Raw genomic sequence first — 239873 nt, forward strand, 5'->3', positions numbered from 1 at the left:
AAAACCCGCATTTACCACCTCGTCTGGCAGCTCATTCCATACTCCCACCACTCTCTGTGTGAAGAAGCCCCCCCTAATGTTCCCTTTAAACTTTTCCCCCCTCACCCTTAACCCATGTCCTCTGGTTTTTTTCTCCCCTTGCCTCAGTGGAAAAAGCCTGCTTGCATTCACTCTATCTATACCCATCATAATTTTATATACCTCTATCAAATCTCCCCTCTTTCTTCTACACTCCAAGGAATAAAGCCCCAACCTATTCAACCTTTCTCTGTAACTGAGTTTCTCAAGTCCCGGCAACATCCTTGTAAACCTTCTCTGCACTCTTTCAACCTTATTTATATCCTTCCTGTAACTTGGTGACCAAAACTGAACACAATACTCCAGATTCGGCCTCACCAATGCCTTATACAACCTCATCATAACATTCCAGCTCTTATACTCAATACTTTGGTTAATAAAGGCCAATGTACCAAAAGCTCTCTTTACGACCCTATCTACCTGTGACGCCACTTTTAGGGAATTTTGTACCTGTATTCCCAGATCCCTCTGTTCCACTGCACTCCTCAGTGCCTTACCATTAACCCTATACGTTCTACATTGGTTTGTCCTTCCAACGTGCAATACCTCACACTTGTCAGTATTAATCTCCATCTGCCATTTTTCAGCCCATTTTTCCAGCTGGTCCAAGTCCCTCTGCAGGCTCTGAAAACCTTCCTCACTGTCTACTACACCTCCAATCTTTGTATCATCAGCAAACTTGCTGATCCAATTTACCACATTATCTTCCAGATCATTGATATAGTTGACAAATAACAATGGATCCAGCACTGATCCCTGTGGCACACCACTAGTCACAGGCCTCCACTCGGAGAAGTAATTCTCTACTACCACGCTTTGGTTTCTACCATTGAGCCAATGTCTAATCCAATTTACCACCTCTCCATGTATACCTAACGACTGAATTTTCCTAACTCACCTCCCATGCGGGACCTTGTCAAAGGCCTTACTGAAGTCCATGTAGACAATATCCACTGCCTTCCCTTCATCCACTTTCCTGGTAACCTCCTCGAAAAACTCCAATAGATTGGTCAAACATGACCTACCACGCACAAAGCCATGTTGACTCTCCCTAATAAGCCCCTGTCCATCCAAATGCTTGTAGATTCTGTCTCTTAGTACTCCCTCCAATAACTTACCTACTACTGACATTAAACTTACTGGCCTATAATTTCCCGGATTACTTTTCGATCCTTTTTTAAACAGCGGAACAACATGAGCCACTCTCCAATCCTCCGGCACCTCACCTGTAGACAGTGACATTTTAAATATTTCAGCCAGTGCCCCTGTAATTTCAACACTAGTCTCCTTCAAGGTCCAAGGGAACACCCTGTCAGGTCCCGGGGATTTATCCACTTTAATTTTCCTCAAGACAGCAAGGATCTCCTCCTTTTCGATCTGTACAGTTTCCATGATCTCACTACTTGTTTCCCTTAATTCCATAGACTTCATGCCAGTTTCCTTAGTAAACACAGACGCAAAAAACCTATTTAAGATCTCCCCCATTTCCTTTGGTTCCGCACATAGCCGACCACTCTGATGTTCAAGAGGACCAATTTTATCCCTTACAATCCTTTTGCTCTTAATATACCTGTAAAAGCTCTTTGGATTATCCTTCACTTTGACTGCCAAGGCAACCTCATGTCTTCTTTTAGCCCTCCTGATTTCTTTCTTAAGTATTTTCTTGCACTTCTTATACTCCTCAAGCACCTGATTTACTCCCTGCTTCCTATACACATCATACAACTCCCTCTTCTTCTTTATCAGAGTTGCAATATCCCTTGAGAACCAAGGCTCCTTATTCCTATTCACTTTGCCTTTAATTCTGTCAGGAACATACAAATTCTGCACTCTCAAAATTTCTGCTTTGAAGGCTTCCCACCTACCGATCACATCCATGCCAGAGAACAACCTGTCCCAATCCTCGCTTTTTAGATCCTTTCTCATTTCTTCAAATTTGGCCTTCTTCCAGTTAAGAACCTCAACCCTAGGACCAGATCTATCCTTGTCCATGATCAAGTTGAAACTAATGGTGTTATGATCACTGGAACCAAAGTGCTCCCCTACACAGACTTCTGTCACTTGTCCTAACTCATTTCCTAACAGGAGATCCAATATTGCATCCTCTCTAGTTGGTCCCTCTATATATTGATTTAGAAAACTTTCCTGAACACATTTTACAAACTCTAAGCCATCTAGACCCCTAACAGAATGGGAGACCTAATCAATATATGGAAAATTAAAATCCCCTACCACCACAACTTTGTTTCCTGCAGTTGCCTGCTATCTCTCTGCAGATTTGCTCTTCCAATTCTCGTTGACTATTGGGTAATCGGTAGTACAATCCCACTAATGTGGCCATACCTTTCCTGTTTCTCAGCTCCACCCACAAGGACTCAGTAGACAAGCCCTCTAATCTGTCCTGCCTGAGCACTGCTGTAATATTTTCCCTAACAAGCAATGCCACTCCCCCACCTTTCATTCCTCTGCCTCGATCACATCTGAAACATCGGAACCCTGGAATATTAAGCTGCCAGTCCTGCCCCTCCTGTAGCCAAGTTTCACTAATGCCTACAACGTCATAATTCCACATGTCAATCCACGCCCTCAACTCATCCGCCTTCCCTGCAATACTCCTAGCATTGAAATATATACACCTCAGAAGATTTTTACCACCACTCACAACCTTCCTATTAGTGGATTTGCTTGAACTTTTAACATCATTTATTTTCACCCCAACCACACTGTCAGCTCTGGCACTTTGGTTCCCATCCCCTTGCAAATCTAGTTTAAAGCCCCCCCAATAGCATTAACAAACCCCCCTGAAAGGATATTGTTCCCCCTGTAGTTCAAGTGTAACCCGTCTCTCTTGTACAGGTCCCACCTGCCCCAGAAGAGGTCCCAATTTTCCTGAAATCTGATACCCTGCTCCCTACACCAGTTCCTCAGCCACTTGTTCATCCTCCAGAGCATCCTATTCCTACCCTCACTGGCATGTAACACAGGTAGCAATCCTGAGATTACCACCCTTGAGGTCCTGCTTTTCAACTTCCTACCAAGCTCTCTATACTTCTTTGATCTACTGAGAATGCCTGCAGGAAAATGAATCTCAAGGTAGGATATCTTGACATATACATTAATAATACATTTACTTGAACTTTTTAGTAGTACCAAGACCTCCCTGCACTTGTACTCTTTGCCCCCTCTCTAAGCATACCACATGCTGCCTTCTATCCTGTCTACCTGTATTGCTATCTTCAAGGGTCTTTGGACTTGTACACCAAAGTCCCTTTGTTTCTCAATCTTCCTTAGGACCTTGCCATTCTTAGTATATGTTCTACTCTTACCAGACACCCTAAAATACATCATCTCACAGTTAATCAGCAGTAAATTCCATTTGCCATTTTCCTGCGTATCTTATTATTCTGTAGCTTAAGACTATCTTTCTCACCATCAAGAATGATGGGAAGTCTTCCTCCCACTTCCCAAAGACATGTAGGTCGGTAGGTTAACTGGGTGCTGTAATTGACCCCTCGTGTGTATACGACTGGTTAATTGACTCATCATGTGTATGTGACTGCTCGAATCTGGGAGGTGATGACGACAATGTGCGGAGAATTAAGTTGCATCAGTGTAGGATTAGTGTAAATAGATTATTGATGTTTGGTGTGAACTTGGTCAGTCAAAGGGCTTGGTTTTCTTGTTGCTTCGTCACACTGACTCACCACTATAGTGGAATTCATTGCCACACATGGCCATGCTATTGGATAAACACTTAGTGACTACTTTATTAGGTTCCTCCTGTACCAAATAAAGTGGTTACTGTCTTGATATTTGTGATCGTCTGCTGCTCTGGCCCATCCACTTCAAGGTTCGGCATGTTGTGCATTTAGAGATCTCTTCTACACGTCACTGTTGTAAATCATGGTTATTCAAACTGCAGTCTCCTTCTTGTCAGCTTAAACCAGTCTGGCTATTCTCCACTGATCTCTTTCATTAAAAAGGTGTTTTCGGCCACAGAACTCCCACTCACTGGATTTTTATTTCACACCGTTCCCTGTAAACTTTAGACTGTTGTGCATGAAAATCCCAGGAAATCAACAGTTTCTGAGATACTCAAACCACCCCATCTGGCACCAACAATCATTCAACAGTCACCAAGATCACATTTCTTCCCCAATCTGATGTTTGGTATGAACAACAACTGAACCTCTTGACCCTGTCTACATGCTTTTTTTTTGCATTAAGTTGCTGCCACATAATTGGCTGATTAGATATTTGCATTGACAAACAGATGCACAGATACACCTAATAAAGTGGCCATTGAGTATATTTAAAGCAGGGGTTGATAGTTGATCAATAATGGCATCAAGGGATGTGGGGCAAAGGAAAGAAAATGCTGTTGAGAGGGATAATATATCAGCCATGACAGAATGGCAGAACAAACCTGTGGGCTGAATGGCCTAATTATGCTCCTACGTCTTATATGGTCTTATGATCTGTGTTGTTTCACATGTCAGGATGAAGGTCCTCATCGAATGATTGCTCTGGTAATGCCCCTGCTGCTGAGAATCTCTGTCCTCCAATCGCTGGGAGGGAGGAACAACAGAGCGAAGATGCAAATTCCCCTCCCACTCACATTCTCCCTCCTCCCCCATCCTAACACCTCTTTTGACCCACACGGAGACATAACAAATTAGATGCACAAACAGAAAGCCTTTAACTCCTCTTGAGGTTGATGATGTGGTTTTTGGGATGCTTATCACAATATCTGTAATGTTCTCCTTACTGAACCATTGTAACTGTTAACCAGCCTCAAAATGTTTACACCCATTGATACACCTAACTTTATACTGATGAACTCTTCCTGACTGCTAAAGTCATGCATTGTATATTCCTTGGTCTAAACTCCTGCAATTAAATAGATAAAGAGTCAGAAATGTCATGGGCAGTAGTGCATCTGTCTCCTTTATTCCAAAATATCCATTGCCAGCCTTATACTGATGGTGTACCTGAATGGTTCAAAACTGAAAATGTGTTTGCAACTGAAAAATAAGTTTTTAAACCTTCTTTGCTCTGATTTATAACATTGGGAGCATATACTCTCAATGTCAGAGGTTCAGGGAATCAGCAAAGCGAGAAGAGAGTGGGAGAAAAGGATGTCAGGTGGAGGTTGTTCAGGGCCCAGCTGAACAACAGAACAAGTTCTGATAATAAGCCTCATTACATTCAGTGAAGCTGGCCAATTGGACTCAGTTGCTCTCTAACTGATGCTGTGGACTAGTTTGTGTTCAGCTGGGTCTCCTTGCATTTACCAGACCTTTCCCAATTGCATGACTTTTTTGCTCTTCCTTAGTTATTAGCTCCTGTCTACCTTTTGACAGGAATTGTGGTGAGTGACTCTGTTATGAGGCTGCAAATCCATTAAATTATCTGGGTTTATTATTGCAGGAGCACAAAGATCTGTGACTATCTAAAGTTAAACATTCGAAGTAAATTCATTATCAAAGTACGTATATGTCACCATATACTACCCAGAGATGCACTTTCTTGCAGGGATTCACGGTAGAATAAAGACAATATGATCAATGGAAAACTACACACAAAGACTGACAAACAACCAATGTGTGAAAGAAGATAATCTGTGCAAACATGAAGATAATAAATAAATAAATAAATAAATATCGAGAACATGAGTTGAAGAGTCCTTAGGTTGTGGGAACAATTCAGTGAAGATGAGTGAAGTGATATATATATATATATATATATATATATATATATATATATATAAAATTCAGAACATAGAACATAAATATTACAGTTCTGTACAGACCTTTTGGGCTCATGATGTTTTTGTTGACATACTCTAAGATCAATCCAATCCTTCCCTCCAACATAGCCCTCCATTTTTCTATCATCTATGTGCCTATCTAAGAGATTCTTAAGTGTCCCTAATGTATCTGCCACTACGACCATCCCTGGCAGGCTGTTCTACTCTGTGTAAAAAAAGTACTTCTGACATGCCTCTATACCCTTCCTCTAATCACCTTCAAATTATGCTGCTTCATAGTAGTCATGTCCGTCCTGGGAAAAAGTCTCTAGCTATCCAGTCCACCAAAGTGCTGACTTGTGCCTTGTGTAATGTGGAAAGGTCATGAATTACTTGCCACAGGATACTTAGTCTTTGATCTGCTCTTGTAACTCCAGCTCTGTCCACCACCCATTTCCATTCTACTTCCCATTCCGATATGTCAGTCCATAGCCTCCCCTACTGCCACAGTGAGGCCACACTCAGACTGGTGAAGCAACACTTTATATTCTGTTTGGTTAGCCTCCAATCTAATGGCATGAACATCAATTTCTCGAACTTCGGGTAATTGCCCCCCCCCCCACCATTCCCCATTCCTGTTTCTCTCTCTCATCTGATCTCCTTACCTGCCCATCAACTCCCTCTGGTGCTCCTCCTCCTTCCCTTTCTTACGTGATCTTCTACTCTCTATCAGATTCCATTTTCTCCAACTCTTTATCTTTTTCACCTATCTACTTCCCAACTCTTTACTTCACCCCTCACCCCCTCACCTGGTTTCACCTATCACCTTCCACCTTGTACTTCTCTCTCCACTCCCCCCACCTTCTTACTCTGGCTTCTTCCCTTCCTTTCCAGTCCTGATGGGGGGTCTTGACCCAAACATTGACTGTTAGCTCTTCTCCACAGATGCTACCTGGCCTGCTGAGTTCCTCCAGCATTTTGTGTGTGTTGCTTTGGATTTCCAGCATCTGCCAATTTTCTTGTACTTGCGACAAACACAAACTGCTGGAGGAATCCAACAGGCCAGGCAACATCCATGGAAAGGAATAAATAGTTGATGGTTCATGCCAAGACCCCTCATCAGGACAGATGATTTAGTTAATATTATCTGTAGAACAATTCTTACAAACTACTGTGGTGTCAGTAACTATTTGGAAAATGTATATTTTGTGACACCAAAGTATAGTACAAAGCCTCAAGTTGTTTTGCAGGACTCGCCCCAGAAAGAATTTGACATGGTGTCATGAAGTGTAACGCTAAGAATTAACGAAACATCCCGGGGATCGATTTGGATGGTGGGGCGCACACTGGAGGTGCAATGAAGTATACAGAGCTGAACCTGGGCAAAACTTGAAGGATTCAGGGTTGCAGGAGGGGTGTGGGTCTAGGGAGAGGTTGAACAGTGAGGCATGAGAGAACTGGCCTTTGCCAGAAGGTCTGTGGAATCTCAGGAAGGAGGCTCACCAGGGATGACTGGATAAACAAAAGACAAATTCTAATGATTCGAGCCATAATGTGGTTTTCTTATTTTTCCTCAAGATGCAGCTCCCCACAATTTATTGAATCTCATTTCCTGATGATATGCCACTCTGCAATTGAATAATGGCCTCTCTATTACATTCCTTTTTGTTTCATCATTACTCCACAACACATTTTAAAAATTATACTTTCAATTCCCAATTATATGTTATTGGTGAAACCAGTGAGTGACAGTGGTCCCAGCATAGGTAGGTTATCTCTGATCCGTACCACCCTCTGTAGATAACTTTAACCCCAATTCTTGCCTGATCTAACCAACAAACTATCTATTCTGATGTTTATCTGACAACGCTTTTCCTAATTATGGACTTGCTACGTTATTCAGCCTATCCAAGGCTGCTTTTTAAGTACTTGAGATCATTACATTTAATCTGCTCTCCTTGACTCATTCATTCCTACTGTGCTTTCCTGAAACTATGCAGAAGCTTGTTGAACCATATCTTCCATTTTGAAAGCAACGATGACCACACTTTATTTCCATAAGACCATAAGACATAGGAGCAGAAATAGGCTATTCAACCCGGTGATACTACTCCACCATTCCATCATAGCTGATTTATTATCCCCCCCCCCAAATGCCTTCTCCTGCTTTTTCCCCATATCCTTGATGCACTTAGCAATCAAGAACCTGTCAATCTCTGCTTTGAATATACCCAATGACTTGGTCTCCCTGTCTGTCAATGGCAATGAATTCCACTGATTCACCTCCCTCTGGCTAAAGAAATTTTTCCTCATCTTTGTTCTAAAGGGACGTCTTTCTACTTTGAGGGGTGCTGTCTGGTCCTGGACTCCCCAAATTAGGAAACATTCACTCCACGTAACTCTATCTAGGACTTTCAATATTTGATATGTTTCAATGAGATTCCCCCTCATTCTTCTAAACTCTGGAGAGTACAGGCCCAAACACTCCTCATATGTAAACCCTTTCATTCCCAGGATTATTCTTGTGATCCTCCTCTGGACTCTCTCCAATGCAGCACATCCTGTCTTAGGTAAGGGGCCCAAAACTACTCACAATACTCCAAATGTGGTCGGACCACTGCCTTATAAAGCCTCAGCATTACATTCTTGACCATACAGTATATTGGTTAAAATAGGAAGATGGTTGGGAAATAGAAATAAGTGTACTTAGTTTTGTGTTAGCCCATTCCAGAATCTAGTGATTCTTGAAAGATTATTACTAATACTTCCACAATCACTTCAGTTATCTCTTTCAGAACCCTAGGGTGCAGTCCGCCTGGTGCAGGTGATTTATCTACTTTCAGACCTTTCAATTTCCCAAGTAACTCCTTTATAGTTCTTCTAGTTTCCACTCTTACTTCTTCTCATTACCTGCCTATCACCTCCCCCTGGTGCTCCTTCTTCTTCCCTTTCTTCCATGGTCCACTCTCTCATATTAGATTTCTTCTTCTCCAGCCCTTTACCTTTCCCACCTACCTGACTTCACCTGTTACCTTCTAGCTAGTCTTCCTTCCCCTCTCCCCACTTTTTTATTCTGGTGTCTTTCCTCTACTTTCCCAGTCCTGAAGAAGGGTTACGGCCCAAAACATTGACTGTTTGTTCACCTCTGTAGATGCTGCTTGACCTGCTGAGTCCTTCCAGCATTTTGAGAGTCGTTGTATGTGTTTCGCAGTGAAGACTGACACAAAATCCTTACTTAGTTTATCTGCCATTTCTTTGACCCCTATTGCTACCTCTCCAGAATCATTGTCCAGTGGTCCAGTATCCACTGTCACCTCTCATTTACTCTTTATATATCTGAAATATTTTTGTGCTTTAATGTAAAATTTTCTCCTTGTATATGCACACAACTCCTATATATCAGTGCAAAATCTGCACCTGATACAGAGTCCAACTTCCCTTCAAGACTTGAGATTATTTGTCATTCTTCAGTGCAAAGATGTAAAGGAAAACAAAATGAATGTTACTCTGGATCCAATGCAGCTTTAAAAAAACACAGTGAGTGAAAAAACGCACAATAAAAAAACACAATAAATATAAATATAAAAGCAATCCTCTAAAACAGAATGTACAAGTAACAGTTATAATGCATAAACCGTTTGTATGTACATAAAGTGACAGTAGGTGATATGGTGGGGGTTTTGGCGGACTTGGTTAATGAGTGATGGTGTTGGTTAGCCTGACGGCTTGGGGGAAAGTGATAGTTTTTGAATCTAGCGTTCCTGGCTGGTGCATTTGCTCCTTCCTGATGAGAGTGGGAATAACAGTCCATAAGCAGGGTGGGTGGGATCCTTCGTGATATTGCTGGTCTTTTTCCGGCCCCTTCATGTATACATGTCCTTGATGGTGGGTAGGCTGGTGCCAGTAATGCATTGGGCAGTTTTATATACAGACTCAGAATAAATCCAAATCAGGTTTATTGTCATTGGCATAAGTCATGGAGTTAGTTGTGAAATGAACCTCCGTAATATTCCTGCACTATTATGGAAAAATCTTTCCCTTATATACTGACCAGGAAGTTCCAAAATATACTTAATAACTAATGTAAAATTTGCCCCATATATGCAGGTAAAGCTGGCCGGTGGTGTAGTGGCATCCGCACCGGACTTCAAGGTGAGTGGTCGCAGGTTCAAATCCTTCCCGGATCCTTGCACGCTTTCCAACCTTCCAACCCTTGCTGGATTGAGCATTGAGTTAGCAACTTAGCCTCATAAAAACAGACAAATGCTAAAGAAGTGGAACTCAATGTGTAGAGACAAGGTATCTCCATTTCACTCCTACACATCAACATAAAATCTATCCCATACTCAGAGAACAGGAATTTCCACTCTTGTCCTGCATTGTTTTGTATTTTGTACTCAATTTTCCTGCACCCACAGATGAGGAATGTCCTCAGTATGACTTTTACAAAAAAGTATACTTACGACTTACACACAAACTAGGAAACTTTTTTTTTTAAACATTAAAGTGATATCTAATGCATATATAAACAACCAGGAAGCTCTACACTATTCCTTCAGATTGACATATAGTCTGCCCCTACCACACTGATATCTTCTCCGGACCGGTCGCACGCAATGTGAAATTCTCCCGTTGCACACACACCAGGAGATTCAATGCTATCCTGGATATTGATGTAAAATCTGCAGTTAAAACTCAGACCCACATGTTTCCTGCTCATTAACAATGTATTCCACAAAAGACCACACTTAACCACACAACGGCAGCATGTTAACATTAAAACTTTTTGCTTGCAGCAAATTGGGAGACTCTACACTATCCCGAGCATTAGTATTTACCCCACACTCACAGGAAGAATGACCACACTGTCTCTGCACGTTAACGTCAATTTTTCCCCTTATTCCAGGAAGACTCCACACTGTTCCTCCTGTATAATGTATAATCAGTTCCCTGTCGGTAGACTGAGAAAACAGCGCAGGTTTGTAATCAGCTGATTATCGTTTAAATCAAGTCATCAAGTTTCAACATGAAGGCATCCGTTTGACTCGATTCCTCAAGCTTTGTGACAATGAGGCCAATTTTAACTCTACCAGTCACTCCTACTCTCCCTGCACAGTTATCCCGGTTGGGATATCAACAGTTGAGGGGCAGAGTGCCCGCTTCAATTATAGAAGGGTCATTTGTGGAGTACACCTAGCAAGGTAAAAGTTATGGTGTAAATTTTATGATTTTGAGATGGCCATTTCTGGGTTAAGACCACAGAAGAACATTAGCCTGTGGTGAACATACTTGCAAGAGAAACACTTCCTGAATTTCCACAGACCAAATTCAGGACAATTCACTCAGACTTTGGAAAGCAGCAAATGAGAATAAGAAAAGGTGAAGTTTTACCTCCCAATGTGGCAACAGCTGGAAGAGACAGGATGAAGAGCCATAAATTTCTCATCTCCTCTATTGAGCCTACAGCTTTTTCTCATCTCACATTCAGTTTCCTCTGTAAGATCACAATGACAGGAAGAGGTCTGTGTGGGCTGGTGCAACCATACGCATCTGAATCACTTGCCTTCAAGGTTGCACCCTACTTAGAGAAGTGTGAAACGGTATTCTTCCTTGACACCCCACTCTGGTCTTCAGCTAGCTGTATTCCAATCTCACTCCTTCCGAACGCTCAGCTCTCCACTCCATCCACACCAATCCTAAACTCACCATCAAACCTGCAGATAAAGGAGGTGTTGTAGTAGTCTGGCGTGCTGATCTCAACTCACATTTCTACCTCCTACCCAAGATCCACAAACCCCCTTGTCCTGCCCCACTGAACTCATATTGGCTTACATTGACTCTGTTTTACCCCCCCAGATCAGTCTCTTCCTACCTACATCCATGACACCTCACATGCTCTCAATCTTTTCAAGGATTTCAAGTTCCATGGCCCCTATCATCTTATTTTTACTATGGATGCCCAGTCCCTATACCCTCCATCCCCCAGCAGGAAACCTCAAAGCTCTCCATTTCCTTCTGGACACCAGATCCAACCAGTTCCCCTCCACCACCATTCTCCTCCGCCTAGCGGAACTTGTCCTCACTCTAAGTAATTTCTCATTTGGCTCCTCCCACTTCCTTCAAACAACAGGGGTAGCGATGGGCACTCGAATGAGTCCCAGCTATGCCTGCCTGTTTGCCGGCTATGTGGAACAGTTTATGTTCCAAGCCTACCGTCCCGCACTTTTCCTACACTATATTGACGACTAAATTGGTTTTGCTTCCTGCACTTGTGTTGAATTCGTCGACTTCATCCACTTTGCCTCCAACTTCCACCCTGCCCTCATATTCACCGGGTCCATTTCCGACAACTCCCCTCCTTTTCTCGGTCTCACTGTCTCTATCTCTGGAGACAGCTTATTACAAACCCATGGACTTTCACAGGTACCTGGACAATACCTCCTCCCACCCCGCTATTTGTAAAAATGCCACCCACTTCTCTTAAGTCCTCTGTCTCCACTGCTTCTGCTCTCAAGATGAGGCTTTTCATTCTAGAACGAAGGAGATTTCCTCCTTTTTCAAAGAAAGGGGCTTCCCTTCCTCCACCATCAATGCTGCCCCCAACCGCAACTCTTCCATTTCACACACGTCTGCTTTCACCCCATCCTCCCGCCACCCTACCAGGGAGAGGGTTCCTCTTGTCCTCACCTACCACCCCGTCAGCCTCCAGCACATAATTCTCCAAAACTTCTGCTACCTTCAACACCTGGCAAAAAGACAGGTGGGAAAAGAACGTATACTGATACAAATGAAAGGAAATGTGGCAGATGTGGAAACTGATCACCTGGGAAGAGACCCAAGTGCCCAGCTCGTGGACAGATGTGCAGACAATGCACTGGAAAGGACTACTTTGCAAACATGTGCCGGACAAAAGGATTAAAGACACAAAAAGTGAACAGTGTTGAGGATGAACAAAAGGAATTTGCATTTGTTGTTAATGAGACCGAGTCACCTGAAAAATAATTACTTTTTGTGTAGCTGGTGCAAATCTGTGCACATTAGTAGATTCAGGAGCCAGAAGTAGCATACAAGGTGAAAATGTGTGGGAAAAACTTCAGTCAGAGAAGATAAGGTGCCATTCATATATTCCTAAGTAGAAGCAAAAGCTGAACCCATATTCATCCAGCTCATCACTGGAGGTTGAGGAGGTGTTTAAATGTGAAGTAAATATTGGAAACAGACCAGACAGAATTCATCGTGAGAAAAGGCAATGGTGAGCCACTCCTCGGTAGAGAAACAGCTACAAAACTGGGTGTGTTAAAGATTGGAGAAAATATGTCCATAGTGACAGATGATAGAATCACTCAAGCTGCAGTATCCAAAAGTGTTTGAAGGGGTAGGAAAGCTGAACACTAAGCAGATCAGTCTGTACATTGATCCGAAGGTAAAACCTGTGGCCCAGCCACTCAGATGCATACCTTACAACTTAAGGGAGGCTGTTGAGAGAAAAAAAATTGAACAGCTAATGAAAGTGGACATTTTTGAGAAAGTTGAAGGCACAGCTCCTTGGTTTAACCCAGTAGTAATTTTACCAAAGCCCAACAAGGGCATCAGAATGTGCTTAGACACAAGAAGGCCAAATGAAGCAATTGTGAGGGAGAGATATCCCGTTCCAATGGTAAATGAGATACTGCAGGGTATGAATGGAGCTGCGGTGTTTAGCAAACTAGACTTGAAATGGGGCTATGACCAGCTAGAACTGACTCCAGAATCTAGAGAGATAACCACATTTGCTGTGCATAATGGGGTGTATAGGTACTGATATATGGTGTGTCATCAGCCAGTGAGCAGTACCAGCACGAGATAGCTGGAATGGAAGGAGTTGAGAACATCTCAGATGATGTGATTGTACATGCGCCTAACCAACAACTGCATAATGGGAAGCAAGAGAAAATCTGCAGAGGCTGGAAATCCAAGCAACAAACACAAAATGCTGCCTGGCCTGCTGAGTTCCTCCAGCATTTTGTGTGTACTGCATGATGAGAGACTGCACGCTGCCTTAAAGAGACTCACAGAGTGTGGACTGACACTGAACCTGGAGAAATGTCAATTCAAAATGAACAGGCCAGTTTTCATGGGAATTCTCTTGTCACAGAAAGGCATCTGACCAGCTGAGGAGAGAGTTCAAGCAGTAATGGAGGCTTGTGAACCACAAAACGTCACAGAAATGAGGAGTTTTGTAGGACTTGTTGGCTACAGCAGCAGATTCACACCAAAGTTTGCAACATTGTCACAACCCTTGAGACAATTAACCAGGAAGGACACCCAGTTCAAGTTTAGAGAAGAACAGAAACAAGTATAGAACCATAGAACCATAGAACATTACGGCACAGAAACAGGCCTTTTGGCCCTTCTTGGCTGTGCCGAACCATTTTTCTGCCTAGTCCCACTGACCTGCACCTGGACCATATCCCTCCATACACCTCTCATCCATGTACCTGTCCAAGTTTTTCTTAAATGTTAAAAGTGAGCCCGCATTTACCACTTCATCTGGCAGCTCATTTCACACTCCCACCACTCTCTGTGTGAAGAAGCTACCCCCCTCATGTTCCCTTTAAACTTTTCCCCCTTCACCCTTAACCCATGTCCTCTGGTTTTTCTCTCCCTTAGCCTCAGTGGAAAAAGCCTGCTTGCATTCACTCTATCTATACCCATCATAATTTTATATACCTTTATCAAATCTCCCCTCATTCTTCTACGCTCTAGGGAATAAAGTCCGAACCTATTCAACCTTTCTCTGTAACTGAGTTTCTCAAGTCCCGGCAACATCCTTGTAAACCTTCTCTGCACTCTTTCAACCTTATTTATATCCTTCCTGTAATTTGGTGACCAAAACTGAACACAATACTCCAAATTTCGTCTCACCAAAGCCTTATACAACCTCATCATAACATTCCAGCTCTTATACTCAATACTTCGATTTATAAAGGCCAATGTACCAAAAGCTCTCTTTACGACCCTATCTACCTGTGATGCCACTTTTAGGGAATTTTGTATCTGTATTCCCAGATCCCTCTGTTCTACTGCACTTCTCAGTGCTTTACCATTAACCCTGTATGTTCTACCTTGGTTTGTCCTTCCATAGTGCAATACCTCACATTTGTCAGTATTAAACTCCATCTGTCATTTTTCAGCCCATTTTTCCAGCTGGTCCAAATCCCTCTGCAAGCTTTGAAAACCTTCCTCACTGTCCACTACAGCTCCAATCTTTGTATCATCAGCAAATTTGCTGATCCAATTTACCACATTATCATCCAGATCATTGATATAGTTGACAAATAACAATGGACCCAGCACTGATCCCCGTGGCACACCACTAGTCACAGGCCTCCACTCAGAGAAACAATCCTCCACTACCACTCTCTGGCTTCTTCCATTGAGCCAATGTCTAATCCGATTTACTACCTCTCCATGTATACCTAGCGACTGAATCTTCCTAACTAACCTCCCACGCGGGACCTTGTCAAAGGCCTTACTGAAGTCCATGTAGACAACATCCACTGCCTTCCCTTCATCCACTTTCCTGGTAACCTCCTCAAAAAACTCTAATAGCATTCAAAGGCCTAAAAGAGGAGCTAGCCAGAGCAGGTCCATTGGATGCACCAACTAAAGTAATAGCAGGTGCCAGCCCAGTTGGACTGGGGGGCAGTACTCATGAAAAAACAAAATGAAGAAATGGTACCTGTCTGCTCTGTGAGCCGTAGTCTCACAGACTGTGAATAAGAATACTCACAAACAGAGTGAGAAGCATTAGCACTGATGTGGGCCTTATTTGTATGGGAGAAAGTTTGACCTGATCCTAGATCACAAACCTTTGGAGGTGATCTACAACCCAAAATCTGAACCATGCGCACGCATAGAGCAGTGGGTCCTGAGATTGCAACCACATGACTGCAGAGTCATACACGTGCCAGGAAAACAGAACATTGCAGACCCGCTGTTGGGGCTACTGGGAGAGACTGCTCATAAGGAGAGACACAAGCATGATTTAGAGGAATATGTCAGGTTCATAGCTGTGAGTGCTATGCCTAAAGCCCTGACAACACGAGAAGTAAGGAGATCCAGGGCTGCAGGAGGTGTGTAAGGCCATCTTGAGTAGACACTTTGAGAACTGTAAGGCATATGCACCCATTGCAAATGAGCTGTGTGTAGTGGGTCATCTTATCCTCAGAGGGACACAGATTATGTAACCCAAAGCCTTGCACACATGGGCACTCGCATTAGCTCACGAATGACACTTGGGAATAGTTGGTACAAAACAGCATCTCAGAACCAAGTTTCGGTGGCCTGGTATGAATCAAGCAGCTGAGAAATACTGCAAAACCTGTCATGGCTATCAAACTGTATCCAGACCTGACCCTCCAGAACCACTAAAACTGCCAAAGTTACCGGATGATGCTTGACAGGAGGTAGCTGTTGATTTGCTCGGACCATTACCAACAAACCATTCCATTCTAGTAGCAGTTGATTACTACAGCCGATTTTATGAATATGACATTTTGACCTCTACAAGGTAGAGAGAGTTATTGACAGTCTGGAGAATATTTTCAGTAGACATGGACTATCCGTATCTATCACATCAGATAATGGACCTCAATTCAGATCTGAACAGTTCAGGGAATATATGTGAGAGTAATGGAATCAAACACCTGCGAACAGTGCAAAATGGGCTCAGGCAAATGATGAAGTGGAGCACCAAAATGCATCACTGATGAAAAGGATTTCTCAAGCAGAAGGACTTGACTGGAAACATGAACTGAGGAAGTATGTGACTGCATACAGATGTGTGGAACAGGCCACTATGGGGAAAAGTCCTGCCAAACTTCTCTACAACCGCAAAATGAAGAAGTTACCAGACATCAAGGAGCTATACACAGCAGAACTGGAAATATGAGATCGGGACGCAGAACAAAAAGGAAACGACAAGCTGTATGCAGATCATCACAAGAGTCTGCTGTAAAAGTTGGAGACACTGTGCTTATCCAGCAAGAAAAAGTGGACCAATTCACCACACCTTTCAACACAACACCACACCACACAGGGTGATGAGGAAAACAGGAAATCAAGTGGTAACACACATCAAAGTTGCTGGTGAACGCAGCAGGCCAGGCAGCATCTATAGGAAGAGGTGCAGTCGACGTTTCAGGCCGAGACCCTTCGTCCGGACGAAGGGTCTCGGCCTGAAACGTCGACTGCACCTCTTCCTATAGATGCTGCCTGGCCTGCTGCGTTCACCAGCAACTTTGATGTGTGTTGCTTGAATTTCCAGCATCTGCAGAATTCCTGTTGTTTGCGTTTAAAATCAAGTGGTAGTTGAATCTCCAACTGGAAGGAACATCAAACATGTAAAAAAAAGTTCAACACAAGAGAGACTTTTGACAAACAGGAGGAAATTCAAGGATTTGACAATGAGGTACCAGGACAGGAGGAAAATATGATGGACTGTTATGGAGAAGCTGAGGCTCAGTGAACAAAAGCCATTACCAGACATTGAATGCAAAGAGAAACCGAGAGAAAGACCTCAAATAGTTAGTAAACAACCTCTGAAGTTTAATAATTTTGTATCGAAGTAGAGCTTTAAGTTATGGGTTTTGGAACAGTGAAAACGTGCAAATTGAGAATGATTTTTTGAGTTCCCGAGTTATCAGTAACTTGAAACAGAAAATGTGTTGGTTGTAGTCATGCATATCAGAGAATATGTGTGAATTGAAATTGTTAAATCAGTGAATTGAAAGTGTTCTAAAACATCGCAGTTCATTTCTCAGGAAAGGACTGAGTCATGTATTGAAATGGTAAGGTCAGTTAATGTAGTTTGACACTTGTCAAGTATGGTGATGATGTCATCATTCTGGGACAGAAAACATGATGTGAGGGAGCATGGAAGCGAGAATGAGAAATAAAGACATGTTCAGAGCATGAAGCATCGTGTCATGATACAGGCACTATCTGATTAAGTACTAAGATAGGTTGCAAATACCCAACACCCCCTTATCTGGAACTTCTGGATGATATGGAAATTGTAGAACTGGCTGTTGGGGTGTCCAAGCACTGTGACCGCCAACAGCAGTGGCAACAACAGCAACAGCCGAGGGAACCAGTGGTCCCAGTGGGAAAGCGAGGATCAGGACAGCAAGACCCAGGGGCTGACAGCGTGGAACCAGATTCACAGACCAGATGGACCTGCTACAAGATCACAAACATGCTGAGCACGTGGGGGCCAAGCGAGGAGGGGCCGGCGAATAGCTCAGATTCTCCGCTCCAGGGTCCTCGCTTCCTAATGGTTGAATGTCCCGATACTTAAACCCCAGACCCTCAGCTGAGGTGCGCAATGTGATTATCGAAATCCCCAGTCCACTATGCAAACCAGTAGCCTTGCATCATTGGTTGGTCCAGACTTGCCGGGTTTTTAATCCATTACCTGGAGATGTCCAGGCATTGCTCAAGGTAGCCTCTGGAGCTTCCCGGCCAGGAGTTAGAGCAGGATTTCCCAATGCACCCCAAAGGGACTGGGCCCCTCCACCAGGGAACGAGGGGGATGGTGATGGGAGTCCTACTGACAGAATGAATGATTGGCTGAACGGAGCAAAAGATGCCATTCTCGCAGGAGCCAGGCCAAAGCGACTTTGGAGAAGTAACTAGATGTCAGCAAAAGAAGGGGGAGACTATTACTGATTTTATTGCCTGGTTTAAAGGTATTTGAAAATAAAGCACAGGGATACCCCTGGCAGGAGACAACCCACAGGCAGTGTAAACAATTACAAATTGTCTCCAACCAGAGGTGGCATGTTCTTTTAAATTGACCAATCTCGAATGGCAAAACAAGACTTGGAAGGATGTCATAACATTGCACATTAACATGGATAGGAATGGACTATTTAAAAATCAGGGAGAAAAGGGACTGTGTGCAACAAAAACAAAACGAGGAGGTGATTTGAGAGAAGGGCAGAAGCACGGGATAAGAGTCAGGATGTTTGCAGGCAGCGTGGGGAGAAAGAACATTAGCATAAGGAGTGCAGAACCAAATGGAGTGAAAAAGGAAGAGACCCTGATAAAGACAAGGGAGGGGAATTGAGAGAAGGCTCCTTTACTGTGCGTGAACCCTTTAATCATAACCCTTTTAACCAACAATAGGGGGCCACGAAGGGTGAGCAAAGGCAGCAATGACCAGGTTTTCAAGAAACCCCTTGGGGACCCTATGTTAAACACCGAGATAAGTAATAGGAGAATACAAGTCCTGATCGATTCCATTGCTACAGTATTGTGCGTACACCCTTCTGTGGCACTACCTAAAAGTAGGAAAACTATTAAAATCATAGGAATAGCCGAAGTTCCTGTGATAGAACCCCTCTCTGAAATGGTTGAAATAAAGATAGGAAACAACTTGATTGATGAAACATCTGTTATAGCTGAGAACTCACCTGTTAATGTGCCTGGACGCCAAGCACTGTAAATTAAATTCAGTTATCCATTGTATCTTCGAAGGATTGTATCCTGAAATTCTCTGAAAACAGACTGCCTGAGCTCCGCACTTTAATTTTACAAAAACACTGAACAATTAGGGGACCCTGCTGCCCTCAATAGCTGGCATATTGTGGGAAATTGGCTATGACAGCTAATTGAAGCTGACATTAAAGCAGGGGATTTTCTGGACGATTTAGTTGGAACTTGTAAACTAGTAACTGCACTACATTGTACTGTGGCCTTCCAGGATCCAGATCCCAGTGATGATTCTAGAAACCAAGCAAATCAACATGAAGGCAAGAGGGGGCTAATATCCTTATCGGGTAGGGTACTTTTTGGCCCTGAGGGAATAGCAGCTGAAGTTCAGCTCAAAAGGAACTCTTCCTTGTGGGCACACATTCACTGACCCTTCTCTCACTGGCAGTGATAACCACTTTCAAGCCTAAGGATTTGAGAACTATGGTGAGACAGGTGTTGGAATACAGAGCGCCTCCTGACCAAAAAAGGGTGACTTATTACGGACCAGACACAGGGGTAATAGTAGTAACTTTGTTACATGCCGACTGTGAACTCCATAGATGGAGCCCCACTCCTGCACCCCAGTTGAGCGACCACATGATATTCACAGGGTGGGTCCTGTTGGTGGGCACAGCACAAGAATCATGTAGGATTATATCACCTTCTGTATCAGCCCCAGTCCTCAGGACTAAGAGAAAGAATGAATGGAGTATTAAAAAAAACATTGGCTAAGGCAGGGGTCCCCAACCTTTTTTGCACCACGGACCAGTTTAATATTGACAATATTCTTGCGGACCGGCCGACCGGGGTGGGGGGGTAGGGGGAGTGTTCAAGTTGGGTTAAACTCACCTCAGCATGTCTTTTACAGTTAGGGTTGCCAACTTTCTCACTCCCAAATAAGGGACAGAAGTAGCAGTCAAATCCTGATGAAGGGTCCCAGCCCAAAACGTCGACTGTGCCTCTCCCTATAGATGCTGCCTGGCCTGCAGCGTTCACCAGCATTTTTTGTGTGTGTTGATGGGACACTTGTGTTTACCCTAAGAAAGACTACCATGACCATGAAGCCTTGCGCAGGCACCTGTGTGTGCATACGTGACGTGTGCATATGTGCAGATATTTTTTCTACAAATCGGTGTTGGCTTAATCTTCCCGACTACACTGTACATAAATTATTTCTACTTTACATAGGCTGTGTATTTATCATATCATTCCTGCTTTTACTATATGTTAGTGTTATTTTAGGTTTTATGTGTTATTTGGTATGATTTGGTAGGTTATTTTTTGGGTCTGGGAATGCTCAAAAATTTTTCCCATATAAATTAATAGTAATTGCTTCTTTGCTTTACGCCATTTTGGCACGAAAGGTTTCATAGGAACGCTCTACCTTAGCGGGGGAAATACAGGACAAGGGCGGTCCCATATGGGACAAACCAATTTAGCCCAATATATGGGATGTCCTGGCAAATATGGGACAGTTGGCAACCCTATGTTCAAGTTCAACAGTGCCTAACAGGGAATGAGGAAAGGTGCTTCTGATTCATATTATTCCCTCGCGGCCCGGTAGCACATGCTTTGCGGCCAGGTGGTTGGGGACCGCTGGGCTAAGGTATGTCAAGAAAGTGGATTGAAATAGCCAGAGGCTTTTCTCACATCATTATATACTCTAAGAAATCAGGTGAGCTGGACAACTAAACTGATGCCCTTTGAGGTATTAATGGGAAGGCTGATGCTGCAGGGTCTCAGCTCCCTTTGACTAGTGCACAAACGTCCTTGGTCTAGACTGATGAGAAAACCATAGAAATTGTTAAAGCCCTAGGCAAAGAAAAGAGCAAACCAAGGACCAGTAGCTGCTGTATTACCTCATCCAGGGGAGAAAGCACACATCCCTTTAAACCTGGAGACTATGTATATGTAAAGGTGCTTAAAGACTCTGTTTCTCCGAGGGGGAAAGAGCCCATCAGGTAACTGCTGTAACAGTCCAGTCCAGGGGAAGCCTGTTTGGATACAAGGAACCAAGTGCAAGTTATCTTCTCCTGAAGAAGGGAAGATGAAAACTGAATTATGAAGAAAGTACTTTTGTTGTGTGGACTGTTGGGATTTATTATTGCTGGGGAGAACCTATAACGCTTACTGGGGCTGAGCTCATGAATATGCCACACAGACTAATGTAGTTAGTTGCAGGGTGTGTGTGGGGATTGAATAAAGTGGCTACTGAGTTTATGTTTGTGCTCTTCTACTGCTGTAGCTCATCCACTGCAAGGTTTGCCGTGTTGTGCATTCAGAGATGCTCTTCTGCACACCACAGTTGTAACGTGTAGTTATTTGAGTTACTGTCGTCTTTCTGTCAGCTTGAACCAGTCTGGCCATTCTCCTCTGACCGCTCTCATTAACAAGGCACTTTCACCCACAGAACTGTCACTCGCTGGATGTTTTTGTTATTTTCTGCACCGTTCTCTGTAAACTCTAGAGACCGTTGTGTGTGGAAGTCCCAGGAGATCAGCAGTTTCTGAGATACTCAAACCACCCCATCTGGCACCAACAATCATTCCATCATCACTATCACTTAGATCACATTTCTTCCCCATTCTGATGTTTGGTCTGAACAACAAATGAGCCTCTTGACCATGTCTGCATGCTTTTATGTTGTCACATGATCAGCTGATTAGCTATTTGCACTAACGAGCAGGTGTACCTAATAAAGTGGCAGCTGAATGTAGAAAATAGAATATTACAGCACAGCATATTCTTTAAATTTACTTATAAACATGAAAACCCTTGAAGTTTCTCATTCTCTGGGGGCTTTATGGGATATCTTATTCTATTTATTCTCTCCTCCGCTACTCAGCACAGCTGCTTGCCAACCTTAACCTCCTTGTGGCTTTCTCAGAACTTCAGCGCAACGTAATGCCACATTTTGAAAACATTCTCGAACACCTTTGATTTCTTGGTGACGGTTTCATTCTGTGCTTCTGCTGCGGTGGTGCATGGAACTACACAGCACAGACATGCACTGCAGTGAGTCGAAGGCAACTTGTGCTGCTGTGTTCTCGTGCAGTGTGGCACCAGTGCAGACATGCAGGAGCTGACCATGGGGGGTGGGGGGGGGTGAATTTGGCAAGCATATCCCACGTTGACATGTCTGCACTTTGCTTGGAATACTTATAGAAAGAAGACTGGGAGATATTCAGGAACCAGAGGCAAGAAGGATGGGAGTGGGCGTAAAACCATGTGGCAGTACTATGGGAGTAGCAATTCGCACCACTGCCTCACATCTCCACAGTCACAGGTTTGATCCTGACCTCTGGGATTTCCACATTCTCCCTGTGATTGCTTAGGACGCTGGTGTGTGATCAGGCTTCCTCCCTACATGTCAAAAAGGTGCCGGCAGGCTAACTGCCATCTGTACATTAACCGAGTATAGGAAATTGGTAAAGGTATCAAAGGGGAGTTAACGGACAAGAGAGAGAAAAGATGAGGGGAAGAGGATCAACGGGAGTGCTTTGCAAACAGCTCAAGGACTGAATAGTCTCCCTCCAGGTTGTAATAAGTCAGTCAATTTGAATACGCCATGAATCCTGTCCTGCTATTACACATTAGACTGCGCGATTTGCGCAGAGCTTGGACTCCATCATGTTTGGTCCGTCCTCCTCTCTGGCAGAGTGTATCTGCTGGAGTCAGTGCTTAACTCAGAAGTAAACCTTGTCCCAGGCTGGAAAGTGTGCTGATATTCCTCCAGCATACACTGAACCAGAGTTCAAGTGACCACACAAGGCTCAGCTTTGTACACAACAAAACTCTCCTTCCAGGTAGACATGGTCCCGGGTCAGTCTATCAAGGAAAATAAGCACTTATCCACTCATCCTGGGATCTGGTCTTCCTTTGCCAGAGGGCTGATCTGTTAGTCACCTCCTTCTCTCTCCTGAGTGTTCAGTGGGGCAGATCATAAATACCTTTCCAGGACTCCATAGTTTTGGATGTATTTTGTGATCTGGGTCCAATACATATACACTGCTTGAGTTAATGTGGAAGTTAATGGATCCTTAATGACAGAGGTGTGCATCAGGGGGCTGTGTGTCCAGCCAGCTGTATCCCCACTTGGGTGGAGCCATTCCTGAGTTTTCTTTGGACGAGGTTGACAGGTCTGGCTCTGCACACGCTGGTGCGGACTACTTACTGACAAAGTGTATTTGCCATCACAGACCATCAACACGCAGCAGATGCAGGAATGGCAGCAGAACTTCTCAGCAGCGCCCTCCACACTGGTCAGTTGGGAGATATGTTCCAGACTCTTGGTAGGTCAGTGGTGGACGGACTTCTTGCCAGAGGAGGTGAGTCTGCATGCATGCATGATGCAGCATGCACCCCCTCTGTCTAGGAGTCTGCCTCAGTCCAGCTGAGGTAGTCTGGTCAGTGTATTGGCAGGGTCTGGAGTTGAAAGTCATCACCCAGCTGGACAGGACTAGACAGGACTGCTTCGGGTGCTTTCCTACTGAAGCCGAGCAATGGTCATAGACCAAATGGTGACTTCCATGTTCTGGTACTGGTCGGTCACTTGGTCAAGGAATCTACAACGCACGTTCTCATAGCGAGCCATAGATAAGCACAGCACAGAAACAGGCCCTTTAGTCCATCTAGTCTGTGCAGTTCCATTTAAACTGCCTACTCCCATTGACCATAGACTTCCATACCCCCTACCATCAACATGCTTAACCAAACTTCTCTTAGATGTTGAAATTAAGCTTGCATGCACCACTTGTGATGACAACTCATTCCACACTCCTACAACACTTTGAGTGAAAAAGTTTCCCTTCATGCTCCCTTTAAACTTTTCACCTTTCACCCTGAACCTTGACCTCCAGTCGTAGTCCCACCCAGCCTCAGTGGAAAAAGACTGCTTGCATTTACCCCTCATAGTTTTGTCTACATCTATCAAATCTCTCAATCGTCTACATTCTAAAGAATACAGACCTAACCTATTCAATCTTTCCTTTTAACTTAGGTCCTCCAAACCCAGCAACATCCTTGTAAGTTTTCCTTGTACCCTTTCAACCTTATTTACATCTTTCCTGTATGTTGGTGACCAAAATTGCACACGTTGCTCCAAACTAGGCCTCATCAATGCCTTATAAGACTTCAACATTATATACCATCTCTTGTACTCAGTACTTTGATTTATGAAGGCCCATGTGCCAAAAGCTTTCTTTACAACCCTATCTACATGTGACACCATCTTCAATGAACTATGGACCTGTATTCCCAGATTCCTTTGTCCGATCACTTTCCTCAGTGTCTATCGTACACTGTGTAAGACCTACCCTAGTTGGTCCTACTGAAATGCAACACTTTGCACTTGTCTGCATTAAATTCCATCTGTCATTTTTTGGCCCATTTTCCAGTTGGCCCAGATCCCTCTGCAAGCTATGGTAGCCTTCCTCGCTGTCCACTACACCCTCAATCTTGGTGTCATCCGCAAATTTGCTGATCCACTTAACCACATTATCATCCAGACCATTGATATAAATGATTAACAATAACAGGCCCCAGTGCCAAAGCCTGCAGCACTGCACTAGTCCCAGGCCTACAGTCAGAGAGGCAACCAATCACTACCACTCTCTGGCTTCTCCCACAAAGCCAATATCTAATCCAATCTGCAACCTCATCTTGAATGCCAAGCGACTGAAACTTAGAAACATAGAAACATAGAAAATAGGTGCAGGAGTAGGCCATTCGGCCCTTTGAGCCTGCATCGCCATTTATTATGATCATGGCTGATTATCCAACTCAGAACCCCGCCCCAGCCTTCCCTCCATACCCCCTGATCCCCGCAGCCACAAGGGCCATATCTAACTCCCTCTTAAATATAGCCAATGAACTGGCCTCAACTGTTTCCTGTGGCAGAAAATTCCACAGATTCACCACTCTCTGTGTGAAGAAGTTTTTCCTAATCTCGGTCCTAAAAGGCTTCCCCTTTATCCTCAAACTGTGACCCCTCGTTCTGGACTTCCCCAACATCGGGAACAATCTTCCTGCATCTAGCCTGTCCAATCCCTTTAGGATTTTATACGTTTCAATCAGATCCCCCCTCAATCTTCTAAATTCCAACGAGTACAAGCCCAGTTCATCCAGTCTTTCTTCATATGAAAGTCTTGCCATCCCAGGAATCAATCTGGTGAACCTTCTTTGTACTCCTTCTATGGCAAGGATGTCTTTCCTCAGATTAGGGGACCAAAACTGCACACAATACTCCAGGTGTGGTCTCACCAAGGCCTTGTACAACTGCAGTAGTACCTCCCTGCTCCTGTACTCGAATCCTCTCGCTATAAATGCCAGCATACCATTCGCCTTTTTCACCGCCTGCTGTACCTGCATGCCCACTTTCAATGACTGGTGTATAATGACACCCAGGTCTCGTTGCACCTCCCCTTTTCCTAATTGGCCACCATTCAGATAATAATCTTGAAACTTCTCGACCACCCTCCCATGCAGGATCTTGTCAAATGCCTCACTAAAGTGCATGTAGACAACATCCACTGCCTTCATCAACTTTCCTGGTAACTTCCTCAAAAAACTCTATAAGATTAGTTAAACATGACCTACCACACAAAGCCATGCTGACTATTCTTAAATAGTCCATGTCTATCCAAATACTTCTATATCTAGTCCTTCAGAATACTTTCCAACAACTTTCCCACTACTGATGTCAGGCTCACTGGCCTATAATATTTTTAAAGCCTTTCTCGAACAGTGGAACAACATTGGCTATCCTCCAATCCTCTTGTACCTCACCTGTTGCTAAGGATGATTTAAATATCTCTACTAGGGCACCAGCAATTTTTGCACTTGCCTCCCGCAGAGTCCGAGGGAACACCTTGTCAGGCCCTGGTGATTTATCCATCCTAATTTGCCTCAGGAAGCAAACACCTCCTCAACTGTAATCTGTATTGGGTCCATGAAGTTCGTGCTGATTTGCCTCACTTCTATAGACTGTCTGTCTCCTGAGTAAATACAGTTATAGAAAATTTAATTAAGATCTCCCCCATCTCTTTTGGCTCCACACATAAGTTACAATTCTGATCTTCCAGAGAACCAATTTAGTCCACTGCAATCCTTTTGCTTTTAACATATCTGTAGAATCCTTTAGGATTGTCCTTCACCTTGTCTGTTAGAGCAAACTCATGCTTTCTTTTAGCCTTCCTGATTTCTTTTTTAAGTGTTCTGCATTTCTTATACTCCATAAGTACCCCATTTGTTCTTATCTGCCTATACCTGCTATGCACCTCTTTCCTTAACCAGGACCTCAATATCTATTGAAAACCAAGGTTTCCTACACCTGTTACCTTTATCCTTTATTCTGACAGGCACACACAAGTTTAGTACTCTCAAAATTTCACTTTTGAAGGCCGCTTTTTGCCAGAAAATAGCAAGTCCCAATCCACACGTGCTAGATCCTGCCTGATACCATCAAAATAAGCCTTTTCCCAGTTTAGAATCTCAACCCAGAGAACAGACCTATCTTTCTGTATATTTACTTTGAAACTATTGTGATCACGAGATGCAAAGTGTTCCCCTACACAAACTTCAGTCACCTGCCCTGTCTCATACCCTAATAGGGGATCAAATATCACCCACTCCCTTGTTGGGACTTCTACGTACTGATTAAGGAAACTTTCCTGAACACATTTGACAAACTCTATTCCATTAGTCCTTTTTCAGTATGGGTGTACCCGTCAATATGTGGAAGGTTAAAATCACCTACTATAACAACCTTTTGTTTCTTGCAACAGTCTGCTGTTGGGTGGTCTGAAATGTAGCCCTATTAACCGGTCATACCTTTCTTATTTCTCAGTTCCTTCCACAATGCCCCACTAGACGACTTCCCCAGTCTGCCCTGACTGAACACTGTCGTGACATTTTCCCTGACTAGTAAAACTATTCCTCCTCCTTTAATCCCTCTTGCTCTGTTGCATCTAAAACAATGAACCCCAGAATATTGAGCCTGGCAGTCCTGCCCCTCCTGCACCCAAGTCTCACTAAAGGCTACGATATTGTAATTCCAGGTGTTGATCCATGCCTTGAGCTCTTCTGCCTTTCCTATGATACTTCCTGCATTGAAATACGAGGGGTGATTGATAAGTTTGTGGCTTAAGGTAGAAGGAGTCAATTTTAGAAAACCTAGCATATTTGTTTTTCCTACACTTTCACACTTAGTCCACTGGTCTTGGAGCATACAGATCCCTTCTTTGTAGAAGTCGGCGTCTTGTACACACTTAGTCCAGTGGTTGTGGAGCATATAGATCTTAGACCTCCAGAAGTGGTCCACAGCAGGGATGATTGATAAGTTCGTCCATCGTTGACATCGATGAGGATCTTGACACCATTATGATGGTGTCGAGACTGGTGCGTGATTTGGATTTAAGTGAGGGAGAGTTGAGCAGCATCAGCCTCACTCTCTCTTCCCAATTCCCATCTGGATCCAGTGGCAAGACAGAGTCTAGACGGCTGGAGATGGGACTAGGCGCAGTGGATGACCAGGACGTCTTCTGTGTCTTGTCCTGCTCTACACATTCCACAACACTTGCAGAGACTGCCTTCTTGACCGTTGGACCTTCCATTGGTCTCATCCGCTCAATCCGCCGGAGTCTGTCTTCACATGCTGGGATAGACAACTCCCTATCTCACTGAGGGTTTGAGACCCGTTGGCTACCCTCGTCTGGTTTAGCCGGCTTGTCGAAATCGTTGCCCGGGGTGTGGCCGCTGTCGCAGGCAAACAGCTACGGGGAGCCACAGGTGACAAGAGCTGTACAACTCACCTCCTTCTACCTTAGGCCACACACTTATCAATCACCCCTGCTGTGGACCACTTGGAGGTCCAAGACGCTCTCGTTACATGCATGTGCAGTTCAACTCTTTGAGTGATAATGCAGAAAGTCTGAAGTTAATAACTCATCACCTTCTACCTTAGGCTACGAACTTATCAATCACCTCTGCTGGGGACACTTTCTGGAGGTCTAAGATCTATATGCTCCACAACCGCTGGACTAAGTGTGTACATGTAGGAGGGGACTATGTTGAAAAATAAATGTGCTAAGTTTTCTAAAATTGACGCCTTCTACCTTAGGCCATGAACTTATCAATCACCCCTCGTATGTGCAACTGAGGACATTAATCGCACCGTGCTCAATCCTTTGGTTCCTGACTTTTTCTGAGGTCTTAACAACATCTATCTCCACTAACTGTACTGGCAGTCTGGTTCCTATCCCCTGCAAATCCAGTTTAAACCGTCCCCCCACCCCATCCCATGCAGCACTAGCAAACATTCACGCTAGGAAATTAGTCCCCTTCCAGTTCAGGTACAAAGCGTCTCTTCTGTTCAGGTTGTTCAAGTCCCACCTTCCCTGGAAGAAAGCCCAATGATTCAGAGATCTTTAGCCCTCCCTCCTACAACAATTCCTTTGCCACTTGCTAAACTCGATAATCTTCCTGTGCTTGGACTCACTAGCATGTGGCACAGGTATCAAACCTGACATCATAACGCCAAAGGTCCTGACCCAACTCCATTTGCAGAACTTTGTCACTTTTCCTACCTACAGCGCTTATAAAAAGTATTCACCCCCCCCCCCCGGAAGCTTTCATGTTTTATTGTTTTACAAATTTGAATCATAGTGGATATAATTTGGCTTTTTTGACACTGATCAACAGAAAAGACTCTTTTGTATCAAAGTGAAAACATATTTCCTCAAATTAGTCTAAATTTATTACAAGTATTAAGCACAAAATAATTGATTGCATAATTTTCACTCCCTTCAAGTCAGTATTTAGTAGATGCAAATTTGGCAGCAATTACAGCCTTGAGTCTGTGAGGATAGGTCTTTATCAGCTTTGCACATCTGGACCCTGCAATTTTATCCCCATTCTCTTTACAAAACTGCTCAAGCTCTGTCATATTGTATAGGGATTATGAATGAACAGCCCTTTTCAAGTCCAACCACAAATTCTCTATTGGATTGAGGTCTGGACTCCGACTTGGTTACTCCAGGACATTGACTCCGTTGTTTTTAAGCCATTCCTATGCAGCTTTGGTTTTATGCTTGGGGTCACTGTCTTGCTGGAAAACAAATCTTCTTCCAAGCTGCAGTTCTCTTGCAGTCTGCATCAGGTTTTCCTCCAGGATTTCCCTGTATTTTGTTGCATTCATCCCTTCTACCTTCACAAGCCTTCCAGGGCCTGCTGCAGTGAAGCCTCCCCACAGCATGATGCAGCCACCACTATGCTTCAGAGTAGGGATGGTGTGTTTTTGATGATGTACGGTGCTGGGCTTACACCAAACATAGTGTTTAATCTGAGGGCCAAAAAGCTCAATTCTGGTTTCATCAGACCATAGAACCTTCTTCCAGCTGACTTCAGAGTCTCCCACATGTCTTCAGGCTAACTCTAGCTGAGATTGCATGTGAGTGTTTTTCAGTACTGGCTTTCTCTTTGCCACTCTCCCATAAAGCTGTGACTGGTGAAGCACCCAGGCGACAGTTGTTGTATGCACAGTCCCTCCCATCTCAGCCACAGAAGATTGTAACTCCTCCAGAGGTGTCATAGGTCTCTTGGTGGCCTCCCTCACTAGTCCCTTCCTTGCAAGGTCACTCAGTTTTTGAGGACGGCTTGCTCTAGGCAGATTTACAGCTGTGCCATATTCTTTCCAATTCTTGATGACTGACTGAACTGTACTCCAAGGGATATTCAGTGACTAGGAAATGTTCTTGTATCCATCTTCTGACTTGTGCTTTTCTATGATCTTTTCACAGAGTTGCCTGGAGTGCTCTTTTGTTTTCATTGTGTTGTTTTTGCCAAGATACTGACTCACCAGAGTTGAACTTTCCAGATACAGATGTATTTTTACTACAATCAATTGAAATACCTTGACTGCACACCGGTGATCTCCATTTAACTAATTATGTTTTTCCCAGGGCTGAAATGGCCTGCATTAATGGGCACAGTTTTAAGGTGCTTGGAAGTAGGTACAGAGGAGATATCAGGGGTAAGTTTTTTGTGCAGAGAGTGGTGGGTGTGTGGAATAGGCTGCCGGCGATGGTGGTGGAGGCGGATACGATAGGGTCTTTTAAGGTTCTCCTGGACAGGTATATGGAGCTCAGAAAAATAGAGGGCTATGGGTAACCCTAGGTAATTTCTCAGGTAAGGACATGTTCGGCACAGCTTTGTGGGCCTAAAGGGCCTGTATTGTGCTGTAGGTTTTCTATGTTTCTATGTGACTTCTAAAACTAATTAGCTGCACCAGTGGTGATTTGGTGTGTCATATTAAAGGGGGTGAATACTTATGCAATTAATTATTTTGTGTTTTATATTTGTAATTAATTTAGATCCCTTTGTAGAGATCTGTTTTCACTTTGACACGAAAGAATCTTTTTCTGTTGATCAGTGTCAAAAAAATCCAAATTAAATCCACCATGATTCAATGTTATTAAACAATAAAATATGAAAACTTCCGTGGGGGGGTGGGGGGGTGTTGAGTACTTTTTACAGGCACTGTATGTCATTGGCACCTACATGGATTATGACCTCTGGCTGTTCACCTTCCCACTTAAGAACATTGAAGACTCGATTCGAGATGTTACAGACTTGGCACCCAGGGGGCAACATACCATCCCGGAATCTCGTTCTTGCCCACAGAGCATCCTTTCTGTTTCCCTAACAAATCCCCTATCACCACAGCTCACCTGTTTCCCCTCCACCCCTTCCCTTCTGAATCACCGAGTCAGACAGTGCCAGAGACCTGACCAGTATGACTTTCGTCTGCTAGGCCATTCCCCAACAGTATCCAAACTGGTAACACACATCAAAGTTGCTGGTGAACGCAGCAGGCCAGGCAGCATCCCTGGGAAGAGGTACAGTCGATGTTTTGGGCTGAGACCCTTCGTCAGGACTAAATGAAGGAAGAGCTAGTAATATCTGTTGTTGTCAGAGAATGGCCACAGAGGTACCCTGTACTGACTGTTTAACCCCTTTCACCCTCATGACTGTCACTCAGTTTCCTGTGTCCTGTACCATGGGTGTAACCACCTCTCTACATATTCTATCTATCACCCCCTCAGCCTCCCGAATGATCAAGAGTTCATCCAGTTCCAGCTCCAACTCCTTAACATGGATATTTAGAAGCTGCAGTTGGAAGCACTTCTCACAGGAGAAATTGACAGGGACACTGGAGGTCTCCCGACCTTCCCACATCCCAAAAGAGGATCATTCCACTATCTTGGCTGGCATCTCTACTGTTCTAACTGAGCAGCTATAAAGAAGGAAGAACAATAAACTGTGGTGTGCGCGTGTGCGTGCGTGTGTGTGTGTGCGTGTGTGTGTGCGTGTGTGTGTGGGGGGGGAGGGGATGGAGGAAACTCAACTGACAGGTTTTTTTGCCTTCTCTAACTGAAGTCTCGAAGAGCTAAAGCCTCAAAATTCCCCCACTATCTCTGTCCACTCCAGCAATGGCCGCTCTGCTTGCCCCTGCCTTATACTAGTTGATCTTGGATGCCGCTCAAATGTTTTATTGTTTGAAGAGCTGGTCTTCTTTTGCACATTGGCTGTTTGTCAGTCTTTGTGTACAGTTTTCATCAATTCTATTGTATTTATCTGCTCTACTGTGAATGTCTGTAAGAAAATTAATCTCAAAGTAGCATATGATGACATATATGTACTTAGATAATAAATTTACTTTGAATGTTGAACTTTGGCCTTATTGTACCAAGACCTGGAAGGAGCTGGTGGATTTCTTTGAAGGTGGTAGGAGGGGAAGAGGAAGCGCTGGCTCTCTGCTGTGGTTCTGAGTTTCCTGACTGAGGGAGCCAGTCAGACAGTGACGCATGTTCAAGCCCAGGGGCCAACTCTCTGCATTTAGACCCCGCTGAAATACCTGTAACACTGTTTTCCATGAGGGGTACTGCATTTAGGACAACAGGCAACTCCCAGAGGTGATCGTCATCTGCAGGAATGGCCAGTCTTTTACTGGCCAGAGTCTCATCACAATGGGCATTGAGAGGGCCCAAGAGTGTGGTGCAACTCTGGCCAAGCTCACCTCTGCTTGGATGAAATTGCCCATTGGACCCAAGCCCCAAACTCCTTCTTGTGAGCTGGTCCCATGCAACATTAGACATTGTTCCAGTGTAGAGTTGGACAAAAATGGTCGTGGGTTAAGGGTAACAGACTCAGACTTGAGGGACATCAATTTAGAACGGAGATGAGGATTTTTTTAGACAAAGGGTTGTGAATCTGAGGAATTCATTGCCATGGACCGCTGTGCAGGCCAGTTCTTTGGGTATATTTAAGATGGAGGTTGATAAGTTCTTGATTATTCAGGGCATCAAAGGTTACAGGGAGAAGGCAGAAGAATAGGTTTAAGAGTGATAATAAATCAGCCATGATGGAAAGGTGGAACAGACTTGATGGGCTGAATGGCCTAATTCTGCTTCTTATGGTGTTATGGCCCAAACTATCCATTCTCATTCATACTTGTGCAACATATCCCACTCAGTCTGAAGTAGCTGATCAGGTAAGTACTAAATGGCCACATTCTTTGGTACATCTGTACACCCGCTCGTTAATGCAAATGTCTGATCAGCCAATCATGTGGCAGCAACTCAATTCATAAACATGCAGACATGGTCAAGAGGTTCAGACCAAACATCAGAATGGGAAAGAAATGTGATCTAATCAACCTTGACCATGAAATGATGGTGACAGACAGGATGCTTTGAGTATCTCAGAAACAACTGATCGTCTAAGATTTTCATGCACAACAGTGTTTAGAATTTACAGAGAATGGTGTGAGAAACAAAAGCATCCGGCAGCCTGTGAGTGAAAATGCCTTGTTACTGAGAGAGGTCAGAGGAGAATGGCCAGACTCATTCAAGCTGACAGGAAAGTGACAGTATCTCACATAATCACACATTACAACAGTGGTGTGCAGAAGAGCATCTCTGAATGCACAACACTTTGAACCTTGAAGTGGATGAGCTACAGCCACAAAAGACCTGTGGAACTCACAGACAGGGGTGAAGGAGTATGAGAGGTTGGAGTATCAGACTGGGCTACCTCTCAAGTTCTGGTTGCATCTCAGCCCTGCACTCTGAGCTTGGGTGTCTAATGGGTGGAGACCAAGTCAGCGTAGAGTATCCTTATTCTGCTCCTGGGGCTGGCCTGGTTAGTTGATTGATTGGGCAGTCTTTCATTAGATTTGTTGAGTATGCCCGCAAGAAAATGAATCTCAGGATTGTATATGTTGATAAATACGTACTTTGATAATAAAATTTACTTTGAACCTCTATAGCTAATCACATGTCTAGATGGTGGGCCTTAAGGGGGCGAGCCAACTGTCTACCCCTCTCCCGAGGATACAAACATGGCCAGCCGTCCCTGAAGAGGGAGCAAGATGTGTTCACAAGCTCTCTGGGGGTCTTCTTGGATTGAGATTAGTTTAAATTGGCATCATGGTTAACAAAGAGATGATTGTCCACAGGGCCTGCTCCCACGCAGTAGTCTTCTGCGCTAAATTATAGTGGCAACTCTTTGCTAAGAGCATCAGCTTCATCAAAATGTAACGGGTTTAAAAAATTACATTGCACAATTTCAGTAAATATTGAGGATCTTTTTAGAAGTCTGTGTATGCTGGACTACTTTGAAGTGGGAAAAGCTGGAGTGTCTTTGCTACAAATATTATAAATAAGAAATTGAAGGTTTCCATGACACTTGCTTCACTATATTTTTTCCAAAATCGAAGTCAGAGTAAATGCATGAATGCACGGGTACAATGAAAATCTTGCAGCAGCATCACAGGCACAAGGCATCATACAAGTGGCATTCACGAGAAAAACATAAGTTGTATTTTTTTTACAAGAAATAAGACATTTAGTACAAAAAAGGCAAAGTCCATTGTAGTGCAAACGGATCAAATTGTTCATAGTATTGCTATATTGAGGTATAGAGTTGTGCAGGCCAGTTCGCCAACCTAATTGGTTGAAGGGAAGCAGATGTTCTTGAATCTGGTGATGTGGGACTTGAGGCTTCTATACCTCCTGCCTGATAGAATCAGAATCAGTTTTATTTTCACCGGCATGTGACGTGAAATTTGTTAACTTAGCAGTAGCAGTTCAATGCAAGACATAATCTAGCAGAGAGAGAGAAAAAAATAAATAAAAATAAAACAATAATAAATAAATGTGTATTCTGGTTCACAGTTCAGTCCATGGATTCCGTATTCTGGCTATTCCCTTTTTCCCTTGTTCCACTGGGCGCCTTAATCGAGGCACCTGATTCTCGTTTCAGGCTGGCAACATAAATAGCTCTGGGGTCCAGTGATTCTTTGCTGGACTGTCCTCGTCAGTAACCTTATCAAGTTAACCCGCTGGAGTGAAACTAGAGCCACTGTCTGTTGTTCCTGGGCCGCTTCGAGGGCTTGCCACTATTTGGAGCATTTTCGTGTCAAAATAAAGAACAGTCTATCGTTCTGTGGTTTTGTCTCTCCATGTTCTCTCCTCCGCTGGGTAGGTCCGACTGTTTGCCGCTACCCTGAGTAGGGAACACTCAAAGTGTTTTGTGCCCTGTGTCTAAGAAGAGTCCCGGCTCTATGTCCTGTGTCCAAGGAGGAGCCCCGGCTCAGTGTTCTGTGACCTGTGTCTAAGTCAAGTCTGTTCCAAGTCTGAGTCCAGGGTCAAGTTCCAAGTCTGAGTCTAGTCCAAGCCATGTCCGAGTTCTAGTCAAGAGCCAAGTCTAGACCCAGGTACCAAGTCCCTGCCAAGACCCGAGTCCTGAGTCATGACCTGAGTTCCCTGTCAAGTTCAAGTCCAGGTTTTCCGTTTGTCACTCTTCGTCTACCTTCGTGTTATCATTTTGTCCTCGCTCCTCAGCTTCCCTAGCATTCTTAATAAACATAGTCCAGTTCCTAGTATTTCAGTGTCTGTGTCTTGCGTTTGGGTCCGCTACCATCGCCCCCTTGTAACATAAACAAGTAAATCAATTACATACATTGAATAGATTTTTTAAAATGTGCAAAAACAGAAATACTGTATATTTAAAAAAGTGAGGTAGTGTCAAAAGCTTCAATATCCATTTAGGAATTGGATGGCAGAGGGGAAGAAGCTGTTTCTGAATCGCTGAGTGTGAGCCTTCAGTACTTCCTTCCTGATGGTAACAGTGAATAAAGGGCATGACCTGGGTGCTAGAGGTACTTAATAATGGATGCTGCCTTTCTGAGACACTGCTCCCTAAAGATGCCTTGGGTACTTTGTAGCAGACATCCCACCTCTCCCGGAAGTTCTCCCGCATATCGATAGTGGCTCCCTGACGCCTGGAAATTATATACAATATCCCGGAAATAGATTTTTGAGAGGGGGAGGGAGAGGGAGAGCGAGCATCCTGATTGGTCTCTCTTCGTGCTAAGAGTGGTCCCCAACCACCGGGCCGCGAGGAAACAATATGATTTGGCGATATGAGTCAGCTCAACCTTTCCTCATTCCCTGTCACGCACTGTTGAATTTTAACGCACGCGAGGTCATCAGTGACCCAAGACGTGCAAAGGAATGGGTCCGTGACCCATTTGTGAATGTTCCCGCTGGATCATCCATGTCAGCGCGGGAAAAAGATCAACTCCTCGAGCTTGCAAATGACGGAGGGCTGAGAAGTATGTTTGACATAACATCTCTGCCAGCATTCTGGATCAAAGGCAAGACTGAATATCCTGAGATAGCCACGAAAGCACTGAAAACGTTGCTTCCATTTCCAAAATATCTCTGTGAAGCGGAGTTTTCTGCAATGAATGCAACGAAAACTAAATTGCGGAATAGACGGGACATAAGGAACCCCGTTCGAGTATCGCTGTCTCCCATCGCTCCTCGATGGCACCGTCTTGTTGCAGGAAAACGAGCCCAGGTCTCCCACTGATTCAGCGATATTGTTGTGTTGCAATGATTTTATATGTTCATACGAGGAAAATATGCACTGTGTGTTTAATATCCAAACGTTACTTAAAATGTTATGATGCGATTGACTTATCACCTATATTCCGGTTGTGATTAACACCCCCGCCCCGATCGGCTGGTCCGCAAGAATATTGTCAATATTAAACCGGTCTGCGGTGCAAAAACGATTGCGGACCCCTCCTAAGTAGACCTATCAGTTTTCTCTGTGGGCGGGCTTTACAGTCGACCTCAAAAACAATGACAGTGTTGCTCGCTGCACTGTTTGCAACAGTGACTTTTCTATTGCCCATGGTGGGTTAAAATGTAAAATACATGTTGAGTTGAATTTAGCAGGTGTCATTCGTTCATTAGCATAGCTAACGTTATTTAAACTAGCTGGCTGGCTGCTAAGAAGCTACGCTATTGATGTCCTACGTGATGAGGCCAAACTCCCTGTAGACTTGCTTAAAGTTGTAATAGAATAAACATGATAATATAATATAAGCACATATTTTAATGTCACATTTTCTGCATATATCCAACTTGGTTTACAGATTAGACAAAATTACTAAACAAAGTATTACATACACCCTTGGAGGTCGACCGTGGTGGTGGGGGGGGCGATATGGGGTTGCGGGGGGCGGGGGTGCTACCTCCCTGAAATGAGTTTTTGCAGGGTGGGATGTCTGTGTAAGCGAGTACCCAAGATGAAGCTGACTGGATTTACAACCTTCTGCAGCTTCTTTCGGTCCTGGGCAGTAGCCCCTCCATACCAGACGGTGTTGCAGCCTGTTAGAAGATGTTATGACCAGATTGGTGAGGATCTTTAATGATAGGTTTTGCCTTCCTGAGGCTGGGGGGGGGGGGGATGCTGTGCCTCTGATGTATGGGGCTGAGTCCACTACTCTGCAGCTTCTCGGCGCTCCTGCACTTTAGAGTTGCCGTACGCACCCAGTCGGGATACTGCATCTGCAGAAGTGTGTGACAAGCCGAATGAATTTAAGCTTCTAGGAAAGTGTTGCCCTCACCTGTTGCTCTCTCTGCGGAAAAAGTAAACAAGTCTTGCATAACTCTAACTTCGCTATGTTCTTACCGCTGCTTTTAATTTTGCATATGGGTGATTTTCGTCCTTTCATTATATCACCTGCTTTATTATCATCTGAATTAAACCCTGGTGTCTGAAGGTAAGTCAAACTTAAATTAAAAATAGAAACAGCTTTTGATTGGACTTTTAGTTGAATAAAACGCGGTGATTTTTGTTTGAGAAAACGAAGTCGCGCCAGCATGTTGTTCGCTGTACACAAAACACAGTCTCCGTCAGGAACAGCCAGAGCAGAGAAGGCGAGAGAACAAAAAAATCGAGTGCCTGTCAAAACTTCACATTACTAAACTAAGCTTATAAATTCTAAAAGTTACTGGCGGCATTAACGCCGTCCCCTGGTGTTCAAACTTGCATTCCGGGACTAAAATTGTTGGCTGGCGATATAATGGATGCTATAAATAATCTTCTAACCTTCTGTTAGAGTCGCGGGAGACTGGAAGATGTCAGATTATAAACTGTTGACTCACTGTAGGTTAGAGTTTCGATCCCACTTTGAGCGGAGCGTTTTATCATTCGCGCAAACCTGTGCCCCAGCTACAGCGCGCTACAGCAACAACTCTCTTGGCAGAGAGAAAAGAATCGCGTTTTGGGTCTACTGACCGGCTCTGCCTTCCGGCGTCATTATTTCCTTTGAAGTTGCAGCTCCACATCGAATAAAACTAAGCAAATTTTCCCCGTAGCAGACTCTAACCTATTTCTTAAGTAGTTTATTAAGCAGGAACACCATCAGCTATTTTGACCACAAGCGTTGACCACTGTCACCACCTGACCTGCTAGATGTTTTTTTCACTGGAATATATTTTTGTATCTATCAGCTGCTTTAGTCTTGCCCCTTTTTGACTCCCTGGGGGCAGGTGTGTGGTTTCACTGGCTATTCGTTGCCTGCAGTATATTTGCCTGGAGAGCTGTAATTAAAGCTTATGTCGCAGGAGTGGGCGGATGTTAAATGTCAAGGTTACTTGTGGAGCTGGAATCCTGTGGTCTGATCTCGCTGTATATGGCTCCCACACTGTGTGTCATACCATGAGTCAGTTTACAAACAAGCGTGAGCTTTCTATCACACCTTTCTTCTACATCTGGTGGGATTTATTATTCTTGTCATATTTTGTGGCTAGGTGTACCATTTAGGCTTTCACCAATAGAGATGGTGATGAGCAGTAACTTTAAATTCCATGTTATTATCATTTCAGAGGATCGTCGCTGGGACCAGCACATGAGTGTCATTACAAAGAAGCTAGAGCAGTGCCTCTACTTTCTTAGGAGTTTGCCAAGATTTGGCATATCACCTAAAACGTTGACACACTTCTATAGATGCACAGCCGAGATATCCTGACTACTTGCATAATGCATGGTAGGAAAACACCAATGACCAAGAATGGAAAAGCTGATAAAGGGTAATGTATACTACCATCACAAAATAAGCCCTCTCCTCCACTGAGCACATCTGCAAGGAGCACTACAAGAAGTCAGCATCCATCATCAAGGATCCCCACTGTCCAGGCCATTCATGCTCTCTTCTCACTGCTGTCATCCAGAAGGAGGTACAGAAGCCTCTGGTCCCAAACCACCAGGTTCAGGAACAATTATTACTCTTTAACCATCAGGCTCCTAAACCAATGTGGGATAATTTCATTCACTTCAGACTGAACTAATCGCTGAACACAACCAATAGACTCACTTTCAATGACTATACAACTCATCTCACTGTTATTTATTTATTATCTATTTCTCTATTTTTTTTTGTATTTACACAGTTCATCTTCTTTTGCACATTGGTTGTCAAGTACTTGTGTTGTAGTTTTTCATTGATTCTACTGTATTTCTTTGTTCTACTGTGGATGCCTGCAAGAAAATTAATCTTAGAGTACATGGTGATGTATACATATTTTGATCATAAATTTACTTTGGACTTACATTGAGCTTTGCTGGAAGGTCACTTAGAAGATCATACATATACAATGGCGACGCAAAAGACTGCAGGTGCTAGCACCTGGAGCAACAAACGATTTGCTAGAAGAACTCAGCAGGTCGAGCAGCATCTGTGGAGAAAACACAGATGTCTCAGGGCTTTCCATTCCTCCGACACACTATGCTTAACCCCTGAAGTTCTTCTGGCAGATTGCTTGTTACTCCATACAGAGTGAATGCACAGTTATGAAAGGAAAATGGTGCTTCAAGAATCACTAGAGTCTTGAATAGTTCTGGAGGAATGGAAAATTGCAAATATCACTCCACTCTTTATGAAGGGAGGGAGGAAATTATAGGCCAATTAGTTTGAATTCAGTGGTTGGGAAGATGTTGGAGTCTACTGCTAAGGATGAGGTTTCAGGATACTTGAAAATGCATAATGCAGGCCAAAGTCAACATGGTTTTTTTAAAGGGAAACCTTGCCTGACAGATCTGTTGGAGTTCTTTGCAGAAATAGCAGACAGGATAGACAAAGGAGGGTCAGTGGACACTGTCTCTTTGGATTTTCTGAAGGCCTGTGACAAGGTGCAGCACATGAGACTGCTAAACAAGATGAGAGTCCAGGGTATCACAGGAAAGATAAAAGCTAATCTGATTGGCAGGAGGCAGAGTCAGAACAAAGGGAGATATTCTAGTTGGCTGCTGGTAACAAGTGGGGTTCTGCAGGTGTCAGCATTGGCACTGTTTCTTTTCATGTTATATGTGAATGATTTGGATGAGGGAATTGTTGGCTTTGAGGCCAAATTTGCAGACAATACGAAGATAGTTGGGGGTGGAGGTGTGGGGGTGGCAGGTAGTGTTAAGGAAATAGGGACTGCAGGAGAACTTGGGTGGATTGGGAGAATGGACAAAGAAGTGGCAGATGGAGTATAGTGTAGGGAAGTGTATGGTAATGGATATTGGGAGAAAGAATAAAGACGTAGACTATTTTCCAAATAGTGAGAAAATTAGAGGTGCAAAGGGACTTGGGGCTTCTTGTGCAGAATTTCCTAAATGTTAATTTGCAGGTTGAGTTGGTTAAATTGCAGGTTGAGTCAGTGGTAAGGAAGGCAAATGCAATGTTAGCATTCATTTCAAGAGGACTAGAGTATAACAGCAAGGATATAATGCTGAGGCTTTATAAGGCATTATTCAGACCACACTTGGAGTATTGTGAGCAGTTTTGGGCCCCTTATCTAAGAAAAGATGTGCTGGCATTGCAGAGATTATGGAGGAGATACGTACACAAGAATTATTCCAGGAATGAATGAGTTAACGTATGAGGAGTGTTGATGGCTCTGGGCTTGTACTCGCTGGAGTTTAGAAGAATGGTGGGGGGATCTCACTGAAACCTATTGAATATTGAAAGGCCTAGAATGAGTGGATGTGGAGAGGATGTTTCCTCTAGTAGGTGAGTCAAGAACCAGAGGGCACAGCCTCAGAATATAGAGACGTCCTTTTAGGACAGAGATGAGATGAAACTTCTTTAGCTGGAGGGTGGTGAATCTGTGGAATTAATTGCCTCGTACAGCTGTGGAGGCAAAATTATTGGATATATATGAAGTGGAGGTTCTTGATTAGTCAGGGCGTGAAAGGTGACAGGGAAAAGGCAGGAGAATGGGGTTGAGAGGGATAATACATCAGCCATGATGGAATGACACCGTGGATTCGATGGGCCAAATGGCCTAATTCTGCTCTTATGGTCTTCACAAACAGCAGTATTTTTGAAGATGTAACTTATGGGAGAGGAGGTGCAGTATATCAGGAGTTTTGAAAGGCATTTGGTATGATAGGCACATGGATGATAGAATAAATGGAAGGCTATGTGGGAGGGAGAGGTTAGATTGATCTTAAAGTGGGATAAAAAGGTTGGCACATAGGTTTCCTCCGAGTGCTCGGATTTCCTCCAACATTCCAAAGATATACCAATTAACCTACTTAACTGTCATGGGGGTGGTGGGGTGGAGATACATCTCTGCCAAAGGAGGTGTAAGGAGTTCCTTCCCTTCGCCAGCCTCCAGATCGCCCCTGAGAAAGGTGTAGCATCTGCTTAGCTACCTGATCAGGGTTACGTAAGCCATGGTTGAAAACAGCTGATGCATATTTCAAGCCCTGGTTATGCAACCACTGACACCAGGCAGACAATATCTGAAGAGTATTGATAATGGCTGGGGTCACCTGTCTTGTAACTACACCACCCGGAAGAAGAAGGCAATGGCAAACCACTTCTGTAGAAAAATATGCCAAGAACGATCAAGGTTCTGACACCACGATCGCCCATGGCATGTGATGGCACATAATAATGATGGGTGTAATTAGTTGGCATGGGCTCGTTGGGCCAGAAGAACTCATTACTGTGCTATAATCTCTAAATAAATATATAATAAATATAAACATTGTGGCCAAAGAACCTCTGCTGTTCTATGTTCTAAAGGATTCTTGTGTACGTTTTGATTAAGGGTGATCTTACAGAGGTGTAAACAGCAATGAGGAACAGGGTGGTTTTCTCAGGAAAAGGGAACTGAAAACTAGAGGGTTCAGGCTTGAGGTGAGAGGGAGAAGATTTAAAATTGATAACTGGTTTATTAATGCCACATGCACTAAGATACAGTGTAAAACTTGGTTTTGCATGTTATCCAGACAGATTAATCCATACATAAGTGTATCACAGTTGTACAAAGGGAAAAAACGACAGCAGAATGCAGAACATAGTTTTACAGTTACAATGAAAATGCAGTGCAGGTAGACAACTAAGGTGCAAGGGGCAGGACAATGTAGATTGAAAGATCAAGAGTTCATCTTTATTGTACATGAGGTCCATTCAAGTCTTATAAAAGTGGGATAGGAGCTGTTGTTTAGCCTGGCGGTGCATGTTCTAAACCTGAGGTATCTTCTGCCTGTTGGGAGAAAGAATTCTAGAGGGGATCTGAGGAAGAATTTTTTTTTTCACCCAGAGAGTGAGTTGGAATCTGAAACACACTGCTTGAGTGGGTGGTGAAGGAAGAGACACTCTCCACATTTAAGATTTAGACAAGCACTTGAATTGTCATGATGATGATGATGGGTAAGAACCAAGTACTGGTAAATAGTATTAGTACAGATAAGTATGATGCCAAGCACAAATATGGTTCAATGAACGACCTGTTTACATGTTGTATGAATCTTTGACTGAACTGGAACATAAAAGGCTGGAAATAGCTGCCTCTTCTTGAAATGGCAGGACTCTGCTTACCCCCTGCACCCGCTGTCATTCGCCTACCACCACAATAGGTCCACAGTGGACGCGGTTTCCCTGGCTCTCCACTTTGCTTTGGGGCACCTTGACGACTGCAAGACATAAATCAGGCTACTGTTCATCGATTACAGATTGGCATTCAATACCATCATTCCTTCAGTATAATCACCAAACTTTCTAAACTTGGGCTGCTATAGCTTCTGCAACTGAATCCTCAGCTTCCTTTCTGGAGGTCACAGTCAGCGCAGATCAGTAGTAACATCTCCTTCTCATTGATAATCAACTCCGGTACCCTTCAAGGGTGCATGCTTAGCCCATTGCTCTACGCTCTCTACAACCGTCACTGTGTGGCTAAGCAAAGCTCAGATGCCATCTATAAACTTGTGGATGGCACCATTGTTGTTGGCAGAACCTCAGATGTGACAAGGAGGCATACAGGAGTGAGATTGATCAGCTGGTTGAGTGATGTCACAGCTACAAGCTCAGACTCAATGTCAGCAAGACCAAGGAACTGATTGTGAATGTCAGCAAGGGGAAGTCGGGAGACCACACACCAATCGTCATTGAAGGATCACAAGTGTAATAGGTGAGCAGCTTTAAGTTCCTGGGTGTCAACATCTCAGGGGATCAATCCTGGACCCAACATATTGATGCAACAATGAAAAAGCCGTGCTAGGAGTTGTTAGAGGTTTGAGGAGATCTGGTGTGCTGCCAAAGACCCGTACAAACTTCTACAGATGTACCATTTAGCATTTTGACTGGTATGGAACCTCCAATGCACAGAATCACAAGAGGTTGTAGACTTAGCCACCTCCATCACAGGCACAAACCTCCCCACCATTAAGGACATTTTCTAGAGGTGGTGGCCCAAGAAATTGGCAAATCCATCATTAAGGTGCTTCACCATCCAGGACATGACCACTTCTTCTTACTATCATCAGGAAGAGGTACAGTAGCCTAAAGACCAACACTCAATGATTTAGGAACACCTTCATCACTGCCATTAGATTTCTGAATGGTTCATGAATCCATAAACAGTATCTCATTATTCCTCCTTCTTTGCCATATTTATTTGTTTTTGGAATTTAGAGATTTTTATGTCCTGCACCTGTACTGTTGCATCAAAGCAACAAATTTCATGTCATATGACCCTAGTCTTTCTCACCCTGCTCTCTCCTGCATCTCACTTCTACCTGCTCAAATGCAGACCTTCACTCATTACCAGAACAGATTCCTTTGCCATGGTTTCTCCAAGATTAAGGTTAAGTAGGAGGAGGAACTCGGTGAATAATTCCCGGTAGATTAGAGCCGTCTGTTTGGTTGTTTCTTGTGGCTTCTAATCTCCCCTATTCTACCACGCTATCATTCTTGCCTGCTGAAGTCTTAATAATGGTTTTGATGTTTCTTCCATCTTCTCCTACCTGGATCATTATAATTGTAGGATCTGTCTCTTGGTCTCACATTTTTGCACTAAGCTACTAATCACCTCCATGCTGAGAGTTCAGAATGATCAAAGTACAAATACACTCAGTGGCCACTTAGCTTGTTAATGCAAAAGCTAATCAGCCAATCAAGTGGCAGCAACTCAATGCATAGAGCATACAAACATGGTCAAGGGGTTCAGTTGTTGGTCAGACTAACCATCAGAATGATTGTTGGTGCCAGACAGAGTTGTTTATGTATCTCAGAAACTGCTGATCTCTTGGGATTTTCACGCAGAAGTCTCTAAAGTTCACAGAGAATGGTAAGAAAAACAGAAACACCCAGTTAGCAGTTCTGTGGGAAAAGGGGCCCTGTTAATGAGAGAGGTCAGAGGAGAATGGCCAGACTGGTTTGAGCTGAAAGGAAGGTGAGAGTAACTCAAATAACCAGGTTGTCCGAGTCCAGCACGTAAGCGCAATATGAAGAAAGCACGGCATTGCCTCTTCTTCGTTAGGAGTTTACGATCATTTGGCATGACATGTAAAACTTTGACAAACTTCTATCGATGTGTAGTGGAGAGTATATTGATGGCTGCATCACAGCCTGGAATGGAAGCACCAAAGCCCTTGAATGGAATATCCTACAAAAAGTAGTAGATATGGCGCAGTCCATCACAGGTAAAGCCCTCCCCACAACTGAGCACATCTACATGAAGCTTTGTCACAGGAAAGCAGCATCCATCATCAAGGACTCCCACCACCCAGGAGATGCTCTCTTATTGCTGCTGCCATCAGGAAGAAGGTACAAGAACCTCAGGACTCACACTATCAGGTTCAGGAGCAGTTATTATCCCTCAATCATCAGGCTCTTGAACCAAAGGGGATAACCATTTCATCATTGAAATGTTCCCACAACCTATGGATTCACTTTCAAGGACTCTTCATCTCATGGTCTCGATATTTATTGTTAATTTATTTATTATTATTTCTTTCTGTTTGTATTTGCAGCTTGTTGTCTTTTGCGCACTGGGTGAATGCTAAGGATGGTGGGGTTTTTCATTGATTCTATTATGGTTATTATTCTGTTATCCATTTATTGAGTATGCCCACAAGAAAATATATTTCAGGGTCGTATATGGTGTCAAATATGTACTTTGATAATACGTTTGAACTTTGAACTTTGATTTTCTTGCAGACATTCACAGTAGAACAAAGAAACATGATAAAATCAATGTATTTCTTTGCTCTATTGTGAATACCTGCAAGAAAATGAATTCCTTCCCTTGCTGTTCAGCTGTTCAGTCATTGTTCTCTGTCCCTAAGTACTCCTGCATTTCAAGTCTGGTACTAACAGTCATCTGTGGCCTGTGAGCGTGTAAACTGAGGCTTCGAACCATCTCCTGTCCCTTTGGATGTGAAAATCACCTGTCTCCTCCTCACTCCTCCAGCAACAGTGACCTCAAGAGCTTCACATGTTATCCACTATCTTGCTCCTGTTTCTTGCCTACCCTCCACCCCTCGGTAACACAGGAATCCTGACAATATCCAGTTGTACCTCATCATCACACTTCCAGGCTCCTCTGCAGTTTTGCTCCCCGTTATCTTCAAGATTCAAGATTGCTTATTGTCATCTTTCAGCGTACAAGTGTAAAGGAGAATGAAATGATTGTTACTCGAAGTCTGATGCAGCGTCAGAAAAACACAATAACCATAAAAGCATAATAAATATAATGTAAAAGCAATCCCATAAAACACAATGTTCAGGTAATTGTTATATACTGATTGTTATTGTTATAGACTGATTGTATGTGCAATACATAAAATGATGCTAGGTGATGTGAAAGTAGTGAGAGTGGTGGGGGGTTTAATAATAATAATAATAATACTTTATTGATCCTGAGTGCGAAATTATTTTGTTATAGCAGCACCATTTAGAAACACACTTAGCAATAATAATAAATATAATAATAAGTAATAATAAAGTACAGAATAGTAATATACACAATAATGTGCAATAATAATGTACAAAATAATAAAACAGAGACTACAGTACTGTGATGTGTGTTCTCCTGTTATTGCATTTGGTAGGACAGATTTTCTGTAACAATCCTTGTGACAGCGGAGCTGAATGAGCCTGTTCAAAAGGGTGCTCCGCTGCTTATTCAGTAGGTCGTGGAGGATGTGCCTGATTGTCCATAATGGAAACAGTTTGTTTAGCAGACCCCCTCTCCAGCACAAACTCAAAGGAGTCCGGGTTGTAGCCAAGGACAGATTCAGCCTTTTTACTGAGCTTATTTGGTTCTTTTTGCATCACCAGTGCCGATGCTGCTGCCCCAACATAAAGCCGCAAGGAAGACTGCACTCGCAACAACAGACTGGTAAAAGATCTCCAACATCTTGCTGCTCACATTAATGGGTGGAGGTGTTGATCAGCATGTCAGTTTGGGGGAAGGAACTGTTTTTCAGTCTGATGATCTTGATGTGAATGCTGTGTAGCCTCTTTCCTGACGGGTATGGGTGGGTGGATCCATCACCCACATTGGCAGGGTGGGTGGATCCTTCATGATATTACTGGCCATTTCCTGCATCTTTCTGTATATACAGTGCCTGTAAACAGTATTCACCACCGCCCCCCTTGGAAGTTTTCATGTTTTATTGTTTTACAACATTGGATCACAGTGGATTTAATTCAGCTTTTTTGACACTGATCGACAGAAAAATGCTTGTTCATGTCAAAGTAGAAACACATCTCTACAAAGTAATCTAAATTGATTACAGATATAAAACTCAAAATAATTGATTGTGCGAGTATTCACCCCCCCCCCCTTTAAAATGACACACCAAATCATCACTGGTGCAGCCAATTGCTTTTAGAAGTCATAATTAGTTAAATGGAGATCACCTGTGTGCAGTCGAGGTGTTTCAATTGATTGTGGTAAAAATACAACTGTATCTGGAAGTTCCAACAAAATCGGAGCAAGATGCTGGGAGTGAAGGAGTAAAGGAATCTCGGAAAGAAGTCATTTTTTTTTACACTGCTCGAGGAAAAGAGGCTAGACTGCGCAGGTATGTGACGTAGAGTGCCAAAGGTTTAAAAAAAGGCCACCATATACAGCGGGCAACGTTCAGAGCGGGCAGCGGAGTGAGAGGGAGCAGAGTGGGACGGCTTTGGCTCAACAGGCTTCGGCGTGAACAGGTAGAGGCGAGGGCAGATTCCAGTAAGCTTTGTTTTGTTTGTTTAGAGTAGAGAGATTGTCAGTCAAGATGTTGGAATGCTCCTCTTGAGGGATGTGGAACGTCAGGGAGACCGCCGGTGTCCCCGACAACGACACCTGCAAGAAGTGCATCCAGCTGCAGCTCCTAACAAACTATGTTAGGGAACTGGAGCAGGAGCTGGATGACCTCCAGATCATTCGGGAGACTGAGGCGTTTATTGATAGTAGCTTCAGGGAGGTAGTTACGCCAAAGGAGCAGCGCACAGGTAATTGGGTTACCGTCAGGTGAGGGAAGGGGAAAGGGCAGGCAGAGCAGGGTTCCCCTGTGGCCATTCCCCTCAACAACAAGTATACTGATTTGGATACTGTTGGAGGGGATGACTTACTTGGGACAAGCCGGCAGCCGGATCTCTGGCACTGAGTCTGGTTCTGCAGTGCAGAAGGGAAGGTGGAAAAAGAGGAGAGCGGTAGTGATAGGGGACTCGATAGTTAGAGGTACAGATAGGAGGTTCTGTGGTTGTGACAGAGACTCCCGGATGGTTTGTTGCCTCCCGGGTGTCAGGGTCAGGGAGGTCTCTGATCGCATGCACAGCATTCTGAAGTGGGAGGGTGATCAGCCAGATGTCATGGGACACATCGGTACCAATGACATAGGAAGAAAGAGTGAGGAGGTCCTGAAGAGTGAGTACAGACAGCTTGGTAGGAAGTTAAAAAGCAGGACCTTGAGGGTGGTAATCTCAGGATTGCTACCTGTGCCACGTGCCAGTGAAGGTAAGAATAGGATGCTCTGGTGGATGAACACGTGGCTGAGAAACTGGCGTAGGAGGCAGGGTTTCAGATTTCAGGAACATTGGGACCTCTTCTGGGGCAGGTGGGACCTGTAAAAGAGAGATAGGTTACACCTGAACTACAAGGGGACCAATATCCTTGCAGGGAGGTTTGTTAGTGCTACTGGGGAGGGTTTAAACTAGATTTGCACAGGGATGGGAACCAGAGCCAGAGCAGAAAGTGGAGCGGGGGTGAAAATAAATGATGTTAAAAGTTCATAAAAAGTCACAAATAGAAGGGCTGTGTGTGGTGGTAATAATCTTTTGAGATGTGTCTATTTCAATGGAAGGAGTATTGTGGGGAAGGCTGATGAGCTGAGGGCAAGGATTGACACATGGAATTACGACATTATAGCCATTAGCAAAACTTGGCCACAGGAGGGGCAGGACTGGCAGCTTAATGTTTCAGGGTTCCGATGTTTCAGATATGATAGAGGCAGAGGAATAAAGGGTGGGGAGTGGCTTTGCTAGTCAGGGAAAATGTTACAGCAGTGCTCAGGCAGGACAGATTAGAGGGCTTGTCTACTGAGACCATATGGGTGGAGCTGAGAAACAGGAAAGGTATGACCACATTAATGGGGTTATATTATGGACCACCCAATAGTCAGCGAGAATTGGAGGAGCAAATATGCAGAGAGATAGCAGACAACTGCAGGAAACATAAAGTTGTTATAGTAGGGGATTTTTATTTTCCACATATTGATTGGGATTCCCATACTGTTAACGGTCTTCTTCTTCTCCTCGGTCTTGTTTTACAGCGGTTGGCACCCAGCTTAATGGTGCATTACCGCCACCTTCTGCTCCAGAGTGTGCAATAGACTTACATTCTAAACCCCTTCACCCAATCACACACACACGTATACCCTAACCTACACTTTATCCTCCCATCTTTGGCCATCCTAGTACCCTATTCCTGCTTATTCATCATATCCTGTTAAAAGTCTGGATGAGTTAGTTTGTAAAATGTGTTCAGGAAAGTTTTCTAAATCGATATATAGAGGTACCAACTAGAGAGGATGCAATATTAGATCTCCTATTAAGAAACAAGTTAGAACAGGTGACAGAAGTGTGTGTAGGGGAACACTTTGGTTCCAGTGATCATAACACCATTAGTTTCAACCATCTCAGCATATCACAGGAACCAGCCTTCCCTCCATGAACTTTGTCTGCACTTCTCACTGCCTCAGCAAAGCAGCCAACATAATCAAAGACCCCACCCCATTCTCACTTCTCTCCCATCGGAAAAAAGACACAAAATCAGAAAGCATGTACCGTCAGACTCTGGAACAGCCCCTACTTGAGAAAATGAGTTACAGAGAAAGGTTGAATAGGTTTGGACTTTATTCCCTGGAGCATAGAAGAATGAGGGGAGATTTGATGGAGGTATATACAATTATGATGGGTATAGATAGAGTGAATGCAAGCAAGCTTTTTCACACTGAGGCAAGGGGAGAAAAAAACGAGAGGACATGGGTTAAGGGTGAAGGTGGAAAAGTTTAAAGGGAACATTGGGGTGGGGGGCTTCTTCACACACAGAGTGGTGGGAGTGTGGAATGAGCTGCCAGATGAAGTGGTAAATGCGGGCTCACCTTTAACATTTAATAAAAACGTGGACAGGTACATGGATGAGAGGTGTATGGAGGGATATGTTCCGTGTGCAGGTCAGTGGGACTAGGCAGAAAAATGGTTCGGCACAGCCAAGAAGGGCCAAAAGGCCTGTTTCTGTGCCGTAATGTTCTATGGTTCTATGGTGAGTCAGTATATTGGCAAAAACTACATCATGAAGACAAAGGAACATTCCAAAAAGGTTATTGAAAAGCACAAGCCAGGAGATGGATACAAGAAAATTTCCTAATCACTGAATATCCCTTGAATTATAGTTAAGTCAACTATCAAGAAATGGAAATAATATGGCACAGCTGTAAATCTGCCTTGAGCAAGCAGTCCTCAAAAACTGAGTGACTGTACAAGAAGGAGACTAGTGAGGGAGGCCACCGAGAGACCCATGACAACTCTGGAGGAGTTACAAGCTTCAGAGAGGCTGCGCGTACAACAACTGTTGCCCGGTCACAGCTTTATGGGAGAGTGGCAAAGAGAAAGCCACTATTGGGAAAAAAAACTCACATGAAATCTCGGCTAGAGTTTGTCAGAAGGCATGTGAGAGACTCTGAAGTCAGCTGGAAGAAGATTCTATGCTCTGATGAAACCAAAATTGAGCCTTTTGGCTATCAGACTAAAAGTTTTGTTTAGCGTAACCCAAACACCGCACATCATCAAAAACACACCATGTGTACTGTGATGCATGGTGATGGCTTCATCATGCTGTAGGGATGTTTCACTGCAGCAAACCCTGGAAGGCTTGTGAAGGTAGAGTGAAAATGGTTGCAGCAAAATACAGGAAAATCCTGGAGGAAAACCTGGTGAAGTCTGCAAGAGAACTGTGACTAGGGAGAAGATTTGTTTTCCAGCAAGACAATCACCCCAAGCATAAAACCAAAGCTATACAGGAATAGCTTAAAAACAACAAAGTTAATGTCCTGCAGTGGCCATATCAGAGTCCAGACCTCAATCCAATTGAGAATTTGTGGCTGGACTTGAAAAGGGCTGTTCATTCATAATCCCCATACAATCTGATAGAGCTTGTGCAGATTTGTAGTAAAGAATGGGGAAAAATTGCAGTGTCTATTTGTGCAAAGCAGCCAGAGACCTACCCACACAGACTCAAGGCTGTAATTGCTGCCAAAGGTGCATCTACTAAATACTGACTTGAAGGGGGTGAATACTTATGCAATCAATTATTTTGTGTTTTATATTTGTAATTAATTTTGATCACTTTGTGGAGATCTGTTTTCACTTTGTCAAGGAAGAGTCTCTTTCTGTTGATCAGTGTCAAAAAAGTCAAATGAAATCCATTGTGATTGAATGCTGTAAAACAATAAAATGTGAAAACTTCCGAGGGGTGAATAGTTTTGATAGGCACTGTATGTCCTGGATGTTGGGTAGACTGGTGCTGGTGACTAATATTGGGCAGTTTTAACTATCCACTGTCGAGCCCTCCTGTCCACTGCAGTGCAGTTTCCATTCCACACAGTGATGCAACGAGCTAGGATGCTTTCCACTGCACATCTGTTGAAGCTCACAAGTATGGATGTAGGTTCTCTTGTTCTGTGAGAGGCTTCATCGTCAATTTTGATTACAATCCTGCTGGCCTTATTCAAATCTCCTCTTCACTTTGGACTTGCAATGCTCATCGATTCATTCAATCGTTCAGCATGGAATCAGGCATTTTGACCCAACTCATACGGGCTGACCAAGCTCAGCTCTACCAGCCCACGTTCATCCAGAGGAAACCGCCGTCTGCCCACCAAACTGTGTCTCACGTTTGCGTAGATGCTGTGTAATGCACCCCAGCACAAACCCACAGCGTAAAACATCAGTCAGTACACAATGTACGTTTAAACGATTACACTTTATAAATTCTACTGTGACTATGGTGTTAGTAGAGAAACAAAAATATAAAATAAAAAGGCACCAAGAATAGAGATTATACAGTTCATGCACACATTGGAGCTCATGCAATATCCTCGGTCCACCATTCGGTTTCCTCCGAACTCCACGACCTTCGGACTGGGACCAACCACGGTGATCTGCTAGAGCACTTCCTACGCGTCCTCCTTCTTTGCTTCTCCTCACCAAACTTCCCGTGCACTCACTCAGGTTCCCACACATACAGACAGAACAACAACTTCCATTGGTTAATTCCCCGTTATCTACAATTATAACCCAAACATTTCAGCTACAACAAACATTACCTCATCCGTTAACATTACAGAGAAGCCATTTCATTATAACACTTCAGAGAAGCCATTTTATTATTAGCAGTTAACAGTTAACATTACAGCTAATATTACTGAGAACCCTACAATGCCTATTTTTTTCTTTCCAATCCATGTAACAGAGCAAATGCTTTTTAAATATTGTTAATGATGCTTAATGCTATAAGCTCTTCTGGCAGCTCACCCTCTCTTTTTAGTGTCCTTAAAGTTGTATTAAAAACATCCCATGACCTCATTCACTCTTCTTCCTTTGTAATGTTCACCACACCTTTAGGCCACCAAGAAGTGATGGAAATTTTATAGGAATGTGGAGGGTTTAGCAGGGCTCAGATGAGATATACCAGAAAACTGCTTAGACTCGAGACCATGTCTTGGGAAGATAGGTTGAGTGAGCTGAGGCTTTTCTCTTTGGAGTGGAAGAGGATGAGAAGTGACTTACTAGAGGTGTACAAGATGATAAGAGGCATAGCTCAAGTGGACAGCCAGAGACGTTTTCCCAAGGCAGAGTTGGCTAATACAAGGGGGGCATAATAATAAAGTTATTGGAGGAAAGGAAAGGAAGATATCAGAGACAGGATATTTACACAGAGTGATGGGTGTGTGGAACACCCTGCAATAAGACCATAATATAATAAGACATAGGAGCAGAATTAAGCTATCTGGCCCGTTGAGTCTGCTCCAGCATTCCATCATGGCTAACTTATTATCCCCCTCAACCCCATTCTCCTGTCTTCTCCTCATCACCTTTCACACCCTTACTAATCAAGAACCTACACTTCATATATATCCAATGAATTTGACTCCACAGCCGTATGAGGCAATGAATTCCACAGATTCATCACCCTCTGTGAAAGAAATTCCTCCTCATCTCTGTTCTCAAGGGATATCCCTCTATTCTGAGGTGGTGCCATCAGGTCCTAGGCTTCCCTACTACTGGAAACATCCTTTCCACGTCCACTCTATCTAGTCCTTTCAATATTCAATAGGTTCCAATGAGACCCCCCACCCCATTCTTCTAAACTCCAGTGAGTACAGGCCCAGACATCATCAAACACTCCTCTTATGTTAACTCTTTCATTCCTGGAATCATTCTTGTGTACCTCCTTGGGACCCTCTCCAATGCCAACACATCTTTTCCCAAATCCCATTGCACTGTTGATTTCTGAATGTTCTCCCTGTTTAGAAAACAGTCTTTGCCTTTATTCCTCCTAATAAAGTGCATGACCATATACTGTAGTGTTCTACACTATATTCCATCTGCCACTTTTTTGCCCATTCTTCTGATCTGTCTAAGTCCTTCTTCAACACAACCAGCCCGTCCAACTGTCTTCATATCATCCACAAACTTGGCCATGAAGTATTCAATTCCCTTATCCAAATCAATAACATTTAACGTGAAAAGAAGCAATCCCAACACTGCCTCCTGTAGAACACCACTAGTCATCGCAGCCAACCAGAAAGGGGGCGCTTTATTCCCACTCTTTGCCTCCTGCCAGTCAGTCAATCTTTTATCCAGGCTACTATCTATCCTGTAATACCATGGGCTCTTATCTTGTTTAGCAGCTTGTCAAAGGACTTCTGGAAATCGAAGTAAACAACATCTACTGACTCTCCTTTGGCTATCCTACCTGTTATCTCCTTAAAGAATTAAAACAGATTTGCCAAGCAAATTTCGCCTTAAGGAAACCATGCTGACTTGCCCTATTTTATCATGTGTTTCCAAGTACCCTGAAGCCTCATCTTTAATAATAGACTCTGACATCTTCCCAACTACTGAAGTCAGCCTAACTAGTCTATATTTTCCTTTCTTTTGCCTTTCTCTCTTCTCAAGTGAGATTGGAGTGAGATTTGCAATTTTCCAGTCCTCTCGAACAATTCCAGAATCTGGTGATTCTTGAAAACTCACTACCAATGCCTCCACAACATTTTCAGCTCCCACTGTTGGAGCCCTGGGGTGTCATCCATCTGGTCCAAGTGATTTATCTACCTTCAAACCTTTCAGCTTCCCAAGCACCTTCTCTTTAAGCAACTACACTCACTCCTGCCCCTGACACTCTCAAATTTCTAGCATACTACTGGTGTCTTCTACAACGAAGACTGATGCAAAATATTTATTGAGTTCAGCCACCATTTTTTTGACTCCATTACTACCTCTTCAGCCTCATTTTCATGCAGTCCGATATCCACTGTCACTTCTCTGTTACTCTCTATATACATATCTGAAAAATCCTTTGATATCCTCTTTTACATTATTGGCTAGCTTACCTTCATATTACTCTCCTTATTACTTTTTTAGTTGCCTTCTGTTGTTTTTTTAAAATCTTCCAAATTCTCTAACTTTTCACTAATTTTTGCTATATCATATGCCCTATCTTTTCCTTTTATGACATATTTAACTTTCTTTGTGAGCCACGGTTGCCTCATCCACCCTTTAGAATATTTATATTTCTTCTTTGGGATGTATCTATCCTGCACACTCTGATTTACTGTTAGAAACTCCAGCCAACACTGTTCTGTCTTCATCCCTGCTGGTGTCCCCTTCCAGTCAGCATTGGCCAGCTCCTTTCTCATACCTCTGTAATTCCCTTTACTACATGGTGGTACTGATACATCTGACTTTAGCTTCTCACTCTTAAACTGCAAGGTTAGTTCTATCATGTTATGATCCCTGGCTCCTAATGGTTCCTTTACCTTAAGCTGCTTAATCAAATCTGGTTCAATACACAACACCTAATCCAGAATTGCTTTTTCCCTGCTGGCCTCAACTAGAAGCTGCTCTAAAAAGCCATCTCATAGGCATTCTAAAAATTCTCTGTCTTGGTATCCAGCACCAAACTGATTTTCCTAATATACCTGCAGATTGAAATCTCCCATGTCTATTGTAACATTGCCATTTTTACATGCCTTTACTATCTCCCATTGCAATTTGCACTCCACATCCTGGCTACTGTTTGGAGGTCTGTATAAACTCCCATCAGGGTAGTTTTACACTTGTGATTTCTTAATTCTACCCACAGGAATTCTACATCTTCCAATCCTATGTTACCTTGTTCTAAGAATTTGATTTCATTTTTTTTTTACCAACAGTGGCTTCCCTTCCCCTCTGCCTACCTGCCTGCCCTTTTGTCCTTTTTCGCTCAGCCTCTTTGAGTCAAAGCCTGACCACTCTAACACTGGCCCACTCACACAATGACCGCCCCCACAATGGCTGCTCTGCTCACACCACTCGTCTTCTTATTGGCATTGCCAAGTGCCTAATGGTTTACTATGATTGAAAGCTGCCAAAAAGTTCCTGAAAAGCCCTGATCTCCTTTTAAACCTTGCACCACCTCTCCCACAAAGGCCACTGAAAAGACCCAGAAGGCCCTGAGCTCTTTTTAAACCTCATGCTGCCTCTCCCACAAGTGAGTGTTCGTGATGATTCAAGGCCACCGGGGATGGTGGTGGAGGCAGATACATCAAGGACAGTTAAGAAACTATTAGCAAGGCACATGGAAAATAGACTATGTAGGAGGGAAGGGTTGGATTGCTCTTGGAGTAGGTTGAAAGAACATCATGGGCTTAAAGGGCCTGTATTGTGCTATAATGTTCAATGTCATAAGTCTGGACTTCACCATATCCCAGCTCTAAGCAGCCTTATGCACTTAAGTCCTGGAACTCCATCCCTGTGTTTCTCTCACCCTCTCATCCTTACAAGACCCATCTCAGAGCATAATCTTCATGATGAACCTTTCAGTCACTCTTCCAAATATCTCCCCTGATCATACTCCTGTAAGCACATTGGGACGTTTAAGCTGTTCTATAAAGGGATGTTTTTGCTTCTTCTTTAGAATGTTTTCAGGTGGCGAAGGGATGCTTTTCTGACTATTTCCTTTATGTTCGGCAGCATGACAGTGTAGTGGTTAGTGCACAGCTACAGTGCCAGTGATCACTGATCAGGGTTCATCTGCTGTCGCTGTCTGTAAGGAGTTTGTACATTCTCCCCTTGACCATGTGGGTTTCCCCTGGGTGCTTTGGTTTCCTCCTAAATTCCAAAGACATACAGTTAGGATGTTGGTTAGTGAGTTGTGGGCATGCTCTGTTGGCACTGGAAGCATGGTGACACTTGCAAACGTTGCGGGGAGAAGGCAGGGGAAGGGGGTTGGAAAGGAGCACCTCATTCTCCTGCCTTCACCCCATAACCATCAGTGCCCTTACTAATCAAGAACCTATCAACTTGTGCTTTAAATATACCCAATGACTTGGCCTCCACAACCATCTGTGGCAATGAATTCCACTGATTCACCGCCCTCTGGCTAAAGAATTCCTCCTTATCTCTGTTCAAAAGGGACATCTTTGTATTCAGAGACTGTGGCTTCTGGTCCTAGACTCCCCCACTGTAGGAAACATTGTCTCCATGTCCACTCTGCCTAAGCCTTTAATATTTGATAGGATTCAGTGAGATCCCCCTCATTCTTCTTAACTGTAGCAAGTACAGGTTAAGAGGTATCAAACACTCCTCGTCTATTAAGCCTTTCTTTGGAATCATTCTTGTGTACCTACTGAACTCTATCCAATTTTTTTTAGGTAAGGGGCCCAAAACTGCTCACAATACTCCACGGGTTCTGACCAATGCCTTATAAAACTCAGCGTGACATCCATGATTCACGACTGATGTGAGAAGAGACTCCTACATGCCTTGGTATTAAACTGGAGTCTTATCTTGTAGTTTTCTCCCTTCATTTAAAACTCTTCCACTGGTGGAAGATTTCCACACCTACATCACCTCCCTAGCATCTTAAATATTTCAACAAGATTGCACCTCATTCTTCAAAGAATGCGGGCACAAGCTGTCTAACCTTTCTTTCTGGACAACCCTTTCATCCTAGGGTTTAGCCTCCTTTGCATTGTCTTCAATGCTACTATACCTTTCATAGGTAAAGGGACCAAAACTGTGTGCAGTATTCCAGGTGAGACTCCACTGACACCCCGTATAATTGTAACAGAAACTTCCTGGTACTAGACTCCCAGCTCCCTTGCAATAAAGGCCAATATACTCTATACTTCATACTTTATTGTCGCCAAACAATTGATACTAGAGTGTACGCTCATCACAGCAATATTTGATTCTGCGCTTCGCGCTCCCTGGAGTACAAATTGATAGTAAATATTAAAAATTTAAATTATAAATCATAAATAGAAAATAGAAAAGGGAAAGTAAGGTAGTGCAAAAAAACCGAGAGGCAGGTCCGGATATTTGGAGGGTACGGCCCAGATCCGGGTCAGGATCCATTCAGCAGTCTTATCACAGCTGGAAAGAAGCTGTTCCCAAATCTGGCCATACGAGTCTTCAAGCTCCTGAGCCTTCTCCCGGAGGGAAGAGGGACGAAAAGTGTGTTGGCTGGGTGGGTCGTGTCCTTGATTATCCTGGCAGCACTGCTCTGACAGCGTGCGGTGTAAAGTGAGTCCAAGGACGGAAGATTGGTTTGTGTGATGTGCTGCACCATGTTCACGATCTTCTGCAGCTTCTTTTGGTCTTGGACAGGACAACTTCCATACCAGGTTGTGATGCACCCTAGAAGAATGCTTTCTACAGTGCATCTATAAAAATTAGTGAGGGTTTTAGGGGACGGGCCAAATTTCTTTAGCTTTCTCAGGAAGTAAAGGTGCTGGTGGGCCTTCTTGGCAGTGGACTCTGCTTGGTTGCACCAAGTCAGGTCATTTGTGATATTGACCCCGAGGAACTTAAAGCTTTTGACCTGTTCCACTTGCGCACCACCAATGTAAATTGGGTCATGCGGTCCGCTACTCCTTCTGAAGTTAACAACCAATTCCTTCGTCTTGCTGACATTGAGGGATAGGTTATTGTCTTCGCACCATGCCACCAGATTCTCAATTTCCTCTCTGTACTCAAACTCATCATTACCCGAGATATGGCCTACAGTTGTGTCATCAGCAAACTTATATATTGAGTTTGATAGAAACTTGGCTACACAATCATGGGTGTACAGTGAGTACAGCAGGGGGCTGAGTACACAGCCTTGTGGGGCACCGGTGCTCAGAGTGATTGTAGAGGAGAGCTTGTCCCCTATTTTCACTCTCGTAATTGCTTGCTGTACCTGCGTAACATTCTATGATTTATGCACAAGCATACTGAGATCCCTCCGTGCTTTATCTTGTTCTGGTATCTCTCCACTTAGATAATGATCAGGCTTTCATTCTCACACCAAAGAGCATGACGTCACACTTCCTCACTCCATTTGCAGAGTTTCCAACCACTCACTCAGTCAGGATATAATTCTTGTTTCAGAGTGGTGAGGCAGCAGCTCTCCCAGCTATGCCTTTGGGCTGTTCTTCCTCCTCCACGGCCACCCATTTCACAAGACGCAAGAAATCAATAAGTTTGAAAATTTACAAGGGTGCTGCTGGGACCTGAGGACCTGCATTAAAGGAAAAGGTTGAGTAACTTAGGACATTATTCCCTAGAGCGTAGGAGGAGTCTATAAAATTATGACAGAGGTATATAAAATTATGAGGGGTATAGATAGGGTAAATGCAAGCAGGCTTTTCCAACTGAGGTTACGTGAGACTATAACCAGAAGCCCTGGGTTAAGGCTGAAAAGTGAAATGTTTAAGTAGAACCTGAGGGGGAATCTTCTTCACTCGGAGGGTGGTGAGAATTGTGGAACAAGCTGCCAGTGGAAGTGGTGGGTGCGGGCTCGATTTGGATAGACACATGGGTGGGAGGGGTTTGTAGGACTATGGTCCAGGTACAGGTCAATAGGACTAGGCAGAACAACAGTTGGACTAGAAGGGCGGAAACAGTCGGGTGCTGTAGTGCTCCCTGCCTCTATGACTTGCTCTTAACAGGGGGTCAGCATTCCTCGCTGGCTTGGCACTACACTGGCAGAGTAGAATGGTGCTGGTTCTAGAGCCCCACACAATCTTCCTTCCCACTGAACCCTCACTGCTTCCAAATTGATTTCTACATACATAACTGTTGTGATTGTAGCAGTCCTTCAGACCTGGGAAATCTGTGCACACCCCACCTTAGCCCTCCCAGCAGCCTGCTTGAACGGGTGGGTCACTGAGCCAATCTGAACACTGTACGTCAGTTTCACAAGAGATGAACAGAACTAGACCATCACACTGTGGCAGCAGAAAGCATAACATACCGTGAGACCTAGAAATGAGTGTAGTGGCGTGCCATTATTTGTTTGATCTAAAATATAGATTAGCAGAGGGGAAAAAAAATTGAAGTACTTCTCAGAAAAGATGGGCAAAAATTTGCTCTCCTTCCTGCCTTGGTTGCTGGCAGCTTTACCTGTGACTGGAGTAATCTCAGCGACAAATCATGAGTGTCAGTTTTCTGTGAATTCATTGCTTTGTGCGGGAATTGTTTCTGATGGTCTCTGAGCAACTCTGCGTCACGGAACTTCAGACCTCAAGTTGTGGAAACCTGGGAATGTCTGATTGCCCCTTGAAATGTCTGAAGCCAAATTGAAAATGTTAAAACAAAATCAGGACTCATAGTTCAGCCACAAACAGAAAATGCTGGAAATACCCAGCAGATTGGTTCACATCCGTGGGAAGAGAAAGATGGTTCCAGTCAGAGACCATTCATCAGGTTAAGCAGCTGTATCGGCAATTACAGATCCAAAGGTGAAACAGATTAGCCAGAGTCTAACTGGATGACAAAATTGGGTCAAAGAGCTCAGAATCAGAATCAGGTTTAATATCACTGACATATGTCATGAAAGTGCAATACATAAAAATAATATAAATTATGGTAAGAAATATATATTGAAACATTTTAAATTGAATAAATGTTGCAAGAAGAGAGCAAAAATACTGAGCAAGTGTTCATGGTTCATTGTCCGTTCAGAAATCTGATGTCAGAGGAAAGAAGCTATTTGTAAAATGTTGGGTGTCTTCAGGATCCTGTACCTCCTCTCTGATGGAAGCAAGGTGAAGAGGGCATGTCCTGGATGATGGGGCTCCTTAGTGCTGGGTGCCACATCACCTTTTTAAAGATAGGCCAAACAGCTTCCTCTCATTTCAATGATCCAGTTTAAAGGCAGGGCGATGAGGAGGAACAAAAATCAAGTACCTTGGCCTCAGCGCCTAATTCTGTGACTCTTGTCTGCCCAAATTCCTGTGTAAGTGTTGCAGGTTTGGTTATAGCTGCTGTCAATTATATTAGTAAGTTTTTAACTTACTTTATCAGACTTTCACTTCAGCTTTGACTCAGAAAGTATCTGTCACCCTTGAGGTCATTGGATAGCTTTGTATTTCTTTACCGATTGTTGTTTGATCTCATAAACACATCTCACAATGACTTGGAGCTCTGAAGTTCATTTGGAAATCTTTTGACAATTTGGAAACAGGAATGGTGATTTTCCAACCTGTCTCTGTCTGTACCAGAGTTTACTCCCAAATTCAGAAAATTAACCCTAATTTTAGATAAGTAGGATCAACATGTTTAGATACAACTTACCAAATTATAGGCGCACCTTGGCAATTACATACTGCAAGTTGCATTACTTTGTTGAAAACACATGCTCAGTGACCACATTCTTAGGTACAGGCTGTAGTCCATCCACTTCTAGGTTTGATGTGTTGTGAGTTCAGAGATGCTATTCTAAACATCACTGTTGTAATGCGTGGTTTACTTGAGTTGGTCACCTTCCTGTCAGTTTGAACCAGTCTGGCTATTCTCCTACCTCATTAACAAGATGTCTGGTCCACATAACCGCCACTCTCTGGGTGGGTTTTTTTTGTTTTTCATATGATTCTCTGTTAATTCTTGTGTGCGTGAAAATCCCAGGATATTAGCAACTCTGAGGTGCTCAGACTACCCCATTTAGCAGCTACAACCATTCCATGTTCAAAGTCACTTAGACCACATTTCTTCCTCGGACTGTGTTGGTTGTAGAGGTAAACAGTACATTTCACTGTAGGTTTTGATGTTGCAATATACATGATGTTTAGTCTGAACAACAACTGATCCTCTTGACAATGTCTACATGTTTTTATGCACTGAATTGCTGCCACGTGATTGGCTAATTAGATATTTGCATATAGGTGTAGAGTTGAAGTTGGAAGTTTACATACACTTAGGTTGAAGTCATTAAAACTTATTGTTTAACCACTCCACAGATTTCATATTAGCAAACTATAGTTTTGGCAAGATGTTGAGGACATCTACTTTGTGCATGACACAAGTAATTTTTCTAACAATTGTTTACAGATTATTTCACTTTTAATTGACTGTATCACAGTTCCAGTGGGTCAGAAGTTTACAAACAAAAGAAATCAGCCAAGACCTCAGAAAAAATATTGTGGACCTCCACAAGTCTGGTTCATACTTGGGAGCAATTTCCAAATGCCTGAAGGTACCATGTTCATCTGTACAAAAAATAGTACGAAAGTATAAACACCATGGGACCACGCAACCATCATACCGCTCAGGAAGGAGATGCATTCTGTCTCCTAGATATGAAAATACCTTGGCGCGAAAAGTACAAATCAATCCCAGAACAACAGCAAAGGACCTTGTGAAGATGCTGGAGGAAACAGGTAGACAAGTATCTATATCCACAGTAAAACAAGTCCTATATCAAAATAACCTGAAAGGCTGCTCAGCAAGGAAGAAGCCACTGCTCCAAAACCGCCATTAAAAAGCCAGACTACAGTTTGCAGGTGCTCATGGGGACAAAGATCTTACTTTTTGGAGAAATGTTCTCTGGTCTGATGAAACAAAAATTGAACTGTTTGGCCATAATGACCATCGTTATGTCTGGAGGAAAAAAGGGTGAGGCTTGCAAGCTGAAGAACACCATCCCATCCATGAAGCATGGGGGTGGCAGCATCATGTTGTGGGGGTGCTTTGCTGCAGGAGGGACTGGTGCACTTCACAAAATAGATGGCATCATGAGGAAGGAAAATTATGTGAATATGTTGAAGCAACATCTCAAGACATCGGTCACAAATGGGTCTTCGAAACGGACAATGACCCCAAGCATAACTCCAAAGTTGTGGCAAAATTGCTTAAGGACAACAAAGTCAAGGTATTGGAGTGGCCATCACAAAGCCCTGACCTCAATCCGATAGAAAATTTGTGGGCAGAACTGAAAAAGCGTGTGCGAGCAAGGAGGCCTACAAATCTGACTCAGTTACATCAGTTCTGTCTGGAGGAATGGAACAAAATTCCAGCAACTTACTGTGAGAAGCTTGTGGAAGGCTACCCAAAATGTTTGACCCAAGTTAAGCAAATTAAAGGTGATGCTACCAAATACTAACAAAGTGTATGTAAACTTCTAACTCACTGGGAATGTGATGAAAGAAATAAAAGCTGAAATAAATCATTCTCTCTACTATTATTCTGACATTTCACATTCTTAAAATAAATTTGTGATCCTAACTGATCTAAGACAGGGAATGTTTTCTAAGATTAAATGCCAGGAATTGTGAAAAACTGAGTTTAAATGTATTTCGCTAAGGAGTATGTAAACTTCTGACTTCAACTGTACCTAATAAAGTGGCCACTAAGTGTATTTTTTTAAAAGAAGAAAGAGAACTTCGAGTTTAACATACAATACTTTTTAATTACAAATAGAAACAGGAAAAAAGTGCCAACACTTGCAGATCAGGTAGTATCATCATGAAAGTGTCCCCAAACAAACTCAGGGGACGACCTTTAATTTTGCATAACCAGAGCATGAAGCATAGTCACGCTGAACAGACAGCCAGTGATACATCAAAGTTATTACCCTACACCCACCTCCCAACTCAAACAAAATCCCATTTGTATCCCGTACGGTGGTGGCAGCCCTCTGTCGTGGCAGTTTGGTAACTTGCGTGAGCTATATTTTACACTATGCACAGCATCACTCCTGAAGATCATCATATGGTGAAGAGCTGGATCTCACAATCCTCCAATCAATTCCAACAGGTACCGAATCACAGGTAGGATTTGCAATCAAATTCATCGTGGAACTGTAGTTGTGTGCTTCCCAGAATTGTTAGCTGTGTACATGTAGGTTGTGTCGTACCGCTTCTCCATCAGCCTGCATCACCATTTTATTTTCTGAACACCAAACAAAAATAATACAGTTGAAAATTATTTTCATCTTATTTTCAATTTCTTGTCTTATTCTCTTTAGTAAGTGCGGCACGGTAGCACAGCAATTAGCATAGCCGCTTAGAGCGCCAGCGGTTGCCGCCTGCCTGCATGTTCTCTCAGTGACTGTGTGGGGTTCCGCCAGCTGCTCCACATTCCTCCCACATTAGCGTTTGGGGTTAGTAAGTCGCGACCATACTACGTTGGTGCTTGAAGCAAGATGACTCTTGTGGGCTGCCCCCACCACATCCTCGGACTGTGTTGGTTGTAGAGGTAAGCAATGCATTTCACTGTATGCTTTGATGTTGCAATGTACGGTACATGTGACAAATAAAGCAAATCTTTTTATCTTTGAGTTGGGATTTAGCCCAAACCTTAACATATTAATCTTTTGTGAAATGTAATTACTGCCATGTATTTACCTGCTTATCATATTTTTTAATTCAGAAGATGTATGAAGGATTAGTGGTTTTGGTGTCTGTTCTACTGTGCTTACCTCCCTCTGGTGGGTGCCATCTGCTCGTACACAGGGTTCACGTTGGTCTTCTTCACTTTTTTCTGCAGGAAGAAGAGAGACACATTTAACAAAATTAGTATTGCAACTGGTTCAAGAAAAACAATGATTTTCATTAAAGTTGCATCTTCAGATGAGGGAAAGATCTTATTGATGGGGCAAAGGAAATAGGGCGTTGGAGAAGATAGATGCATGAAGCCCCACAACGAAGGATATTGAAACACCAATGTAAATATTATGTTACTAGACTCTGTGGTTAAGGCGGCATACAGTGCATTGGCCTTCATCAATCGTGGGATTGAGTTTAAGAGCAAAGAGGTAATGTTGCAGCTATGTAGAACACTGGTCAGACCCCACTTGGAGTACTGTGCTCAGTTCTGGTCAACTCACTACAGGAAGGATGTGGAAACTATAGAAAGGGTGCAGAGGAGATTTACAAGGATGCTGCCTGGATTGGGGAGCATACCTTATGAGAATAGGTTCAATGAACTTGGCCTTTTCTCCTTGGAGCGACGGAGGATGAGAGGTGACCTGATAGAGGTGTACAAGATAATGAGAGGCATTGGTCGTGTGGATAGTCAGAGGCTTTTCCCCAGGGCTGAAATGGCTAGCATGAGAGAGCACAGCTGAAGGTGCTTGGAAGTAGGTACTGAGCAGATGTCAGGGGTAAGTTTTTTTACACAGAGAGTGGTGAGTGTGTGGAATGGGCTGCCAGCGACGGTGGTGGAGGCAGATACGATAGGGTCTTTCAAAAGACTCCTGGATGGCTACATGGAGCTTAGAAAAATAGAGGGCTATGGGTAAAGCCTAGGTGTTCTAAGGTAGGGACATGTTCGGCACAGCTTTGTGGGCCGAAGGGCCTGTATTGTGCTGTATATTTTCTATGTTTCTATAACTATGAGAGATATAAGCAGAGTCAGGGTCTTTTTCCCAGGTTGGAGATGTTAAATTATAGAGAGGATAGCTTTAATGTGAGAAGGGGAAAATTTGAAGGAGATTTACATGGCAAGTCATTTTACAGGAAGAACGGTGTAGGCACCCGAAACATGCTGTCAGGAGAGGTGGCGGTTGCAGATCCAGTAGCAATATTTAAGAGAGGCATTTTGACAGGCATGAATAGAGGAATATAGATCACTTGTGCGCAGATGTGGTGTTTAAATTAACCTCAGGGTCCAACAGGATCATGTACTGCTGTACTGTTTGATATTCTAAATCATCATGAGTAGTAAGACTTCAGGATTGAGGGAAAAGATACCCTTTCTCCTTTTAGACTTGACCTTCCCTTCCCCCCACCCCCTGACTTACAGTTCTGTTGTCATCTCTTGGATGGATGGGAATGAGCAGGGCAGGAGAGTTTTGGGAATGTCCTGGGAGAGGAATTCCTGAACTTCAGTCAATGGGTGAACAGGGTCTTGGACTATGAGCTCCACAGCCAATGTTCCCCTCCATCCCGCCATCCTTCCAGCCTTCAGTGGAGAGAGAATAATAATTCACAGGCACCCGAACCACGGAGATGTGGGTAAGTGTGGGAAGAGTGGCTGTAGCCAGTCATATTTCAAGGCCTGTGATGTTAAGATCATTTGGCATAGTCTGATCTAAACTGCTGGCTCAGCAGATGGACAGAGTTCAACAGTGCAGATGGATTCTACCCGGAAAAGTGTGAAGTGATTCATTTTGGGAAGTTGAATTTGAAAACACAGTATAGGGTTAAAGGCAGGATCCTTGGCAGTGTGGAGAAACAGCGTGATCTTGGGCTCCACGTCTATAGATCCCTCAAGGTTGCCATGCAGGTTGATAGGGTTGTTAAGAAGGTGTATGGTGTGCTGGCTTTCATTAGTTGGGGGACTGAGTTCAAGAACTGCGAGGCATGTCTTATGAAAATAAGTTGAGTGAGTTAGGGCTTTTCTCTTTGGAGCAAAGGAGGATGTGAGGTGACTTAATAGAGGCGTACAAGATGATAAGCAGCATAGATAGAATGGGTAACCAGATACTTTTTCCCAGAGCGAAAATGGCTAATACCAGGAAGGCGTAATTTTAATGTGAATGGAGGAAAGTATAGGGGGATATCAGAGGTATGTTTTTTACACAGAGAGTGGTGAGTGAGTAGAACATCCTGTCAGGAGTGGTGATAGAGGAGGTACATTAGGGGCAGTTAAGAAACTCCTAGATAGGCACATGAATGATAGAAAAATGGAGAGCTATGTAGGAGGGGTTAGATTGATCTTAGAGTAGGTTAAAAGGTTGGCCCAATATTGAAGCGCCTGCACTATGCTGTTATGTTCTATGTTCTATCTTTGTCAAATAGGGCTGGATAAGGTTGGGATCAAAATTCCAAATGGAAAAGAGGAATTGTTGAATTTCATTGGTGTCGAAACAAGACAGCTCCAGATGTCTATTTCCATAAATAATTTAATTCCCCCCCACCCCCAACTCCCCGGGATAACTATTATCAAACCTTCTGACACAGGTAACATGAAAAGTCATGCTAAGTAATTTAGGCAACACACACAAAATCCTGGAGGAACTCAGCAGATCAGGTAGCATCTATGGGAAAGAGTGAACAGTCAATGTTTCAGACCTGTAATGATGGTTGGTGCCACATGGGGTGGTTGAGGTATCTCATAAACTGCTGATCTGTGATTTTCACGCACAGCAGTCTCTAGAGTACCTAATAAAGGCATACAAGGGCCATGGTGAGGTAGGCCAAGAGATCAAGAGTTCATCTTTATCATAAAAACATTTGTTTAAGAGTCTTATAATGGCAGGATGGAAACTGTGCTTGAGCCCAGTGCTGTGTGTTGTCAAACTTCAATATCTTCTGTCTGGTGGAGGTGGAGAGAGGGGAGAATGGCTGCCAACCTGAGGCAGAGGGAAGTATACACCGAGTCAATAAAGCACCCTTGGCTCATCTCTGCTTAAGCAAGCAATCAGAATATTTTCTTTTCCACTTACTTTGGTTATCAGAATGATGGTGGAAACTAAGCAGATTAGAAGCAGAAGCATTAGAATGCCCACGATCAGGAAGAAGGGAAACCGAGAACCTGAAATACAATAAAACATCATGAATTGCAAGCACTTTGGAGATTTGGTCATCTCAGTTGTGTCAATCTTAATGGAACCAAGGCAGGGAAATTCTGTCCCTTGCACCACTTTTCCACAAAACCTCACTCCCTATTAAGCTTCGGAGTTGTCTTCAAAAGAGTGCAGTTTCCTACTGAATTAACCAAAGGGGTTAGGGGATTCCTGCAGCCAAAAAGGGAATGCTCTTCCTTCAGGTATGAGAATCTAAAGCAAAGTGAAATAACCTCAGTATTGGAGCCCGGGTACAAAATTGGAGAACACTTTTACCAGGTTGTGCATGGTATAAATAGCAAACTCTTGCCCTTAACTGATCATGGATTCTGGGGCAACTGCTTTGTATAGACGGAGGTTCATGGTCACTGGAGAATGGGCATCCAGATTTTGGGATAAATATGCTAGGCAAAGAAGAGTCATAATACTAGCTTGTTTGATTGGCAAGTTAAAGAGTGGTACTTATTTTGTGCTTCTCCTTTCTCTTCTTCCTCCCATCCTGTGAAGACACTTGAAGCAAACTCACTTTTGTGGGAAAACAAAGCCTAACTTTTTCAGATCAAAAGGTGATTTGATCCTAACGAAGTAATCTCCTTCCTCACTGTTATCCCATGGCATCCAAAATACTGCGCCTCCAATTGTGTTTACTTCCTTATTACACAACAGTGGAAGCCTAGAATTTATAAATTCAAGTCTCTGCAGCTGCCTTCAGATCATAGCCTTTTGTCAACTAATGTACATTTGGTCGAAAAATCTCAAAGAGTTGGCACATTGCAGTTGTAATTTAATTCAAAGACTAGTGCGCTTTTGCAAGTGACCAAAGCTCCACAGGAAAATTTAGAATTACAAATAAAACTACTCAGGATAATCAAGTGTAATTGAAGGAGAGCAAGAGGAGAGCCTAAGTAAGTCAACGTTATTGTCAGGAACTTCCTGTAATACGAATTGACTTATCAAGACAAAGTTATTAATGATTCTGGAATTCACTCTTTTAATGGAAGCTAAAATCTAGAGTTAGAAATCAATTTAGTTCAATTGAATTAATCGTTCTCAACAAATTTAGCCAGAGGATGGTTAATCTGTGGAATTCATTGCGAAGACCAAGTTATTGGGCATCCTTCAAGAGGAGATTGATAGGTTCTTGATTAGTAAAGGTGTCAAAGGTTATGGGGAGAAGGCAGAAGAATGTGGCCGAGAGGGGTAACAAATCAGCCATGACAGAATGGTGGTGCAGATTTGATGGGCCGAATGGCCAAATTCTCCTCCTTTGTCTTATGGTCAAAATTAAATTTTAAAGGCCTGACTAAACACCTTCAACTTGATGTTGATATCTGTGTCCAGAAACATAAACAACATCTAGTTTGGCAGCAGCCTTCCAGACAAAATGACAGACGGTGTGGGGAAGGGATAAGCACCACATCTGTACTTCAGGAGGGCATTTCCTGGAGGTGTGGCTGTGGAATATCCACTCAGTGGCCACATTATTAGGTACCTCCTGATTTTCTGTTGCTGTACTCCACCTACTTCAAGGTCTGACATGTTGTGCTTTCAGAAATTCTCTACTGCACACCACTGTGGTGACACCTGGTTATCTGAGTTACTTCCACCTTCCTGTCGGCTTGAATCAGTCTAGCTGTTCTCCTTCAACCTCTCTCATTAACAAGGCATTTTCACCTAACGACTGCCACTCACTGGATTTTTTGTTTTTGTTTTTCACTGGAAACTCTAGGGAATGTTGTGCTTGAAAATCATAGGAGATCAGCAGATTCTGATATACTCAAACCACCCCATCTAGCACCAACAATCATTCCATTGTCAAAATAATTTATATCACTTTTCTTCCCTATTCTGATGTTTGGCTTGAACAGTAACTGAACCTCTTGACCATATCTGCATCTTTTATGCATTGTTTTGGAGCCACATGATTTTCTAATTATATATTTGCATTAACAAGCAAGTGTACATATATACCCAATAAAGTGGCCATTTAGTGCTATTGGAACAATGAAGAACTTAATTCTCTATCTAATTTAATTGTACTTGCACTCTGATAGTCACTCCAGGAATATTAAATTAAAAGGGTTCAATTGATTTGCCTCATGCTGACGAACACTCAGATTAACACAAAAGAAAACCAATATTAATAAGAAAATGTCCTCACATTTCATGTCTTCTGCTCTGATGTAGATGAGTGTACCATTTCCAAGGCTGGATTCATAAGGTGGAGGATACAATTTCTCAACCATGCAGTAATAATTATCAACTAATGAAGAGTTCAGTCCAAGTATCATGACGGAGACTTTGTTTGGGATCCGTTCAAAGTGACAGCGAAGGAGTTCACTTGAGCTGATAAACTGCCCCGTTGCAGTTGTGGTACCAGAGCAAACAGTAAGCTTGTTATTCCCTTTGAGAATTGTTAGTTTCAGCTCGGCGTTATTTGCGGAGTTGTGCATGCATTCCAGAGCAGGCTGGCCTGTGCTTGAAACACCCAGCCATGCAGGCTGAGAAACATTCAGCTCTATGAGGAGAGAAGGAAAGGAAAAACATTCACTTGGATGGAATTATTATGTTCATTACAATTGATGTTGCAATGGGTAGTGCTGCTACCTCAACATCCAGTGACCAGCCAGGAATCATGGAGCCTGAACACTTCCCTGGCTTCTCAGAGATGTACTGGTAGACTAATTGGCCCCTGTAGGATAGCCTGTTAGAGCAGGTAGAGCCAAAAGAATCAAAAGGGATGTTGATGGGCTTGTGAGAGAGAACAAGTTACAGGGAAATAAGGAGAGGAGGAATGATCTGTCAGGGCTGGCGAGGACTTAATGGGGAAACAACCTCCTTCTGTGCCATAATGAGTAAGTATCCCATTATCTATTTACAAATGATCATGCCATTTATAGACACAAGAGGTTCTGCATATGCTGGAAATCCAGATCAGCATACACAAAATGATGTTGTCAACAAGTCAGGCAGCATCCATGGACATTTCAGGCTGGGACCTTCATCAAGATTTGCTTCACCAGATAGTGGGGTCCTGATGAAGGGTCCCACCCTGAGATAGAAACTCTTTACTCCTTTCCATAGTTGCTGCCAGACTTGCTGAGTTCATCCTCCAGGATTCTGTGTATACCATTTATAAACCTGTCTGAGTTTACACACACTTTACATGCTATTTAGTTAATACACCTCAACTGGTTGTTAATTGCTTATTATTATCACATGTATCGAGATACAGCAAAAACATTATTTGTACGCTGGAAGAAGATGGCGCCAGCGAACAACACTATGAAAAGCGTCATCCTCAAGACAGTGCACGAAGCAATTCCTTTTACTTCTTGTCCGCCTTCTTTTTATTTCAAATGCAGTTTTCTGCTGCTTTTGGAGCCTGTTACCTGGCACTGGGTTTTCAGGTCGATTGGGCGATCTGGTGCTTTGCTGTCTCTGAGAGGGTTCCACGGGGCTGTGAGCAGAAGCATGTGGCGTGGAGGGCAGGAGCCCACGATTGACGCCATCTCTTGCTGATCTCAGCACCGAGGAAGATTGGAATGATAAAGGCGGGTGCGAAGGGCGAGCGAGCGTTCAGCGCCATCTGACAGCCTCTCGCTCGCTGCTGCCGAGAAGGTGTCTGCATGTGGTGGTCTCTCGCTTGCCTCTCCCAAGGGAAGGTCCTTGTGTTTGAGTGATCTCTCTCTCCCTCGATGCTGTCGGCGGATGGTACTGGATCAGGGTTTAATCAATGCGGATTCTAATTTGGACTCTAATTCAGGTTTATAATGAGTTCTAGTTTCTAATTCTAGTTCTGGTCGCTCATTTTTGTGACTACTTTTTGGCGATATTTGAATCGGAGCAATAATGAACACTGAGCTGAATTATACCAAAATATGCCTTTTAGAACATAGAAATTTACAGCACATTACGGCCCTTCAGTCCACAATGTTGAGCCGACCATGTAACCTACTCCAGAAGCTGCCTAGTAATTTCCCTACCGCAGAGCCCTCTATTTTCCTAAGTTTCATGTACCTATCTAAGAATCTCTTAAAAGACCCTATTGTATCCGCTTCTATCACCATCACTGGCAGCGTATTCCTCACTTCCACCACTCTCTGTGTGGAAAAAATTACCTCTGACATTCCCCTTGTACCTATTTCCAAACACCTTAAAACTATGTCCCTTGATGTTAGCCATTTCAGCCCTGGGAAAAAGCCTCACATGATCTTTTGATTTTGTGTTTTTATATTCTGTGTTTTTGCTTGCTTTTTTTTTGTTGCTATTTGTACGATATTTTTGTACGTGGGGTGGGGGGGGGTTTGACGTTTGATGTTTTTCTTTGAATGGGTCGGTCGCGTGGTTCTTCGTTTTGTGAATGTCTGTGGGGAAGATGAATATTAGGGTTGTATACTGCATACATACTTCAACAAAAATGTACTTTGAATCTTTTAATCCAATTAGAGCATTCCTTTCATCAGTATAAGTAGGTGGTAATAAGGAAAAGCAATAATAGAATGCAGTATTATAGTGTTACAGTTACAGAGAAAGTACAGTGCAGGGAAACAGATGAAGCACAAAGAGTACGATGAGGTAGGTTATGAGATCAAGAGTTTAGCTTTATCATACAAGAGGTTTGTTCAAGAGCCTTATTTATTCTTATTTTAAAAATACCATTTGGGAAAGGTGAGAGGCTCAAATGAACCCACTGGGTGGCTGAAGTCAACCTATCTGCTTTTGGAAGTTCTGTGTGGGGCATGAGGGTCTCAGGTAATGGTCATGAAAGCTTGGCAAGAAGCAAAGGCAGATGGTTCGTACAGAATGTGTCCAAAAAGGGAGAAACCGAAGCTACGAACACCTGGTAGAAAGGAATAGAGAGAGACTGAGTGGGAGGGTGCAGAGGCACATTTCACCTCCGAGCACACTCTCAATATGAAAAAATGAATCAGGCTTTTGTATAAAGAGATGTCTCAGTAGTTGATGTGTGATAAGAAACATACAATCTGTTTTTTTTTTGGCTAACAAGTGAGGAGAAAGTAATGAGGAAAATCCCCTGCTTTTCTGAGAAATAACCTCATGAAATCTTCCTCATCTTGAGAGAGCGAACATGGGCTCAGTTTAATGTCACATTAGAAAGACAGCACCATCAATAGGGTAGTATGGAACTAGATTCGTGCATCTATCTACAGCTGTGTGGTGCCCAGTTCATAGAGTCTTAGAGCACTATAGCTCAGAAACCCAGACCATCAGCCCATCTAGTCCATGCCAAACTATCCCCATTGATCTACACAGGACCATAACCTCTATACCCTCCCCATCCAAATCTCTCATAAATGTTGAAATCAGAAATTGCTGTGGAACCTGTGCCTACCCAAATCCAGAGCAGGATTGCTACACATTGAGTGAATTTTGTAATTGGTCATTGCTCCCTGATCTAGGGAGGGCATGGTGAACATATGTTTGGTGAAAGCAGAGTCAGGCTGACTTTCTGTGTACCCGCCACTCAATACTCTGACAGGCAGGGGAATAAACATCGTGAGAACTCACTGAATTCACCTACTCATGCAACCAAGCCTCTGCAGCCACAGATAAAAACAACATCTGCCTGTCAGTGACACACGAAACAAAGAAATCAGAAGTTCCACAGGAGGGGTCCAATGAAAGGGTGCAAAACCAAACAAACACAGATTCTGGAAATTCAGAAATAAAAACAGAGACAGCCGGGAACAACAGCAGGTCGGGCATTATCTGTGGAATGAGAAACTGAATTCACTATTTAAAAATTGCTCACTGTATACAGAAAGACTCATCATTTATTTTGTGCTGACAGCCCAGGATTGGTTTCTAAACCCTAATTAGGTGAAATTCTTTGACAGTGCACATCCGTTGGACTACTTCAGCATAGATAACTTATATTAATCATCTCAGAACAAATTGTTTACCCAGACAGCAACAATTTTACAGATTACAATCATCAGAACTTTTTCTTTCTTTTGTGAGTTGGAGGTGGGGGCGAAGTAATGGGCTCCTTGTTTCATAGCTGACTAATTGAGTTTTCTGTTGTAGAGTTGCCTATTCCACAGTCTCCATCCTTGGTTCAGAAGTCACAGTGTTTTACTTATTGAAGTTCAAAGTAAATATGAAAGTAAGTATCTGTCACCATATATTAGCCTGCAATCCATTTTCCTGCGGGGATTCACAGTAGAATAGAGAAATAAGAAAGCTTATGGGGTGTTAGCTTTCATAAGTCGAGGGATAGAGTTTAAGAGTCGCAATGTAATGATGCAGCTCTATAAAACTCTGGTTAGGCCACACTTGGAGTATTGTGTCCAGTTCTGGTCGCCTCACTGTAGGAAGGATGTGGAAGCATTGGAAAGGGTACAGAGGAAATTTACCAGGATGCTGCCTGGTTTAGAGAGTTTGCATTATGATCAGAGATTGAGGGAACTAGGGCTTTATTCTTTGGAGAGAAGGAGGATGAGAGGAGACATGATAGAGGTGTACAAGATAATAAGAGGAATAGATAGAGTGGATAGCTAGCGCCTCTTCCCCAGGGCACCACTGCTCAATACAAGAGGATATGGCTTTAAGGTAAGGGGTGGGAAGTTCAAGGGGGATATTAGAGGAATGTTTTTCACTCAGAGAGTGGTTGGTGCATGGAATGCACTGCCTGAGTCAGTGGTGGAGGCAGATACACTAGTGAAGTTTAAGAGACTGATAGACAGGTATATGGAGGAATTTAAGGTGGGGGGTTATATGGGAGGCAGGGTTTGAGGGTTGGCACAACATTGTGGGCTGAAGGGCCTGTAATGTGCTGTACTATTAGAAAAAAAAATACAATAGAATAAATGAAAAACTACACATAAAGACTGACAAACAACCAATGTGCAAAAGAAGTCGATCTGTGCAAATACAAAGATAATGAATGAATAAATAAATAAATAATACAGAGAATATGAATTGCAGAGACCTTGAAAATTTATCTCTAGGTTGTGCAATCAGTTTAGACTTGAGTTATCCACACTGGTTCAGGAGCCTGATGGTTGAAGGGTAATAACTGTTCTTGAACCTGGTGGGGGGGACCTACGGCTCCTGTACCTCTTTCCCAGTGGCAGAAACAAGAAAGCGGGGCTGGGTGGTGTGTTCCTTGATGATGGTGCTGCTGTCTCGATGCTGCTCTCAAGTAGCAGTGCTCCTCAAAGATGTGCTCAATGGTGGGGAGCATTACCTCAAAAACTATACTTCATTTTCTGGTCAGTGCTCAGACTTTTAAATAATACCTTTTTAGATTGTGATCTTAGTTTGCCCGTCTTGAAATAGGGTTAAACAGTGGGATATTGACATTAAACCACCAAAATATTTGTAGGGATTTGTTCATATATTCCCATTAATCTGCCCAGTATAGTGTATAGACTGGTGGAATCTATTGATCTGCTCAGTAATCTCCCAAACTACCTCATTATGGCCCTTACACTTTATGGTCTAGTAAATTGGAAAAGGTTTAAATGTTAATGCAAACCAAATAATTGTGAATTAATGTTAATTTAATGCAGAAAGGTGTGAACCAGTGCTTTTGATCCAGAGAACTGCAAGCTAATACTTTTGTGGAGGTGCAGTAAGAAAAGATATGAACAATTAATGAGAGGATGTTGAGAAATGTGGACTTTGTACTTATAAATACATGGAAGACATCATTCTGGCTCCCCAGCAAGCAACCCCATTTATTCCATAAGCACACTTCTATTTCCGTCTGGCTCTACAACTTATTCTCTTCACAGCCAATATAATTAAAGATTCCTCCCGTCTTGTCATTTTCTCTTGGCCAGGCTCAAGGACAGATTCTGTCCTAAACACAAGAGATTCTGCAGATGCTGGAGTCCAGAGTGACACACACAAAATGCTGCAGATTAGCAGATTAAATAGCACCTATGGAAAGGAATAACGAGTCAATGTTTTGGGCTGAGACCCTTCATCAGGATCCTCACCACTCTCTTTCGTGTCTTAGTGGAGGGACGAGACACCAGAGGACATAGGCTGAAAGTAATTATTCAAGGGGAAATAGGAAAGTCCTCTTCATTCAGCAGGTTTTAGGGTACACAACCCTGTACCTGAAAGGGTGTTAAAGACAAAAACCCTTTTAAACCGCACATTCACAATAGGCTTATTGTCTCCTTCAGTGTTATAATTTTTTTATATTCCAGTCACTTCCCATTCCTTGTTTCAATTCTTCCATTTGCCAGTAAAACATGTTTATCTAAAGAAACTTAGCTCTTCCTGGTAATTACGCTGTGCTTTTCTAGATTCGTTAACTAAGTTGAGTTTATTGTCATCTGCACAAGTGCAATTAAAAACTTACTTGCATCATCATTACAGGCACATAACATCTACATGTAGCATTTATGGGAAAATCATAAAGATAATTTGTACACATTTTTACAAGAAAGAACATATTTACAAGAACACAATTAGAACAAAAAAAAAGGAAACAAAGTTTACTTTAGTGTAAAGTAATCAAAGTGGCCCGAGTGTAGTAATTTGATTGTGCCGGTTGGTTCCGGAACTGAATGTCGAGGTGGATTAGCTCTTCTTGAACCTGATGATGCAGAACATCAGGATTCTGTAACCTCTTGCCTGATAGTAGCTGCGGGAAGATTCCAGTCATGCCGTCCACTATTGGAAAACATTTCCCAGCATCCATCCTGCAATCTGGGTGACATACTTAAAACCCCTGGGGATCCATTTCCACCCCACAAACAACAACCAAAAATAATTATCTGGTCACATTATTTAAAAGTAAAGATTAATTTATAGGGGCATGGATATCACTGACATTGCTGGTATTTAGTGTCAACCCCTACCCGTCTGTAAATTGCAGAGGCACATAGCTGGTCTGAAGTCGACATAGACCAGACTGGGTAGGGGTGACAGATTTAATGTACTTCAGGGAAAAAGTGAAGCTGTTGGGTTTTCCAATGATTAGGTACTTTGGTGCTTACTGTTTTCTCACAAATAGAATCAGCATTTTAGAGCTGTACAGCCCAGGAACAGAACCTTCAGCTTGCAATATCTGTTCTGCCTGGTTCTACTCAGCATATTCACTAACATTAGATATGTAGCTTTTTAAGCCTGTACAACCCAGGTACTTTTCTACCTGTTTTATAAATGCCATAAGGGTATCTCCCTCCATCACCTCCTCAGCAGCACATTCCAGATTCTGACCACCCTCTGTGGGGGGAGTATCACCTTGGGTCCCCTAAAAAAATGCTCTCTCCTTAAACCTATGCTCTCTTGACATAGATACAACCACCAATTTTTTTTTACTGTCCTTTCTAACTCCCTCATAATTTTATGTATATACCTCCAATATTTCACCCACCAACCTCCCCCACTTCAGAGAAAACAACCCCAGCCTACTCAATCTCTCCACATAACCGCAGTGCTCCATCTAGGCATTAATTACTTGACTATTCCCCAAATGCTGAACCTATGCCACTGTGTCAATGGTCTAGAATACTGCTTGTTAGCCCAGTAAGTTTATTCTGTTACTTTCCTGAGCTTGCAGTCCAGAACACTGCAAGTGTTAGATCAAAGCAGCACTTAAAGAAATCTAAATCCTGTTTTGGGTTTAGTAGTATTAGGTTTCCAGTCTTCTGTGTGGAAATTTAAAAAAAAGCTGCAACTCGGAAATAAAACAGAAAATGCTGTTAACATTCAGCTATCAAGTAGTATCTGTGGAGAGAGAAACAGGCTCCCATGTGCCGGGGCAACGCTTTGTTCTTGCTTCCACAGATACTGCCATCTGCGAAGCGTTTCCATCAATTCCTGCTTGTGTTTCATTCTGACGCGGTGCATCTGTCCTTCTATTTTATCCAAAGGAAAAGTCGGCTTTCCGCAAATCTGAGCGGCGTGTCCGCCAGACTAACCGCTCCCGGCAGGGCAGACCGATCAGTGAATATTAGACAACTGCAATGGAAATAGAATTAATGGCTTGTCTAGGGGGAGAATTCAGTATACTCTTACCACTCGCCCTCACAGACTTGTGATTCCAAAAGAGAGCCAAGAAGAGTAGACAGTAGACACGCTCCATTTAGTCTGAAGATCTCGGTCCTATCCGCTGTTCGCTTCTAGTGAACGGGGCTGTGGAGGAGTCTTTGATTTAATAAGATATGATGCGCAAAAAGGAAATTGCGAGTTTCGGAAATTGCAGTCTGTAAAGGAAGTATTGATGGTAAGACTCTCATTTCCCTTACTAACCCATTCAGCCGTCACGGTATGTTGTGCTGCGCCACGAGTTTATACTGGAGGGAAGAGCCTCCGCTGCCGAACTGGCCCACAATTAATTCAGCGCTCCTTCACTCACGATGGCTTGCCAGAAGATGCAAATAAAAAACGTGATAAAGAGTGACAGAGAGTATTTGATGGAAAACGCATGTGAGAAAGGGTGTGATGGAAAATCAACGGAGGGGGGAGATGTGCCAGGCAGTAGGAAGGAAAGAGAACCTAACAGAAAATAATAGATTATAGTTTTATAACTGAGAAACCTAAGACTATTGGAGACAGAGACAGAAAGGGAGGGGGGGAGAGGGGGGAAGGGGGGGAGAGAGAGAAAAAATGAAGTGGTTTGTAATAGACACTATGAATGAAAAACAGTGTGGAAAATAAGAGCAGAAAGAGATCGTGGCAGATGATAGAGAGCATGAGTGTGATGTTCACTGGAAAGGAGAGGGAGAATAACATTCACGGAATGAGAATGTCGTCACGAAAGAGAACGACAGTGGCAAAGGAAGTGTATGTGCGTGAGTGAGAGAGACGGGGTGGGGGTGGGGGAGAGAAGCAAAACGACGGTAGTGGAGAAAGAGAATACAAATAAATATTACCAATGGAGCCACACAACAAGGAACCAAGCCCTTAGTCAAAACTCAGGGGAAACTCAAGGGGATTCATTCAGATGGGGACGATCCAGCACAGGACGAGGAATCTCCAGCACCGGGTTGGGCGAAGTACTCCTGGGCTGGGCGAGGCACCCCATCTGAATCCCCGACAGTTACCTCGGCAGTCATCCTGGCCCTGCGTCCAAGGGTCCCGGCCCTGCGAAAGCATCCCAGCCCTGCGTCCTAGCAAGGGTCCAGGCCCTGCGCTCCAAGGAGGAGTCCCAGCTCTGCACTCCAAGGAGGAGTCCCGGCTGTGCACCCAAGAGCCTAACCAAGCCAAGTCCAAGAGCCTCGTCCTGCCCAAGCCACGTCCTAGAACCTCGTCCAGTCTCAGTCAAGGCTTCGTATTGCCAGTACAATCTGGTGTCTAGTCTGTTCCTAGTCCCGAGTCCTCGCCTGGATCCGTGTTCTGAGCCGGAGTCAAGACCCATGTTCCGGGTCCTGTCCAGTCTCTGGCTCGGAGTCCTAGTCCAGGCTCCTAGTTCCAAGTTCCTCGTCCAGGTCCCGCTTTCCTAGTCTTAGTCCTAGCCCAGGCCCAGTGTCTTCGTCTCGTCCAGGGCCTGTGTGCATGTCCAGCGTCGTTTCTTCCCGACTTCCTTGCATTCTTGATAATCTTAGTTCATTTCCTAGTACTTCAGTGTCTATGTCTTCCATTTGGGTCCGCTACCAGCGCCCCTTGCGACAGAACAGTCCAGCCAAGCATAGACCCAGCGACACAGACACTGTCGTTTTACTTTCGCCATCCTGGGTTCCCTCCTGTTGAATGCCTCCCCCCCACCCGCCCGTGTAGTCCATGGTAAGGGGAAGTCTTTTGGGTCACCAGGAGGCTCCTATTTGGGGGGGGGGGGAAGGGGTGGTACTGTCATAGTCCTGTCCATGAAGTCAGCATTCCGGTTCATGGGCCGGTTCATCGATTCTTGTTCCGGGTTTTCCTGTTTTCTCCCTTGTTCTGTTGGGTGCCTTAATTGAGGCACCTGATTCTCATTTCGGTCTGGCACATAAATACCTCTGCAAACCAAGAATTGTTGGCTGGTCTGTTCCCTTCCCTTCCTTCTGACATCTGTGCCTGCAACCTCGGCAGTATCCCCATCAAGTTCAACTGCCAGAGTGAGACTGGAGCTTTGCCATGCCAAGAGAAGGAACTATCTATCGTTGAGTTTGGAACTGTCTCTTTGTGTCCTTGTGTTTAGTGTTCCATGTCTAGAAGAGTCCGGCCCTATGTCCTGTTCCCAAGGAGGGGTCCCGGCTCTGTGTTCTGTGTTCCTGTGTTCTAAGTTCCAGGCACCGTGTTCCAGTCCTGTCCAAGTCAAGGCTTCGTGTTCTCATCCTGTGCTGGATCGTCCCCATCCGAACCCCCAACAGTTTACCTTGGCAGTTTAACTCGGCAAGTGTCATCCCGGCCCTGCATCCTAGAAAGGGTCCCGGCACTGCGCTCCAAGAAGGGGTCCCAGCCCTTGCGTTCTAATCCTGTCCATGTGCCTCGTCCTGTGCAGGAGTTCCACGTCCAGTCCTGTAGCCACGTCTTGTCCTTGCCCGGATCCTAGTCCCGAGTCCCAACCAAGACCCAAGACCCGGGTTCCCTGTCCCAACCAAGACCTGTGTTCGGGGTCCCAACCAAGACCCGGGTTCCGGGTCCTTGTCCAGGCTCTGGTTCCAGAGTTCTGTGTTCCTAGTCCAGGCTCTTTGTTCCTAGCTCCCCCTCCGGGTCCTGTGTCTAGTCCAAGTCCTAGCCCAGGCCCTGAATCCTAGTCTCGTCCAGGGCCTGTGTCAATGTCCAGCGTCGTTTCTTCCCTTGCTTTCTCGACAAACCTAGTCCAGTTCCTTGTACTTCAGTGTCTGTGTCTTGCATTTGGGTCTGTTCCCATCGTCCCCTTATGACACTTTAGGTAACCACAAGACCAATCAACTTGATATCAGTGGGTGGGCAAGTTATTAGGAAATATATTTGGTGACAGAAAAATAATAATTTACCACCATCTATTCAAGAACAGTCACTGTGGATTCATTGATTTAACAAGGAGCATGGATGCATGTCATTCTTTTGATGTTGCCCTTGTGGATTTTAGCAAGCTGTTCTATCTGGAACCCCACAATAGATCATGGTGGAGAGGCCTGTGAGTTCTTGAGATCCCGAGAATGATGCTCTCTCGAGTTTAGCCATTTGACACTTAGGGTCACCCATGGTGGTAAGGGTCAAGGGAGAAGTTCCAAAGAGCAAACCAACCAAGAACTCGACTGTGGAGCTGACAGAAGATGATGACATATCAAACACCAGTGAAGGCAGAGGAAGGCTGCAGCAGTGAAAGATCCCCAGTCATCTTGCACTGGACCTTGATCCTGATCTGTCAAGGACTGTGTGGTGGCTGCCCATGCATCAGGCCCTCCACATTAAACAAAGTCACGCACAGGCTGTTATGACACGCACCCAACTGCACCAGTTTCTGGTGTTTAGAAGCTGTAACTCTCCGGCCCAGCTCCTTTAAGGGTTCAGGACTATCCTGCTAAATGGCAGTTATGTTTTGAGCGCCAAGAATCGAGTACTTAAAGAGAACTTGAACTGAGTTTGGTGCGTAATAGTGAGTCAAAAAGGAGATATCGTCTAGCTTGTGCCCAGTTCTCATTCCAGCTTTATACCGTGTCTCGATTCCAGTGTCGGATACTCCAGCACTTTGGTCCAAACCATCCTCGCCAAGATCTCACATCACAGTATGATGGAGCCAACATGGAATCAGCAGGGTATCAAGAGTCTCTTGGCCACTGTGGCCATCCTCAAGCAGCCGATTTCCAGGCAGAACTTGGAGATACATAACCTCCAGGACGCCGTGTATCAGGTGTCGCGAGGAGGATGCCAGAGACACTCGGGTGAGGCTGCCGGTTGCTCTGCGGAGCCAGTACATCTTCCGACACCGGAGAGATTCGATGGAGACCCAGGTTCTTGCTGCGGCTTCCTCTCTCAATGCTCACTAGTGTTTGAACTCTTGCTGTCCCGGTTCCCTTCGGAGTGTGGAAAAGTGGCCCTCGTGGTCTTTCTGCTAACCAGGAGAGCCCTTGCCTGGGTCACTGCGCATTGGGGATGAAGGTCAGAGATCTGTGCGGATTCGGAGGAATTCTTGACTACCATGAAAAAGGTATTTTATTATCCAGCTCGCGCAAAGAGTCTCGGACGTTCTGATGAAGCTACATCAGGGAAGTCTGTCAGCGGCCGACTACACTATAAGTTGCGAACTTTGGTGCAAGGGAGTAGTTGGAATGGGGAAGCCTTGGCCATTCTGTACCGCCACGGACTCTGGGACGAACTAAAAGATGTCCTTGCCTCGAGAGAGCCAACAGGGGACTTGGAGGTCCTCATCAACCAGTCTATCTGCCTTAACAATCGTTAGGCAGAGCGTGGGAGAGGCTACACTATGAGGCCAAAGAGGACTGGCCCGAGCTCGACCTCAATCCATTGCCGATCCCCACCCCATCCGCCCATCTCCCGCTTGGGACTCTGTTGAGCCCATGCACATCGGTTACGCAAGGCTCTCAGCCAATGAGGTCCCAGAGTCGGAATGAAGGCTGCTACTGCGGGGAAGCGGGTCATGTGTGAGTTGACTACTCTCAATCCCATTCGCGCTGAAGGCAGAGTTCACCTGGTGTAAGAACTTGAGGCAGATGAAGGCTTTTATGGACTCTTGGGCAGCAGGTAATTTTCTGGACTTGGGAACTGCCTGTTGGTTTGACATAGCACTGCTAGAGTTGAGCCAATCCATGCCCACAACTCTTGGAAGGTCCTGGGCAGGTTCAGCAACAGTCTGTGGTTTTGCAGATGAGGCTAGGGGATCACGTGGGAGACATTAGTTTCCACATTATTGACTTGCCACTCATACCCCGATCCTAGATAACCCTTGGCTGCCCCAGCACAACTCATCCATGGAATGGAGGTACAGATAGAGTCTAGTGAACCTAGGGAGAAGACTCGGAGATCAGGCGAACCACCCCTGCCACCTAAGAAGCCTCAGGAGTTGTCCTTTAAGGAGGGTTCAGAAGAAATTGCAACACCCAGATCAGTTGAAGTTCCTTTGTATACAAGGACTTGGAAGAGGTCTTCAGCAAGGGAAAGGCCTTGACTGTTCCACCACACAAATCCTAAGACTTTGCTATAGATCATCTTCCTGGTACTTATCGATTATACGTGCTCTCAAGTCCAGTGAGAAGCGCAATGTAAAAATATATAAATTTAGTCCTCCACCTCCCCAGCCAGCGCAGGCTTCTTTGTACAAAAGGATGGGAGCCTGCGGCTATATATTGATTAGAGGATTAAACTGCATTAACAGTCAAGAATCGTTACTCCCTTCCTCTCATGAATACTGTCTTTGAGATTCTCCAAGGGGCAAGAGTGTTCACTAAGCTAGACCTACAGAGTGCATACAATCTGGTTCGTATAAGGGAAAGGGAAGGTGAGTGGAAGACTGCATTCAATACGAGTACCTGGTTATGCCCTTCAGCCTTGCAAACATTCCAGCATTTTTTCAGGCCTTTATATTGATGTGCTCCAGGATATTTTCCATAAGTATGCTTTCGTCTATCTGGATGATGTCATAATCTTCTCGAAGTCCATTGAGGAGTATGTCGCTCATGGCCGAGACATTTTAGAGGCTTCCAGACCAAATACAAATTGACCTTTATGTCAATTTGGAGAAGTCCAAATTTCATGTGATGACTACTTCATTTCTGGGTTTCATCTCCAATGGCAATCTCAAGATGGACCCTACGAAGACCCAGGCAGTCAGAGATTGGCTGCAACCATCCAGTGCCAAGCAAGTCCAACAATTCTTGGGGTTTACAAAGGATTGACTATCTGAAGTGCACCTGAACTGAAGTTCTGTGCTCAGTCATTAACACAATTAGAGAGATCATCAAATGTTTTGTTTCTCCAGCTTTTTACAGTGTCTCGATTCCAGCAGTGGATACTCAAGCACTTGGGTCCAAACCATCCTTGACAAGGTCTCTCGTCACACAGGCACCCTCAATTAAGGCAATCCATCCTAACATCCCAGTTATGTGGATCCCAGACTGGCCTTTTCAGCCATTTGAGGACCCAATAACAGACAACCTCTTCGGAAGGCATCATACTCGACTCAAGTAATTGCATTACTACTAGATTGATTAGGAAAGTGAAAACCCTTGTGATCCAAGTGAAAAAAGCAAACTAGATCCAGAACTGGCTCAGTGACAGAAGGTAATGGAAGATGAGTGTTCCAGTGACTGAGAAATTATCGTGGGTTCCTGCAGAACTGTTGTGGTGAAAAATCAGCAATCTAAACTTAAACATGAGTTCTGGTTCTGCAATAGATACAAGTATCGCCAGGTGGACAATCACAAGAATGAAAGCCATACATTTCATAGATGTATCAATGATTGTTTAGATGGACAGAACCAACAAATAAAATACAGTTGAAGATGCTTTTGGGCAGTGCAAGCATGATCATACAATACACAGGAAATGGTGGGATATAGGGAAATAGAGCAAAGCAGTGTGATGCAGAAATGAATGAGTACAAATCACTGACAGCAGCATGATGGATTGATAAGATGGTTGAGGCCAATGGAATATCTGCTTGTATTAGATGATATGTATAGCATATCAGAGCATGGAGATGGTGCTAGAATTGCATAAAATGCCCATTAAGGAATAACTGTATACATTGATACAAGAGGTTCTCCAGATGCTGGAAATCTAGACAGACACAGACACGCATCCCTCCAGAGATGCTGCCTGAACTGCTGAGCTCCTCTATCATTTCGTGTGTAAATTCCTGGTTTTCACAACACAGTAAGAAGCTTTGAGCAGTGGCCAACTGGAGAGGTCTGAAGCCTAAGAATGTAATTAACACAGGTTGGCTAATCGAGTATTAAAGACAGTAATTCATGGCAGATTATTTTATTTTTTTTGGTGCTTTGAGCAGCGGCCAAACAGTGGTCGGGATTGATTAGCAAGTACAAATTAAAGTAAGGCAGGGGCAAACACAGCAGGCATTATTGGAGTGGACAGCATCAAGAGTGGAGAATTTGAGGCTTCAGCTCTTCGTGGATTCAGTCAGAAGGCAAAAGAAGTTGTGGAAGATTTGGCACCTTCATTTTTTCTCAGTTAGTACAGTAGAGATACAGGCAGGTTAGTGGGATATTCCTTTTGCAGGATGTGGGAAAGCAGGGAGATCTTCCGAATCCCTAATAACTACATCTGCAAGAAATGCATCGAGCTGCAAATTCTAACAATCCTTATTAAGGAGTTGGAGCTGAAAATGGACGAACTCCAGATCATTCAGGAGTCTGAGGGTGTGAAACTGTGTAGATAGGACATAACAAGGTAATTACACCCAATGTGAAGGACACAGGAAACTGGGTGAGTCAGGAAGGGGAAAGGGGTTAAAAAGTCAGTGCAGAGTATCCCTGTGGCTATCACCTTGGGTAGTTTTTTTGCGGGGGGGGGGGTGAAGACCAAGCAGAGGAAATTCACAGCAGTTTGGTGTCTGACACTGAGTCTGGTTCTATCAGTCAGAAGGGAAGGGGGAGAAGGGGTGAGCTGTGATGATAGGAGATTCGTTAGTTAGGGGAACAGAAAGGAGGTTCTGTGGATAAAAATGAGATTACCAGATGGTACGTTGCCTTCCAAGTGTCAGGATCTTGGATATCTTGGATCAAGTCCTCAGCATTCTTAAGTGGGAGGGTGAACAATCAAGACGTTGTGGTCCATGTGTCATGGTCTGGTCCGTGAAGTCCGTATTCTGGTTCACGGTCCAGTCCATCGACCCATGATCCACGTTTTCCTGTCTACCCTGTTTCTGTTCTTGTTGAACTCTAATTGAGTCAGCTGATGCTCGTTGGGGCTGGCTGCATAAATACCTTCAGAGACCAGGGCATAGTGGCTGGATTGTTCTTGTCCTTATTCCTTGTATCCCTTCCTCTGCCTTGTTTCCCCGCCTGAAGCCCTGCCTTGTCTTGCTGGTAACTCTCGCCTCGCCTGAAATTTTCGTCTTGTCTTGTCTTGCTTTGCTTTGCCAGAAGCCTTGCCTTGTCTTGCCGGTAACTCTCACCTCTCCTGAAGTTCTGTCTCGCCTTGCATTGCCTGAAGCCTTGCCTTGTCTTGCTGGTAACTCTCGCCTCGTCTCGCCTGCAGTCTTGTCCTGGAGCCACCCTGTACCTAGCTCCCTTCCTGTCCCTTGCCTCTGCCCAGGTAAGCCAGGCCGTCTTGCCATTACCTGGGGTTGGTTCTGTCCCTTCCTGTCCCTTGCCTCTGCCCAGGTAAGCCAGGCTGTCTTGTCATTACCATAGAAACTGCAGCACAGAACAGGCCTTTTGGCCCTTCTTGGCTGTGCCGAACCATTTTCTGCCTAGTCCCACTGACCTGCACACGCACCATATCCCTCCATACACCTCCCATCCATGTATCTGTCCAATTTATTCTTAAATGTTAAAAAAGAACCCGCATTTACCACCTCATCTGGCAGCTCATTCCATACTCCCACCACTCTCTGTGTGAAGAAGACCCCCTAATGTTTCCTTTAAACTTTCTCCCCCCCCCCCCTTAACCCATGTCCTCTGGTTTTTTTCTCCCCTTGCCTCAGTGGAAAAAGCCTGCTTGCATTCACTCTATCTATACCCAACATAATTTTATATACCTCTATCAAATCTCCCGTCGTTCTTCTACGCTCCAGGGAATAAAGTCCTAACCTATTCAACCTTTCTCTGTAACTGAGTTTCTCAAGTCCCGGCAACATCCTTGTAAACCTTCTCTGCACTCTTTCAACCTTATTTATATCCTTCCTGTAATTTGGTGACCAAAACTGAACACAATACTCCAGATTTGGCCTCACCAATGCCTTATACAACCTCATCATAACATTCCAGCTCAATACTTTGATTAATAAAGGCCAATGTACCAAAAGCTCTCTTTACGACCCTATCTACCTGTGACGCCACTTTTAGGGAATTTTGTATCTGTATTCCCAGATCCCTCTGTTCTACTGCACTCCTCAGTGCCTTACCATTAACCCTGTATGTTCTACCTTGGTTTGTCCTTCCAACGTGTAATACCTCACGCTTGTCTGTATTAAACTCCATCTGCCATTTTTCAGCCCATTTTTCCAGCTGGTCCAAGTCCCTCTGCAGGCTCTGAAAACCTTCCTCACTGTCTACTATACCTCCAATCTTTGTATCATCAGCAAATTTGCTGATCCAATTTACCACATTATCATCCAGATCATTGATATAGATGACAAATAACAATGGACCCAGCACTGATCCCTGTGGCACACCACTAGTCACAGGCCTCCACTCGGAGACGCAATTCTCTACTACCACTCCTTGGCTTCTTCCATTGAACCAATGTCTAATCCAATTCACCACCTCTCCATGTATACCTAGCGAATGAATTTTCCTAACTAACCTCCCATGCGGGACCTTGTCAAAGGCCTTACTGAAGTCCATGTAGACAATATCCACTGCCTTCCCTTCATCCACTTTCCTGGTAACCTCCTCGAAAAACTCCAATAGATTGGTCAAACATGACCTACCACGCACAAAGCCATGTTGACTCTCCCTAATTAGTCCCTGTCTATCCAAATGCTTGTAGATTCTGTCTCTTAGTACTCCCTCCAATAACTTACCTACTAACGACGTTAAATTTACCGGCCTATAATTTCCCGGATTACTTTTCGATCCTTTTTTAAACAACGGAACAACATGAGCCACTCTCCAATCCTCCGGCACCTCACCCATAGACAGCAACATTTTAAATATTTCTGCCAGGGCCCCCGCAATTTCAACACTAGTCTCCTTCAAGGTCCGAGGGAACACCCTGTCAGGTCCTGGGGATTTATCCACTTTAATTTTCCTCAAGACAGCAAGCACCTCCTCCTTTTCAATCTGTACAGTTTCCATGATCTCACTACTTGATTCCCTTAATTCCATAGACTTCATGCCAGTTTCCTTAGTAAATACAGACGCAAAAAACCTATTTAAGATCTCCCCCATTTCCTTTGGTTCCGCACATAGCCGACCACTCTGATCTTCAAGAGGACCACTTTTATCCCTCACAATCCTTTTGCTTTTAATATACCTGTAAAAGCTCTTTGGATTATCCTTCACTTTGACTGCCAAAGGCAACCTCATGTCTTCTTTTAGCCCTCCTGATTACTTTCTTAAGAATTTTCTTGCACTTCTTATACTCCTCAAGCACCTGATTTACTCCCTGTTTCCTATACATTTCATACAACTCCCTCTTCTTCTTTATCAGAGTTGCAATATCCCTTGAGAACCAAGGTTCCTTATTCCTATTTACTTTGCCTTTAATCCTGACAGGAACACACAAACTCTGCACTCTCAAAATTTCTCCTTTGAAAGCTTCCCACCTACCAATCACATCTTTGCCAGAGAACAACCTGTCCCAATCCACGCTTTTTAGATCCTTTCTCATTTCTTCAAATTTGGCCTTCTTCCAGTTCAGAACCTCAACCCTAGGACTAGATCTTTCCTTGTCCATGATCAAGTTGAAACTAATGGTGTTATGATCACTGGAACCAAAGTGCTCCCCTACACAGACGTCCGTCACTTGTCCTAACTCATTTCCTAACAGGAGATCCAATATTGCATCCCCTCTAGTTGGTCCCTCTATATATTGATTTAGAAAACTTTCCTGAACACATTTTACAAACTCTAAACCATCTAGACCCCTAACAGTATGGGAGACCCAATCAATATATGGAAAATTAAAATCCCCTACCACCACAACTTTATGTTTCCTGCAGTTGCCTGCTATCTCTCTGCAGATTTGCTCTTCCAAGTCTCATTGATTATTGGGTGGTCTGTAAGACAATCCCACTAATGTTACCTGGGGTTGATTCTGTCCCTTCCTGTCCCTTGCCTCCGCCCAGGTAAGCCGGGCCGTCTTGCTGTTACCTGAGGTTGGTTCTGTCCCTTCCTGTCCCTTGCCTCCATCGGGCAAGCCAGGCCGTCTTGCCATTACCTGCTGTTGGTTCTGTCCCTTCCTGTCCCATGCCTCCGTCGGGTGGTGAACCGTGCCCTGCCCAGGAGTACCGCACCCTGCCCAGGAGGGACCTGCCTCCTGCCAAGCCTCGCCTCAAGTCTCTAGCCTCTAGCCTGAAGACTCCAGCCTCCTGCCTCCTGCTAAGCCAAGTTTCTAGCTTCTAGCCGGAAGTCTCCAGCCTCCTGCATCCTGCCAAGCCAAGTCTCTAGCCTCTAGCCTCAGGCCTGAAGACTCCAGCCTCCTGCCTAGCCTCAAGCCTGAAGACTCCAGCCTCCTGCCTCGTGCCAAGCCTCACCTCAAGTCTCTAGCCTCTACCCTCAAGCCGGAAGACTCCAGCCTCCTGCATCCTGCCAAACCAATTCTCTAGCCTCCTGCCAAGCCTCGCCTCAAGTCTCTAGCCTCAAGCCTGAAGACCCCAGCCTCCTGCCTCCTGCCAAGACTCATCTCTAGCCTCAAGCCTGAAGACTCCAGCCTCCTGCCTCCTGCCAAACCTCGCCTCTAGCCTCAAGCCTGAAGACTCCAGCCTTGTCCTGCCTGCCTGCCAAGCCTCGTCCTTGCCTAGTTCTGGGGTCTGAGCCAGAGGCAAGACCCAGATACTGGGTCCTTGTCCAGTCTCTGGCTTGTAGTCCAAGCCCAGGCTCCTAGCTCTCTGGTCCAGTCCTGTTCCGGGTTCCCGGTTTTTGTGTCCATGTCCTTGCCCTCAGTCTGTATCCTAGTCCTGTCCCTAGTACTTCAGTGATTGTGTCTTGCACTTGGGTCCGTTCCCAGCCATCACCGTATGACACCATGAAGGTATCAATGATATGGGTAGGAAGAGTGATGAGGTTCTGCAAAGTGTGTTCAGGGGGTTAGGTGCCAAGTTAAAGGGCAGGACCTCAGAGGTTGTGATCTCAGGGTTGCTACCCTCACTACATGCTGAGGCCAGAAATAAGAAGATTATACAGTTTAACACATGGCTAAAGAGTTGGTGTAGGAGAGAACATGTGATTTTAGGATCATTGGGCTCTCTTCCAGGGAAGGTGGGACCTGTACATAAGAGACAGTTTGTACCTCAACTGGAAGGGGACTAATATCCTAGTGGGAAGGTTTGCTAATGTTGCATGGTAGGATTTAAATTGGTTGCAAGGGATGGGAACCAGTGTGGCAGAACAATTATTGGTAGGTTGTGGAGAGAGATGTTGGTAAAACCTCAAAGTTGGGATTTAAAAGGTTGAGCATGTGTCTAGTGTCCTGACCTGCATATATTTCAATGCAAAAAGCATTATAGGAAAGGCAGAAGAGCTCAGGGCATGGATCAACACCTGGAATTATGATATTTTGGCCATTAGTGAGACTTGGGTGCAGGAGGAGTAGGGATGGTAACTCAGTGTTCTGCGGTTCCATTGTTTTAGACAAAGATAGAGTGGGAGGGATTAAAGGAAAAGTGGTGGCAGTAGTAGTCGGGGGAAATTGTCACAGCAGTGCTCAGTCAGGACAGACTGGAGAACTCATCTAATGAGTTATTGTTGGGGGGGGGGGACTGGAAAATAAGAAAAGTATGACCACGTTAATGGGGCTATATGACAGACCACCCAGCAGTCTGAGGGATTTAGAGGAACAAACTTGTAAAGAAATCACAAACTATTGCAAGAAACAAGTTTGTTGTAGGAGGTGATTTTAACTTTCCACATATTAACTGGCACAGCCATACTGAAAAAGGACTAGATGGGATAGAGTTTGTCAAATGTGTTCAGGAAAGTTTCCTTAATCAGTACGCAGAAGTCCCAACAAGAGTGCACAATACTGGATCTGCTATTAGAGAATGAGACAGGGCAAGTGACGGAAGTTTGTGCAGGGGAACACCTTGCATTTAGTGATCACAATGCCACCAGTTTCAAAGTAAATAGGGAAACAGAAAGGTCTGGTCTGCCAGTTGAGGTTTTAAACTGGAGAAGGGCCAATTTTGATGGTCAATCCCTCAGAAAAAGTGAGATCTCCCAGTGGCCACACATTTTAATTCCACTTCCCATTCCAAAATGTCAATCCATGCCCTCTACTGTTGACATTCAGCTTCGAAGAACAACATGTTGTATTCCGTCTGGGTAGCCTCCAACCTGATGGCATGAACATGGATTTCTCGAACTTCCAGTAGTGCCCCCCCAAACCCTTCACCATTCCCCATCCCCTTTTCCCTCTCTCCTTATCTCCTCACCCACACATCTTCTCCCCTTTCTTTCTTCCATGGTCTTCAGTCCACTTCTATCAGACTCTCCCTTCTCCAGCCCTGTACCTCTTTCACCAATCAACTTTCCAGCTCTTTACTTCATCCCTCCCCCTTCAGGTTTCACCTTTCACCTTGTGTTTCTCTCTCCCCTCCCCCACCTTTTAAATCTACTCCTCAGTTTTTCTTTCCCTCCAGTCTTGCTGTAGGGTCTCAGCCTGAAATGTCAACTGTTCTCATTTCCATAGATGCTGCCAGGCCTGCTGAGCTCCTCCAGCATTTTGTGTGTTGCTGGATTTCCAACATCTGAAGATTTTTTTTCTTAAGTGTGCAAAACAGCTGCCTTGGGGCTGGACAGAATGTAGGAGTCACTGAGTAGGAAGTGACAATGTGACAAGATGATCAGTAAGCTATGACAAAAATTAATAGAGAAAAGAAAGATTAAAGAAACTTGAGAGTAAAATAAACTGAGCAGCACAGCAGGCAGATTAGCAATGATAAATCTCATGCCATTCTCTATATTTATATTGTTGTCCAGTGTCTCTCAACATTTTCATTTTTCTTTCACTTGGCATTTTACTTTCTTCCATCATCATCATAGCTTGTCACACCAGACAGCCAGCCACTCTAGTGTTGTTTGGTTGATGTAGAGCAGGTCAGTGTCAGCTAAATCAGGTGAGAGTGGGCAGATGCGCAGAAAGTGTTCAATGTTCTGCACCATTTTGCCACACTCACAGGATCCGCTGGTCTTTAAACCCCACTTCACCATATTGTCTCCCACCCTACAAACTCCCGCTCTCGCTCTGTTGAGAGTGCACCACTTCCGTCTGTCAAGCAGTGCCCTGTCTGGCAACATTTCTGAGGGGTCTTGCACTGTATTGTTTGGTGGGGCTCTGGCTTCTGTTTGTTGCCAGAGGTCAATCCTGTATGTTTGGGGGAATGTTCTGTGCGGTAGTTCCTCCACTGTAGCAAAGCTTTTCCTCGATTTTAGGCGGTTGGAAACTGGCACATCATGATGTAGTGGGTGCTGTGGATCTGTGTTCTGTTTACCTTTTTCAATTTTTGTTATGGTGTGTCTTCGGATCTCTGGGGGAACAATGCCTGTAGGTCTGTAAATGATGTTAGTGGGTGTGGGGCGCAGTGTGCCCGTGACTATTCGGCAGACTTTGTTAAGCAACAGGTCTAATTTCTTCACATGGGCTGATCTGTCCCACACAGGTGCACAGTATTCTGCAGGTGCATAGCAGAGTGCTAGAGCAGTTGATCTAAGTGTGTGAGCATTAGCTCCCCATTTCGTGCCTGCTAATTTTTTCAGGAGAGAACTGCGAGAGCCAACTTTCCCTTAGAGTTTTTGGGTGGCGGATGAGAGCATCCTATACAGTGTCATGCCCAGGTAAATTGGAGTCCGATGGTGTTTGAGCTCCTTCCCACACCAGAAGAGTCTTGAGTTTCTGAGCTGCTTCTCGATTCCTCAGGTGGAGTGCACACACTTGAGTTTTTGATGGATTTAGGTTCAGAGACCATTTTTCATAATACTGCTTCATTGTTTCAAGGGCTGCTGTAAGTCATACTTCAGCTTTTTGGAAGGGGTTAGCTTGTGTTGCTATGCATAGGTCATCTGTATAGATAAACCCTGTGTGTGTTAGGAAAGGGAGGTTGGTTGTTTGTGTAAACATTAAATAGTCGATGTGCCAGGACTGATCCCTGCGGTAGTCTGTTCTTTTGTGGACGCCACCTACTCTTAATTCCATTCATTTCTACGTAAAATCTACAATTTTCTAGAAAGCTTCTTATTACTTTGACTGTCGTTTTGTTCTTCAATATTTTAGATAATTTCAGTAGTAGGTCTCTTTCTTCCATGCCTTGGTGGTAAATACAGTTTGATAACTATCCAATTAAGTAGCCTTATTACATAATGGTGCTATCTAAATATAAATCATCAATGTTGACAATGTAGAAAAACAGCAGATGGACAGAAGATTACCAAATATAACTCAAGAAAGAAACTATAGTGCTAAAGAATAGCTACAGCTTAGAAAGAGGACATTAATCTTTTATGTTTGTGCTGGCTCACTATCATACCAACTTCTCAGCTTCAACACCACCACCCCCCCCCCCCCGACTTCTTCATAACCTTAGCTCATTTTTTCTTAGCCATGTATTTATTTCATTCCTTTGTGAAGGTCACAATGGAAACTTTTTCCACACTAGGCAGTATTTTGCAGATTCCAACCAAAGGAAAACTTTGTAGAAGTAAATCTGTTGACTAGGGAGAAATAGACAGGGCAAAAATGGTAAATTGTTTATTCACATGGTGCAGATGTGCAGTTAAAATTGGAAAAAATCCACCAATATTGAAGAATGCTTAACCTATCCTTTAGCACTTTCCAATTCCCAAATGCTCAGTCATTTTCTTCCACTTACCAAAACACTTCCACAACTATAAACTGCTCAACAGCTGCTTCTCCTCTTTCAGCTTAACTTACTACCATCTAGTTAGTTGCAATCGGTATACATTTAACTCCACTTGCTGTTCACAGCTTTTAAAGTCCTTCCTTTCTGGTCTATCTAATTCCCCACATTAACCTATCAACCATTAAACTTCATCAACAATGCATCACTGAGGCAATACTGGTGTCAACAAGAATGTTACCACTGGCCACCATTATCTAGCAAACCCTAAGAATTGCACCAAGATGTTAACATGCATTCTAAGTATCATACCCGCCCTCTTTAAAACTTAAAAGTAACTTTTCCCTCCTTCCCTCTTCTGACCAAACATCAATTGTTTTCCCTTTCCGTGGATGCTGCCTGACCTGATGAGTATTTACAACACATTTTACTTCAGATTTCCAGCAGCTGTAATTTTATTGATTTTCATTTTCTAGTATAATATCTTTGGTTCCTAAATTTCAAATGCTTATGACAGGAGTGGCTTAACACTGCTGATCTTGTTTGGTGACTTATCTGCTGGAATAACTTACTGTTCTAGGATTGCTAAAACCACATTTTCTCAAAATAGTTTGCTCAACATGCTCAACATCTCAGAATCACAGAATGATTATATCCGTTTGCCTTCTTACCCTCTCACCATAGCCCAGCAATTGTTTTTTTTCTTTCCAATACTCGTCAAACTCCTTTCTTTAAATGTTATAGTTACATCTGCTTTATTACACTTAGGCAGAGCAAATAAGACTGTAAACACTAGCTGTGTGACTTTTCTTATAGCTATTTTGCCAGTTATTTTCACTGGAGTTAATTTTAAAAATAGCATATCAGAATCAGGTTTAATATCACTTAGATATGTTGTGAAATTTGTTGTTTTGTGGCAGCAATACATAATAAAAATTATAAATTACACTGATATATATTTAAAATAAATTAGTACAAAAAGAGAGCAACCCCCCACCCCCGTAAGAATGTCACTGAATAAAGATAAGTAATGACCCACATATTTAATCCCCAGGTTATGCCCAGGCAATGAATGATACACACTTTCAAGAACATAGAATAGCACAGTACAGGCCCTTTGGCCCGCAATGTTGTGCTGACCCTTAAACCCTGCCTCCCATATAACCCCCAACCTTAAATTCCTCCATATACCTGTGTAGTAGTCTCTTAAATTTCACTAGTGTATCTGCCTCCACCACTGACTCAGGCAGTGCATTCCACACACCAACCACTCTCTGAGCAAAAAACATTCCTCTAATATCCCCCTTGCACTTCCCACCCCTTACCTTAAAGCCATGTCCTCTTGTACTGAGCAGTGGTGCCCTGGGGAAGAGGTGCTGGCTATCCACTCTATCTACTCCTCTTAATATCTTGTATACCTCTATCATGTCTCCTCTCATCCTCCTTCTCTCCCGAGAGTAAAGCCCTAGCTCCCTTAATCTCTGATCATAATGCATACTCTCTAAACCAGGCAGCATCCTGGTAAATCGCCTCTGTACCCTTTCCAATGCTTCCACATCCTTCCTATAGTGAGGTGACCAGAACTGGACACAGTACTCCAAGTGTGGTTTAACCAGAGTTTTATAGAGCTGCATCATTACATCGTGACTCTTAAACTCTATCCCTTGACTTATGAAAGCTAACACTCCAAAAGCTTTCTTAACTACCCTATCTACCTGTGAGGCAACTTTCAGGGATCTGTGGACATGTACCCCCAGATCCCTCTGCTCCTCCACACTACCAAGTATCCTACCATTTACTTAACCATATAACCACATAACAATTACAGCATGGAAACAGGCCATCTCAGCCCTCCTAGTCCATGCCGAACTCTTACTCTCACCTAGTCCCACTGACCTGCACTCAGCCCATAACCCTCCATTCCTTTCCTGTCCATATATCTATCCAATTTAACTTTAAATGACAACATCGAACCTGCCTCAACCACTTCTGCTGGAAGCTCGTTCCACACAGCTACCACTCTCTGAGTAAAGAAGTTCCCCCTCATGTTACCCCTAAACTTTTGCCCTTTAACTCTCAACTCATGTCCCCTTGTTTGAATCTCCTCCACTCTCAATGGAAAAAACCTGTCCATGTCAACTCTATCTATCCCCCTCATAATTTTAAATACCTCTATCAAGTCCCCCTCAACCTTCTACGCTCCAAAGAATAAAGACCCAACTTGTTCAACCTTTCTCTGTAACTTCGCAGATGAAACCCAGGCAACATTCTAGTAAATCTCCTCTGTACTCTCTCAATTTTATTGCCATCTTTCCGATAATTCGGTGACCAGAACTGTACGCAATACTCCAAATTTGGCCTTACCAATGCCTTATACAATATCAACATTACATCCCAACTCCTATACTCAATGCTCTGATTTATAAAGGCCAGCATACCAAAAGCTTTCTTCACCACCCTATCCACATGAGATTCCACCTTCAGGGAACTATGCACCATTATTCCTAGATCCCTCTGTTCTACTGCATTCTTCAATGCCCTACCATTTACCATGTATGTCCTATTTTGATTAGTCCTACCAAAATGTAGCACCTCACATTTATCAGCATTAAACTCCATCTGCCATCTTTCAGCCCACTCTTCCAAGTGGTCTAAATCTCTCTGCAAGCTTTAAAAACCTACTTCATTATCCACAACTCCACCTATCTCCACCATACTTACTAATCCAATTTACCACCCCATCATCCAGATCATTAATATACACGACAAACAACATTGGACCCAGTACAGATCCCTGAGGCACACCACTAGACACCGTCCTCCAATCTGACGCACAATTATCCACCACTACTCTCTGGCATCTCCCATCCAGCCACTGCTGAATCTATTTTACTACTTCGATATTAATACCTAGCAATTGAACCTTCCTAACTAACCTTCCGTGTGGAACCTTGTCAAAGGCCTTACTGAAGTCCATATAGACAACATCCACCACAAACAACAGGAATTCTGCAGATGCTGGAAATTCAAACAACACACATCAAAGTTGCTGGTGAACGCAGCAGGCCAGGCAGCATCTCTAGGAAGAGGTACAGTCGACGTTTCAAGCCAAGACACTTCGTCAGGACTAACTGAAGGAAGAGTGAGTAAGGGATTTGAAAGTTGGAGGGGGAGGGGGAGATCCAAAATGATAGGAGAAGACAGGAGGGGGAGGGATAGAGCCAAGAGCTGGACAGGTGATAGGCAAAAGGGATACGAGAGGATCATGGGACAGGAGGTCCGGGAAGAAAGACGGGGGGGTGGGACCCAGAGGATGGGCAAGGGGAATATTCAGAGGGACAGAGGGAGAAAAAGGAGAGTGAGAGAAAGAATGTGTGTATAAAAATAAGTAACAGATGGGATACGAGGGGGAGGGGGGCCTTAGCGGAAGTTAGAGAAGTCGATGTTCATGCCATCAGGTTGGATGCTACCCAGACGGAATATAAGGTGTTGTTCCTCCAACCTGAGTGTGGCTTCATCTTTACAGTAGAGGAGGCCGTGGATAGACATGTCAGAATGGGAATGGGATGTGGAATTAAAATGTGTGGCCACTGGGAGATCCTGCTTTCTCTGGCGGACAGAGCGTAGATGTTCAGCAAAGCGGTCTCGCCAATATATAAAAGGCCACATCGGGAGCACCGGTCGCAGTATATCACCCCAGTCTACTCACAGGTGAAGTGTTGCCTCACCTGGAAGGACTGTTTGGGGCCCTGAATGGTGGTAAGGGAGGAAGTGTAAGGGCATGTGTAGCACTTGTTCCGCTTACACAGATAAGTGCCAGGAGGGAGATCAGTGGGGAGGGATGGGGGGGGGACGAATGGACAAGGGAGTTGCGTAGGGAGCGATCCCTGCGGAATGCAGGGGGGGGGAGGGAAAGATGTGCTTAGTGGTGGGATCCCGTTGGAGGTGGCGGAAATTACGGAGAATAATATGATGGACCCAGAGGCTGGTGGGGTGGTAGGTGAGGACCAGGGGAACCCTATTCCTAGTGGGGTGGCGGGAGGATGGAGTGAGAGCAGATGTACGTGAAATGGGGGAGATGCGTTTAAGAGCAGAGTTGATAGTGGAGGAAGGGAAGCCCCTTTCTTTAAAAAAGGAAGACATCTTCCTCGTCCTAGAATGAAAAGCCTCATCCTGAGAGCAGATGCAGCGGAGACGGAGGAATTGAGGGGTAAATAAGAGGAGGTATCCGCGAGTTGTCGCTGTGCCTCGGCAAGGTAGAGGTCAGTACGCCAGACTACAACAGCACCCCCCTTATCGGCGGGTTTAATAATAAGGTTAGGATTAGTGCGGAGGGAGTGGAGAGCAGAGCGTTCCGAAGGAGTGAGGTTGGAATGGGGACAAGGTGCGGTGAAGTCGAGACGGTTGATGTCCCGCCGGCAGTTAGTGATAAAGAGATCCAGAGCAGGCAGAAGACCAGAGCGGTGTGTCCATGAAGAAGAGGAGGGTTGAAGATGGGAGAAGGGGTCATCGGTGGGGGTGGAAGAGTCCTTGCCGAAGAAGTAGGCTCGGAGACAGTGGAAGAAAAGTTCCGCATCATGACGAACATGGAACTCGCTGAGGTGTGCTTTACCCTTGTCAACTTTCCTAGTAACCTTATCAAAAAATTCAATAAGATTTGTCAAACATAACCTCCCACGCACAAATCCATGTTGACTGTTCCTAATCAGACCCTGTCTATCCAGATAATTATATATACCATCCCTAAGGATACTTTCCATCAATTTACCCACCACTGACGTCAAATTCACAGGCCGATAATTGCTAGGTTTACTCTTAGAACCCTTTTTAAACAATGGAACAACATGAGCAATATGCCAATCCTCCAATCCTCTGGCACCATCCCCATTTCTAATGGCATTTGAAATATTTCTGTCAGAGCCCCTGCTATTTCCACACTAACTTCCCTCAAGGTCCTAGAGAATATCCTGTCAGGACCCGAGACTTAACCACTTCTATATTCTTTAAAAGCGCCAGTACTTCCTCTTCTTTAATCATCATACTTTCCATAACTACCCTTGTTTCCCTTACCTTATACAATTCAATACCCTTCTCCTTAGTGAATACCGAACAAAAGAAATTGTTCAAGATCTCCCCCATCTCTTTTGGCTCCGCACATAGCCGTCCATTCTGTACTTTGTACTCTGCCTTGGAGTTTGTCCTTCTAAAGTGTACCACCTCACACTTCTCTGAGCTGAACTCCATCTGCCACTTCTCAGCCCACTTCTGCATCCTATCAATGTCTCTCTGCAATCTTCGACAATTCTCTACACTATCCAGAACACCACCAACCTTTGTGTTGTCTGCAAACTTGCCAACCCACCCTTCTACCCCCACATCCAGGTCGTTAATAAAAATCACAAAAAGTAGAGGTTCCAGAACTGATCCTTGTGGGACACCACTAGTCACAACCCTCCAATCCGAATGTACTCACTCCACCACGACCCTTTGCTTTCTGCAGGTAAGCCAATTCTGAATCCACCTGGCCAAACTTCTCTGGATCCCATGCCTTCTGACTTTCTGAATAAACCCACAGTGTGGAGCCCTGTCAAATGAATTACTAAAATCTATATAGATCACATCCACTGCACTACCCTCATCTATATGCCCGGTCACTTCCTCAAAGAACTCTATCAGGCTTGTTAGACACGATCTGCCCTTCATAAAGCCAGATCCTAGCCAGAGGCTCAGCAATCTCTTCCCTCACCTCGTGGAGCAGCCTGGGGAATATTCCATCAGGCCCCGGGGACTTATCCGTCCTAATGTATTTTAACAACTCCAACACCTCCTCTCCCTTAATATCAACATGCTCCAGAACATCAACCTCACTCATATTGTCCTCATCGTCATCAAGTTCCTTCTCATTGGTGAATACCAAAGAGAAGTATTCATTGAGGACTTCGCTCACTTCCACAGCCTCCATTCCCACCTTTATCTCTAATCAGGCCTACCTTCACTCCTGTCATCCCTTTGTTCTTCACATAACTGAAGAATGCCTTGGGGTTTTCCTTTACCCTACTTGCCAAGGCCTTCTCATGCCCCCTTCTTGCTCTCCTCAGCCCCTTCTTAAGCTCCTTTTTTGCTATCTTATATTCCTCAATAGACCCATCTGATCCTTGCTTCTTAAACCTCATGTATGCTGCCTTCTTCCACCTGACTGGATTCTCCACCTCACTTGTCACCCATGGTTCCTTCACCCTACCATTCTTTATCTTCCTCACCGGGACAAATTTATCCCTAACATCCTGCAAGAGATCCCTAAACATCGACTACATGTCCATAGTACATTGCCCTGCAAAAACATCATTCCAATTCACACCCGCAAGTTCTGGCCTTATAGCCTCATAATTTGCCCTTCCCCAATTAAAACTTTTCCTGTCCTCTCTGATTCTATCCTTTTTCATGATAATGTTAAAGGCCAGGGAGCGGTGGTCACTGTCCCCCAGATGCTCACCCACTGAGAGATCTGTGTCCTGACCCGGTTCGTTACCTAATACTAGCTCTAGTATGGCATTCCCCCTAGTCGGCCTGTCAACATACTGTGACAGGAATCTGTCCTGGACACACTTAACAAACTCTGCCCTGTCGAAACCATTGGAACTAATCAAGTGCCAATCAATATTAGGGAAGTTAAAGTCACCCATGATAACAACCCTGTTATTTTTGCACCTTTCCAAAATCTGCCTCCCAATCTGCTCCTCGGTATCTCCACTGCTACCAGGGGGCCTATAGAATACCCCCAATAGAGTAACTGCTCCCTTCCTGTTCCTGACCTCTACCCATACTGACTCAAAAGTGGATCCTGCTACATTACCCACCCTTTCTGTAGCTGTAATAGTATCCCCTGACCAGTAATGCTACCCCTCCTCCCCTCCCCCCCATCCCTTTTAAAGCACTGAAATCCGGGAATATTGAGAATCCATTCCTGCCCTGGTGCCAGCCAAATCTCTGTAATGGCCACTACATCATAATTCCATGTATGTATCCAAGCTCTCAGTTCATCACCTTTGTTCCTGATGCTTCTTGCATTGAGGTACATGCACTTCAGCCCTTTTACCTTACTACCTTTACACCCTTTAATCTGTTTCTCTTTCCTCAAAGCCTCTTTATATGTTAGAGCAGCACTAGCAAACCTTCCTGCAAGGATGTTCAAGTTGCAATAGGTTGAGGTGTTTCATTAATTTTATTCTCTATTAAATAAGGGCTTGGTATTCTATAGAATGGGTATTCTGTTCACGTACTATGAACAGAAATGACAGGAGAAGCAGCTTCCTGAAAGAGCCATTGAGTCTTGTCATCTACATGAATGCAGTAGTTCATTTGTCATTTTTTTTTTGCTGGTGAAGCCACTACTCAGGCACCACTGCTTCCAGTTTGAGCAGAATTCAGAGAGGAAAAGGCCTCAACTTCTGTTCTAAACATGAGGCTCGTTGATGAGGTCAATATACATAGTCAAACAGTCATTCTTATTATAATCATGTGCCACGTCTATGATGTAGGCAGTCATGGTCCCATAACCATGATTGTTGTTGGCAAATTTTTCTAAGGAAGTGGTTTGCCATATTCTTCTGGGCAGTGTCTTTACAAGAGAGGTGAACTCAGCCATTACCAACTCTTCAGAGACTGTCTGCCTGGCATCAGTGGTCGCATAACCAGGACTTGTGATATGCACCAGTTGTTCATACAACCATCCACCACCTGCTCCCACAGCTCCAAGTGACACTGATCAGGGGTAAGCAGGTGTTACACTTTATCTAAGGGTGACTTGCAGACTAGTGAAGGGAAAGAGCACATTACACTTTCTTCGATAGAGGTGCATCTCCACCCCTCCACCCACAAACAGTGAATTCTTCTCATTCTCCCTTCTGCTCCTGGCCTTGCTACACAACCAGCAAAACACTCATGGCAATGAGATATTAACTGTTCTCATTAACAGCTCTGAAATCAAATGCAGCTGGATTTCCAGTTTCTGCAAACATCAAAGGTCATCCTTTAATCAGCACTGTTGTGCATGAGGAGTTAAAATATTGTCTTCTACGTGAGGTTGAAATACACTTAATCAGAAAGATAGAATTTGATACAGTGAGGGAGTGTGGTGATTATGCTCACCTTTATACACTCTAATTACTTCATGCACCTAACTCAAACAGATGGAAGTGCTAATAAGAATTTTGAATGTTCTGCCAAGGAAGCTGCTTTGCTAGTTTTTGGGTGATGCATGTCAACATTGACTTTCATTTACACATTACCTACATGAGGAAAACAGACTAGAATTTCTAGGGTTTTGTCTTTTAATTTGTCATTAACATGGATCCTATATTGCTGAGATCAATTCCTGATCTGCTTGGTACCTCACTTGTTGTAAACCTACTGATTAATTAATTATCATCTGGGCTAGTTATTCTATCTCTATAAGACCTTGTTTTGTGTCAAATCAGGTGCCTTTTAAATTCCCAGTGTGAAATCCTCTAGCTTTCTTTTATCTACACTGTTAGTTGTCTTCAAAATTCCTAATTTTTGCATTATGATTTACCCTCCATAAAACCAGAGATTCATGATTTATTTAGTTTCTGATTATTCTGTTGCAATAATATTATTGCATTTTCTGACAACTACTTTATACTTTATTGTCGCCAAACAATTGATATTAGAACGTACAATCATCACAGCCATATTTGATTCTGCGCTTCGCGCTCCCTGGAGTGAAAATCGATAGTAAATATTATAATTTTAAATTATAAATCATAAATAGAAAATAGAAAAGGGAAAGTAAGGTACTGCAAAAAAACCGAGAGGCAGGTCCGGATATTTGGAGGGTACGGCCTAGATCCGGGTCAGGATCCATTCAGCAGTCTTATCACAGTTGGAAAGAAACTGTTCCCAAATCTGGCTGTACGAGTCTTCAAGCTCCTGAAGCTCCGACAGCGTGCAGTGTAAAGTCAGTCCAAGGATGGAAGATTGGTTTGTGTGGTGTGCTGGGCTGTGTTCATGATCTTCTGCAGCTTCTTCCGGTCTTGGACAGGACAACTTCCATACCAGGTTGTGATGCACCCTAGAAGAATTCTTTCTACGGTGCATCTATAAAAATTAGAGAGTGTTTTAGGGGACAGGCCAAATTTCTTTAGCTTTCTCAGGAAGTAAAGGTGCTGGTGGGCCTTCTTGGCAGTGGACTCTGCTTGGTTGCACCAAGTCAGGTCATTTGTGATATTGACCCCAGGGAACTTACTTTTGACCTGTTCCACTTGCGCACCACTGATGTAAATGGGGTCCTGCGGTCCGCTACTCCTTCTGAAGTCAACAACCAATTCCTTCGTCTTGCTGACGTTGAGGGATAGGTTATTGTCTTCGCACCATGCCTCCAGGTTCTTAATTTCCTCTCTGTACTCAAACTCATCATTACCCGAGATATGGCCTACAATTGTGGTGACATCAGCAAACTTATATATTAAGTTTGATGGAAACTTGGCTACACAATCATGGGTGTACAGTGAGTACAGCAGGGGGCTGAGTACACAGCCTTGTGGAGCACCGGTGCTCAGAGTGATTGTAGAGGAGAGCTTGTCCTCTATTTTTACAGCCTGGATCCTGTCTGTGAGGAAGTTGAAGATCCAGCTGCAGATCTGAGTGCTAATGCCCAGGTTCCTGAGCTTAGGAATCAGTTTATTTGGAATGATGGTATTAAAGGCAGAGCTGTAGTCAATGAAAAGGAGCCTTACGTACACTTCTTTATTCTTCAGGTGTTCTAAGGAGGACTGTAGGGCCAGAGAGATGGCATCTGCCGTTGACCTGTTGCTCCGGTAGGCAAATTGCAAAGCGTTAAGGTTGACTGGTAGGCTGTGGTTGGTGTGTGCCATAACCAATCGCTCAAAGCACTTCATAGCAATTGACGTCAGAGCCACAGGTCGATAGTCATTATTGATGGTAGAGGAACTTTGTTCTAGATTGCCATTTTCTCAGCTCCTCACTTCAATCTACCGGGACTGAACTAAAATCTAGGGAACATACTGGAAAGATCTACTAAACACCTACCAGTTGCAACCAGATCTTTCAGAGGCTGGGAATGCTAGCCATGATTTAGAGTCTAAAATTTGAGACCATAAGACATAGGAGCAGAATTAGGCCATTCAGCCCACTGAACCTGTTCTATTCCATTATGGCTGATACTATCTCATTCTCCTACCTTCATCCAACAGCCTTTGACATGCTTACTAATCAAGAAACTCTGCTTTAACTATACCCATTGACTTGGTCACAGATTCACCACCCTCTGGCTAAAGAAATTCCACCTCATCTCTGTTTTAAAGTAATGTCCTTCTATTTTGAGGCTGTGTCCTTTGGTCCACGACTCCCCCACTATAGGAGACATCCTCTCCATATCCACTCATTCTAGGCCTTTCAATATTCGATGGATTTCAGTGAGATCCCCCTTTATTCTTCTAAACTCCAGTGATTAGAGGCCCAGCGCCATCAGATGCTGCTCACACATTAATCTTTTCATTCCATGATCATTCTTGTGAATCTCCTCTGGACCCTCTCCAATGTCAGCATTTGTTTATTACCCATTAGTTGTATATTCTTCAATGTCTTCTCTTCCTTTGGGAAAAAAAAAGTTCAGAATAATTGAGGGAGAACCAGTGGTGCATTTGAATTTGTAAGGTCCCAGGTAAGAGATTAGCATGCAAAAGTAAACATAGGGGATTGAGAGTAAGATGCAGATTACAGGAAACAATGATTAGGAATAAATGGGTCTTTTACTGACCAGCAGGTAGTGATTAGTGGGGTACCTTAAGGCTCAGTGCTGGCAACCCATCTTTTCATGATATACGTCAAAGATTCAGATGAGGAAATTAAATATATCTTCAAGTTTGTGAATGACACACTGGGTGGGAGATTGGGCATTGAGGAATGAGCAGATGGGGCATAATGAGGACAAATGTGAGGTTGTTCACTTGGTAGTAATAACAGAAAAAACAGGTGATCTGAATTATGATAGATTGGGAATGGAGGAAGTCCAACAGGACTTGGTTGTCATTGTGCCCCAGTTATTAAAGGCAATCATGACAGCTAAAGCTGGCAATTAAGGCTACGTCCACACTACGCCGGGTAATTTTGAAAACGCCAGTTTGGAGTAAGAACGACAGGAGTCTACATTAAGGGTTTTTCAAAATATCTCTGTCCACATTAGACGGATATTTGGGCGTATCTCCTCCTACTGGGTATGCACAGGACACACAGAAAACAAGCAAAGAGGGAACGGTATACTTGGTGCACATTTGTCCAGTTATGGAGTAGAAAAAGTTAAAAGGAATTGCTCTTGGCTCTCGCGCAGGACTTAAAACTAAAAAAAAAACAAATACTGGAGCGTATGGAAGCAACTGACAGGGAGTTCATGGACGGTATGACCCGGCTGACGACAAACATTGAAAAACTGACTAACTCTGTTGCATTAATAAGGCACCTTGTTAAACGTATAAAACATGTCTGCATCAGTGTTATCTTGTATTTCCATACAATGTTACATTAGGCTGTTACACATCAATAGGTAAACCACCTTGGTTCTTGATCCTCCAAAATATTCTGCATGGAATTTAAACTGGAGGTGGCGGAGGGTGTTTTCTGTCCTTACCTTCATACAAGCAAGGACAGAAAACAGGGGAAAGTGAGTATACTTATTTATTCAGTAAGCTATGGGTCAAAGTATTTGGTGAGTGCATTTCTAACTCTTCTGGCTTCAGTCTCGTTGCCGTCTGTTCTGAAATTGTTAGGTTCTGCGAAGCGCAGAATCAAATATCGCTGTGATGATTGTACACTCTAGTATCAATTGTTTGGCAACAATAAAGTAATAATAATAATAATAACAATGAAATGCCGTGCTGCCGCCTTCTGTTGTGACACATCATGACAGCGGTTTTAGAAAGCTCCGGTTACCCCGTACATACTGCAACGGCTATTAGGCATTTTCAGATTTATTCACTCTGGAGACCATTTCTGAAAATCTCCATTTTCGGGGGATGAAAACGCCGTTTTAGTGTGGACAGAGGGTCAAAACGAAGAGAAAAAGCTTCGTTTTCAAAATTATCCAGCGTAGTGTAGATGTAGCCTAAGATGGCAAGTAGAATGCTGGCTTTCCAAAAGAGGGAAATGAGTTTAGGAATCTTGCTGCAATTGTAGTATATGACCTACTTGAGAGCTGGCTGCAACACTATCTGCAGTTTTAGTCTCCTTATCTAAAAGATATTCTTTCTATATAAGGTGCTCAGTGATGAGAGATAGGGTCAAAGAGAGAGGGTCAATTAGGCTTACATTTTTTAGGATTTAGAATAATTAGATAGGGTTGTACTGGACCTACAAAATTGTAACAGTACAGGATGATTTAGGTGAAGCATGTTCCCAATGGTGGGAGTCCAAGATCTGGGACTGCAGTTTAAAAGAAACGGAAAGCCATTTAAGATTGAAAGGCAGAGAAATTTCTTCCAGAATCATAAACTTGTAGTATTTCTCTACCACAGCAAAAAGTTGAAGGCAAATTATTAAAAAAAAGTTATTTTTCTTTGGGCTAGATGGATCAAGGATAGGGGAAAATGTCTGAACAGGGGACTGAGTTTGTGTGATCAGCCACGGTCACATCAAATTACTTTACACGCTTTGATGGTCTACTCCTTTTTTTTTAAAAAACTTTGTTTCCAACATTAAGTACTCAGGTTCATCACTATCTTTAAATTATTAGTCCCCCATTTTTCTCTGGAACACTTTGCCTTCTAAAGAGAGAGATGCAATAATTGTATAATATTTCTCCTTCGCTACTAATGGATAAATTTACCTGCGCAACTTTAACTTCTCAATGGATTTTACATTTATTGATTTACAAGATCCAATGGTTTACACTGTTTGTCTATTGTCAAATATTTTAGTTTAATTTTGCAATTTACTTTGCTCAGTGATGGATCACGGTAAATTTCAACATTTAAGAGAAATTTGGTAGGTACATGGATGGGAGGGGTATGGAGGGCTATTGTCTAGGTGCAGGTCGATGGAATGGAGTAAATTAATGGTTTGGCACAGACAAGATGGCCCGAAGGGCCTGTTTCTGTGTTGCAGTGTTGTATGACACTGATTCATCCCTCACCACCTTTTTTTTTTGCTTGTTAATTATCATCTCCATATATATTGATTATACTCTGTCCTTTTGGTACTGTGTATAATTTTGTTCTCCTTACCTAAAGAAGCATGTACTTCCAACAGGAGGATAGTGACCAGGAACAGCAGGCAGGTCTGATTTATAAAAAAGGTTCAATCTTAGGTTTTTTTCTTAATGTAGAATGTAAGTTGAAATTAAATATTATGCAAAGCTCTGATTCAAAGTGATTCTGCGCAAATGTACTTCAGTGGACGTATCATTTACTTCTCATCAATTTATTCAACATGCTCACAAAACAGGAGGAGCTCAAAAAGAATAACAAGTCCAATAATCAACACAATTAGCAGAACAACATTAAAAAGCATTGTGCCACAAATGTAGAATCCTCCAAGTCTGGATTATTTCTTCAAAGGCAAAATGAAACTGATGAAAAATGAAAGGCAAGGTTGCAAACATCTCAAGCATAACAGAAGTCAGGACTTATTAGTGGTGTTTCTCCCTCTTCATGAACACTGAAAAGAAATTACAACAAGCATCAAAGCACAATTAATTTGTTTATAGCGCAACACATTTCAAATTCTCAAATATCAAGAAAGCAACCATACAGTATACGCTCCCCTAATGACCTAGTGAGTTGTGGAAGCTAGGATATAATAATGCATTGAGAGTACTTAAATTATTCAGCGTAATCGCTGGTTAATTTTAAATTCATTGACCTGAACTTAAGCAGTGACAGAAATGCCATAATTTCCCTCAGCATTCGTTCATAATTTAGTCAAATTAAGTATTCAACTTAACTACGAGAAAGGGCTTGAATGTTCATATTGACCCTATCTGTGCCTATTGTAATATAACCTTATTCTGCTTTTGCTCTTGAGGACAAAATTCTATTCCCATTTTTGTACTACCCTATTTTACTAGAATCTATAAATATATGTATATCTAATTCTTAGCTTCTAATCATTCAGAAAATAATGATTTTATTTTCTTAGGATCAATGACTCACAGTTCTTCACAATACAATACAATCTATCATTATTTTGTCTATTTAATCCATTATTATTCCCTCTACATCTTTCTGCCCCACTACATTATTGTTGTACCCTCTGGTATTTTTCAGTAAATTGAGGGAAGAGGTGGAATAACATCAGCAATATAAAATGTGACTAAATTACAAGTTAAATGCCAAAATCTTTCAGTGACTTAAACTTTCAGCATAATAATGCTCGCAGACATGGTTTAAAAGTATTTGCATAAACTAGTACACTATAACAAATCAGCAAGTACTCTTGTATGGGATCATGGTTTGATGAGCACAGTCGTCCTTTTAAGCACTGAACTACACTTAAGTCATTAAACAACTTGATAACATGAGCATCAATTTCTCTAACTTCTGGATATTTCTTCACCCTCTTCCTTCTGGCTCCCCTCTTACCCCTTCTCCTCACCTGCCCATTAACTCCCTCTGGTGCCCTCCTTCCCCTTCTTCCAGTTCACTTTCCTCTCTTATCAGATTCCTTCTTTTTTAGCCCTTTACCTCTTTCACATATCATCTCCCAGCTTCTCACTTCACACTCCTCTCCCACACACAGACCTTCCCCCTCACCTGGTTTCCTGGTTTCTCCTATCACCTGCTAGCTTGTACTTTTTCCCCTCCTCCCTCTTATTCTGGCTTCTTCCCTCTTCCTTTCCAGTCCTGATGAAGGGTTAGGCCCGAAACAATGACTGTTTATTCCTCTTCACAGATGTTGCCTGCCCTACTAAGCTCCTCCAGCATTTTGTGAGAGTTATTCTGGATTTACGACATCTGCATAATCTCTTGTGTTTATAAAGCAGTAAATTGTTTAATTATCTGCCCAATACATAATGGAAGTAAAACTGATTGACATCAGTAGTACAAAATAGGTTCATGGTAATTCAGGGCCCATATTACAATGCAACCAAATTTCTTCTTAATGTACATTTGTCTATCATTAATACTTCTGTCAATAACGCTTCGCACTCTACAACTAAGATTTCAAAAGGCTCAATAATTTTCATAAACTGTTTCAATTCAACATCAGATAGGCTGTGGTCTTTAAGGGAAAATCTTGCATGACAAATCTATTGAAATTCTTTGAAAAAATAACAAGCATGATCAACAAAGGAAAATCAGTAGATGTTACGTACTTGGATTTTCAGAAGGCTTTTGGCCAGGTACCACACATGAGGCTCATTAACAAGTTAAGAGCCCATGGTATTAAAGGAAAGATACTAGCATGGATAAAGCAGCAGGCAAAGAGTGGGAATAAAGGGAAACCCTTTCTGGTTGGCTGCCGTAACTAGTGGTGTTCTACAGGGGTCTGTGTTCGGACTGCTTCTTTTTACGTTATGTCAATGACCTGGATGACGGAATTGATGGCTTTGTGGCAAAGTTTGTGGACGATACAAACTTAGGTGGAGGGGCAGGTAGTTTTGAGGAAGTAGAGAGGCTACAGAAGGACTTAAGACAGATTAGGAGAATGGGCAAAGAGATGGCAGATAGAATACAGTGTTGAGAAGTGCATGGTCATGCACCTTGGTAGAAGAAATAAATGGGTAGACTATTATCTAAATGTAGAGAAAATACAAAAAAAACTGAGGTGTTAAGGGATTTGGGAATCCTTGTGCAGGATTTCCTAAGGGTTTATTTGCAGGGTGAGTTGGTGCTGAGGAAGGCAAATGTGATGTTAGCATTTATTTCAAGACAACTAGAATATAAGTAAAGATGTAACATTAAGGGTTTATGAAACACTCGTGAAATCTCACTTGGAGTACTCTGAGCAGTTTTAGGCCCTTTATCTAAGAAAGGATATGCTGACAATGAACAGTGTTCAAAGTAGGCTCACAAATAAGATTCCAGGATTGAAAGGCTTGTCATATGAAGAGCTTTTGATGGCTCTCAGCCTGTTCTCACTGGAATTAGAGGAATGAGGATGACCTCATTGAAACCTATCAAATGTTAAAAGGCATCAATAGAGTGAATGTGCAGAGGATGTTTCCTATGGTGTGGGAGTCTACGACCAGAGGACACAGCCTCAGAACAGTAGGACACCTGTTTAGAATGGAGATGAGGAGGAATTTCTTTAGCCAGAAAGTGGTGAATCTGTGGAATTCATTGCCACAGGTGGCTGTGGAGGCCAAGTCATTGGGTATACTAAGGCTTTTGATTATTCAGAGCATGAAGGGATATGAGGAGAAGGCAGGAGATTGGGCTAAGAGGGAAAATGGATCAGCCATGATGAAATGGTGGAGCACACTTTAATGGCCAAATGGACTAATTCTGCTCCAAGAAAATGTAAGATGAAATTCTGGACACTCTTAACACATACCATCTATTCTTTGGTATTTGAAGATAACCGTAGTTTTAAGATAGCAGATGCCAATTCGACAATTGTGGTCAGAGCCAAGCCACTCAGAAAACCTTTGTTATTTGCCTTTACTTCTTTTAATGCTTGAATGATATCATTCCTAAACACAAATCAAATTACAAATTACTTCACAGCTACAATAACATAGAAATATAAAAGGTTAAGCTACATATTGCATGCATGTGCATCATGTAATCTCCTGTAAAGCAAGCTATACCTGATCCCCCTTAAGTGTTACAAACCCAATATGTAACTATCCATAATCGACTCAGTTATTCACAGGTTAACTTAAGCTGAGTTAGCTGATCCAATTGTGACAGTAAGACAGTAAGCTACAAGAGGGAATACACGAAGATTCTTGTATTTTGCCAATCCTTGTTGATAGCTAGCATGAAAACATAACAGACCTAGGCTTGGCTACATCTACCACTTCATTTTTAAATAGCCTATCAATGAATACTTCTAGCTTCACGTGTGAAAAATACAGAAGCACCGGCATATTGATGTAATGTCTAGAAGTTAGTAATTTCAAGAATGGAGGAAAAATTCGAAGGCATATTCATTACATTTTTAAAGAAAAAAAATGATGTGTGTATTGAGCATCTATTTCGTCTGCATTGGGAATACAAAATACAAAGCAGGATGTATTCAAATAAAATTTAAAGAGCTGAAAGTAAATGTAATGCATAGGAATGCAAATTAAATATTTTAATATTTTAAATATTAAATATATTTTAGAAACAATGAATTTACAAGATATAATTGAGAGCAAGTTTAGATAAAAAGTCTTAAGACAAAAAGGGGTTGAGAACAATACACATTCTAGAGCAGTTATTTACCTTAATTATTAAAAAAAAATTAGTTCCTGACCTGTTTGCTTCAGGGTGCAATTCCAAGAGAATCTTCATTAGTTTGATGAAACTACTCAAGTTAGCAGAATTTGGGGGAATGAATGTTCCTGTTGCTGTAGGGGTGTCTTGTAGACACTGCATCTGTTTATATGTCCGTCTGCTCATCTAAAAACATGAACACCAATTAAAATATAAGTCTTTATTTTGCTGAAGTTCCTAGTTTTTGGTAACCTTAGATTATATTAAACTGCTTATAATAACTGTTTTAATTGCAATTATTGTTGGAATAATTGACAGCAGTAACAATTCAGACAACTTCTATAGATGTACCATGGAGAACATCACTGTCTGGTAGGGGGAAGCTACTGCACAGGACCAAAAGAAGCTACAGAAAGTCATACAATTAGTCAGATCTTGGGTGCTAGCCTCCATAGTACTCAAGACATCTTCAAGGAGTGGTGTCTCAAGAAGGTGATGTTCATTATTAAGGACCCTCATCACCCAGGGCATGATCTCTTCTCACTTTTACCCTTAGGAAGGAGGTAGAGAAGCCTGAAGGCACACACTCAGCAATTCAGGAACAGCTTCTTCCCCTCTGCCATCCGATTCCTAAAGGGTCTTTGAACCATCAACACTACCTCACTTTTTAATATATATTATTTCTGATTTTGCACTATTTTAACTTTATTCAAAATACACATATACTTATGGTAATTTATTTATTTATCCTTTCTATATTATCATGTATTACATTGAACTACTGCTAACAAATTTCATGATACATGTTGGTGGTAATAAATCTGATTCTGATATACAGTACAGTGGTGTGATGACAATCAGAGTTTGTGTGTATTGGCCCAGAGGTAACTATTGATGAGAACATCAAGGATTAATACATCTGTTCTTTTCCAAAATTGTGCAGTGGCATCTTTTATATTCATCTGAAGGCATATATGGGCAAAGGGACCTTTAATACCTTCAGTGCCACACTGGAGTTTTGGTCAGAATTTTGTACTCAAATCTCTAGAGCGGAAGAAATCAACTAACATCTGACACAGAGGTGATTGTAAAACAAACTTAACTACAGCTGTGCTGAGGGCACATCCTGATTGAAGAAATATAAAAGATATATAGCACAACAAACAGAATTGCTACTTCACAGCTTCAAGGGTCCAGGGTCAATCCTAACTTAAGGTGATCTCTCGGTTTTGGAAATTCTCCCTGTAATCACGAGGACTTTGTCCCCCACATCCCAAAACTGTGCTGGTTGATTAGTTAACTGCTGTAAATTACCAATCAGCGTAGGTAAACTTCAAAGTAATCAAAAGGGAGTTCGATAGCACATGAGAGAGATAAGCTGTAAGGCTTCAGAGGAATGAGGGGAATGGAAACAATTTGCTGAAAACCTGTAATAGTTCCCTTCTGTGTCATTAGTAAGCGTGCAGCATGGTTATCAACTAAGCAATATTCTGTCAGATTAAGAGTGTAATGGCATTGGACAAATGCTGTCCTTACAATATTTGAGACAGAAAGTCTGTTTAACTTTCCCTATATCCTAAAATGGTCATTTCCTCCAACACAAGTGCATGGAAGCTGTACTGTATGCCATCATACCACGTATACAGATGCACTTCAGTTAGTTGTCTAGATGATATTGGAAGCATCTACCAAACCTGCAGCATCTACCAGAAGAACTAAGTCTGTATGTCACTGGAGCACAATCACCTGCAGGTTCACTCCCACACCTAGTTACATTCTATCCTGACAAAAGTGTTTTAATTTTTCATTACCTAAATCCTGGAACAAATTATATGGGACCTTTGGAGTTATAAATTTAGACACAGAACAGCATGTGCAAATCACAACTAATTTCTAAAAAATACTGCTTTGGATACATTTGGAGTATTGTGTCTTTTTCTACACATCTCACAGATAGGCTTTAGATTGTGTGCATTAGAAATTTAGTAAAATTATTGGAGAATAAGGGCCTTTAGTTGTGTGGCAATATTTAAGAAATGAGGTTGGTATCCTTGGAATAGAGAAGATAATATGAAGGATTTGACAGAGACGTTTAAAAACTCATATAAGGTATAGATTGAATACAAGAGGAAAACTATTACTTCAGAGAGATCAAGACTTAGAGGATAAAGAGCAAGATAGCAATGGTGTGTGGTGTCTCTGCAAGCTGCTCTCAGCATGTCTATTCATTAGATGCATGATAACAGCTCTACTCATATACATCTCAATTACTCTTAAACAGATTGTGTGTAATAAAGACAAATTCAGTCTACCTCATTGTGGCTCTTGCACCTTATTAGTCTACCTGCACTGCACTTTCTCTATTACTTCCTTTTTCCTTTGTAATACCTTGATGTTCTTATGTTTGAAATGATTTATCTGAATGGGTTGCTAAATAAAGCTTTTCAGTGTATCTTGGTACATGTGAGAATAATTAACCTGTTATAAAAGGAACGTGGTCAGCAAAAGAACTAATAAGTGTTTTTAAATGCATGAATGGATATGAAATTTTAGATCACTTTGTTTAAGATCCAACAAGCGTAATGAATATTTTAGATCTCCCTTATGCAATGAAAAAAGGGTTAATTCCCAGTTTTGTTGTAAGGGGGATTTTAGGAAAAAGAAACCACAAACAAAAGAATTTCATGGTCAGTTTGAAAAACAATTCAAAAACCTAGGGTCTTAAATGTAAACAAACAAAACTATTAAGACTGGAATACATAATGGAAAGGCATTGCCTAGCAGTTAATTTACAGAAATGTATTCCTTTAAAGCAACAAGAACCCATTAACAAAAGTAGCCCATCTACAGCTGTTGGAGAAATTAAAGACAGCATTAAATTAGAGGGAAAAAATCTGTTAGGTCAATGGATTGGAAGCACCAAAGAATTCTGCAATGGAATAGGAAATTGATAAAAAAAAAGAAGACAGAATGAGAAGGTAAACTGGTAAGAAACAAAACAGATGGAAAGAGCTTCTTGGCATGTAAAAGGGAAATACCAAGCTAGGGCAAGTGTGGGCTTCTTATAGGCAGAGAAGGGAGAATTTATTTCTAGGAATAAAGAAATGGGTGAGAATTAAACAACTCTGTTTTCACAGGAGACACAAAACAATGGGTCCAAAGAACAGACCAACAAAAATAAGAATCCAGAGGGAATACGCTGTCGTTAGCCGAATCAAAAGTGGTAACAAATCGGCATATAGGAGAAAAATTGAAGATATGGTTGAATGGTGTCACAACAACCTCTTAATGTTAGCAAAGCCAAAGAGCTAATATCGACTACAGGTACAACAGCACCTCTACTTAGAAGTTTTCATATTTCGGCATGCCATTTAAAATTTTGATGAACTTCTAAGGATGCACAGTGGAAAATATTCTGACTGGTTACATTATGGCGTGGTATGGAAATACCAAAGTCTACAGAAAGTAGTGGATACAGCCCAGTATATCACAGGCAAAATCCTCCCCACCACTGAGCACATTTACAAAGAGTGCTGCCACAAGGAAGTAGCATCCCTTATCAAAGAGCCCTGTCATCCAGACCATTCTCTCTTCTCGCTACTACCTCTGGGCAGGAGATACAGGAACCTTAGGTCGCATACCACCAGGTTCAGTAACAGTTATTACCCTACAATCATCCGGCTCCCGAATTGGCATGAATAACTTCACTCCTCTCAACTATGAACTGAAGCCACTCAAGTGTGTGTGCACATGCACTCATACTGGAGGTCCTGAGGGCAGGAAGGGTGTGTAGCTGGAGCTGTGAGTGTGCAGTGCTGCCAAAGCCAGGGTACAGAACAATGTAGTGAGAGACGTGGGTAGGTTTGTGGCCCCAGAGTGCTCATATATTTTTCTGCCCCTTTTAAAATTGTTGGTTCACTGGAAAATTATACTACTACTTATGACATGTTTAAAATATGAAATAGAAGTGTGCTAGGGTATATTAGCAGTAAAATCTAGTTCAGCTCTACCAAAGTTCCATGAATGCTGGGTTATTGTAGTTTTAAGGCACAAATGAATTATTTTTCTGCAACAGTCATCTGCTCTGTTCCAGAACCTGATCACTTTTAGCATTTTAAAATATTTTATTCATATAGTTTCACTTTATGTCCTTTGCTCAAAATTATAAATTTGTATTCCTTGGTCCTTGAACCATTTGCAATTGAGAACAGCTTCCTATCTATCACGTTCTAAACCAGTCTTGATCTTGTCCACTACACTTAAATCTCTTTTCAACCTTTTCTACAAGAACATTTTCAGCTTTTCAGTCCTGATTGTTCATTCCTAGAATCTTTACATTAAATCTATATCTGAAAAATCTAGATCTTTCCGAAGTGTAGCAAGTAGAGTTTTCTATGTATAATCCAGCCATTGTTTTATACAATGTCAATGAAACTTATCATATTTCATACTTTGCTTCTTTATGAATCTCAAGTCTTCATATACTTTTGCAATCTGCATTTAGTCCATGTTGTCTCTGCTGAAGTATATCGAGGCCCTCCACTGGTTGGGGTTGACCATGGATATTGCATCCTAGCTGTCTATGTGATATGCAAACCAGGGCAGTAGGATATGAAGAGCAAACTACAGGTCGACCTTCACTAATCTGACTACTTGTAATCCGGTTCCTTCGATAATCCAGCACTGATTATGCTTAATGTGATGCTTCTGTAATTTGGCATTTTCACCAATCTGGCACTCCTCAGGTCCCAGTGGTGCCGGATTAGTGAAGGTTGACCCTTATTGCCCATGCAGCAGGCTCTCCTTCTCCACGCAGCTGCTGATTCCAAAAGATTTGTAGAGACTGATACCGTTTGGCATCAGCGGCGTTGCAGGAATTGCCCGTCAATGTTGAACTCAACGTAGGACTGCGTTAGGGACTCCAGCTCCAGGTTCTTCCTTGGGATTACTCCCAAAGCCTTCACCATGAGTGGGTATAGCTGCAAGACTGTGGGAGTTTGAGATCAGAGTTTTCCTTCTCTTAGGTGAACTGCCAATCATGGCTGACAAGCCCCATCTGTCTGAAGTGACAGGTTTTAAGGTGCCAGTAACCCACCTTTGCCCCTTCTTGTATCAGTAGAAGCGGTTCTGCTGGACTTAGTCGTCAGAGGCCATTTGAGAGCATTTAATAGGTAGTGGGAGATTATCTCCTCTACCTGCCCCCAGCTATGAAAACCTTATGATTGTATTGCTTTACTCTTTACTGTATTAAATTCCACATGAAACTTGCCTCTCAATTCAAAATAATGTTTATCATCACTGATATTGCTCAGGGTCGGCAACCTTTTTGCCTCTGTGGGCTGGATCATGTATTAATGAGCAGACAGTGGGCCAGGTAAGTGCCATAAAAAATTGAAATATGGGAATTATCCATTTAAATACATCAAGTTATGTTTTGCCTCAAATTAATGAATAACACATGCTAGAAAATCACGTGCTTAACCAAGGATGCCAATTAGTAATGAAAGAATTCATTTTAGTTGCAATTTATTTCAATCAAGGCATCTTTTGAATATATTAAAAGGACACAAAGAATCTTTAAACATAAATGTATGAACATGATGCACTGAATGGTGGTAAATTAAGTATAATAAAAAAGAAAATTTTAATGCCAACAGTCGATAAATCAATGTGAAACTTGATGCTGTTTGTTGCTTGAAAGCTTCTCAATATTGGGTGTCAGACTTGTTGATGCCAAGAGCAAGACGTTATCCAGATGGGCATCAGTCAATCTTGTTCTCAAATGGTTCTCGGTGTGCTTCATCTTTGAAAATAATTGCTCACACAGGTAAGTGCTGCCAAACAATGCCATCTTTTTTGCATGGTCAACATTCTTCGATAAACTCTCCATCTGTAAAAGGCTTCATCTTTTCTGCAATACATTTTGAGACTTCGTAGCTGGCACGGGTATTTCTTTCATTTTCACTGCTTTCCTTGGCAAAAAAATGACGTTTGTTTTCCCAAAACTAGACTTCATTCGCTCAACTTCGTCTTTCCTTGCTTGCCCGGTAAACTTTTTAAAATTTCCACTATGGCGGGTCTCGTAATGTCGCCTGATATTTGCCACCTTCTTCATAGCAACATTTTCTAGGCAAATGAGACAAACTGGTTTCCCAGCCTGCTCGATGAAGAAGTAATCTAGTGTCCAAGTGTCTTGGAAATTTTGGCACTCAGTGTCTACCTTCCTGCGTTTTGCATTCATTACCATTGGAATTTTTTTCTTCGATTTTATTTTGAGATGCGAGATATTCAACAAGTATTGTAGCACATGTAAATATCTTGATATTTAGCGTGGATTTCTTGTTAAAACTCAGTGATGCTGTTTCTGTTTACAAATTTGAACAATCCTATCTGAAAACCCGTGCATGCACATAGAGTATCTAATACATATTAATAAGGTAGTCTGCCTTCCCGTCATTTGTTTATACCAGTGTTTGGTTTGGAACAATATGGAACCTGGGGCCAGTGTAACAAGACGCCATGCATGTCCATCAGTGTGGTCGCGTGAAACACTCAGAGTAAGGAAAAATTGCTCATGGGCCGGATCTGGCCCACAGGCTGCAGGTTGTTTACCCCGATATAGATCATGCAATTTGCTTTGTGGTCACAGTACCGTTTAAGATATAAAGATTACTAAAAGCCACAAAATAAATAAATGAATAGCACAAAGAGGAATAACAAAGTAGTGTTGATGAGTTCATAGACCATATGGAAATCTAATGACAAAGAGGAAAGAAGCTGTTCCTAAAATGTTGATTGTGGGTCTTTAGGCAGCTGTACTTTCTCCATGTTAGTAATGGGAAGAGTGCATTGTTAATGCTCGAACAAGGACTCTTTTTTTTCTTTTGTTTAAACAACTTTACTTTCAACGTCCTCCTTCAAAGGCTGAGAGCCATCACCTTTACATCCTATAATTCCTCTCTCTCCACATGCGCGCACATGCGTAACGGGGGAGTGCGCATGTGTACTAAATACTTACGTCAAATGAAGTGAACTCAACAACCTGCTTCTTTTTATGTATATATTAAAAATTTTAATTTGAAGAATATTAAAGAGAATTCAAATGTCCCTTAGGCTATGGGAATTAGTTCTAACCCTTGAAGTTAATACAATTCTTAAGGTACCAAATGCTTTCACTAAGTGCCTTTAACAGTACAAGAGCTGGAGCTCCCTTCTTTGTGAGACAGTCAGCTACTTGATTCTTTGTAGTTGACCATAACACATGATGAATTTTCTGTGTTTGGACAAGTTCTTTGATACTGCTTATCTCTAGGTGAAGTTTCTTTTCTGTAACAACTTGGTGGATTTGATGGCATCATCCAAAGAATAGTTATCTGTAACACATGTTATATGTAGACTGTCCTTCTTTGGGTCACCATAGAAAAGCTCAGTGTGGCCAGAAAAACAGCCTCATAAACCCAATCCTTTTCTTCCTTCAAAAAAAAAGTTGTATATTTATTAGCGCATTCATATCATCGTCTTTGTTCAAGTCTTCTACTGAAATTCTCATCGCTGTCTCTCTTGTTCTTCCTGAAAGCAACAACACAACAGCCAAGGCTTGCTTCGTCTTCTCCAGTTCTGTAACATGAATCATATTCCAATTTCATTTTTCCAGCTTTCATAAGGCTTGCTCTCACCAAATGCTGAAGGGATCCTACAATTAGTAACCATCCTCTGCTACCACTGTTAACATCCAAACAACAAGGACACATTTTTCTTCTGTTTGAACAACATTACTTTCGTCATCTTTCTTCAATACCTGAGGGCCACTACCTTTACATCCCACAATTCCTCTCTCTCCACATGCGTACACGTGCATAACAGGGAGAGTATGCATGTGTACTAAATACTTATATAGTCCAAATGAACAGAACATGCATGTCCTGAATTAAGGCACTTAATGATGGTTGCCACCTTTCTGAGCCACTGCCTCTTGAGCTACTGCTATCCTTGTTTAACACACCTTCAATCCGTAACTTTGGATCTTTACCTGCATGCTCATGTCCAAGCCATTAAAATATATGACAGTGAGGAATACCTCTGTCCACTATACTTTCTGAGAAGCAACTATTTACCACTTCTCTGTGTTCTTCTTTTAAGTTTTCTGCTACTAATCATCAAATTCAATTTTGCTAAGCAGTCTTGTGCGGGACTTCATCAAATACTATCTAAAAATCATGTAGAAGATATCTTCTGCGTTCCCTTTGTCAATATACTCCATTCTAAAAGCTTGCCCACATCAGTCATTGACTTCACTAGCCTGTAGTTTCTGCCATGTCTCTGCACCCCCTTTTGAACAAATGCCACTTTCGAAGAGAAATCTAAAGCAGAACCTGATGAAATCCTGACGAAGGATCTTGGTCTGAAACATGACTGCTTATTCTTCTCCATACAGGCCACCTGACTTGCTGAGTTCTATAGTATTTTTTTTCTGCTGTTCAAGATTTCCAGCATCTGCAGAATCTCTTGTGCTTATAAACTGGAACTAAGCGGTTCTCCAGTTCGAAGTGTAAAGTTTAAAGTAAACTTATTATCAAAGTACATATCAGAATCAGCCTTAATATCACCGGCATATGTCATGTAATTTGTTGTCTTTGAGGCATCAGTACAATGCAATACATAATAATAGAGAAAAACTGTGGATTACAGTATATTAATTAAATAGTGCAAAAATAAAAATAAAAACGTCATGATGTAGTGTTCATGGGTTCAATGTCCATTCAGAAATTGGATGGCAGAGGGGATGGCAGATTGCTCAATGACATTCCAAATATAAATATATCAGATCCTATCTGTCTGAAAGGAACCCAGTACATGTCTGGAAGAAATCCAAGGGAATAAATTCCAGGGCACAAAACATAGACGTGCATCAGGTATACAAGATAAAACTTAACCACATCAGCCTGATTTCCATTGAGATATGCATGTTCTTATATGGATAATATAGAGTACAACAATTATACTGATACATTCAAGCTAGAAAACAATTTTGTTACTCAGAACATCTTCTGTTTAATCTGGATCTATTATCTCAAGTTTTTATAGATGTGAAACACCTGCAACCCAAATGAGGAGCTGTTCCAGAAATTAAAAAAAGCAGAAATATTAAATGGCATCCCAGAAATAATTACAGAAGATGGCGAAGATCCATTATGGAGACACAAGAGACTGCTGGAATGTAGAGCTACACATATAAAGCTGGAGGAATTCTGCTGGTCAGGTAGTATCTATAGAGGAAAATGGACAGTTGGCATTTCTAGTCGAGTCACTTCATCTGGACTGATAGATAGAGAAGAGATAGCCAATATAAAAAGGTGGAAGGTGGCAGGATTAGGTGGATCCAGGTGAGGAAAGGGGGAGGGCAAATGGGGAAATGGAAGATCTGGAATAGTGTCAGAAGCTGCAAAGTCTATAGGTATGAGACATAGGGCTGAAGATCATGGTATCTGACAGGACAGAAGGTAGAGAATGGAATAGAGGGAGGCAGGGAGGGCAGTCCAGATAAAAAGGTCTGTACCCAATATGTCAACTGCCCATTTTTCTCCATAGATGCTACCTGACACACTGAATTCCTCCAGCCTGTGTGATGGGCCAGATTTACATTTGCACAGGTGGCCTTGCTAATTGCTTCAGGAATGCAACTACAGAAATGAGTATGCCAACTGGGTGGCAGTGGTGTAGCTAATAATTACCTCTACACAACAACCCAGGTTCATCCTGACCTTTGGAAGGGTCTGTGGTATCACATGTTCTCACTGTGAACACACAGGCTTACTCTAGGTACTCTATTTTCCTGCAACATCTTAAAGAGGGATATCTATTAGGTTAATTGGCCATTGTAAATAGATCCTAATGTGTAAGTGAGTGGTAGAAACTAGATGGATGTATAGGGATGTGGCGTACATAAAATACAGTTACTGTAAATGGGTCCTTGATGGTCAGTATGGATTTGGAAAGCCAAAGAACTCTGTTTCCATGCTATATCACTCTATGAACTGAACTAATGCTAAACAGTAATTCTGGTACTATATACTGTGTTTATATATTACTGACATTGTGGTTAAGCTGAGAACCGGTTGCAAATTTATCAGTGGATTGTTCCACTGTCAGTGATGTGGAGAAACTGCATGTGAGGATTAGTGCTGGCAGGCTGCAGGTGTGGTGTAACCACTCTGCAATGAGATGCTGCAGATGAATAGCGCCTGCTTTGCGTATTGGTATACCACCAGGAACTTATGGTCAATCTTATGATGGAACCTTCACTGCACAGCTCTTGACAGTTGAGAGGTTTGTTTATGCTAGTGCTGACAGTACCCAGCAATAGAGTGCATTTAGTGTGCTGGTTGGGGTCTACCCTCAGATCTGTAATCTCAGTGCTGAGCAGCTACATCACTTGCCTCAAAGAATACCAACTCTCACAGGCAGCCTCTCCCCACCGAGTTTTGGGGCTATTCAATGCCAGGGCAGTGCAAGCGGAGGATAGAGATTTATGCCTGGTTCACAGCACTCAAGTTTCCAGAAGGCAGGGGTTTGTACCAGATTCCTAAAAGAGCAATGCATATCATAAGCAGACCCAGAGTGGATGAGAGGGGGAGGATACCTACTCAAGAATGTTTGGACTGGAGGACCAAGAAAGCTAACATATCAATATTCTACAGGATTGCACAATGCAAGGTACTTGTATATTTGCTCATAAAGGACATTTTTCCCCAAAGCTGGCTCTTAAGTACAACCTTTTTCCCCCTAGTACTGACTTAAGAAGAAGTCCTGTGCAATTTAAAGTCTCCTCCACTTACATCACTCTTGAGTTAGGCAGTATTATCCACATGCTTAGCTGCACTGTGCCTCTGTATCCAATATCAACAGGTCCTTCCCCATATGTCAATGCACATGCATTCGTATTAATGCATATGGATTTAATATTAAACAAAATATCTTTCTAAGTAAAGACAACAGGCATTTTATATATTTTTTCAATACCTTATGAGAAGCTGCATAATGAATCTTTGTTAATTCAGAATAAGAATCCCATTGACTGTCCACTTTGAATTTGGTATCCTTTGTAGCATGGTCTTGCATCAGATGGTGTTTCTTCAGTGGAAGCAGTGGATGATTTTTAAGTACAGATATCATGTGATCTCCTGAGATTTTTGCCATATGGACTTTAATGGGCATTCCATGATATTCTCTTCCATTCATTTCATCCACTGCTAACTTGGCAAAGCTGGGAGAGTCAACTTTCAGAACTGCACACCTGACAAGAGCATAAGCAAAAATATTTATACCATGTCTCCAGTGCAAAAACTTGCAGTTCCATATCAAAATTAAGCAACTTTAACTAAGTGGTAGTTGCTGAGGGATTTACTGATGTATCCTTCAGCTCAAAGCATTCTTGCCTTTTCCAACTGCTGAAAGTGTATTCTGATAATAGCAAATCAGAGAAAATAGGGCCTTTGGAACTGAATAAATGTGGCAATCAAAATCAGTCATTAAGAGTTTTGGGGAGTGAACAATAGGAATGTGGGATCAAAAGGACTGTGGGGAGTTGATATTGCATTACATAGATTTTGGTAAGACCCTTGAAAAGGTCTCAGGTGGAAAACTGGTCCAAAAGATGAGGGACCGTGAGATTCAGAAGTTGGTAAATTGGATCCAAAGTTGCCTTGGCAATTGAAGCGAGGGGGTGATGATAGAGAACTGTTTTAGTGATTGGATGCCATCACTAGTGATTCCATATGGCTCCGTGTTGAAACCCTTGCTGTGCATAATATTATGATTATGATTATGAGGACACGCAGTCCCCTTTTATTGTCATTTAGTAATGCATGCATTAAGAAATGATAAAAATGGTTTTCCATAATGATATCACAAAAACACATGACAAACTGACTTAAAAACTAACAAAAACCACATAATTATAACATATAGTTACAACAGTACAAAGCAATACCGTAATTTGATAAGAACAGACCACGGCATAGTAAAAATCTCAAAGAGTCTCTCGAAAGTCCCATCATCTCACGCAGACGGTAAATCTCCAGCGCCAACTTGCCGATGCAGCATCCCAGAAGCATCCAACCACAGTCCGACTCCGAGTCCATCCAAAAAACTCCGAGCCTCTGACCACCTATTCGACACTGAGCACCGAGCCATCTCTGCCGAGTGTTTCGACCCCGGCCCCAGCAACAGGCGATAAGCCGAGGATTTGGGGCCTTCGTCTCTGGAGATTCTCAATTGCACAGTAGCAGCGGCAGCGAAGCAGGCATTTCAGAAGCTTCTCCAGATGTTCCTCTGCGCTTCACGGCTGTCCCCATCAAATCTGGATTGTGCATGGCACCCCTAGTTACACATATTGATATTCATTTGGAATGGCTGTGCACGCTGCATCACGCCATCTTCTCCTCCCTCCCTTGAATATACTTGAATGATTTGGAAGTGGAGCATGGTCTTAGGTTACAGCATGACATTGAAAGGTGGGTGAAATGGGTTGAGAAATGGCAGACACAAAATGTTGGAGGAACTCAGCAGGCCAGGCAGCATCTATGGAAAAAAGTACAGCTCACATTTCCACCTGAGACTCTTCAGCAGGACTAGAGAAAAAAAATAAGGAGTAGATTTAAAAGATGGGGTGAGGGGAGAGGGAAATAAGGTGATACATGAAACTGGGAGGGGGAGGGATGAAGTAAAGAGCTGGGAATTTGATTGGTGGAAGAGATACAGGGCTGGAGAAAGGGGACTCTGATAGGAGAGGACAGAAGGTCAGAAAGTCAGAATCAGAATCAGGTTTAATATCACCGGCATGTGATGTGAAATTTGTTAACTTAGCAACAGCTGTTCAATATAATACATAATCTAGCAGAGAGAAAAATAATAATAAATAAAATAAAACAATAATAATAAATAAACAAGTAAATCAATTACATATATTGAATAGATTTTTTTAAATGTGCAAAAACAGAAATACTGCATATTTAAAAAAGTGAGGTAGTGTCCAAAGCTTCAATGTCCATTTAGGAATTGGATGGCAGAGGGGAAGAAGCTGTTCCTGAATTGCTGAGTGTGTACCTTCAGGCTTCTGTACCTCCTCTCTGATGGTAATAATGAGAAAAGGGCATGCCCTGGGTGCTGGAGGTCCGTAATAATGGACGCTGCCTTTTGAGACATCGCTCCCTAAATATGTCCTGGGGACTTTGTAGGATAGTGCCCAAGATGGAGCTGACTAGATTTACAGCCTTCTGCAGCTTCTTTCGGTCCTGGGCAGTAGCCCCTCCATACCAGACAGTGATGCAGCCTGTCAGAATGCTCTCCACAGTACAACTATAGAAGTTTTTGAGTGTATTTGTTGACATGCTGAATCTCTTCAAACTCCTAATAAAGTACAGCCGCTGCCTTGCCTTCTTTATGACTACATCGATATGTTGGGACCAGGTTAGATCCTTAGAGATCTTGACACCTAGGAACTTGAAGCCGCTCACTCTCTCCACTTCTGATCCCTCTTGAGGATTGGTATATGCTGCTTCGTCTTACCCTTCATGAAGTCCACAATCAGCTGTTTTGTCTTACTGACATTGAGAGCCAGGTTGTTGCTGCGGCACCATTCCACCAGTGGGCATATCTCACTCCTGTACACCCTCTTGTCACCACCTGAAATTCTACCAACAATGGTTGTATCGTCAGCAAATTTGTAGATGCTATTTGGGCTACGCCTAGCCACACAGTCATGTGTATAGAGAGTAGAGCAGTGGGCTAAGCACACACCCCTGAGGTGCGCCAGTGTTGATCATCAGCGAGGAGGATATGTTATCACCAATCCACACAGACTGTGGTCTACCGGTTAGGAAGTCGAGGATCCAATTGCAGAGGGAGGTACAGAGGCCCAGGTTCTGCAACTTCTCGATCAGGATTGTGGGAATGATCGTATTAAGTGCTGAGCTATAGTCGATGAACAGCATCCTGACATAGGTGTTTATGTTGTCTAGGTAGTCTAAAGCCATGTGGAGATCTATTGAGATTGTCTGCCGTCGACCTCTTGTTGACCCATAGAAGAAAAAAAAAGGGGGAGGACACCAGAGGGAGGTGATGAGCAGGCAAGGAGATAAGGTGAGAGAGGGAAAAGAGGACGGAGAATGGTGAGGGGTGGGGTTGCCATCTCCAAAGGGACCCCACCACCAGGCACATCTCCCCCCCCTCCCCCCAACATTCTGCTTTCCAAAGGGATTGCTCCCTACATGACTCCCTCCTGGCACTTATCCTTGCAAGCGGAACAAGTACTACACCTACCCCTACATCTCTTCCCTGCTATCGTTCAGGGCCCCAAGCAGTCCTTCCAGGTGAGGTGACACTTCACTTGTGAGTCTGTTGGGGGCAAATGCTGCATCTGGTGCTTCCACTGTGGCCTCCTGTTATCGGCGAGACACAACATAGAATGGGAGACCGCTTCACCGAGCACCTACGCTCCATCTGCCAGAAATGGGATCTCCCAGTAGCCATCCATTTTAATCCCCAGTCCCATATGTTAATCCACAGGCTCCTCTACTTTCGCAATGAGGCCACAATCAGGTTGGAGGAACACCACCTTATATTCTGTCTGGGCAGCTACCAACCTGATGGCATGAACATTGATTTCTCCAACTTCCAGGAATGCCCTCCTTACTCACCATTCCCCACCCAGATTTCCAGCATCTGCAGGTTTTCTCGTTTTTGAGAAATGGCAGACGGAGTTTAATCATGGTAAGTACGAGATGATGCATTTGGAAGTACTAAAGAGGCTGGGAACATAAACCATGAATGAGAAGATCTTAGTGAACACCGAAGAACAGAAGTACCTTGGCATTCAAGTCCAAAGCTTCTTAAAGATGGCAGCTTAGGTAAATTAAAAATTAAGGCAGCACTGGGGTACTGGACTACATTTGTCAATGCAGGAAATACAAGAGTATGTGGTTATGCACCGATGTCATAAAATGTTGGTCAGACCTCAGCTAGAGTACTGCTTGTAACTCTGGACACAACACTATAGGAAAGATGTGATAATATTGGAAAGCGTGCAAAGAAAATTCACTAGGATAAAGGGATCAGAGATGTCAACATTCTCCCTCCACAGAAGTATTCCTCTAGCAGACTGTCTATTGCTTCAGATTCCAGCATCTGCAGTCCCATGTTTTCACCAGGATATTGCTTTGGGTGGAGTGTTTCAGTTATGAGAGACTGGGGATCTGTTCTTCCTGGAGCCAATGAGGTTAAGAGAAGAATACGACCAAAGTATATATAATTATAATTTATAAGTTTATATATGGTAACAGCAGGAAATATTCTTCATATCTGAGCTAATAAAACTAGAGGGACATAGATTTGGGGTAAAGGACAAAAAATTAGCTGGATCTGAGGGGGATTTTTTCCACCCAGAGTGCTGAGGACTTGGAATTTACTGCCAGAGACAGTAGTAGAAGTAGAGTCACTAACAGCATTTAAGTCTAGATGAGTGCTTGTCCATTCATTCCTCCCCACTAATCTCCCTCCTGGCACTTATCCCTGCAAGCAGTCTAAGGTGTCATTCACCTCCTCCCTCACCTCCATTCAAGGCCCCAGATAGTCCTTCCAAGTGAGGCAACACTTCACCTGCAAATCTGCTGGGATTGCGTATTGTGTCCGGTGTTCCCAATGCAGCCTCCTCTACATTGGTGAGATCCGTCATAAATTAGGGAATGCTTCGATAAGCCACCTCTACTCCATCCGTCAAATGTGGAACTTCCCAGTGGCCAAACATTTTAATTTCAATTCCCATTTCAACATGTCAGTCCATGGCCTCCTGTTGTGCCAAGATGAGACCACCCTCAGGGTTGAGGAGTAACACCTATATTCTGTCTGAGTAGCCTCCTACCTGATGGCATGAACATCAATTTCTCCTTCCAGTAAAATAAAACTCCCTCCTCCCCTCATCTTCAATTTCCCACTCAGACCTCTTACTTCTTCTCACCTGCCTACCACCTCTACCTGCATCCCCTCCTCCTTCCCTTTCTCCTATAGTCCACCCTCCTCTCCTAGCGATTCCTTCTTCTCCAGCCCTTTATCTTTCCAACACACATAGCTTCACCTATCAACTTCCAGCCATCCTCCTTCCCTTCCCACACCCCCCCCTCCACCTTTTTATTCTGGCATCTTCCTGTTTCCTTTTCAGTCCTGAAGAAAGGTCTCGGGTCAAACCATCCGACTCTTTATTCATTTCCATAAATGTTGCCTGACCTGCTGAGTTCCTCCAGCATTTTCTGTGTATTGCTTTCCACTTCCAGCACTGCAGACATTCTCATGTTTATAAGTACTTAAATTGTCTACATCTCAAATTCTGGAAGATGGGGATTGTGACGAAAAACCAAGTTGTCAGAAGATTGATGCTACTGAGAGAGATAAGTGAGACAATGGAGCAGCATTCAAAAATGTTAATGAGAGAGGAGAAAGAGATAATGGAAAGAGACAGCGGTCTGAGTATTGACAGACCGATTGCTTTGAACTTGAACTGTTTGAAGTTTGATGGATAGGCGATACCCCAGCAGGGGGATAAAAGGAACAGGTTCGCTATGGCAAGACAGACACCACGAGATCACGAGATAACGAGACCCTGGAAAAGCGGTGTACCCCCACAAGTTGGTGGAGTTTGGATGTCTGGTCGCGGGACCGACCATAGACGCACAGGGTGAAAAGGTATGATCGGCAGGAACATGGTGTGTGTGTCCGCCCTCGCCTGGGTGCCGGGTTCACCGCGAAAGAATGATCGTATCCGGAACGGAGGGGTCACAGTCGGTGACCTCCGAAGATAGTAAAAGGGCTTGCCCGAAAGCTAACTGCAGGGAACATCAAAGGTCTGTTGAATCGAAATTTGCATTCGCTCTCTCTCTCTCTCCAATGGCACAACAGCGATTACTGCGAACTGTACTAAGCTGAACTGAACTCTGCGTCACTTGAGGCTGATCATTTTACCCCTAGACCGCGATAGAGCCTGATTGATTCCTGGTATCCTAGTTCTGTGTACATGTGTTTTATTATTGCTAACCTGTTGCATTTATATCCTTACGATTAGAGTACTGTGTTACTTGTTTCTTTAATAAAACTTTCTTAGTTCCAGTAATCCAGACTCCAACTAAGTGGTCCATTTCTGCTGGATTGGCAACCCAGTTACGGGGTACGTAACATAAGTGGGGATCTCGTCCGCGATTTTGAACGCTAAATTTGGGACTGGGTAAATTGATTGGGTTAAAATTCCCGAAAGAAAGAAAGGGCAAACAGCAGAAATGGAGACTGAGGAATTTCTAAAGGTGCCAACCTTGGAGGCATTAGAGGATGCCAGGAAATCAGAATTGGCAACTGTGGCAAAATGGTTGAATCTTTTTAAGGGGAAGTCGACAATGAACAGAGTGGAGATGCACAGAGCTATCATTGAGCATTATGTATCTAAAGGTGTGTTTCCCCAAGGGGAGCTAGAGGTGGTATCTATGGGCAAACCTGGTGGAGAAGCAGTACAGCTGCAGATTGAAAAACTGAGACTCGAGCACGAGTTCCGGGTAAAACAGCTGGAGCGAGAAGAGAGGGACAGGCAGTTGGAGTGAGAAGAGAGGGACAGGCAATTGGAGCGAGAAGAGAGGGACAGGCAGTTGGAGCGCGAAGAGCGAATAAAACAGCTGGAGCGAGAGGAGAGGGACAGGTAGTTAGAGCGAGAAGAGAGGGAGAAACAGAGGGAAAGGGAATTTGAGCTGGAGAAGTTAAGGATGACACTAGCGCAGGGGCCCATGTCGAACCAAGGTGGAGGGTTCAGGGCGACCCAGGAGGTTAGGCTGGTTCCCCCTTTTGAGGAGGCCGAGGTTGATTGGTACTTTCTCCATTTTGAAAAAGTTGCTGCAAGTCAGGACTGGCTGAGGGATAAGTGGGCTGTTTTGCTTCAGAGTGTACTTAAAGGAAAAGCCCAACAAGCTTACTCGGCCTTATCCGCAGAAGGTGCCCAGAAGTATGATGTGGTGAAAGAGGCCATACTCAGGATTTATGAGTTGGTCCTGGAGGCATACCGGCAGAGGTTCCGGAATGCGAGGAAGCAGTGGGGCTGCACGTATTTAGAGTTTGTCCGTGAGATGCAGATGTATTGTGAGCATTGGTGCGCCTCGAAAGGGGTCAACTGGGATTATGACAGACTGCTACAGCTAACACTGATTGAGCAGTTTAAAGGTTGTGTCCCTGAAGGTATGAGACCCTACCTAGATGAGAAAGAGGCAGATACCTTAGCCGCAACTGCTAAGTTAGCGGATGAATACGCGTTGACACATAAAACGAAGTTTACCCTGAGTAAAAGCTACCACAAGGGTAGTCAAGAGGGCGGGGAGAGTCCGCCAGAAAAGTCAGAAAGTAAGCCGGGGACTAGTGAGAAGGATAGTGTAGACCGGGAGCAGTTTGGTAGGAAGTCTCCTGGGGTCATATGCTATAATTGTGGGAAAGTCGGACACTTTGCGTCCAGGTGCTTTGCCCCAAAGAAGGAGACAGGGAAAGGGAAAACGACGGTTCCGACTGGCTGTATTGAGCTGGTAAACAAACCGCTAGGGGAGAAGAGGTCTGATAAAGTTCAGGAAGGGCGCGAGAGGTTTATCTCGGCCGGATTGGTGTCGGTGAAGGAGGGGTCAAACCCAGTTCCAGTACGGATCTGGAGAGACACTGGAGCTTGTCAGTCATCGATATTAAAGAGTGTGTTAGACTTTAGTTCAGAGAACCAGACTGGGGAGGTCAGTGTGATGAAAGGCATTGGGAAAGGGACTGAAGCAGTACCTTTGCACCAGATACACCTAAAAAGCGACTTGGTCTCCGGACCGGTCACGATCGGGGTGAGGCCCGAACTACTGATGGAAGACGTGGAGGTCTTACTCGGTAATGACCTCACCAGCGGCAAGGTGTACCCAGCAGTAAGATTGACAAGCCACCCTGCCAGCATTGAGGCCCCGCCCATGGACTCACAGGTTTATCTCATTTGCGCAGTGACTTGGCGCATGTCCAGAAAGGCTGCCGAAGCTAATATAGATTTAGCGGAGACATTTTTACCAGTAGGGTTTAGAAAGTGAAAAGAAGCAGCGTAGTGAAATGGAAGTTAAGGTAGACTTATCATTAGCAAGGAAGGAATTTATACAGGCACAGGAGCGAGACGAGGAGCTGATGGTTTTGACGGAGACAGCTCTCTCCGAAACAGAATTAACAAGGGAGCCAGTGGGCTATTATGTGAAGGAGGGAGTACTAAGGAGGAAATGGAGACCAAGTACCGTGCCCGCAGATGAGGAATGGGGGGTGGTGCCGAAAATTTATGGGGGGTGAGATTTTTAACCTGGCCCACAAGATACCCCTCAGTGGACATTTTGGAGTGAGGAAGACAGTCGATAGAATCATGAAAGAGTTTTAATGGCTGCACAGGAGGAAGGATGCTATTGACTACTGTAGACGTGAGCTAACACAATTACAGGCTATTGATATGCTAACAGCTTACCACGATCAGAAAACAGATCTAGTTGTGGGTGTTATCACGAAAATTAATGAGGCTAGGGTGCCACCTGATAAGGGGAAAACCCATTTTGAAAAGGTAAGTATGGTGCCGACCAGATGGGAGAAGTCTATTGTTTTGGCCCGCTTTGCTGATAAGGTCTCTCCCTTAATCCCCGAACAGAGCGACCCGTCAATAAAGCTAATTAAACGGCATGCACAACTATGTCCGGATGTCCCGAGGTGATGCAAAGAGCCGGGACGTGGTGTTGTTGTCACATCAGGTCAGCCTAGTGAGCAACACCCCTATAGGATGATTAACTCAGTGACAAAAGGGCTAAAGAACGCAGAAGCGTATATTGGCGATTTAGTGGTCTGGAGTGACACGTGGGAGGAGCACATTGTGGCACTGTTTAAACAGCTGTTTGAAGCCAGCCGGACAGTGAACCTCGCAAAAAGTGAATTCGGTCATGCGATGGTCACTTATATGGGATTTGTGGTAGGACAGGGGCAGCTGGCTCTGATGCAGGCTAAGGTGTGGGCTATCTCTGAAGTCCCCACCCCGACAGACAAAAGAGCCCTGAGAAGGTTCTTGGAGATGGTGGGGTACTATCGGAAGTTTTGCAAAAACTTTGCGGATACTACCCTCCCTCTTACCAAGCTCTTGCCAAAGAATGCTAAGTTGGTGTGGGACGACCCTTGTATTCTTTGTCCGGGACGAAAACCATTGAGAATTTACACTGATCACAACCCATTAGTGTTTTTGGCCACTATGAAGTTTGCTAAGTTGGAGCCTGGTCTTAGAGGATTATTAAAATAACACACATAAAAGGAACGGAAATGTGATCGCTGACTGTCTGTCAAGGTGTTGACAACTTAAAGTTCTCTGTATTAACCGAATAGCTGATGACCCTGTATATTAGTGTGTATCTAATAACGTATTCATGCCTATAATTTTTACCCCGGTGAAAATCCTTTGAAGGATAGGGGTGTGACGAAAAACCAAGTTATCAGAAGATTGATGCTACTGAGAGAGATACGTGAGACAATGGAGCAGCATTCAAAAATGTTAATGAGAGAGGAGAAAGAGATAATGGAAAGAGACACCGGCCTGAGTATTGACAGACCAATTGCTTTGAACCTGAACTGTTTGAAGTTTGATGGACAGGCGATACCCCAGCATGGGGATAAAAGGAACAGGTTCGCTATGGCAAGACAGACACCATGAGATCACGAGATAACGAGACCCTGGAAAAGCGGTGTGCCCCCACAAGTTGGTGAGAGTTTTGAGGTCTGGTCACGGGACCGACCATAGACGCAGAAGGTGAAAAGGTACGATCGGCAGGAACCTGGTGTGTGTGTCCGCCCTTGCCTGGGTGCCGGGTTCACCGCGGAAGAACGATCGTATCCGGAACGGAGGGATCACAGTCGGTGACCTCCAAAGATAGTAAAAGGGCTCGCCCGAAAGCTAACTGCGGGGAACATCAAAGGTCTGTTGAATCAAAATTTGCATTCGCTCTCTCTCTCTCCAACAGCACAACAGCAATTACTGCGAACTGTACTAAGCTGAACTGAACTCTGCGTCACTTGAGACTGATCATTTTACCCCTAGACTGCGATAGAGCTTGATTGATTCCTATTATCCTAGTTCTGTGTACATGTGTTTTATCATTGCTAATCTGTTGCATTTATATCCTTACGATTAGAGTACTGTGTTACTTATTTCTTTAATAAAACTTCCTTAGTTCCAGTAATCCAGACTCCAACTAAGTGGTCCATTTCTCCTGGTTTGGCAACCCAGTTATGGGGTACGTAACAGGATTAATACAGATGATTGCTCACTGATCAATGAGGACATGGAGCCAAGTGATCTGTTTTCATGCTGTATGATTCTACAACTGAGAGAAGGGTGAAAATAGAAGTGAAGTTAGTGTTTCAGATACAGAAAGAGAAGATGGAAAAAGATATCGATTGAGATAAAAAAAAGGATCAGCCTGTCAAATAATTTTCTCATAACTGTATTTAAAAGCTCAAACAACACAAACTGAAGGAATTAATTTTGGCCTTAGTTTTTTTAAAGTTAAAACTCATTGTTAATGGTTTATTAGCAGCAATTTAAAATACTAATTAACAATCCTAAGTATCCATAATGTGTAGCTTATATTTTAAACACAGCAATAAATATCAAAAGGCAAACTAACAAAATTCTGATTTCATCAACCTATTACTAAAGCAGCACAACTCAAATTATTTTTGTTTATCTATATTTAACCACACTTCTGTCTTCGTTTGTAACTGCTATATAATTTATATATAAATAGTAGAACACATTATTGAAAGCACTGCTACTCAGACAGTAAAATCTAATTGAGTATCATTATTACTACTTTACTTAACTGTTCTTCTACAAGTATTTACTGAAATGGTTATAATTAAATTACAGCACAGGAATCCAGAATAACAGTATATGGAATGTGTAAAATGCATTTAAAACTGAGTCTTCTGTAACTGTTGTTAGACTAGGGTAGGATGTTAAGTAGAGATCTACAAAATCTGCATTTTCTAGACCTAGACCGCAAAACTAAATTCAAGTTGATTAAATATACTGATAATACAATACCAGTACTGCAGAATCCCAAAATTAAAACTAATCTTTTTACATCTTATGCATTCAAGAGATAAGCACATTTAAACATGGTATAAATAGAGTATTATAAATAATTAAGTTATTTAGCCTAAAATTGCTGAATTAGTGTTTTTAATAACTAGGTTGTACTTGGAAAAATATTATAAACATTAAGAAAATCTCTGGTATATAAAGGGCAAACATACAAATTATGCTGAGGCATTGGCTTAAATGTATTGCATGTACCTCTTCCTAAAGATGCTGCCAGGCCTGCTGAATTCACCAGCAACTTTGATGTGTGTTGCTTGAATTTCCAGCATCTGCAGAATTCCTCGTGTTTGCGAATGAAAATTTAATATCCACTTTATGGAATACAGAGGTGTAAAGACAGTAATAATGCTATTTTAGTGTAAAGGAAATAAATGCAGGAAAGAATAGAGAGTAGAAAATTTTCTAATTTAATGGGATAGTTCTTACTTCTATTTTGTCTTATTTTGTTTCTGTGTCTATATTAACAGTGCAATATGAACACTTTATAGGAATACAGTAATTCTAACAAACTTCTACAGATGTACAGTTGAAAGTATTCTGATTGGCAATTCAAATGCATATGAATGCAAGGAGCTGTAGAGTAGTGAATTCTGCCTAATATCCCACAGGTACATCTCTCCCCACCATCAGTAGTATTCACAACAGTGCTGCCTCAATAAGGCAATAGCCATCATCAAAGATCCCCACCACATGGGCCACGTCATATTCCTGCAACTGCTATTAGGCAGGAGCTACAGAAGACTTAAGTCCCAGGCCACTAAATTCAAGAGCAGAAATAGTCAGGGACTGATTAGGGATTAGTCAACATGCTTTGTGCATGGTAGATTGTGTATAATCAATCTTACTGAATTATTCAAGGCTGTTACTTGGCATGTTAATGAAGGCAAGGCAGTGTTGTATACATGGACTTTTGCAAAGCCTTTGACAAAGTCCTGAGTAGGAGGTTGGTCAAGAGGGTTCAGTCGTTTGGCATTCAGAATGAGGTAGTAAATTGGATTAGACATTGGCTTTGCAGGAGAAGCCAGAATGTGGTAGCGCATGTTGGCCTCTCTGACGCAAGGCCTCTGACTACTGGTGGTGCCGCAGGGATCAGTTTCAGGTCCATGTTTTTTGTCATCTATGTACATCTATGATCTGCATGATAATGTGGTAAATTGGATCAGCAAATTTGCAGATGACACCAAAATAGGGGGCATAATGGATGGTGAGGAAGGCTATCAGAGTTTGCAGCAGGATATGGACCAGCTGGAACAGTGGGCTGAGAAGTAGCAGATGGAATTTAATACAGACAAGTATGAGGTGTTGCACTTTTGGAGGACAAACCAGGAATGGAAGAGCAGTAGAACAAGAGAGATCTAAGAATACAGATCCATAATTCCTTGAAAGGTGTGTCCACAGGTAGATAGGATCTATACAAAGAGAGCTTTTTGCACATTGGTCTTCATAAATCAGAGTACTGAATACAAGAGTTGGGACGTTATATTGAAGTTGTGTAAGAAGTTGGTGAGGCCTGATTTGGAGTACTGTGTGCAGTTCTGCTCACCTACCTACAGAAAAGATATCAATAAGATTGTGCAACTCTTGGTTCGGCTAGCGGCTTAATCTAGGGGATGATAGTCCCCAGCCCGGTCAAACTTAAGAAATCTTGTTTGGGTGGATGCTGCACGATGTGTCCCCTATTACAAATCAGTACCACGAAATAACAAACAGTACACAACATGCAATTAAACGATTGAGCTTTATAATTCTTAATTTGACTATATGGTTAGTAAAGAAACAAAAAAAGAAAAGAGCCCATTCTCATGAAACAGTTTACTGCGCAACGTTGGAGCTCACTGATAAGGCCGTTCGTCCACCATCAACCTCTTCTGATCGTTGCTGACCTTTGGACCCTCACACTAAGTCCACTCCATCTGGCAACTCTCTCCATTCACATCTTCTCTCATCTCTCCCCAGAAAAAGACTGTGAATTCCTGGCTCTCAGACACACAAGAAAGAACATCCCACTCACTGGCTAACATGTCTCGTTATCTTTAGTCACAACCCAACCCAAACATTGCTGCTACAGAGAAACCATTAGCTTAGCAGTGAAACATTACAGAGAGGCCATTACATTAGCAGTGAAACCTTACGGCGTGTTACAATTGAAATAAAACAGAGGAAATTTATAAGAATGTTATTGGGACTTGAGGACCTGAGTTATAGGGAAAGGTTGAATAGGTTAGGACTTACTTCCTAGAAAGCAGAAGATAGAGGGGAGATAGAGGGGAAATTATGAGAGGCACAGACAGGATAAATGTGGCTTTTTCCACTGAAGTTGGGTGAGACAAGAACTAGAGGTCATGGGCTAAAGTGAAAGGTGAAATGTTTAAGGGGAACATGAGGGGAAAATTCTTCACTCAGAGGGTGATGAGATGTGGAACAAGTTGACAGTGGAAGTGGTGGACGTGGGTCCGATTTCAACATTTTAGACGTTTGGATAGATGCATGGTGGAAAGAGTATAGAAGGTCATGGTCCAGGTGTAGATCAACAGGACCAGGCAGAATAATAGTTTGGCATGGACTAGATGGGCGAAAGGACCTGTTTCTGTGCTGTAGAGTTCTATCACTCTATAACAGCTACTTATTGGAATAGGTTTATGGTCACCTTTACCAAGTTACATTGAAAAGTTTGTTCTGCAGACTGTTCATACAGATCAAATCGTTACTGAGGTAAAGCAAGGTAAAGCAATTAGGCAGAATAAAATGTAAAACTTTCAAAAAAGTACAGTGGAGGTGGTTCTTGAACTAACAAACACTATCCTAATCAATACAGTCTAGCAAGATTAGTACGACTTTGTACAAAAATGGACTTGTGGTTTTTTATCTTCTAACTATATTTTTTTTGTGAAAATTGAGTTTATGTTTTTCTTGCAAATACCACTTATAAGATGCTATGCGCCTGTGATGCTAGTGCAAGTAAGTTTTTAATTGCATCTGTGCATGTGACAAAAAGCTTAACTTCGATTTTGACTTTTTTTAGGGAGAGGACTTCATTCATTTCTTATATATACAGTATAAAACAGAATGCAAACTAAGTAACTTAGAATAAAATTTCAAAATCAGAATCAGGTTTAATATCACTGGATTATGTTGTGAAATTTGTTGTTTTGTGGCAGCAGTACATTGCAATATACAATAAAAAAACTATAAATTACAAGCAGTATATGAAAATGATTAAATTAAATAAAGCGTGCAAAAAGAGAGCGAAGAAAAGTGAGCTAGTACTCATGGAGTCATTGTCCATTCAAGTATCTGATGGGGAAGGGAAAGAACTGTTCCTGATATGTGTGTCTTGTCAGGCTCCTGTACCTCCTCTTTGATGGTAGTAATGAGAAGAGGGAAATGTCCTGGGTGACAGAGGTCCTTGGTGATGTATGGCACTTCTTTTGAGGCATTGCCTTTTGAGCTGTCCTGATGCTGGGGAAGCTAGTGCCCATGATGGAACTGTCTTGAGTGTACAACTTTCTGCAGCTTTTTCCAATCCTGTGCAGTGGCCCCTCCATACCAGGTGCTGATACAACCAGTTAGAATGCTCTCCATGGAACACCAGTAGAAATTTGCAAGTGACTGGTGACATACTATGTCTCCTCAAAACCCTATAGAAATATTGTCACTATCATGCCTTTTTCTGTAATTGCATCAACATGTTGGGCCAAGGATAGATCTTCAAAGATGTTGACACCCAAGAACTTGAAACTGCTCACTCTTTCCACAGGTAATCCCTCGATGAGAACTGGTGTGTGTTCCCTCAACTTCCTCTTCCTTAAGTCCACAATCAATTCCTTGGTCCTACTGACTATGAGCGCAAGGTTGTTGCAACACCACTCAACCAGCTGATCTATCTCTGGTCTGCCTCCTCTTCACCATCTGAAATTCTGCCAACAGTAATGTTGACGAAAAATTTATAGATGGCATTTGAGCTGTGCCTAGCCACACAGCTGGGGGTAGAGAAAATAGAGCAGTGGGCTAAGCATGCATCCTTGAGATACACGAGTGTTAACTGTTAGCGAGCAGAAGATGTTAATTCTGATCCACACAGACTGGTCTCCTGGTGAGGAAATCAAGAATCCAGCTGCAGGGTGAGATACAGATACCCAGGGTTTGGAGCTTATTGATTAGAACGGAGGGCATGATTGTGTTGAATGCTGAGCTGTAATCAATGAATAGCAGCCTGATGTAAGTGTTACTAATGTCCAGGTGATCCAAGGCTGAATGGAGAGGGAGATTGCAACTGTAGCGATAGTAAACTGCAGACCCTTGCTTAGGCAGGAATTGCCTAATCACCTCCTCTACCTTTAAAAGACTCAACTGACCTGTCTTTATGGTGAATGGTGAAGCCATTCGGCTGCAATACTGCATAGAAATGGCGGTGGTGAGCCATGTTTCCCTGAAGCAAAGTACACAGCAGTCCCGATGTCCCTCCAGTACTATATGAAATAAATCTCCATTCTGACATCTCTTCAATTCAACACAGGTTCTGATTATTGTAATGTTCAAACCTAGTCATTATATCCTTCCCAGCTCCTCTCCAATTGCTCAGAACAGCACGACCATTTAAACAATTACCTGTAATCATTGTGCAAGTTGCCAAACCCAACACCTGACACCTGGTACTTCTGAAAAAGCCTTTTTAATTCCACCTGGTGAAAGTAGAAGCAAAGTTCACTGTTAGATGATCACAATTGCATACAAAACAATCATCAGCAATGCTCTTGTGCAAGTATTCAATAAACTTCTATCAGATTCTTACTTTAATGTAACGACTTACATTACATGGGTTAATATTTTTGATAAAACAGAAAATTTTGATGAGTTTACTTACAGGTGAAATGTGATTAAATGGTATTTAAAAATACAGTACCTCTGTTACTATTGTGGGCAATCCATCTATATAAATATAACTTGTTTGAGCTGTCTCCTTTTCCACAGATATATCAGCATGAACACCTGTAAGTACAGGTCAATTATTATCCTTGATAAATAAGCAGACAAGACTTACAACATACTAATCATCAAATTATTGCAGAAAATGTGTTAATCTTCCATCAAATGGAAGTGCAAAGGAACTTGGGGGTCCTCGTGCAGGATACCGTATAGGTTAACCACCAGATTGGATCAGCAGTAAGGAAAGCAAATGCTTTGTTGGCATTCATTTGAAGAGGAATAGTGTATAAGAGTAAGGTGTTGATGAGGCTCTATGGGGCAGTGGTGAGACCTCATTTGGAATACTGTGTGCAGTTTTGGGCCCCCTATCTTAGAAGGGATGTTCTGATATTAGACAGAGTTCAGAGAAGATTTACCAGAATGATTCCTGGAATGCAGGGGCTAACACATGAGGAGCGTTTGTCAGCTCTTGGACTGTATTCATTAGAGAATAGAAGAATGAGAGGGGATCTCATAGAAACATTTTGAATGTTGAAAGGGTTGGACAGAGTAGATGTGGAAAGGCTGTTTCCCTTGGTGGGTGAGTCCAGGACTAGAGGCCACAGTCTTAGAATTAGAGGGTACCCATTTAAAACAGAGATGAGGAGAATTTTTTTTTTAGCCAGAGGATCGTGCATTTACGGAATTTGTTGCCACATACAGCTGTGGAGGCTCAATCATTGAGGGTGTTTAAGGAGGAGATTGATAGGTATCTAATTAGCCAGGGTATCAAGGGATATGGAGAAAAAGCCGGAAATTGGAACTAGATGGAAGAATAGTTTAGCTCATGGTGGAGTGGCGGTGCAGACTTGATGGGCTGAATTGCCTACTTCTACTCCTTTGTCTTGTGATCTTGTGAGATACATAGAACAGTACACCACAGCACAGTACAGGCACTTTGGCCACAATGTTGTGATGATCTTTTAACCTACTCTTAGATCAATCTAACACTTCCCTCTCCCACATCTCTATTTTCCTTCCATCTGCCTACCTAAGGGTCTCTCAAATATCCCCTCACCACCCCCAGCAGTGCTTTCATGAACCCACCACTTTGCTATTTGGGTTTATGAGAACAAAGTGTCCACCTGATTGACATTTTGAAAGGCAACAAAGACTCAACAGATGTATTCCTCTGAGGAATAAAAATGGCAGTTGAGGGGAAAAAAAGCCATGAAATGTATGAATTCTGCAATTCAACAGCACAGATGGAGCACATGGGAGTCCAGCCATACAAGCAGACCAATATCTTACCCTAAATACCTAGAGGTCTGGGAAATTTATGGTAGGTGTCACTGAATGACCAGTGCAGGAAATATAAGTGCTGCAATTAAAGTAATATAGAGCCCTTTACCCACACATCTTCCCCACACCTGGTTTCATCTATCACCTGCCAGTATGGACTCCTTTCCTTCCCCCCACCTTCTTATTTTGGCTTCTCCTCCCTTACTTTCCAAACCTGATGAAGGGTCTCATCTCAAAATGTTGACTGTTTATTCACCTGCATAGATGCTGCAAGACTTGCTGAGTTTCTCCCTCATTTTGTGAGTGTGTTGCTCTGGATTTTCAGCATCTACAGAATCTGTTGTGTTTACAATAACATAACTGATGTGTTGTCATCTCAACTCTGTACTCCTGCACCCCCTGGAAAACATGCACTCCACTGCTTATCAACAATCCCTTTACCTCTCCCTTAAAATTATTCAAGGATTTCGCTTTCATCATTCTTTGTGGAATAATTTCCAAGACTTAAAATCTCAATTTTTTTGCCTGATCTCCTTTAAGTGAGTTGCCTTTTAAACAGAGTCCTCTGGTTATGTAAGCAACTATTTCAATTCATGACTTACTTAGAAGGTTAGAAACTCTCAGCAAATGGGAGTTCTGCTGTAAACTGTATACACTAGTGAATATGAAGCTGTGTGCATCCATGTAGTTCAAACTTGGAGAGTATTGTGTGTAGAAACGAATGGAATAGAAATGGATGAACATAAGAATTTTCAATACAGGTACAAAAACATAGGTGGCACACGGCATCTTTTGACTATCAAGGCCTTTGTCAAATCCCAACTCCAAGGATCCCATCCCGCACAAGGGAGATGTCAGTTAAGTGAATGCAGTACTCTTCAAAGTGTCATCATGGCTAGAAGCAGACTGAGCTAGCATTATACCTTTGAAACTGGGGCAATTTGAGAATTGAACTATTGGAGCAACACAAGGACAAAGAGAAAATACTTTCTAAACTGAGTTACCTCCCACTCTTTATCCCCAGGCATATGTTCTAATCATCAGCACTAAAACAGATTGATGACTGAATTACAGAAAGAAAACATGAAACGTGATCAGACAACATGGATTGCAGGATTCTTTCAATACATAAAATTTTTAAATATTTTCTTTTTTTCAGTTTAATGTTCTAAAATGGCTAAATTCTCTTGGTAAAAGCTAGTGCAGAAAAGGGATCCAATTCAGCTAAGTCCCAATCTTAGAGTGCAAAATAATGGGGGCAAGCTATGGAACAAAACCGCTATACTGACCTCAGTATCACTTGCTGGAAAATCCATTTTTATAAAAAAATTCTTCCCAGCTTATGATTTAGAACAAGGAAAAGGCTATGCAGGAGATGGGAAAATTTAAACTAAATTTAGAAAAGGAGAAAGTGATGTGTGAAAAAATGCAGTGTTTTCATTCCGTTCTGCATTATTACTATTACACTAACAACACAACTAGACATTTGAGTCGTTTAATACCAATCTAATCGATGTCACTTAGGTATTTTGTAGTTACATTCAAATATTTGCATCACAGTACAAATTTCAAACATTGTCAGACTTACTGATTTATTTTTCCAGTTCTGCAATATCTTATCAATTCTTAGCTTAAATGGTACAATATTCTACACAAACACCAGTACTGATAATCACCTAGTAATAGTGAAAAAAAGCTAACTGGGGCCGTTTTGACTTCTAAAGTAAAGAAACTGGCTATTCAATAGACAATGTTTACGGCTGAAGCATTTAAAAAAATTGGAACCTAACAATAATCAAATCTCTAAACTTTAATGAATTAATTTGGATATCACTCTTCCTCTTACATTCTTTGCTTCTTGGTTCACCTACTGCTGCTACAGCTCCACCTTGATCATTCACCTTCCCTTCTGTTGGTTCAGGGTCACCAGGGGAAACAAAATTCTCTTCTGCATCAAACCAGTCACCAGTTACTTCAAGGTCCTTGGCTGTAGGTGCAGAAAAGAAAGCAAAAGCTTGTTTTCAGATACTTAGAGAGAAGAAATTAAAAATTTAAATACTTTACTAACAACTTTATTTGAACTACTTAAAATCTTCATCAGAAGTAGCACAATGTAAAAGATTGTATCATAAATTTGATTATCAAAACTGGCCAAGTTGGTTGGACTTTTGCATAACCAGGTAATGACAAGACAAAGGTGGAGAGAAAATAAGGAGTTAGAATTAATAATTATGGCTGAATTTATTTGCACAAATACTGCTCTACAAATACCCTTGTACAAAAACCATGCAGCTAAATTGAACTTAACTTGAAGCTAACAACATAATAGTCCATCACTTGAATCACTTGAACTTAATGCTACACAGAGACTCAGGATTTAAAAAGGGTAGGTAATGTTATGTTCAGTGTTGGTCAGTATACTCTTCATTCTCGTAAAGGTGTCTTTTGCCATCCTTATTCTTCTTTTGATGTCCATGTCGCACCTGCCATCTGATGTCACCCAGCTTCCTAAGTAGCAAAAGTTCTGTACTTGTTTTATGTCTTTCCCGTTTATTTTCAGCCTGCAGATAGGATTCTCCTTCTTTATGGATATCACCATACATTCTGTCTTTTTGCAATTGATAGATAGACCCATTTTTGCACTTTCTTCAACAACTATATCAATTAAGTTTTATAGTTCTTCCTTCATACTTTCAATTAACACAGTGTCATCTGCATATCTGAAATTATTGATGTTTTCACCAACTTTGATTCCCAAGATGTCTCTTATTTTTTGTAATATTGTTTCACTGTACACATTAAACAAGTCAGGGGAGAAAACACACCCTTGTCTAATGTTCCTCTTGATTTTCATAAACTGACTCACTTCTCCATCTATTCTTACAGTGGTAGTTCGTTCCCAGTACAGATTTCTGATTAGGCGGAGGTCTTTCGAATCTAGATCTAGAGTTTCCTGTAATATTTCAAATAACTTATTGTGCTTCACTTATTCGCCTCAGAGCACTGAAATGCTACGTTTATCCAGTTATGTTATATGGATCAGAATGTTGGACAATGTCTAGTAACATGAGGAAACGAATTGAAGCAGCAGAGAACAACAGGAATTCTGCAGATGCTGGAAATTCAAGCAACACACATCAAAGTTGCTGGTGAACGCAGCAGACCAGGCAGCATCTGTAGGAAGAGGTGCAGTCGACGTTTCAGGCCGAGACCCTTCGTCAGGACTAACTAAAGGAAGACTGAGTAAGGGATTTGAAAGTTGGAGGGGGAGGGGGAGATCCAAAATGATAGGAGAAGACAGGAGGGGGAGGGATAGAGCAAGAGCTGGACAGGTGATAGGCAAAAGGGATACGAGAGGATCATGGGACAGGAGGTCCGGGAAGAAAGACGGGGGGGGGACCCAGAGGATGGGCAAGGGGTATATTCAGAGGGACAGAGGGAGAAAAAGGAGAGTGAGAGAAAGAATGTGTGTATAAAAATAAGTAACAGATGGGGTACGAGGGGGAGGTGGGGCCTTTGGCTCTTGGCTCTATCCCTCCCCCTCCTGTCTTCTCCTATCATTTTGGATCTCCCCCTCCCCCTCCAACTTTCAAATCCCTTACTCACTCTTCCTTCAGTTAGTCCTGACGAAGGGTCTCTGCCTGAAACGTCGACTGCACCTCTTCCTACAGATGCTGCCTGGCCTGCTGCGTTCACCAGCAACTTTGATGTGTGTTGCTTGAAGCAGCAGAGATGTGGTTTTCGAGGATGCAAAGAATATCATGGACGAAACGCATATCTAACGAGGATGTCATGAACAGAGCAAGCACAGAAAGAGAAATAATGTATGACATCATGAAAAGGCAACATAACTTCATTGGACATGTGATTAGGAAAGAGGAGTTAGACTGCACGGTAATAATGGGAAAGATTGAAGGGAAGAAAGCAAAAGGAATGCAAAGACAAATGATGATGGAGACAGCAGCCAGAGAACTGGAAAAGAATACCAATGAATTGATCCACTTGACCCGAAACAGGAGTGTGTGGGCCATGGCAGTCAAAACTCACTCTGGGCATGGCACCTGATGATGATGAATGTTATGTTAAGATATTTAATCACAAAGTTCTGAACTAATGTTCATAAAAAGACCATGAAACTATTTGTTACAAAAGGTCCTAATAAGCTTTCCAGAAATGTTTACTATTTATACCATGCTCATTCTTTACAAGAAAAAAATACAATTTTTCAACATAAATCATCCATTTTATACAAAAGAACCATTCCAATTTGTGCTGGAGTTAAAATAAAATGGCAATGAAAACTTAATGGAGGCATTGCATAAAGACACCCCCAGAAAATCTTTGCTGGTACAGTCAATCACTATCAACTCAATATCAGCCCAAGAGTCCTTGGCAGTCAGCAACACGTATTCTAGAGGAACATATCAGTTAGACAGCATCTGGAGAGGAAAATGCAGTTGACATTTTGGGTTGACACCCTTCATCTATCCAGACTGAAAGATAGAGTGATGCCAGCTAGTATCAGAAGATGAAAGGAAGGAGTAGGGGAAGAGCTGGCAGGCAATAGATGAATCCAGCTTGGTGGTGGGAGGCGGGTGTTGGATGGAGTGGTATGAAAGGCAGACAGAGGTAGAAAGAGTGGGTGTAGCTCCAGAAGCTGGGAGGTGATAGGTGGAAGTGACAGAGTGCTGGAGATAATGGAATCTGATTGGAGAGAAGCATGGAATAAAGTCAAGGGGATGGGGTGGGGTAGGATGGATAAACGGCAGTAGTGGAGGAGAGAAGAGAATGAGAATATGTGAGTCATGAGCAGATAGAACAGGTGAAGGAGGAGGATGAGACAGTGATGGGGGCTGGGTAGATCAGGGGAAACAGAAAAAGGACAGAGGGGGAGTAGTTATAGAAGATGGAGAATTCAATGTTCATGAAAGGATTGCAGTCTACCCAGATGGTATTCTACATCAAATGTACTATCTTTACCTAATGTATTTTAGACCTCTTTAAAAATACTAGTTAATTTGAAACAATCATTCTTTAATAAATCCATGCTGATAGTCCCCAATTAATTTGACTTTCTGAACAAAGATATATGCCATCTCTTAGAATTCCAATAATTTATCCAACATTAAAAATAAACTAAATGGCTTACAATTCTTCAATTTATTTATCATTGTTTGAAATAAAAAAGACCATATGATATAGAAGCAGAATTAGGTAATTCTGTCCATCAAATGTTTTGCCACACAATCATGGCTGATTTTTTTTTCAAGGTCGTTGTCCTGCCTTCTTCCTATAACCCTTAACCCCTTTAAAATCAAGAATTTATCAAACTCTGCCTTAAGTACACCTAATAACTTGACTTCCAGAGTTCACTGTGGCATAAAAATTCCATAAATTCACCACCCTCAGGCTGATGAAATTCCTCATCTCTCTTTTAAAAGGACACCCCTTTATTTTGTGCCTTCAAATTAAAGACTCTCCTACTAATGGAAACAACCTTTCTACGTCCAGTCTATCTAGGTCTTTCAATATTCTGTAAGTTCCGATGTAAAATACCAGCAGTCCTCCAATTACCCTGCACTATATTATAATCAGGGATTATTAAAAAGTAGTCAGTCTCTCCTCAATTTCCTCCTTTGTTTTTTAACAGTCCAGAGTATATTTCATAAAAAGCTAGTAGTTTACTAATTTCCATCAATGCTAAGTCTCCTAATACTGCTCTTCTTATGTTTATCCCATCCAATATTACTCACTCTTCCTCATTAATCATCACACTGGCATTCATCCCTCTTTTATGTAAAGTAATTTTAAAGAACTGATCCACATTCTCCACCTCCACACCTTTGTATTCACCTCCAGGCCTGACTCTTTCCTTCATTATTCTTTGCAGGACAGTAAGGGTTCTAGGGTATCTGATTTACAGAAGAGATAATCAAAATGGGGAAAAAGACAAGTAGCTTCTCTTTGTGCATTAACAGCATGCATTTGCAGAACACCTTAACTACAAAGAAATTTAAAGGTAGTTCAAATAGATGAAAAAAATGGAAAGCAAACTATTATCTTTAACATATGTAATGCCCTGGTTAAGAACATGTTTTATTATATTCCTACCGCTGTGCTGTCCTGCATTTTATTTCAGCAGCTCTTCTGCAAAACGCAGTGGTTTTGCTAATTAAGCTTCACAGACTAGTATTTTGGTATTTGCTAAGATAATGAGTCATTTGCTCAGCTAAGGAATGTTGTGTCAGCCAATCGGATTTGTCTTGGTAACATTCTCTGAAGTGGGATGCATTGGAACATTTGAGAGAGCTGGGCAGGATCAGATTTCTGAAGAACAGTGGGCTGGTTTTGGGTATTTTGGCAGGCAGTGGTTGGAGAGAAGGAGATGCAGAGAAGAGCACAAGGGCAGATATTCACAGAACTCTGCCCAAAGGGGAAAACTGATTGCAAGAAGCGCTTTGTGCAGACGAATGTTTCCAAGAGGAAGTGCCAATACCTCTGAGTTGACCAGGTTGTTCATAACATTCTTCAACGGAAGCTTGAACTGTGGCTGGTGACATGGGTTCAATGCCGTGAGTAAAGCGATACACCCAATTACTTCAGAAATGAGCTCCAACGTTTATGTGCACACTTAGACTGGTTTAACTGTAATGGGCCTTTTTTCTTTTCTTTTTCTATTAACTGTTTGTTAAAATTGAAATAACTGTAACTATATTTCCACTTTAATTTTATGCTGTTGTAAGGTCTGTTATTTCCTAGTGAATGATAACTTTGCAAGGGGCAGTATTTACAAAGCATTCACCACAATTTTGGTTCCCTCATTAGAACATTCCAACTTTCCTGTCTGGTTAAATCCAAATCGTACCGACCCTAGATGTGTGTGGCTTATTGAAGGTGGCCTTCTCACTATTACTCATGAAATACTGAGTCACAAGGCTGTTAGCTAGAGTTAGATAACGAGTCTGGTTTATTATGAGCCATGGTGACAAGGTTACACGTCGTAAAAACCTCCAACATCTCACGGAACAATTAAAATACATATGACACTATAGTATAAAGATTTGTAAAGGAGATAGTAAATATATAATTAAAAAAGGCTTTAAGGAGAAGAGTAAAGATGCAAAGATTTTAACAGGGAATTCCAAAGCTTTGAGATAAGGCTGAAGAAAACATGGGCACCAATGGAAAAGAAATAAAAATAATGCATAAAAAGTCAAGCATGAGCTTGCAGAGAGATATTACATCAAGCAGACTTTTAGATGGATAGGAAATAATGGGAAGGAATAGATTTAAAAACAAATAATAATAAAAATGAGGTATTTTCACAGCAGTAGCTAACATGTCAATAACAGATGTGGGGTGGATGCAATAGACGTGCAAGTTCTACAACCACCAGAATTTTGGATTAACTCAAGTTTTCAGAGAATAGAATATGATAGAATGGCCAGAAACTCACTGCAATTTTCAAATCTCAAACTTAAGATTTCAGCTGCAGATAGACTAAGGCAGGGTTGGAATTAGCCATGTTATTGAAGTAGGAATATGTGATCTGTGATAATATGATCAGAAGCTCATCTTAGGATCAAATATATAATCAAAAGTTCAATTTGTTTGAAATTACAAGAAAATAGCAGTCATTCAGCCTCTAAAGCTTGCCCACTCATTCAATATGAAATGGCTGATTTATGTTGGCTTCAACTCCTCCCGTGCCAGTTTCCCATAACCCTTCATCTTTTAAATATTAATTTAGCTCCACCTTAAATATACAGTGCCTATAAAAATTATTAAACCCCCCCCCCTCCGGAAGTTTTAATGTTTTATTGTTTTACAACATTGAATCACAGTGGATTTAATTTGGCTTTTTTGATACTGATCAATAGAAAAAGACTCGTTCGTGGCAAAGTGAAAACAGATCTCTACAAAGTGATCAGTTGAAGTGTAACATGGGGCAAAATCAAAAAGAACGATGATTACAGGACTGAAGGTGTTAAATTTGAATGCATGCAGTATACAGAATAAGGCAGATGTCTTGTAGCACTGTTAGAAATTGGCAGGTATGACATTGTGGGCATCACTGAGTCATGGCTGAAGCTGAAAGAAGATCATAGTTGAGAGCTTAACATCCAAGGATGACATTATATTGAAAGTAGGCAAATAGGCAGAAGACACGTGGCTCTGTTGGTAAAAAATGAAATCAAATCATTAGAAGGAGATGATATAGGATCAGAATATGTAGAATCCTTGTGGGTAGAGTTAAGAAACTGCAAGGGTGAAAATAAAGACTCTGATAGGAATTTTATACAGGCCTCCAAGCAGTAGCCAGGATGTGGGATATAAATTACAATGGGAGATAGAAAACGCAAGTCAAAAGGGCAATGTTACAACAGTCATGGGAGAATTTCAATGTGCAGGTAGACTGGGAAAATCAGGTAGGTGCTGGATCCCAAGAGAATGAGTTTATAGAATGCCTAAAAGGTGGCTTTTTAGAGCAGCTTGTGGTTGAGGCCACTAGGGAAAAGGCAATTCTGGATTGGGTGTTGCATAATGAACCAGATTTGATTAGGGAGTTTAAGGTAAAGGAACTCTTAGGAGCCAGTGATCATAATATGACAGAATTCATCCTGCAGTTCAAGAGGCAGAAAATAAAGCAATATGTATCAGTATTACAGTGTAGTAAAGGGAATTACAGAAGTATGAGAGTGAAAGTTGATTGGAAGGGGACATTATCAGGGATGATGGCAGAATAACAATAGCTAGAGTTTCTGGGGCAATTTGGAAAGCATAGGACAGATACATTCCAATGATGAAGAAGTATCCTAAAAGGAGGATGAGACAGCCATGGCTGACATCTTCATCATCATACTGTGCCATGTCGTATGATGTAGGCGATCATGGTCTCATGACCGTGATTGTCCTTGGCAAATTTTTTTTACAGCGGTTGTTTGCCATTGCCTTCTTTTGGGCAGTTTCTTTACAAGTGGCCCCAGCCATTATCCATAATCTTCAGAGATTATCTGCCTGATATTAGCGGCTGCATAACCAGGACTTATGGCCATCCACGACCTGCACCCATATGGCCCTGATGGAGGGGCTAAGCAAGAGCTATACCTTGCCCAAGAATGAGCTACAGGCTAACATAGGGAAGGCGCACCTTACACCTCCTTTGGTCGAGACGTATCTCCACCCTGCCACCCAGTGGCTGAGAAGGGAAGTTAAAGACAGCATAGAAGGAAAAGAGGAAATATAATATAGCAAAACTGAGTGGGAAGTTAGAGGATTGGGAAGCTTTTAAAAACCAACAGAAGACAACTAAAAAGCCATAAAGAAAAAAAAGATGAAATATGAAGGTAAGCTAGCCAACAATTAAAGAGGATACCAAAGGTGTTTTCAGATATATAAAGAGTAAATGAGAGGCGAGAGTGGATATCGGACCGCTGAAGAGGTAGTAATGGGGGAAAAGGACAATGGGGGATAAACAAATGGCGGAGGAACTTAATAAGTATTTTGCATCAGTCTTCACTGTGGAAGACTCTAGCAATGTACCAGAAATTTGAGAGTGTCAGGGGCAGAAATGAGTGTAGTTGCTATTACTAAGGGCAACGTGCTTGGGAAGCTGAAAGTAGATAAGTCACCCTGATGAGATGGTCTATACCCCAGGGTTCTGAAAGGGTAGCTGAAGAGACTTTGGAGGCACTAGTAATGATCATTCAAAAATCACCAGAATCTGGAACGATTCTGGAGGAGTGGAAGATTGCAGATGTCTCTCCATTATCATGATCATCAGGTGCTGTGCCCAGTTTGAGCTTTGACTGCCATGGCCCACATACTACTGTTTTGGGTCAAATGGATCAGTTCATTGGTATTCATTTCCAGTTCTCTGGCTGCTGTCTCCATCATCATTTGTCTTTGTCTTCCTTTTGCTTTCTTCCTTTCAATCTTTCCTATAATTACCGTGCATTCTAACTCCTCTTTCCTAATCACATGTCCAATGAAGTTACGTTGCCTTTTCATGATCTCATACATTATTTCTCTTTTTGTGTTTGCTGTTCATGACATCCTCATTAGATATTTGTTTCGTCCATGATATTCTTTGCATCCTCCTCAAAAATCACATCTATGCTGCTTCAATTCATTTCCTCATATACTAGATATTGTCCAACATTCTGAGCCATATAACGTAACTGGATAAATGTAACATTTCAGTACTCTGAAGCGGGTTGTCATGCCTAGTTTAGTATTGGTCAGTATACTCTTCATTCTCGTAAAGATGTTTCTCCACTCCACTCTTTAGGAAGGGAGGGAGTAGAAAAAAAATTCTAGGTGAGTTAACGCAAACACGAGGAAATCTGCAGATGCTGGAAATTCAAGCAACACACACAAAAAATGTTGGTGAACGCAGCAGGCCAGGCAGCATCTGTAGGAAAAGGTACAGTCGATGTTTTGGGCCGAGACCCTTCCTCAGGACTAACTGAAAGAAGAGATAGTATACTATCTCTTGGTTTTGTGGCCAAGTTTGTAGCCAATACAAGGATAGGTGGAGGGGAAGGTAGTATTGAGGAAGCAGGGAGGCTGCAGAAGGAATAAAGATGTAGACTATTTTCTAAATGGGGAGAAAATTAAAAAATCAGAGGTGCAAGGGGACTTGAAAGTCCATGTGCGGGATTCTCTAAAGGTTAACTTGCAGGTTGATTTAGTGGTAAGGAAGGCAAATGCAACGTTAGCATTTATTTCCAGAGGGCTAGGATATAGAAGCAAGGATGCAATGCTGAGGTTTTATAAGGCATTGGTCAGAACACACTTGGAATATTGTGAGTAGTTCTAGGTCCCTTATCTAAGAAAAGATGTGCTGGCATTTGAGAGAATTCAGAGGAGGAACATGAGAATGATTCCGGGAATGCAAGGATTAATGTACGAGGAGTGTTTGATAGTTCTACGCATGTTCTCGGTGGAGTTTAGAAGAATGAGTTGGTATCTCATTGAAACCTATTGAATATTGAAAGGCCTAGATTGAGTGGCTGTGGAGAGGATGTTTCCTATAGTGGGCGAGTCTAGGCACAGCCTCATAATAAGAGGGACATCCATTTAGAACCGAGATTAGGAGGAATTTCTTTAGACAGAGGGCAGTGAATGTGTGGAATTCATTGCCAGAGATGGCTGTGGAGGTCAAGTCATTGAGTAGATTTAATGTGGAGGATGACAGGTTCTTGAATAGGGAGTCAAAGGTTACAGGGAGAAGACAGGGGATGAGGTTAGGAAGGACAATGGGACAGCCATATTGGAATGGCAGAGCAGACTCCATGGGCTGAAAGGCTTAATTCTGCTCCTATGCCTTATGGTCCTATGGCAAATTATACACGAAATTATGAAGGGCATTGCCAGGCTAGATAGTAAAAAATCTTCACTAGCAGTGTGTGTAAAAATGCAAGGTATAAGTTTATATGTTTTTGAATATCACCCAGAACATAGTTAAAATCTAAGTACACTGCCTGAGACAGTTGTTTAAGCAGAGATTCTCTCAAAATGTCTGAACTTATTCGCCTACCGACACAAGTGATTGACAGATGACACAATAGCCACAGCTCTACACACCATCCTTACACATCTGGAGAATAAGGATGCTTATGTGAGAATGCTGTTCAGCATTCAACACCGTAATTCCCTCCAGGCTCGACAAGAAGTTCAGAGACCTGGGCCTTCACCCTGCCTTGTGTAGCTGGATCCTGGACTTGCTGTCAGATTGCCAGCAGGTGGTAAGAGTGGGCTTCCTCACCTCTGCCCCTCTACCCGGATGTCCCTCAGGGCTGTCCCAAGTCCCCTTCTTTATTCTCTGTAAACCCATGACTGTGTCACCATTCACAGCTCCAATCTGCTAATTAAATTTGCTGACGATACTTCAAACCCCATTTCCAGAAAAGTTGGGATATTTTCCAAAATGCAATAAAAACAAAAATCTGTGATATGTTAATTCACTTGAACCTTTATTTAACTGACAAAAGTACAAAAAAAAGATTTTCAATAGTTTTACTGACCAACTTAATTGTATTTGGTAAATATACACAAATTTAGTATTTGATGGCTGCAACACACTCAACAAAAGTTGGGACAGAGTTAAAATAAGATTGAAAAGTGCACAGAATATTCAAGTAACACCGGTTTGGAAGACTCCACATTAAGCAGGCTAATTGGTAGCAGGTGAGGTATCATGACTGGGTATAAAAGTAGCGTCCATCAAAGGCTCAGTCTTTGCAAGCAAGGATGGGTCGTGGCTCATCCCTTTGTGCCAAAATTCTTGAGAGAATTGTTAGTCAGTTCAAAAGGAACATTTCTCAACTCAAGATTACAGAGAATTTAGGTCTTTCAACATCTACAGTACATAATATTGTGAAAAGATTCAGAGAATTCAGAGACATCTCAGTGCGTAAAGGGCAAGGTCGGAAACCACTGTTGAATGTGCGTGATCTTCGAGCCCTCAGGCGGCACTGCCTAAGAAACCATCATGCTACTGTGACAATTACAGCCACCTGGGCTTGGGAGTACTTCGGAAAACCATTGTCACTCAACAGTCCATTGCTGCATCCAGAAATGCAACTTGAAACTGTATTACGCAAGGAGGAAGCCATACATCAACTCTATGCAGAAACGCCGGCGAGTTCTCTGGGCCCGAGCTTATCTCAGATGGACTGAAAGACTGTGGAATCGTGTGCTATGGTCAGATGAGTCCACATTTCAGCTAGTTTTCGGAAAAAACGGGTGTCAAATTCTCCGTGCCAAAGATGAAAACGACCATCCAGATTGTTATCAGCGAAAGGTGCAAAAGCCAGCATTTGTGATGGTATGGGGGTGCATCAGTACCCACGGCATGAGTGAGTTGCATGTATGTGAAGGTACCATTGACTCTGAGGCGTATATTAGGTTTTTAGAGAGACATATGTTGCCATCAAGGCAACGTCTCTTCCCGGGACATCCATGCTTATTTCAGCAGGACAATGTCGGACCACATTCTGCACAGGCTACAACAGTGTGGCTCTGTAGACACAGATTGCGTGTGCTTGACTGGCCTGCTGCCAGTCCAGATCTATCTCCTATTGAAAATGTATGGCGCATCATGAAGAGGAGAATCAGACAACAGAGACCACGAATTGTTGAGTAGCTGAAGTCTTATATCAAGCAAGAATGGACAAAGTTTCCAACTGCAAATCTACTACAATTAGTATCCTCAGTTCCAAAACGATTAAAAAGTGTTATTAAAAGGAAAGCTGATGTAACACAATGGTAAACATGCCTCTGCCCCAACTTTTGTTGAGTGTGTTGCAGCCATCAAATTCTAAATTTGTGTATGTTTACAAAATACAATTAAGTTGGTCAGTAAAACTATTGAAAATCTTTTCTTTGTACTTTTGTCAGTTAAATAAAGGTTCACATGAACTAATATAGCACAGATTTTTGTTTTTATTGCATTTTGGAAAATATCCCAACTTTTCTGGAAATCGGGTTTATATATTGATGGGCCTAATCTCAATTAAGTCCGGGACAGCTCCATCAGGCCAGCAAACTGATAAATTCATGCTGATACAATTGTATTTCTATGTTATACTGACTGTTCTATTGTACATATTATTTATTATAAATTACTATAAATTGCATATTGCACATTTAGATGGAGACGTAACACAAAGATTTTTACATATGAAGGATCTAAGTAATAAAATCAATTCAATTCAAAATAAAACAATGTCAGTTCATTGTACATAGAACATAGAACTGTACAGCACAGAAACAGGCCCTTCGGTCCACAATATCGCGCCAAACCAGTTAAACAGCAAAGCAAAAACACCCAAATACTAATTTCTCCTGCCTACACAATGTCTGTGTCCCTCCCTCACATTCAGGTGCCTATCTAAACATCTCTTAAAAGCCTCTAAAAATATTTGCTTCTACCACCATACAGGGCAGCACATTCCTGGCATTCATCACTCACTGAGTGAAAAACTTACCCCTCACATCCCACTTGAACCTACCCCCCTCATCTTCAATGCAAGCCCTCTGGTATCAGTCATCTCAGCTCTGGGAAACGGATACTTCATTTGTGCCTCTCATAATTTTATAAACTTCTCAGATCTCCCCCCAGCCTCTGCTGCTCCAGAGAAAACAACCCAAGTTTATCCAGCCTCTTACGATAGCACATGCCATCTAAAGCAGGCAACATAATGGTAAACCTCCTCTGCACCATCTACAAAGCCTCAACATCTATCCTACAGTGGGGCGACCAGAACTGTGTGCAATATGCTGGATGTGGCATAACCTGAGTTTTATAACGTTGCAACATAATCTCTTCACTTTTGAACTCAGTGCCTCGACTAATAAAAGCAAGCATTCCATAAACCTTCTTAACCACCTTATCAACCTGTGTAGCTACTTTCAAGGGACTATGAACTTGGATCCCAAGATCTCTCTGCTCAGCAACACTATTAGGATCTTGCCCTTAAGAGTGTACTGTCTCCTTGCATTTGCCCTACCAAGGTGCAACTCCTCACATTTATCTAGGTTAAACTCCATCTGCCACTCACTCCTCTGCCCATATCTGCAACTGATCTATATTGTGTTTTATTCTATGCCAGTCTTCTACACTATCCACAACTCCACCAATCTTGGTATCATCTGCAAAAATACTAACCCATCCATTCACATTTTCATCTAGATCATTTTTATACATCACAAGCAGCAGAGGTCCCAGCACAGATTTATGTGGATCACCACTAACTACTGACCTCCAGCTCAAACGTCTTACTAAAATCCATATATGCAATATCCACTGCCCGACCTTCATCAGTTTCTCTCGTCACCTTGTCAAAAAACTCAACCAAGTTGGTAGGACACATCCTGCCCTGCACAAAGCCATACTGGCTCTCCCTAATTAGGCCATGGGCTTCCAAATGCTCATATGTCGTATTCCTAAGAATTTTCTCCAGTAACTTCCCTACAACTGATGTGAGACTCATTGGTCTATAGTTCCCAAAATTTTCCCTTGTTACCTTCTTAAATAGAGGTACAACATTAGCCACTCACCAGTCCTCTGGGATCTCACCTGTGCCTAGAGAGGACACAAAGATACTGGTCTTGCCCCAGCAATCCCGTCTCTTGCCTCCTTCAATAACTTGGGGTAAATCCCATCAGTCCCTGGGGACATCCACCTTAATGCTCATTAGGAAGCCAAACACTTCCTCCTCTTTGAACTCTAAATGCCCTAACATATTTATACACTCAGCACAGATCTCCTGGTCTACCATAACTTTTTCCTTGGTAAATACTAAAACAATATACTCATTAAGTACCTCACTCACATTCTCCACATCCAAGCAAATGTTCCCCCTTTTATCCTTCCTTCTCCCTAGTGATAACTCTTGCTCTTAATATATGTATAGAATGCCTTGGGATTCACCTTAATCTTACTAAGGAATTTTCATTGCCCCTCTTGGTTTTCCTAATCCCCTTCTTTATATCTTTTCTGGCTTCTTTATACTCCTCATGTGCTCCATTTGACCCTAACTTCTGAAACTTTACATACTTTTCCTTTTATTTCTTAACTAAATTCATCACCTCTCTGGACATCCATGGTTCTCTTACCTTTCCATCTCTGTTTTTCATTCTAACAGGAGCATATCTTTCCTGTATTATATGCAATTGATCTTTAAACACCCTCCATATGTCTGATGTGACCTTGCCAGAAAAAAGGTGTTCCCAATTAACTCCTCTTAGTTCTTTCCTAATGCCCTTGCAATTCGCCCTACTCCAATTTAAAACTCTGCCGCAAGGACCATGTCGATCCTTAAAGTTAAGGAATTGTGATCACTGGTGCCTAACTGCTCACCCACTGAAAGATCAGTCACCTGGCTAGGCTCATTACCCAACAGCAGATCCAGTACACCCTCTCCTCTCGTTGGACCTTGCACATATTGATTTAAGAAACTCTTCTGGATATACTTAACACATTCCGCCCCATCTAAACCACTTGCACTAAGATCATCAAATTTATATTTGGGAAATTGAAATCCCCCATGACAACTACTCTTATTATTTTTACGTATTTCCTTAATCTGATTACATATCTGTTCTTGAATACCCTGGTGGCTATTAGAGAGTCTGTGGTACAACGTCAATCAGTGTGATTGCACCCTTCCTATTCCTGAGGTCCAACCCAAATGGACTCAGTGTCTGAACCCTCCATCATGCCTCCCCTGAGTGTAGATGTGATATTGTCCCTGATTAGCAGTACATCTGTGCCCCCCTCACTTTTACTTCTTTCTCTACCTTTACTAAAGCTTCAAAAACCTGGTACATTAATCACCCATTCCTGTCTCTCTCAACCAAGTTTCAGTAATGGCCACAACATCATAGTTCCACGTACTTATCCATGCTCTAAGTTCATCACCTTTACACATAATACTCCTACAACCCTATGCCTGGACCTTGTACTGTGGTCAACTGAAAACAGGAAAATAATTTTGGTTGAGCTAACTGTACCGTGGGAGGAGGGATGGGAAGAGGCCCACGAGAGAAAGGCCTTGAAGTACCAGCCCTTAGTGCAGGAGTGTAAAGACAAGGTATGGCAGGCATGGTTGTTCCCTGTGGAGACTAGCTGCACAGGTTTCCCAGCCAAATCAGCATGGCGGTCGTTGTCGGCTCTGGGCCTGGACGAAAGGAGCAAACAACAAGCAGCCCGTAGGATGGGGGAAGAGGCAGAACGAGCCTCTTGTTGGATTTCGAGTAGACGAGAGGAGGGAAGCTGGAAGCCAGGAGCAGATGGGCAGTGATTTGGCCACCACTGCCGGCCCACCAACTGGAGAGTGTCGTGGTTAAGGGTTGAAACACTCTGTGAAGGTTGAGAACCACCTGATGACATCTGCTCCTGGATGAAGGCTACAGTTACCTAAAAAGGTATCTGGAGAATGCACCCTAACAGGTGTATGTAACAAGTAATCTCTGGTTTTTACCAGTGGCTTCCAGGAAAGACTGGATGGCAACCGAGGAAGGTCGGTGACGCTGGAGAGACAGCTGACCTCCAGGAAAGACTGGCACGGGCTCACTAGGCTAGCAACCTTGTGGGCAGCATTCGCAAGAGGGTACCACTCAGGCTATGATTGAACACGAAGAGCAATACCCCCAGAGTCTCTCGAGAGGGGGGAGGGTGAGAGACTCAACAGGACGATCATACCAGCAACAGCCAGGACAGGAAACACGACTATGAGGAAGCTAAAGCAAACAACACTGACCAGAGAGGAATTCACGGTAAGGTGTCATTGCGGGAAAGTCTGCAAAAATGTCAGAGGGCTCAAGATACATCACAGCAGGTCTAGATGTGGATCAACGGTGACCCAAGTGTAGTGCACGGACTTACTGTCCGGTGAGACAAAGGAGAATTCCAGCCAGGAAGCACCCCATAGAGCTGAAGATCTCTCTGCACTTGAGTTGCCTCAGCACCAAAGAACAGACCAAGTGAGTTCCTCTTTGGCTACCCCAATCCATTCGTCAAGGAAAGACAGGATCAAATAGCCTAGATTGTCAGACGTTGCCTGGATGCAGTTCAATGATGATGTAGACGGCATCCTGGAAGTTGCTTTAGCAGGTCCGGTACACAGAAAGATCGACTCACTCACAGCCATAGCGTACAATTCAGCTAAGGAACGACTTGGCCCAATGGAGCGTAGAAGCCAGCTAGAGTTACCGTGGTAACCAAATAGGAGGGAAAGGGAGGTTTGTCGCTTGAGAAGCAAATTAAACATGCTCAACAAGAGGTTTAAAACCAGATCACCGGCCGAAAAAGAAGATATTAAGGACTTAACCAGTATGTTGCGGGAAAAGCTGTGCAAACTCCGGAGGGCGGCACATCTACGACAGCAAAGAAGGAAGAAAGAGAAAAGGCGAGCGCAGTTTGTGAGAGATCCATTCAGCTTCACCAGGACTCTTTTCGGCCAACAAAAGTCTGGTATACTGTCCAGCTTGAAGCCAAAGGTAGAGGAGTTCCTGCGGGAGGCACATAGCGACCCATGGAGGGGTCAGGGACGAGGAACCAATCGGGTTGTGCGTAGACTGGAAAAACCATCAATTGAGCTGAATGTGAAGGAGCCTACATAGCAGGAAATCCAGGACATCATCCGGAGAGCTAAAGCATCAGTTGCCCCAGGCCCTAGCGGCATACCTTATAAAGTGTATAAGAAATGCCCAAAACTTCTTCGGAGGCTGTGGAAGGTCATGAGTAAGATCTGGGCCAAAGGTACTATTCCATCAAGTTGGAAATTGGCAGAGGGATGCTTTATTCCAAAGGAAGGGATTCTTCCACAATTGCCCAGTTCAGGACAATTTCTCTCCTAGATGTGGAATGTAAGATTTTCTTTTCTGTGTTTGCAAGAAGGCTGACTTCTTACATGACGCAGAACCGCTATATTAACATATCCATTCAGAAAGGCGGTATTCCAGGCTTTTTGGGGTGTCTGGAACACACCTCAATGATTAGCCATTTGATCCGTGAGGCCAAGCAGAAAAAAGGCGACCTAACAGTTGTCTGGTTAGACCTCACGAATGCCTACAGGTCTATTCCACATTATCTCATCCGAGAAGGGCTTGACCACTATTACATCCCAGAGGCTATTTGAGACATGATCACCAGCTACATAGGAGGATTCAAACTCAGATTTACATTAGCCCATTTCACAATTAAGTGGCAGGCCCTCCAGAAGGGGATTTCAACAGGGTGCACCATCTCCCCCACCCTATTTATTATGGGAATGGACCTCCTATTATCAGCAGCAGAAGATGTAACCCGTGGCCCAATGCTGTTCAGCCGGCTCTAGGAGGGTTCATGGACGACATCGCTATAACCACTGTATCACATGCCCAAGCAAGATGGGTATTGGAAACCCTGGATAATGTAGCCACTTGGGCGAGGATGTCCTTCAAGGCCAAGAAGTCCAGGTGTATGGTGATCAGAAAGGGCAAAGTTACTAGCAAGTTTAGCCTCAAAGTTCAGGGTGAGGTCATCTCTTCCATTGAAGATAACCCGATAAAATGCTTGGGGAAGTGGTTTACTATGTCACTGACAGATGGGGCCAATGTCACCGATGCTGTGAAGCAGACAGACGAATGGCTGAAGAAGGTCGATAAATCTGGACTTCCTGGTAAATTCAAGACCCGGCTGTACCAATGTGGCCTTCTGCCCAGGCTTCTCTGGCTCTTCACACTTTATGAGTTCCCCATGACTGCCGTAGAGGGCATCGAGAGGAAAATCAACAAGCACCTGCAGAGATGGTTGGGAGTTCCCACAAGCTTCTCTTCAATGGGCCCCTATATTCGATCTAGGCAACTGCAGCTTCCCCTGTCATCTGTTGTGGAGGAATTCAAGGTGGCAAAATGCAGAGCCTTATTAAGCTTGAGAGAGTCCAATGATGTCTTGGTAAAGCAAGCAGGCGTTACAACCAGACCTGGGCGCAAGTGGGCAGCCAATGCAGCTGTGGAGCAGGTGGTGTGCTCTCTGAAGATGCGAGATATCATTGGCAACCCCTGCATCGGGCGGCAAAGCCTTGGCTCAATTCACTTTCAGCAGTGGGGAAACGCAAGCATAAGGGACAGGCAAGACATGGTATAGGCAGAAGTACGGATCCATGAGGAAGAGAAGCTGATGTCAAAGGCGGTGGAACAAGGGTCCCAGGGTGCCTGGACACAATGGGATCTGCCTAAGCGCAAGATCTCATGGGCAGAGTTATGGAGACTGAAGCCCTTCTGTATTTCCTTCCTCTTGCGATCCGTGTGTGACATCCTTCCTTCACCATTACATCTGTACACATGTGGGATGAGAGAGGATCCAAACTGTAAGCTCTGTGGTCAAAAGGGGACACTGATTGATATACTGTCCGGGTGCAAAACAGCTCCAACTCAAGGGCAGTATAGGTGGCGCCATGATAAGGTGCTTCTGGCTCTTGCTGACACACTAGAGCAAGAGAGATGCAAGAAGAGGATGGCTGGCACAGATTTGAGGAAGGCCATCACCTTCATCAAAGAGGGAGCCAGGCCTTTCGTAACCAAAGAACCAAAGCCCAATCTGCTGCTAACGGCCAGGTCCTAGGAGATGAGGGTCGATGTAGGAAGGAGGCTGCAGTTCCCGGATGTGGTGCACACAACCCTACATCCAGACATTGTACTGTGGTCAACTGAAGACAGGAAAATAATTCTGGTTGAGCTGACTGTGCCATGGGAGGAGGGATGGGAAGAGGCCCACGAGAGAAAGGCCTTGAAGTACCAGCCCTTAGTGCAGGAGTGTAAAGACAAGGGATGGCAGGCATGGTTGTTCCCTGTGGAGATCGGCTGCAGAGGTTTCCAAGCCAAAGCAGCATGGTGGTTGTTGTCAGCTCTGGGCCTGGACGAAAGGAGCAAAAAACAAGCAGATCCTAGGATGGGGGAAGAGGCAGAATGAACCTCTTGTTGGATTTGGAGTAGGCGAGAGGAGGGAAGCTGGAAGCCAGGAGCAGATGGGCAGTGATTTGGCCACCACTGCCGGCCCACCAACTGGAGAGTGTCGTGGTTAAGGGTCGAAACATTCTGTGAAGGTTGAGAACCACCTGATGACCTCTGCTCCTGGTTGAAGGCTACGGTTACTAAAAAGGTATCTGAAGAATGCACCCTAACAGGTGTATGTAACAAGCTAGGATTAAAGTATACACACTTTAAACTATCTGACCTATCATACCTGTTATTTTGGTTTTGCCTTTCAATACTTCTCTTGACATCTACCTTCCGGTCCAGTCCATCACTTACTGACCTGATACTTTGGTTCTCAGCTCCTTACAAAACTAGTTTAAACTCTCCCATGCAGCATTAGTAAACCGCCCAGCCAGGATATCGGGTCCCCTCCAGTTCATGTAAAACCCATCCCTCTTGTACCAGTCATCCCTTCCCCAGATAAGGCACCAATGATCCAATAACTTGAAAACCTGTCCCCTGCACCATCTCCAAAGCCACTCATTCATCCATCCCATCACCCCTTTTCTACCTGCACTAGCCTTTGGCATTGGGAGTAATCTAGAGATTACTACCTTGGGAATTCTTCACTTGAGCATCTTCCCTAATGCTACATAGTCACTGCGAAGGAACTCTTCCCCTTTTCTGCCTATGTAATTGGTGTCAATATGCTCCACAATCTCTGGTTGTTCACCCTCCCCCTTGAGAATATCCTGCATCTGCTCTGATAAATCCTGGCCCCTAGCACCTGGGAGGCAACACACCATCCTGGTGTCTCTTTTGTAGCCATAGAATCTCCTTTCTGTGTCCCTATCAACTCTCCTATAACTACTGCACTGCCTCACTTTGTCCTTCCCAGTTGAGCCTCAGAGCTGGCCACACTGGCACCAGGCTGGCTGCTGCTGCCATGCCCTGATGGGTCACCCTGCCCAGCAGTATCCAAAGAGGTATACTTGATGCTGTGGGGAATGGCCACAGGGGAACCCTGCACTGACTCCTTAATCCTCTTACCTCTCCTGGTGTTCACCCATCTATGGTCTGAAGCTTGTTCTCTGGGCCTGACCACCTCTTCAAAAGTTAACATCTTATGATATCTTACAGGCCAACATCCTCAGAATGAAACTCTGATTATGTTCAATGAGCTACTTCTGTCATGTTGTTTGTGTGTATGACATCAGGTTCCAAAGATAAACATTTTATTCTGAGTTGTGTTGTGTATGGGAGGAATTTACCAGGCAGTCAGAAACAAAGATGCAAAGTTCTATTCAGAACTTCCTTGGTGCTGCAGCACTTTGAGTGGTCATAGGCTAGTTGCTCCCATCGACTCCCGGAGCTGCTGGCCCATAACTGCTTAAAAAGTCGAGAGAACATTTGGAATATCAAGAAAATGGGGGCTACATATAGCAAGTACACAAGAGTCCTGCTTAAGCAGCAGAATGGGGATACCAACTCTTCAACCACTCATTCACCTATCCCAACTGCTACCATCGATCTCAATTGGTTCCCACATTGGTCTTAATAGCCAACTCAGAACCTATAAAACTCAAGTAGAAGCAAATCATTCTTGAGGACAGTAGACCGCTTTAGAAAAAGAAAGTTGCTTCCCTTCAAGTAATTAAACTTCTAATTAGGATTTAAGGATGTAACTATACAGAAAGATTATATTATCATTTTTTCTATATCGAAATAACTCTCTATAGAACTTTCTATTAAGAACTGCTCTGAAAGCCAGTGTAGGCTTGATTAACTAAATGAGTTCCTTCTATGTTATAAATGAAAAATGTCTAAGTCATAACAATCTATAACTTAGAAAGGGTTCTTGCAGGCGGTGCAGTTTACATGCTGCTCCAGCCATTGATATCCTAGTTGTAGAGGTTGCAGGCTTATGATGTGCCACTGCAAAACAAAAATGGTAAATTGATGTCATTTGTAGGTGGTGTACATAGTAGCCATAATGTGGAAATGTATGTTTAACATGGTAAGTCAGGTACCAATAAAGTCAATTACTTCGTTCTGGTGAATAAAACTGAAATATTTGTGTGCTCCTGGAGCTGCACTCATCAGGAATATGAGGCATGTTCTGACAAACAATAAATGAAGACAAGTCATTTAATACAGAGTACCAAACTATTTACCTGTTATTTTCACTAATGTTTATCTAGCTTGTCCAATTTCTGATCTATAGTGAACCACAGGATGTTAATGGTGAAGATAAGGGTGATGTCAGTGGGACTGCTTGGGCCTGTTACTGTGCTGTATGTTTCTATGATTCTATGTTTACATTTGAGTTAAGTATTATATTGTTCATAGATTTTTAAGAAAAATAATGCTTCCCACCTTGATTTACTGTCTCTTCACAAACACTGTCGGCTTTATCTGACACATGTTGATTAAGATCACAGCGTAGCTGTAGTAGAACACAAAATTTTAATTAAAAAGTTTCCAAGTTGGAAAACTGCTAAGGAAATAAACATTCTATACTGAACCTTAACTGAAATATTCTGTGTTATTGAAAGCTGTGTAATAAATTTTGCAAACTAATCATACAGGTCAAAGATCAATTGTAATTAATTAAAATATAAATAATAGCAATTAATGGAAATATAAGATAAAACAGAATGCTGCAAACAGCATGTCAGGAAGCAGCTCTGGTAGGAGAAATTAAGTCAATGCTTCAGATTGCTGACACTATAACTGGGGAAGAGAGAAAACAAGTTAGTTCTAAATTGAAGTGAGTCTAGGATGAAGCCAAGTTAACATCAGGAAGGGTGGAGAGAGAAAATCAGTTGCTGAACAGGTTATCTGGTTGGTAGGTTAATGAAACTGACAGAGAGATGGGGATTGCAGAGAAAGCACACAGGTGCTCAGCAATCAGTCACCTAATCTACGCTTGGTCTTACCATCACCTTTCATAATGGAGTTATACTGCTATTTTAATATTTAAATTAAATATTTACTTCCTCAAGTCGCTCTCCAGGCTTATCATCTTCTCCACAATTTTTACTAGCTAGGTCTTCACAAGGTAGTTCTTCAATCAAAGCCACTTCATTTCTAGAAAGAACAGTAACATCAAGTTGGATTTTTAATTCAATTTGAACTTCATATTAGTAATCAAATACCCAACTAAACCTACTCTTTTGCATACACAATGTCCATATTCTTCCATTTCCTTCATACTCATACCTTTCTAAAGAGCCTCTTAAACATCTCAATCACATTTGCCTCCACCACGAGCCTAGGCAGCACATTCCAGTTACTCACCAGTGTATTTTTTCTGAGATCCTCCATAAGTTAGCTTTCTGTACTTTGCAAATTTTATACTGCACATGAGGGAATGGATGGATCAACAGTAACACAATTCAAGTGAAAGACTTTATTTATGATCCCCACCAATTGGGGACAATAAATCTAATGGATTATTCCCTTTATTAAACCAAGGGCAGTGAAATTACCAGAAGAATAACCTGAGTCTCTTACTCCACACATCTGGGATTAAACCGACTATTGCTGTTGTAGACGTCAATGAGGTTTAACAAGCTTAAAGAAAACTGTTTGCCAAAATCATCAAAAAGAATCAACAGGGAATGTAGGGGAATGCTTTGTAAAACGTGATAGTCGTTATTTTGGCATACACCAATCAAGAAATTTTGCTTCTTGTCCTCAGATGACTAAAAATAAAATGTAAAGAAAACATTGTGAAGGTGTTATTAAAAACTTGTTTAAGAAATTGTGCACTAAAGGTCTTGTAAGATTTTAAAGGCACTATGAAATTTTGAAGCAAAATAATTTCTTGAGTAGATGCTACAAAGTTTTGGTTTAAATTTATTTACTGTGGAACATGAAAACAGGGGTTGCAAGCTATGTATTGAATGAATTCTGAATTTTCCAGTGTCAGGTAACTCATAGCATATGTTCCACTACACTCACCAGTCTTCCAAATGGAACCTTGGCAATGGCCTTATTGAAGTCCATGTAGAGATAGGGAGGAGAGATAGCAGCATCGCATGTGCGCAGCCCTCCGGTGAAAATGATATCGTATCCATTAAATAGGGGCCGTGGACAATTCTGATTTGATGGAGACAGACGTGAAAGCACAGAGGAACATCTGGAGAAATTTCTGAAACGCAGGTTTGTTGCTGTTGTGACTGCGTGATCGAGAATCTTCCAGAGGGAAGGCCTCAAAATCTCTGGCTTTGCCTGCTGTTGGCGACTGAGATTGAGGTCGAAACGCTCGGATAGAGGTGGTGCTCGGTACTCGGTGTCGGGCGATCGGAGGCTCGAAGTTTTCGGACGACTCAGAGTCAGACTGTGGTCGGGCATGACAGGGAGAGTTTTTCTTCCTTCTCCCGTCTGCGTGAGATGTGGGACATTTGAGAGACTTTGAACTTTTTACTGTGCTCATGGACTGTTCTTCATTAAGTTATGGTATTGTTGCACTGTTGTAACCATATGTTATAATTATGTGGTTTTGTCAGTTTTTTCAGTCTTGGTCTATCCTGTGTTTTGTGATATCACACCGGAGGAAATATTGTATCATTTCTTAATGCATGCGTTTCTAAATGACAATAAAAGAGGACTGCGCGTCTTCATAATCTAAAATATCTAAAACACCTCTTCAAAAAACTTAGTGAAATTCAGACGTCCTACCAACACATCCATGGTATCAATGATCAATCCCTGCACATCAGGTGTAGACAAATCCTGTACCTCAGGAATTTTTCCAATAATTTCTCTACCAATGGCATTAGACTCACTGGCCTACAATAACCAGGCTTACTGCTGCTGCCCTTCTTGAGTAAGGCTCCACACTGTATCTCTATTTAAGAAGGGAAGAAGGGAAAATCCTGGGAACTACAGACTGGTGAGTCTCAGCACAGTTGAAGGGAAATTGCTGGAGACAATTCTTAAGGATAGGATATATGAGCATTTGGAAATCCATGGGCTAATTAGGGAGAGCTAATACGGCTTTGTGCAGGGCAGGTTATGTCTTACCAACTTGATTGAGATTCTTGACAAGGTGATGAGAGAGATTAATGAAGGAAGTGGATGTTGTCTACATGGATTTTAGTAAGGCATTTGACAAAGACCCTCATGGGAGGCTAATCCAGAAGATTAGGATGTACGTTGTCTGCGGCAAATTGGCTGTTTGGATACAGAACTGGCTTGCGCATAGAAGATAGAAGGCAGTGGTTAAAGGGACTTACGCGAGCTGGAGGTTTATAGTTAGTGGTGTTCCGCAGGAACCTCTGCTGGGACCTCTGCTGTTTGTGATGTATAAGAATGACGTACATGAAAATATGGATGGGTGGATTAGTAAGTTTTCAGGTGATACCAAGATTGGTGGAGCTGTGGATAGTGTAGAAGAATGGTAAAGAATAAAGTAGCCACTCATTGTATCTATGTGGTCTTTTGCTGCTATAGCCCATCCATTTCAAGGTTTGACTGTTACGTATTCAGAGATGCTCCTCTGCACACTACTGTTGTAACGTATGGTTATTTGAGTTACTGCCATCTTCCTGTCAGTTTGAACCAGTTTGACCATTCTCTGTTGACCTCGCTCATTAACAAGCCATTTTTACCCACAGATTTGTGGCTTACTGGATGTTTTTTACTTCATGTTGTGCACCATATCAGGAGATCAGCAGTTTCTGAGATACTCAAACCACCCCATCCGGCACCAGCAATCATCCACAGTCAAAGTCACTTACATCACATTTCTTCTTCATTCTAATGTTTGGTCTGAACAACAACTGAACCTCTTGACCATGTTGCATGCTTTTATACACTGATTTTCTGCTTCATGATTAGCTGATTAGATATTTGAATTATCGAGCAGGTGTACCTAATAAGTGGCCACTGAGCGTATATTCATCTATTTTAACTTCCTGGTTCTGTACTAACATATGATGTGACATGAGTAATAATAGAAAAATTACTGCCCTTGAAATCTTGCTCAACCAATTTTTGCTTTTTAAACTTGGCCTACACAATTTTATCTCCCCTTTTACCTTCCATGTCATTGACACCAATATTAACTATAACCTCTAAATATTTGCTCTTCCCTTTCAAGATATTCTGCAGTCATTCAGTGACATCCTTAAGATTGTTATTTATGAAATTCTAACCCAAAAGTAGCCCAATTCTCTTAAAGCTATATATAGTTAAACAGACTGGTAGATTCCATGAGCCAAAGGATGAAATCATCAGGTCTTGGATATTAGTCCACTTTAAATTCTATTATTTCCTCCACTGGTTCCAGTCTTGATCAGTTTATGTACAAGGAAACAGTAATTTAATATCAAGCATTTCACTTGGAGATACTTTATTATGTCCTGCACCTGCCCTCAATAGAATAATAGATAAAACAAGTAACAATTAAAAAGCCACACAGAAGTATAGTTTCCAATAAGACTGGAAGTTCCAGAGTTTATATGCAGATCTGCAGTGAATTGGCTGGTTTCCACTCAGGTGGCAGATGGACAATTGACTTCAGCATCCAAAGGCTTCTTAAAGGTAAAGGAAATAGCCAGCATTCCTACTTTTGATCATGGCCTAGTAATTCCTACTACAAAATGAACTGAATAAAGGCTTGGATGCTATTATCAACCAGTAATACCCTGAGCCTGAAGTATAGAATAGCATATGACATAAAGCTGCTTGGGTAAAGTACCCAGCACTATGATTACCTCCCAAAACAGACATTGAGAAGAAGTAAAATGAATGACTAGCCATATACAATTTGAAAATTACCTATGATTCAAACAGCTTTGATCCTGAGAAGATGGTGATTTCTCTCCCAACTGAGTAAGAGAAAAGGAAAAAGGTTATAATCAACTATCAAAACAATTCTAATCTGCAAATCCTCTCCTTTATTCTTTTACAAAGTAAATGTTTACATGCCATCACTGTAGTTGGTCTTGCTAAAATCTTGCCTCACTCATGACTGTGGAAACTTAATTGTTAAATCAGCTAACTTGGGGGTGAACTGGGATCCCTTTTGCCTTTATTTTGGTCAGTTAAATCATCAAGAAACCATTTGTACTTTATGGTGAAAATGTCTCCCATTTTGCTACAGAGAGATGTGTCTCTGTTTTCCAAGGTCCAATTATGAACTGGTCTAGTGCCTAATCATTTGGTGAAATGGCAGTTATACAGTGCAATAGACTTAGATTAGAGTTGCAGATGACATAACTGAATAGTTCTAGCTGGAAATTCAAAATATTACAAAAGATCCATTAACCTGATACTTCAATATGGTAAATGTATAAGAGTCTTGGGATCTGAAGACCAAAATAATTTTGAGAGAGGTCTCTGGGATTTGAAATTCTATTCACTCAGTCCCAGATAACCAATGCCCCAAAATCTGAGTTGTGCTGAGTTACTAAACTACAGGAAACTGAAGTGTGTAACATAAATAAACAACATTATTTTTTTAGTTGGTTAAAATCAAACAACATGTAATATCTCTATGTTACTGAGTCTAGACTCGTCCTGAATGCAGTTAGTTGCATTGCTAAGGAAGGAAGGATACATTCCAATATAAGCAAACAGAAATTCCAGGAACACGGATAGATGTAAAGAATATTAAAAGTGGTGTGGTTTTTCAGTCATTAGATATCTGGCTATTCAAGCAAAAGTTAAAATCTACCTGGCATCAGCAATACAGACAATTCTCTAAATTATTTCATACCGTAGCCGGAACAAATGTAGCATGTGGCAGACTCCTTAACTCAACAGATAGCAAAGGGAGACTGTCCAAAGATATTCCTTCTAGCACTTTCTTCCTTATGTTCTCATAGTTATCTTTAAGCTCTTGTAAAGCAGAGGATAATGCAGTTGCATTGTCAGTGTCCACTTCAAATCCTGGGAACCTTTATAATAGTTAAGGGAAAAAAAAAGTTCTCAGACAAAAATAATTTCTCAAATAGAATGAAAAAAACAAATGTTGAGAACCTAAAGTAACAGAAAGTGAAACAAAACAGGAATTACACAACAATTTTATTTTAACAAGGAGCTAGAAAATTTTGGACTGAATTCTTCTTCGAAGTGATTTGTTACCAAATTTAACACTGAAAACTTGAGCAAGAAGTAGAATGTACAGCTGACAACCTATATAATTATAAAAATACCATGGCACGAACCTTCTTATCTTAAAATACTTTATCTGATTAGTTCATTTGTTGAACTAGTCAGCCAATTTTTGGACACCACTATTTCCCAATAAAGTAACAAATAAAAAAGGCAGAGTAACTGTGATTACCTTAACATTATAACCAATTTCTTTTTAAGGAAGCTCTTATATACTTTGTGAAACTATGATATACGTGACAGAACAACGGAATCAATAAGGCACTAGTTTCAGACAAGCTGACAATGTCTGCATGTTGAAATTGTGGGGTCTGAATTTGAACTAATTTAAGACAAGTTAAGTTGCCAAAAAACAACTACTTATTTCTATATATTTAGAAACATCAGTTTCTCAATACCCTTACAGAGTTTTTGTTAGTATAGCTGAACAGAGCTGGACAGCAGCTGAAAAGGAAGGAATGTCAAAATAAATTATTATACATGACATCTGTTAAGTTGCAAACTAAAAAGAACTTGCCAATACTTAAATACTCTACCACCTATTGGACAGCTGTTGGTGCCATGCAAATATTGTAAGCTGAGATTCATCATTTTGATCTTGGTTGTGATGTTATAAATGTTGGTGCTACGGTTTCCGTGGTGAGCAACATAAACAATTCACATTGAATACAGGTTTCCCCCACTCCACGAAAGTAGAACGTTCCTATGAAACCTTTTGTAAGCTGAAATGGCGTAAAGCGAAGAAGCAATTACCATTAATTTATATGGGAAAAATTTTTCAGCGTTCCTAGACCCAAAAAATAACCCACCAAACAACACATAAAACCTAAAATAACACTAACATATAGTAAAAGCAGGAATGCTATGATAAATACACAGCCTATATAAAGTAGAAATAATGTATGTACAGTGTAGTTTCACTTACCAGAATCGGGAAGACAGCGAGCTCACTGGAAGGTTCACACGTTTTTCTATCATACAGTTCTTTGTAAGCACTCAAAACATCCTGCAAACCTGCCCTAAACCTACGTGCCCTTTCAAAATTAAAGTCATACTTTGCTGCAATCATTGCTGCACTGTCAATCGTAGCAAAAATCTCACGCAGTTCAAAGCTATGGCGGCTTGATGCTGAGATGCTGAGTGTAGTTCCCGGGGAAGGAGCTTGGTGGCGCCACACTCGCTGCTCGGGGTGTGCCCCACCTCTATGATGGCTCGCTGCAAAACAAACACTGAACGCTATTTTCACTTTTTGCCTTTTTTCGTATACGCGAAAATCCTCCGGATTTCTTTCGGTTAGCGAAAACAGGTACTAATGTAGGTCTACAAGAAAAAAAATCACCCATGGTGATAATTGGACACATGACTAAAAACTGGATTAAGGAGATACATTTTAAAGAGGATCTTGAATAAAAGGCTGGTTTTTTTTTGGATGGAATGAACTACAATTTTGGTAGCTGAAGATGGTGAAATAATTCAGTGTTGGAATACCTTTCAAAAATATAGAGCAAATTACAGAGATAGGGAGGAATGAGAAGATAAGTTATTTTTAAGCAAATTTTTTTCTGCATGACTACGATCAGGACCAGTCGGGACATTCTGTGTGCTTGAGATTGCAAGGAGCCATTGAATTGTGCATTGTGGGAGTGAGATTTGAAAAAGTAAGTGGGGCAAGTTAAGATTGCCATGTAATTAGGCATCTGGCAAAGGGCAATAAAAAGTTAGGTTTAAGCAGAGCGGCTATTATTGGAGTGGGGCAGTGTTGGAGTGGAGAGCTTGACACTTTGGCTTGAGAGGCTTCAGCAAGAAGAGGCAGATGCTGTAGGTAGGTTTTGGGTAATTTTTCTTTCCTTTTTTCTTACTGCACAATTAGAGCAGTGGGAATGCCAGAAAGGACAGTAGAATACTCTTGTTGCAGGATCTGGGAAGATGTACCTCCTCCTCCTTAACCAGGGCTATGACTTGATCTGAGATGTTCCTAACCCTAGCACCTGAGAGGCAAAACCTCCTGTCTGTTCCCCTAACCGATGAGTCCCTTATCACTCTTCTTCCCTTCTGAGCCACAGAGCCAAACTCATTGCCACAGACCTGACCACTGTGTTTTTCCTCTTTAAAAAGAGGCTGCAAAGCAATTGCTCAATTAAATGTCATGATTGTGCTGACCTTAAAAGTTTTAGAATAAAAGATTCAAAGTCATCAATATTAGGAAAACATTATGTGATTTTTAAAAAAGTAATTGGAACCTTTAAGTTGATCTCTTACCCTGAGGCATATCATTTATGAAGGACCATTTTTAAACTCTATGAGATATGACAAATACATGAAGTTCACAATTACACCAACTCTATACACCTACCCCAGGTCTCCAAAAATGCTCTGTTCAATATCCACACTGTGAATTCTCCAGCAATGCTGTCGACACATCCAGTATTGCATTTTTAAAAGTTGTAACTCCGCCTTCATCACTCGTTGTTTCATATAGCAACAGCAGTCTGATGAGTAATTTCCATCTTTGGTGACAGAATGGAAAACTGAACCCTGATGCTTTAACCCTATACTTTAAAAAAACATTGTAAAAGCTGATATTTAGAAAAACTTCGTGGTACAACCTAAAATTTTGGAACACCACTAATTCAAATTTAGTCAGTTATGTCAGGTTCCTACCAGTTTCTACAGATTCAACTTTCACTTCCAAAACAATACATCCTTTATCACCTCCCACCAAGGTTCCCATGTGTTTTAGTTGACATCTTCAACAAACTAGCATGCAACATAAAAACAGATGAAAAACATCTGAGGTTAACTGCAGTGGAAATATTTAATTCAAATAAACATCTTAGCTCAGCCATAATCCCCACATGCAGAATTTTAAAGTTCAGAGTAAAGTTATTATCAAAGTATGTATGTCATCACATACGTCCCAGAAATTCATTTTCTTCCAGGTATTTATAGCTGAAGAAAGAAATACAATAGAATCAATGAAAAACTAAACACAAAGACTAAGAAACAATCAATGTGCAAAAGAACACAACTCCGCAAGCACAGAAGTAAATAAATAATACCAAGAACAAGAATTGTAGGGTCTTCAAAAGCAAATCCATAGGTTGAATCTATTCAGTTCAGTATTCAGGTGAATGAATTTATCCGCGATGGTTCAGGAACCTATTGGTTGAAGAGTAATAACTGTTCCTGAACCTGGTGGTATGAGACCCAAGGATCAATAGGTAACATTTATTACAGAGCAGCATTGATATTTATACTGCTTGTTGCACAAATTATTTCCTTAATAAACCAGGGATAACTATTAATTCCCTTGAATTAACCAACATTAGGTTGTACTTAATTAGTGCAATATAAGTGTCACTGGCAATGCTTTCTACTCATCCAAAATACCCTCAGAGTTATGATGCACATTAGACATTAGGCATTTTCCTCGGGTAATGTTTGAGTGTTCCAGGACTGTGACCCAACAATGAATCTGTAGTTCATTTTTGAAGCAGAGGTTTTTTTGTATTTTTGAATAATTTGAAGAAAACTGAGAGTATTGCTAAATTATAGATTGTGTTTATTGCAGTCAGACTGTATTAAGTGGGGTGGAGGTGAGGGCATGCTAAGGAAGATGAATTGGTGCAAGTCAAGGAGTTTGTTTGCCTGGATATGTAAAACTTCCTGAGCAGTACTAGAATTACATCTATTCAGTGAAGCAGGAAGAAATCCATCATAGTGTAAGATACTTTATTTGTTGCTGGATAGTTAACACATTGTTAGTTCATAAATGAAATATCCTACTGACTAATGTATAGAGCACAGTGGCAAGATAGACAAACATCTTAAGTATATATCTAGAGAAAGAATTTGAATAAGGAAACCTTCGAGGATGAAGCCTTAGACTTTTGGAATCAGACTATTGGTGAGAGTGATTTGAGATAACAATTTAAGACTTAAGTATCATCTTAGGTCCCCTCTCACCTAAGGACACCTAAGTCCTCTCCACTGATTTGATGAGAACGTCATCAGAAGAATAAGAATTTAATTTTCACAACCATCTTCATAACCTGCAAAGTTAAAGGCAATGTCTAGTTTGTGGTAGTATTGCTACCTTAATTCCACTGGGATTTGATAACAGTACAATGCTAGTCCCCTGACAGCCAGTAATTCAGTGATCAAAAAGGTGCTTGGGATGTAAAATATTCCACAGATCAGGCAGCATCTGTGAACAATGCAACAGAGTTAATGTTTCTTATCAAAGACCTTTCACCAGAACTGGAAATGTTGGAAGTAAAATAAATTTTCAATTGCAGATAAAATGAAAAGGAGTGGAAGAAATAAATGGAAACATCTATGAAGGAGAAGAGACCAAGAGCACAATGACAAACACTTCATTAATTTCCCATCTACACTTCCTCTAAAAATAGGAACATAGAAAATAGGTGCAGGAATAGGCCATTTGGCCCTTCAAGCCTGCACCGCCATTCAGTATGATCATGGCTGATCATCCAACTCAGAACTCTGTACCAGCCTTCCCTCCATACCCCCTGACCCCCGGAGCCACAAGGGCCATATCTAACTCCCTCTTAAATATAGCCAATGAACTGGCCTCAACTGTTTCCTGTGGCAGAGAATTCTACAGATTCACCACTCTCTGTGTGAAGAAATTTTTCCTCATCTCGGTCCTAAAAGGCTTCCCCTTTATCCTCAAACTGTGACCCCTCATTCTGGACTTCCCCAACATCGGGAACAATCTTCCTGCATCTAGCCTGTCCAATCTCTTTAGAATTTTATACGTTTCAATAAGATCCCCCCTCAATCTTCTAAATTCCAGCGAGTATAAGCCTAGTCGATCCAGTCTTTCATCATATGAAAGTCCTGCCATCCCAGGAATCAATCTGGTGAACCTTCTTTGTACTCTCTCTATGGCAAGATTGTCTTTCCTCAGATTAGGGGACCAAAACTGCACACAATACTCCAGATATGGACTCACCAAGGCCTTGTACAACTACAGTAGTTACCTCCCTGTTCCGGTACTCGACTCCTCTTGCTATGAATGCCAGCATACCATTTGCCTTTTTCACCGCCTGCTGTACCTGCATGCCCACTTTCAATGACTGGTGTACAATGACACCCAGGTCTCCTCGCACCTCCCCTTTTCCTAATCGGCCACCATTCAGATAATTATCTGTTTTCCTGTTCTTGCCTAATCTTTTAAAATTCATTAATTTTTGTCATCCTCTGAACACCACTAATCTCTCCTGGTTTTCATCTATTCAAAACCTTCCCTTTTCTTTCCTTCATCTTCTCTGCCGCGTACTGATTCAGATTTATTTATTTACTCTAAGATCACTTGCCTTGAACATACATACTGTATTCTTAATGTGCCCTGTCCATTTCTTTAATTGGTACCAAAATAACTGTCCTTCAAAATTTCAGCTGGCTGCATTGTTTTATAGTGATAGAATTAAACTTCTAATAGTCTATTATTCTGGTAGGATCTGAAGATTCTTTAACAGTACCAAGCAGTAGCTAGACTCAAGATCAAGATATCAAACTGTAATTAAAGGCATTGTATCTGCAAATGTTCTCAATTTAAAATAGAAATTAATTATTGAATAGCAATATTTCACTATATTTTGCTAAATCAGCATGAGATAATATGTATTTGTCTAATATCAGATGAAAATATTTTCAAGTGATATTAGACAAATACATTTTATCTCATAAGTTCAAAATCACAATCAGGTTTAATATCATTGGCATAAGCCATGAAACTTGCTGTTTTGTGGCAACTGCAGTGCATTACGTAATATTAAAAATATAAATTACAATATATATATGCTTTATATACATATGCACACACACATACATATATATCACATACATACAGTATACATATTTAAATAAGTAGTGCAAATAGAGAGCAAAAAAGAAGTCAGGTAGTGTATGTGGATTCATTGTTCATTCAGAAATCTGATGACGGAGAGGAAGAATCTATTCCTAAAATTTTGAGTGTGTGTATTTAGGTTCCTGTAACTCTTCCTTGAAGGTAGCAATTAGAAGAGGGCATGTACTGGGTGATGAGGGTCATTAATGATTGATGCTGCCTTTTTGAGGCATTGCCTTTTGGAGATGTCCTCAATACTGGAAATGCTAGTAGTCATGATGTAGCTCATAGTCATACTTTATTGATCCCGGGGGAAATTGGTTTTCGTTACAGTTGCACCATAAATAATAAATAGTAATAAAAATAGTAATAGTAATACTACTATTAGTAAATAGTAAAAGTCATGGAAATAATAACTAGTAATAGAAAAATAGTAATAAATAGTTAAATAGTAATATGTAAATTATGCCAGTAAATTATGAAATAAATCCAGGACCAGCCTATCGGCTCAGGGTGTCTGACCCTCCAAGGGAGGAATTGTAAAGTTTGATGGCCACAGGCAGGAATGACTTCCTATGACGCTCTGTGCTGCATCTCCGAGGAATGAGTCTCTGGCTGAATGTACTCCTGTGCCCACCCAGTACATTATGTAGTGGATGGGAGACATTGACCAAGACGGCATGCAACTTAGACAGCATCCTCTTTTCAGACACCACAGTGAGAGAGTCCAGTTCCATCCCCACAACATCACTGGCCTTATGAATGAGTTTGTTGATTCTGTTGGTGTCTGCTACCCTCAGTCTGCTGCCCCAGCACACAACAGCAAACATGATAGCACTGGCCACCACAGACTTGTAGAACATCCTCAGCATCGTCCGGCAGATGTTAAAGGACCTCAGTCTCCTCAGGAAATAGAGACGGCTCTGACCCTTCTTGTAGACAGCCTCAGTGTTTTTAGACCAGTCCAGTTTATTGTCAATTCGTATCCCCAGGTATTTGTAATCCTCCACCATGTCCACACTGACCCCCTGGATGGAAACAGGGGTCACCGGTACCTTAGCTCTCCTCAGGTCTACCACCAGCTCCTTAGTCTTTTTCACATTAAACTGCAGATAATTCTGCTCACACCATGTGACAAAGTCTTCTACCGTAGCCCTGTACTCAATCTCATCTCCCTGACTGAGTTTGCAACTTTTTGCAGCTTTTTCCCATTTTGTGCAGTGCCCCTCCCCATACCAGATGATGATGATGCAACCAGTTGGAATGCTCTCCATGTTTTATGTGCAAAAAGTTGTGGGAGTCTTTGGTGACTTACCCAATCTCTTCAAACCCCTAATGAACTATAGCCACTGTATTTGATAACTGAATCAATATGTTGGGCTCAGGATAAATCTCCAGAGAATTTAACACTCAGGAACTTAAACTGCTCACTTTTTCCACTGCTGATCCCTCAATAAGGATTGGTATGTGTTCCCTCGACCTCCTCCTCCTGAAGTCCACAATCAAATTTTTGGTCTTACTTACATTAAGTGCAACTAGCTGATCTATCTCACTCCTGTATATCTCCTCGTCACCATCTGAAATTCTACCAGCCGCAGCTGAGTCATTGGCATCTTTATAGATGGCATTTGAGCTGCGCCTAGCCACACCGTCATGGGTGTAAAGAAAGTAGAGCAGTGGGCTAAGCCTGTCAGTGAGGTGTTATATTGGATCCGCACTGTATGTAGTCTCCCAATGAGGAAGGATCCAATTACAGAGAGAGGCAAAGAGGCCCAGGCTTTGGAACTTGTTGATTACTACTGAGAAGCCCTGCATCAGTTAAATATCTATGATACATAGGGGTTAAGTTTCTATGGTTCCAGAAAACAAAATAAATAACCAACCAATGTGGTAAAAAGGACTAACAGTTCAAATTTGTCTTTTACATACAAGAAATAAATGTGAATGAATAGTGTAACACTATTCATTTGAACAAATTGAAATTGGAAGTAAATACTTCTCACTTTCACAACTTTCAAATCATCACTATTTGTAGTATCTTGTAAATATTTCACCATCATATGTTGAAAAGAAATCTCCACTGGAGGAAGGTGGAAATGGAGCATTGATTTTCACACTGAAGACATAAACGCAGTTGCATGCTGCAGGAATTGGTGCTGGGTCCTCTATTGTTTGTCATATATATTAAAAGATTTGGAAGGTAATGTGGGTGGCATGATTAATAAGTCTGCATATAACACCAAAATTAGTGGTATAGAAGATTATCTAAGGTCACAACAGGATCTAGATCAAATGGGAAAGGGGACAAGGGAATGGCTAATAGAACTTAACTCAGACAAGGGCAATGCTTGGGAAATTAAACCATATCAGGATTTAAACAATAAGCAGCTCTGGCATATATCTTTGAATAGTGAGACCTAAGGGTATAAGAACATAGTTCCCCAAAACTGGTGACAGGTAGATAGAGTAGTGAAGACATTCGGTATGCTTCTCTTTATCAGCAAGGCATTGACAAAATGAGTGAGAACAGTATATTACAGTTGAACAAATCATTGTTTAGGTCTCAGAGTTCTGAGCGCAATTCTCATTACCACTACAAGAAGGATGGTTCATGCTTGAGAGGGTTCAGAAAAGACTCATTGGAACTTTGTCTAGATTTAATGGCTTGAGTTACAAGGAATCTGGATAGGTTGGGACAGTCTCCTCTGGTGTGAAGAATGCTGAGGGGTAGTACTCACTGTCGTAGGGTTTAATAAGATTGAGAGGAATAGTCACAGCCTTTTTCCAAGAGTAGGGGAGCCAAAAATTAGAAGGCATGGGTTTAAGGTGAAGGGGCAAAGATTTAAAGGGCATCTGAGGGGCAAGCTTTTCAAACAGAAGGTGGTGGATTATGGAACGAGCTGCCAGAGAAGGTGGTTGAGGTAGGTACAATTACAACATTTGGTCAGGCACATGAATTGGAAAGGTTTCAAGGGATTTGAACTAAATGCAGGCAAATGAGATAAACGTAAAAATAAAACAGTACAGCACAGGAATAGGCCCAATCGCACACAATGTTTGTGGAAAAAACCTAGATTAAGTTGGGCTAAAGGTGCTGTTTCCATACAGTGTTACATTATAAATCTATGACAGTGAGGTTTTTGAATTCTCTGACCAAGATGGTTGTGGAGACTCAGTTGGCGAGTCCAGTTAAGACAGAGAGCAACATATGGAGATATGGAGTTAGTGCAAGAAAATGGCACGGTGATGAAACTTCAACCATGATCTTACTGAACAGCAGGATAGGCATGAAGGTTCAAAAGGCCCACTCCAGAGAGTTTCTATGGAATATACTCAATAACTATTTTGCATCTTATTGTTTTAAAGAATAATATACACTTAGTGACAAACAAGAGAAAATCTGCCGATGTTGGATATCCAAGCAACACACACAAAATGCTAGAGGAACTCAGCAGGCCTGGGAGCATCTATGGAAAAGAGTACAGTCGACGTTTCAGGCTGAAACCCTTCAGCAGGACTCAGTGGCCACTTTATTAGGTACACCTGCTTGTTAATGTGAATATCTAATCAGCTAATTGTGTGGCAGCAACTCAATGTATAAAAGCATACAGAGAAGGTCAAGAGATTCAGTTGTTATTCAGACCAAATATTCAGAATGAGGAAGTAAACAGAAACTGAAGCGGGAGGTCACAGTGTCAAAAGTAGTGTCGCGTTGGACGGAGGAAACGGAGGTCCTCCGTGGCTGCTTTGAATTGGTGGACTGGTTAGTATTCAAGGACTCGGCAGCTAACCTCGATGAGTATGCCTCAGCTGTCACGGACTTTATTTGGAAATGCACGGAGGACTGTGTGTCTTGCAAGACGATCCGGGTATTCCCTAACCGGAAACCTTGGATGAATTATGAGGTCAAGTCCCTTTGGAAGGCTAGAGTTGCGGCTTTTAGGTCCGGGGATACCAGTCGCTATACAGAATCCAGGCGTGAACTCTGGAAAGCCATTAAGGGCGCCAAGAGGCAATATCGAGCCAAGTTGGAAGCCCAGGCTAACCAGAGGGATGCCAGTAGACTATGGCAGGATCTAAATGAGATCACTGGGTGCAAAGAAAAGGCTGGGAATATCAGTAACTGTGGCTCTTCCCTTCCTGATGAACTTTAACGTATTCTACGCAAGATTCGAACAGAAGAGGAGTAACCCGTTCCCTCCGGATGAACCGGACCAGGTGGCATCGAGATTCATTGACACCAAGGAGGACATTAGAAGGGCCTTACTGAAGATAAATCCGAGGAAGGCGACAGGCCCAGATGGCATCCCGGGATGGGTTCCGTGCAAGCGAGCAAGCTGGAGTGTTTGCTGACATCTTCAACTGCTCCTTGCTTCAGTCTAAGATCCCCTCGTGTTTTAAGAAGGCAACGATAATCCCAGTGCCGAAGAAGAGCAAGGTGGCATGCCTGAATGACTATCGACTTGTGGCTCTGACATCAATTGCTATGAAGTGCTTCAAGCGATTGGTTATGGCACACATCAACCACAGCCTACCAGTCAACCTCGACGCTTTGCAATTTGCCTACCGGAGCAACAGGTCAATGGCAGATGCCATCTCTCTGGCCCTACATTCCTCCTTAGCACACCTAGAAAATAAAGACGCATACGTAAGGATCCTTTTCATTGACTACAGCTCTGCCTTTAATACCATCATTCCAAATAAACTGATTCCTAAGCTTCTGAACCTGGGCCTTAGCACTCAGATCTGCAGCTGGATCTTCAACTTCCTCATAGACAGGAGCCAGGCTGTAAAAATAGAGGACAAGCTCTCCTCTACAATCACACTGAGCACCGGTGCCCCACAAGACTGTGTACTCAGCCCCCTGCTGTACTCACTGTACACCCATGATTGTGTAGCCAAGTTTCCATCAAACTTAATATATAAGTTTGCTGATGACACAACAATTGTAGGCCATATCTCAGGTAACGATGAGTTTGAGTACAAAGAGGAAATTAAGAACCTGGTGGCATGGTGCAAAGACAATAACCTATCCTTCAACGTCAGCAAGACGAAGGAATTGGTTGTTGACTTCAGTAGGAGTAGTGGACCGCACGACCCCATTTACATTGGTGGTGCGCAAGTAGAACAGGTCAAAAGCTTTAAGTTCCTCGGGATCAATATCACAAATGACCTGACTTGGTCCAACCAAGCAGAGTCCACTGCCAAGAAGGCCCACGAGTGACTTTACTTCCTGAAGAACTAAAGAAATTTGGCCTGTCCCCTAAAACCCTCACTAATTTTTATAGATGCACCGTAGAAAGCATTCTTCTAGGGTGCATCACAACTTGGTATGGAAGTTGTCCTGTCCAAGACCGGAAGAAGCTGCAGAAGATCGTGAACACGGCGCAGCACATCACACAAACCAATCTTCTGTCCTTGGACTCACTTTACACGGCACACTGTTGGAGCAGTGCTGCCAGGATAATCAAGGACACGACCCACCCAGCCAATACACTTTTCATCCCTCTTCCCTCCGGGAGAAGGCTCAGGAGCTTGAAGACTTGTACGGCCAGATTTGGGAACAGCTTCATTCCAACTGTGATAAGACTGCTGAACGGATCCTGACCCAAATTTGGGCTGTACCCTCCAAATATCCTGACCTGCCTCTCTGTTTTTTTGCACTACCTTACTTTCCATTTTCATATTTTCTATTTATGATTTATAATTTAAATTTTTAATATTTACTATCGATTTGTAATCCAGGGAGCGGGAAGCGCAGAATCAAATATCACTGTGATGATTGTACATTCTAGTATCAATTGTTTGGCGACAATAAAGTATAAAGTATGTGATCTAAATTACTTTGACATGGAATGATTCTTGGTGCCAGTTGGGGTGGCTTGTGTATTTCAGAAAGAGTTGATCTCCTGGAATTTTCACGCACAATTTCTAGAGTTTACGGAGGATGGTACAAAAACCAAAAACATCCCATGAGTGGCAGTTCTGTGGGCGAAAATGCTTTGTCAATGAGAAAAATCAGAGGAGAATGACCGGACTGGTTCAAGCTGACAGGAAGGTAACAGTAACTCAAATAACCACGTGTTACAACAGCAGTGTGCAGACGAGCATATCTGAAAGCACCGCATTTTGAACCTTGAAGTGGCTGAGCTCCCCTGCACTCAGTCACCACTCTATTAGATATAGGAGGTACCTGATAAAAGTGGCCACTTAGTGTATATGTGATGGTATTCCTGATTCATAACCTGAGGAAGGAACTAGAGAGGAAACTAATTTATATTTGTGTATTGATAAAGTGTTAATAGATTTTATGTTATGCATTGGTCACCGACTGGTATCTGCCAGAGTGCAGCACGCATAAACGTGGAGAGCATCATTCATCTCAGCTCACCTGGAAAACCCACTGACTCCAGAAGGTAAAAGGACAGTAGTGTCATATGTCCTTTACTGCCTGCGTACAGCTGTACACCTGCTCATTAATACAAATATCTAATCAGCCAATTAAGTAGAAGAAACACAATGCAGAGAAACATGCAAACATGGTCAAAAGGTTCAGTTGCTGTTCAGACCAAACATCAGAATGGGGAAAAAATATGATCTAAATCACTGACCATGAAGTGAATGTTGGTGACAGGCACGGTGGTTTGAGCATCTCAGAAACTGCTAGTTTCCTGGGATTTTCACACACAAGTCTCTCAAGTTTACAGAGAATGGTGCAAGAAACAAAATAATCCATTGAGTGGCAGTTCTGAAGGCAAGAGCACCTTGTTAATGAGAGTTCAGAAGAGAATGGTCAGACTGGTTCAAGCTGACAGAACTACACGTTGAACCTTGAGGTGGATGGGCTACAGCAGCATAAGACCACACTAAGTTCCACTCCTGTACCTAATAAACTGGCCACTGAGTCTATGTAATTGATGAAAGAATTATCCATTCAAAATGTTATTACTTTTATTTAGAAAAATCCTTTTTACTCAACTTAAGGAACCTGCTGATATTACTTCTGCACTAAATCCTTGTTATTCACTCAATTACTATCTGCAGATCCATGCATGCACTCATGAAATCAGCTTTGTATTTCTTGGAATGCTGGTACCAAAGTAATCCCTTATCAAACTAGTTGTGGAGACCTAGCTGATATGATCTATAGTTATTGAAGGAATGCAGGGAAAGGGTTGGCCCAAGGAAGTGTCATTGCCAGCAGCCTTAATGGCAATCATGAAAATCCATGCCATGAACAAGCAATTGAAGAATATACTATTAATTAAATGTCAATAATCTTTTCTACATGTTCAATAAATACCTAACCACCTAGTGCCAAAAAGTAGCAGTGACACCGGTTTCAGTGTCAAAGTTTCTACATGTTTCAAAAACATCTTAGTTACAACTCTAAGATACAACACTGAAGAGAAATTTTACTCAATTTGGCTTTATTGATTTTGAATGACAATTTCTTGATGGACAAGGGCAATATCCTAAATATTTTGTGCTAGCCAGTCATATAGAAGGGTTATCAAATAGACTATCTTTCTGACATAGAAACATAGAAAATAGGTGCAGGAGTAGGCCATTCGGCCCTTCGAGCTTGCACCGTCATTCAGTATGATCATGGCTGATCATCCAACTCAGAACCCTGTACCAGCCTTCCCTCCATACCCTCTGATCCCTTTAGCCACAAGGGCCATATCTAACTCCCTCTTAAATATAGCCAATGAACTGGCCTCAACTGTTTCCTGTGGCAGAGAATTCCACAGATTCACCACTCTCTGTGTGAAGAAGTTTTTCCTCATCTCGGTCCTAAAAGGCTTCCCCTTTATCCTCATACTGTGACCCCTCGTTCTGGACTTCCCCAACATCGGGAACAATCTTTCTGCATCTGTCCAATCCCTTTAGGATTTTATATGTTTCAATAAGATCCTCCCTCAATCTTCTAAATTCCAACGAGTATAAGCCTAGTCGATCCAGTCTTTCATCATATGAAAGTCCTGCCATCCCAGGAATCAATCTGGTGAACCTTCTTTGTACTCCCCCTATAGCAAGAATGTTTTTCCTCAAATTAGGGGACCAAAACTGCACACAATACTCCAGGTGTGGTCTCACCAAGGCCTTGTACAACTGCAGTAGTACCTCTCTGCTCCTGTACTCGAATCTATGAATGCCAGCATACCATTTGCCTTTTTCACCGCCTGCTGTACCTGCATGCCCACTTTCAATGACTGGTGGCTAATGACACCCAGGTCTCGTTGCACCTTCCCTTTTCCTAATCGGCCACCATTCAGATAATAACCTGTTTTCCTGTTTTTGCCACCAAAGTGGATAACCTCACATTTATACACATTAAATTGCATCTGCCATGAATTTGCCCACTCACCTAACCTATCCAAGTCACCCTGCATCCTCCTCACAGCTAACACTGCTGCCCAGCTTCGTGTCATCCACAAACTTGGAGATGCTGCATTTAATTCCCCCATCTAAGTCATTAATATATATTGTAAACAACTGGGGTCCCAGAACTGAGCCTAGCAGTACCCCACTAGTCACTGCCTGCCATTCTGAAAAGGTCCCGTTTATTCCCACTCTGTGCTTCCTGTCTGCCAACCAATTCTCTGTCCACATCAATACCTTACCCCCAATACCATGTGCTTTAAGTTTGCACACTAATCTCCTGTGTGGGATGTGACGAGAATACACATAAAATTAAGATGTTTGCTGGCCTGGGTTAGCATCAGTGGCATCAGCAGTTGGTCTGCCACCTGTCCTCAGGGGAAGGAGAGATAAGGAACAATGAAGCAGCATCTGGAGATGTGTAATGAAGGGACGGGAGAGAGCGAGCTGTCTGGAGCGGCTCCCCCTTTGAACCCTGAACTGTTTGAAGTGATGGACAGGCGATACCCCAGCAGGGGGATAAAAAGGGACAGGTTCATTAAGGCAGGACACACACGACACCCGAGGTAACGAGACCCTGGAAGCGGTGCGCCTCTCACGAGTTGGTGGGAAGTACCGGACCTTAAATGCACAGTGTGGAAAGGTACGATCAGCGGGAACCCGGTGTGTGTCCACCCTCACTTGGGTGCCGGGTTCACTGCAGAGGATCGACCGCATCTGGAGGAGGGGTCACAGTCGGTGACCTCAGGTGACATCACAAAGGACCCGCCCGAAAGCTGCTTGTGAGCAATATCGCCGGTCTGTGAGTGGAAGCCGTTCTGAATGATCAGTCATTCCCGTTCTCTCTCTCTCCCTCCCCCCCACGTTGTCCATCGCCATGGCAACGATTACTGCGAACTGAACTAAATCGAACTGGACTTTTGTGTCACTTTGAAATTGGTCATTTACCCCTAGACAACGATAGAGCTTGATTGATGCTGTTATCTTAATTCTGTGCACATGTGTGTTTATCATTGCTGAACTGTTGCATTTATTATCCTTTCGATTACTGTGTTGCTTGTTTCTTTAATAAAACTTTCTTAGTTCTAGTAATCCAGACTCCAACTGAGTGATCCATTTCTGCTGGTTTGGCAACCCAGTTACGGGGTACGTAACATAAGTGGGGTTCTCGTCCGCGATTTTGAACGCTAAATTTGGGACGGAGTAAATAGATTGGGTTAAAATTCCCGAAAGAAAGAAAAGACAAACAGCAGAAATGGAGGCTGAGGAATTTATAAAGGCGCCGACCTTGGAGGCATTAGAGGATGCCAGGAAATCGGAATTGGTAGCTGTGGCCAAACGGTTGAATCTTGCTAAGGGGAAGTCTACAATGAGGAGAGAGGAGATACACAGAGCTATTGTAGAGCACTATGTATCTAAAGATGTGTTTCCTCAAGGCGAGCTGGGGGTGGCGTCTATTGAAAAACCTGCTGGAGACACGGTACAGGTACAGCTTGAAAAACTGAGACTCGAGCACGAGTTCCGGGTACGGCAGTTAGAATACGAAGAGAAGCAGTTAGAAAGGCGGGAGAAAGAGAAAGAGGTAGAAAGGCAAGAGAGAGAGAGACAGTTGGAGAGAGAAGAGAAAGAGAGAGAGAGACAGTTGGAGAGAGAAGAGAAAGAGAGAGAGAGACAGTTGGAGAGAGAGGAGAAAGAGAGGCAATGGGAGCGAGAAGAGAGAGGGAAACAGAGGGAAAGGGAATTTGAGCTGGAGAAGTTAAAGATAAGGGCCGAGCAGGGGCTCATGCCGAACCAAGGTGGAGGGTTCCGGGCGACCCTGGAGGTTAGGCTGGTTCCCCCATTTGACGATACCGACGTGGATCGGTACTTTCTCCACTTCGAAAAAGTGGCTATAAGTCAGGACTGGCCGAGGGATAAGTGGGTTGTTTTACTTCAGAGTGTACTGAAAGGGAAAGCCCAGGAAGCTTACTCTGCTTTGTCCGCGGAAGATGCCCAGAGGTATGAGGTGGTGAAAGAGGCCATCCTCAGGATTTATGAGTTGGTCCCGGAGGCATACCGGCAGAGGTTCCAGAATGCGAGGAGGCAGTGGGACCGCACGTATTTGGAGTTTGCCTGTGAGATGCAGACATATTGTGAGCGTTGGTGCGCCTCAAATGGGGTAGAGGGGGATTATGACAGACTGCTACAGCTGATCCTGATTGAACAGTTTAAAGGTTGTGTCCCTGAGGGTATGAGACCCTACCTCGATGAGAAAGAGGCAGCCACGTTAGCCGCAACTGCTTAGTTAGCGGATGAGTATGCGTTGACGCATAAAATGAAGTTTGCCCCGAGTAAAGGCTACCAGAAGGGTAGTCAGGACGGCGGGGAGAGTCCGCCGGAAAAGTCAGAAAGCAAACCGGGGACTAGTGAAAAGGATAAGGTAGACCGGGAGCAGTCTGGTAGGAAGTCTCCTGGGGTCGTCTGTTATAATTGTGGGAAAGCCGGACACTTTGCGTCCAGGTGCTTTGCCCCAAAGAAGGAGACGGGAAAAGGAAAAGCGGAAATTTTGAATGGCTGTATCGAGCTGTTAAGCGAACCGCTAGGGAAGGACAGGTCTGCCAAAGTTCAGGAAGGGCGCGAGAGGTTTATCTCGGCCGGATTGGTGTCAGTGAAGGAGGGGTTAAAACCAGTTCCAGTGCGGATCTGGAGAGACACGGGAGCATGTCAGTCACTAATACTGAAGAGTGTATTAGAGTTTAGCTCAGAGACCCAGACTGGGGAGGTAGAGGTCAAAGGTGTTGGGGAAGGGACAGAGTCAGACCCTTTGCACCAGATACACTTACAAAGCAACCTGGTCTCTGGACTAGTCACGATGGGGGTGAGGTCCGAATTACCGATGAAAGGCGTGAAGTCTTGCTCGGTAATGACGTCGCCAGGGGAATCGTGTTCCCAATCGTGAGATTGACAGGTCAGCCTGCCAGCAGTGAGGCCCCGCCCATGGACTCACAGGTTCATCATGGGGCTGCGGTAGTGAATTTAGCTGAAACGTTTCTACCAGTCTTGTACGAGACGGGGGGTAGAAAATGAAAAGAAGGAGTGTAGTGAGACAAGAGGTAGTGAGGGAGCTGGGACAGACGCAGCAGTAGCCAGGAAAGAATTTGTGCAGACGCAGGAGCGAGACGAGGGGCTGATGGTTTTGGCAGAGACAGCTCTCTCTGACACAGCTTTAACAAGGGAACTAGTAGGCTATTGTGTGGAGGAGGAAGTGCTAAGAAAAAAAGGGAAATCAAGTACAGTACCCGCAGATGAGGAGTGGGAGGTGGTGCAAAAGAGTTATGGGGATGAGGTTTTTAACATGGCCCACGAGGTACCCCCCGGTGGACATTTTGCGGTGCTGGAGGAAACAGTTGGTGGAATCATGAAAGAGGTTTACCGGCTGCCCAGGGGGAAGAATGTTATTGATCATGACCGACGCGAACTGAGACGGTCACCGGCTTTTGATATGCGAACAAACCTAGTCGGTGTTAGCATGGAAATCAATGAAGCTAGGGGCCCCCTGAAAAGAGAAAAAAACCATTTTGAAAAGATTAGTATGGGATCGATCAGATGGGAGAAGGCTATTGTTTTGGGCAGGTCTACTGATGAGGGCTCTCCCTCAATCCCCGAACAAAGCAACTCTTTAGCAGGAATAATTAAACGACTCGCACCCGTGGGTTTGATTGTCCCGAGGCGATGCAAAGAACTGGGATGTTGGGTGATGTCTGTTACAATATGCTAGCCTAGTAAACAACATCCATATATAATGAGTAATTCAGTGACTAAAGGGCTGACGAACAGAGGTGTGTATTGGCAATTTAATACGGCTGTCTGAAGCCAGCTTGATAATGAACCTTGAAAAAAATGAATTCGGCCACACGAGGGTCACTTACCTGGGAATTGTGGTGACACAGGGGCAGCTGGCAGCGATGCAAGCTACAGTGCAGGCTATCACTGATAGACAGACAAGAGGGCCCTCAGAAGGTTCTTGGAGATGGTGGGGTACTGTAGGAAGTTTTGCAATAACTCTGCGGTCACTACCCCTCCCCCTCCTACTAAGCCCTTGCGAGAGAAAACTGAGTCGGAATGGGACGACCCTTGTTATTGTGGTCCGGGACAAAACTAAATGAGAGGTTACATTGATCGCAATTCATCAGTGTTTTTGGCCACTATGAAGTTTGCTGAGTTGGAGCCTGGTCTAAGGGATTATTAATAACACATATAAAAGGAACAGAAAATGTGATGACTGTCTGTCAAGATGTTGACAACTTCAAATTCTCTGTATTAGCCAAATAGCTGATAAAGATGTATATTTGTGTGTGTATCAAATAATGTATTCATGTTTGTAATTTTTACCTCCCGGTAAAAATTCTTAAAAGGGGGGAAGTGTGACGAGAATACACATAAAATTAAGATGTTTGCTGGCCTGGGTTAGCATCGGTGGCATCAGCAGTTGGTCTGCCACCTGTCCTCAGGGGAAGGAGAGATAAGGAACAATGAAGCAGCATCTGGAGATGTGTAATGAAGGGACGGGGGAGAGAGAGCTGTCTGGAGCGGCTCCCCCTTTGAGCCCTGAACTGTTTGAAGTGATGGACAGGCGATACCCCAGCAGGGGGATAAAAAGGGACAGGTTCGCTAAGGCAGGACACACACAACACCCGAGGTAACGAGACCCTGGAAGCGGTGCGCCTCTCACGAGTCGGTGGGAAGTACCGGACCTTAAACACACAGGGTGGAAAGGTACGATCAGCGGGAACCCGGTGTGTGTCCACCCTCGCTTGGGTGCCGGGTTCACTGCAGAGGATCGACCGCATCTGGAGGAGGGGTCACAGTCGGTGACCTCAGGTGACATCACAAAGGACCCGCCTGAAAGCTACTTGTGAGCAATATCGCCGGTCTGTGAGTGGAAGCCGTTCTGAATGATCAGTCATTCCCGTTCTCTCTCTCTCCCTCCCCCCAACGTTGTCCATCGCCATGGCAACGATTACTGTGAACTGAACTAAATCGAACTGGACTTTTGTGTCACTTTGAAATTGGTCATTTACCCCTAGACAACGATAGAGCTTGATTGATGTTGTTATCTTAATTCTGTGCACATGTATGTTTATCATTGCTGAACTGTTGCATTTATTATCCTTTCGATTACTGTGTTGCTTGTTTCTTTAATAAAACTTTCTTAGTTCTAGTAATCCAGACTCCAACTGAGTGATCCATTTCTGCTGGTTTGGCAACCCAGTTACGGGGTACGTAACAGGGACCTTGTCAAAAGCCTTCTGAAAATCCAAATATACCACATCCACTGGTTCTCCCCTATCCACTCTACTAGTTACATCCTCAAAAAATTCTATGAGATTTGTCAGACATGATTTTCCTTTCACAAATCCATGCTGACTTTGTCCGATGATTTCACCGCTTTCCAAATGTGCTGTTATCACATCTTTGATAACCGACTCCAGCAGTTTCCCCACCACCGACGTTAGGCTAACCGGTCTATAATTCCCCGGTTTCTCTCTCCCTCCTTTTTTAAAAAGCGGGGTTACATTAGCCACCCTCCAATCCTCAGGAACTAGTCCAGAATCTAAAGAGTTTTGAAAAGTTACCACTAATGCATCCACTATTTCTTGGGCTACTTCCTTAAGCATTCTGGGAGCAGCCCATCTGGCCCTGGGGATTTATCTGCCTTTAATCCCTTCGATTTACCTAACACCACTTCCCTACTAACATGTATTTCCCTTAGTTCCTCCATCTCACTAGACCCTCTGTCCCCTACTATTTCCGGAAGATTATTTATGTCCTCCTTAGTGAAGGCAGAACCAAAGTAGTTATTCAATTGGTCTGCCATGTCCTTGTTCCCCATAATCAATTCACCTGTTTCTGTCTGACAAAGGCAATGTGACCATAATGTGTAGCCAGTTTAAGATTGTTTATTATTTTCAGTACCCAATTGTAAAGGAGAATGAAATAATTGTTACTCCTTTCTCCTTTTCTGGATTAAAAAGAAAATTGAAGTTTCAGATCAAAGTAGGGACTTCTGGATTAATTTACAACTGGATCTAGAATTACCTTTTACTTAATTTCTTTAATTCTTCAAGTTCACCAGGAACTTTCTTCAGTTTGGGTTTACATCTGTTATTGACCAATTCCTGCAAGAAAAATACAATTTCAGTTGCAGTAAGCATTTAAATATTGCATCTGTTGTACTGAAGTTTTCCCTTGACATGGATAAACATAAGATGGTTATACCAAGATAAAAGTATATGCCTGATAAATATAAGCTGGGTGGTGGTAGAATACAATATATCATGCATGGAAAGCATTTGGACTAAAGGCTTATTAAAGCTAGTACAGAATGAGCAGTAAAAATATTGTATCTCACAGCATTTCAAAGGAATGAAATGTGATCTGGGGATGATGGTAAATGTTCTGGCCTACCTGGAGCCCTAGAAATACCCCAATGTTGCAGGACGATATAGGAAGTAAAATGATAAATGAGTTTAGGACAGTGGAAAGATAAAACAAAGTATACAAGCTATGGAACACAGCAATTGCTGGAAATCTGAAAGTTAGTAGGTCAGGCAGATCTGTAGAGAGAAGAAAAGAGAACTAAAAGTAAATTAATATTATAGAATGATGACCTTTAATATATCTGACAGGTTCTGATACAAATTCGAAAGAATAGTTAATTATAAATTGTCAAATTCAATGTTGAGTTCTGAAGACTGTAATATGCTTAGTCAGATAATCAAATACTGTTCCTTGAGCTTAAGATAGGTTTCACTGGAACAGTATAAGACCATAAGACATAGGAGCAGAATTAACCCATTCAGCCCATCAAGTCTGCTCCACCATTCTATCGTGGCTGATCCCAGATCCCACTCAAACCCACAGACCTGCCTTCTCCCCTTATCCTTTAATGCCCTGACTGATCAGGAAACTATCAACTTCCACCTTAAATATACCCATGGACTTGACTCCACTGCAGTCTGTAGCAGAACATTCAACAGATTCACTACTCTTTGCTAAAAAATTCCTTCTTACCTCTGTTCTAAAAGGTCACCCCTCAATTTTGAGGCTATGTCCTCTAGTTCTGGATAGCCCCACATAGGGACAGGCATAGGTGGGTTGCAAACTCAAAGTGACAGGCAACAGAAGCCCAACGGGTATTTTATCAGATGAAACTGAGGTGTTCCATTAAGTAGTCACCTGATCTGCACTTGGTTTCTGCATCATGGGCAACATATGCAGCACACTAACTTGGAAGCAGTACAAGTGAATTATTGCTTCACCCACGAGCTATGTACTGGATCCCCATATGATATAAAGAGAAAAGCAGAAACATAGATATAGGACCAGGAGTAAGTCGACTACTCAAGCCTACTCTGCCATTCAATGTGATCATGGCTGACCATCCAAATGCAGTGCTTTGCTCCATGTTTCTGCCCACCTCCTTTGATTCTTCTAACCCCAAGAACCATAACTAATTCCTTGCAGAAAACACTTGTTCATTTGGCTTTAACTGTTTTCTGTGGGAGAAAATTCTAGGAGAAATTTCTCATATCAGATTTAACTGCCTTCCTTCTATTCCTTGGACTGTCCTGCCTGGTCTTGGTTACCTACAGTATTGTGAATATCTTTGCTGCATCTAATCTGTACAGCATTCTTGAATTTGGTATGCTTTTTAGAGTTTCAAATATATGCTTAATTGACTATGCTGATTTTGGCATATCTTATCATGTGCCTCCAAGTATCCTGAAACCGCATCCTTAGTAATGGACCTCAACATCTTCTCAGCCAGAGGTCCCTTTCTTCTGCTTCCCTCTCTTCTTAAAGAGTAGAATGACATTTTCAATTTTCCAGTCCTCCAGAAACATTCCAGAATCTAGTAATTCCTGAAAGGTGACTTCTAATGCCTCCACAATCTCTTCAGCTAGCACTTTCAGAACCTTACAGTTCTGAAAGTGGTCCATCTGGCCAAGTGACTTATCTACCTTCAGACCTTTAAGCTTCCCAAGCACCTTCTCCATAACAATAGCAACTACAGTCACTTCTGCCCCGTCACTCTTGAATTTCTGGGATATTGCTAAAGTCTTCTGCAGTGATGACTGATGCAAAATACTTAAATTTTTCCTCCATTTCTTTGTCCCCCATTACTGCTTCTCCAGTGTCATTATTCAGCAGTCCAATATTACCTCTTACTTCTCTTTTATATATTGAAAAAAAATGTTGGTACCCTCTTTTATATTATTGGCTAGCATTCTTCATATTTTAACCTGAGGTTCATACCTGAATCTCATACCTGCGATTAATCTGACTATCCCATATGCCCTTACAAATTTTTTAGACAGTGATATTATATTTACTACTACTCATGCCTCTGGCAACTCTCCAATATCCAGAGGACTGGTTGATTATGGCAAGCCTTTCTGCATATTCCTCCCCTAATTCATTTGGCAACCTTGGATGCATCCGTCTAGACCTGTAATTTGTTTATTTAGGAACAGCCAGCACCTCTAGTTTGTTCCACTAATTAATTTTTACTCTTTCTATTATGTTTATTTTCTCTACTACTGAGATTTTGAAAGCAAACTCTTGGTAAATAAACAATATACAGTTATGCACATAAAAGTTGCTGGTGAACGCAGCAGGCCAGGCAGCATCTCTAGGAAGAGGTGCAGTCGACATTTCAGGCCGAGAGCCTTCGTCAGGACAGAAAGGGTCTTGGCCTGAAACGTCGTCTGCACCTCTTCCTAGAGATGCTGCCTGGCCTGCTGCGTTCACCAACAACTTTTACATGTGTTGCTTGAATTTCCAGCATCTGCAGAATTCCTGTTGTTAATATACAGTTATGCATATTTTGTGAAGGTCAGTGTCCAACCTATGTAACTGCACTGCTTCTGTTTCTCATGGCGTTTATAACCTGACAATAAACTTGAACTTGAACCTGAACCTGAGTCTGGAAGAAAACAATGAGGCTTTCTATACGAAAATTAACTCAATTATAATTAATTCAAGTCCTGCAGCAACTAGATACAAGATTAAGTGACCACAAAATACGGGATACCAATAGTTAAAAAGAATGACTACACTTCAATGTAATGCCATGGCTATGAAAATTATCTTGTCTCCATTTCAGCTCTCAAAACATGTGGAAGTTAAAACTAAATATGATCTGTTCTTAACTACCCTGATGAAACTCAACTTTTAAAAGATAAAAGTCAATTTTATGTTCATGGTGATAAAACGGGCAAACTTTTGGCTAATCAACTTAAAACTTTAACAGTTAAACGTCAAATTAAGGAAATCTCCAAAGCGAATGGTGATTTAACTTCTGATCAATTAGAAATCAATGATACTTTCTGAGAATTTTATTCTAAACTGTTCCGATTCACCTAAAGCCAGCTTTGCTATGAACAATTTTCTAGATCGTTTAAACATTCCCCCACTTTCTGAGGTTAATTGAAAATGGTTAGATCAACCTTTTTCTTCTGAGGAAATTGCCCGGGTTGTCCATTCTCTGAGTTCGGGGAAGGCTCCCAGTCCTGACAGATTTTCTGGAGAATTCTACAAGGCTTTTGCTCCTTTGCTTATTCCTCACTTACTTTCTGTCCTTTCTGACTCTTTTAAATTAGGTAGGTTGCCACAATCTTTTTATGATGCCTCTATTTCACTTATTTTCAAAAAGAATAAAGATCCAACTGATTGCTCTTCCTACAGACCTATTTCTTTACTTAATGTTGACGCTAAAATTTTATCTAAACTTTTGGCTCATAGGATGGAAAACATTCAGCCTTCTATTATCTCTGATGACCAGACCGGATTTATTAAAAATCGTTATTCTCATTTTAACGTTCGTCATTTACTGAATGTTATTTATTCTCCCTCTAAAGAAACTTCGGAATGCGTGATTTCTTTGGATGCTGAGAAAGCCTTTGACTGGGTTGAATGGAATTATTTATTTAAAATATTAGAAAAATTTAAATTTGGGTCCAATTTTATTCAATGGATTAAATTACTTTATTCATCTCCCACTGCACAGGTTCTTACTAACTTTCAGAGTTCTAAACCATGTAATCTCCAACGTGGAACCAGACAAGGATGTCCTTTGAGTCCTTTGCTTTTTGATTTGGCTTTAGAGCCTTTACCCATCGCGTTTCATGAATCCGTTGACATCTCGGGTATTTTAAGGACAGGTATCACTCATAAGGTGTCGCTTTATGCTGATGACCTTTTGCTCTACATCTCTAATGTGGAGTCTTCTCTACCTTCAATACTCTTTTGACTTTCTGAATTTAGTCAGTTCTCAGGATATAAACTTAATCTTCATAGGAGTGAACTTTTTCCTTTGAATAATTTGGTATCAGTCAACTCTGACCTTCCTTTTAAAATTGTAAGAAATCAATTTACTTATTTGGGTATAACGACTACTCAGAATTATAAATTTCTTTTTAAAGAAAACTTTATCACTCTTTTGGATTATGTTAAGAAGGTACTATCAAATTGGTCTCCCCTTCCTTTATCGCTGATTGGACATATTAATTCTATTAAAATAAATATTTTGCCTAAATTTTTATATTTATTTCAAGCCCTACCTGTTTTAATCCCTAATTCCTTTCTTGACTCTTTAAATTCAATTATATCTTCTTACTTATGCAAGAATAAACCCCCCCCCCCGATTAAACAAAGTTCATCTTCAGAAATCTAAAAAAATGGGGGATTAGCCGTACCCAATTTTAGGTTTTACTACTGGGCAGTCAACATACGCTACCTTACGTTTTGGTTGTACTACATTCATCGTGAAGGCTGCCCGGTTTGGGTTTCTTCAGAAGTTAATTCTGTTAATAAGTTTTCTATTATTTCTCTTCTTGGTTCTTCAATTCCTCATCCTTAAGTAATTTAACTGATAATTATGTAGTTAAACATTCTTTGAGGATTTAGTTACAATTTAGAAAATTCTTCGGGTTATTTGGTTTTTCACTCTCTAGTCCCATTTTTTCTAATTATTTTTCTATGACTGGTTTAGTTTTTAAAGAGTGGAATAGACTAGGTAGTAAATGTTTTCAGGATCTGTCTTTCCTCATTTGATCAACTATCTATTAAATATAATCTTTGTAAAGCTCACTTTTTTAGATATTTACAAATTAGAGACTTCTTGCATTCTCAACTTCATACATTTCCTAAATGTCCAGATAAGAATTTAATTGATACAATTTTTACTTTGAAACCTTTTCATAATGGATCTACTTCTAACATTTATAGTATGCTGTTGGCAATGAGAAACATTCCATTAGACAAAATTAAAGACCTCTGGGAACAAGACCTACAGATTTCAATTGATGAAGATACTTGGAATGAAATTTTTAAACTTGTTCACACCTCTTTTGTTATGTACGCGTCACTCACTTTTACAATTTAAAGTGGTTCATAGAGCCTATATGACTAAAGATAAGCTCTCTCATTTTCACTCAGATTTTTCTCCATACTGTAATACGTATAATGTTGAAGAAGCTTCTCTAATTCATACGCTTTGGCCCTGCCTGCGTATGGAGGCATGGAGGTATAGAAGTATGATAAATTTTGGTAAGAAGTATTTCAAACTTTCTCGGAGCTTTTTAAAATAAACTTTAAACCCAATCCTGACTGCCTTGTTTGGTATTGTTGGAGGAAATGATTTTACTCTTAAGCCAAATTATTTGCATATTTTGACTTTTATTTCTCTTTTAGCCAGAAGAGTTTTGTTGCTTAAATAGAAAGATGCCACTCCGCCTACTCATGCCCATTGGCTGATTGATGTTTTGTCATGTTTAAATCTAGAGAAGATTAGGTGTTTTATTTCTATACCTAGACAAGATTTTTTTCACATTATGGGGATCTTTTTGGAACTACTTTCACAATTTTCAACTTGTTCAGCAATGGTGATGGATATTATATGTTTGAATTTACGACTATGTCAGGGATTTTTTTTTCTTTTAACCAAACAGCTGTTTATTTTCCTTTTTTTGTTTTGTTATGGGGTTTTGAATTTGCTTTAGATTAGAATAAAATATACCTTTTCAATATTATGGTCAGTTTACTATACATAGTTATGGAGCATTTCAATCTTGTTTCTGTTTCCATGATATCATAATGTATTTTGTATTTGTCTATGCAAGTGATTAATAAAAATATTGAAAAAGAAAAAGAAAACTTTGGCTTCATCTGTTACCTCATAATTTTATCTATGGCATGTCTCAACAAAAGTATTTAGTTGATGAAACACATACCTTTTCACTTATATTAAACTCTGTTAATTGTGAGACAGTATTGGTGCATTTCTCCTCTGTACTGACCATAACTGTCTGGGTGCTTTGATGTTTCATAATTGATTCACCAATGGACCATTTGGTATTACAAGCTACAGTTCCATGCGTTTTATTTTGACCTAGAGTTGGTCTATTTTTGCTCATCAAAATTATGTCTGTGTTGTTAGCTCGGTCAACAACAGAGATCGTAGCTGTTGTGGCTTTATCCATAGTGAAATCAGCTCTGAAATCAGTGCCAGCATCAACAGTTTGATCAACCTTCATAATTAAATCACTAGTGTCTTTGCTGAATGTGCAATCACATTTCACTTGGGTTTCAATGCAAGTACTTTGAAACATGGTAGTACTTCTTGAAGGTGTCGTATCTGGTGTACGGTGGACACATTTTGTAGATTTATTATTGTCCCCAGTCATCCTTAATGATCTAAAAGCGTCATTCATTTGGACAGTTCTATCAGGGCAACACTCTCCCACCATCGTGCTTGCAATAATACTATCACCTACAGCTGACACAAAAGAGTCCTCCAATAAATTCAGCTGATCTGAACTGTTCAAAAGTTCACAGGATTTTTCCCATCTTTGATCTGAATCCACACAGATGGATACTGTATTATTTTGTCTTCGCTCACCTTGATTCTGTAAGGTATCCTGAATTCTGGAAACTGCATTCACAGAAATTGCAGACCTCACATTAAGTAGCTCCAATGGTACTTGACTGTCAGTTTCAATTTTTGTTGATGTACTAGAGACAGGTTGATCACTTTCCATTTCTGCTGTTTGGAAAGGGAAGCATTGTGCATTTTGATGTGCAGTTTCCAATAACACTTCATTCTTCAGGTCTCTGTTATTTCTACTGTTTACTGGTTCAGATTTGCTCCCATTAGAAACTTCAGTATTGCTATCACTGAATACACTATCATTATTTTGCTCCGGGATTCCAGTAGATTTACATTCTACAAGCAGCACTCCATTTTTTACAGGTTGGGAAGCAGATGTCCCAATATTTTCAAGTACAAATGACTGCTGCGTTGAAGTAACAGCAGAAAGGAATGAAGTCTCATCTACATCTTCAGCTGGATCAGAGCAATGTGCTAATTGAAATGATTCTAATGCATAGCCTGTTGGACTTGGTACTTCTGGGGAAATTTCTCCATGGCTTAAATAATCAAAGTCAAAAAAATAATGGCTTTCTGTGCTGTGGTGACCAGGAGATGGTTCCATATATAAGGTATTAGATGTTGCAGAATCCTTATATTCAGGAATGTACTGATGCAGAGTTTTCTGGTCAAATTCTTGGAAGTAGTCACTAGAGGCTTCTTGTAAAGATATTTTGCTCAGCTTCCTGTACATCTCAAATTCTGCGTCCAAGGACAGATTGGAGACATCTCCATTCTCTTCCATCAAATCCATTTTGAGAATTTATTTTTCACACCCAAGAGCAGTAGTCAGTGAAGCAGTTACTGTTGGTTTGTAAGTAAATTCTTAATGCATGAACTTTCATGGGAAGACCTGAATTCATCTGCTGAATTCAAAGTATTTGAAGACTGAGATTTTACAACAAAAATTTCTTCACCACATTGAATCTGTAATCCCCTACACAGTGCATCAAGTTTTATTGTAAATTCCAAGAGTTCAACTGTTTTAGCACACACAGCTTTATCATTTGCCTTCTTGCTTACAAGATGAGATCCATAAGCAGTCCTGAAGTACCATGTCCTTTCTCAGTAGTTGAACAAGTTGCAAGAATTCTCTTGTGTTGCGCATGAAGTAATTTATCTATAAAATGAATAACAATTAGTGTAATTGAATTCTTACAACCCTATTAAAATGGTCCCAATATCTCAAGCAATACCAAATTATTCAATCAGAACTGGGAGAGCGATTTAGGAACTGCAGGGGCATTGGATAGGAGAAAGTCAGTATTGTACCTCATTATTACCACTGGTAGATGGACAGATAGAACTGAAATGAAAACAACTTCACGCTTTTTATGCTATCTTCACCCTTTACTATGCCTACACGAAATTCATATCATAAGTTTACCAATTTGGTGTTTGAAAATAGCAAGGTGCAAAACAAAAGAGTTCTAGAAAATAAAGTACAACAGGATTGAGGATTTTGTCACTAATTGAAGCAAAAGGCTGAGTGAGGAAGCTACTCGCAAGGACTGCACAAATTGGGAAATATGGCTTGAGAAATGGTAAATATCGTTTTACCCATCACTCTCACTTGTTTACTCTGGCTAACTCTATATATTCAGTACTAATAATACGGTTTGACCCAGAACATTAGTCATTCCTCTGCCTCCGCAGATACTAAATAACACACAGTTCTTCCAGCAGTTTGTTTTTTTTTGTTTAGATTCCAGCTTCTGTAGTCCTTGTGTATGCAATCTGCAAAGTCTGCTGGGACACTGTACCTAAACAGTAGCTTCAATATTGAGGTGAAGGAAGTCAGTGTTGTTCATTGAAGACTTTTCATTTATTTACCCTTCCATAGAAACTAAACCTGAATCTCAAAATTGTACAAGTAATAATAATTTCAACAGGTAACAATAAAGAAAATCAAATGGAAAAGGGCATTTTAAAAGCTTAAAATAGTCAGATAATTATTGGATGGAAATACCTAGCAAAAGATATTTAAATGGCTCACTTGACTGAACCCACTCATTTTAAATGCTTATTTTACAAAGAAGCCTGGAGACCCACTCTCAATGATTCACAGCTACTTCCCCTCTGCCATGAGATTTCTGAACAGTCTATGAACTCATGAACACCACCTCTTTATTCCACCTTCTGCACTACTTATTTACTTTGCAATTTATAGTGTCTATAAAAAGTATTCACCCAAGCTTTGGAAGTTTTCATGTTTTATTGTTTTACAACATTGAATCACCGTAGATTTAATTTAACTATTTTTTGACAATGATCAAGAGAAAAAGACTCTTGCGTCAAAGTGAAAACAGATCTCTACAAAGTAATCTAAATGAATTACAAAAATAAAACGTAAAATAATTGACTGTATAAGTATTCACCCACTTTAATATGGCACACCAAATCATCACTGGTGCATCCAATTGGTTTTAGAAGTCATAATTAGTTAAATAGAGATCACCTGTGTGCTGTCAAGGTGTTTCAATTGATTGCAGTAAAAATACACCTGTATCTGGAAGCTCCAACACTGGTGAGTCAGTATCCTGGCAAAAATTACATCATGAAGACAAATGAACTTTCCAAAAAAGTTACTGAAAAGCACAAATCAGATGAATACAAGAAAATTTCTGTGTCACTGAATATCCCTTGGAGTACAGTTAAGTTAATCATCAGAAAGAATATGGCACAGCTGTAAATCTGCCTAGAGTAGGCCGTCCTCAAAAACAGATGACTGTGCAAGAAGAGGACTAGTGAGGGAGGTCACCAAGAGACCCATGACAACTCTGAAGGAGCTACAAGCTTCCGTGCTGAGATAGGAGAGACCGCACATACAACATCTGTTGCCCAGATGCTTTACCAGTCACAACTTTATGGGAGAGTGGCAAAAAAAAAAGCAACTGTTGAAAAAACTCGCATGAAATCTCTGCTAGAGTTTGCCAGAAGGTATGTGGGAGACTCTGAAGTCAGCTGGAAGAAGGTTCTATAGTCTGATGAAACCAAAGTTGAGCTTGACAACCATCAGACTAAACACTGTATTTGGCATAAGCCAAACACCACACATCATCAAAAACACACCATCCCTACTATGAAACATGGTGATGGTTGCATCATGCTGTGGGGATGCTTCACTGCAGCAGGCCCTGGAAGCCTTGTAAAGGTGGAGGGTAAAATGAATGCAGCAAAATACAGGGTACAGGGAAATCCTGGACGAAAACCTGATGCAGTCTGTTGTTGCATGAATGAAATTGCCGGAGAAAATTACTGGTAGATACAAAGCAGCTTCCTTATTTGAAAAAACAAGGTACAGCAGACATCATATGGAGATGCTTTTGGTGGAAAGGTCGCTGGCCCAACGTGGGCTTGATATTTTATGGTGCCAAATATCAAAGGACAACTCCATAATTACAAAGTATAGACAATGCTTTCTTTTGAAACTACACGCCACCTGATTCGCATCCATACCACTGTCTGGACTGGGATTTACAGTTTTTAGGAATCTGTTGTTCCAAATTAAATCCACAATACATATTCAAAGGCAGAAGACTGGAAGGCAAAGCCATTTGCTAAATGTAAATGACCTAAACCCAAAAATCACTCCAAGACTCCCTCCGGGACGAAAACCAGGAAAGGCCAACCAAGGAGGATCTACTCAAATAGGGCAACAAAAACACCCCGCCTCAAAAATTTCTCCCAATTTTGTGTGCCTCAATATCTACCCTAGCATTCGCATCCATACCACTGTCTGGACTGGGATTTACAATTTTTAGGAATCTGTTGTTCCAGATTAAATCCACAATACATATCGCTACCTACCAAATGCTAAGCAGAGAGGTTGTTCCAGAAATTTGAACAAGTCTTTAGAAATGCAGCTTCTTTCGTGTGCATGTTGGCTCTTTCCCTGAAGGCCGATTGCAGCTTAATCACATTCCTTGTCTTCACCCCTTCATTCTCTGATCACTAAAACTCTCTCTTTCCAGGGTTACCAGCAAGGTAAACGCATGAGGCCCACAGGCCCTCTCATCGATGTACAGGAAGCAGTTAAGGTGGTCTCTATGTAAATGACTGGAAGGACCTCTCCCTGGTGGCACCCCCTTCCGAACTGTCCAGTGGATCACTGGCCTGACTGCTGAAAGGGCCCAGCTCATTTGTATTTACTCATTCAGACTTGGGGTGACTACCTTCAGATGCCGTGTACAGTCTTACTCAGTCTGAAATGCCATCAAAGTTACGGAACTTGCTGTCTCTGTTTTAACTTAAAATTCCTCCCCATCTATTTTCCAATATCTTTTCTGTTCTACGGTATTAAACTAATCATTTACCTTCAGAAACCAGCCTTCATTACAGAGTACCATCACCATCACACTTTAGCATGCTATTCACGGGTTTCTATCAAGCTCTCGGTGTATTCTGCCTTTGCATTTTCCCCAGGTATGTTTTCATCGGCTGTGGTCAGGTCTAGCGTGGCTGGCTGGTGTTCATTTCTTAGGTTCTCTGTAATTACATGGTTACTGGGTACACTTGTTCTCCCACTCGGTGTACGGGAGCAACAAGAGGGTGAGTCATATGCTTTAACCCGAGTCCAGTGTTTTCACTGCCTGCCTTGCTGAGTCTGCACACAGACACAAGTGTCACTTGTTAAAAGTACCATCTGTGGTCCTCTGCTGCCTTATTCGCAGTAACGTCTGCCCTTGGAGGGACTGGAAAAACTTCATGTTCTATAGGTAGGCCGTTCAGGATTGTTGCAAACTGGGTACGGTCTTAAGGGTGGTATAGCCTATTGTTAATGGGTATGATCCACTGGGCTTCTTTACTGGCCATATAGCCAAGTTAGTAGTTGCCGCAGTCTCTCTGAGTATCCTCTGGTGTTTTAGTTCCTTCACTTTATCCTGAACAGCGGTCAGTGCATCAGTTTTTATAAGGTTTATACAGACCTTCCTCTATTTTAACTGTGTTTATCTTTACTCGACCACAATCCTGCTTGTGTCTACCCCACACTGCTGGGAACTGTTGGCTCCAGTCTCTAATAATCGGGGCAGCTGTGACAGTGCTAGCCAGGTTGTGTATCCAGGGGTCCCCAACCTTTTTCGCACTGCGGACCGGTTCCATATTGACAATATTCTTGTGGACCGGCCGACTGGGGGGGGGGGGGGGGGTGGCGTTGCCAACGGACAAGAGTAGCAGTCAAATACGCTGGGTTTACCCCAAGACTACAATGACCATGAAGCCTTGTGCGGGCACCAGTGCACATGCGTAACTTGCGCATGCGTGTACGATTTTCTTCCACAAATCGTTTTTGGCGATTCTTTTCGGGGGGGGGTGTTAATCACGACTGGAATACAGATGATAATTAGCTAATACACTCAATTTCGTTTCTAAAAGGGTTTATCTAACAAATTTAATATTAAACACACAGCGCATATTTTCCTCGCATGAATATAGTGATAAGTCAATTATCAGTGGAGGACAGGGGAGCTTGAAGTAAATGTTGAGCGAACTTCCAGTAGAAGTGGTAGAGGCAGGTTCGATATTATCATTTAAATAAAAATTGGATAGGTATATGGACAGGAAAGGAATGGAGGGTTATGGGCTGAGTGCAGGTCGGTGGGACTAGGTGAGAGTAGCGTTCAGCACGGACTAGAAGGGCAGAGATGGCCTGTTTCCGTGCTGTAATTGTTATATAGTTATATAAGTCAATAGCATCATAACATTTTAAGTATCATTTGGATATTAAACACGCAGCACATATTTCCCCCGTATGAACATATAAAATCATTGCAACACACCAATATTGTTGAAACAGTGGGAGCCCTGGGATTGTTTTCCTGCAACAAGACGGTCCTATCGAAGGGTGACGAGAGACAGCGATACTCGAATGGGTTCCTTATGTCCAGTCTATTCCGCAATTTAGTTCTCATTGCATTCATTGGAGAGATACATGGAAATGGAAGCAACGTTTTCAGTATTTCCGTAGCTATCTCAGGATATTCAGCCTTGACTTTGATCCGGAATGCCAGCAGAGATGTTATGTCAAACATACTATTCAGCCCGCCGTCATCTGCAAGCTCGAGGAGTTGATCTTCTTCCCGCGCTGAAATGGATGACGCGCGGGTAATGACCTAGCATGCGTAATGGCTCAACAGTGGCCATGACAGGGAATGAGGAAAGGTGCAGCTGACACCTATCACCAAATCATATCGTTTCCTCCGGCCCGGTAGTGCATGCTCTGCGGCCCAGTACCGGTCCGTGGCCCGGTGGTTGGGGACTGCTGGTGTATTCTATTGGTTGTGCATGTTCGCTGCCCCTGACTTGTCCATGTTATTTCTCCCTTTCCTGAATCTGTAACAGCCCCTGCTTTCCTTAGGATGTCTATTCCAAGAACAGTGCCCTCATTATTTGAACATCTCAATAGGTGCCATCCTAACAGATATATCTGGGTAAAACCTCTCCCTGAAATATCTCCACACTAATTCCCACACTATGCAAAATATAAAAGATTGGTACCAGTTAAACAGCACATACTTAAAACAGCAGAGTATATACTTCGCAATCTGTCCCTTTTGAGCACCTGAGCTCATGATGTCTGCTATACAGGTGTCCCCCGCTTTTCGAACGTTCGCTTTACGAAACCTCACTGTTACGAAAGACCTACATTAGTTCCCTGTTTTTGCTAACAGGTGTTTTCACTGTTCCGAAAAAAATCAGCGCGTGATAAAAGGCAGTGACCGCCCCGAACAGCCGCCCTCCCCCGGATTCGGAACAGCATTCTCGCCGGCTTGGCTTAAACACGTGCCTGTGAGCAGCTGTTTGCAAGATGAGTTCTAAGGTGTCGGAAAAGCCTAAAAGAGCTCGTTAGGGCGTTACACTTAGCGTAAAACTAGACATAATTAAGCATTTTGATCGTGGTGAATGAAGTAAGGACAATGTGAGTTTGGCTTGTGGAAGCTGACGAATATGATGTTGAAGAGGTTTTGGCATCGCATGACCAAGAACTGATTGTGTTTAATAATGATAATAAATTTAGACCAATTTGTAGAAATTTGTTTTCACTTTGGCATGAAAGAGTCTTTCCTGTTGATCAGTATCAAAGGCAGGTTACTGGTGCCTTAAAACCAGTTGCTTCGGGCAGATGGGGCTCATTAGCTGTGGTTGGCAGCTCATCTAGAAGGAAAACTCTGATCTCAAACCTCTGCTGCCTTGTGGCTATGCACACTCATGGGGAAGGCCTCGGGAGTAAATCCCGAAGGGAAAAAGCCAGTGCTGGGGTCCTTAAGGCAGTCCTACATTGTATTCAGTGTTGATTGGCAACTCGTGTGACGTTGCTGGTACCAAACTGTATCGGTCTCTGCCGTTCCTTTGGGTTCATCAGATACATGGAGAAGGGGAGCTTGCTACATGAGCAACAGCTTGCTCTCCATATTGTACTGCCCAGGCTTGCATATCTAGACAGCTAGGGCACAATATCCATGGTTAACTCTGACTGATGGAGGCTCTCAACCTCACATAAAATGCATTGGGTAATGACTTCATCTGTATGACCAGTACACAAGACAAGCTTTTCACTGTATCTTGATACATGTGACAGTAATAAACCAAAACCAATTGTAACCACGGAAGCAAATGTTGAGGCATAAAAGGCTACAGATCGAGTGCTGGTAAATAAGATGAGTAGACACTTGATGACTGTCACAGACATGGTAGGCAGAAGTGCCTATTTCTGTGCTACATAACTCCAAATTAGGAACTTCACTATGCAAGAGAACTTTGGCAACAGTGGTATTCAAGCACAATGAGTTAAGAAGTGTCCTAACACCAAAAATCTTTCAATCAGCTCTCATTAAACTTCTGAAAGCACAACTTGATTGTTCCCTAAATTTATTGTAATCATGATCTAAAATGTTAAAGACCTTCCTTCCTATTAACCATGAAGAACTGAGCATTTGAAATACTTAGGAAACATAAAAAGATACGGATGCTGGAATCTGGAGCAACAGAATCTATTACAGGAACTCAGCAGGTCAAACAGCATGTGGTAGGAAAGCCATTGTGAGCCCAAGGTGAAATGGCCAGTATAAAGAGAAGGGGAGTGATGAAGCAGTAGTCCAAAGTGACTGGGATACTAAGGAAGGGTAAAGTGACAGGCAGGTAGAAGAGGAAAAATGAGGCATATGGAGTGAGGTGGGGGGAACAGAGTATGATGATTGGAGACAGCTGCTGGAGAGAGATGAGTAGGAACACAACAGGTTACCAATCCTGAAATCTGATAAAGGAAGTCATAATTGGAACCATTAAGGGAGAGGTGGACAGTAGATGGAACCAGAAATAGATAGGGGATTGACAATAAACTCGACTTTGATAATGCAACAACACTGAGAAAATGCTGGGGGAGCTCAGCAAGCCAGACTGCACCTGTAGAGAGGAATAAATAATCAATGTTTCAGGTTGAGACCCTTCATCAAGCGTGTGTTGATCTGCAGAACCTCATGTGATACTGATAATACAACACATTTGTAGGGTACAGATGAGAGCACAGCAACAAACACAAAAAACTGGAAGAACTCAGCAGGTCAGGTAATATCTATGGAAAAGAGCAAACAATCAATGTTTTAGGCCGAGACCCTCATGAGTCCTGATGAAGTGATGGGCAATTTAAGATGGCAATAACTGATACTTTCTGGTACTGACTGACATTTAACAGTTTATATCTACACAGGATCTTAAATGTGGTAAATGCACAAAATACATCACAAAATTAATAAAGTGTGGGCTCTATTTGTAAATGCAGCAAATACAAATTATATGGTCTAAATGCTCTTTCAGTAATGCCATCCAAAAAAATTTAAATAGTCACTTATATGAATTTTTTTTTCATGAAATGCTGGCAATGGTTTGGTAGGCACTATATACATAATTGCAAGCAGGAAATTTTAAAAGCCTCTAGTTCAAAGTGAATTTATTATTGAAGTACATGTACGCCACCATTCACTACCCTGATAATCATTTTCTTGCAGTCATTCACAGTTGCACAAGAAATATAATAGAATCAATAAAAAAAAACTGCACACAAGACTGACAACCAATTGGCAATAGATAACAAACTGCAAATACAAAAAAAATCTTAACAGTAGCTCTCTAAGTCCACTATGGTTCTGTCTAGCTTTAAGCCTGCTTTCTAATTTACTGAATTAGACAATAATTGGGTATCACATCAAAAACAACCAAATGAGCTGCACCTTTTATACATGGATAATTTGAAATTATATGCTCCTTCATCAGTTAAGATAAAGCAATTAATTCAAATAGTAAACCTATTTTCCAAAGATATAAACATGAACTTTGGATTGGATAAATGCAGAACATTAAACATAAAGAAAGGTGCAATAGAGCTAGCAGGATACAATATAACCAATGGATGAATATGAAACGTGAGTATCTGGGACATCAACATGGATAAAAAATAGACTATAGAGTGATCAAGGAAAAGCTTTTGCAGACTCGGCCTGGAAGATGAGTGCGCCTTCAGGGTTTCGGAGTTTCATGGCTCTGGAGACGTGTTGATTCTAGGCCAGTGCCCTGACTGAAGCATTGTGGGAGAACCTGGAACACTGGGAACAATGGGTTATCTGCTGGGGGTAGTGTGTCTGGAGAGCTGTGCCTTTTTAATGCCGACTCTCTGGGCGCAGAGCTTGGAAAAAGCAATGCAAAAGATGTCTCCCGTCTCACTGTGAAATGGGGACATCTCATTTTCCTTTATTAGAGGAGAGAGAGAGAGCCTGTTGTATGTCGAATTACTGGGTGAACGAGTAGTTTTTGGTATACTGCAAGTTTGTATCTTTATTGATGCTTTGCTGCATGCTTGTGTGCTCGGCGGAGGGTGCTGATGCTTTTCTGGGGGTGGGGGTGTCATTGCCTTGCTGCTGCTTGTGCGTTGGAGGGGGGATCTGTGGGGAGCTTTGAGGTTCTAACGTTTTACCTGTTATTCATTCTTTGGGGCAATCCTCTGATTTCATGGATGTTTGCGAAGAAAAAAAATTTCAGGATATATATTGCATTTTTATAATTTATAATTTAAATTTTTAATATTTACTATCGATTTGTAATCCAGGGAGCGGGAAGTGCAGAATCAAATATTGCTGTGATGATTGTACATTCTAGTATCAATTGTTTGGCGACAATAAAGTATAAAGTAGATGAATCACTCTTGATAAACTGTCACCTGCTATTTACTAATAAAACAAGTCATTGCTAGAGTTCTCAGTACTATGGAAAGGCATATCATTCCTTAAAATTCATAAAGAAGTTTGCATTCTGAAACAGGTTACATATTTCTTTGGGGCATTTTAAAAACAAGAAAAGAGAAAACAAGAGCTGAAGGTCATCAAGAGTCACAATACTAACGTAAAATTCCTTCTCATTTCCATTTTAGTTAGGCTAAAACGACACTCCACAGAAATCAAACTCTCAGCCTCCACTTTGTTAAGCCCCTCAGGATCTTAGATGTTTCAGTATAATCCCTTCCCATTCTCCTAATCTGAGTATAGGTCCAGTTTGCATAACCTTTTCTCATAAACCAAGTCATCAATGTAGGAATCAACTAGGCAATTTTTTTTCTGAACTGCTATGAATCTATGCATTTTTCTTCAAATAGGGACATAATAACTGCTCTCACTACTCCAGGTGTGGTCTCACTAATGCCACCTACAACTCTAAAATAGAGTGTTCCCTACTTGTATAATCCATTTGCTTTGCATTGGAATATAGCTTTATTTCCTGTGCTCTCATATCTAGATCCCTCTACATTATGTATTCTCTCTCCATCTAAATAATAGTTTTTCTATTCATCTTAACAAAATGAATTACCTCATTTCCTGAAGTTGTTTTGCACAGGCTAATATTTTGCCCATACTATACCTCGGCAAAATCTTTCCACCTTTTTCATAACCTGTCTATTCACCTGCCTTTATATCAGCAACAATACACTCAGTCTATTCTTTAATGTAGCATAAACAATAGTGAAAACATAGTATTTAACCCAGTGACATTGATAGCTAAATGCAAAAGAAATGAGTGCAATGCTAATCTTTCAGATCTATTCAGGGGAGAGGAAAATTCTTGATCTTAGACATCCAGTCAAATTGTACCTTAAGTTTAATTGTCATTCAACCATGCACACTTTATGTTTAATAGCTTGCTACCTTCCAGAGCAAGTTGGACTCATTGTTAGATGCCATGAAAATTGTGCAAGCTGAGCTGACTTGTTAAAGAGATTAAGCTGGGTTCATATGACTTCTCTTAGCCAAAAACAGACATCAAATACCTTGTCTTCCAGGGAATATTAGTTCAAAAGCCCAAGGATTTCCACCACACAATATTGGTTTACAGCAATAGCTAGCAGCAGATGTTGTTCCACTATTCAAGGAGAGAAAAAAGGATAATCCTGGTAACTACGGACTGATGAGTCTCACATCGGTGGCAGGGAAAGCAACTGGGGAGGATTCTTGGGAATAGGATTTCCAAGCATTTGGAGAAATGTGGTTTACTTACAACAAAACGCTGTTTCGTTTGGTTATATTCATGTGTATGGTTGAATGACAATTAAATTTAAACTTGGGGACAGTCAGTATGGCTTTGGGTGGGGCAGATCATGTTTTACTAACTTGATTGAGTTTGTCGAGGAGGTAATGATGGTGACTGAGGGTGGGGCTGTAATATATTGTGGAGGTGACAGATACTGTATATAAGGGACATTTAAGAGGCTCTTAAATAGGAACAGGCTTGAAAGAAAAATGGAGAGCTATGTTGGAGAGAAGGGTTAGATTGATCTTAGAGTAGGTTAAAGGACTGGCACAATATCATGGGCCAAAAGGCCTGTACTGTGCTGCTGCTAAACTCTCTTACACCAAAGTGGCTAAATGACTGTTAACCATACTTGAAAGAAGCCATTGGCAGCCTCTGGAAATACCTCAAAAGGACACAAACAGTGATGCAATGTTTAGAGGTGGGTGGAGGTAAATAAAATGATGAAATAGATCAGCAGTAAAATGGAAGATTATTAAGCATTAAACTAATAAATAGTAAATCTAGTAAATCAACAAGGATTTAGTTAAGGAAATTCAAAAACCTCTGTTTCTTTGAAGAAACCTTAGCCCAAACAGAATGCATAAAATGACATACAAAATGCATGAAATACTCTATTCGCACAGTATTTTAAGTCTGGAATCCACCTTACAGCTTTTTGTAACCTGCAGTAAACCACATTGGAAAAGACTAAGGAGCTGGTGGTGGAGCTGAGGAGGGCTAAGGCACCGGTGACCCCTGTTTCCATCCAGGGGGTCAGTGTGGACATGGTGGAGGATTACAAATACCTGGGGATACGAATTGACAATAAACTGGACTGGTCAAAGAACACTGAGGCTGTCTACAAGAAGGGTCAGAGCCGTCTCTATTTCCTGAGGAGACTGAGGTCCTTTAACATCTGCCGGACGATGCTGAGGATGTTCTACCAGTCTGTGGTGGCCAGTGCGATCATGTTTGCTGTTGTGTGCTGGGGCAGCGGGCTGAGGGTAGCAGACACCAACAGAATCAACAAACTCATTCGTAAGGCCAGTGATGTTGTGGGGATGGAGCTGGACTCTGACAGTGGTGTCTGAAAAGAGGATGCTGTCCAAGTTGCATGCCATCTTGGACAATGTCTCCCATCCACTACATAATGTACTGGTTGGGCACAGGAGTACATTCAGCCAGAGACTCATTCCACCGAGATGCCACACAGAGCGTCATAGGAAGTCTGTGGCCATCAAACTTTACAACTCCTCCCTTGGAGGGTCAGACACCCTGAGCCAATAGGCTGGTCCTGGACTTATTTCCTGGCATAATTTACATATTACTATTTAATTATTTATGGTTTTATATTGATATATTTATACTCTATTCTTGGTTGGGGCACTGTAACGAAGATCAATTTCCCTCAGAATCAATAAAGTAGGACTATGACTATGAATATTACCAATCATCATGTGAACAACTCAAATGGTCATTTTTTTCCAATAATCCTGGCTGAACTGTTATAGTCATTATCACTGAGTGCAGTCCAGCATTCTGTATGACTTTAATGATTGCTCTGAAAAGTTCAAATACATACCTTTTGAATATAGAGACTGCTCTGCACCTTTCATTAGTTCACTACAGTTCTTACATTTTCTTGTACTTAATACATTGAAGTAGCTGCACTTCCACAAAGCCAAATGCAGTAAAATGCAGACATTCCTGTCCTAAATGCAAAGATAATATATGTATGAAATTAACTCTGAGTTGTTGCCAAGCTCAATAAATCTTGCCCTCTAGCCCAACAATGGTCCAAAAAACATTCAAACACAAAAGACTAAAACAAACTACAAAATTCCAAAATGCTCCTTATGAATTATTTTGAAAAACTATTCTGGATTTCGATTCAGATTTACTTATCACATGTACATCAAAACATACAATGAAATACATTTTTTGCATTAACAACTGACGCACCAAAGGATGTGCTAGGAGCAACCTGCAAGTGTGTGCTACACATTCCGGTACCAATTTAGCATGCCTGTGATGTTTGGCACAACAACACAGAACACGACAAATCAACAACAGCAAAGCAAGCCCCTTTCTTCCATCCCACCCACACACATGGCCAGTCTACCAACTCTGGGCCTCAGCTATCAAGCTTTGAGTTTTGATCAACCTTTGTGCTCCAATCTTTGGTAAAACTGCAGCTGCAGGAAGAAACTCAATATTAGCAAAACAAAAGAACTGATGACTGACTTCAGGAAGTGGGACAGAGTAATATTATGGAAATCCATGTAAGTACTATAGCCAAGAGAACATCCTAACCTCTTCAAAAGGCTAAGGAAATTCGGCATGTGTCTAATAATCCACACCAATTTTTACAAAGGCACCAAACAAAGGCATTCAGTTGCAACACAGCTTGGTATGGCAACTGCTCTGCCCAAGACTGCAAGAAATTGCGGAGAATTGTAAACACAGCCATATCCCCTCCATGGACTCTATGCATAATTTCTGTTGTCTCTGGAAAGTAGCTAACATTATCAATGATCCCCCTGACTCTGGTCATTCTCTCTTTCTTTCTTCCACTGGGCAGAAGATACAAAAGCTTGAAACATATACCATTAAACTCAGAGACAGCTTCTATACCACTGTTACAACTTGAATGGACCTCTTGTGCAAAGAAAGTGGAGCCTTGATCTTTCAATCTACCTTGTCAGAGTCAGAGAGCACTACAGCACAGAAACAGGCTCTTCAGCCCATCTAGTCCATGCCAAACTGTTATTCTGCTTAGTCCCAATGAACCGCACCTGGACCATAGCCCTCCATACCTCTCCTATCCATGTACTTATTCAAACTTGCAAGTGTTGAAATTGAACCCGTCTCCACCACTGGCAGTTTGTTCCACTTGTACCAGCCTCTGAGTAAGTAGTTCCCCTTAGGATCCCCTTCGCTATTTCACCTTTCACCCTTAACTTATGACCTCTGGTTCTAATTTCACCCAACTTCAATGGAAAAAGCCTGTTTGCATTAACCTTATCTTATATATTGTAATTTTGTATTAGGTCTTCCCTCATTCTCCTACGCTCCAGGGAATAGAGTCCTTACCTATTCAACCTCTTCCTGTAACTCAGGCTCTCAAGTTCTGACAACATCCTTGTAAATCTTCTCTGTACTCTCTCAATTTCACTGACATGATAGGTGACCAGAACTGAACACAGTACTTCAAATGTGGCCTCATCAATGTCTTATAGAACTTCAACATAACATCCCAACTTTTGTACTCAATCTTCATGCTCGAACTTTGTACTCAACTTGGATTTATGAAGACCAACATGCCAAAAACTCTGTATGACTATCTATCTATGATGCTACTTCCAAGGATTATGAGTCTGTATTCCCAAATCCCTCTGTTCTATCAGTGTTCAGTGCCCCACTGTTAACTATATAAGTTTTATCCTGGTTTGTCTTCCCAAAGTCTAACATCTCACACTAGTTTGCATTAAATTTCATCTCACATTTTTCAGCCCACTATTCCAGCTGGTCCAGATCCTGCTACAAGCTTTGTTAGCCTTTATCACTATCCACTACAGCTCCAATCTTGGAGTCATTTGCAATTTGCTGATCCAGTTTACCACATTATCATCCAAGTCGTTAATACATGATAAACAACAATGGAGCCAGTATCAATCCCTGTAGCATCGCACTAAGTCACGGACTTCCAGTCGCGAGGCAACCACTTATGGCTTCACTCTAAGCCAACATTGAATCCAATTTACTATTTCATCCTGAATGTCAAATGATTGAATCTTCTTGACCAACCTATCATGTGGGACTTTGTCAAAAGCCTTGGTAAAGTCCATGCAGACAATATCATGACCCTTCTCCTTGTTTGTCTATTTGTATTACACTTTCTCTGTAACTATAGTTTGTATTACCTTGATGTTATTGTGTATGGAATATGTCTGGATGCCAATGCAAACAAAGTTTTCCACCATACCTCAGTATATGTGACAATAATAATCCAATTACAAAAGTATTTTCTACCTCCAGGGTCGGCAACCTTTTTGCCTCTGTGGGCCGGATTGTGTATTAACGAGCGGACGATGGGCCAGATAAATGCCATAAAAAACTTGAAATATGGAAATTATCCATTTAAATACATCTAGTTATGTTTTGCCTTGAATTAATGAATAATGCATGCTAGAAAATCATTTGTGCTTTAGGTTGCCTACCCCTGTTCTACCTCCTTGAGAGTTACAAGCAGTACTATCCTAGCAGATCTGTAATTAAATGAAAATAATACACACCAGGAACCTGAAAAACACAAAATACTTAGCAGTTCAGCAAATATGCACAAAATGAGAAAAAAATATTCCAGGTGCTAGATATTTCATTAGAACTGGGAAAAAGAGAAAACAAGTTGGCATTCAGAAATAAACCTATCTCTTCAGCCTGCGCTAATCATACAGAGTATACTTCTTTCTACCTTGATCTTTTATTTCCCAACCTCTTCCGCAATATTTGATACCCTCTGCCACCTTAATAGTTTCCTGTCTACAACTGCATCATTCTCAGAGAATGGGACAATGTCCCATCTCTCTACACCTCCCTTCCACATCAAGCAACTTGAGAGTTTCTTGCTACCTCCTCCAAAAGAATATTAACCAGAAAATGAATATTTACAATATTGAAAAAATGAAAGTTTGACTAATTTATAAAACGAACATGATTAAATGTTTCAAAAAGCAAAAAGTTGCATTGTTTTATAGACAACATGACCGTCATTTTTTTCTACATTTCTTCTTTAGATAATACATTTCACTTTCTCAACTTTCTGCCACAATACCCTTTCCTTATCATACTTCTATTTTCATAATTTTTGTTTATTTACACACCAGATAATGTGTAAAGATTAACACATACTATGCAGCTTTGCACCATCTCTTATCATAATGCAAACTGATGCAAAGATACTGTACTAGTGAGAGAGGGAGGAATCTGGAAGGTTTGTGCTGGAAAAAAGTAAGTAGATACATTTTAACAAGTAAAATGATTATATCTAATTAAATAGAGATGCAGAGGCAGGTGATGTACTGTAGTTGCATGATATTGGCGCAAGTGGACACTTTTGTATTTTGTACATCAGTTGCCAGTTGATTGCTTGTGGAACTCCAGCTCAAAGTTGATGAGCTGCAATATGAGCTTCAAACACTTTCACACATCAGGGAAGAGAAGGGGAGAAGTACCTTAACACTGTTTTTCAGGAGGCAGTCACACCCGAAATCAAATTCGTCAGTTGTCAGGGACAAAAAAAGGTTTGACTGCAAGTAAAGTAGTCCAGGAGTAAAGTAGGGATCCAGGAGATGGTGCTGAAGGAACCTCCTTCCCTGAATTTGTCTATCAGGTTTGAGATTCTAGTTCCCTATGTAGATCAGAGTGGGGGCTGATGCATTGAGCAACCTAACTACAGAACTACGGTTCAAGGTGCCATTCAAAAAGGGGAGAGAAGTGTACCTGTAATTGGAGATAGTATACTCAGGAAACTAGCTACAGTTCTCTGTTGCCTGTGACTGAAAGTTCCATCGGCTGTGTTGATCACCAGTGCCTCATTCAGGACAACTCATTTAGCCTGCAAAGGAATTTGGAGTGGGAGGGGAAAGTTCCAGTGTGGTGATACCAATGAGACAGGGAGGTCAAGGTAAGGGGTTCTGCTGAAGGAATATCAACAGCTATGAACTACAAAAAAAAAATTGGAAGAGAAGACAAACATTATGGCAAGGATTAGTGGGAAGCCAGAAGATTGGGATGAAAACTTTAAAAAAAAGGTGTTAGAGAATAAAATGAAATATGAGGTAAACTATATAAGATTCTGAAAGCTTATTTTTTAAATATACAACGAGAGGCAAGAGTGGACTTTGGAGAGATTGAAAATTATGCTGTAGTACTAATGGGGATCAGGAAATGATGGAGAGCTAAGTAAGCATTTTATGTCAATTTTCAAAGTGGAAAACCCCAGTAACATGCCAGAAATTCAAGAGTGGGGGCAGAGGTGAGTGTTGTATCCATTACTAAGCAGAAGGTACTGGGGAAGTTGAAATGCTTAAAGGCTGATAAATCACCTGGCCTATAAGAACGACACACCAAAGTTCTGAAAGAGATAGCTAAAAAGGTTGTAGGGACATTAGTAATGGTCCTTCAAGAATCACTGTAGTCAGGGAGGGTCCCAGAGGACTGGAAAATCACAAATATTAAAACCACCATTTGAGGAGGGAAATAAAAGACAGGAAATTATAGCGCATAAACTTTCTCAGGCTTCCAGCCACGTCCAGATGTCAATTTTCCTGATGTTTCAATGACAAACTCTGCCATCTTCATCAGGGATGATGCCTACGCATGTCTAGTTTGGTGGTATATATACTCAACTCCTGTCGTCTGACTCTCCTAGTTGGTTAGTCCTCAATCAGATTTCCGCTGTCCCACCTTGTTTAAAATCACATTCCAGTTCTTACTTAGAATGAGACCCTCATCTTTGTAGAAATTCTTATTCTTTAGTCTTATTTCAGTGGCTTCCTTTACCAGATGGTCCCAAAAGCCATTGGTGTGACACAGTAGTTCTGTGCAGTCAAAGTCAATCCTGTGGTCATTGTATATGCAATGTTCTAGACCTGTCGATTTCTCCAGGTAACCCAAACGGATACACCTCCTGTGCTCCTATGATGCAGGTTTCCACCGTGCATCTCATCCGGCTGATGTATGCTGCTCCTGTAACCACCAATCATCCTGAGTCCCAGGTCATCTTTGACTCGCAAAAGCTGGGATTTGAGCTTCTTTATGGGTTTGTGGATGGTATTTATGTGGTATTTCTTCAAGATCCTGGCAATCCTTCCAGAAACAGTGATAATAACGGGAAGACAGGCAGTAGCAATGGGTTCCTCCTCGTTGTTAGGTTCCCTGGTTTTTCTGTCAGCCCTACTTTAAGAGCCTGATTGATTTCCTACACCTTGTAGCCATTCTGTAGGGATGGTGTGCGTAATCGTCTCATTTCCTCATGGAGACTTTCTGGGTCCGAAATAGTTTTCACATGGTTAATCAAAGTAGAAATAACCACAAGAAAACTCATAATCCCAGTTTATGCAGGTCAAAGATGACCTAGGACTCAGGACGGCTGATGTTTACAGGATTCCCCGTGAACGTGGAGCAGTGTTTATCAGCCAGACGGGCGCACGGTGGAAACTTGCATCAAGGAATATACGAGGTGTATCCGTTTGGGTTACTGGGAGAAATCAGTAGTAGCAGAACCTTGCATACCCAATGACCACAGGATTGACCCTTGATGGCACAGAACTACTGTTGCGCCAGTGGCTTTTGAGAAGCCACCTGATCAGACCCCCGATAAAGGAAATCACTGAAATAAGACAAGAGAATAAGAATTTCAACAAAGACGAAGGTCTCATTCTAAGTAAGAAATGGAATACAATTTTAAACAAGGTGGTAAAGCAGAAAACTGATTGGTGGAGGGACCAATCAGGAGCGATGATTGACGAGAGCTGCAAATACAAACGTACATACCACTGGACCAGACATGCCTAGGCATCATCCCTGATGAAGATGTCGGAGTTTGTTATCAAAATGTTGGTTAAAATCAACACCTAGACCTGGTTGGAAGCCCAAGAGTTTAGGCGTCATATACAGCAGGAAGGCACTAGGTCCTTTTTCAGGAAATTATAGGCTGGTTAACCTGATTTTAATGGTTGGCAAGATTTTGGAGTCCATTATTAAGGATGAAATCAGCATGGTTTTGTTAAGGTGAGATCTTGCCTGACAAATCTGCTAGAATTCTGAAGAGGTAACAAGCAGGTCATACAAAAGAAAGCCAGTGGATGTTATTTCCTTGGATTTACAGGCCTTTTATAAAGAACAGCACACGAAGCTTCTAACTAAGTTAAGAGCCCAAGATATTCAGAGGTGCAAAGATCCTTGGGAGTCCTACTTTAGAATTCCCTCAGTTAACTTGCAGGTTGAGTTGGTAGTAAAGACAACAAATACAATGTTAGCATCCATTTTGAGAGCAGTAGAATATAGGAGGAGTCAAGAACCAGAGGGCACAGTCTCAGAACAGAAGGACGTCCCTTTAGAACAGAGATTAGGAGGAATTTCTTTAGCCAGAAGGTGGTGAGCCTGTGGAATTTATTGCCACAAGTGGCTGTGGAGACCAAGCCATTGGGTACATTTAAAACGAAGGTTTCTAGGTACATACATCAAAGTTGCTGGTGAACGCAGCAGGCCAAGCAGCATCTATAGGAAGAGGCACAGTCGACGTTTCAGGCCGAGACCCTTCGTCAGGACTAACTGAAGGAAGAGTGAGTAAGGGATTTGAAAGCTGGAGGGGGAGGGGGAGGGGGAGATGCAAAATGATAGGAGAAGACAGGAGGGGGAGGGATAGAGCCGAGAGCTGGACAGGTGATAGGCAAAAGGGGATACGAGAGGATCATGGGACAGGAGGTCCGGGAAGAAAGACGGGGGGGGGTGACCCAGAGGATGGGCAAGAGGTATATTCAGAGGGACAGAGGGAGAAAAAGGAGAGTGAGAGAAAGAATGTGTGCATAAAAATGAGTAACAGATGGGGTACGAGGGAGAGGTGGGGCCTTAGCGGAAGTTAGAGAAGTCAATGTTCATGCCATCAGGTTGGAGGCTACCCAGACGGAATATAAGGTGTTGTTCCTCCAACCTGAGTGTGGCTTCATCTTTACAGTAGAGGAGGCCGTGGATAGACATGTCAGAATGGGAATAGGATGTGGAATTAAAATGTGTGGCCACTGGGAGATCCTGCTTTCTCTGGCGGACAGAGCTTAGATGTTCAGCAAAGCGGTCTCCCAGTCTGCGTCGGGTCTCACCAATATATAAAAGGCCACATCGGGAGCACCGGACGCAGTATATCACCCCAGTCGACTCACAGGTGAAGTGATGCCTCACCTGGAAGGACTGTTTGGGGCCCTGAATGGTGGTAAGGGAGGAAGTGTAAGGGCATGTGTAGCACTTGTTCCGCTTACACGGATAAGTGCCAGGAGGGAGATCAGTGGGGAGGGATGGGGGGGACGAATGGACAAGGGAGTTGTGTAGGGAGCGATCCCTGCGGAATGCAGAGAGAGGCGGGGAAGGAAAGATGTGCTTAGTGGTGGGATCCCGTTGGAGGTGGCGGAAGTTACGGAGAATAATATGTTGGACCCGGAGGCTGGTGGGGTGGTAGGTGAGGACCAGGGGAACCCTATTCCTAGTGGGGTGGTGGGAGGATGGAGTGAGAGCAGATGTATGTGAAATGGAGGAGATGCGTTTAAGAGCAGAGTTGATAGTGGAGGAAGGGAAGCCCCTTTCTTTAAAAAATGAAGACATCTCCCTCGTCCTAGAATGAAAAGCCTCATCCTGAGAGCAGATGCGGCGGAGACGGAGGAATTGCGAGAAGGGGATGGCGTTTTTGCAAGAGACAGGGTGAGAAGAGGAATAGTCCAGATAGCTGTGAGAGTCAGTAGGCTTATAGTAGACATCAGTGGATAAGCTGTCTCCAGAGACAGAGACAGAAAGATCTAGAAAGGGGAAGGAGGTGTCGGAAATGGACCAGGTAAACTTGAGGGCAGGGTGAAAGTTGGAGGCAAAGTTAATAAAGTCAACGAGTTCTGCATGCGTGCAGGAAGCAGCGCCAATGCAGTCGTCGATGTAGCGAAGGAAAAGTGGGGGACAGATACCAGAATAGACACGGAACATAGATTGTTCCACAAACCCAACAAAAAGGCAGGCATAGCTAGGACCCATACGGGTGCCCATAGCTACACCTTTAGTTTGGAGGAAATGGGAGGAGCAAAAGGAGAAATTATTAAGAGTAAGGACTAATTCCGCTAGACGGAGCAGAGTGGTGGTAGAGGGGAACTGATTAGGTCTGGAATCCAAAAAGAAGCGTAGAGCGCAATTCCTCCGTCTCCGCCGCATCTGCTCTCAGGATGAGGCTTTTCATTCTAGGACGAGGGAGATGTCTTCATTTTTTAAAGAAAGGGGCTTCCCTTCCTCCACTATCAACTCTGCTCTTAAACGCATCTCCCCCATTTCACGTACATCTGCTCTCACTCCATCCTCCCACCACCCCACTAGGAATAGGGTTCCCCTGGTCCTCACCTACCACCCCACCAGCCTCCGGGTCCAACATATTATTCTCCGTAACTTCCGCCACCTCCAACGGGATCCCACCACTAAGCATATCTTTCCCTCCCTGCCTCTCTCTGCATTCCGCAGGGATCGCTCCCTACACAACTCCCTTGTCCATTCGTCCCCCCCATCCCTCCCCACTGATCTCCCTGCTGGCACTTATCCGTGTAAGCGGAACAAGTGCTACACATGCCCTTACACTTCCTCCCTTACCACCATTCAGGACCCCAAACAGTCCTTCCAGGTGAGGCATCACTTCACCTGTGAGTTGACTGGGGTGATATACTGCGTCCGGTGCTCCCGATGTGGCCTTTTATATATTGGTGAGACCCGACGCAGACTGGGAGACCGCTTTGCTGAACATCTAAGCTCTGTCCGCCAGAGAAAGCAGGATCTCCCAGTGGCCACACATTTTAATTCCACATCCCATTCCCATTCTGACATGTCTATCCACGGCCTCCTCTACTGTAAAGATGAAGCCACACTCAGGTTGGAGAAACAACACCTTATATTCCGTCTGGGTAGCCTCCAACCTGATGGCATGAACATTGACTTCTCTAACTTCCGCTAAGGCCCCACCTCCCCCTCGTACCCCATCTGTTACTCATTTTTATGCACACATTCTTTCTCTCACTCTCCTTTTTCTCCCTCTGTCCCTCTGAATATACCTCTTGCCCATCCTCTGGGTCACCCCCCCCTTGTCTTTCTTCCCGGACCTCCTGTCCCATGATCCTCTCGTATCCCCTTTTGCCTATCACCTGTCCAGCTCTCGGCTCTATCCCTCCCCCTCCTGTCTTCTCCTATCATTTTGCATCTCCCCCTCCCCCTCCCCCTCCAGCTTTCAAATCCCTTACTCACTCTTCCTTCAGTTAGTCCTGACGAAGGGTCTCGGCCTGAAACGTCGACTGCGCCTCTTCCTATAGATGCTGCTTGGCCTGCTGCGTTCACCAGCAACTTTGATGTATGTTGCTTGAATTTCCAGCATCTGCAGAATTCCTGTTGTTTGAAGGTTTCTAGGTTCTTGATTGGTAGGGTATCAAAGTTTATGGGGAAAAGGCAGGAGAAGCGGGTTGAGAAGGGTCAGCAATGATTGAATGGCAGAGTGGGTTGAATGGGAAAAATGGCCCAATTCTGATCCTATGTCTTATGGTCTTATAAAAGGATGCACTGCTGAGATTTTAATATGTATTGGTCAGGCAGCTTTCGGAAAATTGAGAGCAATTTTGTGCCCTGCATTTAAAAAATGGTCCACAGGAGGTTTACAATAATGTTCCCAGGAATGAAAAGCATCATATGAGGAGCGTTTGATATCTCTGGATCTGTTCTTGAAGTTCAGAAGGATGTGGGGGTAATCTCGTTGAAACTTATCAGATACTGAAAGGCTGGATAGAGTGGACATGAAGAGGATGTTTCCATTGGTAGGAAAATCTAGGATCTAAGCGTACAACCTCAGAATAAAGGGACGTCCTTTTAAAATTGAGACAATGAGGAATTTTTTAGTCAAAGAGTGGTGAATCTGTAAAATATGCTGCATAAATGGGCTGTGGAGCCAAGTCATTGGGTATATTTAAAACAGATTGATGAGTTCTTGATTGGTCAGAGGTTTAAAGATTACAGGGAGAAGGTAGGAGAAAATGGTTTAAAAAAACAGCTGATTGAACAGCAGAGCAGAGTTGATGGGCCAAATGAACTAATTCTGCTCCTAGGGTAGGGGAGTACAAAACTATAAGGTATAGGCTTACTGAGTGAGGAAAGACTGGAAACAGACCCGAGGCAAATTTTTACCGCAGGTGGTGGTGAGTATATAGAGTAAGTGATTGAGGCATTTACAATTGTATTGTTTAAGAAGTCCTTTAATGGGTAAACAGATGGGCTGAGCTTATAAGGATATGGGCTGAACACATGAAATTGGGAAAAGGCTAGGAGTTGGGCAGCCTGCTCTGACGGAGTGTGGGCTGCTGCTGGAAGCTGGCTGTGTTTTGCTTGATGCGTGAGTGTGTTTTGGAACCTGTTGAGGGAAAGAGAGTGGGGAAGGAATGGAAATTGCTGGGAGGGGGTCGTGTGGGTCCGGTAATGGCGGACAAGATAAGAGGCGGGGTTGAGGGAAAGAAAGTGGAGAAGGAGAGGGATAGAGACTTGGGACCAGATGTAGGCAGCTGGGGAGAGGTGGATTATTGTGAAGGGAGAAATAAAGGGAATGAGGAGGTAGTGAGGGGTCGGATGAATAAAAACCAAGACAAAGGGAATAAAAGAATAAGAAATGATAGTGGAGAAAGCTCTGAAAGTGAGGAAGATGAACAAGCTCAGAGAGGAGGTGTTGTCATAATTAGGTTTAATGAGAAGGCTCAGGGACATATGAAGAAAATTAACCCGTTTGTGCTAACAACAACTCTGACAAATAAGATAGGGGAAATAGTATTTGCAAAAGTCCTTAATGATGGCAACTTATTGGTAAGATGTGCGAATGAGGAACAACTTGAGAAAGCACTCAAGCTAAAAGAGATAGGAAAATGCAAGGTGGAATACACTGGGAGGGTGGGAGCACAAAACAGTGGTTGTAAAGGAGTGATCACGGGGATACCAATGAGTATAAATATGGAGGAGATAAAGAGGAATATCAAAGGAGGGAAAGTAATGAATGTTCAAAGACTGAAAACAACAAAGGAGGGAGTGAAAAAGGAAAGTGAATCAGTATTGATTGAATTTGAAGAAGAAAGAGTGCCAAGGAAGGTGTTCCTGGGTTTCATGAGTTACCCAGTAAGGGTGTATGTGCCAAAGCCATTGAGGTGCTATAATTGTCAAAGGTTTGGACACGTGGCTAAAAACTGTAAAAGGCAGAGGAGATGTGCTAGATGTGGGGGTGATCATGAATATGGAAAGTGCGGAACAGGAGTTCAACCAAAATGCTGCAATTGTGGAGGAGCTCATAATGTTGCATATAGTGGGTGTGAGGTTGTGAGATGGGAGACTAAAATTCAAGAAACAAGAGTGAAAAGAAAGATCACTTATGCAGAAGCTGTAAGAATGTCAAGAGAACAGAATAATGCTCCTAATGAACAGGGAGCAATAGGGATACGAGAGATGCAACAAAGAACAAATGACAGGATTTATGTAGACAAAAAGGCTCTAGTAACATTCATTGCAGGAGTGATTAATAGTACTGCTGAGGTAAAGTCAAAAAGTGACAAAATTCAGCTGGTGGTAAAAGCAGCAGTAAACCATTTAGGGTTAGTAGGACTGACATGGGAGGAAGTGAGGGAGAACCTCAGTAATCAGTCAAGCCAGGAAGTGTCATGTGTTGGTTAATACTAATTATGGTGATTCTTTTAAAATGGAATGCAAGGAGCTTACTGGCCAATAGCCAGGAATTCAAGCACTTTATTAAAGAAATGGTTGTAAAACCGGATGTAGTGTGTATTCAGGAAACTTGGTTGAAACCAACTTTAGACTTTGTGGTATATGGGTATACAATGATAAGGAAAGATAGAAATCTAGGGGGAGGAGGGGGTTGTGCTATGTTAATCAAGCAAGGTATACCATATAGGGTACTGGAGAAAGGAGATGATCAGGAATACATAGTGGTGGAAGTGTGGGAGAGAGGGGAGGGAGTGGTTATAATTAACTACTACAATCCATGTAAAAGGTTGGATTTGGACAGCCTATTAAAGATACAAGGACAAAACAGACAAAGTAGTGTGGTGTGCAGATTTCAATGCCCATAGCACAATATGGGGGGGGATCAGATTACAGATCCAAATGGAAAGGTAATTGAAGATTTGATGGAAGAAAGGGATTTGGTGTGTATGAATGATGGTAGCGGCACAAGGATAGATATAACAACAGGAACTGAGTCAGTGTTAGATATTACGTTAGTGTCTAATACCTTGGCTGGCATTAGTAACTGGGGAGTTTGGACTGCTTCAACAGTAGGCAATGATCACTACCCAGTTTTGTGTTCAGTGGGTGAAAGAGTTGAAGTAAGACCAGGTGGCGGAACCCTAAAGTGGGTGTTTGAAAAAGCTGATTGGGGTAAGTTCCAGAAGTTGAGTGAAGAAGGGTTGACAAAGATTGATATTTCTGGAAATGTAGATGAATTAAACAGTCAGGTGACTTCAGCAATTATCATGGCAGCAGAAGGATCTATACCTAGGAGTAAAAATAGGATGAATAGAAAACTGGTACCATGGTGGACAGAGGAATGTTGTCAGGCTGTAAAAAACAGAAATAGAGCATTCAGGCTAGTTAAAAGAACCCATAATATGCAGCATTTGGTTCAATATAAGAAAGCACAGGCAGTGGTGAGAAGAACTATACGTCAAGCTAAAAGGGCAAGTTGGAGGAGTTTTTGCGACAAGGTAGGAAGAACAACACCTGTGGGAGAGATATGGGGAATGATTAAGAGGATGGGAGGAGATAGAAGGGAATGGGAATATCCAGTAATGATATCTGAGGAGGAAACTGCAGTCTCCAGTAGGGATAAGGCTGAGGTCATGGCCAAGTCATTTGTACTGATACACAGTTCAGAAAATTTGTCTGAAGAAGGGAGAAGAAGAAGGGAAAGAATAATGAGCCAACACCCAGGTGTGTTAAGCAGGAGGGAAGGAACAGATGATATAATTGATGATCCATTTACATTAGCAGAAATGGTGAGAGCAATAAAGAGATCGAGACCAACCTCCCCAGGGAAAGATCTGATATGCTCTGTGATGCTAAAAAATCTAGGAGAAGGAGCGCTCTTGAAGTTGCTGCATTTTTATAACAGAGTGTGGGAGGAGGGAAGATTACCAAGTGCATGGAAAGAAGCAGTAGTAATTCCAATAAGGAAGCCTGGCAAGGATCTGTCAAAACCCACTAGCTACAGACCAACTGCATTAACATCAAGTATATGTAAGATAATGGAAAGGATGATAACAGAAAGGTTATCATATGAGCTTGAGAAAAGGGGAATGCTGGCAAGTTATCAGAGTGGTTTTAGAAAGGGAAGGAATTCCATGGACTCAGTGATTATGTTAGAGACTGAAATAAGGAAGGCCCAGGCAAATAGAGAGTCAGTAGTGGCAGTGTTCTTTGACATTGAAAAAGCCTATGATATGATGTGGAAGGAAGGATTATTAATTAAACTGCACAAGATGGGGGTTGGTGGGAGAGTTTTTAATTGGATTAAAGATTTTTTGTTTGGTAGAAAAATTCAAGTTCGGATTGGATCAGAATTATCAAAACAGTACATAGTGGAAAATGGCACACCTCAAGGTAGTGTGATTAGCCCATTACTTTTCATGATTATGATCAATGATGTCTTCACAAAAGTACCAGTGGATATAGGTAGGTCATTGTTTGCGGATGATGGGGCCTTGTGGAAAAGAGGCAGGAACATGGACAGGAAAATACAAGAAGCAATTGATGAAGTGGTGGAGTGGGGTTATGATTGGGGATGTAGATCTTCAGTAGATAAAACTCAAACTGTATTTTTTACCAGGAAAAGGGTTGAGGTAGGGAAGAAGTTAAGGATGTACGGGGTTGAATTAGAAAGGGTTGCATCATTTAAATTTCTGGGAGCTATATTTGATTCACGATTAACATGGGCAGACCATATCAGGAAAGTTGAGGAGAAATGTAAAAAAGTAATAAATGTGATGAGATGTTTGACTGGTAGGGAATGGGGAACAAGTTGTTCAGCTTTGAAGAGAATGTATGTGGCTTTAGTAAGATCTGTATTGGATTATGGAAATATAGTATATGGATCAGCAGCTCGGTCTCTTATAAAGAAACTGGATGTGATTCAGGCTCAGGCCTTGAGAGTGTGCAGTGGGGCTTTTAAAACGTCACCAGTATCAGCCCTACAGGTAGAAATGAGAATAATGCCTTTGGAACTAAGAAGGATGCAACTGATGGCAAACTACTGGGCTAACTTGCAGGGGCACAATGATTCTCACCCTACTAAAGGAGTGTTGCAGGAGTGCTGGGAAAATGGGAGGTTTCAGAGGGATACCTTTAGTCGGGTAGGGAATGATATCGCGAAAGAATGTGGAGTGTTTGATCTGAGGATAAGTCCTTCAGTAGTTTATCCGGTTGTAGCTCCATGGAAACTTGTATGGCCTGACATAGACTGGCAGTTGTTAGAGGTAAAAAGGAAAGAAAGATATAAAACAGATTTGGTAAATGCATTTAACTGTCATGTGATGGAAAAGTATAGTGATTATACTCACATTTATACAGATGGTGCGAAGGAACCTGAAACAGGAGTGACAGGGTTTGGGGTGGTAATACCAGCAAAAGAAATTGGAATCAGCAGAAGAACATCTAATAAGTTAGGGGTGGTTACAGTGGAGATGCTGGCAGTGTTGGTTGCGTTGCAATGGGTGCAGAAAGCCAGACCATCCAAAGCATTGATATGTTCAGATTCATCCTCAGTTCTAGCAAGTTTAAGGTCTTTTCACACAAACAGTCGGCAAGATGTACTTTATGAAGTCCTTCAGTTAGTTACAAGAATTGCAAATCAGGGAGGTCAGGTAAAATTTCTATGGGTTCCAGCACATGTAGGGGTGAAGGGGAATGAGAGGGTGGATGAGTTGGCAAAGAGGGCGTTAAAGAAAGAAAATGTGGAAATGCACATTAGTATCAGTAAAGCAGAGGTTAAGTGTGTAATCTAGGAAAAAGTCAACCGAATGTGGCAAGAAAGATGGGACAGGGAGGGGAAAGGGAGGCATCTATACCAAATACAAAAGAGTGTTGCAGTTACTAGGGTAAGTAATGGAAACAGAAGAGAAGAGACTGTGTGGACTAGGTTAAGGCTGGGACACTGTGCATTAAACAAAACATTGAAAATGATAGGGAAACACCAGACAGGATTATGTGAGGAATGTCAGGAAGAGTAGTCAGTAGAACATGTAGTTCTGAGTTGCAGGAAGTATGGGATACAGAGAGAGATGATGAGAATTAAACTAAGGGAGTTGGGGATGCAGGAATTCACATTAAAAGGGTTGCTGGGCATGGGTGAGAGAGCACAAGTCCGGGTATTTTTAGCGTTTTTAAGGGGTACAGGGGTTTTTTATAGAATATGACGAATAAACAGGAATAGGATACTAGGATGGTCAAAGATGGGAGGGTGAAGTGTAGGGGTGTGTGTGTGTGTGTGTGTGTGTGTGTGTGTGTGTGTGTGTGTGTGTGATTGGGTGAAGGGATTTAGAATGTATGTCTGGTGCACATTCTGGAGCAGAGGGTGGCGGTAATGCACCATTAAGCTGGATGCCAACCGCCGTAAAACAAGATACAGACAGACAGACAGACATGAAATTGGGATGAGCTGAGTGGATAATGTGGCTGGCATGGACTGATCAGGCTGAGGTTATGGATCCAAGGCCTGACAGATGTCTTTGCTCTTTCCAGTTCCACTGAAAAGATCTCAAAATTTAACTGTTTCTATTTCCACAGTTGCTGCGTGACATGCTGAGAGCTTCCAGCATTTTCTGTTTTTATTTCAAATTTCCAAAATCTGTAGTTTATTTTTGCTTTATCACTGTGTACATACACCATAATAACTGAAACTGCATTTGTCGCTGCCTTGTAGTGCCAGGGACCAGGGTTCAATCCTGATCTCAAGTGTTGCATATATGAAATTTGTACATTCTCCCTCTGAATATGTTTCCTGTGGGTGTTCCATTTGCTTCCACATCTAAATGACGCATGGTTAATTGGCTGCTCTAAGTTGCCCTTAGTGTGCAGATCAGTGTTACAATCTGGAGGGAGTTCCTGAGAATGTGGGGAGAGTAAAAATGATTAAAGCAGTATTAGTGTAAATAAGTGGTGAATGATCATCACAGACTTGGGACGCTGAAGGGCTTGTTTCTGGGTTTATCTCTGGCTCTTCTGTACATAGTCCTCATAAAGGGGATCACAACCAATAATTACAGACAATACTTCAGTCTCAAGTCTCACTCTCAATATTTTTAAATCTATTTAAAAAGGCATCCTTTAATGAAACAAGGTACAAACAACAGTCTCCAATTAAAAATGTATAGGTTAAGATATTAATATCCTCAACATTCATTCAATAATTTGCTCAGTTAATTTCTAAAATTGGATACAAGAACAGAAAATGTCGGAGATACTGTATGACGAGCAGCACCAGTGGAAAGAAGCAGTTAACACTTTGAGCATTAGCAAGAGTCTGGTTATTCTTAATAAAGACTCAAAATCTTATGAAAAATAAGTGTTTCTGAACATTCAATGGAATTAATGCACATCACGTCAATAAACTGTGCGCAGTCCGATACATTTTTGAATCACAATGAAATAAAGTAATACAGATAGTTCAAGTTGCAGTAGTGTCCAAACTTTTATATTATCTGTGATTGTGATTGGGATTGGAAAACATACGAGTTGAAAGGATAGAAGTGCTGGAGGCAGGATGGGGACTAAAATCATTAGCTTGCACTCAACAATTTACCGGAATATATCATCCTTAAACTGAATCTATACAGCACTGCTAAGCAAAACCGCCAGTCATGGCTGTCCCCGCCTGCTACGTGGGCATTCACAGGCGGGAGCAGTCACGAGTGGTAGCTTCGTGGAAGGTACACGGAGAGATGTAGGTACATTAACGGAGGAAACAGAGGAATTGGATTACAGATACTTCGAAGAGGGTGCGAAATTGACTTTTTTTTTAAGTGGATAGGGCGGTGTATATAAATAGGGCAGGGTCAGAGATATACGAAATTAGGGTGGGAGCATTTGGAGAACGTGTCGAGGTGGTAATGGTGCACTGCAGAAGAGGAAAGTGCAACGCGTTATGGTGGGTTATGATGCACCAAGGCAGGTCATGGATTTAGCAATAGGGATAACCACCAGTTGAATTTTTACCGTGCTTAAAAACTGCAACCGAGTCTCCAGCTACGAGCGAAGGGTCCAACCTCAACCCAGGCAACATCAACCGCCAACTGCCAACAACCGCCCACATGGGTGGAGACAGTAGCGCCACCCCCCCTTCCCCAACGCTGATTGGTTCTGGCCGCCTCCGGCCGCCGTCTAGCTGGCTCTCATAGGTCAAGCGGACATCAGTCAAAGCCCAGGGTGCCTCGTGTTGGAGCGTCCCGCATGCCCGGTGAGGCGCGTGGTGATGGAGGTGTGGTAAGGTGTAGGTGGGCAGTGGGAGTTTAGGTCGGGCCTCTGTGCAGTTGGAGAAAGCTCCTGTATTGGAAACCTTTTGCAAAATAACGGTCATTGTATAAGGATACTTGCTGGCGAAGACTGTTGCTCGCCCAGGGTAATCACGTCAGCAGCACCCTCCCAAGCACACTTTTATTTCACGACTTTCGCATGTTAAAACGATTTTCCAGATACTTGCATAGGTAGGCTAGAGTGTCATGGTTCAAGCGTGTAAGGACGGAATGTATATGGGAAGGTCAATTCTTTGGGTAATAGTATAACACTATTCAGTATCATCATTTTCCACTGCAAATAATAGTCTGTTTTCCTGCTAGTGAGTAAATCTTACAGTTATACTGCATATGCCTTTTTATTTTCTCACTCATTCAAGTAGTCTAAATCATCTGCTCTTTGCATCTGTCTGATCAAATTTCATGTTGTTGGCCAACTTAGAAATAACACATTTGGCTCCTTCATGTAGCTTATTGATATATACAGTGGATTCAGGTTAACTGGGACTCATTGGGACCAGTACATTAATAAAAGTTAAATCATGGGAGACAGCAGAACTCCATTTCCAGCTGAGCTCCTTGCCTTCTATGCTGCGTTAACGGTCAGAACATTGAGGAACCATGGCAAACTCCCACATCCCCGATGTTCCTGTGATCTCAGTCTCTGAAGTTACCATGCCTTCAGGAGGGGTGAATCCACAAAAGCATCAGGACTGGATGGGGTTCTGGACACATACTAAAGACCTGTGCTAACCAACTGGTTAGTGTGTTCACTGAGATCTTTAACCTCTCACTTGGGGAGTGTGTAGTACCCACCTGCTTCAAGCAGGCTTCAATTATGCCAGTGCCTACGCAGATTGTGGTGACCTGCCACAATGATTATCACGTAGTTGCATGTACATCTCAGTGATGAAGTGTTTTGAGAGGTCGGTGATGAAACATATCAACACCTGCCTCAAAAGTGATTTTGATTCACTCTAATTTCCTGACCGGAGCAATAGGTCCACAGCAGATGTTTTCTCATTAGCTCTTCACTCAATCCTGGAACATCTGGACAGCAAAGATGCATACATCAGGATGCTCTTTATTGACTACAGCTCAGCATTCAATACCATCATCCTCTCAAAACTAATGAATAGGCGCTAAGACCTTGGCCTCAATACCTCTTTATGCAATTGGATCCTTGATTTCCACACTTGTAGACTGCAGTCTGTTCAGATTGGCAATAACATCTTTTCCACAGTCTCCATCATCACAGGTGCAGCATAGGGCTGTGTGCTTAGCCTCCTGCTCTTCTTGCTGTACATGTGATTGTGTGGCTAAGCACTGCTCCAATGCCAGATTCAAGTTTGCTGATGACATTACTGCCTTGGGCTGAATCAAAGGTAGTGATGATGTGTCACTTCCTCAGGAGTTTGCAAAGATTTGGCATGACATCTAAAACTTTAACAAACTTGTATAGGTGTGTAGTAGAGAGTATATTGACTGGCTGCGTCACAGCCTGGTATGGAAACACCAATGTCTTTGAATGGAAAGTCCTACAAAAAGTAGTGGATTTGGCCTAGTACATCACAGGTAAAGCCCGCCCAAACATTGAGCACATCAACATGAAACGCTATTGCAAGAAAGTAGCATCCATCATCAGAGATCCACACCACCAAGCCAATCTCTTCTCTCACTGCTGCCATCAGGTAGAAGGTACTAGAGCCTCAGGACTTGGACCACCAGGTTCAAGAACAGTTACTACCTCTTAACCATCAGGTTCTTGAATAAAATGCGATAATTACACTTGCCCCATCATTGAAATGTACCCAGAGCCAATTATTTCAGTATCAAGGACTCTTTATCTCAATATCTCATGTTCTCTTTACTTATTGCTATTTATTAATATTTTCAGTTGCACAGTTTGTTGCCTTCTACATGCTGTTTGATTTTTCATTGATCCTGTTATAGTTATTCTATAGAATTGCTGAATATGTCCACAAGATGAATCTCAGGGTTGTATATGGTGACATAAATGTACTTTGATATTAAAATTTACTTTGAACTTTGAGCATTTTGGCTCAGTTAAGCAGCTGTCCCAATTAGCTAAGGTTTCAAGGAACTAGTTTAAAAAATGTATAAAAATGGCAAAATACTGTTTAATTAAATAACAAATTATGTAGTTAAATGAAACATAGAACAGAATTAGAAGACTATCAATACTACTACAGTACTATAAAATTATATTGGCTCCCAATAGTTGGTTTGGTGGTTGTCCATAAATTGCATAAACCTGTGTGGGAGAATTTTTAAAGTGGAAATGCTGTTGCACTGGGGCAGTTCCACTCTCTCGACCTCGACGTCTCGATCCAATGCCAGGAAGATTACCACAACTGGGGTTTCTTGTGTTGGATCTCTGTTTGGTTTCTGATCTTTAGGAGTCAAGAATGACAAGTAGTCTTAATTCTAAGATTTCAGTTTATTTTAGAGTACAAACGAATGTACAAATACTAAAGGAAAGGAAAGGTACATTGCATCCGGAGTTTCTCTGGTTAGCAGATGATTTCCCTCCATGCCTCTCTGACGTAGTGGGGAACCGCATACGAGGCAAGTTACAGCAGTGGTTTGCCATTGCCTTCCGCTGGGTGAGTTTCCAAAGAGATCACCAGCTCGTAACCCAGCCCGGATGGAAAGCGTGCAGGGATTTGAACTCAGGACCTTTCGTCCCGAAGTCGGGCGTTGATGCCACTAGGCCACCAGCCGGGTCACAGATACTAAGCAAACTAAATAAAGAGCTGAGAAACAATGCCAAGAAGGGAATTAATGCTAAGAGGTGTAAGACAAAGGAATAAAGATGGTGCTTCAGAAAAATCTATTATTTTTACAGATAAGATAAAGAAAATTCCTTAGATAATGATAAATTTGTTAATAATTTACATAATTAAAACAATTACATCACGTGGGTAATGTGCTAATACTTAGGCAATGAAAAATGACTAAGTGTATAAACCGTTAGTTTAGCTGCTGTACCGTTTCTGCTAGTGAGTGTGAAAAATACACGAGTTTGTCAAGAAGTACAAATCTTATATTTAAAAAAAAACAGTGGTTTAAACACTTGGTTGTAGTGGTTGTCCATGACGACTTCTGTGCCTCACCATGCCCTTTGCTCTGCACAGAGCATTGCAGAACCTTCTTCTTGGCCTTTGGACCTCCCTGTAGATCTCATCGACCCAGTTCATCGGAGCTAACTTTGCTAGGAGAGCATTCTGTGTCTCCCCAGGGTATGAAGCCCGCTGGTTACCATCACCTGGTTTAGCCCACCTGATGTACCAGGTTGTGCCCACTGTCGCATGCAAGTAGCCCTTTGGAATCATGTGTACGCTGCCGTGTTCTTTTGATTGACTGTAAATGAACAAATCAGCATAGACATCCGATGTAGATAATGGACTGTCTTCATATAATTTACGAAGATTGCATCCTCTCGATCTTCATTTTACTTATAATTCAACATGATTGTCAATACCTCTAAATTCTTCATAGTTCCTAAATTGTTGAAGTAGTGAAATTGTTTTATTTTCATTGCTGGCCGTTTCTGGCATCTCCAAGCCTGAATGATTAAAACCACAGTGAGACAAACAGTTCTGAATAGTCTTACTGCTTAGTTCTTGCCAACTATCAGTTAAAAAAATTCACTGCTTTTTAAATGAAGCATATGCAACTGATGTGATTTAAAAATTTGTTGCTTTAAGCATGGTGTAGTGGCTAAAGCTAGTTAAAAACTGTTTGGCAACGGTCACCTATCCCAATTAAGTGGCACAGAGTCCCAAATAAACAAAGGGAGACCCAGCTAACTTCTCTTTTCCTTCTGCTTCTTCGTGTAAAGTTTAATGGCGTGTTGGCAGACCAATTAGATGTTTCCTTTGCACCTCAGAGGATCTGCATTCAACCAGTGTATGTTGCACTGATTCTTCTCAAATTCACTCCCTACACATCCCATATCATGCATATTAATTCGGAACAAGGAATTATTCAACCTAGTGCACCCAATATGTAAATGTGTAAGTACAACTTTTTTGTTCCTTTTACACCCATCTCCCAGTGAAGTTCCTACCATTCTCTGAATTTTATATAAATGCTGTCCTTTCATTTCCTTATCCCAATTTTGTTGCCACTGTGATCCAATAGACTTTTTGATTATGATTTTCACCTTCACCTTATGCAAAGGCCACTTTACATTTATATCATTAATTTTAATTGATTGTTTGGCTAGAATGTCTGCCATCTCGCTTCCTTCATGGACAAGGACCCATAAGAAATATACTGTCTATGTAAGCCTAGATCCTGCAGCCTCAACGGATGCTGTCCAATATCAAGAAGAATGTCTGGCCTGCAATTTGAAATACCTGTTTTAATTATGATAGTGGTGGGGCTCATTACCAAAAACAATGATTGAACGATTGAAACCACAGTGAGCCAAACACCACTCACATCCCCTTTACATTGGTGATATAGCAGTGAAAACTGCTAGTGGTTTCAAACTCCTGGCAGTGCACATCATCCAGAACCTCTCACGGTCCCAGAACACATCCTACACGGTCAAGAAAGCTCACCAATGCCTCTACTTTCTGAGGAGGCTGAAGAGAGCTGGACATTGCCCATCCATACTCATGTCTTTACTGACACGCAGGAGAGAGCATCCTAACAAGCTGCATCACTGCTTGGTACAGAAACTGCATTGCGGTGAACAGGACAGCCCTACAATGGGTAGTCAAAACTACCCAATACATCAGTGGCATCTGCTTAACCGCCTTCAAGGACACATAGAGAAAGGTGCCGGAAAAGGGCTAGTAACATCATGAAAGATCCCACTGACGTTTCTCATGGACTATTTGTCCCACTCCTGCCAGGGAGGAGGCTACATAGCATCTACACCAGGACCACCAGACCAAAGACAATTACTTTCCCCACACAGAAAATGATCAACACTTCCACCCACTAACTGCACCACTACTTTATTATTTCCCATCAGTCAGTTTATGTACAGCCTAGTGTCACATGATGGACATACAATCTATCTATGTACATTAGCTATCTTAAGTATTTATAGTTATGGTGTGTTTCAAAAATTATTATTGTGTTCTTTATCTTTTATGTTTTTCTTTGTGTTGCATTGGGTCCGGAGTAACAATTATTTCATTCTTCTTACACTTATGTGCAGGAAATTGCAATAACCAATCTTGAATCTTAATAGCTGTTAAGACTGAGTACAAATCAGAGCACAGAAATATATAATCAGGGCATACTTATTCAAGCCAGTCCAAGCCTAATATGATAACAACCATCTCAGACATAAATACTGATACTTTGTTTGATAATCTTTCTTAAGAGTCACCTGAAACTTTGGAACATAAACATAAACACCTGCACAACCTGTCACTGGATCTTTTGAACCATTTGTGTAGATATGTAAGCATCCATAATATCTGCCTTGCATAGCTAGTCATGTATTTTTTAAGTTTATTTAGAGATACAGTGCAGAATAGGCTATTCTGGCACTCTGAGTTACACCATCCTGCAACCTCTGACAACCTCAGTTTAACCCTAGCCTAATTCAAGGATAATTTACAATGACCAGTTAACTTATCCAGTACATCTTTGAACTGTGGAGATGAAACCAGAGGGCCCAAAGAAAACCCACACATGGGGAGGACGCACAAAGACTCCTTACAGAAGACACTGGGATTGAACCCTGACTCTGATGCCCCGAGCTGTAACAGTGTCACGCTAACCGCTATGCTACTGTGGCGCCCATTGCTGAACTTCCTATGCCACTGACATACGCTCACCCCTCATCTTGATCTTTTCTTGAAGGCCCAAATCAACCCAAGGCAAAGGGAAAAGCCATGGAAGATTGACAGAAAGGGGTACATTGGGACCATATTCTACATCAAGCAACCCAAGACTTTGTGCCCAGTCATTTCCCATCCACCCAATACTGACCTTACAAATACAGTGTTCCCAACACTACTAATATTGCCAATATTGGATGACCAACTTCATGTCCTCTGCAATAAACTATTCTAACTGTAATGTGCATAGATGTAAAGGTGCTTCCATTAATGCCAAAACTGAGGATGATTTAAGAGCACCACAACGTAATCTCAGTGCTTGCGCTTGAACTTTAAGGTCTTAAGACCCGTAAGCAGCACATCCATAAACAAAAACTGATCTGATTAAAGCAATATACATTTAAGTGACCTCCTACTTGCACACCAGTTACATCCAACTGAACACTGAGCACATTAAGGGCTTTTTAACACTTCTCTAGAATTATATTCAGATGCACCTTCCACGTTAGCCTTGTATCTATCCACATACCAGGAAACTTTACTACTGACTCTTGCTTAAGAGTTTCATTCATAACTTGAGATCAATTGTGGGTGTAATGTTCCTTTTAGACAAACAAACAACTTGAGCCCTTGTAATACAATATTTAAACCCCCAGCAATATCCCCATTCCTCTACTTCATTAATAGCTGTCTGCATTTGGCTATTTTCTTGATTAGTTTTTCTTCTTTAAGAGTTGTCCTGAAATAAGTGTTTGCCCTGATTAACCGATGGCTCAGTTAACGGGAATCCACTGTATTGTGAGTAGTTGGTAGCACCAGAGTCAAGGGCAGCTACTATCCAGCTGTTATAAGACTAGTGAACAGTTCCCAGTACAATAAGATGGACTCCTGACCTCTCAATCTACATCGTTATGAGCGTGCATCCTATTGTCCACCTGCTCTTTCTCTGTAACTATAGCACTTTATTCTGTACTCCATTATTTTACTTTATAGTGCCACAATGCTCTGTTGTAATAAATTGACCTGTATGACTGTTATGCAGATTTTTTCACTTACCTTGGTACATGTGGTGGTAATAAACCAATTTACTATTTGTCACTGCCTGCCACCAAGAAAAGACCAATTTATGGGTGTCAGCCTATTTTAAATCCATGCTAATTTTTACTCCCAATCCCATGTATTAATTTTGCCCAATAGTCTTGTATGTGAGACATAACAAATCTTCTAAAAGTCCAAATGTGCCACTGTCATTGCTTCTCTCTTATTTATTCTATATTTATAAATAGACCCTATTATTGACAGGGTCAGAGATGTCAGATTGGGTCCACAGCATTCTAAAGGGAAAAGGTGAGCAGCCAGAAGTTTTAGGTCATATTGGCACCAATGACATAGGTAAGAAAAGGGAGGAGGTTCTAAAGAGAGAATTTAGGGACTTGGGTAGAAATCTGAAAAGCAGGGTCTCCAGTGTAGTGATCTTTGGATCGATGCCTCTGCCATGTGCCAGTGAGGGTAAGAATAGGATGATCTGGCAGATGAATGTGTGGCTGAAGAACCAGTGCAGGGGGCATGGCTTCAGATTTCTGGATCATTGCGATCTCTGGGGAAGGTATGACCTGTACAAAAGGGACAGGTTAAACCTGAACCCAAGGGGGACCAATGTCCTTGCGGGAAGATTGGGAAGGGTTTAAATTAAATTGGTAGGGGGTGGGAACCAGAATGATAGGGCTGATGGTGGGGCATTTGGTTTATCACTTGATGCAGTGTGCAGTTAGATGTCAGGAATGACATACAAATAGTAGGGCAAAATTGCAGTCAGTGGGATGAGTTGCAATGTAACATGGGGACAAAATTGAAAAAGGTGGCAAGTACAGGAGTGAAGGTGTTATATTTGTATGCACACAGTGTATGTAATAAGGATCTTGTAGCACAGTTAGAGGTGGGCAGGTATGATGATGTGGGCTTGCTGAGTCATGGCTGAAAGAAGATTATTTTTATAGGCATCTGTTAGTCTCACGAGACCATGGATTTGCACCTTGGAAAGTTTCCAGGGCACAGGCCTGGGCAAGGTTGTGTGGAAGACCGGCAGTTGCCCATGCTTCAAGTCTTCCCTCTCCACGCCATTGATGTTGTCCAAGGAAAGGGCATTAGGACCCATACAGCTTGGCACGGTGTCATCGCGGTGCAATGTGTGGTTAAGTGCCTTGCTCAAGGACACAACATGCTGCCTCAGCTGAGGCTTGAACTAAGGCAGCTGTGTGTGTCCTTGAGAAGATCATAGTTAGGAACTTAACATTCAAGAATATAACTTGTTTTGAAAGGACAGGCAAGTAAGCAGAGGGGGTGAGGTGGCTTTGTTGGTAAAAAAAAATAATCAAATCCTTAGAAAGAAGTGGTATGGGATTGGAAGATGTAGAATTCTTTTGGAAAAAGTTAAGAAACTGCAAGTGTAAAAAGACGCCAATGGGGATTATATACACGCCTCCAAACAGTAGGCAGGATGTGGTCTATAAATTACAACGGGAGATAGAAAATGTATGTCAAAAGGACAATGTTACAATGGTCATGGGGGATTTCAATATGCAGGTAGATTAGGAAAACCAGGTTAGTGCTGGATCCCAAGAGACAGAATTAGTAGAATGCCTATGAGATAGCTTTTTAGAGTAGCTTGCAGTTGAGCCCACTCCGGGAAAGGCTATTCTGGATTGGGTGTTCTGTAATGAGCCAAATTTGATTAGGGAGCTTAAGGTAAAGGAACCCTTTGAAAGTGGACCAGATAGACTATATCTCAGGGTTCTGAAAGAGGTGGCTGGGGAGATTCTTGAGCTATTAGAAATGATGTTTCAAGAATCACTAGATTCTGGCATGGTTCTGGAGGACTGGAAAATCACAAACGTCACTCCACACTTCTGTCTCCCTCCCATCTTGAAGAAAAGAAGTTATAGACCAGTTAGCCTGACCTTAGTGGTTGGCACGATGTTGGAGTTGATTGCTAAGGATGAGTTTTAAGGATCCTTGGGGGCAGATGATAAATAGGTCGAAGTCAGCATGGTTTCCTTAAGGGAAAATCCCGCTGACAAATCTTTTGGAATTCTTTGAAGAAATAACAACTAGGATAGACAAAGGAGAATGAGTGGATGTTGTGTACTTGGATTTTCAGAAGACCTTTGACAAGATGGGTGCACACGAGGCTGCTTATCAAGAGCCCAGGTGTTGAGTACCTACGCTCTGTCCACCAGAGAAAGCAGGATCTCCCAATGGCCACACATTTTGATTCCACATCCCATTCCCATTCTGATATGTCTATCCACGGCCTCCTCTACTGTAAAGATGAAGCCACACTCAGGTTGGAGGAACAACACCTTATATTCCGTCTGGGTAGCCTCCAACCTGATGGCATGAACATTGACTTCTCTAACTTCCGCTAATGCCCCACCTCCCCCTCGTACCCCATCTGTTATTTAGTTATATACAAACATTCTTCCTCTCTCTCTCTCCTTTTTCTCCATCTGACTATACCCCTTGCCCATACTCTGTGTTTTTTCCCCCCTCCCCCTTTTCCTTCTCCCTGGGCCTCCTGTCCCATGATCCTCTCATATCCCTCTTGCCAATCACCTGTCCAGCTCTTGGCTCCATCCCTGCCCCTCCTGTCTTCTCCTATCATTTCGGATCTCCCCCTCCCCCTCCCACTTTCAAATCTCTTACTAGCTGTTCCTTCAGTTAGTCCTGACGAAGGGTTTCGGCCTGAAACGTCGACTGTACCTCTTCCTAGAGATGCTGCCTGGCCTGCTGCGTTCACCAGCAACTTTGATGTGTGTTGCTTGAACTTCCAGCATCTGCAGAATTCCTTGCGTGTACCTTCACAATTTGTTTTCTTCTTCATTATAATGTATTGCATTGAACTGCTGCTGCCCCCTAAGTTAACAAACTTCACGACGCATGCCGGTGATAATAAACCTGATTCTGATTCTGAAATTCTTTTCATTTTACATACTTGTCGAACCTATTACAGCATGCTTTTATGCTCCTTTCAAGCTTATGTCCATAATCTGTTTTTCCTCTCATTCAATCTTTTGCATCATTTTTATTTGCTAAGTATTCAGCTGCTCCCAATGCTCAGGCAGTGGGATTTGTGTGTAAATTTTCTAACTCCATCCATTGTTTATGATTGATTGGTTTTATTTTTGTGTTTTGTGTCAAAGATATATTGTCATCCTGTATTTGTTCCTTGAAAGTTAGCCATAGCTTAAACGCTCCCATTTTTGTTTTAAAATATATTTCATTCATAAACATTTCAAAGTTTGTAAAAATCTTCATCTAACTACTTTTAACAAATCATGGGATTCCCATAATTGATAATGTTAACTAATCATTTACAAGCTGAAGGCAAATAGTTCATTGACTTTCAACCCAGATTTCAAATGATTTGCATAAATAGGTTCTTGATCAGTAAAAAGATATGGGGAGAAGACAGGAGAATGGGTCTAAGAGGAATAATAAATCAGCTATAATTTAATGGCAGAGCTGACTCAATAGGCCGGAAGTTTTAATCATGCTCCTATGTGTTATGGTCCAAATCACAGAAGGGTCCTATCAGTTACCCTTTCCCATGGAGCCCTGGCTGGATTGAACTTCAGCATGTCACATAGCACAATCCAGCATGCTTAAGTGTGTCCGTTTGCAATATTAGGTCATGAATTCTGAGCTGGGCAGAGGATATCTTCATTATTTTGACATTCCCAGCACTAGTTAATTCCTCTCCCCACCCTTCTCTCCCCACCTTTCCCTCCCCATTCTAAATCTCTCCGCTCTCTCCTCCCCATACAATACAAACTGGTAGGTGATAGGTAAAGTCAGGTGAGAGGGAAGGGAGGTGGGTGGGGGAGGGGATGAAGTGAGAAGCTGGGTGGTGATAGGTGGAAAAGGTAACTCTTGTGATTGATATTGAGAACTGGTGGCGATGCATTGGTTTCGTCTTCAGTTTATCTGTACGTTCTACTGAGCTCTTGTGAACCAAATAATTGCTATAATCCGTCATTTGAAACAAATGATAAAGGGAGCCAAGAATTGGTTGGACATGATTTTGATTTTACTGAAATGTATTTAGCCTCTAAGACCAATTTGCAATTGCTACATTAATCTGCGCACGGTAAGCCTGAGCAGGAGATGGTGACATTATATATCAGAGGCCTTGACTTGGATGCTGCTGCTATTGGAATCATCACTGTTATGTTTTGTAACTTTGTTTTTACTTCAGGCGAGATGTGCATGTATCATGTGGTAGGATGATGACGTGCAATTAATGTATTTTTATATATAAACCTTAATTTATTATTTAAATGGACAAGAATGTCTAATCAAAGTACAGACGTTTGTATATATGTACAAAATTACTCAAATACTATAGAAGTATTAAGTACACAACACTCCTCCCTGCTTAGCTATGAATGCCAGTTCAATAGGGGATGCATCTCAACTATATACACAGTATACTATACGATACAACTACTATATGCAGACATCCACAGAATAGTAAATTTTAAATTGTCCCTTTCAGGTCTAAAGATTTCATCGCTGTGAAGGCTTTCTTACTCTTGTGGAATAATGTCTTTCCTGACAAGGGGAACCACTCTGCATGGCAGGTGAGACTTGTGGCTGTGAAAACCATCTCAGGTTCTGGGGCCTCCTAGGTGGTTGTAGGGGTTGATTCTAAGACTGTAGGAGGTGGATTTGACAGCTCTGGACACCTTCCTTCTCCTTTTCTCCCTCTGGATCTACTTCAATCCCTTTCTTTTTCTTTCTCATGTCCCTTCTCTCCCATCTCTTTCCTCCCCTTTCTTCTAGTTTGTGTATCTTGATCTTGGAAAGGTCCATTTAGTTCACTGGAGTGTTCTCTTAGTAATCCTTGTTTTGCTCTCTTTACAATCTGATCTCTCCTCTTGCTTACCTCATCCACAACATCATCTGTTGAATCCTCTGTTTCTGTATCTCCATTGACTCCTTTATTTTTGACCTTCCATTCCTCAAGCTCGGCTTTGGTCTTTGCATCTGTGTTTACAAGCAACTTTTTGTCTCCCTCTTGAAGTTCATGCAATAACCTTAATGCATGCAGAACAGATTCTCACAAGAGCCGAATGCTTGTAACTTTCCTGAAGCTCCTTAAAATCTCTTCCAGCTTAAAATCAACCCATATTTCGCGAGTAAGTGTCTGATTAACATATCAGACACTCTCAGATATGTCGCCTACAAAAACTTGTAATCAGACCACTGCTTTCATCACTTTAATGTTTCCTTTGAGCAGCATGATCCTTCCTTGGTCCAATATGCTTTCCAGCCAGAGGCACAGAGGTTGGCACCAATGTATGTTTGCTGTACATTCATGGTGTACAGCATGGAGACAGTTGTGTCAACATCCAGTACCTTCCTTATTTCGCTTTCAGTTGGCTTTATTGCAGGGGATGTTGCATGCAAATTGTGGATGGATCTCCAATCAAGTTGTAATTGTCTCAGCCATTCACGCCCCCACAATGCTGGTCCTCCTGCTTTTACCACATACATGCTCAATGTGGCTTGTTGGTTGTTGTATTTCACTGTTACCAATGTCATTTCCACGGGGGTTATCCTTTCTCCAGTATAAATTAGAAACACAGAAAACCTACAGCACAATACAGACCCTTCAGCCCACAAAGCTGTGCCGAACATGTCCTTACCTTAGAAATTACCTAGGGTTATCCATAGCCCTCTATTTTTTTGAGCTCCATGTACCTGTCCAGGCGTCTCTTAAAAGACCCTATCGTATCCGTCTCCACCACTGTCGCCAGCAGCCCATTCCACGCACTCACCATTCTCTGCGTAAAAAAACTTAGCCCTGACATCTCCTCTGTACCTACTTCCAAGCACCTTAAAGCTGTGCCCTCTCGTGCTAGCCATTTCAGCCCTGGGAAAAAGCCTCTGACTATCAGTGCCTCTCATCATCTTATACACCTCTATCAGATCACCTCTCATCCTTCATTGCTCCAGGGAAAAAAGGCTGAGTTCACTCAATCCAGACAACACCCTTGTAAATCTTCCCTGCACCCTTTCAATGGTTTCCACATCCTTCCTATAGTGAGGCGACCAGAACTGAGCACAATACTCCAAGTGGGGTCTGACCAGGGCCCTATATAGCTGCAACATTACCTCTCAGCTCCTAAACTCAATCCCACGATTGATGAAGGCCAATGCACCGTATGCTTTCTTAAACAGAGTCAACCTGCGCAGCAGCTTTGAGTGTCCTATGGACTCAGAAGTTCTTAGTTGAATATCTGCAGGCTTCTATTTGGTATCTTTGAAATGCTGTTCAAACTCATTTTGTGGAATGACAAACAGCTGAACCAGTGTCTAATTCTATTTTAATTAATTTGCCATTCACTTCTGGTGTAGGCCATATTGCTTACCTATTGCTAATTTTCACACAAAATCTCAAGGTTACACAATTCTCTGTCACGCTCATCATATCAGATTTTTCATCAACAGCATGCAGATTAGTACTCACCTTGAAACTGTAACTTGACGTTTTTATCATTTTCTCTTCCCTGAGCATTCCATTTATTTTTGTCTGCTCAACATGCTCTTTGTATGTGTCCAACCTTACTGCATTTTCAAGAAGTTTTGCCTTTAAACCTGCATTTGTTTGGTGTATATGAGCCTTTGCCACAACGGTAACACAACTTGTTTGACCAGGCAGGTTTCTGTTTACGCACTGCAATTTTGCTAATGCTCACTTTCATTCCTGGCTGCAACTCAATTGCATCTCTGTCTGTGGTTTTCATTGTAACAGCAATTTCAATTGCTTTTCAACTGTAAATTGTGATTCAGTTAGGAGCTGTTTTGGATGCTTTGTTGCAAGATTACACAACCTAAATGATCTCTTGGTGTATCATTAAGCCCATACTGAATTGACAATGCTCAGACAATCTCTTCAATTCAAGTACATGTGCTGAAATGCACTCCCCTTCTTTTTGATTCCTCTTATGAAACCTAAAGCATTCTGCAATCAACAATGGCTTTGGTTCTAAGTGTTCCTGCATTACTCTTACAATAGCGGCAAAGCCAATTTTTGATAGGTTGGTTGGAGCAGTCAAATTTCAAAGCAAACTATGCCTTTAAACCCAATGCACTCAGCAGAATTGGCTCTCATTTCTCATTGGCTATTTCATTTGCTTCAAAATACTGTTTCAATTGCACAGTATACATTAGTTAATTACCCATTGTGTAATCAAACTCATCAATCTTTCCAATGTATCCAGCCATTTCTGATTTTTTTTTAATGATTATTATCACCCAGTACTCACTCTTTATGAACCTGAACTCTTCCATTTACGGCCTTTTTTTAAAACTCGACACCTCTGCACATGTTGGGCTGTTTCTTTTAAATTCAACCATTCCTGGCAGTGTTTTTTTTAGTTTGAATGTTTCGCTCTGCTTAAACAAGTCAATAGCCATCTCTGGTTTGTTTTAAAAATACCTCGCCATCAACGTTATGTTTTGTAATTTTAAAACATTAAACTAATTCAAAGGAAGATGCAGGAATCGGAAATGCAGGTGTAATTTCTTTTTTCCTTTAGGCGAAACGCGCACTTATCACATGGCAGCATGATGAGGTATACGACTAATGTATTTTTGCATAGAACCCATAATGAATTATTTAAATGAACAAGAATGCTTCATCAAACAATACATGTATAAAAATTACTCAAATATTATTGAAATATTAAATACACAACAATCACCAGTCTTATACCTGTGTTCTTATCAAGAGATTCAGCAAAGGACCTGAGGCTGATATATCTTCTAATGAAACTCCCTAGTCTACCAAAGCAAGTTTGTTTCTTATCCTTCAGAGATGTATGATTAGAGTAATTCCAGAGTCATTTATACAGCACAGAAACGTTCCCTCTACGTTTAACACAGGCAGGTCTGATTGTGCAGAAGTCCTAACTAGAGAGGTTTATTCAATAACAAGATAGTAATGCTAATTCTGCAGTAAAATGCAGAGTAATTTGAACTTGAGAGCACATAATATGGAAAATTGCCAGATAACAAGATTCTTCTGTTCCCCAAAAACAGCAGAAATCCAATTAAGATAATTCAGTCTATCTTCTATCATCAGCAAAGTGATGGAATTAATTGTTGATGGCTATGAATGCATTTATTCAACCAAAACCTACTCTCTGTACCCAGTTTGGGTTTCCCCAACACCATATATCTACATATCTTGTTGCAGACTTTGACCAAATTCAGAGAATAGATTTCCTTTAACATCTCGGCAGTATTTTGAACGAATGTGGTATTAAAGCACCCTGGGAAAGCTAAAGTCAAATGGCATCAAAGGGAAAATACTACTTGTGTTTCC

At 42.3% G+C, this 239873-nt stretch overlaps 2 protein-coding genes across 8 annotated transcripts; both read right to left on the reverse strand.

The window, feature by feature from the left end:
• Nucleotides 1-62496: 62496 nt before the first annotated feature.
• On the reverse strand, nt 62497-77012 carry LOC134347628 (cytotoxic T-lymphocyte protein 4-like). Of its 3 annotated transcripts, none has more exons than XM_063050001.1 (5): nt 76807-77012; nt 68729-69085; nt 66448-66536; nt 63478-63539; nt 62497-62948 (listed from the first exon to the last, which is right to left on the reverse strand). In XM_063050001.1, exons 1-5 carry the CDS (start codon nt 76808-76810, stop codon nt 62942-62944), a joined length of 519 nt encoding a protein of 172 aa, XP_062906071.1. In that variant the 5' UTR covers nt 76811-77012; the 3' UTR covers nt 62497-62941. The 3 variants fall into 3 exon arrangements, with proteins under 3 accessions (XP_062906071.1, XP_062906069.1, XP_062906070.1); XM_063049999.1 differs by lacking the exon at nt 76807-77012 and adding an exon at nt 76573-76767; XM_063050000.1 differs by lacking the exons at nt 62497-62948; nt 76807-77012 and adding an exon at nt 76573-76769 and having other exon boundaries at nt 63474-63539.
• Nucleotides 77013-105565: 28553 nt separating this feature from the next.
• rbm44 (RNA binding motif protein 44) lies at nt 105566-224445 on the reverse strand. Of its 5 annotated transcripts, none has more exons than XM_063050002.1 (15): nt 224356-224445; nt 193067-194881; nt 186870-186949; nt 168885-169085; nt 166134-166314; nt 165194-165243; nt 161401-161494; nt 160781-160850; nt 139782-139922; nt 136632-136717; nt 136337-136410; nt 120535-120808; nt 109556-109701; nt 108647-108785; nt 105566-105808 (listed from the first exon to the last, which is right to left on the reverse strand). In XM_063050002.1, exons 2-14 carry the CDS (start codon nt 194513-194515, stop codon nt 108650-108652), a joined length of 2982 nt encoding a protein of 993 aa, XP_062906072.1. In that variant the 5' UTR covers nt 194516-194881; nt 224356-224445; the 3' UTR covers nt 105566-105808; nt 108647-108649. The 5 variants fall into 5 exon arrangements, with proteins under 5 accessions (XP_062906072.1, XP_062906074.1, XP_062906077.1 ...); XM_063050004.1 differs by lacking the exon at nt 224356-224445 and adding an exon at nt 206897-207015; XM_063050007.1 differs by lacking the exon at nt 224356-224445 and having other exon boundaries at nt 193735-193920.
• Nucleotides 224446-239873: the final 15428 nt, after the last annotated feature.

This window comes from Mobula hypostoma, chromosome 6 (assembly GCF_963921235.1).
Source record: "Mobula hypostoma chromosome 6, sMobHyp1.1, whole genome shotgun sequence".
NCBI classification, from domain to species: Eukaryota; Metazoa; Chordata; class Chondrichthyes; order Myliobatiformes; family Myliobatidae; genus Mobula; species Mobula hypostoma.

Excerpts from the sequence above, each read along its gene's own strand:
- LOC134347628 (XM_063049999.1), bottom strand. The coding sequence starts at position 76,639 with ATGGAGCGTGTCTACTGTCTACTCTTCTTGGCTCTCTTTTGGAATCAC. Across the intron at positions 69,086-76,572 it reads CAAGTCTGTGAGGGCGAGTG|AGCTGAATGTTTCTCAGCCT; the intron begins GTAAGAGTATAC and ends CTCTCCTCATAG. Across the intron at positions 66,537-68,728 it reads CAGAGCAGAAGACATGAAAT|GTTCTCGGTTTCCCTTCTTC; the intron begins GTGAGGACATTT and ends ATTGTATTTCAG.
- rbm44 (XM_063050002.1), bottom strand. The coding sequence starts at position 194,515 with ATGGATTTGATGGAAGAGAATGGAGATGTCTCCAATCTGTCCTTGGAC. Across the intron at positions 139,923-160,780 it reads TGAAGAGACAGTAAATCAAG|CCAAGGACCTTGAAGTAACT; the intron begins GTGGGAAGCATT and ends CTGCACCTACAG. Across the intron at positions 120,809-136,336 it reads AACTTGCACAATGATTACAG|GTGTGCAGTTCTGAAAGTTG; the intron begins GTAATTGTTTAA and ends TGCTCTTGTCAG.